The sequence below is a fragment of the Neoarius graeffei genome, chromosome 8, assembly GCF_027579695.1.
Source record: "Neoarius graeffei isolate fNeoGra1 chromosome 8, fNeoGra1.pri, whole genome shotgun sequence".
Classification (NCBI taxonomy): domain Eukaryota; kingdom Metazoa; phylum Chordata; class Actinopteri; order Siluriformes; family Ariidae; genus Neoarius; species Neoarius graeffei.
In genome coordinates this window covers 52,134,306-52,422,663 of record NC_083576.1, presented here as the reverse complement: position 1 = coordinate 52,422,663, position 288,358 = coordinate 52,134,306, and the positions used below count along the sequence as shown (strand labels likewise).

At 42.1% G+C, this 288,358-nt stretch overlaps 6 protein-coding genes across 16 annotated transcripts; all 6 read right to left on the bottom strand.

Annotated features, from left to right (window-relative positions):
• Window positions 1-18,025: 18,025 nt before the first annotated feature.
• On the bottom strand, window positions 18,026-27,345 carry c8hxorf65 (chromosome 8 CXorf65 homolog). The gene is made up of 6 exons (XM_060926934.1): window positions 27,321-27,345; window positions 27,081-27,167; window positions 25,217-25,330; window positions 25,013-25,078; window positions 21,259-21,396; window positions 18,026-18,574 (listed from the first exon to the last, which is right to left on the bottom strand). Exons 1-5 carry the CDS (start codon window positions 27,343-27,345, stop codon window positions 21,260-21,262), a joined length of 429 nt encoding a protein of 142 aa, XP_060782917.1. The 3' UTR covers window positions 18,026-18,574; window position 21,259.
• A 21,056-nt stretch (window positions 27,346-48,401) lies between these two features.
• Window positions 48,402-59,295, bottom strand: il2rgb (interleukin 2 receptor, gamma b). Its single transcript, XM_060927832.1, has 8 exons — window positions 59,119-59,295; window positions 56,030-56,159; window positions 55,742-55,917; window positions 53,203-53,351; window positions 49,477-49,633; window positions 49,265-49,355; window positions 49,087-49,171; window positions 48,402-48,993 (listed from the first exon to the last, which is right to left on the bottom strand). Exons 1-8 carry the CDS (start codon window positions 59,204-59,206, stop codon window positions 48,856-48,858), a joined length of 1,014 nt encoding a protein of 337 aa, XP_060783815.1. The 5' UTR covers window positions 59,207-59,295; the 3' UTR covers window positions 48,402-48,855.
• A 75-nt stretch (window positions 59,296-59,370) lies between these two features.
• Window positions 59,371-75,577, bottom strand: zgc:92907 (uncharacterized protein LOC436733 homolog). Of its 3 annotated transcripts, XM_060927833.1 has the most exons (4): window positions 75,444-75,577; window positions 71,747-71,909; window positions 69,038-69,176; window positions 59,371-60,492 (listed from the first exon to the last, which is right to left on the bottom strand). In XM_060927833.1, exons 1-4 carry the CDS (start codon window positions 75,522-75,524, stop codon window positions 60,381-60,383), a joined length of 495 nt encoding a protein of 164 aa, XP_060783816.1. In that variant the 5' UTR covers window positions 75,525-75,577; the 3' UTR covers window positions 59,371-60,380. The 3 variants fall into 3 exon arrangements, with proteins under 3 accessions (XP_060783816.1, XP_060783818.1, XP_060783817.1); XM_060927835.1 differs by lacking the exon at window positions 71,747-71,909 and having other exon boundaries at window positions 75,444-75,528; XM_060927834.1 differs by lacking the exons at window positions 71,747-71,909; window positions 75,444-75,577 and adding an exon at window positions 71,141-71,284.
• Window positions 75,578-87,297: 11,720 nt separating this feature from the next.
• Window positions 87,298-102,845, bottom strand: rap2c (RAP2C, member of RAS oncogene family). Its single transcript, XM_060927831.1, has 3 exons — window positions 101,808-102,845; window positions 98,404-98,711; window positions 87,298-87,992 (listed from the first exon to the last, which is right to left on the bottom strand). Exons 1-2 carry the CDS (start codon window positions 102,078-102,080, stop codon window positions 98,433-98,435), a joined length of 552 nt encoding a protein of 183 aa, XP_060783814.1. The 5' UTR covers window positions 102,081-102,845; the 3' UTR covers window positions 87,298-87,992; window positions 98,404-98,432.
• A 10,012-nt stretch (window positions 102,846-112,857) lies between these two features.
• Window positions 112,858-201,261, bottom strand: mbnl3 (muscleblind-like splicing regulator 3). 9 transcript variants are annotated; one of them, XM_060927825.1, is made up of 10 exons: window positions 200,887-201,261; window positions 163,946-165,067; window positions 143,617-143,781; window positions 141,493-141,693; window positions 136,965-137,216; window positions 129,844-129,891; window positions 128,972-129,122; window positions 127,450-127,557; window positions 122,259-122,353; window positions 119,401-119,510 (listed from the first exon to the last, which is right to left on the bottom strand). In XM_060927825.1, exons 2-10 carry the CDS (start codon window positions 164,117-164,119, stop codon window positions 119,493-119,495), a joined length of 1,212 nt encoding a protein of 403 aa, XP_060783808.1. In that variant the 5' UTR covers window positions 164,120-165,067; window positions 200,887-201,261; the 3' UTR covers window positions 119,401-119,492. The 9 variants fall into 9 exon arrangements, with proteins under 9 accessions (XP_060783804.1, XP_060783806.1, XP_060783805.1 ...); XM_060927826.1 differs by having other exon boundaries at window positions 119,428-119,513; XM_060927821.1 differs by lacking the exon at window positions 122,259-122,353 and having other exon boundaries at window positions 112,858-119,513.
• A 17,257-nt stretch (window positions 201,262-218,518) lies between these two features.
• hs6st2 (heparan sulfate 6-O-sulfotransferase 2) lies at window positions 218,519-276,762 on the bottom strand. Its single transcript, XM_060927820.1, has 2 exons — window positions 275,922-276,762; window positions 218,519-219,906 (listed from the first exon to the last, which is right to left on the bottom strand). The coding sequence occupies exons 1-2, from the start codon at window positions 276,449-276,451 to the stop codon at window positions 219,066-219,068; spliced, it is 1,371 nt and encodes a 456-aa protein (XP_060783803.1). The 5' UTR covers window positions 276,452-276,762; the 3' UTR covers window positions 218,519-219,065.
• Between the last annotated feature and the right edge of the window lie 11,596 nt (window positions 276,763-288,358).

Below are 288,358 nucleotides of genomic sequence, written 5' to 3'. Positions count from 1 at the left end.
AGCCATTGTTGGAGCAGCTATATATTTATATACACTTCCTCAAGTGTTCTTTGAATAGTTAACACATTTAACTATAGCTCTTACCTTCCTAAAGGGGGTTGATACTTGGAACAAATGTACTGTACTTGTTAATTGAGCAAATGCGCTGTCGTAGGTTTTTCAATAGAAATGTTCTCTCTAAAAGGGTTTCACCAGAGGGACAAAACTGCAAAACCTTTTAAAGATTTTGTTGTTAAGAAATGTATTAATTACAGTAAGCATTTATTATTTTATTTTCATTTTTGGCTTTCCATCGTAAACAACTTTAGTTAAAATAGTTTAATTTTACCAGTAATTTTGGCAACACATTTTCTGATGATTGTACAAAGTACAGCAGAGCAGGGAAGGGCATGACCTGCACATTTTTTTTGTACTTTCTTGTGCTTTATCTGCTGTAACAGAGACTGACTTGTCTCATGAAGGGCTTTCTAACCAGCTATATCAAATTCAGTATAACAAACACAAAGAAGACTTGGGACAGGGTAGATTAGATTGAGGCATAAAAATTTACCCTCACTTTATGGCTTGTGCTGAGGAGAAAATAATCAACTGTAAGGTATGTAAAAATATAGCTTCATAATGCATATACAGTATATAACTAATAATGGCATTAATAATGAATAACTAACACCACCATGTCATTTGCTTTCAATACTTGTTCAAAATGTTATTACTGGCTGACTGTTACACTGCTATTTACATTACAATAGTAACACATTCTGAATTTACTAATAAAGAAATAGTGATGACATCTGAACCTTTTCCTGCACAGTGTCCACAATTATGGACAGTCAATATAAGGCTGTCTTTTTTAAAAATATATTTGAGGAAAATATACAATATAAATCACCTAAAAATCACATTTGTAAATGAATGTAAACTTCTGTATCTCTCGAGACTATTTGTCTTTGAAAGTACAACCCCGATTCCAAAAAAGTTGGGACAAAGTACAAATTGTAAATAAAAACGGAATGCAATGATGTGGAAGTTTCAAAATTCCATATTTTATTCAGAATAGAACATAGATGACATATCAAATGTTTAAATTGAGAAAATGTATCATTTAAAGAGAAAAATTAGGTGATTTTAAATTTCATGACAACACATCTCAAAAAAGTTGGGACAAGGCCATGTTTACCACTGTGAGACATCCCCTTTTCTCTTTACAACAGTCTGTAAACGTCTGGGGACTGAGGAGACAAGTTGCTCAAGTTTAGGGATAGGAATGTTAACCCATTCTTGTCTAATGTAGGATTCTAGTTGCTCAACTGTCTTAGGTCTTTTTTGTCATATCTTCCGTTTTATGATGCGCCAAATGTTTTCTATGGGTGAAAGATCTGGACTGCAGGCTGGCCAGTTCAGTACCCGGACCCTTCTTCTACGCAGCCATGATGCTGTAATTGATGCAGTATGTGGTTTGGCATTGTCATATTGGAAAATGCAAGGTCTTCCCTGAAAGAGACGTCGTCTGGATGGAAGTATATGTTGCTCTAGAACCTGGATATACATTTCAGCATTGATGGTGTCTTTCCAGATGTGTAAGCTGCCCATGCCACACGCACTAATGCAACCCCATACCATCAGAGATGCAGGCTTCTGAACTGAGCGCTGATAACAACTTGGGTCGTCCTTCTCCTCTTTAGTCCGAATGACACGGCGTCCCTGATTTCCATAAAGAACTTCAAATTTTGATTCGTCTGACCACAGAACAGTTTTCCACTTTGCCACAGTCCATTTTAAATGAGCCTTGGCCCAGAGAAGACGTCTGCGCTTCTGGATCATGTTTAGATACGGCTTCTTCTTTGAACTATAGAGTTTTAGCTGGCAACGGCGGATGGCACGGTGAATTGTGTTCACAGATAATGTTCTCTGGAAATATTCCTGAGCCCATTTTGTGATTTACAATACAGAAGCATGCCTGTCTGTGATGCAGTGCCATCTAAGGGCCCGAAGATCACGGGTTTTCCGGCCTTGACCCTTATGCACAGAGATTCTTCCAGATTCTCTGAATCTTTTGATGATATTATGCACTGTAGATGATGATATGTTCAAACTCTTTGCAATTTTACACTGTCAAACTCCTTTCTGATATTGCTCCACTATTTGTCGGCGCAGAATTAGGGGGATTGGTGATCCTCTTGCCATCTTTACTTCTGAGAGCCACTGCCACTCCAAGATGCTCTTTTTATACCCAGTCATGTTAATGACCTATTGCCAATTGACCTAATGAGTTGCAATTTGGTCCTCCAGCTGTTCCTTTTTTGTACCTTTAACTTTTCCAGCCTCTTATTGCCCCTGTCCCAACTTTTTGAGATTTTGAAATTTCAAATGAGCCAATATTTGATATGAAATTTCAAAATCTCACTTTTGACATTTGATGTGTTGTCTGTGTTCTACTGTGAATACAATATCAGTTTTTGAGATTTGTAAATTATTGCATTCCGTTTTTATTTACAATTTGTACTTTGTCCCAACTTTTTTGGAATCGGGGTTGTAGTTTTGTGCCAGACCCCTCTGAAGACCTTAAAGCTAGGTTTTTTTTTTTGCTTGTTTGTTTGTTTATTTGTTTTCTCAGTGTTTTTATTTATTTATTTTTATTTTGGGGGGGGATTGGGGGTTACATCTCTTTGCATCATGTAACAGTATTTTCTTTAAAAAAAAAAAAACGTCTTCAGCATCACATATTTTAGACTTTAATGTTGAAAATTTTGGACCCCGGGAGATACATTTTTAAAGTTATTTCTAATATGCCTTTTTTACACATATGTGATCCATTGACTCTTTGTCATTTGATATTTAAACAGACTCACAATTTTATATATCATGCAATTTCAAGTAAAAGAGAGACAGAGAGAGAGAGAGAAGATCTAAATAATCTGGATATGCATGTAAATAATGTATGCATGAAAGGGTTTTAAAAAAGGGGGTTCTTGTCTCCACTAGAGATAGCCAACAATATTTATCTGCAATCCAATCTCCCAACTGAGACTTAAAAAATACCAGCACTGGGTAATATACAGTATTTATGGTGTACTATTGAATTATTGTTCAAAGCAGGTCTCGGTTAGGAGGCCCAGGGTGCGCAGAGATAACTGATTCCTCTGGACTGTTTTTATTGGCTCTGGTCCTTAAGCAAACAATACAAACCTTATATGCAGTAAAGGAATATGCAACATACTGAGACTAGAATTTCAGAAGAAACATCACGGCTGTAGAAACTGCTAAATTGTCATTCATTTGTAATGGAGATAAAGGAGCTGGCACAATTGAATAAGTTAGTTTTCTCACTCAGTGTTATAAACCAGAAAGCTAAAAGCACACTGGTTGCTCCCCACAGTGACGCAACTCTTAATACAGGCCTCTCTGGCCTTCATTATTTTTCTGCTTACTCTGGACTAATTCTGTCATTTCACTGACCCCGAATGAATAGTGCTGTTGTTTAGGAAAAGAACTTACTAACTGGGCTTCATTCAATTCTGCTTATTTAACCAGAGTTGTTTTTGTTTTCTCTAGACCAAGATCCTTGTGGCATTGAATGTAAAATGCACAATTGCTGTCTATCAGACAGGCTCGATCATGGTATCAATTGCATGTTTATTATTTTATGCATTTTAACGTCGTCAGCCTTATCCAATAAGGCTGTTTGTGAGTTTAACATGGTGGCATTTGTTTATTATCCTCTAAAAGCATTATCTTCAATACCGTTTCATACTTGCTGCTGTTCTCCTCAGGATTTATTTGTTTTTGAAGGTGTTTTTCCAAACGTGCCACTTTTTAAGGGTGGCCCAAGATTATGAATAAAAATAGTCTAGAAATGGTCCACAATTGTCATTGCGACAATGTAATTAGGGCTAATTATGGCAGTAAGGTCACCGTCACTGGAACCACTCCCTAACTTTACAGTAATATGCAGTCTATTTCACGTTATGGACCGCGAGTTGGCCTAGTGGTTAGCGTGTCCACCTCGAGATCGTGAGTTCTACTCACGGTCGGGTCATACCAAAGACCATCATAAAAATGGCACCTACTGCCGTCTGGCAAGGCACGCTGCAATACAGATGCGAGTGGAGAGTCAAACTCTTGCGGTTACCAGAGTACTAGCCCCCCCACTGTAACCCTAGCTATGTAATAGACGAGAGGCCGAGGGCTATGAAGATCGGCGCCACCCTATGCGCCACATGGTGTGGGAAGGGACTTTGATTTCACGTTATGATACATGCAAACAAACAGCCAGATCAAAGCCAGGATGCAATGCTATATATATAGGGTTAGTCAAAATTATGTTAACACTTAAATGGTAGAAACCATTTATTCACAAAACATACATCATATGTGCAAGATGATTTCCAGGATGGTCTCAACCTGTTTGCCATCGTGTTCAACACACAAAAACCAGCGAGCGACAGTACCATTAAAGCCTGGACATACATTTCACAGAGAATAGATGATACCACAGTCCTTATTCTGTCCTTGAGGTCATTGATATCACAAACTTTCCTGCTATGCACACGCTCCTTCACCATACCCCATAACCAGAAATCACAGGGCGTTAAATCAGGGGAGTGTGGAGGCCACGGCAGTGGTCCACTGCAACCTATCCATCGACCTGGAAATGTGTGGTCGAGATAAGCACGAACAGTACGGCCAAAATGCGGCGGTGTGCCATCCTGTTGGAAATCCCCTGCCAATCGGATCTGTAGTGGAAGTTCATCAATGGCATACTGCTGCACCATCTGTAAGTAGATGTCTGATGTCAGTGTTGGGGTGTCAAAAAAATAGGGCCCAATTACGCCAGCAGCGGTCACAGTGCACCACAAATTCAGGAGAAAAATAATCCATTAGTGTTAACATAATTTTGACTAACCCTGTATATATATATATATATATATATATATATATATATATATATATATATATATATATTAGGGGCAGTACGGTGGTGTAGTGGTTAGCACTGTTGCCTCACAGCAAGAAGGTTCCACGTTCGAGCCCAGCGGCCGACAGGGGCCTTTCTGTGCGGAGTTTGCATGTTCTCCCCGTGTCAACATGAGTTTCCTCTGGGTGCTCCAGTTTCCTCCACAGTCCAAAGACATGCAGGTTAGGCTAATTGGTGGCTCTAAATTGACCGTAGGTGTGAATGTGAGTGTGAATGGTTGTTTGTCTCTGTGTCAGCCCTGCGATGACCTGGCGACTTGTCCAGGGTGTACCCCGCCTCTCGCCCGTAGTCAGCTGGGATAGGCTCCAGCTTGCCTGCGACCCTGTAGAACAGGATAAAGTGGCTAGAGATAAAGAGATGATATATATAAAATCATCTCATCTCATTATCTCTAGCCGCTTTATCCTGTTCTACAGGGTCTATATATATATATATATATATATATATATATATATATATATATATATATATATAAATAAAAATCTCCTTCTCACCCCCGGCGGGGGGGTGGTATCCATGTCATCCTCAAGCTCGGGTCCTCTACCAGAGGCCTGGGAGTTTGAGGGTTCTGCGCAGTATCTTCGATGTTCCTAGGACTGCGCTTTTCTGGACCGAGGCTTCAGATGTTGTTCCTGGGATTTGCTGGAGCCACTCTCCCAGTTTGGGGGTTACTGCCCCAAGTGCCCCCACTACCACGGGGACCACGCAACCCTTGACCTTCAACATCCGTTCCAGCTGCTCTTTCAACCCTTGATACTTCTCAAGTTTCTCATGTTCCTTCTTCCTGATGTTGGCGTCAGCTGGGATCACCACATCTATCACCACCACCCTCTTCTGCTCTTTGTCCACCACCACTATGTCCGGTTGGTTAGCCAGGATCTGTTTGTCAGTCTGGAAGCTGAAGTCCCACAGAACCTTGGCCCTGTTGTTCTCAGCCACCTTCTGTGGTATGGCCCATTGGGACTTGAGTACTTCTATTCCATACTGGTTGCAGATGTTCCTGTATACTATCCCAGCCACTTGGTTGTGCCTCTCCATGTACGCTGATCCAGCTAGCATCTTACACCCTGCTACTATGTGCTGGACTGTTTCAGGGGCTTCTTTGCACAGTCTGCATCTTGGGTCTGATCTACTCTGGTAGATCCTGGCCTCTATGGCTCTTGTGCTTATGGCCTGTTCTTGTGCTGCCATGATTAGTGCCTCTGTGCTGTCTGTCAGTCCTGCATTATCCAGCCACTGGTAGGATTTCTTGATATCAGCCACTTCCTCTATCTGACGGTGGTACATGCCATGTAGGGGTTTGTCCCTCCAGGTTGTCTGTTCCTCCTCCTCCTCTGCACTCTCATCAGGGTTCTGCTGCCTGAGACATTCACTTAGCAGTTCATCCTTTGGGGCCATCTTTCTGATGTATTCTTGGATTTTCAATGTTTCATCCTGGACCGTGGTCTTGATGCTCACTAGCCCTCGGCCTCCCTCTTTCCACTTAGTGTATAGTCTCAGGGTGCTGGACTTGGGGTGGAACCCTCCATGCATGGTGAGGAGCTTTCTAGTCTTGATATCTGTGGCTTCTATCTCCTCCTTTGGCCAGTTTATGATACCAGCGGGGTATCTGATGACTGGTAGTGCATATGTGTTGATGGCTCGGACCTTGTTCTTACCATTCAGCTGACTTTACAGGACCTGCCTTACTCTCTGGAGGTATTTGGCTGTGGTTGACTTCCTTGTGGCCTCTTCATGGTTTCCATTAGCCTGTGGGATGCCAAGGTACTTGTAGCTGTCTTGGATATCACCTATGTTGCCCTCTGGTAGGTCAATCCCCTCAGTCCGGATCATCTTGCCTCTCTTTGAGACCATCCGGCCACACTTGTCCAATCCGAATGACATCCCTATGTCATCGCTGTAGATCCGGGTGGTGTGGATCAGCGAGTCTATTTCTCGCTCGTTCCTGGCATACAGCTTGATGTCATCCATGTAGAGCAGGTGGCTGATTGTTGCCCCATTACGGAATCGGTACCCGTAGCCGCTCTTCGTGATGATCTGACTGAGGGGGTTCAGGCCTATGCAGAACAGCAGTGGTGATAGCGCATCTCCTTGGTATATGCCGCATTTGATGTTGACTTGGGCAATGGGTTTTGAGTTGGCCTCTAGGGTTGTCTTCCACATTTCCATTGAGTTCTGGATGAAGGTCCTTAGGTTCCTGTTGATCTTATACAGTTCCAGACATTCCAGTATCCATGTGTGTGGCATTGAGTTGTAGGCTTTCTTGTAGTCAATCCAGGCAGTGCACAGGTTGGTCTGTCTCTTCTTACAGTCTCGGGCGACTGTTCTATCAACCAGTAGCTGGTGCTTGGCTCCTCTGGTGTTACTGCCAATTCCTTTCTGTGCCTCGCTCATGTATTGAGCCACATGCTTACTCATTTTTGCCGCAATGATGCCTGACAGGGCCTTCCATGTTGTGCAGAGACAGGTAATTGTATATATATACCGTATATATATATATATATATATATATATATATATATATATATATATGTATATATATATATATATGTATATATATATATATGTATATATATTAGTGCTCAGCGTAACTAAATGAGTACACCCCCTTTGAAAAGTAACATTTTAAACAATATCTCAATGAACACAAACAACTTCCAAAATGTTGACAAGACAAAGTTCAATATAACATCTGTTTAACTTATAACATGAAAGTAAGGTTAATAATATAACTTAGATTACACATTTTTTCAGTTTTACTCAAATTAGGGTGGTGCAAAAATGAGTACACCCCACAACAAAAACTACTACATCTAGTACTTTGTATGGCCTCCATGATTTTTAATGACAGCACCAAGTCTTCTAGGCATGGAATGAACAAGTTGGCGACATTTTGCAACATCAGTCTTTTTCCATTCTTCAACAATGACCTCTTTTAGTGACTGGATGCTGGATGGAGAGTGATGCTCAACTTGTCGTTTCAGAATTCCCCAAAGAAAATAATTTATTTCCACCACAAAGGTGAAGGCTACAAGATGATCAGCAAAGCTTTACTTATCAGTCAGAATACTGTAGCAAAAGTGGTAAAAAAATTTAAGAAAGATGGAACTGCAACCATCTCACAGAGACGTCCAGGTCGTCCACGAAGTTAACACCTCAACAGGAGCGTCTTCTGATGAGAAGGGCTGAAGAAAATCAGCATGCAACTTCACTGCAGTTATCTAAAGAAGTAGAAAGCCAAACTGGGGTGACTATTTCCCGTGACACAATACGGCGTACACTGCAGAGGAATGGCATGCATGGATGCCGTCCACGAAAGAAGCCTCTCCTAAAGCCCAGGCACAAAAAAGCCCACCTAGAGTTTGCCAGGGCCCATGCTGACAAAGATGAAGACTACTGGGACTCTATACTCTGGAGTGGTAAGACCAAGATAAATGTTTTTGGAACTGATGGCTTCAAAACTGTATGACGTCGCAAAGGTGAGGAATACAAAGAAAAATGCCTGGTGCCTACAGTGAAACATGGTGGTGGCAGTGTCCTTATGTGGGGCTGGATGAGTGCTGCTGGTGTCGGGGAGCTGCATTTCACTGATGGCATCATGAATTCACAGACGTATTGCTCTATACTGAAAGAGAAGATGCTACCATCACTCCATGCCCTTGGTCGTCGTGCACTTTTCCAACATGACTAAACACACATCTAAGGCCACTGTTGGATTTCTGAAGAAGAACAGGGTGAAAGTGATTCAGTGGCCAAGTATGTCTCGCGATCTGAACCCGATTGAACACCTATGGGGAATTCTGAAGAGACAAGTTGAGCATCACTCTCCATCCAGCATCCAGTCACTAAAAGAGGTCATTGTTGAAGAATGGAAAAAGATTGATGTTGCAAAATGTCGCCAACTTGTTCATTCCATGCCTAGAAGACTTGGTGCTGTCATTAAAAATCATGGAGGCCATACAAAGTACTAGATGTAGTAGCTTTTGTTGTGGGGTGTACTCATTTTTGCACCACCCTAATTTGAGTAAAACTGAAAAAATGTGTAATCTAAGTTATATTATTAACCTTACTTTCACGTTATAAGTTAAACAGATGTTATATTGAACTTTGTCTTGTCAACATTTTGGAAATTGTTTGTGTTCATTGAGATATTGTTTAAAGTGTTACTTTTCAAAGGGGATGTACTCATTTACGCTCAGCACTATATATATATATATATATATATATATATATATATATATATATATATATATAAACTATAAGAAACAAGAATTAAGGATGTTTTGCAAAAATCAGCTATTTTGCCCTTTATAAAGTGATGTGTAGAAGATATAGTTTCATCTTGTGCTAAGAGTTGAAGGTTCATTAAATGAACACAGTTCACATAAGAGAACGGCTGTGTCTCTGGCGGGTGGTGGGTGGTGGGATGTCCTGTAGTGTTTGTCAAACACACATAAAGGGAAGAGCTGTAATCAGAAGCGAAATGATTGCAAGCCTCATCCCCTCTCTGTGCCATGGAACAAGTAAGCGATTCAGCAACATCCCTGCAATGGGCCTCTTAACAGTGCTAGTTACTGAATTATAAGTACTGAGAGGGCCTCTGCTCTCTCACACCCACACTATGCATGGCCTCAGTTCCACAGAGAGAGGGCACTTGTGTCTCCGTCCACTTCAGTAAATAAAGCACTCTTTAACAGACAGACATTATAAGGACGGATGGACACACACACACACACACGTAAAAATAACGATAATGCATTTACTGTGTTATGCTGTGTGTAACTGAGATTCAGTTTTCACATTCAAGAGAACTCAGTTTTGAGGAACCAGTCAGGGCAAAAAAAAAACTGAAGCAAAGTTCACAGGAAGGCAGATTAAAAATAGACAGGCTTCTCAGGAAAACTATACAAACCTCTGAATCTTAAAATGATTCTTTTAAAACAATTTAAATTCTGTCAAGCTCTCAGCAACTTATGCACATCATTTGAGGAATAGGTTTCAACTATGAAAGTGACATTCACAGGCATTTAAATCATTTATTTAACATAAATAACCGTGTTTTAAGAAAGGAATAAAACATAACAAGGCATACTGGTATATTTAAATAATCTATGATGGGGTGGTGTGATGTGCCCCGATGTTAAGCAGATTATATTTAATACAACATCACACCCAAAAATGTTTTACTCATCTTATACAACAGCAACTTTCCAAAAATTATAATTTTTAATTTACTAATAAACATATTATGTTTAACCATTTATAGTATTTACTGTTGTTGTTAATTTCTACTCTGTTATACGTAAACGCTGGTGGTGGTGCACTATTTTTACACTATCATACAGTTTATTAATTTCCTGTGACAGTACATCCAAAATGTTTTATTCCTCTTATACAACAGCAAGTTGCCAGCAAATAAAATTTTAATTACATAAAAGAAAGACACATCTTACTTTTTTTAAATCATTTTATAGTTTTATTTAATGTTGTGGAACATCCATGAAACAAGTTAGATTCCAAAATAACAATCATGGGAAATAGAAAGTACACCCTCTTTCAGGTCTCTGTTTTTTATTTACCAGGGCTTAAATAATTATTGTGTGGCTCTCACCAACTTCTATTTAAAAAAAAACCTCAGATGACAAGAACAAAAAAAATAAAAAATAAAAAAAAACAACAGATTTCAAGATGTAGTCATCCCCCCAAAAAAAAACATTCAGAGACCAGGTGGGAAAAAATAAAAACACCCTATAATTCAGTAGCACGTAGAACCACCTTTAGCAACAATAACTTGAAGTAATGTTTTTTGTCGGAGTTTATAAGTCTACATTGTTTACATCGGTTTGTGGAAATTTTGACCCACTCTTTTTTTACAACATTGCGTCAGTTCTTTGATGTTTGAGGGAATTTGTTTATGCACAGCTCTCTTAAGATCCCATCACAGCATCTTAATAGGGTTGAGGTCTGCGGTGGGTTTCCCAAAAGCCTCTTAATGCTAAGAGAGTCTTAACTAGGAGAGACCGTTCATTGTGCTGCTCACTCTACCATTTAATGATGATCTTTGTGCTGCAATGCTTTTGGGAAACTTGGCACTGAACTTTGACTTGGCTATTCCAACACCTAGCTTTTTTCCTTCTTTATCCATTTAGATGTCAGTTTCCTGGTGGGTGTGGGATCATTGTCCAGTTGCATGACAACACTTCAGCCTCACTTAAGCTGCTGGACAGATGGCTTCATGTTTGTCTCGAGAATATTTTGGTATAAAGTGGAGTTCATAATTGTTTAAGGGACTGCAAGTTTCCCAGGCCCCATGGCTGAAAAAAAAAAAAAAGCCCAAATCATCACCCCTCCAACCACCATGCTTCACAGTTGGTATGAGGTATGATTTTTTTTTTAAAATTCATTAGTCTGTAAAGTGTCCTTAAGGATATGGGACATGGATTTTATTCTGGGCATAATTATGTATAAAGGACATAAGAAATGCCATCTAAATCACTGCAAGGCGTCAAAAATGTGAAAATCATCACATTATTCAAGTTTTTTTATACGTCAGCGTAAAACAAGGATTCGTTAATGAGCTAGGTGGTCACGTGACGTAACAAAAACTTTCCAAGGAGCCAGCGCTTGGGAATCTAATGTAAACAGGTTACCGAAATGGACACCATTGACAGTGATATTCCCGATGTTTCACAGAGATGTGAAGTTAGACCCTATCAATTCGAACCGATAGCTGGAAATTCACATGAACATGGATCTTGTCTTTACTCTGACAGGTCAGATGATTCTGAGAGTGAGAGTTCATTCAATCCCCATGAAACTGAAAGCGGTCGGCTGGATGACACTTCCTGGTAAGTTAAAAACAATTCTGCTCAAAGGCTAATGATCTGTTGAAAGAAGTATTATTTTTGTATCATACATTGAAAGTTCATCATAGATCTAGCTAAAGTCCGTTGCAAGCTAGTTTTTTTTTTTTTGCTGATATTTTTCGAGATTGATTGAGATACAATGCTTCCAAAGTCCGAGATGAAAACATTCAAAATGGCGAAACGAGTCAGAATTATGATAATCAATAATTGATACACCCAAAATTATAATACTAATCCTTACCTCGGCTTTCAGTCGCTTAGCGAATGCACCTCGGCATTTTTCCGCATGAGGCCCATGGTAAAACCACACTTCCAGGAGGGGCTGCCGTCTGCCTCCCAAGCCGGCCGAGAGCACTCCTCGTCGGGCACGGCCAGGCGGGTGAATGCCCTGGTTCGTCCGCCCTGTCTAAAAAATAATGGTACAACTCCGAGTGAAGGTAAATTTGGCTTGGCAATTAATTTCGTTCAGTACCTGAGTATTAAAGTTGAAAGAATCCTCTGTGAAATGGTCCGAACACAGTTTGTGGGAAACAGTAGGTGCAAAGTTTTTTCTACGGCAGTAGTGAGCCCACACTTTCCTCAGCTTCGGGTCCTTGGGGAATGCAAAAAAACTTACTCCAGGGCATTTCCCATTGGAATTATTGCAACCATAAGCAGCACAATACACCATGATGTCCAATGTATGATGTCCAATGTACTTTAAAGACTATAAAAACAATTTTCTTGTCATCCACTTCTCCATTCATCTACCCACTTGTGCTGTGCCCGAAAGTTTTTGTGACGTATGATCACGTGACAGCGGCTCTTCCGGTTGTAGAAAATGCATATCGGAAGTCGAGCAGAAATGCCATATAATCATCACGAATATAATGATTTTGCTGAACTTAATAGATGATTTTGTATTTGTTGATGCAATTAATTCATATTTTTAATGGAAAGAAACTGATATAGCGTGCATTTATGTTTCATGTCCCATATCCTTTAGTTCTGTGAAAGGCACTATGTAAATTAATCTTGTTGTTGTTGTTGTTGTTTGTGGCAATACACTGTGGGGTTTTTTCCCCAAAACATAGCGCTGAGCATGATGACCAAACACCTCCACCTTGATGGAGTCCAAGAATATTGTTCCAGAGTTTTTTCTGGTTTGTTCAGTTATGCTCCATATTCTTCTTGGAGAGAAGGGGCCTTCCTAGCCACCCTTCCATTTAATTCATACTTCTTTAGTCTTTTCCTGACTGTGCTGTCATGAATATAAACATTTAATGTAGAGGCCAATAGGTCACATGATGTAACTCGTATTTTTCTTTATATCTCTGAGCATTAAATTGTCTCACCTTGGACTAAAGTTGCTGGGACACCTACTCCCAGGAAGATTGGCAACTGTCTTGAAGGCTCTCCATTTGTAAACAATCCATTTCACTGTAGAATTGTGAATTTGAAATTGCTTGGAGATGGCCTTATAACCCTTCACAGATTGATTAGCAGCAGAAATGGCTTCTCTGAGATCATAAGTAATGTGCTTTTCTTCTTCTTCTTCTTCTTGGCATGATGTAGACACCTGAGTCCACCAGAACACCAACCTGCCAAAAGTTCTGATTTTAAAGAGGTAGTCGCACTTATTCATGATTAACTAATTCTTGTGCATTTTTTTTTTTAGTAACCCCTGGCTGCTAATTTCTTTCAATGATTGTGGAAGTAGGAAGGGTGTACTTATTCTTCCCTTCCTGGTTTCTGAATGTTGGTTTACTTTCTGGGCCAAAAATGACGACTGATAAAATAATACTGAAATCTGGGGGGGGGTTCTGTCACCTGAGGTAATTTGTTTGTTTGATAGATGTTGTAGAGGACTACACAATTGTTATTTAAGCCCTGACAAAAATGTACACATGTAGTCAGAAGTTTACATACAGTGACATGAATGCCATCTTGGATATGAATGTCATGGCAATATTTGGGCTTTCAATAATTTCTTTGAACTGTTCTTTTTCTGTGGCAGAATGATCGTACAGTATGCATCTTTAATAAAAAAAAAACACTAGAATTTGGTGCACAAGTTTTAATTTTCTTTGGGTTTTCTGAAATCAACACAGGGTCAAAATTATACATACAGGGTCAAACATTTACATACAGCACACCTAATATTTGGGTAAAATGTCTCTTCGCAAGATTCACCTTGACCAAACATTTTTGTTTACCATGAACAAGCTTCTGGCAGAATTCTGGTTGGATATTTTACAACTCTTCATGGTAGAATTGATAGAAATTCATCTCATCTCATTCTCAATTTTTTTTTCTTTGCATGGACTCGACTTATAAGCACGGTCCATATATTTTCAATAGGGTTGAAGTTAGGATTTGTTTTAAGCTTAATGTGAGCCTGCTTTATCCTCCACAACCAGCTCTGATGTGTGTTTGGGTTCATTATCCTGCTGTGACTCCCAAGTCCCAAGTTGTGTTCAAGTTTCTGATGGTCTATGCTGAAGAATTCTGAGGTAGTCCTCCTTCTTCGTTATTCCATCCACTTTATGCAATGAACCAGTTCCACTGGCAGCAAAACAGCCCCAGAGCATGATGATCCTACCACCACCAGCAGCAGCTGGTACAGTGCCCCTCTGTACATCGTGGTCATTGTGGCCAAACAACTCGATCTTTGTCTCATCTGACCATACAGCTATCCTCCAGAAGGCTTTTTTCTTTGTCCGTGTGGTCAGCTTCAAATTTTAGTTAAGCTTGAAGGTGTCAATTTTGGAGCGGGGGTTATTTCTTGGATAGCAACCTCTTAGTCCATGGTGAGCTGAACTGTAGACAGTGATCCATCAGCTTCCAGTTCATGGCAGGGCTGTGCCATGATGGTTCCCAGATTGTTCCTGACCATCCAAACCAATTTCCTTTCAGCTGAGGGTGACAGTTTGAGTTTTCTTGAAGCAAAGTAGCTTGGCAAAGTGACTACACCTCACAATAACTTGGATACAATTGTTTGAACTGATCTTGGAATTTACAGTTGTTTAGCAATGGCTCCAAGAGACATTCTGGAGTTGTGTATATCTGCAGTCCTCTTTTGCAGATCTGCACTGAGCTCCTTGAACTTTCCCATTTTACTGTGTGTTGGTCAATCCAATGAGTGCTGTAAACAAACCTTTTTTATGAAGGCACAGAGAAGCTACCAGCTGTAGTCAATCATGATCACTAATAGGAAATTAAGAGACCTTGGCCTTGGCAAGATAAGAGACATTTTGGAAGTTTCAGCACCTCTGAATTAATAATCTAAGTGAGCGTATGTAAATGTTTGACCCTGTATGTATAATTTTGACCCTGTGTTGATTTCAGAAAACCCAAAGAAAATTAAAACTCGTGCACCAAATTCTAGTGTGTTTTTTTACATTAAAGATGTATGCTGTACAATCATTTTGCCACAGAAAAAGAACAGTTCAAAGAAATTATTGAAAGCCCAAATATTGCCATGACATTCATATCCAAGATGACATTCATGTCACTGTATGTAAACTTCTGACCACAACTGTAGAATTTTCCCATGACTGTCCATAAAATTTCTATCAAATGAAGAATTTTGACACAAAAAGACACATACTCATTCACACCTAGGGGGAATTTAGTGTAGCCAATACACCAATGTTTATGCGGTTGGAGGAAAACAGGGGAACAAGAGGAAACCCACATGGACATGGGGACAACACATGAAACTCTAAGTAGAAGATATAAAATGAGTTTGAATATTCTATGACATTCAGTGAGGAAAGGCAGTTAATGTGATGATATTAGTGTGTACAGTTGAACAGGATGTGGTAATGCTGGTCATTTTCAGAAATAAAAAAAAAAGCAGCTTCCTTATTCTTGTATATACATCCTATTTAATGAATAAACATCAATACATTTATGTATGTGTAGCAGAAGATTCAACAAGACAATGTTTTATGTCATTATGGAAAATATTTTGCAATGGAGTCTTTATTTTCACTTCCTTCATTTAAAAAAAAAAAGTTTGTTGTTGCACTCTCACCACATCACCACCTGGTCAAAGTAGTGCTCGCTCAGCTTTCTGCTGATAACTTACAGCACATGCCAATCATGAAATCCTTTACACTTTCCAGACTGCAGTCTTCAACATTTCATAAAAATAAACTACCCATTTAAAAGATCAGAGGAAAAATTTGTTCTGCATGATCACCATGGGCGCAAACGGCAAAACTGCTTGCTGACATTTCAGTAACTGCTGCACAGCTGCATTCCACCCACATGTTGCAGAAATATGTCTGGAGTAGCAAAAATGCTCCCACACTCAGGTCTGAGCTCTTACTGAAATTTACCACATTAATGACTGTAAGAAAGAAAACAGGAGACAGAAAATGGAAAGATAAGACTGTGGGTTGAGATTTCTAGAAGGCTGTTTATCTGAACGGCTGCTGTCTTCCTGAAATGTTACTGCCACAGCTACTCATTCAGGCTGGCAGAATTAAGCAAATATAGAAACGAGCATAAATGTTGGCACAACACCCTTGCCTACACCTTTCTAAATATAAATCTGCGTCTTGAGCGTTTCATCAATTTTCTCCCAGTTGAGTGATTCGTGATAACAAGCACGTATTCATACAAACCAATCACAGCTGACTGTGATGACATCATCTGTTACTAAATGTCAAAGCAGATCTGCTGGTGCTCAGAAGTAGAGTGAGATGGAGGACAGAGATAAACAGCCCAAATGAAATACAACTGGAAATCAACTACCCCTATATGCCTTAAAAAAGGGGAAACGTTAAATACATAGACGTCACGTGAAGATACATAAAATGGAGTCAGTGACAAACACAGAACCACCTACATTAGTACACAAACCTAATTAATTTATTACTTTAATTGCAGCACAACATCAATTCCAGTTGAGAACTGGACTGCAGATATAAACCATTCATGTGATCATAATTGTGTGTGTGTGTGTGTGTGTGTGTGTGTGTATATAAAAACCTGAAAGAGATATGTGTATACCCTCTTCTAATACAAAATTCAGCCCAGTCTTGGGAATTATCTGAGGAGTGTAATCAGATGTGTAAAATGAGGTAGAAAATTCAACTCTGCAGTATTGTGGCCTACCATGACTGGAGTTTAGCTAACGATTGCCAGCAGCAAACTAACATGAGTGTCACCTCATCATCAAGTTGAGCTAGTTGTATGGATTTCCATAACTTGATCTCGCCATCCGTTCATCATCGCAGGCAAGTCTGAAGGATAGCATCCAATGTCATCGCATAACTGCTGAACATACATTTTCAAAGGTCTTCCAGCGTTTGCTTGGCCATGTTTAGAATCCTACAGCAGGACATCACTAATGATTTCATTCTTAGCCTTCCAGCAGTGGCCTGCAAAGCGTGTTGTTCTTTCGCAAATTACATCAGAGATGGGTGGTAGGTGCCCATAGAGTTGCTTATTAGTTAGATGTTGCCTCCAGGATATATTCAGTGCAGATCTTAGCATCCTGGTATATGTTCCGTCTAGCTTCTTTTCAAGTTTCGATGTCAGAGTCCATGCGGTACAGCCATAAAGCAGAACAGATGTTACAACTGCTTGAAAGAAATTTCTCTTCATATCAGCAGGAAGGTTTGACTTCCAGATTATTGACAAACTGTCAATTGCACCCCATGCTTTACCAATGCGTGTAACTACTTCACTCTCAGTACTGGAGATTTTACTTCCCAAATAGGTGAATTGTTCTACACATTTTAGAGGGTGACCTGAAGCTGATTTTATTGTTCCACTTTGATTAAAGCACATTAATTCAGTCTTATCTGAGTTGACATGAAGAACAATACCTCTTGCTGCATGTTTGAGGCTGTGGAGAAGCAATTCAGCTTGCGAGATGATATTCACAAGCAACACTAGGTCATCGGCATAATCAGCATCGGTGTTTTTTTCAGCAGGATATCGCTTACTTCTTGCTGGTGTCAGCATCAGTCCATTTTCTTTTATGATGTCTACTGACGTGCGGAGAACATAACCTAAGCAGATAATGAAGATGTAAGGTGCAAGAGTGTCTCCTTGTAAAACTCCAGCTACGATATCAAAAAATTTAGTATCTCCCTCTGGAGATCCAACCATTGCTTGAGTATCTTTGTCAAGTCAAGTTTATTTCTATAGCACTTTTAACAATAGACATTGTCGCAAAACAGCTTTACAGAATTTGAATGACCCCAAACATAAGCCAATTTCATCCCCAATCTATCCCCAATGATCAAACCCGTGGCGATGGTGGCAAGGAAAAACTCCCTCAGACGACATGAGGAAGAAACCTTGAGAGGAACCAGACTCAAAAGGGAACCCATCCCCACTTGGGCGACAACAGACAACATGACTATAACATTAACAGTTTTAACATGAAGTCAGTTTCGTTGACGTTATAACTCTTCATTAATGGAAACTTGAGTGCAAAACTGTTCATGATAACTGCAGTCCTAAAGTTAGCAAGTCAACTGTAGTCCTCAGCCATAAGAGCATTACTGTAAGTGTCCAGAGCGTCTTCCAAGTGTGACTTTCAACTGTCCATATGGGGCCGTCCTCCACAGGAGCAGTGTGATGAGACTCCAACCAGACACAGGGCACCAGGATGGATCAGGCAGGTCCAATGTATCTTTGTAGAGCATCATAATAGCATTCACTGTTTCATTTGGTAAGCCGTACGCCAGTAGGATCTGTTCCATCTTGCCTCTGTGTATTGAGTCGAAAGCTTTGGAGAAATCAACAAAAAGCAGAACTGCTTTTAGATTTCTAGCTCTCACTCCTTCAAGTATTCAACAGACAGTCAGAATTTGAGATGTTGTAGATCTGTTTTTGCGAAAACCATTTTGATTTCTTTTAAGTATCTTCTCCACTTCAGGTCTAATGCGGTTCAGGAGCATCGTGTTATATACCTTGGGCACTATTGCTGTTAGTGTTATTCCTCGATAGTTTTTTGTTGTACCAAAGTCACCTTTCTTGGGGAAAGGGAGAATGCATCCTTTAATTAGTGTCACTCTAATGTGTCACCTAATTAGCTACAACATTACCTAAATAATTACACTGGGCGTATACTAAACATCAAATACTTAATATCACTGTAGAAAAGTAGCTGTTTGAAATTTAAAAGCTTTTGATGCACATACCGTACTTTTATTTAAAACTCTACTTAACAGCTCTTCCCTCCTCTTCCCTTTAATGTGACATGTCCATAGTTCAGATATACAAAATTCATGTTCAGATACTTTTGTCAGCTTCCAAGATCAATACAATTTGTAGTGTCCATACAAAACGGTCCATTATATTGTAATAAGTGGGAAATTTATATAGAGCGGCAGCAACAATTATCGACACCTTAACAATGTTTTGGCCATTGCAAAAGTAGAAAAGACTTTCAATACGTAAATTGTGCATAAATAACTACTCAAACTTCCACTGGAAAAAATGAGTTGATTCCCGATTACTTGTCGTATCAGATCACGTGACACCATTCCACAATTATTGACACTTTTGTCCACAGTTATCGACACCATTCCACAATTATCAACACCCAGATGATCTCATCTCATTATCTGTAGCCGCTTTATCCTGTTCTACAGGATAATGGGCAAGCTGGAGCCTATCCCAGCTGACTACGGGCGAAAGGCGGGGTACACCCTGGACAAGTCGCCAGGTCATCACAGGGCTGACACATAGACACAGACAACCATTCACACTCACATTCACACCTACGGTCAATTTAGAGTCACCAGTTAACCTAACCTGCATGTCTTTGGACTGTGGGGGAAACCGGAGCACCCGGAGGAAACCCACGCGGACACGGGGAGAACATGCAAACTCCGCACCTTTCTTGCACCTCGCCGGCCATGGGGCTCAAACCTGGACCTTCTTGCTGTGAGGCGACAGCGCTAACCACTACACCACCATGCCGCCCTAGTACAAAATATATTTTATATAAATATATCAATGTCAGTGTTTATGTAAACGAGGAAGTAATTCTAATGTTTGTAAACAAATGAACTGATAATGTTTAACCTGTGACAGAAAATATTTTTGTTCCACTTTCTACCCACTTTCTAAGTATTTTCGTAGATCACATTTTGTTAATCATTCGTTGTTTTAATTTTAATTTAATGTTGTATTAATTTCTAGTTTTGTAGTTTAGCAATAAATGTCAACAGGGAATTGACATTGTAACCACATGAAAATCCAGGTCAAAGGTCGCATGTCATACCTCGAACCAAAACTTCATATTTTTACATCTAAAAATATAAAATGTCCACTGATATTGTAATATGTGGCAAATATTTGCAACAAACTGCCAAAAAAAATATTCTGAATGGAATAGAAAAATCTGAATGGAATAGAAAAATCTGAATATTTCAAGCATGTAATTTTTTATATGCTAGGAATTTAATTCTGGTCTAATTCTAGTTATTTCAATAGGATTCCAAATACTCGATAAACATTCCATTCTGTTATGAATCAGAAAAAAAAATTATTATAAATCACAGCACTTTTATTTTTTTTAAGTACTTCATCTACTTCAACAATGTTACACAAAGATCGATCCATAAGAGTTGTAAATGTCACTTAATTCCACAGGGTGTCGATAATGGTGGACACCGGTGAAAGTGATCACTATTATTGACACCTCACGTGACTTCTCAAGTGCGCGTTTAGATACAAAATGGCGACTGTCAAATGAAAGAGTAAGAAACAAAGTAGGTTTCGACAAGGAGATCATGAAATATTGGTGACTTTGATAAGTAAAAACATGTCCATGATCTTTCCACCATGCTTCCCTGCGATGATAATATCCGGGTTTTCCTCTTGCTGATTGTGCTAAAAAAAATTCCATCTCGGGTAACGATCTGTGTCATCAGACAAGATCATAGGGCAAGGGGAGTCTTCCGGTTGATTAATTAACCAATAATAACTGTAGTAACTGAAGCTCACCTTTGTAAAATTGTTTTTTATTGGTAAATCTGAAAAGGTGTCGATAATTATGGACTGTTGATAATTGTAGCCGCCGCTCTAGTTTGCAAAATTCTTTACAAATAAAAAGTTTTTTTTTTATTAGGATTGGATAAGTATTCACCCCTGTTTGTGGAAAACCCCTAAATTAGTTCTGGTCACTTACAATCAACTTTGAACATCCTGCAGAGTGAGTTCTATTAAATCAATCTTTTTTTTTTAAATGACAAGAAAAGGCACAACCATGACTCTGCCTAGAGGAGGCTGACAGGGTAAGAAGCTCTTTAGTCAAAGAAGAAACTATTTTCATCTTTATCCGAGTCGTTTATGAGTAAACATTTTAGATGGGAATTTTAATCAGTCAGAAGATGTAAAGGAAGCTCCTTTCTAAATGGAAACTGGAGGTAGGAATGTAATAAATTATGACCAAAGAAACACCTCATTTGCTCGCTGGCTTTTGACGTCTGACAGGCTGTTTCTGAGCCGGAGTCTGGACTGACTTGATACGGTCCTTCGAAGCATACAGGGTTTTACGACGAGTCTGCTCAAGACTGACTAACTGATTCTGCAGCGCTTCTGAAAGACAAACACAATCAACTCTTTGAATATAATAATAAAATATATGATCACTGGCCATTTTATTAGAAACACCTGTTCATTCATATAATTATCCAGTCTGCCAATCATGTGGCAGCAGTGCAATGCATAAACTCGTGAAGATACCAGAGCATCAGTTCGTGCTTACATCAAACAGAAATGGGGAAAAAATATAATTTCAGTGACTTCGGCTATGACACAGTTGTTGGTCTGTTTTTTTAGAAACTGTTGATCTCCTGGGATCTTCGTGTAAAACAGTCTCTAGAGTTTATACAGAACGATGAGAGGGGGAAAAAAATCTAGTGAGTGGCAGTTCTGCAGGTGGAAACACCTTGTCAATACAAGAGGTCAAAGGAGATTGTCCAGACTGGGTCTAGCTCCAGAGAGGAAAACTACAGATGCTCATATAACCACTCTTTACAACAGTGATGAGCCGAAAAGCATTTCAGGTTGCACATCACACCAAACCTTGAGGTTTGCACAGCAGATGACCACATTAAGTTCCTTCCACTCCTCCTCTCAGCCAAGAGTCAAGAATCTGGCAATCTTAATTTCTGCTGCAACAGGCAGAAATTTGGGTCCGAATTTGGTATAATTTGGTATAACCTGCCTTTCAGGCTGTTGGTGGTGATGAACATACTTTCTTGGCACACATTGGGCACTGAATACCAGTGGTTTGAATGCCACAGCGTATGTGATTATCACTGCTGAACACACGCGTCACTTAGTTTATGGCCACTGTTAACCATCTTATAATGTCTACTTCCAGTCTGTTATTGTACCATGTCACAAACCACAAGCCATCTCAAACAAGTTCTATGAATATAACGAAGAATTCAGTGTACAGTGGTGCTTGAAACTTTCTGAAACCTTTAGAATTTTCTATATTTGAGCAATTCCAGCGTTATGGACGTGACACTTGAACTCAAAATGGCAACAAATGACCCAGTGCATGTTTTATTGTCTCCCAGTATTTAAACAGGTGTTGCATATTTTAAGGCTGTACCATACTGGAGAAGTGATAGAACAAGAACAATTCCCATAGTACATCTAGGGCATGCCAGAAAATGCCAATAAAAGATGCGTTATGGACGTGACAGAAAAAGTATCACTTTTCTTGGGTGACTGTACATTTTTATCAAACTCTGTGAAATTGTAAACCTAATGTCGAAATGGAGATATCCATTTGATAGAGGGGTCCAAGGTGAATATTAAAAAATCTTTGTTTAAAATATTTTGTATTTCATGCAGAGTTTCGGAAGGAAAAGTCAGCGTTATGGATGTGACGAAATTCCGTTATGGATGTGACGCGTCTGAAATAGACATGGCATATGTTTAGAAAATCAGCAATTTAACCACCATAACCCTTTGAAAAACTCTCTAAATATCAGCTAAAACTATCAAAGTTCTTAAATAATATTTAGGATGGCTATTGTTTTGCTGTTTTGTGGATTTTAGCATACATTTCTGTGGCTTGTGGCAATAATATAGAATTGTACATGATCAAAGTTGATTTTAGCTTGGGTTTTACATTATAAGAAAGAAAGATTGACAGTGACACATTAGGTTGGTTACAAATTGGTTCAACTTATTCACATCTGTAAAATACAGGCCTAGGTGATATCTCTGGGAGTGGTTTTGATGTATTACATGTTGCTTTATTTTTGCATGGTGAGGTTGACAATTACATGGAATTGCCCATTTCTGTATAAATATGACCTAAAACATCATCAGATTTTCACACAAGTCCTAAAAGTAGATAAAGAGAACCCAGTTAAACAAACGAGACAAAAATATTACACTTGGTCATTTATTTATTGAGGAAAATGATCCAATATTACATATCTTTGAGTGGCAAAAGTATGTGAACCTCTAGGATTAGCAGTTAATTTGAAGGTGAAATTAGAGTCAGGTGTTTTCAATCAATGGGATGACAATCAGGTGTGAGTGGGCACCCTGTTTTATTTAAAGAACAGGGATCTATCAAAGTCTGATCTTCACAACACGTTTGTGGAAGTGTATCATGGCACAAACAAAGGAGATTTCTGAGGACCTCAGAAAAAGCATTGTTGATGCTCATCAGGCTGGAAAAGGTTACAAAACCATCTCTAAAGAGTTTGGACTCCACCAATCCACAGTCAGACAGACTGTGTACAAATGGTGGAAATTAAAAAGACCATTGTTACCCTCCCCAGGAGTGGTCAACCAACAAAGATCACTCCAAGAGCAAGGCGAGTAATAGTCTGCAAGGTCACAAAGGACCCCAGGGTAACTTCTAAGCAACTGAAGGCCTCTCTCACATTGGCTAATGTTAATGTTCATGAGTCCACCATCAGGAGAACACTGAACAACAATGGTGTGCATGGCAGGGTTGCAAGGAGAAAGCCACTGCTCTCCAAAAAGAACATTACTGCTCGTCTGCAGTTTGCTAAAGATCACGTGGACAAGCCAGAAGTCTATTGGAAAAATATTTTGTGGATGGATGAGACCAAAATAGAACATTTTGGTTTAAATGAGAAGCGTTATTTTTGGAAAAAAGAAAACACTGCATTCCAGCGTAAGAACCTTATCCCATCTGTGAAACATGGTGGTGGTAGTATCATGGTTTGGGCCTGTTTTGCTGCATCTGGGCCAGGACGGCTTGCCATCATTGATGGAACAATGAATTCTGAATTATACCAGCGAATTCTAAAGGAAAATGTCAGGACATCTGTCCATGAACTGAATCTCAAGAGAAGGTGGGTCATGCAGCAAGACAACGACCCAAAGCACACAAGTCGTTCTACCAAAGAATGGTTAAAGAAGAATAAAGTTAATGTTTTGGAATGGCCAAGTCAAAGTCCTGACCTTAATCCAATCGAAATGCTGTGGAAGGACCTGAAGCGAGCAGTTCATGTGAGGAAACCCACCAACATCCCAGAGTTGAAGCTGTTCTGTACAGAGGAACGGGCTAAAATTCCTCCAAGCCGGTGTGCAGGACTGATCAACAGTTACTGGAAACGTTTAGTTGCAGTTATTGCTGCACAAGGGGGTCACACCAGATACTGAAAGCAAAGGTTCACATACTTTTGCCACTCACAGATACGTAATATTGGATCATTTTCCTCAATAAATAAATGACCAAGTATAATATTTTTGTCTCATTTGTTTAACTGGGTTCTCTTTATCTACTTTTAGGACTTGTGTGAAAAGCTGATGATGGTTTAGGTCATATTTATGCAGAAATATAGAAAATTCTAAAGGGTTCACAAACTTTCAAGCACCACTGTACTTCAATGGCCTCTACAGTCGCCAGATCACCACTGGGATGCTATTCACAGCATGAATGTGGAGCTTTAAAAAAAATAAATAAATAAAAACAGCAGTTCTTAGGTGATGCAACTGTGTCACCATGGACCAGAATCTCAAAGGAATGTTTCCAAGAACATGTGGAATCCATGCCAAAGATTTCAGGTTGTTCTGAGAGCAAAAGGGGCTCCTACCCAGGATTAGATTGTGTTTCTAATAAAGTGGCCTGTGAGTGTAAGTATTTTATTATTAACGCATCAGTACAATCAATTTAAGAAAATGCATCTAACTCTTTCTGATATATTACCCTGTAGATCTGAGTCGGGATTTGCCACGTGTGGGGTGATGGAGACATATTGTCCATCAGAGCCACCTGAAGTAAAGAAGAGAAAATGTAAAATGAGTTTTTTCCTTCCTCTTTTCCATTTTTATCAAGCACAGTGTGCTTCTTTTTTATTCTGATGACCTTTCTCTCACACTGAACACAAAGTCTTAAGAAATAAGAACTTACGGTTGATGGTGCATACGATATATGTTTTGCGAGAGGTTAATATTTGACTCGCATGATCCTGGAGGTGTCTGGACATGAAGAGCAGCACTCCTGTTTCATCACACAGATCTAACTCTAAAGCACGCGCACACACACACACACACACACACACACACACACACACACACACACAAACAATTATGCCAGAAAACATTTCAGGGATACTGTATAAAGGCAGTATTTTTGTACCTTCCATTAGGCAGAGTGTGAAACGCATAACATTAATGACATGAGAGCTACATTAATGCTAGGTGAGCCACAGGTGTAAGTAGACACCAGCCAGTATGAGTTAAGAGTGAGCCTGAAATATTTACATCAAGGTCAGCTGTGAAGATCAGACTCATTACACATTTCTTCGCTTCAAGATCATTATAGCCAAGAATGATTTGTGGACAGACATGTATCAGGGAAATGTTGCTGTAGCTTTTTTTCACCTGAAAAGTCTCTCCAAACTCCGTCCCTCTTTAACTTCATCTGCAGCTGAAACGCTTATACATGCTTTTGTCACCTCAAGACTGGACTACTGCAATGCCCTGCTCGATGGCATCCCAGCCAAGCGACTAAATAGGCTGCAATATGTCCAAAACTCAGCTGCTAGGGTACTCGCTCACACCAGGCCCTGGGATCATATCACTCCTATTCTATACAACCTGCACTGGCTCCCAGTTAAATACCGCATTCAGTACAAAATTATCTTACTTGTCTACAAATCCCTACATAACCTGGCCCCTCCCTATTTATCAAATCTCCTAACTCCATATCAGTTCGCTCCACAGATGTCCACCTATTAGCAGTCCCTTACTCTCGGCTCTGCTCTATGGGTGACGGGGCTTTCAGTGTAAATGGCCCTAAGCTGTGGAATGTCCTGCCACTAGCGTTGCGCCAATGCTCAACACTGTCCTCTTTCAAAAAACAGCTAAAAACACATCTCTTTAGCTTGGCCTTTTCTCTTTGATTTTTAATAATGTTATTATTATTATTGATTTCTTATTATTTTATTATTGTTGTTATTCTATTGTTTTGCTTTTTATTGTTTGTTTTTTACTGTTCAGTGTCCTTGGGTACCTTGAAAGGCACTTATAAATAAAATGTATTATTATCTCATCTCATTATCTCTTGCCGCTTTATCCTTCTACAGGGTCGCAGGCAAGCTGGAGCCTATCCCAGCTGACTACGGGCGAAAGGCGGGGTACACCCTGGACAAGTCGCCAGGTCATCACAGGGCTGACACATAGACACAGACAACCATTCACACTCACATTCACACCTACGCTCAATTTAGAGTCATCAGTTAACCTAACCTGCATGTCTTTGGACTGTGGGGGAAACCGGAGCACCCGGAGGAAACCCACGCGGACACGGGGAGAACATGCAAACTCCGCACAGAAAGGCCCTCGCCGGCCCCGGGGCTCGAACCCAGGACCTTCTTGCTGTGAGGCGACAGCGCTAACCACTACACCACCGTGCCGCCCTGTATTATTATTATTACTACTGTCTTTTCTTTTATCAATTCCCCTAGGGTTCTTACCAAAATGTCAGTATATCCATAAAGTTATAGGGAATCACTTGCTGAAGTAGTGTATACACCCTTTCTATACAATTATGAATATTCATTACTTTGTCACCTATAAAGAACTGGTTTATTGTATGCCTCACTACACAAGCTGGACACCTCCTCTCATTGATAAATCACTCCTGTTGCATTGCTTAAAATGTGTATTTTTTTTAAAAAAAAATTCTCTCCTTTTGATCAGAATGACTATCTGCTGCATCTTATTTAGAAAATAGAGGAAATTCTCCAACAGCATGTTTTAAATGTGTATACCTGACGCAGGTAGTCCTAGTATGGATCTCAAGTACTGCAGCAAGCAAATGATGGAGCAATGGCTGTTGACCAAGAACTGCTTGTTCTCTAAACATAGATATTCAAATCATTATTTGAGTACTTTACCATAACTGAACAAAAAATAATATCACGGGATTGGGAATAAAAAATCATATCACATTATTATTATTCCACATTAGTACATTTCTACAGAGATATACAAGCTCATAGATGACCTACCTCCATGTTTTATGTAAATCAACATCACAGTAATATGCAGAAGAAAACTGGCACACGATGCTTGCAGGTCAATTCACCTTTGTTGAGGACTGTAACAGTGACACTGTAGAGCAGAATGATGTCACACCACATGTGTCATGGCAAAGTTATATTTAAAGGGCCTGTGTTATTATTTTCTGGCATTTTCTATACCATTTCTGTCTAGGAAACACATCTCACATGATTTACACTGTACAAGCCCAATTCCAAAAAAGTTGGGACGCTGTGTAAACTGTAAATAAAAACAGAATGTGATAATTTGCAAATCATGGAAACCCTATATTTCATTGAAAATAGTACAATCGAATACCAAATGTTGAAACTGAGAAATTCTCATCTCATTATCTCTAGCCGCTTTATCCTGTCCTACAGGGTCGCAGGCAAGCTGGAGCCTATCCCAGCTGACTATGGGCGAAAGGCGGGGTACACCCTGGACAAGTCGCCAGGTCATCACAGGGCTGACACATAGACACAGACAACCATTCACACTCACACCTACGGTCAATTTAGAGTCACCAGTTAACCTAACCTGCATGTCTTTGGACTGTGGGGGAAACTGGAGCACCCGGAGGAAACCCACGCGGACAACATGCAAACTCCGCACAGAAAGGCCCTCGCCGGCCACAGGGATCAAACCCGGACCTTCTTGCTGTGAGGCGGCAGCGCTAACCACTACACCACCGTGCCACCTGAGAAATTTTATTGTTTTTTGAAAAATATATACTCATTTTGAATTTGTCATCAGCAACACATTTCAAAAAAGTTGGGACTGGGACATGTTTACCACTGTGTTGCATCACCTCTACTTTTAACAACATTCTGTAAATGTTTGGGAATTGAGGAGAGCAATTGCTGTAGTTTTGAAAGAGAAATGTTGTTCCATTCTTGTCTGATATACAATTTCAGTTGCTCAACAGTTCGGGGTCTCGTTTGTTGTATTTTGTGCTTTATAATGTGCCATATGTTTTAAATGGGAGACAGGTCTGGACTGCAGGCAGGCCAGTTTAGTACCTGGACTCTTTTACTATAGAGCCATGCAGTTGTTGTATGTGCAGAAAGCGGTTTGGCATTGTCTTGCTAAAAGAAGGAAGGCCTTCCCCAAAAAAGATTTTGTCTGGATGGCAGCATATTGCTCTGAAACGTGTTTATATCATTCAGCATTAATGATACCTTCGCAGATGTAAAAGCTACCCATGTCATGTGCACTAATGCACCCTCGTATCATCACAGATGCTGGCTTTTGAACTGTGCACTGATAACAAGCCGGATGGTCCTGCTCCTCTTTAGCCTGAAGGATGTGGTGTCCATGATTTCGAAAAAGAATTTCTGCTTTTGATTCGTCAGACCTCGGGACAACTTTCCACTTTGCTTCAGTCCATCGTAAAAGAGCTCAGGCCCAGAGAAGGTGGTGGTGTATCTGGATATTGTTTATATCTGGTTTTAACTTGCATTTGTGGATGCAGTAATGAACTGTTTTCACAGACGATGGTTTTCTGAAGTGTCCCTGAGCCCATACAGTGATTTCCACAACAGACATGTGTCTGCTTTTAATGCAGTGTCGCCTGAGGGCCTGAAGATCACAGGCACCCAATGTCAGTTTTCAGCCTTGTCTCTTGCATACAGAGATTTCCCCAGATTCTCTGAATCTTTTAATGGTATTATGTACCATAGATGATGCGATCCCCAAATTCTTTGCAATTTTACATTGAGGAATGTTATTCTTAAATTGTTGCACTGTTTGCCCATGCAGTCTTTCACAGAGCGGTGAACCCCTCCCCATCTTTACTTCTGAGAGATTCAGCCTCTCTGGGATGCTCTTTTTATACGCAATCATGTTACTGACCTGTTGCCAATTAACCAAATTATTATTATTATTTTTTTTTGCATTACACAACTTTTTTTAAATGTGTTGCTGACATCAAATTCAAAATGAGCATCTCATCTCATTATCTCTAGCCGCTTTATCCTGTCCTACAGGGTCGCAGGCAAGCTGGAGCCTATCCCAGCTGACTACGGGCGAAAGGCGGGGTACACCCTGGACAAGTCGCCAGGTCATCACAGGGCTGACACATAGACACAGACAACCATTCACACTCACATTCACACCTACGGTCAATTTAGAGTCACCAGTTAACCTAACCTGCATGTCTTTGGACTGTGGGGGAAACCGGAGCACCCGGAGGAAACCCACGCGGACACGGGGAGAACATGCAAACTCCGCACAGAAAGGCCCTCGCCGGCCCCGGGGCTCGAACCCGGACCTTCTTGCTGTGAGGCGACAGCGCTAACCACTACACCACCGTGCCGCCCAAAATGAGCATATATTTAAAAAAATAAAATAAAATTTCTCAGTTTCAACATTTGATATTTTGTCTTTGTATGATTTCCAATGAAATACAGGGTTTCCATGATTTACAAATATTCACATTCTGTTTTTATGTTTTACAGTGTCCCAACTTTTTTGGAATTATAGTTGTAAAATCATGCCTTGTAGTTTAAATAGCTGTAGAAAATGCTCCCCCCCGTGTCTCCATCCCACTGATGGTTTTCCTTGACATCATCCACCAATAATTAATACTCATAAAGACAACCCCCAACGTTCTTTAAGATTCATTATGCAGCAATGGTGTGGAATTCTCAATGCTGATTAGTCAATAGGTGTTGATTAATTTTCTATAACAGAAGCTCTGACAATAGTTTGGCTGCAGTACAAATCACGTTTTATATTAATGCACTCAATCTAATACATCATTACATTACAGGCATTTAGTAGACGCTCTTATCCAGAGTAATGTACAACAAGTGCATAAGTCAGGTACAGGAAGTGCTGAACTTCTAGAAAAGAAAATTCTAGTGGCAACTGAACAAGTGACAGAATAACACTTGGCGTAATATTCTGTTGAAGTAACAATCAACAAACGGCCAAGGAAAACAAGCTGACCATACAAATGAGCTAACAAAGTACAACTAAATAGAGAAAAACAAAACCCCAACAGTTAACACTGAGTCATCATGACCAGGCTACACAACACACAGCCTGGGTTGGTCAAGACTGCTTCTTCTTCTTCAGTGTTCTGCCTGATGGCAGGTCCATGTCTCGGGAAGAGTTACAGTAGTGGTTTCATGTTGCCTTCTACTGGATTATTATCAAAGTTTTCTCCTCTCAACCGTTCATACACACTCACACCTATGGGCAATTTAGAGTAGCCAGTTAACCTAACCGCATGTCTTTGGACTGTGAGGGAAACCGAAGCACCCAGAGGAAATCCACGCAGACAAGGGGAGAACATGCAAACTCCACACAGAAAGGCCCTCGTCAGCCACTGGGCTCGAACCCAGAACCTTGGTCAAGACCACTACGCAATCATTATTTCTTTAATAACGCTTAATTCACAGGGGCTTGCATTTGCACCACATAATATTAGAGAAATAAACAAATTTTTAAAAAGCTGTTATTTAACGTATGCCCAGGTCAGACGGCAGAAAGACACATGCGATTGGTCGGGTGGCGACTGATTGCAGGGGGACGCAGGCGTTTTGCGTCAAATCCTTCGTTGTGGTCAACTGTATTGCAAGATGCAGAATTTTTAAGCTGAATTAACCAGTCGGAAGCAGACACAGCTAGACACAGGTTGACGCAGCACACAGAAAACCTTTAAAAAATATATAAAGGCCATAAGACTGCTCACAGGTTGTTGAAAACTATTTGCAGGTGCAGTCTGCATCTACCGGTGATGCGTCTCAGCCATCTCTAAAGACTTGTCTTCCCCTGCATCAGCCTGTGTCTAGCTGCCACTACCTGCTTCAACCTGCGATTGGTCGCTCAAGCGTTGCACGACCGCCTGCCTCTACATGCGTCAACCTGCTATTTGCACCAATTGGAAGCAAATCACAGCCGAAATGCGAACAGATCGTGATCCACTTGCATCAACCTGCCTCTGCTAAAGACCCTCTGCCATTATCTGCGATTTTGTTATTGCAGGTAGACGCAAATAGTTGAAAACTAGTTGCAGCCTGCCGTCTGACCTGGGCAGAAGAAAAAGCATACTGTATAATCTGCAAAGTGGTGGAGTTTTCTGAAAAGAGCTATTTATTTACCATTTATGGAATGAGTCTCCAGGGATAGTTCTTTAACTATCAGTACGTTTTCTGTCACAGGAATGTCTTCAGGACAGAAGACTTTCTGGTTTCCCGCTATCATTTTGAGTGCATTTTTTATCATTTAGAAAAGAATGAAAAAAAAGAGAGGCAGGTGAGTGAATGTTTATAGCTGCTATAAAGCAAGTGATATCAGGCATGAAATTGTTTCATAGACATTTCACAAAAATGATTGTAAATCTCATCTCATTATCTCTAGCCGCTTTATCCTTTACAGGGTCGCAGGCAAGCTGGAGCCTATCCCAGCTGACTACAGGCGAAAGGCGGGGTACACCCTGGACAAGTCACCAGGTCATCACAGGGCTGACACATAGACACAGACAACCATTCACACTCACATTCACACCTACGGTCAATTTAGAGTCACCAGTTAACCTAACCTGCATGTCTTTGGACTGTGGGGGAAACCGGAGCACCCGGAGGAAACCCACGCGGACACGGGGAGAACATGCAAACTCCGCACAGAAAGGCCCTCGCCGGACACGGGGATCGAACCCGGACCTTCTTGCTGTGAGGCAACAGCGCTAACCACTACACCACCGTGCCGCCATGATTGTAAATATAAAGTGATAAAAAATATGAAGTGTCTCATTAATTAATGAAAATTTTTAACAGTTGTCAAATTGCTGTGGTATGAGAGGAATGCAATATTTCAAGAATTGCTGTTATAGGAAAACAAATCAATGATTGGGTGGTGTGAAAAGAGTGCACCACTAGCTGTAACATATAACAGACTAGGCACCTAATTAGAAAGATATCATGCAGTTTGGGACACAGCCTTCGTCTCATTTCAGCTGGACACTGATTAGACGGGTTTCCATTGCAGTTTTTCGCAAAGTAGAAGTGATATTTTAATAAATTCAATAAAACACAATTGTGAGCAACAAAACAGGGTTTTTTTAGTTCGCAATTTCAAATTGGGCATTAAGCAGGTTAATGAAAACACGGCTAGAAACAGCCATGAACCAATTTTGAATGGCTTGTTAAGAAAAGGAAAGCATTTGTCAGCACACAATTGAGGGAAAAAAAGAGGTAGAGATTTTTCATTGTCACTGCTGCAATTTTACAACAATGTTTCTGAATGTTAGAATGTTTCCGTAACTCCTTATACTCTAGCATAAAAAAAGGTTAAAAAATTGAAATGCCCAAAACATCTTAAAATACAGTGTCTTGCAAAAGTATTCATCCCCCTTGGTGTTTGTCCTGTTTTGCTGCATTACAAACTGGAATTAAAATTGATTTTTGGAGGGTTAGCACCATTTGATTTACACAACATGCCTACAGCTTTAAAGGTGCAAATTGTTTATTGTGACACAAACAATAATTAAGATGAAAAAACAGAAATCTGGAGTGTGCATAGGTATTCACCCCCTTTCCTATGAAACCCCTAAATAAGAGCTGGTCCAACCAATTCACTTCACAAGTCACATAATTAGTTGATTAAGATCCACCTATGTGCAATCAAAGTGTCACATGATCTGTCACATGATGATCAACCTGTTCTGGAAGGACCCTGACTTTGCAGCACTACTAAGCAAGCAACATGAAAACCAAGGAGCCTCCAAACAGGTCAGAGACAAAGTTGTGGAGAAGTACAGATCAGGGTTGGGTTATAAAAAAAATATCCCAAACTTTGAAAATCGCACAGAGCACCATTAAATCTATTAAAGCAAACTGGAAAGAATACGGCACCACTACAAACCTGACAAGAGAAGGCCGCCCACCAAAAGTCACAGACCAGGCAAGGAGGGCATTAATCAGAGATGCAACAAGGACACAAAAGATAACACTGAAGGAGCTGCAAAGATCCATAGTGGAGATGGGAGTATCTGTCCATAGGATCACTTTAAACCGTACACTCCACAGAGTGGGGCTTTATGGAAGAGTGGCCAGAAAAAAAAGCCATTGCTTAAGAAAACACGTTTGGAGTTTGCCCAACAGCATGTGGCAGACTCCCCAAACACATGGAAGAAGATTCTCTGGTCAAATGAGACTAAAATTAAACTTTTTGGCCATCATGGGAAATACCATGTGTGGCACAAACCCAACACCCTGAGAACCCCATTCCTACAGTGAAGCATGGTGGTGGCAGCATCATGCTGTGGGGATATTTTTCATCTGCAGGGACAGGAAAGCTAGTCAGGACTAAAGGAAAGATGGATGGCACTAAATACAGGGCAATTCTGGAGGAAAACCTGTTTGAGTCGGCCAGAGGTTTGAGACTGGGACGAAGGTTCACATTCCAGCAGGACAATGACCCTAAACATACCGCTAAAGCTACACTGGAGTGGTTTAAAGGGAAACATTTAAATGTCTTGGAATGGCCTAATCAAAGCCCAGACCTCAACCCAACTGAGAATCTGTGGCATAACTTGAAGATTGCTGTACACCAACACAATCCATCTAACTTGAAGGAGTTGGAGTAGTTTTGCCTTGAGGAATGGGCAAAAATCCCAGTGGCTAGATGTGCTAAGCTAATAGAGACACCTCAAGAGACCTCCAGCTGTAATTGCAGCAAAAGGTGGCTCTACAAAGTAAGGACTTTGGGGGGTGAATACTTTTGCACACTCCAGATTTCTGTTTTTTTTTATCTTAATTATCGTTTGTGTCACAATAAAACAACAATTTGCACCTTTAAAACTGTAGGCATGTTGTGTAAATCAAATGGTGCTAACCCTCCAAAAATCCATTTTAATTCCAACTTGTAATGCGACAAAACTGGACAAACACCAAGGGGGATGAATACTTTTGCAAGACACTGTATATATTTATTAATGTGGCCAAAAGTATTTAAAAAGATAGGGGACTCTGGTAAATTATCCTTTAGCTTGGTAAACATTTGTCTTTATAAAAGCAGGTCAGGCGACACGGTGGTGTAGTGGTTAGCGCTTTCGCCTCACAGCAAGAAGGTCCGGGTTCGAGCCCCATGGCTGGCGAGGGTCTTTCTGTGCGGAGTTTGCATGTTCTCCCCGTGTCCGTGTGGGTTTCCTCCGGGTGCTCCGGTTTCCCCCACAGTCCAAAGACATGCAGGTTAGGTTAACTGGTGACTCTAAATTGACCGTAGGTGTGAATGTGAGTGTGAATGGTTGTCTGTGTCTATGTGTCAGCCCTGTGATGACCTGGCGACTTGTCCAGAGTGTACCCCGCCTTTCGCCCGTAGTCAGCTGGGATAGGCTCCAGCTTGCCTGCGACCCTGTAGGACAGGATAAAGTGGCTAGAGATGAGATGAGAAAAGCAGGTCAAGTGCAGATCACATTATCAAACTTGATGTTGCTGGAGTTTGCAAATTCGATTTTGCATAAGGAAATTCCACAAGGTCATGTTGATGGCATATTAAAATGCTGTTGGGCAAATTATTAACCTATTGTACATACATGTAACACAGGCCCACATTTTGAGGCAGACAGGCAGATACATTTGTGATTTCTAATTATTTTAAGTGTTTGATGTATGTAATGCTCTACTGGGTTGATGCCAGGTTTCCTCCAAATAGTAAACATGGTAACCTTTTGGCCAAACCAAACAGAATAAACTTACACTTATGTCTTCTGTCCTATTGTGTAATATGTACTTTGATTGTACAGCGTGTACTTCTACACATCTATCATCTATCTACTTTTAGGTTTTTTCTCCAGGTAATTTGGGGAGAAAAAAAGGATGGTAGAGTCCATAATCTACAACATTCATATTCTCAGTCATTGCTGGTGTTGTAGTCCAGACCACTTAAACTGAGACCAAATCACGACCAGGACCAAAGTGAATCAAGACTGAGGGAAGACCAAGACTTTGAGGGGTTGTGACCAAGTCAAGACCAAGACCAAAGCAGGGCGAGACCGAGTCAAGACCAGAATCAGACCAGTGGGTGTGGAGGGGGGCAGGGAGGGGTGGTTGTTGTTAACAGCATCGTTTACAAAATACGGACGAGTCACGGAATACGGATTCACGGAAATTAAAAAATATATATAATAGGGGATGGCTGTAACAAAGGGATAGTTGTAACAGCATCACTTGCACCAATAAGGGATAACGTAAGAGTCATGTGATCAATTTCACATATAACTCCTCCCTCCCTGACCTGGCACATGAATTTGCATGGCTGTGTGAAAAAGTTTACAGATTTTACAGCCAAAACACTAAATTTTCAGGTAAGAAAGTAATTTTTGGGCCAAGTCTATATTTTGATTAGTGCCAATACTGTAGGAGTTTGATTTAAGTAACTTGCATTAGATGAAAGAATAGGTTCTTTGGTAAAATGTGAGGCATTTAATCGATGCAAATTTCAAACCACCATGTTGGTACGGCTAGCTAAACAACGACTGACTTGGTGGGGTTGGTTGTAACACCTCATAAGAAAGTGTTCCAACCATCCCTGTAATTACAACTCACATAGAAGAAGACTTTTGCATTGTGTGCATGGAGGCCTTTGGAAATTCCAAATCCAAAGAAAATTGGATCAGATGTATAAATTGCAAGTTTTGGGTCCACGAAAACTGAACCCCTGGTAGACCTACATACATCTGTCACCAGTATGACTGATTAGATGGATAACACACATAGATACACACACTCAAGTTCATGTTTTATCATTTAAAAGAAAAACACAGTGTGCATGTTTGTTGGTTTATTAACTGCCAAAAGTCTTCCTGGAATTTTATGTTGATTATGATGAGCTGCATCTGACCCCCTGCTGAAGGTTTCCATTCATATGTGTTATGTGTTCCATTCATATATCCATTATCCGTAACCGCTTATCCTGTGCAGGGTCACAGGGTAAGCTGGAGCCTATCCCAGCTGACTATGGGTGAGAGGCGGGGTACACCCTGGACAAGTCGCCAGATCATCACACAGCTGACACATAGACACAAACAACCATTCACACTCACATCAACGGTCAATTTAAAGCCACCATTTAATCTAACCTGCACGTCTTTGGACTGTGGGAGAAACCCACACAGACACAGCGAGAACATACAAACTCCACACAGAAAGGCCACCTGGGCTTGAACCCAGAACCTTCTTGCTGTGAGGCAACAGTGCTAACCGCTACACCACCATGTCGCCCAATTCATGTGTGTCAGTAGGTATTATCAGATGCTCTTTAAGAAAGCCGTTCTAATGTTAGGATGCACACCCCTGACCCTGTTCTTCATTTAGCCATCAGCGACGTGTTTTTTTTTTTCTTACTAAACCTAAAGATGATGTTCAAGTGTTGGCACATGTACAAGAAACTTCTCATCTCATCTCATTATCTCTAGCCGCTTTATCCTGTTCTACAGGGTCGCAGGCAAGCTGGAGCCTATCCCAGCTGACTACGGGCGAAAGGCGGGGTACACCCTGGACAAGTTGCCAGGTCATCACAGGGCTGACACATAGACACAGACAACCATTCACACTCACATTCACACCTACGGTCAATTTAGAGTCACCAGTTAACCTAACCTGCATGTCTTTGGACTGTGGGGGAAACCGGAGCACCCGGAGGAAACCCACGCGGACACAGGGAGAACATGCAAACTCCACACAGAAAGGCCCTCGCCGGCCACGGGGATCGAACCTGGACCTTCTTGCTGTGAGGCGACAGCGCTAACCACTATACCACCGTGCCGCCACAAGAAACTTATATCGATGCATATTTTGTGGTGTGATATCAATTTTTAATTCTTCAATTTTACTGTTACAATTTAGCCCAGGGGCAGCACAGTGGTGTAGTGGTTGGCACTGTCGCCTCACAGCAAGAAGGTCCTGGGTTCGAGCCCCGGGGCCGGCGAGGGCCTTTCTGTGCAGAGTTTGCATGTTCTCCCCGTGTCCGCGTGGGTTTCCTCCGGGTGCTCCGGTTTCCCCCACAGTCCAAAGACATGCAGGTTAGGTTAACTGGTGACTCTAAATTGACCGTAGGTGTGAATGTGAGTATGAATGGTTGTCTGTGTCTGTGTCAGCCCTGTGATGATCTGGCGACTTGTCCAGGGTGTACCCCGCCTTTCGCCCGTAGTCAGCTGGGATAGGCTCCAGCTTGCCTGCGACCCTGTAGAAGGATAAAGTGGCTAGAGATAATGAGATGAGATGAATTTACCCCAGGTTGTGTTACAACAAAATCTGCAACAATGACACTCCTTGAATTTGACATCAAATAATGAATTCTGTGATATAGTTGGAGAAGTTGAAAACGTTATTTGTAGTAGACAAATGAGGAGACTTTGTCTCAAAATTTGAGCGCTCTATTGCAAAACTTCTGCAAGTTATAGGTGCTAAGACAAAGTGCTGCATCCATCCCGGTCTCCCCTACAAAGTACGAATCTTTTATTCACAGATATGTGATGCTTTCCGTGAAATATCAGTACTAAATGAATAAAGTAAGCATATACATGCAGGTAAGATGTTTTAATTATGAACTTTGGCAGTCCAAATATTAAATGGTTTTAGACTTTGGTGTAATTATGTCTTCAACATGTCTTCCATGCCTAAAATTACAATAAGATCAGGAAAAGTTGCAATGAACTGAACAAATCCTTTGTATTCAGATGCAATTGCTTGCATATGGCACAACGTGCCACCCACTCCTGCCGGCTCCAGCACTGAAAGTGCCTTATTACTGCCATTATTTAGCCTTGTATAAAACTTCAGAACTGCTATCAGTTAAAAGGATAAAAGATTAAGGACAACTAATGCATTCAAGCTTGGGTTTAGGCTGTTGCTATACTTTATCAACATGACTTCTGTTTCCAGATCATAGGAACTGTTCCGCATACCAGACATCGCTCAAATCCTTCTGTGAATCTGCCTCACAAATTTATCTTTTTCAAAATGTATGGAGCAGACACCAAACCGTCCTGTCGGCTTGAGGTTACCTCTCTCTGCCTGTACAAATCAAACCCATTCATTCCGTAAGTGTCCTGCCGACTTTGGGCTGTAATGGATCGAAATTCCACTTTTTAAAATCAGCTACACTTGAACAGCCTTGACCGACACGCCTCTTCGGAGACATGCTTTGGTTTTAGTTTTGTTGTGGAATAAAAAAATAAAAATTGTTAAAAACGTGCTACATTTTGCACAGCCGACGAAGCCAGAAACGCCGTGAACTTTCAAGCATTGCACATATGACATAATTTCCCTTGAATTAACAGTAACTTACCAGGAACACATTCGTGTAATGGCGGACTCAAAAAGCCAAACTTTACCGGCTAAACAGAACATGTTCCTGGCCTCGTATTAAAATACAATTTAGACAGTAAACTATTGAACATGTCTAGTTTTATAAGGTATAATTTCCAGAGGTGATGTCATTTTCGTAAGACTAGCACTTTAAAGTTTGGCGACAATGGGACGTAAACTTCTTTTTAAACTTCTTTTCTACGTCTTGGTGAAATTCATAAACTTGTCTGTGAAGATTCTCAGTCATCCAGGTCATAGTAAACTGTGGGTGGTAAAAGAGAGCAACTGGACTTGCTTGAAGACGTTTCACCTCTCATCCGAAAGGCTTCTTCAGTTCTGTCTGACTAGGTGGTGTTTACATTAGACCGTATCCGTCTCGTTTTCGTCGCGGATGCGCTGTCCGTTCACATTAAAACGGCGGGAAACGACTACACAGGCGGAACAACTTGAATCCGCCAGGGCCCACGTATTCAATCCATTACGTATCTGATCCGGTGCTGTGTAAACATTGAGAAATGAGGATACGCTGTGCTGAGCTCTAGCTGACGTCGTCATTGGACAACGTCACTGTGACAGCCACCTTCCTGATTCGCTGGCGTTGGTCATGCCACGTTGGTCATGTGACGCGACTGCTGAAAAACGGCGCGGACTTTCACTTCCTGCTATTTGTCCCGAATCACTGCTCGTGTGCTTCACTCACGCGCTCTGTGAACTGCGAAGGGCCGGAGTGCGCACCCTCCAGAGGGCACTCGCTGTTCAGGGCGGAGTGATTTGGAGCGCAGGACGCCTGCGGAGCCGAGCGTATCCGTGTATTGGCATTGCTGTGTGCACGCAAATCGTGTATTGGCGTTGCTGTGTGCACGCGAATCGTTTTAAAAACGTTAATCTGATGATCCGCTGATATGGTCTAATGTAAACACCACCTAATAGGGAGTATCAGGTATTTATCCTCTCATGGATGAAAAGCAATCCTAAGGTGTCGTTGAGTCATCCTGTTGGTGTGGGTCACTGGGGGCTGGGTGTGAACAGCCTTGAGAGTTGTTGGGGTGATCAGTGGTTGTTGGTTCCCTGATGCCCCTTTTCCACCAAAGCAGTTCCAGGGCTGGTTCGGGGCCAGTGCTTAGTTTGGAACCGGGTTTTCTGTTTCCACTGACAAAGAACTGGCTCTGGGCCAGAAAAACCGGTTCCAGGCTAGCACCAACTCTCTGCTGGGCCAGAGGAAAGAACCGCTTATGTCAGTGGGGGGGCGGAGTTGTTGAGACCGACAACAATAACAAGACCGCGAAAGATCGCCATTTTTAAGCGACGAGAAGCAGCAGCTGTACAAACGCGAAGTCATCCATTATTATTATTATTGTTGTTGTTGCTTCTTCCGCGTTGTTTTTGCTTCGATATTCGCGCCAAGGTTTATGCAAACGTAGCAACGTAACTGACGTATACAGCGACGTAACTGATGTATACAGCGACGTAATGACGTGTCTTCTCTTAGCACAGCGAGCGATGGAAAAGCAAGCTGGTTCTCAGCTGGCTCGCAAGTTGAACGAGTTGTGAACCAGCACCAGCATCGGCTCCGAACCAGCCCTGGAACTGATTTGGTGGAAAAGGGGCATCTGTCCTCCTGTGAGTCACTGAAAACAGCTGGGTTTTGGTGTGCATTCAGTTGTCTGGGAAGTGTGCCAAGGACTGCATTGTAGGTGGCTGATAAATGATGTCTTAGACCACCACCTCTGTTCAGTGATGGCCGTTCCAGGTTGACAAAAATGGCTTCTTTAACTCCTCGCTCATACCAACGATCCTCTCTGGCTAAAATGCGTACGTTGCAATCCTGAAATGAGTGCCCTTTGTTGTTAAGATGAAGATAGACAGCAGAGTCCTGGCCTGAGGAACTGGCTCTCCTGTGTTGAACCATGCGCCTGTGAAGCGGTTGTTCACCCCCCTTTTGGCAAAAACAGTATTTCAGAGTTGTGCTGCCTGTATAATATTAGATGTTCCGCATCTCATCGAAAGACTTGTCTGCTGATTAGTTAATATTGGCTCGAGTTTTCTGACGCTTCTACATCCATCATGTGGCTACGATCAGCAGATAATATCATGGAGACAATCTTTGTGATGTTTGTGTCATTGTTCCGTAGACGCACAGCAACATCTGTAAAATTAACCATCCGTGATGCATCATCAGTAACCGATCCGTCCGTGACCAATCTGTAAATTACTAGCATCCGTGATGCATCCATATTAAAATCCATAACCACTCCGTATTTTGTATCCTTTATTATATTTCCATAATCCGTAGTCCATCACCTATCCGTATTTTGTCAACCACCTGTTAACAGTCACAAAACTTCTGAATCAACATTGAGTCATGATGTTATTGGTTGCATTTGAAGCATAAAGTTTCACATCCAATCACAGTAACGATGTTAACAGATAAATCAGACAACGCATAGGCAATTTAATGATATCCCCAGAGTTGCGTTCTTGACCGGTCTTGATATAAACTCTAGAGTCCTCTGTGTCTGAGACCTAGCCTGGGAAATCCCATGCTGCTTTGCACAATCGTTCCGATCTGAAAAGACACTTTTCAACTTGTGATATGGTCTGGTGTTAACCAGACTATCTGAGACCAAGAGTGAAAATGCAATCGATTCCGTGATGAGACTAAGACCTTCAAAAAGTGATCTTGAGACCAAGAATGGACTCAAGTACTACAACACTAGTCATTGCAGATGATATCTTACGCATGCATCAGTGAAGCTGGCAGAAAAATATCAGCACAAACGCGCACAAAATCTAGGGGGGCATCTTAGCCTTCACTTATAGCCTAAATACTCTCTGGGCTAGAAAGAATCAGCCCTAGCATTGCTTTTTCATACCATTCTGTGCATTTCTCTTACCCCTGAAGCCTGGTTCCACAAAAATCCACAACAATCTACTTGAAGACATTTGTTAACAGCAATATTATCCCTGCTGTCCCATACAGTAGCAACACGTATAACTCAGCGTTAACAAATTGATCAGGTAGAATACTTTTTCAGACATTTACAAACTATAGGATAATGTGTCTATACATTGTGTTGATAATTACTCACATAGATGTATTTGAAAGCCCTGAAAGAGGGATTAAAATGTTCAAAAATAAGAAATGTAAATAATCTCAAAGGTCTATGCTTTGAATCAAAACATACGTTGATTATAAATTACATCATGGTAACCATAGTAACAGAATTTCCCGTAGCTTACTTCATAAAGCTCAGTGTTCTATAGAACACTATAAAGTCTCTGTTCTTCCTAAAGAGAATCACATCTGAGACAGATCTTAGATATATTTTGGTGGTGCATTGTCTCATGACTCATACTGATGTGAAAGTGGTATTGGCCAGGGGTGGAACCCAGTAAGCTTTCATTATTCTTAACTTGGGATTCCACAGTACATCTCCAGTTTGCAGCTGGAGGTTTTTCTTCTTGGTGTCGCTGAGTAATCTCACAGCTGCGCTTTGCAACTGTAAGCATTTGACACAAGCCTTAATGATGCTCAAATACAGGAAATGACAATGTAAATGAGATGAAATAAAAGCATGAATAACTCCCCACCACCACCAAAGTCTTGAAAAGAAAGAACTGCCTTGACTTTAGAATTTGCTCCAGAATTTAGAATTGTGGGTGGCACAGTGGTGTAGTGGTTAGCACTATCGCCCAGTGTTGCCAGATTGGGCAGTTTTAAGTGCATTTTGGCGGGTTTTGACCATATTTTGGGCTGGAAAACATCAGCAGTATCTGGCAACACTGCTGTCGCCTCACAACAAGAAGGTTCTGGGTTCGAGCCCAGTGGCCTACGGGGGCCTTTCTATGTGGAGTTTGCATGTTCTCCCTGTGTCTGGACTGTGGGGGGAAAACTGGAGCACCTGGAGGAAACCCACACAAAGACATGCAGGTTAAGCTAATTGGTGGCTCTAAATTGACCGTAGGTGTGAGTGTGAATGGTTGTTTGTCTATGTATCAGCCCTGCGATAACCTGGCGACTTGTCCAGGGTGTACCCTGCCTCTCGCCCATAGTCAGCTGGGATAGGCTCCAGCTTGCCTGTGACCCTGCACAGGATAAGCGGCTATTCTCATATTTTGCTCAAATATATTTTGCCAATACTCCCAAGTTATTTAACAAAATATTAGCAGACTTAGACCACATCTGAATAGTTTTCATTTAATTGAAATAAATTTAAAAGTGATAATGTAGCAAGTCATCGTGGTTCAGTAACATCCTGGGGCACATAACTTTGGAGGCCCCCCACCCACAACCCTTACAGCAGACCGCTGCCCTACACAGGCAAACAGCAGTATCTGCACCAACGCTGAAATGAAGCTCACTTACTGCTCACTTTCTGCTGTCTGACTTTTTCTGTTGTTTGTCAGCCAAAATGTCCTTTTATAGTCTGATCAATATAAAGATTGAAGTTTCCAGTGATTGCTACTGTTTCTACTGAGACAACTAGTTTCCAGAAGATATCTGCAACTTCCTGCAAACACTAATTAGTGGAAATAACTGAGTAGGCTTCTGTTTTGGTCTTTTACGTTCATTATGTTAATAAAGAATAGTACAAATTAAGTTAAAACTCTTAGACAGATTTCTGTGTAATGCTGGGAGCATCGTTGTAAATGATCTCCTTGGACAATTTAGAGGAGCTACATACAATACTTAATTGGTCTAATCCAAGTTTCTGTGAAAAAGTATATTCAATTCCTGATCAGTTATAGTTTGATTTACAGTAATCACTTTAGATGCAAGAGATCTAATCTTTAGCTGTTCTAGTTTCAGGTCAATGACGTTTGCTGCGAATTTGGCATTTATTCCAATTACTAGAACAAACTATCTGAGAAATCTGACATTTTTGGGTTATGTTTAGCTCAGGGAACAGACACATCATTTCTATACGGAGGAACCTGAGTGACGCTTCAAGGCAGTCAGCAGGTTGGATTAGGTCCAAGCCCAGATGACGACTTCTTTTTCTTTTGACTGCTCCTCTTCAGGGTCACCACAGCGGGTCATCCGTTTCCATTTCATCCTGTCTTCAGCATCTCACTCTGTCACACCAACCACCTCCCCCTCTCACCACATCCATAAACCTCTTCTTTGGCCTTCCTCTGTTTGTCTTGCCTGGCAGCCCCATCTTCAGCATCATGTTCAAACCAACTCTTTCTTGCTTTGTCTCCAAACTGTCCGACCTGGGCTGTCTCTCTAATATACTCGTTCCTAATCTTGCCCATCTTCATCACTCCCAAGGCAAATCTTAGCATCTTTAACTTTGCTGCCTCCAGTCTTTTCGTCAGTGTCACAGTCTCTACTTGATAACATGGCTGGTCTCTCTACCGTCTTGTACACCTTCCCTTTCACTCTTGCTGGTACCTTTCTGTTGCTACTCACTCCTGATGCTCTTCTCCTCCTACTCTACCCTGCCTGCACAATTTTCTTCACCTCTTTTCTGCAATCCCCATTACTTGACCCCAGTTGACCCCAAGTATGTAAAGTCATCCATTATTTCCACCTCTGCTCCTTGCATCCTTACCATTCCACCTTCATCCTTCTTATTCACTCACATGTATTCCGTCTTGCTCCTACCGACTTTCATTCCTCTTCTTTACTGCATACCTCCACATCTCTGGACTCTCCTCAACCTGCTTCCTGCTCTTACTACAGATCACATTGTGTGTACATCATAGTCTACAGCGATTCCTGCCCAATCTTGTCCGACAACCATTGCAAACAAGAAACGACTCAGAGCCGATCATTATGTAATGCCACCTCCACCTTGAACCCATCCGTCACTCTGACCGCACACCTCACCACTATCACACTGCCCTCATACATTTCCTGCATCACTCCTACATACATCTCTGCCACTCCAAGCTTCCTCATACAATACCACACCACCTCTCTCAGCACCCTGTCATATGCTTTCTCGAAGTCCACAAAGACACAATACAACTCCTCCTAACCTTCTCTATACTTCTCAAAGTAAACTGTGCCTCTGTAGTGCTCTTTCCAAGCATGAAAGCATACTGCTGTTCGCTAATCACCACCTCTCTTCCTAACCTAGATTCTACTACTCTTTCCCATAACTTCATGGTGTGACTGATCAACTTTATACCTCTGTAGTTACTGCAGCTCTGCACACCACCCTTATTCTTGAAAATCAGTACGAGTACACTTCTCCACAACTACGGTATCCTCTCACTTGGGTATCTACTTTTCCATTTTTCATCCTTTTTATAGCTGCCCTCACTTCATCCTTGCTAAACCACTGCACTTCTTGATTCACAATCCCTAAATTCTGATTCACGATCTTAATACCATCCAGCCTTCTCTCGCTCATTTTCATTTCATCAGCCCCTCAAAGTACTCCTTCCATCTTCTCAACACACTCCTCACTTGTCAGTACATTTCTATCTTTATCTTTCATCACCCGAACCTGCTACACATCCTTCCCAGTTTGCTCTCATTGTCTAGCCAATCGGTACAAGTCCTTTTCTCCTTCCTTAGTGGCCAATCTCTCATACAACTAACCATTTATGCCTTTTCCTTTGCCATATCTCTTTTTGCCTTATGCTGAATCTCATTGTACTCTTGTCTACTTTCTTCATATCACTGACTATCCCACTTCTTCACCAAACTCTTCCTCATTGCACTACCAAGTCTCCTTGTCTTCTTTACTCTGACCAAATGACACACCAAGTACCTTCCTGGCCGTCTCCCTCACCACTTCTGCAATAGTTGCCCAGCCTTCCAGCAACTCTTCCCCATCACGCAGTGTTAGCCTTAACTCCTGCCTAAATTCCACCCTACAGTCTTCCTTTTTCAACTTCCACCATTTAGTCCTTGGCTCAGCCTTCACTTCCTTCCTCTTCTAAGTCTCCAAAATCATCCTAGAGACCACCATCTGATGCTGCCTAGCTACCTTCTCCCCTGCCACCATCTTGCAGTCTCCAATCTTTCAGATTGGACCTCATAGGATATAGTCCACCTGTGTGCACCTTCCTCCACTCTTATGCCACCCTATGTTCCTCCCTCTTCTTGAAATATTGATTCACCACAGACATTTCCATCTTTTTTGCAAAATCCACCACCATCTGTCCTTCCACATTCCGCTCCTTAACATCATACCTACCCATCACCTCATCACCACTGCTGTTCCCATCACCAACATGCCCATTCAAGTCTGCTCCAATCTTCCTCGGGTACATTTTCAACCACTTCATCCAACTCACTCCAGAAATCATCTTCCTCTTCCATCTCACACCCAAGTTGTGGGGCATACGCACTAACAACATTCATCATACCTTTGATTTCCTGCTTCTTACTCATCACTCTACCTCTAAAACACTCTTGGCATACTCTTCTTTCAGGATAACACCTACTCCATTTCTCTTCCTATCCACACCATGGTAGAACAGTTGAACCCACCTCCGATGCTGCTGGCTTTTCTCCGGTCCCACCTGGTCTCTTGCATGCATAGTATATCCACCTTCCTTCTCTTCATCATATCTGCCAGCTCTTTCCCTTTACCAGTCATAGTGCCACCTCCACATTCCTATCCTTCCTCCTCTCCCACTGCCTCTGGACATGCCTTCCCCCTCTCCACACAGCAGTAGCATACAACCCCGATTCCAAAAAAGTTGGGACAAAGTATAAATTGTAAATAAAAACGGAATGCAATGATGTGGAAGTTTCAAAATTCCATATTTTATTCAGAATAGAACATAGATGACATATCAAATGTTTAAACTGAGAAAATGTATCATTTAAAGAGAAAAATTAGGTGATTTTAAATTTCATGACACCACATCTCAAAAAAGTTGGGACAAGGCCATGTTTACCACTGTGAGACATCCCCTTTTCTCTTTACAACAGTCTGTAAACGTCTGGGGACTGAGGAGACAAGTTGCTCAAGTTTAGGGATAGGAATGTTAACCCATTCTTGTCTAATGTAGGATTCTAGTTGCTCAACTGTCTTGGGTCTTTTTTGTCGTATCTTCCATTTTATGATGCGCCAAATGTTTTCTATGGGTGAAAGATCTGGACTGCAGGCTGGCCAGTTCAGTACCCGGACCCTTCTTCTACGCAGCCATGATGCTGTAATTGATGCAGTATGTGGTTTGGCATTGTCATGTTGGAAAATGCAAGGTCTTCCCTGAAAGAGACATCGTCTGGATGGGAGCATATGTTGCTCTAGAACCTGGATATACCTTTCAGCACTGATGGTGTCTTTCCAGATGTGTAAACTGCCCATGCCACATGCACTAATGCAACCCCATACCATCAGAGATGCAGGCTTCTGAACTGAGCGCTGATAACAACTTGGGTCGTCCTTCTCCTCTTTAGTCCGAATGACACGGCGTCCCTGATTTCCATAAAGAACTTCAAATTTTGATTCGTCTGACCACAGAACAGTTTTCCACTTTGCCACAGTCCATTTTAAATGAGCCTTGGCCCAGAGAAGACATCTGCGCTTCTGGATCATGTTTAGATACAGCTTCTTCTTTGAGCTATAGAGTTTTAGCTGGCAACGGCGGATGGCACGGTGAATTGCGTTCACAGATAATGTTCTCTGGAAATATTCCTGAGCCCATTTTGTGATTTCCAATACAGAAGCATGCCTGTATGTGATGCAGTGCCATCTAAGGGCCCGAAGATCACGGGCACCCAGTATGGTTTTCTGGCCTTGACCCTTACGCACAGAGATTCTTCCAGGTTCTCTGAATCTTTTGATGATATCATGCACTGTAGATGATGATATGTTCAAACTCTTTGCAATTTTACACTGTCGAACTCCTTTCTGATATTGCTCCACTATTTGTCGGCGCAGAATTAGGAGGATTGGTGATCCTCTTCCCATCTTTACTTCTGAGAGCCGCTGCCACTCCAAGATGCTCTTTTTATACCCAGTCATGTTAATGACCTATTGCCAATTGACCTAATGAGTTGCAATTTGGTCCTCCAGCTGTTCCTTTTTTGTGCCTTTAACTTTTCCAGCCTCTTATTGCCCCTGTCCCAACTTTTTTGAGATGTGTTGCTGTCATGAAATTTCAAATGAGCCAATATTTGGCATGAAATTTCAAAACGTCTCACTTTCGACATTTGATATGTTGTCTATGTTCTATTGTGAATACAATATCAGTTTTTGAGATTTGTAAATTATTGCATTCCGTTTTTATTTACAATTTGTACTTTGTCCCAACTTTTTTGGAATCGGGGTTGTAGTTTCCGCTAGCACCCTGCTGGTCCACAGTACCAGCAGTGGTTGTTGGTGGGGTGAAACTGATCCAGTATGGATTTATGATCCATATATTTGATTTGGCACAAGTTTTACACCGGATGCTCTTCCTGACGCAACCCTCCGTAATCTATCCGGGCTTAGAACCGGCACCAAGTACGCACTGGCTTGTGCAACCCCAGTGGCTGGGTTTAAAGGAAAGTCAAGCCAGCCAGAAGTCAAGCCTAGAATCTTGTGGTCTATAGTCAGACATCATCTATTGCAGCACTGGCCCACAAGCCCAAACCCAGACTGTGACTGACTGATTAGGTGTTACAAGAAATGACAGCAGCACCTTCTCAAGTGGGCTGGTTATCTACCATCTTAAAAGGTCAGATTTGAACTGAAAAGTACTCCAATTATCAATAAAGCCTGCACTGTTGTCTCAGCACCACTTGGACATCCAAAAAAAAAAGGGGGGGGGGGGGGGGGGGGAATCAGCTTGTCTTCAGTTATTTGATTAAAATAAAATACATTTTAAACCATGACATCTGTTTTAAAAAAAAAAAAGTCAAGCCTTTTAAAGACTTTCAAGCAAAACCTGCTACTAACAGGCATCAAGATCTTTCTTACAGCAGGCCTCCATCAACTTTGGCTGAGGTTGTGTTTCACTATCAGAACAGAAAAGGAACTTATAGTAATTCAAGTAAGGCAGAATGAAGAACCTGAGCATTCAAGACTGCCAAAATACACTTCGATGATCTTCAAGTAGCACAATCAGGTTTATTTATAAGGACTGGGTGAACTAATGTTCAATATCACAAATACATCCTGTTTCAGTTGTAAGTCTCTCTGAATGAATAAAAGCATCAGCCAAATGAAGTAAAGGTAAATGTAACTCTTCCAGTTGGCTTGGACCCATTAACAGCAATAACAGTACAGTAGGTTTAAGAGACAGGCTGCTCCATAGGACCATCCACAGTTTTAGTCTCCAAAGTGGGACTTGATTCACATACAACACATGGTGTCTCCGTGTAATCTGTCTCAAAAGCATCCTTCAGCTCTCTGGAGATATAAACCCAGCTCTGAGGAGGAAGATTTAGAAATGGTGTGAGGGATCATTTTGTTAAATGCTTAAATTATTTCAAGAAACGATAAAGAATCAAATGTGCAGATACCTCAACATTGCCATTATGTTTCTTGAATAAATCCTGCAGGCTCTTGCTTGGGTCAGGTGTCACAGGAACGAAAACAACTTTAATCCTTCAAGTAATAAGGGCAAGACTTTAAAAAAAAATAAATAAATACAGCCAAGACACTCCTAAAATTGTGTGTGAATGTGTGTATCTGCCCTACCGTTCACTATAGTACAACAGTAAAGAAAGGCCGATGAGGATAAGGACTGCCAGAACAGAGCCGAACACTTGCCAGTACACCGGAGGCTGTGCTGTAATCGTTACATTTAGAGAGAAATACAGGCAAAGAAGAAAGTTTGTGAATTGGATCTTACTAAAATATTGAAATGCCACTATAGCGTTGGTGTACTGAACTTCTCCACACTCCGGTACCTTTGTTTTCACCCCACTGTGCTAGATTGCTCCAATCACTCCAAAATTCAGAACCACCGCAATTAGTCGATATGCTCCTTTGTACTTTGAATGTATACATGACTCTACTGGAGACAGGAGATATGCAGTATGGAGAGGAGGGCACGTCAGTGGAGAACTGTACGGGACAGAAAGATCGAAGTGATATTATTCATTTGATAGAAGATGACCTGTATAATGCTAAATAAATTCCAATTAACGCCACGATGAAACGTGCAAGCAGCATAAAAATGGTAAACTGACGCACACTACAAAGAACAACATACGAGATTTTGCTTGGACTCCATCTTTAAGAGCACACAACGTCCACTGACAAAGTCTTACCAGTGTTGTAGTCGAGTCGCTAAACCTCGAGTCCGAGTCATTAAAGAAAATTTCGAGTCGAGTCCGACACTCCAACCGCACCATTTGACGGTGGCTGTTTTGGTGTCATTAACAGTTTGTTCCTGAACATGACGTATGAACAGGTGAATGTGCTTCTCTTTGTCAGGGAGTGCGAAGTATTGTCAGAGATGGTTGGGAGACGGATGTAAGTGCAGAAGGTGTGAAGACAGGTGAACAATCCAGAACGGCAGGCAAAATCGTAAAACAGTGAAACAGGCAAAAGGTCGAGCGAGACACAAACAGGCTATCGTAGACGAGGCAGAATCAAAGACGAGAAACAGGAAATCAAACAAGGAAATAAGGCTCAGTAATGTGTCAGCAATGCAACTCAATACTTTGCAAAGTGTGTTTTCACAGTTTTTATATAGGCGCGCTGATTGTGCCTTAATCCTGTGCAGATGCGAGTTGTTTACGGCGCGCGCATGCTGTCTGGACCGCACCCGAGAGTCTATCTGATGCATGTGTCAAGGCGCGCAGGTGTGACGCTCATGCACAAAATTAGCACAAAAATGAATGTAGATATAAATATCTTATGCCAAATTATTATGGCATGTTACAAAAAAAATAAAGAAAAAAAATCAGAGTTCTCATCTCTAATTTACAAGTCTGAATGCAGTTAGTCTCAGTCTGAATCATCAGTGCTCAAGTCCAAGTCAAGCCACGAGTCCTTAAAATCAGGGCATGAGTTGGACTCGAGTCCGAGTCCTGGATTTGAGTACTACAAGCCTGAGTCTTACACACACACACACCCTCTCCATCTCACCCTCTGGCACACAGACAGACCTTAAAGGATATGGGACATGAAACATAAATGCACGCTATATCAGTTTCTTTCCATTAAAAATATGAATTAATTGCATCAACAAATACAAAATCATCTATTAAATTCAGCAAAATCGTTATATTCGTGATGATTATATGGCATTTCTGCTCGACTTCCGATATGCATTTTCTACAACCGGAAGAGCCGCTGTCACGTGATCATACGTCACAAAAACTTTCGGGCACAGCACAAGTGGGTAGATGAATGGAGAAGTGGATGACAAGAAAATTGTTTTTATAGTCTTTAAAGTACATTGGACATCATACATTGGACATCATGGTGTATTGTGCTGCTTATGGTTGCAATAATTCCAATGGGAAATGCCCTGGAGTACGTTTTTTTGCATTCCCCAAGGACCCGAAGCTGAGGAAAGTGTGGGCTCACTACTGCCGTAGAAAAAACTTTGCACCTACTGTTTCCCACAAACTGTGTTCGGACCATTTCACAGAGGATTCTTTCAACTTTAATACTCAGGTACTGAACTAAATTAATTTCCAAGCCAAATTTAAGAGGCTACTTAAAGATGGAGCCGTTCCCAACGTCCCAATTCAGGAACAAGACGGCGGAGTGAAACCAGAAGTGCTACGGCCACCACGAGGTGCATTCGCTAAGCGTCTGAAAGCCGAGGTAAGGATTAGTATTATAATTTTGGGTGTATCAATTATTGATTATCATAATTCTGACTCATTTACTCTTATATCTGTCCTTCTTTGTTTACGTACCGAATCGAAGAGTTGTGGTGAAGTTGTAGAAGAGTTTTTTTTTTAACTTTTATTTCATTTTATTATTCTATATTTTATTTCTACTATTGTTTAATTCTTATTATTTTTCTTCCCCATTTATTTTATGTAATTTTATTATCTATCGTTTACTGTTTTGCTTTTACTTCTGTAAATGGACTCTGGAAGCATTGTATCTCAATCAATCTTGAAAAATATCAGCAAAAAAAAAAAAAAAGCTTCCAACGGACTTTAGCTAGATCTATGATGAACTTTCAATGTATGATACAAAAATAATACTTCTTTCAACAGATCATTAGCCTTTGAGCAGAATTGTTTTTAACTTACCAGGATGTGTTATCCAGCCGACCGCTTTCAGTTTCATGGGGATTGAATGAACTCTCACTCTCAGAATCATCTGACCCGTCAGAGTAAAGACAAGATCCATGTTCATGTGAATTTCCAGCTATCGGTTCGAATTGATCGGGTCTAACTTCACATCTCTGTGAAACATCGGGAATATCACTGTCGATGGTGTCCATTTCGGTAACCTGTTTACATTAGATTCCCAAGCGCTGGCTCCTTGGAAAGTTTTTGTTACGTCACGGGCAGTGCTGGGCACATTACTTTGAAAAAGTAATTAGTTACAAGTACTAGTTACTTCTCCAAAAAAGTAATTGCGTTAGTAACTGCGTTACTTCACTAGAAAAGTAACTAGTTACCAGGAAAAGTATTTATTGCGTTACTTTTTTTTTTTGCTTACAGATAAACGAGGATAACTGTTCTTTTCTAGTGAAGTAACGCAGTTACTAACGCATTTACAGAACTTTGTTTCCAGGGCACAGTTTGCATTGGACATAAACATTATTGCCTTTGACTTCAACCAACGTGAAATTATGCCGGTGTTTCCAGTTCGAAAATGCGACTTTGCGGCTTGGTGCTGCCATTGTCTCTTCCCCATCTCTGTGTGCGCGTGTGTGTGCGTAGCGGGAAAACACAATCGACTCCACCCACCTAGAACATCTTAGCAAATCACAATTTGTTCTCTTGCATTCAAAGGGTGAATGGGAGAATGTAAAAGCCATATTGGTACATAATTATTATTATATATTGCGGTACCGTGTTGCCAATGCTCATGTTGTCAAGGCGCCCATATCAAATTGTAACGCATCACGTTACTTCCCGAGTAACGGTAACAGCGATACAAATATGGATTAAGTAACTAAGTAATTATTCCGTTACCCAAAATGTGGCTCCGTTAGTAACGCCGTTATACTCTAACGCCGTTATTCCCAGCACTGGTCACGGGTCACGTGACCACCTAGCTCATTAACGAATCCTTGTTTTACGCTGATGTATAAAAAAACTTGAATAATGTGATGATTTTCACATTTTTGACGCCCTGCAGTGATTTAGATGGCATTTCTTATGTCCTTTATACAAAATTATACCCAGAATAAAATCCATGTCCCATATCCTTTAATGTACACCCTAAATGCAACACAATCACAGTTGGGTCATGGATTAACTGGAGTGGATCACATTACAGTAATGATACTGATCCATGTTGCTTATACATTATAGCACTTGTTTTACTACCCTCTGTATTTACACTCCAGTCCACATAATCCTTTGATGCATACATATTCATGTTTATTAACCATAACTCCAGAAGCGATTATGTAGGTCACTGAAATTCCCTGACAACAATAACGTTACAGCCACAGATCTGACGTCTCTGCATTAATCCAGGTTGCTTACCTTCCATGAGCCAGAGGCTTTCTGATAGCCCACTTTATACCTCTCACAATTCTGCATGATACCGGTACGACGCACTGTCCAGCGTGCACAGACCTCTCCATCTCTATCACTCGCGTTCACAGAGAGGTTATAGGGAGGGTTGAGCTTCACTAGACATACAAACAGCATATAATCCATGAGCAAGCACTGCAGTGTTAAAGTGGTAATAATGTTTATGGCTTGAAAGCTGGATTTGATGTATCCAACATTATTTATAGTCTAGGACCTGGCTTAGACATGTATGCACATAATTTAGGAGAGGATAACTCAACTGGTATAGGCTAATTTAAAGGAATAACTTGGGACGTGTGCTAAAATCGATATCCGGGGCGAACAGCCTGAAAATTACCAATCCAAGATGACGGCCGGTATTACGGTATTATTATTGCATTACTCTTCATGTTCCTGACCCTGGTTTATGTGACACAAACAGTAATAATGTGATGTTAAAAGTTGTATTGTTGGCCGTTAAACGTTTAAGCCCTCGAGATATTGCTGCCTACTAAAGTAATAAGTTTTGTTTTGTATTTTTCACTTTAAGTTAGCATTCCATTGATCATAATAGTATGATTGAAAATATAATTTCTTTATGCTAATCAAAATGCTTGCTTTCTTAATACTCTGCTAAATTATGTGCATAGGTCTCCCAATTCCATGATTTCATGTTTGAGGTAGGGTTATTCTGTTTTTTCACGTGTTTTCTGTGAAACTGCAATTTTGGCCAATTTTTGGTGTGTGTTTGTTTTTTTTAACCTTGCCCTTGACCATAACTTGTTCCTGTTTCCTTCAATCATGAAAATGTCGTCACTAATGGATTCCCCATACCCAAAAGCCCATAAAATGAGGTATTGTGCATACTTCTGTGGTGAGTGGTTCAAAAACTAAATATTTTCAATCTGGCTCCCGGCAGCCATCTTGGATCGGTGATTTTTGGCCTGTTTGCCCCGGATAGCGATTTTGGCACACGTCCAAAGTTGTTCCTTGGGTTCAAATTAGCCTATAACAGTTGAGTTATCCTCTGCTAAATTATGTGCATACATACACTACCGTTCAAAAGTTTGGGGTCACCCAGACAATTTTGTGTTTTCCATGAAAAGTCACACTTTTATTTACCACCATAATTTGTAAAATGAATAGAAAATATAGTCGAGACATTTTTCTGGCCATTTTGAGCATTTAATCGACCCCACAAATGTGATGCTCCAGAAACTCAATCTGCTCAAAGGAAGGTCAGTTTTATAGCTTCTCTAAAGAGCTCAACTGTTTTCAGCTGTGCTAACATGATTGTACAAGGGTTTTCTAATCATCCATTAGCCTTCTGAGGCAATGAGCAAACACATTGTACCATTAGAACACTGGAGTGAGAGTTGCTGGAAATGGGCCTCTATACACCTATGGAGATATTGCACCAAAAACCAGACATTTGCAGCTAGAATAGTCATTTACCACATTAGCAATGGATAGAGTGGATTTCTGATTAGTTTAAAGTGATCTTCATTGAAAAGAACAGTGCTTTTCTTTCAAAAATAAGGACATTTCAAAGTGACCCCAAACTTTTGAACGGTAGTGTATCTAACCCAGATTCTCTACTATTAGGGCAGGGGAAGCCATGGCCTAATGGTTAGAGAAGCAGCTTTGGGACCAAAAGGTTGCCAGTTCGATTCCTCAGACCAGCAGGAATGGCTGAAGCGCCCTTGAGCAAGGCACCTAACCTCCAACTGCTCCCCAGGCTGCTCCGAGTATGTTGTATGTCACTCTGGATAAGAGCGTCTGCTAAATGCCTGTAATGTAATCTAATCTAATCTAATGCGTCTTCAAAGTTTTAACTTCTACTTAAGTTTTTAAAATCCACGTCCCACCTTAGTACAGATTTGACCATTTGGCTTATGCTCAAAAATTAGTCTATGAACATAATCCTACTATTCACATAGTGGGCTTATTATTCAAAATTGGGCAATAGTATTTTTGCTATTAATTGAGAGGATATAGCCTTTTATTCCCAAACCTTTCACTCGCAGAACATGTTTTTATTCAAACTCCCATTGTATTCAATTTGGCATTTCTTCCTAAAGTCAAATGCTCAGTTAAGTAGTAATAACTTACTGAACTTAATAAGCTCAGTAATAAATGTAATAACTCTGATCATGTTAGGTTGTAGTTTCAACCACTGTAAAAAAAAAAAAAATTTAAAAATGCTTCATGGGCTTTTCAGGATCATTAGTCCCCCAACCAACCAACCAACCAACCAACCAACCAACCAAACAAACCCACGAGCTTAGTGTGTTTTTTCCCCAATCCTAGTCAAACAAATGTTTTAGCATGTTCATAATTGATTGAATTAGTACAAATTTTAACACGTTTGACACATCAAACATCACTTGTAATTCAAGTAAAACAATCCTTCCTTAATGCGCAGGCAACAAATGAAACGTTACCTGTACAATTTATCTCAGTGGACAGAACTGCATATGAAAAAAGTCCTTCTGGCGTTTTCTCTTACCTCTTTGTTTTAAATCTGTGTAATTTTTATAGATTGACCTATTTCCTCCAACAGAGAGCTTTGTGGAGAAAGGGTTAAACCGCTGCATTTGGTCTTCAAGAGGGATCCTGCAGCCGACAGTCTGACCGTGCTCCTGGAGGTACTCCGGACACTCACGGAATGAATCATGCGAAAACCTGATGAGCAAGAAATGCATTAATACACCTTTGTCCATGTCAGTCATAAGCAGCAGAAATAGATCACCAGAGTTGGAGATGCTGGAGTGGAAACTGTGCTGCACAGACTTACTTGCTGCTGAAAGTGTAGTTTATCTGCTGCATCTGGGCTTTGGTCCAGTTACAGTCGACATACTTTAGATCAATGATCAAACAGCTGATGTTGACCATGCAATCCATACTGATACAACTCACATCTGCACCTGGAATGCGAGACGTCATCTTCAGAACACAGTAGCACATGCATGGGAAATGTTCTCATTTATTCATTTACATTTAATCGCTTGGTTGAGTACCCAAAGTAAAAGTAAGCCAGGATGTTTGTGGACCTGACAGTGAAGAGCCAAAAGACTAAATTACCATCAACCAATCAGAAATAAGTGGAGTTACAGTGAGCAGCAAAGGGTTTTTTTTTTTGCGCATATCTTGAAATGGGGGGCGGCACAGTGGTGTAGTGGTTAGCGCTGTCACCTCACAGCAAGAAGGTCCGGGTTCGAGCCCCGTGGCCGGCGAGGGCCTTTCTGTGCGGAGTTTGGATGTTCTCCCCGTGTCCGCGTGGGTTTCCTCCGGGTGCTCCGGTTTCCCCCACAGTCCAAAGACATGCAGGTTAGGTTAACTGGTGACTCTAAATTGACCATAGGTGTGAATGCGAGTGTGAATGTCCAGGGTGTACCCCGCCTTTCGCCCATAGTCAGCTGGGATAGGCTCCAGCTTGCCTGCGACCCTGTAGAACAGGATAAAGCGGCTACAGATAATGAGATGAGATGGTGTAGTGGTTAGCGCTGTTCCCTCACAGCAAGAAGGTTCTGGGTTCGAGCCCAGCGGCCAGCAAGGGCCTTTCTGTGTGGAGTTTGCATGTTCTCCCCGTGTCCGCGTGGGTTTCCTCCGGGTGCTCCGGTTTCCCCCACAGTCCAAAGACATGCAGGTTAGGTTAACTGGTGACTCTAAATTGACCGTAGGTGTGAATGTGAATGGTTGGCTGTGTCTATGTGTCAGCCCTGTGATGACCTGGCGACTTGTCCAGGGTGTACCCCGCCTTTCGCCTGTAGTCAGCTGGGATAGGCTCCAGCTTGCCTGCGACCCTGTAGAACAGGATAAAGCGGCTAGAGATAATGAGATGAGATGAGATTTTATACCACAGTAACCTGCCAATGATTACAAGAACTTATCATTACGTGTTTTGGAACGTCTGTGGAACAAGTTAGATCTTTATCCATCACCTACGCAGTAGCAGCTATATAAAAAAACAAAACCCTCATTTAAAGACGTTCTAAAGACTTTCCCACCATGGAAAACTTACAGAACAGATTACATTTACATACAAATATATACAGTGCTGTGCAAAAGTCTAAGGCACATGCAAAGAAATGGTGTAGAGCAAAGATGCCTTCAGGAATTAATGAAATTAAATGTTTCTTCATTAAAGGGGCCGAATCACCCCTCTCCCAGAACCCAGTTAGTTTTTGTTTTGAAATCATGTAACTGCTAGTAGTAGTATTAGTAATGTTCCCTTCAGAATCCATCTTGAACGTTTTGTTCATCTTTGTGTCATATGTGGAAGTTTTGAAGAGAATATCCCTGATATTTTCTTTCCTTCGTAGCTGCCCATGAGAAGGATGAGCCTGGTTCTGGTCCATTACAATGGAATAACCATACGAAAATAGAATGGATCGGTCAGAAGAATGTTAAAAAATGACTACTTATACAAAATACAGGGTATTTAAAATATATATATATATATATATATATATATATATATATATATATATATATATATATATATATATATGATATTATTTGAGATGCAAATATCCCAGAAACTACATAGTCCAGGCAAATGAAACTGAACAGGTGTAAATGTTGAGCAATATAAGATTTATTCCTCAAAATTTGAATTAGAAATTCAAAAAGTGTATGTGGATTCCATGAACGATTTCACAAATTTTTAATACACGCGCCGCCTGCGACACAGACAGCCTTCGTCTTTGAACTTTCTGTGCCGTGTCCAAATCTGCATTGCAGTTGGTGCATTTTTAAAGGATTCTCTCATAAATGCACACTGCACAGCCTTGTTCGACTGTGTTCGAGCGTACTCTAACACACAAAACGCCTTTTCTTTTCCAGTGAGTGGCATTTCTATACCGAAAAAGATCAAAACATAAAATTTACCCGTTTCCACACATGCTGTTAAAATTTGAGGTCAATTGAACAAGAATTGGCAAAGTTATTAGATTGTGAAAGGATATCAAATGTTTTGAAACACCCTGTATTTTCAATTTCGGGTTGCAAGTTATGATCTATGGCTTAGAATGTCGCCAGATTGTTGTGGATTGGTTTTCAAACTGGAATATCCATGGATGCAAAAATGGTGACTTGCTCCTTGACGCAGAGGTTTCTGGGAAAGGCGAGCCGGCCCCTTTAAGCAAAATGCTATAAAGAGTAGTAAATAAAACAAAAAGTCACTGTTGGGTGGGATGAACAACTGCTTTAAAAAAAATAGCAGTCTTTGGGTACAATGTGTGCAGTTTTATAAGGAAATGAGCTGTAGGTTTTGCTGAGCATCTTGCAGAACCAGCCACAGTTCCTCTGGACACTGACTTTTGCACTTGCTTTTTATTTTTGCAGCAAAACCCAGTAGCCTTCATTATGTTATGTTTTGTAATCTGAAAAGCATCTCTTATGTAACATGCTGCTTTCTCTACTGACATACGAGCATTTTCCCGTAACATTTAATTTTGCACTGGAAAACTAATGCTTGGAAATCTAAACTGTTTCTGTACTGACTTAATGTAGAAGTCACAAAATAAAAATCTATACGGGATTCTAAGACTTTTGCACAGTACTGTACAACATAATTTTTTTTTTTTAAAAGCATAATTCAGGCTGATTAAAAAAAAAAACGGCACAAATCTTAATGTCACAAATGACGCATGGGGAACCCCCACAAATTTTCCAGACCCAACTTTCCAGACTCTACACTTTAAAAATTATATTTTATTTCCCAATATTTAAACTGTACTACATTCACAAACAGCTTCATTTTTTCCCCAGTCTGAATTTGAAACAATTAAGATCCATGCTTATATTTGTTGCTCAGCTCAGATCTTATTCATTATTAATACATATCTTATACATAATTAACAATAGAGTAATTTTACTTACTAGGTGAGAACGGAGATCTAGACCAGCTTCCCTGAAAAAAGAATAAAAGGCATCCCGGTACAATCAGGGCTGCTGGTAAATTAGTCATTGTAATGTTCTCAGGAGAGTTTTGTGACAGATACTGCTTATAAAATACAGGATGTACTGTAAGCTAGGGCATGCTTCCGCATTTTAAAGCTTCCTCTTACGTGCTCGCTGTCGACATCATATTTACGTCATTCAGTCAGAGAAAGACATGTAGGTGGAACCGTCTTCATAGAAAAATACTTTATTAATCATTTCAAAAAAGAAATATACAGAGCTGCCTCTGGCAAGAAACTAAAACTGGGGTGTCATTGGATCTTCTAGCAGGATGATGATCTGAAGCATTTGTCCAAATCAAGACAAAAAGGGTTCGCTGACCACAGAATCAAGCTTCTGCCCTGGCTATCTCAGTCCCCTGACCTGAACCCCATTGAAAACCTGTGGGGTGAGCTGAAGAGGAGAGAGCACAAGAGAGGGCCGAGGACCCTGGATGATGTGGAGAGATTGTGTAAAGACGAATGGTCTCAGATGCCCTGCTCTGTATCTCCAACCTTATAAAATGTTACAGGAGACTCAGTGCTGTTTTACTGGCAAAGGAGGTTGTACAAGGTTTTAAACGCAGGGGTGCCAATAACAGTGGCACACGTTTCTGTTGAAAATAATTATTTCTTGTTAAGGGATTCGTTTTTCTCTGAATACATTTATTTCAATCAATTAAAGGTTGGATTTTTCTCATTTTTTTTCAGTGTGAGATGAAGGTACTTCACCAAAAGGCGGATTTTTTTCGAACCACATTTACAAGGGGTGCCAATAATCATGGAAGGCACTGACTAAATACATACATAACATTATACAGTTGCTAATGTACAACATTGATTTCAATAGCAATTTCTATATTATAAAGTTACAATTAGATCAACACCAATATTCTTCTCCGATTAGTCTGCCACGGACCTTGGCCTGAGAAAATCAGTGGTATTTATCAGTCTGGCGTTCTCCCAAAATGTGTTTGTCGGGGGCATCGTGGCTCAGGTGGACGGGGCGCCGTGCCGTGGATCCGGGGACCCGGGTTCGATCCCTCCCCGTCTCTCTCTCCCGCTCGTTTTCTGTCTCTGCACTGTCCTATGTGATGAAGGTGAAAAAAGCCCCCCCAAAAAATCTTTTTTTTTTTTTTTTTAAAGTGTTTGTCGTGCAATTTCTCCCCATACTGATGTTCAACACAAAACATCCAGCAATGGTCAAACAAATCCAACTGCTTTGTCCAAAAACTGGGCAAAGTTTTCAGGCTGGCCACGCTGGAATGGCAGCAACGTGGACAGGTCCATGTCACGCAGAGTCTCTGCGAGAGTGCTAGAAAAGGAGGGGAAAGAGAAGAGCAAGGGTTTAAAAACTCATAACCACATACTGTGTAAAAATAATATAATATTTGATTAAAAACTGCTGATGTGAGCATGTGAATTCCTAAAATATTACTTGTAGTAGTGCTCGAGTCCAGGACTTGTGCCCTAATTTTAAGGACTCGTGACTTGACTTGACTTGGACTCGAGCACTGATGACTCGGACTCGTGCATTAACTGCATTCGGATTCGTAAATTGGAGACGAGGACTCGGATTTTTTTCTTTTTTTTGTAATATGCCATAATAATTTGGCATAAGATATTTATACCTACATTCATTTTTATACTAATTTCATGTAAGTGTCACACCTGCGCATGTGCATCAGATAGACTCTCGCACGCGCGCATGCCGTAAACAATTTGCACCTGCACAGGATTAAGGCGCAATCAGTGCGCCTATATAAAAACTGTGAAAACACAGTTACTTTGCGAAGTATTGAGTTGCGTTGCTGACACATTACTGAGCCTTATTTCCTTGCTTGGTTTCCTGATCCCTGATTTCATAGTGGTTAGCACGGTCGCCTCACAGCAAGAAGGTCCGGGTTCGAACCCAGCGGCCAGCGAGGGCCTTTCTGTGTGGAGTTTGCATGTTCTCCCCGTGTCTGCGTGGGTTTCCTCCGGGTGCTCCGGTTTCCCCCACAATCCAAAAACATGCAGTTAGGTTAACATGGGGTGGCCTTGGGCTGAGGTGCCCTTGAGCAAGGTACCTGAACCCTGACTGCTCCCCGGGCGCTCTGGTGTGGCTGCCCACTGCTCTGAGTGTGTGCGTGTGTTCACTGCTTCAGATGGGTTAAATGAAGAGGATGAATTTCACTGTGCTTGAAGTGTGCATGTGACGAATAAAGGTTTCTTCTTCTTCTGTTTCTCGTCTTTGATTCTGCCGAGTCTACGATAGCCCATTTGTGCCGCGCTCAACCTATTGCCCGTTTTACGATTTTGCCTGCCGTTCTGGATTGTTTACCTGTCTTCACTTGTATTAATAAACACACCTTCTGCACTTACATCCGTCTCTCGACCATCTCTGACAGAATACTTCACACTCCCTGACAAAGAGAAGCACATTCACCTGTTCATACGCCATGTTCAGGAACAAACTAATGTTAATGGCGCTGAAACAGCCACCGTCAAATGGTGCGGTTGGAGTCTTGTTCTCGGACTCGACTCGAATTTTTTTTAATGACTTGGACTTGAACACTGGGGACTCGAGACTGGACTCAGACTTGAGGTTGAGTGACTCGACCACAACACTGACTTGTACACATGCAAACAAACAAAGACTCGACTGGCACTGAGAATCAGATAAATATACCAAAATTGATGCTGAGAAGAAAACCGAACTCACTGCTGATCCAATGTCGAACACTGGGGATAAATTAGAGATAAAATCAGCTCATGCTTAAAGTCTTTAATTTTCTGTAAAGCTGCTTTGTGATGATGTCCGTTGTTAAAAGCGCTATACAAAATAAACTTGCCTTAAATTTACGACTTTACTGTGTGCGCTATAAAGATGACCGAATAAGCGAATGATGTAAATGTGCTATGGCATTGTGAGACGAAGCTTTTCATGCTGATCGATGTGTATGACTCTTATTAAAGCAACTGATTTTGGAGGTCCTCAAAATAAAAATCTATTAAAAAAGACATTTTAATGCCACTTTAAAGGATATGGGACATTAAACATAAAAGCACGCTATATCAGTTTCTTTCCATTAAAAATATGAATTAATTGCATCAACAAATACAAAATCATCTATTAAATTCAGCAAAATCGTTATATTCGTGATGATTATATGGCATTTCTGCTCGACTTCCGATATGCATTTTCTACAACCGGAAGAGCCGCTGTCACGTGATCATACGTCACAAAAACTTTCGGGCACAGCACAAGTGGGTAGATGAATGGAGAAGTGGATGACAAGAAAATTGTTTTTATAGTCTTTAAAGTACATTGGACATCATACATTGGACATCATGGTGTATTGTGCTGCTTATGGTTGCAATAATTCCAATGGGAAATGCCCTGGAGTACGTTTTTTTGCATTCCCCAAGGACCCGAAGCTGAGGAAAGTGTGGGCTCACTACTGCCGTAGAAAAAACTTTGCACCTACTGTTTCCCACAAACTGTGTTCGGACCATTTCACAGAGGATTCTTTCAACTTTAATACTCAGGTACTGAACGAAATTAATTGCCAAGCCAAATTTACCTTCACTCGGAGTTGTACCATTATTTTTTTAGACAGGGCGGAGGAACCAGGGCATTCGCCCGCCTGGCCGTGCCCGACGAGGAGCGCTCTCGGCCGGCTTGGGAGGCAGACGGCAGCCCCTCCTGGAAGTGTGGTTTTACCATGGGCCTCATGCAGAAAAATGCCGAGGTGCATTCGCTAAGCGACTGAAAGCCGAGGTAAGGATTAGTATTATAATTTTGGGTGTATCAATTATTGATTATCATAATTCTGACTCGTTTCGCCATTTTGAATGTTTTCATCTCGGACTCTGGAAGCATTGTATCTCAATCAATCTCGAAAAATATCAGCAAAAAAAAACAGCTTGCAACGGACTTTAGCTAGATCTATGATGAACTTTCAATGTATGATACAAAAATAATACTTCTTTCAACAGATCATTAGCCTTTGAGCAGAATTGTTTTTAACTTACCAGGAAGTGTTATCGAGCCGACCGCTTTCAGTTTCATGGGGATTGAATGAACGCTCACTCTCAGAATCATCTGACCCGTCAGAGTAAAGACAAGATCCATGTTCATGTGAATTTCCAGCTATCGGTTCGAATTGATAGGGTCTACCTTCACATCTCTGTGAAACATCGGGAATATCACTGTCGATGGTGTCCATTTCGGTAACCTGTTTACATTAGATTCCCAAGCGCTGGCTCCTTGGAAAGTTTTTGTTACGTCACGGGTCACGTGACCACCTAGCTAATTAACGAATCCTTGTTTTACGCTGATGTATAGAAAAACTTGAATAATGTGATGATTTTCACATTTTTGACGCCCTGCAGTGATTTAGATGGCATTTCTTATGTCCTTTATACATAATTATGCCCAGAAAAAAATCCATGTCCCATGTCCTTTAAGATGCAGTTTGCAGGGGTCATGTACCAAACATAAAAACAGTCCAAAACCTACAGATGATCGACCATATGAGTGTGGTAATGTATATTAATCTCTTTTTAATGCACAGTGCTGTCTTGTGCGAGTGATCCATACTATCCAATCTGTGTGACATGATAATGTTTTTAAAGTTAGGTTAATATGGGGCGGCCCTTGAGTAAGGCACCTAATCCGCAACTGCTCCCTGGGCGCTGTAGTATAGCTGCCCACTGCTCTGGGTATGCGTGTACATGCATGTGTGTTCACTGCTTCAGATGGGTTAAACGCAGAGGACGAATTTCACTGTGCATGTGACAAATAAAGGCTGCGTCTCCTCACTCAGTGTGTTTACATGCACATCCAAATCGAGCTACTGTCGGTAATCGAGCTAAGGGTCCCAGCAGGGGTGCCAGAGAAATCCAATCCTACATGCACACAAGGAAATCGAGCTATTGTGTGAGGTACATTGTGCACCTGAGCCACTACACGCCCCATCGTGTTGGTACACTTCCGGTTGTCGTCATGAAGAAGAGCTATTCAAGAGTATAAACAAAGTTCTCCTTGTTCCTCCTGACCTCTTCTGCTGCTCGCTACTACTACCGTTGTCATGCCGACCGAGGCTGTTGTGTTTCCCGCTTGTGGTTTCGTCACTCGTCACTTCCGGAAGGGGCAGTGCTGAAGTAAGTAGCTCGACTACGTAGCTTGATAGGGTTTACATGCACCAAGTAGCTCGGCTACAATCGCATAATCTAGGTCGCGTAGCTCGATTACGAGAAATCCAGTTCGGTTCGATTTCAGCCTAGCTAAGGTGTTTCCATGGCATTTAGAACTTCGATTTCAGTCGAGCTACAGCAGAAATTCGATTTTCTCTATGTGCATGTAAACGCACTGACTGAGCACTTTATTAGGAACACAACACAAATACTGGTTAGGGCCTCTCATTGTTCTCAAAACAGCCTCAATTATTTGTGGCATGAACTCCACGAGATTTCAGAAAATCCTTTGGGATTCTGCTCCATGCTGACATGACTATCACACAATTTCTGCAGATTTTTCGGGTACACCTTCATGCTGCAAATGTCCCGTTCTACCACATCCTAAAGGTGTTCTACTGGATTCAGAGCCGGTAACCGAGAAGGCCACTGAAACCAACGCGAGACGATTTTTATTTTGGTGACCTGGTACATTATCATGCTGGAAGTTTCCATTAGATGGTGGTAAACTGTAGCCATGAAGGGATGCACACAGTCAGCAAGAATACTCAAACACAGTGGTGCTTGAAAGTTTGTGAGCCCTTTAAAATTTTCTATATTTCTGCATAAATATGACCTAAAACAACATCAGATTTTCACACAAGTCCTAAAAGTAGATAAAGAGAACCCAGTTAAACAAATGAGACAAAAATATTATACTTGGTCATTTATTTATTGAGGAAAATGATCTCATATCTGTGAGTGGCAAAAGTATGTGAACCTCTAGGTTTAGCAGTTAATTTGAAGGTGAAATTCGAGTCAGGTGCTTTCAATCAATGGGATGACAATCAGGTGTGAGTGGGCACCCTGTTTTATTTAAAGAACAGGGATCTATCAAAGTCTGATCTTCACAACACATGTTTGTGGAAGTGTATCATGGCACGAACAAAGGAGATTTCTGAGGAGCTCAGAAAAAGTGTTGATGTTCATCAGGCTGGAAAAGGTTACAAAACCATCTCTAAAGAGTTTGGACTCCACCAATCCACAGTCAAACAGACTGTGTACAAATGGTGGAAATTAAAGACCATTGTTACCCTCCCCAGGAGTGGTCGACCAACAAAGATCACTCCAAGAGCAAGGCGTGTAATAGTCAGCGAGGTCACAAAGGAACCCAGGTTAACTTCTCAGCAACTGAAGGCCTCTCTCACATTGGCTAATGTTAATGAGTCCACCATCAGGAGAACACTGAACAACAGTGGTGTGCATGGCAGGGTTGCAAGGAGAAAGCCACTGCTCTCCAAAAAGAACATTGCTGCTCGTCTGCAGTTTGCTAAAGATCACGTGGACAAGCCAGAAGGCTATTGGAAAAACGTTTTGTGGATGGATGAGACCAAAATAGAACTTTTTGGTTTAAAACGAGAAGCATTAGGTTTGGAGAAAGGAAAATGCTGCATTCCAGCATAAGAACCTTATCCCATCTGTGAAACATGGTGGTGGTAGTATCATGGTTTGGGCCTGTTTTGCTGCATCTGGGCCAGGACAGCTTGCCATCATTGCTGGAAGAATGAATTCTGAATTATACCAGCGAATTCTAAAGGAAAATGTCAGGACATCTGTCCATGAACTGAATCTCAAGAGAAGGTGGGTCATGCAGCAAGACAACGACCCGAAGCACACAAGTCATTCTACCAAAGAATGGTTAAAGAAGAATAAAGTTAATGTTTTGGAATGGCCAAGTCAAAGTCCTGACCTTAATCCAATCCAAATGTTGTGGAAGGACCTGAAGCGAGCAGTTCATGTGAGGAAACCCACCAACATCCCAGAGTTGAAGCTGTTCTGTACGGAGGAATGGGCTAAAATTCCTCCAAGCCGGTGTGCAGGACTGATCAACAGTTACCGCAAACATTTAGTTGCAGTTATTGCTGCACAAGGGGGTCACACCAGATACTGAAAGCAAAGGTTCACATACTTTTGCCACTCACAGATATGTAATATTGGATCATTTTCCTCAATAAATAAATGACCAAGTATAATATTTTTGTCTCATTTGTTTAACTGGGTTCTCTTTATCTACTTTTAGGACTTGTGTGAAAATCTGATGATGTTTTAGGTCATATTTATGCAGAAATATTTTTTAAAAATTCTAAAAAGGGTTCACAAACTTTCAAGCAACATTGTAGGCTGTGGCATTCAAGCGATGATTGAGTGGTATTCCATTCATCCATCCATCCATTATCTGTAACCACTTATCCTGTGCAGGGTCACGGGCAAGCTGGAGCCTATCCCAGCTGACTACGGGCGAAAGGCGGGGTACACCCTGGACAAGTCACCAGATCATCGCAGGGCTGACACAGAGACACAAGCAACCATTCACACTCACATTCACACCTACGGTCAATTTAGAGTCACCAGTTAACCGTGGCTCAGGTGGATAAGGCGCCATTCCATAAATCCGGGGACCCGGGTTCGATTCCGGCCCGAGGTCATTTCCCGATCCCTCCCCGTCTCTCTCTCCCGCTCATTTCCTGTCTCTACACTGTCCTATCCAATAATAAAGGTGAAAAAAGCCCAAAAAATATCTTAAAAAAAAAAAATCAGCCAATCTTGTGGCAGCAGTGCAATGAATAAAATCATGCCAGAAGCTTCTGGTAACGTTCATAACGACCATCAGAATGGGGAAAAATGTGATCTCCGTGATTTTGATAGTGGCATGGGTTGGTAGGGTAGGTTTAGTATTCCTATAGCTGCTGATCTCCTGGGAGTTTACTCAGAATGCTGCAATAAATAAAAAAAAAACCCAAAACCACAACATCCCGTGAGCAGCTGTTCTGCAGACAGAAATGCTTTGTTGATATGAGACATCAGTGGAGAATGGCCAAACTGCTTCGAGGCTACAGTAACTCAGATAACCACTCTGTGCAATTGCGGTGAGCAGAAAAGCATCTCAGAATGTACAACATGTTGAACCTTGAGGTGTATGAGGTACAACAGCAGACGACCATGTCAGGTTACACTTCTGTCAGCCAAGAACAGAAAACTCTGAGGCTGCAGTGGGTGTAGGCTCACCAAAACCGGACAGCTGAAGCCTGGAAATATGTAGTCAGGATTGAGGAATCTCACCATGTCCGAAATCGCTCCCTACTCACTATATAGGGCACTATATAGTGAGGACGCCATTTTGTAGCGCTGTCCGAAACCTTAGTGAGGATTATTTACACCCTATATAGTGCACTCAAAGTATCCCACAATGCATCACGAAAAGTAGTCTACAACAATGGTCACTAATCAAAGCAATATATCCCATCATGCATTGCGGTCGCGCTGAAAGAAATCAAATTCAAAGTCTCAAATTTGATTTAATAAAAGGCAGCGGCAAAGAAGAAAGTATTCAGCCTTGATTTAAAAGAACTGAAAGACGCAGGAATTTTGTATTGATTAATGTTGTAAATGTGCTCAGTATAATATGGATTTATCACAAAAATACGTGTGTATTTATTATTTTTAATTGTGTGACAGTCATGACGTAAATAACAGCACGACAGACTAGTGTCCGAAAGCGTTTTTTCATTTTACCAATGAGTTCACTGTATAGTCCTCTATAGGGAATTACTATATATGAGTAGGGAGTAGTGAACGAGTGAGCAATTTCGGACACATGGTCAGTTTCTGCTGAGACACATATGGCCTTTTTCCACTACCCTTTTTCAGCTCGCTTCAGCTCACTTCAGCCCGACACGGCTCGCATTTCGACTACCAAAAAACAGCACGACTCAGCTCGCTTCAGCCCTGCTTAGCCCCTAAAACTCGCACCGTTTTTGAGTGGGGCTGAAGCAAGCCAAAGCGAGCCGAGTGAGGCTAGGGGCGTGAGCAGACACTCCCCTGTGCACTGATTGGTGAGGAGGAGTGTCCTCACATGCCCACACACGCCCCACGAGCACGCTGGGATCTGTAAACACCGCAAACCCGGAAGAATAATAATTACGAATTACGAGAATTTCTGAAGCCTTATGCGCCTCGCATCATCTATACGCTCTTGCCAGTATCTGTTCGCGTTGTCGGTGACAACAAGCCACAACACCAAGACCAGCAACACTAACGACTCCATGTCCTCCATGTTTATTGTTTACTATTCGGGTCGTGAGACTACCGCTTAAAAGCTCACTGATGTCACTGTTTGCGCTGCTTAACGACATCACCTGACGTCCACCCACTTTCGCTAACTCCACCCAATGTGTCCACCCACTTCCAGCCAGCACGGTTCAGCGCGGTTGTAGTCGAAATGCAACTTCAATAGCCCCGCTCAGCTCGACTCAGCCCAACTCAGCACCGCACGGCTCAGCCGCGTTTGTAGTGGAAAAGCGGCAATAGATGGTAGGGTCAGAATTTGGCACCAACAGCATGAATCCATGGACCCAACCTGCCTGCTAGGCTGGTGGAGGTGGTGTAATGGTGTGGGGAAAGTTTTCTTGGCACATTTTGGGTGTGTTAATACTCAATCATTACTCGATTACCACAGCCTATTTGAGTATTGTTGCTGACCATCACCTTTCATTAGTACTACAGTAGTTTCTGACCAGAGGACAGCTAGTGGCTACAGTAATGGATACCTAATAAAATGGCCAATGAATATACACACAAGTATAGTGTATGCAATAAATGGGTAAAGGAGCATACAGTAAGTGTAACCCAATGACCCAAACCTGCAAGTGCAGTAGAGGAGATGACCATCAGCCTGCAGTTGCTTGGCCAGCTCCAGCTGATGGTTGTCCATTAATTTATCATTAACCACAACAACAAGAGGCTTTCCAGCTCCTAAAACCTCCAGACAACTCCCAGCACCTAGAAAGACAAAATAAAGCCAGTTAGAATCACTGGAAAACCAAGATAGAGCAGATGATAAGGGAATATTTTAAAAAAATGCTTAACATGGGGGAAAAAAAAAAAAGATTAAAATAATGTGGCCTTTAACGTACAACCCCGATTCCAAAAAAGTTGGGACAAAGTACAAATTGTAAATAAAAACAGAATGCAATAATTTACAAATCTCAAAAACTGATATTGTATTCACAATAGAACATAGACAACATATCAAATGTCGAAAGTGAGACGTTTTGAAATTTCATGCCAAATATTGGCTCATTTGAAATTTCATGACAGCAACACATCTCAAAAAAAGTTGGGACAGGGGCAATAAGAGGCTGGAAAAGTTAAAGGTACAAAAAAGGAACAGCTGGAGGACCAAATTGCAACTCATTAGGTCAATTGGCAATAGGTCATTAACATGACTGGGTATAAAAAGAGCATCTTGGAGTGGCAGCAGCTCAGAAGTAAAGATGGGAAGAGGATCACCAATCCCCCTAATTCTGCGCCGACAAATAGTGGAGCAATATCAGAAAGGAGTTCGACAGTGTAAAATTGCAAAGAGTTTGAACATATCATCATCTACAGTGCATAATATCATCAAAAGATTCAGAGAATCTGGAAGAATCTCTGTGCGTAAGGGTCAAGGCCGGAAAACCATACTGGGTGCCCGTGATCTTCGGGCCCTTAGACGGCACTGCATCACATACAGGCATGCTTCTGTATTGGAAATCACAAAATGGGCTCAGGAATATTTCCAGAGAACATTATCTGTGAACACAATTCACCGTGCCATCTGCCGTTGCCAGCTAAAACTCTATAGTTCAAAGAAGAAGCCGTATCTAAACATGATCCAGAAGCGCAGACGTCTTCTCTGGGCCAAGGCTCATTTAAAATGGACTGTGGCAAAGTGGAAAACTGTTCTGTGGTCAGATGAATCAAAATTTGAAGTTCTTTATGGAAATCAGGGACACTGTGTCATTCGGACTAAAGAGGAGAAGGACGACCCAAGTTGTTATCAGCGCTCAGTTCAGAAGCCTGCATCTCTGATGGTATGGGGTTGCATTAGTGCATGTGGCATGGGCAGCTTACACATCTGGAAAGACACAATCAATGCTGAAATGTATATCCAGGTTCTAGAGCAACATATGCTCCCATCCAGACGACGTCTCTTTCAGGGAAGACCTTGCATTTTCCAACATGACAATGCCAAACCACATACTGCATCAATTACAGCATCATGGCTGTGTAGAAGAAGGGTCCGGGTACTGAACTGGCCAGCCTGCAGTCCAGATCTTTCACCCATAGAAAACATTTGGCGCATCATAAAATGGAAGATACGACAAAAAAGACCTAAGACAGTTGAGCAACTAGAATCCTACATTAGACAAGAATGGGTTAACATTCCTATCCCTAAACTTGAGCAACTTGTCTCCTCAGTCCCCAGACGTTTACAGACTGTTGTAAAGAGAAAAGGGGATGTCTCACAGTGGGAAACATGGCCTTGTCCCAACTTTTTTGAGATGTGTTGTTGTCATGAAATTTAAAATCACCTAATTTTTCTCTTTAAATGATACATTTTCTCAGTTTAAACATTTGATATGTCATCTATGTTCTATTCTGAATAAACTATGGAATTTTGAAACTTCCACATCATTGCATTCCGTTTTTATTTACAATTTGTACTTTGTCCCAACTTTTTTGGAATCGGGGTTGTATAAAGAATGATGTAAGTGCATCCCTTTTGGAGCTACCTGTGGTCAAAAAAGCACTCTTTCTAAACAACACGAGTAATTTTGCTAAATATGACATATATTGCCATACATTCACCAAAAATAACTATCACCAAATTTTTTTTTGCATGGTAAACAGCTACAATAAACAACCAAGTTTATTTAGTCAAGCCTTTTTTTTTTTAAAGATTTTTTTTGGGCTTTTTTCACCTTTATTGGATAGGACAGTGTAGAGACAGGAAACAAGCGGGAGAGAGAGACTGGGAGGGATCGGGAAATGACCCCGGGTCGGAACCGAACCCGGGTCCCCGGATCCATGGCACGGCGCCCCATCCACCTGAGCCACGACGCCCCCAGTCAAGCCTTTTGCTATTGAAGATAATAAGTGTTAAATGTGATTTTTAGCTTGCGTACCCTGATTATAAAACAACCCTTAATTTATCTAGAAGTTCTCTCTTTTTTCTATTCTATTCTCTGTTTATCCTGTAATGATGCTACTGGAATTTAATTTCCCTGAGGGAACCCTTCCAAAGGGATCAATAAAGTTCTTTCTAATCTAATCTATTTAAGAGGCTTTTGGGAAACCCACCGCAGTTTAGTCTGTGGAAACTCCAGGAATTTAACAAAAACAAACTCCACAGCGCCAATAAACAGCCAAAATATCCCTGTACACACTGAAATAATGAAACTAACGTTTGAAACGAGTCCAAGGAATTCATTTTACATTTGAATGTGTGCACAAACTTGGAGAAAAAACATCCAGAGAGATAAAGCAGCTTATCTCAGCGTCGCTGATGTTTTTATTTAGCTTCTTACCAGCATGGCTAATGACTACATCCGCGGCCTGAATGTCTTCAGCGATGGACTCTTTAAAGCGGAAAGCTCCGAGTCTCAGTCCGGGACAGCTGTGGGCTTCAGGGAAAAACGAGCCTCGACCCACCTGCAGCACCACATCCGTGAATCCGCGGTGTGTTAAAGCCTGGGATTAAAACAGACAAACAACCAACTTGTGTGAAGTGAAATTTGCACCAGGGGTGTTTTACAATCAGGGTACGCAAGCTAAAAATCACATTTAACACTTATCTTCGATATCAAAAGGCTTGACTAAATAAACTTGGTTGTTTATTGTAGCCGTGTGATAGCTCTATTTACCATGCAAAAAAAATTGGTGATAGCATTATTTTTGGTGAATGTATGGCAATGTGTGTCATATTTAGCAAAATTACTCGTCACTTAGAAAAAGTGCTTTTTTGGCCACAGGTAGCTCCAAAAGGGATGCACTTACATCATTCTTTATACCATAAAACACATATTTGGTTCCATATCATTGGAAACATAGTTAAGTTTTAATGTTGAATGCCAGTAAGTTTTCAGACTATTTTGATCAAATTGGTTTGGAATTGTGTCAAAAAAAATTTCCTCTCTGAGACAGCTAATTTTTCAATATAAAATAACATATCTAAAATGATTATTTTCATCCTAAAATGTGGTCAAGATATTGGGACCTAAATATTAGAGACAACTAACACAAAGCTTACAGCCTTATATTTAAAAGCACTATGGAAGGAGTGGATTCTGAATTGTCAAAAAAAAAAAAAAATGTCCTCTCCGAGAATCACTTCATTTGTTTCTCCCATCTTATAGCAGATTACACAAAACTACCATACACACATGTCAAAAAATTACCTGAAATCTGTTCTTTAACTTGTCCTTCACTTAAAAACTGGTACAAGAACCAGTTTGAATCAATTTGAATTTTGGACCCCTGTGACACAAACTTTGTCCCCTGATTGTAAAACAACCCATATATATATATATATATATATATATATATATATATATATATATATATATACACACACACACTACCATTCAAAAGTTTGGGGTCACCCAGACAATTTTGTGTTTTCCATGAAAAGTCACACTTTTACTTACCACCATAAGTTGTAAAATGAATAGAAAATATAGTCAAGACATTTTTCTGGCCATTTTGAGCATTTAGGCCACACGGCAACGGATTCAGGTGAATTCGATAAAATAGTTTATCGTTTCGGCCTGGCGTCCACACGGCACCGGCGTTTTGGGTGCCCCAAAACGAAATCTTTTGAGAACGGGTTCCACAGTGGAAAGATCTGGCAATGGCGCCGTTGCGAAGTCGTCTGGATGAGTAGAACGGATTTGTTTACGATGACGTCACAACCACATGTGCTTCATGCCGGGTAGAAGTGTAACGAACTCGATGCGAGTTATCAACAAATCCTATAACTTGGTTCATAAAACGCGCTTACAAAATATTTTCACTGTGAATATTTATTGTGTAATGGTGCAAAGTGAGAGAGAGAGAGAGAGAGAGAGAGAGAGAGAATAGCCCTTAGGGCAGAGTCAATCCCACCAGCAAAAATAGGGGAAAAAAGGAGCGATCTCACCTCTTCAGATGTTGGTTTAAGTCCTACAATACATTCCTCAAAAAGGGCGTAGAAGAACAAATTAATCCATCAACGTGTAGCATTCAATTTATTCCGGACCATTAAAGACGCCGCCTTCCGTGTAGAATCATATGTCATCCTCACCGCCATATTGGATGGGTCAAAGCGGAGAATAAAGATGCCTCATTCATGTGCTGCGTTTAACTGTACCAACAGGTTTGCTGTCCAAACGAGATCACACGGGATTACCTTTCACAGGTGAGACTAGAAAAATACTTTTCATTGTATTTGGTCATTATAATGTAATTTTACGAACAGATTTTTCTGACTTTGTGGCTAATATGAAGTCTCGTGCATAATAGTTTATGCGCATGCATCCTTACTTCTATTGTTCTGGTGTCTCCGAAGGGACCGTCTTACAGCGCCCCTAGAGGTGTGGCATGTGTATTGTATCATTTTCAGCAAGCGTTGCGTTGCCATAATACCTGATATTTTACTGATCCGTTGCCCATGTGGACGCGATATTTTTTAAATAACATCTCGATGCCGTTGTCGTGTGGATGTAGCCTTAATCGACCCCACAAATGTGATGCTCCAGAAACTCAATCTGCTCAAAGGAAGGTCAGTTTTATAGCTTCTCTAAAGAGCTCAACTGTTTTCAGCTGTGCTAACATGATTGTACAAGGGTTTTCTAATCATCCATTAGCCTTCTGAGGCAATGAGCAAACACATTGTACCATTAGAACACTGGAGTGAGAGTTGCTGGAAATGGGCCTCTATTACACCTATGGAGATATTGCACCAAAAACCACACATTTGCAGCTAGAATAGTCATTTACCACATTAGTAATGTATAGAGTGGATTTCTGATTAGTTTAAAGTGATCTTCATTGAAAAGAACAGTGCTTTTCTTTCAAAAATAAGGACATTTCAAAGTGACCCCAAACTTTTGAACGGTAGTGTATATTTAAAAGCACTATGGAAGGAGTGAATTCTGAATTGTCAAAAAAAAAAGTCCTCTCCGAGACAGCTAATTTTTCAATATAAAATATCTAAAATGATTATTTTCATCCTAAAATGTGGTCAAGATATTGGGACATAAATATTAGAGACAGGTGGCATGGTGGTGTAGTGGTTAGCGCTGTCGCCTCACAGCAAGAAGGTCCGGGTTCGAGCCCCGGGGCCGGCGAGGTCCTTTCTGTGCGGAGTCTGCATGTTGTCCGCGTGGGTTTCCTCCGGGTGCTCCGGTTTCCCCCACAGTCCAAAGACATGCAGGTTAGGTTAACTGGTGACTCTAAATTGAGCGTAGGTGTGAATGTGAGTGTGAATGGTTGTCTGTGTCTATGTGTCAGCCCTGTGATGACCTGGCGACTTGTCCAGGGTGTACCCCGCCTTTCGCCCGTAGTCAGCTGGGATAGGCTCCAGCTTGCCTGCGACCCTGTAGAACAGGATAAAGCGGCTAGAGATAATGAGATGAGATGAGATGAGATATTAGAGACAACTTACACAAAGCTTACAGCCTTATATTTAAAAGCACTATGGAAGTAGTGGATTTTGAATTGTCAAAAAAAAAAGTCCTCTCCGAGAATCACTTCATTTGTTTCTCCCATCTTATAGCAGATTACACAAAACTACCATACACACATGTTAAAAAATTACCTGAAATCTGTTCTTTAACTTGTCCTTCACTTAAAAACTGGTACAAGAACCAGTTTGAATCAATTTGAATTTTGGACCCCTGTGACACAAACTTTGTCCCCTGATTGTAAAACAACCCACCATTCACTGAGCGAGCTAAACTTCTCTCTCTCTCTCTCTCACTGGGCTTTGAGTTAGCACATATGCTAATTAGTTAAAGCTAACGTTTTAGGACCATAATGGAAATAAGTGTTTTACACTTTGTTGTGCCTGGTTTAGTTTCCTGTATTTAGTGCAACTGTACATTATCATATTGTCCTACTTGCATGTAATTTGACCTTAATAAATAAATCTATATATCTATCGTTACTAGCGAGTCTTAATAACATCAATGCTTTTAATTTACTACCAAGGTAAATGCTAATATCCGCTCGACACTGACTGATTACCTCTACCACTTCATCTGAAGCCATTCTGGCGATCAAATCGTCAAAACAAGTCGTTCCGACCGTCACAAAAACCGTTTTCATTGTGAAAATTATGTGATTATTGACACAACCAGCGCCTCTGTGACCTGAGAAACCATCAGACTCAACAAACATGGCGGCGCCTGGGACAGCCCTCTTCACAATAGTAGTACCTTCTATTATTATTATTATTGCGCAATTTGAATCAATTTTAACGTTTATTAATTAACATATTTATGTTTTTCTGAATAAAATTACTTTCATGTATAAACCAGCTGCTGAACTATGAAATGGAAAAATATGCAGCTGGTAAAATGCTGAATTATAAATAAATAAACATACATACATACAGGGGCCGCACGGTGGTGTAGTAGTTAGCGCTGTCGCCTCAGGGCCTCTGCATGCTCTTGCGACAAGGCTTTCGCAGATAGCTTTTCGCAGACAGTTGTAATTTATCGTTGAGCGGGGAGTAATAGGCGTGCGCGATGTTATTCACCGCCACAACGCAATGGGGCCCGAAGTCGCGAAATCGCTAGGAGTAGTTGGTGGGTGTGGTTAGTGGAGTGTTTATCCTCCGGTTACTTATAATGACTAGAACTGGAGTCGTATAGATGTACGTACTTCCTCACTTCCTCGATCAACCGCTCTTCGTGCTGCTCCATCTTCGCTCGTGTTTTTAAAAATGGCGGTAGTGAAAACAAAACAAACCGGGAAAGTAGGGAAGCGGAAGTGCGTGTACAGCGGATGTAAAGTGGACCTGGAGTGAACCTGAAGAGCCCTCTTGTCTGCGACGCTGTCTGCGAGGCTTCTGCGGTGGTCACAATTTTCGGGAGGTGCGCGCAGAGCGTCTGCGAAGGTGGGGGGGCTACGCAGATGCCATCTGCGACGCCATCTGCGACGCCATCTGCGAGGACTGCGATGTCAGCATAAATTGGCCTTCACAGCAAGAAGGTCCGAGTTCGAGCCCCGTGGCCAGCAAGGGCCTTTCTGTGTGGAGTTTGCATGTTCTCCCCGTGTCCGCGTGGGTTTCCTCCGGGTGCTCCGGTTTCCCCCACAGTCCAAAGACATGCAGGTTAGGTTAACTGGTGACTCTAAATTGACCGTGAGTGTGAATGGTTGTCTGTGTCTATGTGTCAGCCCTGTGATGACCTGGCGACTTGTCCAGGGTGTACCCCGCCTTTCGCCCATAGTCAGCTGGGATAGGCTCCAGCTTGCCTGCGACCCTGTAGAAGGATAAAGCGGCTAGAGATAATGAGATGAGATGAGATTATGGCTTATAGCGCATGAAAATCAGAAATCCAGTATCTCAAATTGTTAGAATATTCCCTAAGATCAATCAAAAAAAAGGATTTACAATACAGAACTGTCCAACTTCTGAAAAGTATATTCATTTATACACTCAATACTTGGTTGGGGCTCCTTTACCATGAATTACTGTATCAATGTGGTGTGGCATGGAGGTGATCAGTCTGTGGCACTGCTGAGGTGTTATTGAAGCCCAGGTTGCTTTGATAGTGGCCTTCAGCGTATCTGTATTTTTGGGTCGGGTGTTTCTCATCTTCCTCTTGACAATACCACATAGATTCTCTATGGGGTTCAGGTCAGGCAAGTTGGCTGGCCAATCAAACACAGTAATATCATGGTCAGCAAACCATTTGGTAGTAGTTTTGGCACTGTGGATAAGTGCCAAGTCCTGCTGGAAAAGGAAATCAACATTTCCAAAAAGCTCATCAGCAGATGGAAGCATGAAGTGCTCTAAAATCTCCTGGTAGATGGCTGTGTTGACTTTGGACTTGATAAAATACAGTGGACCAACACCAGCAGATGACATGGCATCCCAAATCATCACTTACTGTGGAAACTTCACACTGGGCTTCAAACACCTTGGATTCTGTGCCTCTCAACTCTTCCTCCAGACTCTAGAACCGTGATTTCCAAATTAAATGCAAAATGTACTTTCATCTGAAAAGAGGACTTTGGACCACTGAGCAACAGTCCATTAATTTCTCTCCTTAGCCCAGATAAGACACTTCTGACATCGTCTCTGGCTCAGGAGTAGCTTGATATTAAGAATGCGAAAGTTGCATCCCCTTTCTTGAAGATGTCTGTTCGGATGGGTCTTGATACACTGACACCAGCCTCAGTCAACTCCTTGTGAAGCTCTCCCAAGTTCTTGAATCAACTTTTCTTGACAATCCTCTCAAGACTGCGGCCATCCCTGTTGCTTGTGCACCTTTTCCAGCCACCCTTTTCAGCAATGACCTTTTGTGGCTTACCCTCCTTGTGGAGGGCATCAGTGATCATCTTCTGGACAACAGTCAAGTCAGCAGTCTTCCCCATGATTGTGGTTGTGTGTACTGAACTAGACCGAGAGATACACTGTGTTCATACTGTTTTACTCAAACTCGAAATGAAATATTCTAATATTTTGAGATTTTTTTGTTTTGTTTTTGTACTGTATGCCATACTGATTAAAATTAAAATAGAAAAATGCTTGAAACATTTTAGTTTATGTGTCATGAGTCGATAATATATAACATTTTCACTTTCTTAAATAACTGATGGAAAATATTGACCTTTTTCACAATATTCTAATTTTTTGAGATGCACTAGTATACACACACACCCCATACATGCATGCATAATGTTAGAAACTAGTCGTCTACATTTTAGTGAACTGATAGTTTTATACAGCAAATATAAAAAGTCCACTCACCCCTGTTAAAATGGCAGGTTTTTGTGACGGCCAAAAAAGAAACCAACATAAATCATGTCAGATGTTTTTCACCGTTAATGCGATATATCAACCAACTAACTTCAAGTGAAAAACAAATACAAACATTTTAGGTGATGAAAAGAAAAAAAATTCACCTGAAATGCATAATTATGTGCACCCCTTGAATAAAACTTTAACGCATCTGTTCCTTGGAATACAGCAGTCTTTTTGAGTAATTACCAACTTAATACATCGACATTTGGCAATTCAAAAATCTAGATTCCACCCCCCTTCAAAAATGCTTCAGATCTACCAAAAGGTGAGGGGCTCCAAAAGGTAGAGGGGCTCCAAAAGGTGAGATCTACCAAAAGGTAGAGGGGCTCCAAAAGGTGAGACCTACCAAAAGGTAGAGGGGCTCCAAAAGGTGAGACCTACCAAAAGGTAGAGGGGCTCCAAAAGATGAGATCTACCAAAAGGTAAGGGACTCCAAAAGGTGAGATCTACCAAAAGGTAGAGGGGTTCCGAAAGGTGAGATCTACCAAAAGGTGAGGGGCTCCAAAAGGTGAGATCTACCAAAAGGTGAGGGGCTCCAAAAGGTGAGACCTACCAAAAAGTAGAGGGGCTCCAAAAGGTGAGACCTACCAAAAGGTGAAGGGCTCCAAAAGGTGATATCTACCAAAAGGTAGAGGGGCTCCAAAAGGTGAGATCTACCAAAAGGTAGAGGGGCTCCAAAAGGTGAGATCTACCAAAAGGTAAGGGACTCCAAAAAGTGAGATCTACCAAAAGGTAGAGGGGCTCCAAAAGGTGAGACCTACCAAAAGGTAGAGGGGCTCCAAAAGGTGAGACCTACCAAAAGGTGAAGGGCTCCAAAAGGTGAGATCTACCAAAAGGTAGAGGGGCTCCAAAAGGTGAGATCTACCAAAAGGTAAGGGACCCCAAAAAGTGAGATCTACCAAAAGGTAAAGGGGCTCAAAAGGTGAGATCTACCAAAAGGTAGAGGGGTTCTGAAAGGTGAGATCTACCAAAAGATGAGGGGCTCCAAAAGGTGAGATCTACCAAAAGGTAGAGGGGCTCCAAAAGGTGAGATCTAACAAAAGGTGAGGGGCTCCAAAAGGTGAGATCTACCAAAAGGTAGAGGGGCTCCAAAAGGTGAGATCTACCAAAAGGTAGAGGGGCTCCAAAAGGTGAGATCTACCAAAAAGTAGAGGGGCTCCAAAAGGTGAGGGGCTCCAAAAGGTGAGATCTACCAAAAGGTAGAGGGGCTCCAAAAGGTGAGATCTACCAAAAGGTGAGGGGCTCCAAAAGGTGAGATCTACCAAAAGGTGAGGGGCTCCAAAAGGTGAGATCTACCAAAAGGTGAGGGGCTCCAAAAGGTGAGATCTACCAAAAGGTGAGGGGCTCCAAAAGGTGAGATCTACCAAAAGGTAGAGGGGCTCCAAAAGGTGAGATCTACCAAAAGGTAGAGGGGCTCCAAAAGGTGAGGGGCTCCAAAAAGTGAGATCTACCAAAAGGTGAGGGGCTCCAAAAGGTGAGATCTACCAAAAGGTAGAGGGGTTCCGAAAGGTGAGATCTACCAAAAGGTGAGGGGCTCCAAAAGGTGAGATCTACCAAAAGGTGAGGGGCTCCAAAAGGTGAGACCTACCAAAAGGTAGAGGGGCTCCAAAAGGTGAGACCTACCAAAAGGTGAAGGGCTCCAAAAGGTGAGATCTACCAAAAGGTAGAGGGGCTCCAAAAGGTGAGATCTACCAAAAGGTAGAGGGGCTCCAAAAGGTGAGATCTACCAAAAGGTAAGGGACTCCAAAAAGTGAGATCTACCAAAAGGTAGAGGGGCTCCAAAAGGTGAGACCTACCAAAAGGTAGAGGGGCTCCAAAAGGTGAGACCTACCAAAAGGTGAAGGGCTCCAAAAGGTGAGATCTACCAAAAGGTAGAGGGGCTCCAAAAGGTGAGATCTACCAAAAGGTAGAGGGGCTCCAAAAGGTGAGATCTACCAAAAGGTAAGGGACCCCAAAAAGTGAGATCTACCAAAAGGTAAAGGGGCTCAAAAGGTGAGATCTACCAAAAGGTAGAGGGGCTCCAAAAGGTGAGATCTACCAAAAGGTAGAGGGGTTCTGAAAGGTGAGATCTACCAAAAGATGAGGGGCTCCAAAAGGTGAGATCTACCAAAAGGTGAGGGGCTCCAAAAGGTGAGATCTACCAAAAGATGAGGGGCTCCAAAAGGTGAGATCTAACAAAAGGTGAGGGGCTCCAAAAGGTGAGATCTACCAAAAGGTAGAGGGGCTCCAAAAGGTGAGATCTACCAAAAAGTAGAGGGGCTCCAAAAGGTGAGGGGCTCCAAAAGGTGAGATCTACCAAAAGGTAGAGGGGCTCCAAAAGGTGAGAGCTACCAAAAGGTGAGGGGCTCCAAAAGGTGAGATCTATGAAAAGGTGAGGGGCTCCAAAAGGTGAGATCTACCAAAAGGTGAGGGGCTCCAAAAGGTGAGATCTACCAAAAGGTGAGGGGCTCCAAAAGGTGAGATCTACCAAAAGGTAGAGGGGCTCCAAAAGGTGAGGGGCTCCAAAAAGTGAGATCTACCAAAAGGTGAGGGGCTCCAAAAGGTGAGATCTACCAAAAGGTGAGGGGCTCCAAAAGGTGAGATCTACCAAAAGGTGAGGGGCTCCAAAAGGTGAGATCTACCAAAAGGTGAGGGGCTCCAAAAGGTGAGATCTACCAAAAGGTGAGGGGCTCCAAAAGGTGAGATCTACCAAAAGGTGAGGGGCTCCAAAAGGTGAGATCTACCAAAAGGTGAGGGGCTCCAAAAGGTGAGACATACCAAAAGGCGAGGGGCTCCAAAAGGTGAGATCTACCAAAAGGCGAGGGGCTCCAAAAGGTGAGATCTACCAAAAGGTGAGGGGCTCCAAAAGGTGAGATCTACCAAAAGGTAGAGGGGCTCCAAAAGGTGAGATCTACCAAAAGGTAGAGGGGCTCCAAAAGGTGAGGGGCTCCAAAAAGTGAGATCTACCAAAAGGTGAGGGGCTCCAAAAGGTGAGATCTACCAAAAGGTAGAGGGGCTCCAAAAGGTGAGGGGCTCCAAAAAGTGAGATCTACCAAAAGGTGAGGGGCTCCAAAAGGTGAGATCTACCAAAAGGTGAGGGGCTCCAAAAGGTGAGATCTACCAAAAGGTGAGGGGCTCCAAAAGGTGAGACCTACCAAAAGGTAGAGGGGCTCCAAAAGGTGAGACCTACCAAAAGGTGAAGGGCTCCAAAAGGTGAGATCTACCAAAAGGTAGAGGGGCTCCAAAAGGTGAGATCTACCAAAAGGTAGAGGGGCTCCAAAAGGTGAGATCTACCAAAAGGTAGAGGGGCTCCAAAAGGTGAGACCTACCAAAAGGTGAAGGGCTCCAAAAGGTGAGATCTACCAAAAGGTAGAGGGGCTCCAAAAGGTGAGATCTACCAAAAGGTAGAGGGGCTCCAAAAGGTGAGATCTACCAAAAGGTAAGGGACTCCAAAAAGTGAGATCTACCAAAAGGTAGAGGGGCTCCAAAAGGTGAGATCTACCAAAAGGTAGAGGGGCTCCAAAAGGTGAGATCTACCAAAAGGTGAGGGGCTCCAAAAGGTGAGATCTATGAAAAGGTGAGGGGCTCCAAAAGGTGAGATCTACCAAAAGGTGAGGGGCTCCAAAAGGTGAGATCTACCAAAAGGTGAGGGGCTCCAAAAGGTGAGATCTACCAAAAGGTAGAGGGGCTCCAAAAGGTGAGGGGCTCCAAAAAGTGAGATCTACCAAAAGGTGAGGGTCTCCAAAAGGTGAGATCTACCAAAAGGTGAGGGGCTCCAAAAGGTGAGATCTACCAAAAGGTGAGGGGCTCCAAAAGGTGAGATCTACCAAAAGGTGAGGGGCTCCAAAAGGTGAGACATACCAAAAGGCGAGGGGCTCCAAAAGGTGAGATCTACCAAAAGGTGAGGGGCTCCAAAAGGTGAGATCTACCAAAAGGTGAGGGGCTCCAAAAGGTGAGACATACCAAAAGGCGAGGGGCTCCAAAAGGTGAGATCTACCAAAAGGTGAGGGGCTCCAAAAGGTGAGATCTACCAAAAGGTGAGGGGCTCCAAAAGGTGAGATCTACCAAAAGGTGAGGGGCTCCAAAAGGTGAGATCTACCAAAAGGTGAGGGGCTCCAAAAGGTGAGATCTACCAAAAGGTGAGGGGCTCCAAAAGGTGAGACATACCAAAAGGCGAGGGGCTCCAAAAGGTGAGATCGACCAAAAGGTAAGGGGATCTCCTGTGCACAACTCTCTTAATGTCAATCTACAGGTTTTTGATAGGTTTTAGATCTGGGCTCTGACTGGGCATTTCAAAAACATTGATCTTTTTCCTTAGTGAATTGGGTTTGTGCTTTGAGTCTTTATCATTCTGGAAGGTGACATTTTTCTTCATCTTCAGCCAACAGAGACCTGTACTCGTCTCGTCTCGTCTCGTCTTCTTCCGCTTATCCGGGACCAGGTCGCGGAGGCAGCAGTCTAAGTATGGAAGCCCAAACTTCCCTTTCTCCAGACACCTCGGCCAGCTCCTCGGGAAGAACACCGAGGCGTTCCCAGGCCAGCCGAGAGACATAGTCCCTCCAGCGTGTCCTGGGTCTTCCCCGGGGCCTCCTCCCGGGGGGACATGCCTGGAACACCTCCCCAGGGAGGCGTCCAGGAGGCATCCGAAAAAGATGCCCGAGCCACCTCAGCTGGTTCCTCTCGATGTGGAGGAGCAGCGGCTCTACTCCGAGCTCCTCCCGAGTGACTGTGCTTCTCACCCTATCTCTAAGGGAGCGCCCAGCCACCCTGCGAAGGAAACTCATTTCAGCCGCTTGTATCCGCGATCTTGTTCTTTCTGTCATTACCCAAAGCTCATGACCATAGGTGAGAGTCGGAACGTAGATCGACCGGTAAATTGAGAGCTTCACCTTTTGGCTCAGCTCCTTCTTCACCACGACGGACCGGTAAAGTGACCGCATCACTGCGGAGGCTGCACCGATCCGCCTGTCGATCTCACGCTCCATCCTTCCCTCACTCGTGAACAAGATCCCGAGATACTTAAACTCCTCCACTTGAGGCAGGACTTCTCCACCAACCTGGAGAGGGCAAACCACCCTTTTCCGGTCGAGAACCATGGCCTCGGACTTGGAGGTGCTGATTCTCATCCCAGCCGCTTCACACTCGACTGCAAACTGCCCCAGTGCATGCTGAAGGTCCTGGTTTGAAGAAGCCAACAGGACAACATCATCCGCAAAAAGCAGAGATGAAATCCTGTGGTTCCCAAACAGGATTCCTTCCGGCCCCTGGCTGCGCCTAGAAATTCTGTCCATAAAAATTATGAACAGAACCGGTGACAAAGGGCAGCCCTGCCGGAGTCCAACATGCACTGGGAACAGGTCTGACTTACTGCCGGCAATGCGAACCAGACTCCTGCTCCGTTCGTACAGGGACCGGACAGCCCTTAGCAAAGAGCCCCGAACCCCATACTCCCGAAGCACCCCCCACAGAATACCACGGGGGACACGGTCGAATGCCTTCTCCAGATCCACAAAGCACATGTGGACTGGTTGGGCAAACTCCCATGAACCCTCGAGCACCCTATGAAGGGTATAGAGCTGGTCCAGTGTTCTGCGACCAGGACGAAAACCGCATTGTTCCTCCTGGATCCGAGGTTCGACTATTGGTCGAATTCTCCTCTCCAGTACCCTGGAGTAAACTTTCCCTGGGAGGCTGAGAAGTGTGATTCCCCTATAATTGGAGCACACTCTCCGGTCCCCTTTCTTAAAAAGAGGGACCACCACCCCAGTCTGCCACTCCAGAGGCACTGTCCCTGACCGCCACGCGATGTTGCAGAGGCGTGTCAACCAAGACAGCCCCACAACATCCAGAGACTTGAGATACTCAGGGCGGATCTCATCCACCCCCGGTGCCTTGCCACCGAGGAGCTTGCAAACCACCTCAGTGACTTCGGCTTGGGTAATGGACGAGTCCACCTCTGAGTCATCAGCCTCAGTCTCCTCAGTGGAAGACATGACGGTGGGATTGAGGAGATCCTCAAAGTATTCCTTCCACCGCCCGACAATGTCCCCAGTCGAGGTCAACAGCTCCCCACCCGCACTGTAAACAGTGTTGGCAGAGTACTGCTTCCCCCTCCTGAGGCGCCGGACGGTTTGCCAGAATTTCTTCGAGGCCGACCGATAGTCCTTCTCCATGGCCTCCCCGAACTCCTCCCAGTTCCGAGTTTTTGCCTCCGCAACTGCCCGAGCTGCAGCACGCCTGGCCTGCCGATACCCGTCGGCTGCCTCAGGAGTCCCGGAGGTCAACATGGCCCGATAGGACTCCTTCTTCAGCTTGACGGCATCCCTTACTTCCGGTGTCCACCACCGGGTTTGGGGATTGCCGCCACGACAGGCACCGGAGACCTTGCGGCCACAGCTCCGAACAGCTGCGTCCACAATGGAGGTAGAGAACATGGTCCACTCAGACTCAATGTCCCCCGCCTCCCTCGGAAGCTGGAAAAAGCTCTCCCGGAGGTGGGAGTTAAAGACCTCCCCAACAGAGTGCTCGGCCAGACGTTCCCAGCAGACCCTCACCATATGTTTAGGCCTGCCAGGTCTGTCCAGCTTCCTCCTCCGCCAGCGGATCCAACTCACCACCAGGTGGTGATCAGTTGACAGCTCAGCCCCTCTCTTCACCCGAGTGTCCAAGACATAGGGCCGGAGATCAGATGAAACGACTACAAAGTCGATCATCGACCTCCGACCTAAGGTGTCCTGGTGCCACGTGCACTTATGGACACCCCTATGCTCGAACATGGTGTTCGTTATGAACAAACTGTGACTAGCACAGAAGTCCAATAACAAAACACCACTCGGGTTCAGATCGGGGAGGCCGTTCCTCCCAACCACGCCCCTCCAGGTGTCACTGTCATCGCCCACGTGAGCATTGAAGTCCCCCAGTAGCACAATGGAGTCCCCAGTCTGAGCACCCCTCAGTACCTCTCCCAGGGACTCCAAGAAGGACGGATACTCTATACTGCTATTTGGCCCGTAGGCACAAACAACAGCAAGAGCCCTCTCCCCAATCCGAAGGCGCAGAGAGGTGACCTTCTCGTTCACTGGGGTAAACTCCAACACATGGCGGCTGAGCTGGGGAGCTATAAGCAAGCCCACACCAGCCCACCGCCGCTCACCACGGGCGACTCCAGAGAAGTGGAAAGTCCAGCCCCTCTCGAGGAGCTGGGTTCCAGAGCCCAAGCTATGCGTGGAGGTGAGCCCGACTATCTCTAGCCGGTACCTCTCAACCTCCCGCACAAGCTCAGGCTCCTTCCCCCCCAGCGAAGTGACATTCCATGTCCCAACAGCCAGCCGCTGTGTCCGGGGATCAGGTCGTCGAGGCCCCTGCCTTCGACTGCCACCCAATCCACATTGCACCAAACCCCTACTGCTACCTCTGTGGGTGGTGAACCCACAGGAGGTCGGGCCCACGTCACCTCTTCAGGCTGAGCCCGGCCGGGCCCCATGGGCAAAGGCCCGGCCACCAAGCGCTCGCATACGAGCCCCAACCCCGGGCCTGGCTCCAGGGTGGGGCCCCGGCTGCGTCCTACCGGGCAACGTCACGGTCCTGGATTTTTTCTCCATAGGGGGTTTTTGGTGAACTGCTCTTGGTCTGGCCTGTCACCTAGGACCTGTCTGCCTTGGGAAAACCTACCAGGGGCATAATGCCCCCGACAACATAGCTCCTAGGATCATTCAAGCACACAAACCCCTCCACCACAATAAGGTGGCAGTTCTAGGAGGGGAGAGACCTGCACATTTTGTGCCAAAATAGATTGGTATTTGAGGCTATCCATGATTCCCTCCATCTTAACAAGAACCCCAATCTCAGTTGAACAGAAGCAGCCCCATAGCATGATGCTGCCACCAACATGCATGTATGCTGGGTATGGTGTTCTGGGTAATAAGCTATCTTGTTTTTGTGGCAAATTTGTCTTTTAGAATAATGCCCTACCTTGGGTTCATCAGACCATGACATATTTCCCACATGGTTAGAGGTGATTGTAGGTATGCTTTGGCAAAAATTTTTTGGTGGGCTCAGATGTATTTTTTTTTCACCCTACCCTGTAACCCAGACATGAAGAATATGAGATGCAGTGTAGTGAGTGACCAGGACTTGCCAGATATTCCTACAGCTCCTTTCAGGTTGCTGTAGGTCTCTTGGCAGCCTCCCTAATAGTTTCTTCTTTAGGAGGGATGTTTCATTCTGTTCTACATAACGTGGTGATCTATTTTCTCCACTTTTTAACGACCACCTTCACAGTGTTCCATGGTACAGCTAATGTTTTGGAAATTGTTTGGACTGTACTTCTCTCCTGCTACATGCAGACCGTAGCTGCAGCAGTCAGATGGAACCAAGATGTAAAGACAAGCTTGTATGAAGCGGCTTTTTATTTGGGGTTGATCAGAAGCTCTTCACTGATGACAGATGTACGATAAATATTTTTGAACAGGAGTTTGAATGTGATTAATTCTGGGGACATTCACATGCACAATTGTAAAAGAGTGTACATAATTGTGCAGGTAAGTTATTGGAAGTTTTTTCCTTTTTCCACAAGTTTTTCACTTCAATTTTATTTGTTGCCATTTGACATTAAAATTTTTAACGGGGGTTTAAACTTGTATCCACTGTAATTTTCAAGCAATAAGGTTAACAAATCCATTTTAAAATATTCTGTACTAGCGTTCTTTTATATTGTATTTAAACATGGTACTTTACATTACATAGGCTCAAATGTGAAGTTACGAATACGAGCTCTTCCAGTGATATTGGTTTGTATGGCTTTCATAATGTGAAACATGTTCAATGTTCCCAGTTGTACATATTACTTCCTGAGATATCACTAAGGTTAATGTATTCTGTACAATCTCCATAATTAAAAAACAAAAACCCTACTTAGTGTACATCTGTACTATAGCTCGATATAAGGACATTGTTGAGACGTTTTGGCTGTTTAATGATGCAGTGCATTAGATTTGTCTGCCATATTACTGAGGATCTACTCAATAGTAGTGTGTACTGTACATGTGTGAGAGAAATAGATGAGACAGGAAACATGAACTCCACACAAAAGTTTGAAACTGTAATCATTTAAGGCGTCATTAATGCTCCATTTCAGAAACAATGCATACCGTCACAAAAAGCAAAAAGGCCAATGGAACATATTAATTTTTATGTATCCATCTTTGTAATTAAACATTTTAATAAATATACTATTATGAGGAGGGAAAGCATACATACTGAAGTCTTAAAAAAAAAAAATGGAAGAAAAGCAAAAGTTAGATGGTCCAGGCTTCACACCTCCATAATGGCTATTATTGTTTAAAAGTAGAGATCAAACATAAAAATGTTAAAAGAAATACTGGGGATGTACAACCGAGCACCGTCAGCATTTTACAGGTCGCAGAAATCCTGCTCATACATTATGTAGATTCCCCTCTAAGAAAATATATATTAATAGCCCTGTCACATTTGGCCCTGTTTCCAAAGTTCTCTGCCCTCCCACTGATGCTCATCATGCAGTTCCCAAAAACACCCAGTATACTGTATATATACTGTATTATATATATGTGCTCTACATTACAGACACCGACGAAAGTCAGAGATTTCAAAGTCCCTGCTTTACACTGCAGCAAAACCAAGGCTTGTCAGGTGACCTCATCAGTCCGAGTTCAGACGGCTCAGTGACACTGGTGTGGCTCATGGGGTCAAAACATCACTGAAGCAGACACTGGTTCAAAAGGGCCTCCTGCCAGGTGCTGTGGCTGTAGGAAAAACAACAAACAAATGCACACCAAGTCAGTTATACATTATGGTGTAAAATATTTGCGTGAGAAAGTTACAAACAACACACCAAAATGTGGCATAAATTAAATTTAGTAAAATGGTTAAGGTAACACCTCCAATCAGCAGTGAAAATTGTGTCATATTACCAACATTTTTTCCTAAAACGATGTAAACAGACCTAATATTATGTAGGTCACACGAAGGAAACACTACGCAGAAACGTCCTAATACTCCAACCCTGATCCTCAAAGTAGGTCAAGTTCTTATAGATAGATTTTTAACTGGTCACTGGAATCAAATGGGTTTCAGGTCAAACCCCTCATTCAAATCCAAATAGCCTGGAAATAATGTCGATTTCGAGCTAATGTACTGCGTCTTTCTGCAGAAAGTGTTTATAGAAACAAAAAAGCTTCATCTCTAATGAACAGACAATATGTTTAAATACAGAGTCTACCATTTGAATAGTTCGATTATGTTCATATCAACCTGCACTGAAGTTATTTTATACTGTCTATATAATAAGCAGCAAAGTTTGTTTGCTTGCTTGTTTGTCTTGTGCCAACGTCACCATTTCTCGACAGATATTCACCAAAATTTGGCAAGTAGGTCGGGGGATGACCTGGAATTTTGCAGATAAACAAAAATTCATGTACGGGCCTCAGGGATGCCCCTGGGGGGCACAACGTCCACATACCCCCTCCCTCATCGCCTTTCACATTACATTTATCAATACAAACTCTCGAAAGATCTTCACTAAACTTGGTACATAGATACAGGAGATAGCTAGCCTGGGAAATCCCATGCTGCTTTGCACAATCGTTCCGATCTGAAAAGACAGCATGGAAACTATGGTCTAAAGGCTCGCCTGAGTTAGGGAGCCAATCAGAGAGTGGGGAGGGGTGGAAAGACGGTGACGCGTACTACTCGACAAACGGAAGCTTGTAGTTTATTTGGGACTGTTTACGGATCACGTTTAACATGGCGGCGAGCGATACGAACCAAACTTTCGATCAAGCTTTAGACACTGTTCTGAATAGTTTAGAGCGAAAGTTTGTTTTAAAAAAAGAACAGCGTTTGGCGTTTCAGTCTTTCTTCGCCTCTTCGTCGCTCTAACTAAGTCACCGGGTACAACTGCCATGATTGGCCATGGGCTACGTATACGCCAAATGATAGACATTCGCAACGTCCAATAAACGGCCGTTGACAATCGTAAACCACACCTCCCCTACGAGAAATTCAATAGGCGGATTCCAGACCATATTCCACTTGTGATATGGTCTGGTGTTAACCAGACTAGGAGATAGCCACAATTTGGCAGAACTCAGAAATTCCATATTTGGGCCCCCAGTGGGCCCCTGGGTGGTGGATGTTTGGATTTTTGGTTGTCTTGGGTTAACATAATTTCTCGATGGATCGTCAACAAATTTGACATGGAAGTCTGGGGGCAACCCAGAATTTTGCAAAATCCAGGCACCCTGCTAGTTACAGTATATATAAATAAATAAAAAAAACCACACAGTACCAGTCAAAAAATTTGAACACATCCAATTCAATGGCTTTTCTTTATCAATTAAAAGACAATTCATGTCTTAAAGTAATGATGGATGTCACTTCTCTTTAGTTAGCCAAGCGGTTCTTGATACAACATGGATTACTACCAGGGCTTTGAACCAGTTCAAGGAACGAAAACCGGGAACTTTTTTTATTTCACATGGAACAGAAACGAAACCAGAAACTTTATTATTTTTTATGTTCCGGAACAGAAACGCTTATTAAAAATAATAGTAACCGGTTAATACCGGTTTTTATTTCGTTCCTCAAAGTTTCCATAGCCTACAAATAAAAAAGCCATTCTTCTCCTGCGCAAGTTTCTATGACCCGCTGGGGTTCACTTCCTGTGTGATGTTTGCTGATTGAATGGAGAGAGCGGGAAGGTGGACTAACATCACGTCTCCATGTGATAAGTGAGTAAGTGCATTACTGAGCGTCTAAGCAAAGAAGAGCCTGAACGTTGCAACCTCCCTATTGGCTGTTTGTAAAAATGTATCAGTTGTTGCCCTTCCCACGGGAATCATCGCGGATTCGAGAGACGAGACCTGACGAGTTAGTTCGTTGGTAGCAGAACAAAATTTCTGGACACAAATCGGGTTTTCAGAAAAGGAAAGAAAATAAACGGAGGGTCGAAAATACAAAAAAGGAGGCAGAAAATGCAAAATGAGTTTTAAGGTAGGACAAATGGTTACTTTTCTGAGGCAGCCCGCCGTGGCTGCCCGCAGGCTTATTTATTATAGCCCATTTAGTTAAAATAGTTGATATAAAATGTTTATAGTTATAGTTATGTGATGGTTGTCCTGATTTAGACTGTTTTTTTTTTGGGGGGGGGTTGCGCGATGTTGCACCCGGGTCCAGATTAGGGCAGAACCGGCCCTGGCTACATTTCAGGTGTAGTTTGTTTTATGTATGTATGCACTTGCATAGATGTGTACTTGGTCTTCCAATATGGCGCCTAACAAAATCTCGCGGCGCGGTGACGTCATGCGATAGCCCTCTATAGGGCCTGACTAGCCTTTAGTAACACACTAAACGAATTATCTTTCATTTTTGGCACTTTTTCTGTTTGTGTAGATGGGAAGACATACTGAGAATCCAAATCGCCAACATTTGAAATAATAATTGTTTTGAATTATTTCTTGTCTTATTTAATGAAGGCTGTAATAGAATTAGCCTACATTTGGCTTAAGCTGGATGAGACAGAGACATAATTTTATAGCCATTTGTTAAACAGCTGACAGGGAACGTAATTAACCGTTCCGGGAACGAAATTCTTTTGTTCTAACCGGTTCGGGAACGTCTATTTATTGGTGGAACCCAAAACCGGAAACGTTAAAATTCCGTTTCTGTTCGGAACGAACCAATAGGAAAAAAATTCTGGTTCAAAGCCCTGATTACTACAGTTGTAGAATAGGGCTATTTACTGTATTATTTGATCTCAAAACGCATTAAGGCGGCAAGAAATTGCACTAATTAACTCTTGACGAGACACACCTGTTAATTGAGGGGCATTCCAGGTGACTACCCCATGAAGCTGGTTACGATAATGCCAATAGTGTGCAAAGTGTCAAGGTAAATGGGGGCTACTTTAAAGAATCTATAATATGAAACATTTGTTCAACACTTTTGTTTACCACAATTCCATATACAGCTCTGGAAGCAAATTGAGACCCCATTGCAAAATTATCAGGTTTCTTCAGTTTTGCTATTTATCGGTATGTGTTCGAGGAACGTGAACATTTTTTGTTTTATTCCATAAACTACTGACAAAGTTTTCCCCAAATTCCACATAAAAATGTGATCACTCAGAGCATTTCATTGCAGAAGATGACAACTGGTCAAAATAGCAAAAAACATTAAATATTTCCAGACATTGAATAATGCATAGAAAAATCAAGCTCATATTCAATTTTAAAAATGCCATAAATACTAATGTTTGAACTTAGGATGAGTCCAGAAATCAATATTGGCAGAATAACTGACATTTAATCACAGCTTTCATGTGTCTTGGTGTGCTCTCCAACAGTCTTTCACATTGCTCTTGGGTGACTTTATGCCACTCCTGGTACAAAAATTCAAATCAGCCCAACTTTCTTTGATGGCTTGTGACCATCCAGCTTCCTCTTGATCACATTCCAGAGGTTTTCAAATGGGGTTCAGGTCTTGATCTTGTGGTCCTCCAGCCACACCTTGGCTGACCTGGCTGTGTGGCATGGAGCATTGTCCTGCTGGAGAACCCAATCCTCAGAGTTCGGGAACACTGTCAGAGCAGAAGGAAGCAAGTTTTCTTCCAGGATAATCTTGTATATAGTTTGACTCATGTGTCCTTCACAAAAGTCTGCCCCATCCCAGCCTTGCTGAAGCACTCCCAGATCATCACCAAATTTCACAATGGGTGTGAGACACTGTGGCTTGTAGGCCTCTCCAGGTCTCCGTCTAACCATTAGAGGACCAAGTGATGGGAAAAGCTGAAAATTGGACTCCGAGATGACCTTACTCCAGTCCTCTATGGTCCAGTCCTTATGGTCTTTAGCAAACTTCAGCCTGGCTCTTTGCTTCTCACTGATGAAGGGCTTTTTAATCGAGCTTTGCATGACTCCAAGCCCTCCTGAAGGAGCCTGTTTTGATCTGTCCTGGCCATGCACTCAACCTCAGTTGCCATTTGCCACTCTTTTCGTAGGTCATCCTACGGTTGTTGGACATTCAAAAGGACTTGATCATCCCAATCAGTGGAGTTTTTGCCCTCTGCCAGTCTGTGTCTGTTGTCCCCAATGTCTGCTACTTGACCTTGTTCTTATGAACTGCCACCTTTGAAATTCTGAGGATGGAAGCAACCCGACACTCACTGTACCCCTCTGCCAGTAGAGCCAGAATTGAACCCTTCTTTTTCCTCACTCAAAATGTTTCTTTAACTCTTTTGGCATGATGAATGGGTATTTTTGTATTCCAATTAAATTTAAGGTACTACTAGCACCATTTTTGCCATCCAAATTAGTCCTATTGCAAGAGGATGGTGATGACCACAGCAGTGGTTTTTATACTTTTCCTCATCAATGCCCAAGTCAGACGGCAGGAAGACACATGCTGCAACACGATCGGTCGGGTGGCAACCGACTGCAGGTGGACGCAGGCGCTTTGCGTCAAATCCTTCACTGTGGTCAGACGTATTGCAAGATGCAGAGTTTTTAAGCTGAATCTTGTCACGAGCCAGCCAGGAACATCTAGGTCCTTATCTGATCTTTCACCCCTTTCCCTGGTTTTCCCAGAGCTTTCCCCGCGCTGCAGCCAGCACACCTGTCTCTCATCAGTTCATCCACAACTCTATATTATACTGCTCGGATATTCATTCGGCGTGGGATTGTCTTCACCTCAGGATATGGTTTTTCACCCCCTTCCCCCTGGTTTTTGTATTCTATTTTGCTACTTTGTTGCACGCTGTGGAGTATTTTGCTCTTCTATGGATATCTTTCACTGGGACTGTGAGCATGTTGTTTTCCCGACACGGAAATGCTTTGAACTTCTAAACTGGGAGCTCTTTCCCCTTGTGGGGCTGCGTTTCTGGACTCTATCATGCTTTTGTCAACCTGCGATTGGTTGCTCAAGCGTTGCATGACCGCCTGCCTCTACATGCATCAACCTGCTATTTGCACCGACTGGAAGCAAATCAGGGGTGGCATGGTGGTGTAGTGGTTAGCACTGTCGCCTCACAAGAAGAAGGTCCTGGGTTCGAGCCCCGTGGCCGGCGAGGGCCTTTCTGTGCAGAGTTTGCATGTTCTCCCCGTGTCCGCGTGGGTTTCCTCCAGGTGCTCCGGTTTCCCCCACAGTCCAAAGACATGCAGGTTAGGTTAACTGGTGACTCCAAATTGACCGTAGGTGTGAAAGTGAGTGTGAACGGTTGTCTGTGTGTCAGCCCTGTGATGACTTGTCCAGGGTGTACCCCGCCTTTCATCCGTAGTCAGCTGGGATAAGCTCCAGCTTGCCTGCGACCTGTAGAACAGGATAAAGCGGCTAGAGATAATGAGATGGAAGCGAATCACACCTGAAACGCAAACAGATCGTGATCCACTTGCATCAACCTGCCTCTACTAAAGATGCTCTGCAACACGCTGCCATTATCTGCGTCGTTATGCATCGACACAAGACCAGTCTTCCGTGTACCTGCGATTTTCTCATCGCAGGCACACGCAAATAGTTGAAAACTAGTTGCAGCCTGCCATCTGACCTGGGCATAAGATTTGGTTCAAATAATCACCTAATCAGTACCTCATTAAGTAAAATGAGGTGTGCTTGTGTTGGAATTCCAGGATCGACACTGGAATGAAATGGCTGCCAGACGTAGAGATGCTGATTTGATTTAAGAAAAAAAAAATTAAGGTCTTAATTTTTTCCAGAGCTACAGTGGTGTGCAAGAGTTTGGGCACCCCTGGTCAAAATTGCTGTTACTGTGCAAGTTGAAGATGAAATGATCTCCACAAGCCATAACGTTAAAGATGACTCATTCCCTTTATATTTTAAGCAAAAACAATTTTTTAATTTTCATCTTTTACATTTTCAAAATGACAAAAAAGGAAAAGGGCCCGAAGCAAAGGTTTGGGCACCCTGCATGGTTAGTACCTAGTAACACTCCCTTTGGCAAGTATCACAGCTTGTAAACACTTTTTGTAGCCAGCTAATAATCTTTCAGTTCTTACCTGGGGGATTTTCACACATTCGTCCTTGCAAAAGGCTTCCACTTCTACAAGTTTCTTGGGCTGTCTTGCACACACTGCTCTTTTGAGATCTATCCACAGATTTTCAATGATGTTTAGGTCAGGGGACTGTGAGGGCCAGGGTAAAACCTTCAGCTTGTGCCTCTTGAGGTATTCCATTGTAGATTTTGAGGTGTGTTTTGGATCATCGTCTTATTGTAGGACCCATCCTCTTTTTAACTTCAACTTTTTTACAGATGGTGTGATGTTTGCTTCCAGAATTTGCTGGTATTTATTCGAATCCATGCCTCCCTTGACCAATGAAATGTGCCCTGTGCCACTGGCTGCAACACAACCCCAAAGCATGATTGATCCACGCCCATGCTTCAGAGTTGGAGAGGTGTTCTTTTCCTGGAATTTGGCACCCTTTTTTCTCCAAACATACTGTACCTTTGCACATTGTGGCCAAAAAGTTCTATTTTGATTTCATCAGTCCACAGGACTTGTTTCCAAAATGCATCAGGCTTATTTAGATGTTCATTTGCAAACTTCAGAGGCTGAATTTTGTGGCTAGGATGCAGGAACGGTTTTCTTCTGATGACTCTTCCATGAAGGTCATATTTGTTCAGGTGTCGCTGCATAGTAGAACAGCGCACCACCACTCCAGGGTCTGCTAAATCTTTCTGAAGGTCTTTTGCAGTCAAACAGGGGTTTTTATTTGCCTTTCTAGCAATCCAACGAGCAGCTCTTTCAGAAAGCTTTCTTCATCTTCCAGACCTCACCTTGATCTCCACTGTTTCTGTTAACTGCCATTTCTTAACATTATAATCTGAGGAAACAGCGACCTGAAAACACTTTGCTACGTTCTTGTAGCCTTCTCCTGCTTTGTGAGCGTCAATTATTTTATTATTCAGAATGCGAGGGAGTTGCTTAGAGAAGCCCATGGCTGTTGATTTTAGGGACAAGTTTGACGAGTCAGAGAATTTACACAGCTTTGAAATCTGCATCATCTGACCTTTCCTAACGAAGAATTTGAACAAGCCACAGCTCAGGCCAAGTTTACATTAGACCGTATTTGTCTCGTTTTCTTCGCGGATGCACTGTCTGTTTACATTAAAACGCCTGGAAACGCCGGGAAACGGGAATCCGCCAGCGTCCACGTATTCAATCCAGATCGTGTCTGGTCCAGTGCTGTGTAAACATTGAGAATACGCGGATATGCTGTGCTGAGCTCTAGCTGGCGTCGTCATTGGACAACGTCACTGTGACATCCACCTTCCTGATTCGCTGGCGTTGGTCATGTGACGCGACTGCTGAAAAATGGCGCGGACTTCCGCCTTGTATCACCTTTCATTAAAGAGTATAAAAGTATGAAAATACTGCAAATACTGATGCAAATACTGCCCATTGTGTAGTTATGATTGTCTTTAGGCTTGCCATCCTTCCACTTGCAAGTGGTAAGTGATGTGCGCTGGGATCACACACACAGCGGCTCAGTCCCGAATTACTGCTCGTGCACTTCACTCGCGCGCTCTGTGAGCTGCGCAGGGCCGGAGTGCGCACCCTCCAGAGGGCACTCGCTGTTCAGGGTGGAGTGATTTGGAGCGCAGGATGCCTGCGGAGCCGAGCGTATCCGTGTATTGGCGTTGCTGTGTGCAGGCGAATCGTGTATTGGTGTTGCTGTGTGCATGTTAATCGTTTTAAAAACGTTAATCTGATGATCCGCTGATACGGTCTAATGTAAACCCCACGTCAGTAAGCTAATTAAGGTCTGGAACCTTGGTAAAAGCTACCTGAGAACTCAAATGTACTGGGGTGCCCAAACTTTTGCATGATGTTCCTTTTCTTTTTTCAATCTCCAATTGTACAAAAAAAAAAAACACCCCACCCCACACATCTTGCAGAAAACGCTGAAAAGAAACGTCTTTACCTTGATGCCTTTTGGTGATCAGTTCATCTTCGGATCACTTAACTATTCACAGTAACAGACACTAAGTAAGGGTGCCCAAACTTTTGCATGCCACTATTTTCCACATTTCATAGTTTTGATGTATTCAGTATTGTTCTACAATGTAGAAAATGGATCAAATACAGAGGGGGGGAGGAAGTGTTGAAACGTTTGAGTGGTACTATATATGTTTTACAGTTGAAGGGGAACCCAGCTGCAAAAAAATTGAGACCTCCTGCCCCGTCCCCCTCCAAACCCCCCTCCTAAATGCCCTGTGTAGGACGGTGAGATTCCTGAGAATTTCTTCTTAAAATTCTACTGAGACAAAACCACGTTTCTTCATTAGATTATTTATTAAACATCATTCTGCCATTTGTGGACATTCTGAAAAACACATTTCAAAAAGTTAATAAACAGAATGGTGACATACGGATGGAGAACTTGTTTCCTGTTATTTTGGAACATGAATCGTCATTCAGGACGTCGGATTTTCCTCTTTCTTTGTTGGGAATCTCCCTGCTCTCTTGTTCCTGACACTAGTCTAGACTGTGCTGCTTCTTCACGCTTCACCAGGCCGCTGCTGGACCCGGGTAGTTTAGTTTGTCATGCCGCATTCTTTGGGCGATCTTATGATAACAGAACCAAGCCTGTCTGGAGAAGCAGTCAATCCTCAACTGGCAGTTCCCATGCACCACACTACAAATATACACGACCCTCTCATATGGCTATAGCTCACTGTGTCTCATTAACACACAAACATGACATCACAGAAGTTCAGTACTCTAAAATCAAAATGTTGTGCATCACCACCTGATTAACAATTTATAACATTCTTGTATACGGAGGAAAAAAAAAAAAAAAACAGTGTAGTCACGTTCCGGGTTATACAAGTATTTCTAGGGTGCAAGTTTATTAATTCAAGATGCAGAACAAACTAATTTGCCAAAGTGTTTTGTGAATATTCAAGGGTAATACAAAAGCTGAACATTTTAAAGTCTGAAAACTGTCTAAGGTTTGTCCTAAGCACCGTAGACTCAGAAGGGGTGTGTGTGTGTGTGTCCCCGTCCGTCCTGGTTGTTCATCATCCCTCTTCCAGCACTTCCTGTGTTCCTATCACTGAGGCAATGCTTTTTTTTTTTTTTTCACCATTTGTGAGGTTGCCAAATAACTTTTTTTTTTAAATAAAAAGGTACACATCCTCAGTTTCTGCAGTTTTGTTGCATATTCTCTGCCTTTTATCCAGCCAGGATTGTCCATGTCGGCTGTTCTCTACAGAGAGAGCTGCTGCTGACGGAGTGCACTGGGTCACCATGCTCAGCTATTCTGCCACACTGTACTGTCTTTGTAGGGCCAAACAGCACCGCTTTGTCCGTTTCCCCAGTCGTGAGGTTTTTGTTTTTTTTCCAGCCGTGCTGTAATCCAGTTGATTCGGACTAGGTTTATTTTATCCTGTTCCTGAGCGTGAGAGCAGCTCAGGAGTGAGCGAGGTTACTGTGGTCATTGTTCGACTCCTGGTATCGCACAGCTTTATAAACAATATGAGGAAGGTGCTTCCTGAATTTCACTCTCCCTCCATCCATGACTTATGATTAATTGATATCAGCCTTTTTCTGCCTTACATGTTATTTGCGCTGTTCTTTTCTGATACGAGTTTCAAAAGGTCTGCGCATCAGCGTGTATTCATTTATTTTCCCCTCAGTTCCTCAATGCCTGGTTACAATTGGAGAAGTGATGCCTAAATCATTCTAGTTTCATGCTTCAGTAGGTCAATGCTCTGATGTAGACCCTGCACAGGGAGGAACAGCGAACCACAACGTCTAAATATAGCAGGAGTTTGAGCTCTCCGATGTGCACATTTTTTCCCCTTCTAAAGCTCATAACCATCCTTAATACATGTTAAAGTACAAATACTGTTCAGCTTAACCAGCAGTCCTGCCTCAATTTGCCTTCCTGAGATAAACCGTTTGTTTATTGCCAATGTTGATGCCACACTTGTCTCTCGTGCACACCGATTTGATGATATTTAGCCTCCGACACCGTTTCCAGCAAGCCTGTTGAATAATTGTTGCCAAACAAAATAAAGCAGCTTTCGTTAAACCTATAAAGCACGTGCATATTTGCTGTTGCAAAGACTAAATAGGACGAGACATGTTTGATTTTGCACACGAGTCAGAAAGCACGATAGAAACAGGACCGACATACCTGTGGAGTGTGTGGTAAGGCCAGAGACCTCACTGCATCACACACGCCGTGCAGCACTGCTCCTGTTTCTCAGGCAAAGTGGCATAGTTCATCTGCCTCACGATCTCGGCAAAGAGCTCATCCACCATGGTCTTGCTCTTAGCCGAGGTCTCGATGAAAGGGCAGCCCCACTCCTGCGCCAAGGCTCGGCCATCTGACCCCGCAACCTCGCGCTCAGATTCTAGGTCCACCTTATTGCCCACCAAGATGAGGGGAACCTTCTCAAAGCGTTTCACTCGAACTATCTGGTCACGCATCGGCCTGATGTCCTGGTGGGGAACATGAAAACACACACACAGGGAGAGTCGTCAGTGCTTCGGCCTTTCAGACCATGGTGCAATTTTAGTCCGGTTACATGGAAATGATGTATTCAGACTTGATGACCTGATCATATTCACTTCCTCTCTCTATCAGCAATTAGTAGCTAGTAGGGCTGTAACAATATGCAGGGATTAAAGCAAAAAAAAATCCTGAGCCTGAACTTTGTCGACACAGGCAAGAAACTAATATATATATATATATATATATATATATATATATATATATATATATATATATATGTGTGTGTGTGTGTTTATTTTCAAGCCATACTAGGGGGTTTGTGGGGGCAAGGGATCAGAGATTGCATGAATGGAAAATTAAATTTGACTTTTGAAAATCCAATACCAAAAACGGCCAGAAGATGGCAAAAGTGCATCTACTATATCTACCTCCTGTATGTACCACATTTCTTTTGATATCCAGTTTTGGTGCTCAGCGTTGTCCTTAACAAGTAATAAATTAACCTACAGTCACAAGGTGAACTGTTACAAAGGTAGATGAAATTCAGTATGGCATTTAGAGAGCATTAAAAGTTTTAATAATTGAAATAATTTAACAATTTCACCATTTCAATAACTTTGAACATCAGTAGTAGAATGGCAAATTAAATACACAAATGTTATTTAAACCAATAGAACGTTAACATCAAAAACCCAGTAACATCAAAAACATTAAATACTACATAAAATGATAACTTAAATCAGATAAAATTCAACAAAGTGCTTCAGTAAGGTTGGAATGATCACAACCTGTTTCAAAAATGAAACATAAAGTGCTCCATTTTTTCCCCTTTTTACTGGGTGCTGAACAAAGTGCTACATTTGCATATCCAAAGTACTTTTCAGTGAAGTTGGAATGATCACAACTTGTTTCAAAAATGAAACACAAAGTGCACTATTTTTTCCACTTTTTACTGGGTGCCCCAGAGTTCACGAACTGCATTTTGCCCACGCCACCATGCAATTCCGTTTTCTCGCCCTTCTCTCCAACACAAAAGTTCATTTATTTTATTTTTTTTACTTTTTACCCTCTCTCCGTTGAATGGAGCCATAACGGCGCGAGGTGACTTTCCGTGTCGATCTTCAGCACTGCACCGCATCGAAGCAAGGAAGAAATGAGAGGAGGGGGTAAAGGCTTTCCTTAGACCCGCCCCATTCTTCTTCTGATTGGCTAATACTGTCAGTTTCAGAGCGCTCCTTTACTACCATTGGCTGACAAACACAAGAGGGATTTCGACGGTCATTTTTTTTTTTTTTAATTGCCGTCAATTTATTTTCGATTTATTATTTTTTTAAATCCACGGGCAATCACTACAAACCGGAAATCCGGCATGGTGCCGGAGAACTTTAATCCCTGAATATGCGTATCGAAATCGCGATACGCAGAGCCACGATCCGTGTCGCGATACAAGAAGGCAGAATCGCGGTACACCCTTTCAAGCTTCTCCTCAGCCCAAAAACAGAGGCGCTTCCAAACTTCAATTTATGAATACTTTACTTTTTATTTAAATTACATTTTAAACTTACTTTTATTTTTTATATCTATTAGTAAGTCGTTTTTTTGCCGACCTGCGACAATCTTCTGCGAGTCATGCAACGTCCACACTCGCCACTGGCAGAGCATTCATTTCTTTTAAGCGGTCGCCATTCTGGTTGCGACGCCGGGAGCGAATCTGTAAACAAGCAGCTCATTGGCTGGCTAGGTGTGCCACAAGCCAATCACAAATCACTTGACCGGAAAGGCATGCAGCGTTGCCAGATTGGGCGGTTTTAGGTGCTTTTTGGCTGGTTTTGAACATATTTTGGGGTGGAAAACGTTAGCAATATCTGGCAACACTGAAGGCATGTCTGCTTGGGCGGAAGCCTTCTGCGGCAGTTACACTTTGACACGCGAGCAATGTTTCACTATAAAAATTCCGTAATTTCCATCTGTTTTCCGTGATCACAGAAAATCATTGGCCCTATGAGAGTGAGACAGTGAGAGAGCCACCCCCCCCAAAAAAAAATCTTAACGGATTTACACGATTTGGAAAAATGACTTTCAGAACCGAAAAAAACAGAGCTTCTGGCTCAACAGTATTATTTTGAGAAATAAAACAATCTTTGGATATACATTCAGGCTTTTGTCTAAACGGGGGGACAGGGGCGCTGCGCCCTCTTACCGACTCCGTGAAAACATCCCAGCAACACTATGTGACAATGTGTCTGATCATCAAATACGTTATAATTGCTCAAAAAATATTCCAATCATAGTAGATACACTGCCAGACGGTGCAAAAACAATCCGAATTGGCGTTCTCCAGACTGAGGCGCCATGTTGTTTAGTTGTTGCGGCTGCTCTCGTGAGATTTGACATGGGTTACATACAAGGTCAGCTGACTTGTAGAGCGAGATTTCTCGAGACTGAATGACCTTTCACCCACCGGCGCGGGAGCTTTTGACAGAAGTAGCTCGCGAGTTGTTTTTGTTGACACTTGGGCATTTAAAGATGTCATCCCGCGGCACGAAACTGAAGAAAGCCAAAGACTGTCCGGGGCAGAAGAAGATTACTTTTCTTTTTCAATGTTGACAGACAATTTGTTACAATTTCCCTCTCAGATAGCCTCAGAATGAATGTCCCATTGGAGCATTTTTCAAAGGCTTTGCACGGCGGGGGCGGGGGACAACCGGCACCATCTCCTCCCCCCGCTTCGCTCCCTCGCCATGGTGAGCGCCCTCATGCTAAATTTTTCTAGAAAAAACCCTGTACATTTGTTCATTTTTGCATACATATTACTCATTCTCTACAGTGGTCTGAATTATTTGTTATTAAATAGTTAATGTAAGTAAGTAAGTAAATGTTAATAAGTCAAATTTACTACTTTAAAAAAACATTTTAAAAAAATCGTGGGTGTATCGAATCGTGGGTCAAAAATCGCGATTCGAATCGTGAGTTGGGTGTATCGTTACAGCCCTAGTAGCTAGGTGTTCCTAATTAATTTTTTTTTTTTTTTGTTAGGCACACGAGTGTGAAAGGAAGAAAAACAAATGAGGAACAGATCTTACCTGAAATGACTGCTGATTTACAAGGCTATAGACTAAAATGAAGCCTTGTCCGTTCTTTATATAAAGATCCCTCATGGACGCGAACTGCTCGGTCCCGGCGGTGTCCAGAATCTCCAGCACCGAAGGGGACGAGTCTACCTCGATCTCTTTTCGATAGAAATCCTCGATGGTCGGGTCGTATTTTTCTATGAAGGTGCCGGTGACAAACTGCACGGTCAGGGCGGACTTGCCCACGCCGCCGCTGCCCAACACCACCACTTTATACTCCTTCATTAGGGACTGGGCGCTAAAACACTGAGCCAATCTCGGCTAGCTAGCCAGCTAGCTTTCTTTATCTGCTTCCCCACATAAAGCAAGTCGCTGACTGTCGAATAAACCCGCTTTAAATTAAATATCCACCCGACAAGCACCTCAAATACTATGAAACAGGTTTAAAACTACTTTCCCTTCCTTTTCCCCCTCCTTCTTTCTTTCTTTCTTTCTTTCTTTGTGCTCTGCTGTTTGTATCTTCCAGGCCAGCTAGCTGTGCTTGCTAACTAGCTAGCTAGCTAGCTAGCTAAACCCAAAACGCCCCTGCTCCATCTATGTTCGAGTTTGATGTAGGTTTTGCGCAGTGCCGCCGTTTGAGTGCACAGAACATAGTAAAAGGGGGAAAAATATAAAGATTACAAACGGGTATAAAATGGTCCACTAATACCTCGTTAAAGACCTGTTCGATAAAGTCGTGTGATATAAAGCGCGTTTGTGGTACCTTCCATTTTGGCGTCCATGTGAATGCACTAGCTAACTTAGCGTCCTACATTCATTCCTAGCTAGGAGCTGGCAGAAAAAAAAAAAAAAGTCTCAGTCGAGGCACATTTACAGGATGGCGGATCTCCAGGGATTCCAGTGCAGCGTCTGTTTGAAAACAACAGGTAGGAGTTTGTGCTGAACACAGTTATTTGTCATTTGAATAAAATCCTCCGTTCCTTTCTTTTCCTCTCCACCCTGCCGCTCAGGCTCCGTCCCAAACCGCGCACTAGCACACTAAATAGTATCTAGCAGGATACAGAGATACCGTGCTACACCACCTATAGTAGGCGTACTACATAGTACACTAGTAGGATCCTGAACTAATCGATTTTTTTCGGAAATTCGCACTGTTTTTTTTTTGTGCGGATTTTATACCATTTTCTAGGTGTACATTCCACTTACACTACGTTCAGACTGCAACCTGAAACGACCCATATCCGATTTGTTGTGAAATCCGATTTTTTTGTTAGGCCGTTCACATTACCAATATGAGACTTGTATGCGATCTCCTATGGAGCACTTGTATGTGACGTCACAGCCGATCCAGATTGTGACAGACGCCATCTTGTCGGTCAAACGCCATATTTCCACCTTCTACTTCTACCTTTTCTTCTGGAAAAACCTCATCTCATTATCTCTAGCCGCTTTATCCTTCTACAGGGTCACAGGCAAACTGGAGCCTATCCCAGCTGACTACGGGCGAAAGGCGGGGTACACCCTGGACAAGTCGCCAGGTTATCACAGGGCTGACACATATGGCCCTTTTCCACTACCCTTTTTCAGCTCACTTCAGCCCGACACGGCTCGCGTTTCGACTACCAAAAAACAGCACGACTCAGCTCGCTTCAGCCCTGCTTAGCCCCTAAAACTCGCACCGTTTTGGAGTGGGGCTGAAGCGAGCCGAAGCGAGCCGAGTGAGGCTGGGGGCGTGAGCAGACACTCCCCTGTGCACTGATTGGTGAGGAGGAGTGTCCTCACATGCCCACACACGCCCCGCGAGCACGCTGGGATCTGTAAACACCGCAAACCCGGAAGAAGAATAATTACGAATTACGAGAATTTCTGAAGCCTTATGCGCCTCGCCTCATCTATACGCTCTTGCCAGTATCTGTTGGCGTTGTCGGTGACAACAAGCCACAGCACCAAGACCAGCAACACTAACGACTCCATGTCCTCCATGTTTATTGTTTACTATTCGGGTCGTGAGACTACCGCTTAAAAGCTCACTGATGTCACTGTTTGCGCTGCTTAACGACATCACGTGACGTCCACCCACTTTCGCTAACTCCACCCAATGTGTCCACCCACTTCCAGCCAGCACGGTTCAGCGCGGTTGTAGTCGAAATGCAACTCCAACAGCCCCACTCAGCTCGACTCAGCTCGACTCAGTACGGCTCAGCCGCGTTTGTAGTGGAAAAGCGGCAATAGACACAGACAACCGTTCACACTCACATTCACACCTACGGTCAATTTAGAGTCACCAGTTAACCTAACCTGCATGTCTTTGGACTGTGGGGGAAACCGGAGCACCCGGAGGAAACCCACGCGGACACGGGGAGAACATGCAAACTCCGCACAGAAAGGCCCTCGCCGGCCACGGGGCTCGAACCCGGACCTTCTTGCTGTGAGGCGACAGCGCTAACCACTACACCACCGTGCCGCCCGGGTCTGGAAAAACCTACTATATACAATTCTACTACAACGGCTGCGGCTACAAGCTCTCCCTACCTGTGCACGTTTTTTATGTTTTTTGTGTGTATTTTTGCGTGTTGTTCGTCTGTATCGGACTTCAATATCCACTACAACCGTATGGACTTACTGGACATTGGTTTCCAGCAGAAAATGACGGTTTGTAGCGATTTCCATCGCATGCACAACATTCCGGACGAGATAGCGAGACCAGCGGGGTCTCCGTGGATTGTTATTGGAAGCAAAGCTAAGGAGGCGGCGCCGGGAGCGGAAGCAAAAGCGAGGCTGCAGGCAGAGCCGGCCTGTTGACTAAGCTCAGAAAACAGCCACTCAAATCTCCATTGCCAAGCCTCTACCTCTCCAACGCCAGATCCATGTAAACAAGACGGACGATTTGGAATTACAGCTGGAATTACCTTATTCTATTCTATAATCGGCTGGTCAGTGCTATACTCAATACTTAAGTGACTTACCCATCCAGTGGGGATCATTTTCTTGTTTACAAGATGCCACATCTGAGTCGCTGACAAATCCTGAATTTCTGTAAAGATAACTGTCCAGAGATTTATAAGCACGCAGTGCTTCACCACTGAACAGCGAGGGAAAGTTGATGAGGTAATTATACACGTCTGGGTATTCCACCTCTGGCAGTTCAACATCCACTGACACGGTCATGAAAACTCCATCCGGTAAGCCATAAGGGTCACTAATCTGTAGATCGTTTATTTTAGACATATATCTAGTTATCCGTTCATTAGAAAAATGAGCCGTGTAGTCCGTCGGTTGAAATTGATCCATTCTGTACACGAGTGCAGCAGTATTCAGCGGTGCTGTTGACCGACAAGATGGCGGCTGTGTACTTTCCGGTCACGTGACTGCAAGATCACGGAAAACGACCCAAAAGTGTCCCGCATGCGCAAATTGACACGTAATAAGCACATCTACGTAATACGTAAACAAAAAAAAGCGCACTCTTCATGTTTAATGATTTCTTTTTTGTTTGTTTGTTTGTTTAATTATCTGGTTAGTGTTAAAGTGTGAGGTCTCGTGTGTGTTTTTGTTTCTGAACTGAAATGAAAACGTGTAGCCTGGTAACGAGGGTTGACTCCTAAATGTCTCTCTAATTTCTATATAAGTGCACTACATGTTATTAGGAAGTAATGGATTTTTAAACTCTATATAGTGCACTCGAGCTTCAGTAGGCAGTCATTTGGGATACGGCCGCTGTATTACCAAACTCTTAATTCAGGCTTAATAATTTGCACATATTTATTTCGTCATATTAATAAACTTTTTCTATATTTTTATAAATATTTATTTAGATTGTTTATAGCCAGCTGAATTCTGCAACTTCTCTCAGCGCTGGCTCAAGGTGCAGAAACACCAGTGCAGTTTGCTATGGAGATGAGGCGAGACCTGGCGATGTGGTTTTTGTGGCGGCGGCGGAACTCACACAATAATCTGATTAATGTGGGCAGCAGACTAATGAGACCGAAGGTGTCAAATTACTGGAAATTTCCAGAACAATCTTATAATCTTGTAATACAGGATGGTTTAAGTTATAAATCAGTTATAGAAACTGTTTTATTTAATCAGGCTAACAGATCAACATCCAGGTCCCTACCAAATCCACCATTAGCTTGATCAATTCTATAAAAGTCTATTTAAATTCTGAAAACTGTATAAATGTTGTTGTTTTCCACCAAAGAGGCGGGATTAGCCAACGCAGAATAGTGACGTTTGTCTCTTGTTGATGACGTGTAGGTCGCATGAATGCGACCTGTCCGGTCAGACTGCAGTCGCATGTGAAAATAACGGATATGCATCGGATTTAGGACCACATATCCAAGCGGCCTGGGTCGCATGTGAAAAAATCAGATCTGTGTCGTTCAGATTGTCAATAACAAATCGGATACAGGTCGCATATGGGCAAAAAAATCGGATATGGGTCGTTTCAGGGTGCAGTCTGAACGTAGTCTTTGAGCTACACTTACCGGTCAGTCCATCAGACTGACTGGAGCTCATCTGTTGCTGTGCAGTACACTGCAAAAAAATAGCCTTTCAAAAATAAGAAATAAAAGATTAAAACAAAGCATATCTGCTTGAATCAGGTGAAAAAAAAAAAATCTGCCAATGGAACTAGTCAAATTTGACTTGGTAAGATTTCTTAAAGTAAGATGAAAAATCTAACCTGTTTTTAGATGAAATAATTCCAAAATAAGATTGGGGAACTTTTATTATGCGAGATCTGATTAACTCAAAATAGTTCTTATAACAAGATCGTACTTCTTACATTTAGCCATTCAAGTCATTTTTATTTATTTCATTTTCAGGGTATTTCACTTAAATTCATGACAAAGTCTTAGCAGTAAAAACTTACACATAGACACAGACAACCATTCACACTCACATTCACACCTACGGTCAATTTAGAGCCACCAGTTAACCTAACCTGCATGTCTTTGGACTGTGGGGGAAACCGGAGCACCCGGAGGAAACCCACGCGGACACGGGGAGAACATGCAAACTCCGCACAGAAAGGCCCTCGCCAGCCACGGGGCTTGAACCCGGACCTTCTTGCTGTGAGGCGACAGCGCTAACCACTACACCACCGTGCCGCCCCTTTTGTGACCTGTAATTAGTAAAATACTCTAGGTTTTTATTATTATTTAATCTAGGGTTTTTTTCTTGAAACAAGATGAACCGCATTTGACAAATGTCCAAAATGTATGTACTTGTTTTATTTTCAAAGGTGCTCCAAATAAGACTTTTTCAAGACATTTTGTCTATACAAGACTTTCATGTGTACGAGGGGTTTACAAGATCCGGCACCAAAAACAAACAAAAAACATTGAACTTAATTCACAGCATTCCAAAAAGACCTCACTAAAACGCCCTCCACTCACTCATAGCCTTTTTGAAGGCACTTGTCTGGTCTAGAGTCTGTACAGCATCTAGAAGGCGCTCACTCTGAATGACAGAAAACAGTCGCAGTAAACTTAGGATCTGTAAGGTGGAGTTGAGTTGTAATGAAAGATTCAAAGATTTCAGTAAAGTTTATTTATTCCCAAAACAAGCATACTTTTTTTTTCTTGAAACAAGATGAACTGCATTTGACAAATGTCCAAAATGTACTTACTTGTTTTTAAAAAAAAAAACTTGTTTTATTTTCAAAGGTTGGGCGGCACGGTGGTGTAGTGGTTAGCGCTGTCGCCTCACAGCAAGAAGGTCCTGGGTTCGAGCCCCGTGGCCGGCGAGGGCCTTTCTGTGTGGAGTTTGCATGTTCTCCCCGTGTCCGTGTGGGTTTCCTCCGGGTGCTCCGGTTTCCCCCACAGTCCAAAGACATGCAGGTTAGGTTAACTGGTGACTCTAAATTGACCGTAGGTGTGAATGTGAGTGTGAATGGTTGTCTGTGTGTCAGCCCTGTGATGACCTGGCGACTTGTCCAGGGTGTACCCCGCCTTTCGCCCGTAGTCAGCTGGGATAGGCTCCAGCTTGCCTGCGACCCTGTAGAAGGATAAAGCAGCTAGAGATAATGAGATGAGATTTTCAAAGGTGCTCCAAATAAGACTTTTTCAAGACATTTTGTCTATACAAGATTTTCAAGATGGACTGTCTAAAAACTAGCCTTTCTAGCTAAATGAGGTTTTGCTTGTTGGGCAATTATGTCTTATAATAAGGGTGGCTAGATGTTTTGACTTGAAAATAGACAAACTTCCTAAGATTTTTATTTTTTGCAGTGTAGGTCAGATTCCTCTCCTCCATTTCTACTCAATGTCAAAGATGATATTTTTTTTTATTATAACAGTAGATAATTCTCAGCCCAGCAGAGGCACTGGACACTTTATCATCACACCTCGTTTGGTATATACCAGGCCTGGCCCTAGTAATAATCTTCCCCTGTTCCTACATAGTGTCTGCTTTAGACCACAGGACTGCTGTTGGTTGGATATTCTGGGTTGGTGAATTATTCCTAGCCTAACAGTCCTGACTGAAAATAAATCTAGCTACTAAAACACAGGCCAAGTTGGTCAAGCTGATACACACCATCTTTTCCAGCTGCTAACAGCTACCATTCCATATTTAAGACTAGAAGGGCACCTCTGTCAAGCCACGTTCAGATTTGCATCAACATCTAAATCAATTGTTCCTTGGAACATGGCCCACCTTTCCTCAAAATCCATTCGGTACTTTGAGTTACACTGGGAACAGACAAATTCTGGATCTGCTGGATCCACATACACTACCGTTCAAAAGTTTGGGGTCACCCAGACAATTTTGTGTTTTCCATGAAAAGTCACACTTTTATTTACCACCATAAGTTGTAAAATGAATAGAAAATATAGTCAAGACATTTTTCTGGCCATTCTGAGCATTTAATCGACCCCACAAATGTGATGCTCCAGAAACTCAATCTGCTCAAAGGAAGGTCAGTTTTATAGCTTCTCTAAAGAGCTCAACTGTTTTCAGCTGTGCTAACATGATTGTACAAGGGTTTTCTAATCATCCATTAGCCTTCTGAGGCAATGAGCAAACACATTGTACCATTAGAACACTGGAGTGAGAGTTGCTGGAAATGGGCCTCTATACACCTATGGAGATATTGCACCAAAAACCAGACATTTGCAGCTAGAATAGTCATTTACCACATTAGCAATGTATAGAGTGGATTTCTGATTAGTTTAAAGTGATCTTCATTGAAAAGAACAGTGCTTTTCTTTCAGAAATAAGGACATTTCAAAGTGACCCCAAACTTTTGAACAGTAGTGTACACATCTAGATTTGCATCAACATCTACTCAATTGTTCCTTGGAACCAGTGGCGGCTGGTAGTCTTTCAAACAGGGGAGGCTGGTCGGTTATGATATTTCCAGATTTTAAAAGAAAAAACACATCAGTTTTGCCCATACTCTTGCCTCTGATCTGGCTGATTGTTGGCAGCGTCACAAACTGTGAAATAACAGGTTCTTTTGGCCCATTAGCCTACTGCCCAATATACATGATGGTGGTGTTGGGGGGAGGGGGGGTATATTTTAACATTTTATATTTTAAAATTGTGGCATGTTGTTTAAAAATTGATCATTACTGAAAGCAGCTCTTTGTCAGGAACCTCAGCAGTAACAGCAGAGTGTTCTGGAATAGGCACAAGCACTGACCTTGGGGAGCCAAACATAGAGCTGGGTGCCACACATTTCATTCAATGACACTTTCCCTATATTTTACTTATTTTGACTGAGAAATGTTTTATTGACAATTTTGATAACCCTTCACTTTTAATCCAGGTCTGTAGTGTGAAATGTTTTCGGCTGTGTTTTTGTTTAAAAATGTTTTCAAAATTGTAGCTGTGTTTAATTCATATCCAGAGAAATATATATTCCAATATAATATACTCAGCATAAACATTTTAAATAGATTCTATATTTTTGGTCCATCCATGACATATTACTAAAGTAGCCTATTTACTGTTGTTGATGTGGGTCACTTGCTGTTAGCCAATTCACTTTCTCGTACCAGGAGAGCTGAAAGGAACGAGTATTATTCCCTACCTTTTTCACCAAGTCAATTTGAAGCGTTGGTCTACCCTGCTCTTTAATTTTAATTTTTTCCTCGAAAGGAAGACTGGCAAATGGCTTCGCCAAAATTAAATCAGCAATGCTTGGCATCCGTGCGCAGCTTTCTTGCTAGCTGACTAGCCCCCTCAAGTTCAAGTTCAGTCACTCAAATAAACAAAATTTCTGGAACTAAGATAGCAAACTTGACACTATATTTACACTTTATTTACAATTAAAATATATACAAACTAAAAAAGCTGGTAGAAACCGTATGAAATGAATGAAATCGAAATGTAAGCTGATCTCTTACAATACACCACAGCACTTGCGAATCCGCATGGGACTGAACTGAATTCACCGCTGCCTGTCTATATTTGAAACGAGCTGTCAATCAAAGAAAATATCCGGCCGCTTTCACCAATCACCAGTCTCCTCGCGGAAACTGCCATGTCCCTCCCACTGTGAGGCTGGGAGTCCGTGGGGCGGGCGTTTTCGAAGTATTTGTCCAATAACCGTCTTGCATTTTGAGATTGAAAAGCGCATAGCTCCCAAACGCCATTGAAGTCCACTGAGGCTGGGAGTCCGTGGGCGGGCGTTTTCGCAGTATTTGTCCAATAACCGTCTTGCATTTTGATATTGAAAGCGCATAGCTCCCAAATGCCATTGAAGTCCACTGAGGCTGGGCTCCATCGCGCTGTCACGAGGGGGAAAAACTCGTGGCTGAGCCTCCCTCGTTGTCTTAGAGCATTCGCCCGTGCTTGGAACATGGCCCACCTTTCCTCAAAATTTCTTCAAAATCCATTCAGTACTTTTTGAGTTACACTGGGAACAGACAAAAAATAATTCTGGATCTGCTGGATCTACATACACATGTGGATTTGCATCAACATCTACTCAATTGTTCCTTGGAACATGGCCCACCTTTCCTCAAAATCCATTCAGTACTTTCTGAGTTACACTGGGAACAGACAAAAAAAAATTCTGGATCCACATACTGTACACATGTGGATTTGCATCAACATGTACTCAATTGTTCCTTGGAACATGGCCCACCTTTCCTCAAAATCCATTCAGTACGTTTTGAGTTGCATTGGGAACAGACAAAAAAAAAATCTGGATTTGCTGGATCCTGGATCTGCATACTGTACACATGTGGACTTGCATCAAAATCTAATCAACTGTTCCTTGGAACATGGCCCACCTTTCCTCAAAATTTCTCAAAATCCATTCTGTACTTTTTGAGTTACGTTAGGAACAGAGAACTGACAAATTTTTTGGATCTGCTGGATCCTGAATCTACATACTCATCTGGATTTGCATCAACGGCTAATCAATTGTTCCTTGGAACATGGCCCACCTTAACTCAATTTCTTCAAAATCCATTCGATACTTTTTGAGTTACATTGGGAACAAACAAATTCTGGATCTGCTGGATCCACATACACATCTAGATTTGCATCAACATCTACTCAATTGTTCCTTGGAACATGGCCCACCTTTCCTCAAAATCCATTCAGTACTTTTTGAGTTACACTGGGAACAGACACACACACAAAAAAAATTCTGGATCTGCTGGATCCTGAATCTACATACTCATCTGGATTTGCATCAACGGCTAATCAATTGTTCCTTGGAACATGGCCCACCTTAACTCAATTTCTTCAAAATCCATTCGGTACTTTTTGAGTTACATTGGGAACAGACAAATTCTGGACCTGCTGGATCCACATACACATCTAGATTTGCATCAACATCTACTCAGTTGTTCCTTGGAACATGGCCCACCTTTCCTTAAAACTTCTTCAAAATCCCTTCAGTACTTTGAGAGTTACATTGGGAACAGACAAAAAAAAATTCTGGAAGTGCTGGATCCTCAATCCACATACACATCTGGATTTACATCAACATCTGATCAATTGTTCCTTGGAACATGGCCCACCTTTCCTCAAAATCCATTCAGTACTTTTTGAGTTACATTGGGGGAAAATTTTTTTTGGGTGGATCTGCTGGATCCTGGAGCCACATACACATCTGGATTTGCATCAACATCTAAATCAATTGTTCCTTGGAACATAGCCCACCTTTCCTCAATTTTTTAAAAAGCAGTTCACTACTTTGAGTTACATTGGGAATGAACACAGAGGCAAAAACATAACCTCCTCCAGCAAAGTTGGTAGAGGTAATAATACCACAACAGTAAGCCGATCAGGAAAGCTCAAATATTTATTGATCAACTTGGCAGCTGGTAAAGCTGGTTTACCTGTTTGACCAGCTCGGCCTGCGTTTTTTGTTGGGTTTTTCAGCGGGGAGCAGCGTTAAAGTGATTAAAATCCCAGCAACACTGACTGCTGCACCAAAAACGAGCACGAGAAGAGTTAGTGTCGGTCAGTCACAGTGACTTTATATCTAACAAATGATCTATAGAATAGGTTGGCCTTGAATTGGCTGCCAGGGCAATAAGGTGTGTACATGTGTGTAAGGAATATTTCTAAACGTCCTTCTGAACTTCACTCAGTGTTGAATAAGTATCCCAGAGCCATGCTTCTCACAGTGGAGTCCATGAAGCATAGCCAGGTGGGCCTTTTTATGTTTAGGATAGGATTTTCTTTTTATCAAGCATCAGTAACCAGTTTGTCCTGGTCAGGGTCACGGTGGATCCAGAGCCCATCCTGGGAAGACTGGGCATGAGGCAGAAACATACTCTAGCTGGGATGCCAGTTCATTACAGGGCACCAGGTCCACACATTCATCCACTTAACTTACACCAGCATGTTTTTGTGAGGTGGAAAGAAACCGGATAAGAAGAAACCACGAGAAGATTTGCACGTTCTCGCCATGTCTGCACGGGTGTCCTCTGGAATACAGGCAGTAACCTGAGCTCTGAATCGTACAGGCGACCCGGTTTTATAAATTTAATGCACAAGGAGTGCATTAACTCATCAGTATGATTTAGATCTCACCTGTTTGTCTTCAAAATAAATGACAGCCTTTTAGGGAAAGAATACACACCCTGGGGGGTTCCATTTAAGTGCTTTATTAAAATGTCAAACAAAAAGAACAGATCATATAAGCATGTATATTTTCTATACATTACTATAATCATAAAAGAGATTGGCAATAAGCACAACGTTTTAGCACATACAAGCACGACACGCTAAATAGAAAGAGAAGCATTTCACATAGAGAGTCAGGGCATTCAAATAGATCTTGTCCTACAGTGGGGGAAAGAGGAATCAACAACATATGGCTTCGAAACAAGGTGGACATTCTTTAAGCTGCTTCTGGTAGAAAGCACTTATTCTGCGTTTAAAACTACACCTGACTGACGCCCTTAAAGGGACAAAGCCTCGAATCTCGAACAAGAGACTGCATTTACATTTACATCCATTGCATTTTACAACATAAATATGAAAATTCTATACACACTTTTTTCTCAAGGTCATCAACATCAGTTTCCACACAGACTTAAATATGACGTGATTAAATACGAGTGATGGAGTCTCTTGGTTAAAAATGAAATAACAGGCAAAGGAAAATAGCACTGTCTTCATAGAATGTCCAGGCACAGTAAGGTGGACAGCAGATGGGTGTTAGTTGTTGTTTCCCCCCCTCCCCTCCTCCAATAAGCACAGTGGTCAAAAGTGTCCTTTTGATTGCATTCATTTTCAGCATGTTCTGGAAATCAAGACTAAAGGTATCAAACTCTGTGCTGAGTCCACTTTATAGTCAAGGTTTGGGACCATGTGAACGTGGTCCAAAGGTGCATCGACATGCAGGAACCTACATAGACTCGGTCTCTCCCTCACTACTAGGACAAGTGCCATGGCAACAAAATTCTTGGCTTCCAAAGCAACTGTAGGCCACAGAATGTACAAGATATCTCCAGGTTTCACTGTGTTAACAGGATTTTGTCTTGAGGAAATACACGGATATTGAGAATTATTGATCAGTTTTTGGGAATGTGTGAGTGTTTGAAAACTGAGAGGAAACCAAATACAGAAATGTAACTTATACTCCTTATATAAACAGTTGCAATGCTTTCCTGCTGTAATCTGACCCTGATTGTTGGTGGTGTGTCCCGTATTTGGATGATGCTCAACCCTCTTTACAGGCAGGAACAAGGGTTTCGCTGCCTATTATACTGTTTGCCATCTGCAGGGGGCAGAACATCACCAGTACAGACATTACATGAACTAAAATCCCAAGCAGATCCATTTTGAATCCAGTTTCTTTTCAGCTCTTAAGAGCCTTGAACACACACAATAATAATAATAATCTTGTGACACTAAATAGCTAATTCACAACAAATAATAAAACGAGTAATAAACAGAAAGACCAGCAAGCTATTTATTCTTTGGTTTCCTGGATGCAGCGCATCACCTGCATACAATTTTAGGGGCCATGCTTCTTGCCAAACACCACCAACACAGATTAGGATCAGATATAAACAGCCTCCGTGCTCTGTGTAATATGCTTATTTTTGTAAACTATGACAAACTATAAAGCATCTTTTCATCTATTTTTTTTTTTTTTTAATCAGCAAGCAACATGCTCATGGTGAGAACAAGGGCATTAGCAAAAAGAACATACAACAAATCCCTCACATTTCTTGAACAACCTAGTAGAAGGACAGATGTTTACCTGTATTACGAACAATACAGTCATTTTATTTGAACAGGTTTTTCAATATATATATGTCTATATAATTTGTATATCTATGCATATTCAAAATAAATTCTGAATATTTTCACTCATTTATGTACATAAGTGCAAACGAGGTGAAGGACACACATTCGTACACTGATGGGGGCACAGCTGGTCCCAGCACAGCTGGGCTAAAGGCTGGCTAGAGAGCACAGGGAGAGAAATGAGACATTACCAGGAGGTTCAAGTTCTAGCTTACTACGCCCTACATCTCGTTCTGCTCCTGACATCATCGAGTTAAAGATTCAAGCACTCGTCAACAAAACGAGTCCATCTGCAAGATAGAAACAGCCCTTAAAAAAAAAGGAAAAAAAAAATTTGCACCAGAATCTCTCAATCAAAGGTTATTGAGCTTTTCTCTAATGATCCACCAGGTCCATTCTAAAGCTCAAACACTGACTCCTATCACAAGCAGACAGCTATCCCCTTAGAAAAATAAGAAATCATAAAAAACAAAAACATGACATCTCCAAATGGACTTTGGACTTAAGGAATCTTTTTTTTTTTTTTTGTACAAAATAGGCATCGTTTCTTAACCCAAGGTAAGATATCTACACATTCCCTTTCAGAATAAGTTAACCTTGTACATTAATTCAATTGAAGTGTGAAAAAAATTCACAATTAAGATTCACAAAGGTAGCCATGTTGTAGTTTTGTTGCCATAGCAACAACAACTTACTATCAAGTTACAATGAATTGATCATTGTAATACAAATGTGTATATAGATTAATATTTATATAGAGAGATATTTCTTATTTACTACTAACTACACAAACTATGTATCAGATTATTCAGATAATTTCCATTTCATGCAATGAGTGTTTATGCTATAGAATAAGTAACTGATAAGAAATCATTAATGATCAAGGTAACTAAAACGTTCATTTTCAAAATGTAAAACCTCACAATAAATTTACTTAACACGTGGAAATACAGCTAAAATAAGTACCGTTTAAAAAAAAAAACCCCGACATTAAGGTCACATGACCGTAATGGTGACAAAACTATAGCTAGGATGCACTAGTAATATGTACATATGATTATTTAACTACATTACACATGAATACACACTTCTTAAAAAGTAAGTGTTCTTAAAATGCTAAAGCCCCAAATGAGGCATGTTTTTTTCCTTAATCAAGTATTTTGTTAATTCCAGCTGGATAGCAGTTGGAGAAGGCATAACTCTTGATATGAGAGGAGAGGAGAGAAGAGAAGAGAGAGAGATATCGATCTATACCTTGGCTAGGCAATGAGACTCACCCAACTACAAGAAATAATCCATTATATAAATCAACAGCTTAGTACACTCCTAAACAATTTAACGTCCAACATTTACACACCCACACCTTAACATTTTATAAATTGTGTACGACACAGAAACTCCAATAACACAGTATATTGTCTTGTTGATTTTGCATTTGACCTCAGTTTACTCTATTGAACTTGAGCACTTCACGCTTATTTAGTTACTTTAGATCAGTGTAAAAGCATAACATTCTTTTGGGCCAGAAGGCTTGAAGATGTTGAAAGACTAAATGAAGCCGTCAGTGAGCACTAAAATTGACAATCCGTTTTTGTCTTGGGTTAACCTCAATTTAATGTTTAGAAAACAGGCTTTGAGTGTTTGGCCTGGAGAGTTTCCTCGAAACAAAAATACACCATTCCCAAAGAGATCCTCTGGGTTTTTTTTTGTTTTTTAAACCGGTGCAGTGTTTGACCATTGAAATTTGCTCCTCAGTGTGGCTATCTGGACAAAACAGCACAGCTGTTTCATGTAACGATGACGGCAACAACTTGAAAAGGTCCTCGACAAGTCTCTTAGTTAGAATCTTGTTTATAGTACATCAACAGTGAATGGCATTGGGAGAATTGTACTCCCTTGATATGTTGAAATATGTTGTGGAGGAAAAAGATGAGACAGGCATCCTCAAGCTTTAACGACATTCTTCTTTGTCCTAAATGTCACATTCAAATGTATATAAGGCCCTTTCCTGGCAACGTTTTGTAAATGAGGTTCACCAGTACCCTGGCTACAAGCTGATCCCCCGCCTCTACACCTCGGCACTTTTCTCCTGCAGTATTACTGCTTTTAGCACTATGTGAAAACGAACCGCTTGTATGGCTGACACTCAGCTTTGCCCTGGGTTTTTAGAGTCTTCCGACTTTTGAACATAAGGACACAATAAGTGGTCAGAATCTGCAAGCTGGATTAAAATGAAACGTTTCAAAAACACAGCAACTTAATCCTGATTAAATCAGTGAGCTGCATAATTGGAAGAAAAAAAAAATGATGAAGGTACACGCACGGACTACTATTACAAAAAATGTTACAGGCCTCGGTTGATGCTGACCTTACGTCACTGTATTTGTTCTTTCAAAACAAGCATCTACTCCAATTAAAGCTTGCTCTGTAGACCGGCTCAGTAACGGCCTTTAGTCCACACATTGTAAATAAGCTACAGGAGCTCCAGTCATAGGGTACAGCAGTATGAGGTGAATTAGGAAAGCTTGAAAGCCTGAATGAAAGCACGGCATTAATGATTGCATTAGCTGTAGGGAAAATAACAACATAAAACATTCAATCAGTCTGATTTTGGCCTTGGCATGTAATAACTCTACTCCTTCCCCCCCCCAGTGATTGGCACAATGTGACCCAGCTCTGGGAGTTATTGGCACATAAAGCAGTACACTTGTTAAAGTGTACTGCTGCCGTTAGTAATTTAACAGGACAGTAAGATTTCCATAAATATCTATTCTGTGCGCGTGGACCCTGTATTATTTACTTCTCTCCAATTCCCCTCACTATCATTTATTTTGGGAGTGTTCCACTACATTCAATGTGTTCTTAATGACTTTTGCACCTTACATTGGCTCCGAATAAAGGAGGGGGCAAAACTCGTTCTATGAAACTCTAGAAGTGTAGCTTTGGTTGGTGTCATACTGCGAATATCACAGCAAGGACGGTTCCAAGATCTTGTGTTATTGTGTGATGTAACAAACCAGGCTAAGCAATAAGCACAGACAAACAGACTGTCACACAGTAGGAGGGACAGAACCATGGATTTTGGCAGGGACCGTCTATGCTATAAGGATAGACAAAAGCAGAGATGGTGACAGTCCCTAAGATAGCCCAATGTCTCTGATAAACCAAGTCAAACTTACAGTTCAGCATTATTACGGAAAGGAGAAAAGAAAAAAAAACCCCGCTCGGTTACAGGAGATGAGTAATGTGCTCTGACGTGGCTGACTACAGAGAAACAGTTGGGCTTTGAAATGGCGTTGCTCCAATCGACGGCCACAGCTGCTGTGCTGGCACTGCCTATCACAGCATGGCGATCAGACTCATCCTGAGCTAGTCATCTATCAGACCTCCTGTGCAGCGCTGGCTTTAGGGCTGTAATCAGACCCTGCAGATTAGTGTACATCATGCACAATAAGACATGCGGGTACACAGATTTCTGCTTAAGGCGGATTGCGTTAAGAAAATGGAGGTATTCGCACAGGAATCTACTTAACCTCAGTCTGAATGGTTCATGTAAACAAATCCTGGCATGGAAAAAAAAAAAATTACACTTCCTCTAGTTAACCAACTGCAGCTTGTTAGGATTAGGCTTACATAAGGCATTACCCTTCCACTACTCACTAATGGTAGAAAAAGTGGACCGGTACATAGAATAGGAATGACATGCTTGCTTTTAAAAAAAATGGTATACATGTATGCTGCCCTTTGTTTTAGCATGTGATAAGAGATAGGTCAGAGGTTCGAGTAACAAGGCCAATTCGCATCAAATGCATTTCTAAAACATTTTAGTTGCGTGTCTTATGTTGACTTCCATTTCTTTTTACTTGTTTGCTCGCTCTATGCTGTGAAGCATATTAAATATCATCTATAACAGTGTTGTGACTGTGCGGCCTACACAAGGTCTGTATAGCAATGGTACGCCAACCACAACAAACACAAAAATGCTAATCACGGTCCTGCTGTCTAACGTCATATTTTTAAATGAACTGTGACGTAATTACAGGTGGCCCTCTTCTCCAAGTCCCGTTGACACTGTCGTATGTATAGGTATTCGTTTCCTTGTTAAGAATAAAGTGCAGTATTGTGCTGTGGACTAGACGTGCACACTTGGGTTATACAGACATGTTGCTTAAGTGCTGCGTCTGGTGTGAATTCTAGGTCAGGGACATCTAATGGACATCAGCAATCTTCTGACGAAGACGTTTTATGGACAGTAAATGTCTGCAACTCAAAGAAAAACCCATGTGAAATGTAGAAACAATTAAAAGAAAAGGTTAAAAAGCGCTTTCAAAAAAGCTCTCATACATGCCCATGCTCTGAGCCAAGCCCTGTGCACGTTACACTCGTGTGTTTGCTACACAAACTTTCGCAGAATCATGTTTGCTGTCCGGTGACTTCAAGCCTCAGCTTCAATACTCCTACTGGATTAAACCGGGTCTGAGACCTCACTCCCTCAACTGAGGAGGATGCACTGTTCTCAACTTTGTGTGTGTGTGTGTGTGTGTGTGTGTGTCTACAAATCTGTGTACTTGTATGGCTGTGAATTCAAAGGAGTGCTCAGATTCAGCATCTTCATGCTTCTTAAGTCTCCTTGCATCATGGCACACTTCCTTAAACAGTTGAAGGTCCTAGCTTAAATATTGCCTGTTTTAGCATCAACAACCTTTTTTTTTTTTTGTTAATATGGGGCATCAAATAAGAGGATGAAAGGGTTGTCCTTGCAGGACGCACTGATTAGGCACACGTTTGTTGCATTCATGTCTCTATGGTCTGGCTGGATTTGGGGGATGGCGATAGTGGCGTGTTAACTGAGATTGCGGCCGAGGCTTACTGAGTTCAGGTTCACCGGTGCCGCCACCAGCAGTTTGGGGATTGGACAGAGGTGCGTTTCCACAGGAATGCAGTGGAGGTCGACAGGGTCAGCAGTCAGTACCTCGGCGGGGTCTACTGAAGGACAAGGATATATAGGAGGAAGGGGATGGGAGGGGCAGGAAGAAAGAAGACACGGTGTTCAGAAAGAGAGAGAGATTTTGGTCCAGGTATCACAAAATATGCAAATACAAAACAAGTGCAGGAACTGATGTACGGCTAGCTTTGCATCACCTCAAACCAAAATCTCACAACAGTGTCTGTAAAAACAGAAGAAACTATAATATCCTGAATGGAATACATCACCAAATCTTCCAACAAGGTACACTGGGAGGTTATGTGGACAAGAAACGCAGGAAATTAATAGAATCCTTCTGCACGCCACTGCGATACCCAGATACTTTTTAAAATTGTGATCACAAAGAACACAGAACTTTATTTACACACAGAAATAAAATTAAAAGGAACACCAAATAATCTGCTCCCAGCGTATTGCTGAACCACCGCCACTACTAATTATTATTATTATTACTATGTGAATGTCTTATAGTTCAACAATATCAGCAGTCTGGAGTGTGCTGGAGAAGGTGAAGCACTCGGTAATGATGCAGCTGTGCAGTGCTGACACCAAGATGGAGGACTCTGCAGTGCTTCCCCTCTTGATTCATGCAATAGCATCACTGGGAATAAACCTTACCAGTGACAGCAAATTATACAACTGGGACTCAAAACTAAATCCCCAATGCACTGCTACATGATGAGGTGTGTTTCTGGAACTGAGGGCTAGATGCATGTACGTGAGAAGACGCAGCACAAAACGTGACTTGACGTAGCCGCAAATCATGTTCATAATACTTTTTTTTCTTTAGCTGTGAGAAATTTGATGTACGAGTGAGGGACGAGTTATGCTTTATTACCACTGTTGCCAGATCTTCACTAACTCATCTAAATGAAGAGCAGTACTCCCCCCCGAAAAAAAAAAGCACACTTTGCCTGAGTATTTTTTTTCCACAAAAGTTCTAAAATTGGTTTGTATTATTACACATTTTTGTTCTAAATAAATACTACTTATAAAAATGAACAAATGTATCCCAATCCTGCATTAAAACCATTCCCTTGGCAACTCCAGCACTCCATCTGCACTTGGGGACAAAATGCCACACAAAACTGATCACCGCTAATCCCCCCCTAAATTAAATGGCATATGTAACACTTTAGATATTTCTGTCTGTATGACACAAACTGCATTTTGGCTCGTACACCAGTTTCATACATTAGGCGTTAAAGGAACAGTCCACCGTACTTCCATAATGAAATATGCTCTTATCTGAATTGAGACGAGCTGCTCCGTACCTCTCCGAGCTTTGCGCGACCTCCCAGTCAGTCAGACGCAGTCAGACGCGCTGTCACTCCTGTTAGCAATGTAGCTAGGCTCAGCATGGCCAATGGTATTTTTTGGGGCTGTAGTTAGATGCGACCAAACTCTTCCGCATTTTTCCTGTTTACATAGGTTTATATGACCAGTGATATGAAACAAGTTCAGTTACACAAATTGAAACGTGGCGATTTTCTATGCTATGGAAAGTGCGCACTATAATGACAGGCGTACTAACACCTTCTGCGCGCTTCGGCAGCGCGTTGATACGGAGCTCAGATATCAATGCGCTGTCGAAGCGTGCAGAAGGTGTTAGTACGCCTGTCATTATAGTGCGCACTTTCCATAGCATAGAAAATCGCCACGTTTCAATTTGTGTAACTGAACTTGTTTCATATCACTGGTCATATAAACCTATGTAAACAGGAAAAACGCGGAAGAGTTTGGTCGCATCTAACTACAGCCCCAAAAAATACCATTGGCCATGCTGAGCCTAGCTACATTGCTAACAGGAGTGACAGCGCGTCTGACTGCGTCTGACTGACTGGGAGGTCGCGCAAAGCTCGGAGAGGTACGGAGCAGCTCGTCTCAATTCAGATAAGAGCATATTTCATTATGGAAGTACGGTGGACTGTTCCTTTAAGGTTTTTCAAGCAGCGTCTCAAGGCGGGTGTAAACAGCTTACTACAGCTGGCCCTGAGAGAGTTAAACAACAGCTTGCAACATTCACTGTGTCACTGATTAAACTCAAAAGCTAACCTGAAAAACCAAGCAAATAAATAAATAAAACCCCAACAGAGAAAGAGAACGGATGAATATGGACACTAACGTTTTAACTACACAGGAGGAGGTGCTGTGTGTCAACATAGAGTGGAGACATTTGTAAAGGCAAGGTGAATACACACAGACACGGTGACACAGGGCTACACAGAGGCTCCGCACTGGTCCACAGAGAGTTTAAGCCCAGCTGGGTTTAACTAGCACAAACAGCTAGCTCAGGTGGGTTGCCTAGGGCCAGAGCTCCCATGTTAAACCGAACACAAATCTCAGAAAAACACAAGCTCATTATAATGAGAAAGTGACTGTGCTCTCATTTCTGTCACAATCATCATTCATTTACACATTCATCCAGTTTCAGTAACTGCTTTAGCCTGGTCAGGCTCGCGGTGCATCCGGAGCCGATCTCAGGAACACTGAGCGCAAGGTGGGTATCCTGGATGGGATGCCAATTTACATTCACAAGTTCATGCACTCACTCATTCACACCTCGGGGCAATTTAGACTGCAGGATGATCAGTTCTAATTAAATCTGCATCACTAATACAGCATTTTCCTGATAATATGTTCTGTGAAAATTCTCGCTACAATGCTGGATGTCGTGTTGTCTGTGGACCAGTGCTGGATGCTGTACAGCTGAAAAGAGAAGAGGCCAAAATGAAGGGGCAAACCTGATTGGAGGCAGCTGATTCGGCAAAAGGAACATTGGTGACTGGGGTCGTAGCCGACGAAACAGTGGAAGTGGTGGCACCGTGCATCATGGGAACTTTTTTCAGGCGAGTCAGACAAGAAACAAGGGAGAGGGGGAGGTGGAGGGGAGGAGGAATGTTATGAGTACCATGACATTATATGCCAGAGGAAGAGGCGGAACAGTCATGGCAAGTAGCATTTATGTACTGCCAAGATGATTTTCACCCAAGAACATGCAAGTAAAACTTAAAAGGTAACACTTTATAATATAAGATTTGATGAATTTGTAAAGTAGCAATTCAGTGAATAACGGATTTTCAATTTTACATGCATAGCAAATGTGTTTTATATTATTATTATTTTAGATTTTTGGGGGGGCTTTTTTCCCACCTTTATTGGATAGGACAGTGTAGAGACAGGAAATGAGTGGGAGAGAGATGGGGAGGGATCGGGAAATGACCTGGGGTCGGAATCGAACCCGGGTCCCCGGATTTATGGTATGGCGCCTTATCCACCTGAGCCACGACGCCCCCTTTATATTATTTTTAAATGTGTTTGTGACTTGCTTTAACAGACATTTATATGAACAATAACGATGTTTTTGTCTACTTTTGGTCTTCCGGCTGAACATTCGACCAAATACACTGCCTGGAAAAAAGTCGCACACTAATATTTCGTTGGGCCGGCTTTTGCTTTGATTATGGCACGCGTTCGCTGTGGCATTGTTTCGACAAACTTGTGCAACATCGCAACATTTGTTTCAGTCCAGAGTTGCATTAATTTTTCGCCAAAATCTTGTCTTGACGACAGGAACGTCGAACCACTGCGAAGTCTTCAGCACATCCCAAAGACTTTCAATGGGGTAAAGATCAGGACTTCGTGGTGGCCAACTCATGTGTGAAAATGATTCCTCATGTTTCCCGAACCATTCTTTCACAATCTGAGCCTGATGAATCCTGACATTGTTGTGCTGGACTATACCCGTGCCATGAGGGAAGAAACAAAATCCATTATTGGGATAAGCTGGTCATTCAGTACATTCAGGCAGTTAGTTGACTTCATTTTATTGCCACATAACATTACTGAGCCTCGACCTGACAAAATGAAGAAACCCCAGATCATAACGTCGCCTCCAGAGGCTTGTACAGTGGCCACTATGCACAATGGATGCATCACTTCATGTGCTTCCTTTCTTACCCTGACACGCCCGTCACTCTGGAATAGGCAGTGTTGGGCACGTTACTTTCAAAAAGTAATTAGTTATAGTTACTAGTTACTTTTCCCAAAAACTAACTGAGTTACTTTGTCATAAAAGTAACTAATTACCAGGGAAAGTAATTATTCCGTTACATTTTGTTCCCCCTCAAAAAAAATCAAATTCAATTAGTGTAATCATCATAAAAGTGAATGTTAAATGTGTTTAATGACTGAAATGGACACTTAACAGAGCCAGTTAGTAACGTTATCTACACTATATTAATATTTTTGTGGGACAATGTGAGATAAGACATCTATCAAATGTAATATTTTTGTAGTTATTAAAATTATATGTTACTAATTACTGGCCACTGACGAGGACAAACGCTTTGTTCCTCGACATAATGTGCATTGCACGTAAACACTCTTGCCTTTTATTTCAAGTAATGAAAAGTAATGGCTGTATTTCCAGTGTGAAAGCGCAGTGCTGGGCTGACCGCTCGCCATCGCTGTGTCTTCCGATTGAAAGAGCGCGCAGTAGTGCAGTAGGCGTGGCCTACCTACGTATGTTGTCCAAATCTACTCTGATTGGCTTACTGTGCCGTTGTCTCGCGTCTCCCCGCCCCACACGAAAGCAGAGTAAAGAAAGGCTGAACGAGCAGCGTGCCAGATGAAAACAGCTTTAATAAAGTAACGCATAGTATTTTATTGTAAGTAACGGGAACGGCGCTATAACGATGTGAAAAGTAATTAGTTAGATTACTCGTTACTAAAAAAAAGTAACGCCGTTAGTAACGCCGTTTATTTCTAACACCGTTATTCCCATCACTGGGAATAGGGTAAATCTGGACTTGGACCACATGACCTTTTCCCATTGCTCCAGAGTCCAATCTTTATGCTCAATAGCAAACCGAAGCCTTTTCTTCCAATTAGCCTGACAAACGAGTGGTCATGCAACAGTTTAGTCCCAATCCTACGAGTTCCTGCTGTACTGTGTGTGTAAACGTTCTTACTTGAACTATTAAACGTGGCTGAGAGTTCTGCTGACCATTTTTTACAATTCGATTGCACCAAACGTTTACGTGATCTTTGGTTACCGTCAGTCAAGAGGGGTTTTTTTTCCAACCACATTTCTTCCCCAATGTTGATGGTTCACCACCATCCTTCCAGGTTTTAATAATGCATTGGACAGTTCTTAACCTGGTTCCAGCCATTTCAGTAACCTCCTCAGTTGTTTTCTTTGCTTGATGCAGTAACCTCTTTCAGGCTTGTAGTACTCGAGTCCAGGACTCGGACTCAAGTCCGACTTGTGCCCTAATTTTAAGGACTCACGACTCAGACTCGTGCATTAACTGCATTCGGACTCGTCAATTGGAGACGAGGACTTGGATTTTCTCTTTATCTTTTTGTAGCATGCCATAATAATTTGGCACAAGATATTTATATCTACATTAATTTTTATGCTAATTTTGTGCAAGAGAATGCACATTCACCTGCTCATACGTCATGTTCAGGAACAAACTAACGTTAATGGCACTAAAATGCCTGGAGAGAACGCTCCTAGGATTGTCCGCTTTGCTTATACAGACTTCTCGTGCAGTGGGGGGAAGAAGGAAATAAATAAATAAGTAAATAAATAAATAAATGCCACTGCTATGTATTCCATATGTAGAAGAACTATTGAGGAGACGACGGGGACAACCTCAAACTTCATTTGGTAAGACTCCACCCAGAGAAGTAAGTGACACGCTATGTTCATTGCCCTGTTGACAGCAGGGCTTGCTGACCGATGAACTAGCTCGTGTTAACCCTCTCTCATGTTATTTTCCCTGTTGATAGTGGGCGGGGCTTGTTGAGCGATGAAACAAGCTTTTTATCTGTAGCCTATTCACTAAAACGGGGCAGTCGAGCAGTAATGTTAGTCCAACACAGTAGCAGAGACGCTTTTCACATAAAGGCAGCAACAGCCACCGTCAAATAGTGCCATTGGAGAGTTTTTTCTCGGACTCTACTTGAAATTTTCTTTAATGACTTGGACTTGATCACTGAGGACTCGAGACTGGCCTCGGACTCGAGGTTAAGTGACTCGACTACAACACTGACATCTTTTCTATGAGCATGGCATACGTCTTCCCTACATGGTTGTTTAAGAAATAAGCTACTCACTGCATCAGTTAGGATTAAACAAATTGTTGCCAGCTAAAACATATTAAATCACTGCAGTGATTATCCAATCAAAGGCTTTTGGCCAGGCAGTGTATATTTAGTACTTCAATATTAGTGCCTGCCATTTTTGAGCAGTACAGTCTCAAAAGCCGTACGATTAGCATTCACCGGGGAGTCCGGTACGTCAGTAAACATGGCCATGAACTGCACACGTTCACAGAAAGAGGCAATTTGACTGACATGACAAATGACCAACCACAGAATTTTCCTGTAGCCCATTGTCACATTTATCATTCTGAAGCTCGTGTCCAGAAAACTAAAAAAAAAATATATAAATATATATATATATATATATATATATATATATATATATATATATATATATATATATATATATATATATAAAGACGCTCTCTGACCCGTGGGTGGGGAGTCTCAGGCTAAGACTACTGATCAAGTGCTGATCTGATTTTTGGTTCAAGCAAGATGTTTTGAAATTACAAAATACTCCTTTCTGTCATATTTAGTAGATTTTGAACAACCCCTTTAAAATACAAGTCTAGAACTTTAAACAATAAATTAAGCAAATTGTTTTGTTGTAACAGATACAAAAAAGTAAAGATTACATATCGTTTATAAAATAGCTCAATGTGTGGTACAAAATGTTAGACTGAGGACACAGGCTTTTCCGATTCATAGTACGTAATTTGTGGACATTTTAGTATGAAGTTAGTGATGTATTTAGAAATAGTAATGCCTAGAAATATTCATATTTATTAAGAGAAAAATTACTATTTAGCTACTATTTAAAACTATTGCTGAATATTTCACATCTTACAATATTCAATGCATTTATGAATAAAAAAAATTCTTAACTATTGCTAAAAGAACATCAAAACAAATTATAAAGTGTTACCAGCTTGAAATAACTAAGGTCAATACTTATTGCACTGCAGCTGTGCGTTTAAAAAAAAGTCATCAAAATCATACAATCCAATCAGACAGATATATCTGATAATTGTATTTTGATGGCGCTGGACCATGTGTTGGAAGAAAGCCAAACTAAAGTAAAACTGACAAAAACAGCAGAAAATGTAGCCTACACATACAATGCATTCCAGCACAAATCTAGCTTTGAGAATGACAATTTCCTTCTCCGTTTTTATTTATCTGTGTATATACACTTGATATTTGACTGATAAAAAGACCAATTTCTTTTTTTTACTTTACTAGTGATGTATGAATGGCACACATGGGGGAAAAAAAGTCTCCCTTTACCTCTCTAAACCTCCTCTCTTTACCTCTCTAAACCTCCTCTCTTTACCTCTCTAAACCTCCTCTCTTTACCTCTCTAAACCTCCTCTCTTTACCTCTCTAAACCTCCTCTCTTGATGAATGAAGAGTCATATATGGCAGAGAGCAAACTAATACAGCATGATCCACAAACAGCAACAGCATCATACATGATACAGACACACAGTTCCCCTCACATACACACAAATATATAGACATGCTGGTTAAACTCTTAATTCTTGTCTGGGAGAGGTAGCGGAGCTATCACTGCAAAGCTACCTGAACATTAGGATTAGGCAGACTTCTGAGTGAATTCTACTCTCAGAACATAGGTGGAAGTAAGGTAGCGTGTTTGAGTGTATAACCTACACAATGTGTAGGGACTGATTTGGCCTTAGGGCATTGACCTAGACTTCAGCAAGGCACATGGTGACAAGGTGAAGTATCTTCATGATCAGTGTATGGGTGAGGTGTGTGTGTGTTGGGGGGAGGGGGGGCCCTGGGCTCTACCCTCACCAGTCTGTCCAGGCCCTGATAGGTAGCGGCTGTGGGGGGGCCGGCAGCTGCTCCAATCCCGCCTCTCCCAGCGGCCCTCTGCCAGTGGGCCGGGCGGTTTGAAAAGCCCTACAAAGATTTAAAAGGGGAGATGACGAAGAGGAGAGGAGGAGGAGGAGGAGGAGTAGGAGGAAGAAAAAGGAGCACAAAAGAAAAACAGGAACCGCTCTTAGTGGATTAGGAATAAGGGCTAACTTTGGTCTAGCTAGCTTTGTGGCTCCATCACTTTCATACTTGAGCACATGTACACAAATGAACTGAGAAGCTGCACAGAGAGCAAAAATAAAGGAGCAAACAATAAGTGGAAAAGCAAGCAGCTAGGTGGCAAATAATGTGGCAGACATCACAGGCCCAGGACTCGACTGTAAGATCAAAAGTCTAGTTAATTCTGTTTATTTATTAATTGATTTCACTTTTTTTTTATTAATTCAGCATTTAAAAACCTTGTTTTAAAAGGACTGTGTTAAAATTTTTTTTAAATCTACTCCTTAAAAACACGTAAATGGTAAATACATGTTTTAAATGATCCTATACCATCCTATTCTCTTATTTCATTTCTACTCCAAGTTATGTAATTATTCACTGGTTCATGTTATTAGAGTTCAAGCAGGTTACTAGCACGTTTTAGAAGCTGTTACTTTCTCTCTCTCTCTCTCTCTCTCTCTCTCTCTCCAGAGCTGAGAACTTGTGGAGCAGAGGGGACTCACGAGGGACCTACCAATGCCTCCCGATGGAGCCATGCAGAGCAAAGAACCTGGTGCATCATGCACAGAGAACCCAGTGCAGGGAGAGGTGGGGAGGATGGGGGTTGGGTGGTGGAGGAGTAAGAGACGAGACCAAACAACAAAGTTAGTGTGCCGGTAAAGGCTGTGTTGGTGATTACAAGCCATACGGCTAACACAGATACCACACATGACACAGGCAAAAACAAAGCAGAGATGCTGTTGTGAGTGGATTTCTCTGAAATTGGTTAATACATTATGAAATAATTTAATAAAGGAGGCCTGAAACTCGTCATGTAGAGAGGACAGGAAACTTGGACATACTGAAATGGTGATTCTCTCCCCCCCCTTCAAGTAAACTTCAAATAAGAAGCACTATTAAAATCATTAGTATTACAGATGCATCATACCCATCTACTTACCATAGGGTATACCAGCATGAAGAATATTTAGTGGTGGCTTTATGCAGTGCACAGATGCATTGCTGCAGCTGCGAGCAAGTAAATAATGCAATGCAGCACGAGATCAATGGCAAAGCTCAGTGTTTGTGTTATGGGGACCAAATAGCAGGACACGTGTGCGGAGTACACTGCCGAGAGACGCAGAGGATGCATGAGCTCAAAGGGAGAGAGAGGGCAAGCAGGGAAAGAGCTGGGCCAAATGGTACTTAAATCCGACATCTTGTAGCTGAGCAGTGCTGTAGGAAACCACTGAACAGAGAGTGTATGGAGCGGACAGAGTAAATAATAGCAGAGACTTACCTGTGGGGATGAAGGTCGGCTGCTGTAGCTGCATGCTGGCCAGAGCCTGCTGGTAGTGGAACATGCTGGGGTTGAAGATGGCCGTAGCGCCGTTGCTCTTCTCCAAGGTGGGCCTCTTTGGTAGCTGTTGCATGCTGCCTGGAGGCAGGGCCTTAGGGAAGAAGAGAGAAAGTGACAGAGGCAAAGAAAGGCGAATAGAGAAAAGGAGGGAGCAAGAGAGAAACAAACCAAAAACTAATGCCAGGTTATGATCAGACTATAAGAGCACAACAGTGAATCGTGACCAATTTTCAGTTTAACACTGATGTTATGTTATTGATGTTTGTTCACAAGTGCTTTACAAACAGGGCTATATTTAGCCCTAAACTACGTGGCTACTTATTGTAATTTGCAATCTGAAGACATATTGAAGGCATTATGCTGAAGAAAGCATAGCATTACAGCATGGCGAGAACGCATCCAAAGCTTCTTCCAATATACATGCAATATGGCAATGATGCAAAACACTGTCCACACTTTGCTTCAGGTTATTAACATTTACTATAGTTGTGTACTAAAAGCCACTTATTTTGTTGGTTTTAGAATACCAGTCTTGTCCAGTGGCTTAATTCTCTCTGCCCCAATTGAGAAAAAAAGTCAGAACTTGATCCTTTTATAACCAAGTGACTGTACCAGCAGACTGCACTACAGCAAAAATAATTAATTGTGCAAGCCCCGTACTGCGTAATAGGCTGAACTGTGATTGTTTGAATCACAGTGAATGATGATACTTTTGAAAAAGTTATGCTTGAAGGAGTACACAGTTTAGTATTTGGCAGTGACAGAGATGTCAACAAGAAGCGGGGAGAAAAAAAAAAAGAGGTCAAAAGTACCAGGTCAGGGGTTGACTGAAGGCTGCGCTTCAGAGGACGCGCTGCAGGCTGTGGCCGGGTTAGCAGGCAGTGAGCGCATGACGACAGCAAACCAATCAATGAAGACAGACATACAAACACACACAGGGCACACAAGACTGTAACCAATGTGAGAATGGTGTCAGCTGAGATGGAATTTTAGAGCATAATATGGAGACAGAATGGAGAAAAAAAAAAAAAGAGGATGTTAGCACAACACAGGGCACAAACATCAGTTTATCAATGAATGGCTAACACAATAAGCAGTATGAGGAAAAGAGAGCAAAGCCTAAACAAAATGAGAACAAACAGAAACTGTAGCAAGCTGATCAGCAAGCTTAAGAGCTAGAAAATGAGAACACGTCAATAAACCTGTTTTTAAAAAAAAAAAAAAAAACCTGCAGGAAGACAAAAAAACTGCAAAATCCCAGCTGTTGCGATGGAGAAATGGCACAAGCACTGCAGAGGACACAGAACAAGCGCTTGTGTCATGCAAGGGAGAGCTCACTGCAGCAAAACAGCTGTATGCAGAAGGCTGGCAGTTAGCTGGTGTTGCACAATTTCCTTTTTCTCCACTTTGTCTGCTTATCCACTCGTTTCTCCTCTTGTTTTCTGCCTGCTCGTTCACTGCAGAGCTGGTGTTTGTAACTTATCACTGAGCTGAAAGTCTTCATACATCATTGAGAAGACAAAAGACTTGCAACTCCCCCCAGATAGATATTATATATATATATATATATATATATATATATATATATATATATATATATATATATATATAAAACACACACCTAAAAAAAATTATAATACCATGAAAAAGTTCCTTTTTTTTCCATAATTTAATTCAAAAAGGTAAACTTTCATATATTCTATATTCATTACATGTAAAGTGAAATATTTAAAGCCTTTTTTTGTTTTAATTTTGATGATTATGGCTTATAGATCATGAAAATCAGAAATCCAGTATCTCAAATTATTAGAATATTCCCTAAGATCAATCAAAAAAAAGGATTTACAATACAGAGATGTCCAACTTCTGAAAAGTATATTCATTTATACACTCAATACTTGGTTGGGGCTCCTTTACCATGAATTACTGTATCAATGCGGTGTGGCATGGAGGTGATCAGTCTGTGGCACTGCTGAGGTGTTATTGAAGCCCAGGTTGCTTTGATAGTGGCCTTCAGCGTATCTGTATTTTTGGGTCGGGTGTTTCTCATCTTCCTCGACAATACCCCATAGATTCTCTATGGGGTTCAGGTCAGGCGAGTTGGCTGGCCAATCAAACACAGTAATATCATGGTCAGCAAACCATTTGGTAGTAGTTTTGGCACTGTAGGTAGGTGCTAAGTCCTGCTGGAAAAGGAAATCAGCATCTCCAAAAAGCTCGTCAGCAGATGGAAGCATGAAGTGCTCTAAAATCTCCTGGTAGATGGCTGTGTTGACTTTGGACTTGATAAAATACAGTGGACCAACACCAGCAGATGACATGGCACCCCAAATCATCACAGACTGTGGAAACTTCACACTGGGCTTCATACACCTTGGATTCTGTGCCTCTCCACTCTTCCTCCAGACTCTAGAACCGTGATTTCCAAATTAAATGCAAAATGTACTTTCATCTGAAAAGAGGACTTTGGACCACTGAGCAACAGTCCATTTCTTTCTCTCCTTAGCCCAGATAAGACACTTCTGACATCGTCTCTGGCTCAGGAGTAGCTCGATATTAAGAATGCGAAAGTTGCATCCCCTTTCTTGAAGATGTCTGTTCGTGATGGGTCTTGATACACTGACACCAGCCTCAGTCCACTCCTTGTGAAGCTCTCCCAAGTTCTTGAATCAACTTTTCTTGACAATCCTCTCAAGACTGCGGCCATCCCTGTTGCTTGTGCACCTTTTCCAGCCACCCTTTTCAGCAATGACCTTTTGTGGCTTACCCTCCTTGTGGAGGGCATCAATGATCATCTTCTGGACAACAGTCAAGTCAGCAGTCTTCCCCATGATTGCGGTTGTGTGTACTGAACTAGACCGAGAGATACACTGTGTTCATACTGTTTTACTCAAACTCGAAATGAAATATTCTAATATTTTGAGATGTTTTTTTTAATGTTTTTGTACTGTATGCCATACTGATTAAAATTAAAATAGAAAAATGCTTGAAACATTTTAGTTTATGTGTAATGAGTCTATAATATATAACATTTTCACTTTCTTACATAACTGATGGAAAATATTGAACGTTTTCACAATATTCTAGTTTTTTGAGATGCACTTGTATATATATACACACACACACACGGGATTCTGAATTATTGAACATACTCTGCATACGCATGGTTTGTGAAAACTGAGTTATAAAAAAAAAAAACCACACTTTGTAATAAAAATTATTTAAAGAAATAATTAATAGCTAAACTTAAAATTCGCTCAGAGGATTCCTGTACAAAGGAGACAGAGAGGAGCTTCTAGTGAGGTACACAGGTGCTGCCTATGCATTAGTAGTTTTTTTTTTTAAACAGTACAGTGCCTTGCAAAAGTATTCATACCCCTTGAACTTTTTCACATTTTTCCACCTTACAACCACGAACTTAAAATCTCAATTAAAAAAAAAAAACTTATGTGATAGACCAACACAGAGTAGCACATAATTGTGAAGTGAAACGAAAATGATAAATGGTCTTCAAAATTTTAAACAAAAAACTGAAAAATGTGATGTGCATTAGTATTCAGCCCCCCTGTGTCAATACTTTGTCGAGCCACCTTTTGCTGCAATTACAGCTGCAAGTCTTTTGTGGTATGTCTCTACCAGCTTTGTGCATCTAGACACTGAAATTTTTGCCCATTCTTCTTTGCAAAATAGCTCAAGCTCAGCCAGATTGGATGGAGAGCGTCTGTGAACAGCAATTTTCAAGTCTTGCCACAGATGCTCAATGGGATTTAGGTCTGGACTTTGACTGGGCCATTCTAACACATGAATATTCTTTGATCTAAACCATTCCATTGGAGCTCTGGCTGGATGTTTAGGGTCATTGTCTTGCTGGAAGGTGAATCTCCTTCCCAGTCTCAAGTCTTTTGCAGCCTCCAACAGGTTTTCTTCCAGGATTGCCCTGTATTTATCTCCATCCATCTTCCCATCAACTCTGACCAGCTTCCCTGTCCCTGCTGAAGAAAAGCATCCCCATAGCATGATGCTGCCACCACCATGTTTCACAGTGGGGATGGTGTGTGCAGGGTGATGAGTAGTGTTAGTTTTCCGCCACACATAGCGCTTTGCATTTAGGCCAAAAAGTTCAACTTTGGTTTCATCTGACCAAAGCACCTTCTTCCACATGTTTGCTGTGTCCCCTACATGGCTTCTTATGCCTGTCTTTCAACAATGGCTTTCTTCTTGCCACTCTTCCAAAAAGGCCAGATTTGTGGAGTGTACGACTTATAGTTGTCCTGTGCACAGATTCTCCCACCTGAGCTGTGGATTTCTGCAGCTCCTCCAGAGTGATCATAGACCTCTTGGCTGCTTCTCTGACCGCTGCTTCTCTTGCTCGCTCTGTCAGTTTAAGTGGACGGCCATGTCTTGGTAGGTTTGCAGTTGTGCCATACTTTTTCCATTTTTGAATGATGGATTGAACAGTGCTTCTTAAGATGTTCAGAGCTTGGGATATTTTTTTAATAACCTAACCCTGCTTTAAACTTCTCCAGAACTTTATCCCTGACCTGTCTGGTGAGTTCTTTGGTCTTCATGATGCTGTTTGTTCTTCAGTGTTCTCTAACAAACCACTGAGGCCTTCACAGAACAAGTGTATTTATGCTGAGAGTAAATTACACACAGTAGGACTCTATTAACTAATTAGATGACTTCTGAAGGCAATTGATTGCACTGGATTGTATTTAGAGTTATCAGAGTACAGGGGGCTGAATACTAATGCACATCACATTTTTCAGATTTTTATTTGTTTAAAATTTAGAAGACCATTTATCATTTTCGTTTCACTTCACAATTATGTGCTACTCTGTGTTGGTCTATCACATAAAATCTCAATAAAAAAAAAACTTAAGTTCGTGGTTGTAAGGTGGAAAAATGTGGAAAAGTTCAAGGGGTATGAATACTTTTGCAAGGCACTGTATGTGACGTAGGCCTACAGTATGAAATGTATGTGCCACCTCTTCTAAAAAACCCAAATTAAAACTGATTATACAATAATATGATCACAAATGCAAAATTAATAATCGATTAAATAAAGTGAGGACTAATAAAATCCTTGCATAAAAGACAATTAATGCCTTGCTTTAAAAACTAAAAAGTAATGAATCTTGTTTAGGGGAGGGGGGAAAAAAAAAAGTGTGAAAGTACATATGCAAATGTTTTAACTGAAGATAGTTTAGCGTGTAATCACTGTTCTGTATAGGCAGATCTGTTACAGTTAATTCAAATCAGCTGCTTTAAAGAGAGATTTCAGTGAACAAAGTCCTGTTTGTTAAAAATATTTGCTCTTGATTCCTGTACCGGTTTCCTTTCCTTGCCTCCTTTACTTCCTTACAGAGAGGAATGGCTTTAATAATAACCATAAACTTGCACCTGTGTATCTGTCTGGAGCAGCATCCAGTGGAGTGGATGTGCAACGCTGCTCTTGGTGTAAAATGGGCTTGAGCTGCAAACCTGAGGTACCTGATATTATCCAGTGGAGATTAAGGATTTCAACAGAGGCCTGAATGGTATTGGAAGTTAATTATCTGGTGAACTTCATATATCTGGTTACATGCTCTTGCCTGCATGCGTGTACAAACAGTCACTTCCAAGCCTTTTTTTTAGTCCCCAAGCACGCACACACGAGCGCGCTGATCTCTGTAGCAATATCCAGGACACACATGGTTTTTCTTTTATGATATTTTCTCAACTAACAAATAACTGAACACTTATTATTATTTGATTGTTGGCAACTCAAATGTTTAACTGGGTATTTTATAAAAGTACCAGTCAAAAGTTTGGACACGCCTACTCATTCCTAAGTTTTTCTGTATTTTGACTTTTCTAAATAGTTGAACAATACTGAATACATCAAACTATGAAATAACATATGGAACACGTATGGAATTATCTGGTCAAGAAAAAGAAAAAAAAAAAGTGTTTCATATTTTAGATTCTTCAAAATAGCCACCGTTTACCTTGACGCTTTGCATACTATCGGCATTATCTTAGGCCCACTTTACACGGGGACGGTATAAAACAAAAACGCAAAAGTCCGTTTTCGTTCTCACTTTTTTCCGCATCTACACGACCGTTTTCAAGGAGGAAATCTGCGTCTATACGGTGACGCATAAATGTCTCCGCTATGTCTGCACGCATGCGCAACGTCTTCCGTCTTGTCTGATCTGCACATCTGCGCCGCTGTTCTGTCAAGTTATCCTACCAAGCCTACTACGCATGCGCGAAATCCAGGAGGGTAGGAAAATTCAACAGTAGTTTTGTCCCACCGATCAGCTAGGCTGATAGAAAATCGGTGAGAATTTCACGCATTTGCCGATTTTTATGTTTTGTGCGTATTGGTCGAGTCTTTGGCCGAGTCAAATAATTTGTAATGACTTGTTTTGAATAATAAAACGGTCTGTATGAGAACTTGCTAGGATAACTTTACAGAACACCGGTCCGGCTGAGGTACTGTAGTGCTCGAGGGAGGAGCAGGAGCAAACCGAAACTCTTTTAATCTGCCTTTATTAAGTAACATTCACTCTTGTTTCGGTGAAGAAGAGAAAAGGCAGTGTCCATCTCAGCAAAATAAACCCGTTCGGCTGCTAGTTTTGTTTTCAGTCTCGGGTTTATGATTTCACGAGCGGCTTGAATAGGCGGCGCGCGCGTGTAACTTGGCGACACCAAACTGAGGAGCTCCAGCTCAAACACAACACAAATTGAAACGTGGCGATTTTCTATGCTATGGAAAGTCCGCACTATAATGACAGGCGTACTAACACCTTCTGCGCGCTTCGGCAGCGCATTGATACGGAGCTCAGATATCAATGCGCTGTCGAAGCGCGCAGAAGGTGTTAGTACGCCTGTCATTATAGTGCGCACTTTCCATAGCATAGAAAATCGCCACGTTTCAATTTGTGTAACTGAACTTGTTTCATATCACTGGTCATATAAACCTATGTAAACAGGAAAAACGCGGAAGAGTTTGGTCGCATCTAACTACAGCCCCAAAAAATACCATTGGCCATACTGAGCCTAGCTACATTACTAACAGGAGTGACAGCGCGTCTGACTGCGTCTGACTGACTGGGAGGTCGCGCAAAGCTCGGAGAGGTACGGAGCAGCTCGTCTCAATTCAGATAAGAGCATATTTCATTATGGAAGTACGGTGGACTGTTCCTTTAAGACAAGTGTCTCTGAATTAAAAATAAATAAATAAATGAGAAACCATTATCCAAACTTTTGACTGATACTATATAGTTGTATAGAGACATGCAAAGTACTAAGTATCCAGAGAATCATTTCTTTTAGACAAAAGCTCATCATCACTGGTGTAAGCAATAGCTACAGAAACTGTCAAATGGTGTACTATGCTACAATTTTTTCCCCCCATTTACAGATGGGTGACAAACTGAAGGAAAAACAGCATCTCTGTTGTGCTGTCAGAGACAATTTGCAGGCATGGTTTAGGTTTACTTGTCGACTTACTGACTCATAACCTTTATTTTATTTCTGTCTGAGGTTTTTTTTTTTAACCAGAAGAACAGTGTCTCCATCCACAGTACACGAGGATTAACCGAATGGATCGAGGAGTATAAAAATGATGTAAAATGTATGCTATGCCCTTCACGGCCACCAGATTTCAACCCAATTGAACACCTACGGGAGATTTTGGACCAGCATGTTAAACAGAATCATCATAACACCAGTTGAATTCTATTCATCCCTCCAGTACAATTCCAGACACTTGTAAAATCTATGCCAAGACCCACTGTGGCTTGTAGTGGTCCAACACCTTATTAAAACCCTTTATGTTGGCTTTTACTTTGTCACTCATCTGTATGTGTTTTATGTTTTTATTTGGTGAATTTGATGTAGATGTGTGACTGCAGTACTCCAAGTGCAACTGTCTCCACCTCACCATGGCTGCTGCTGCTGTAGCAGCTGCGCTCTGGCTGGCCTGTTGTTGCTGCACTGCTTTAATCCTGGCCTGCAGGTGTGCCGGTGGGTGGAAGTACTTGCACTTGTCGCGTGAACAACGGCCTTTGACGTAGTCCATGCATACGATGACAGAGTTCTCACTGCCGTCCACCATGCCTGCTTCTACTGGGTGAGCGTAGCGGCACTCGTTCTCTCCTCGTGTGCAGTTGCCCCGCTGAAACTCACGGCACACCTGGAAAGGAAACGGAAAAATGATCAGAAACCTAGAAGAGTATGGGCATATTATATCTGGTGTGTACACACACACCTCAAACAATTAAGATATTGAGAAAAAAGTTCTTTCATAATTTAATTCAAAAATGAAAAAGGCAAACTTTCATACATTCTATATTCGTTACACAAAGTGAAATATTTCAAGCCTTTTTTTGGTTTTAATTTTGAGGATTATAGCTGATAACTCATGAAAATCAGAAATCCAGTATCTCAAATGTTTAGAATATTTCCTAAGATCAATCAAAAAAAGGATTTACAATACAGAAAGGTCCAACTAGCATGTTCTTTTATACATTCAGTACTTGGTTGGGGCTCCTTTACCACAAATTACTGCATCAACGCGGCATGGCATGGAGGTGATTAGTCTGTGGCACTGCTGAGGTGTTATTGAAGCCCAGGTTGCTTTGATCGCGGCCTTCAGCTCGTCTGTATTTTTGGGTCGGGTGTTTCTCATCTTCCTCTTGACAATACCCCATAGATTCTCTGTGGGGTTCAGGTCAGGCAAGTTGGCTCGCCAATCAAGCACAGTAATATCATGGTCGCCAAACCATTTGGTAGTAGTTTTGGCACTGTGGGTAGGTGCTAAGCCCTGCTGGAAAAGGAAATCGGCATCTCCATGAAGCTTGTCAGCAGATGGAAGCATGAAGTGCTCTAAAATCTCCTGGTAGACTGCTGTGTTGACTTTGGACTTGATAAACAGTGGACCAACACCAGCAGATGACATGGCACCCCAAATCATCACAGACTACCGAAACTTCATACTGGACTTCAAACGCATTGGATTCTGTGCCTCTCTACTCTTCCTCCAGACTTGAGGACCTCCATTTCCAAATGAAATGCAAAATTTACTTTCTTCCGATAAGACGACTTTGGACCACTGAACAACAGTCCAGTTCTTTCTCTCCTGAGCCCAGGCAAGATGCTTCTGATGTTGTTTCTGGTTCAGGAGTGGCTTGATATTAGGGATGCGACAGTTGTAGCCCCTTTCCTGAAGACATCTGTGCGTGGTGGCTCTTGATGCACTGACACCAGAGCCTTAGTCCACTCCTTGTGAAGCTCTCCCAAATTCTTGAATAAACTTTTCTTGACAATCCTCTCAAGGCTGCAGTCATCCCTGTTGCTTGTGCACCTTTTCCAGCCAGCCTTTTCAGCAATGACCTTCTGTGGCTTACCCTCCTTGTGGAGGATGTTGATGATCACATTCTGGACAACTGTCAAGTCAGCAGTCTTCCCCATGATTGTAGCTGTGTGTACTGAACTAGACCAAGAAATACACTGTATTTGTACTGTTTTACTCAAACTTGAAACAGCTGTTTGTACGTTGAAATAGGGTGCCCGAAGATGATCCCCGTGTGGGATGGAAAATTTGCTATTGGAAACCGGCTTTTTGTTAGTTCATATTTAGTGCCGTTCTTGTATGCATGTATGTATGTATGTATGTATGTATATTTATCCATCTCAGAAACTGGGTACTGTGGGGGTACCCCACTAAATATACTCACAGTCAATAAACTATACGGTTTTGAATGGTGATGTTTTTAATTTGAAATAAAATAATGAAAGAAATAATACAGATCAAACTAAATCTTTGATGTGAATACTCTATTCAGAATTTGGCAAAAATTCTGCAAATTTGTGGAAAAATGGCGGCTTGATCTGGGACATGATAAATGGTTGACGACATCGTATTCCCTTAAAAAGGTTGTAGTCCACTGAAAAGTCTACAGTTATCACTAATTGCATTTTAAGTTGTAACTTTATACACCTAAGGATTGCTGCGCTCACAGAATAATCATAACCGTAATAAAACATCATGCAAAATATTTGATCACCGTTGTAACTCCATTTTCTGCATACCCAAAACCAATACGAAACGGAAAGCCTCAGTACCAAAAGTAGTAACTTAAAATCACTACGCCATATAAAAAAATTTGTTATAAATCTGCGATTTTGTTTTTTTAAAATGAAAGCTGAAAGTTAGGTATAGAATATGTTTTTTACAGAATATGTTACAATGGTAGCTGGTCTTGTATGAATTTCTGAGCTATAAAATGAGTTGTGGTCTATTTTTTACCGTAGCGTGTTATTTGTGTGCGGGGAAGGACACACATTAACAATTTGCATGTGTAGAATGGAATTTTCCACTCCAACAGTTAGTTGATCATGCTTCCATTTGCGGCCTTTCTGTTACACGAGCGATCTGTTCGGATGTTATCACTGAAAAGGTGAGTTTTGACAGTTTTATTTTGTTTTAGTCTTGCAGTATAAGGCAATAGAATGTTTCTTTTTCATCTTACTCTCATATTTCATAGAGTTTGCGTATTTTTGGCCAATATTTTGCAACCATGGTCAATTTAGATCGAACTTTTGATAGAATCTACGGCCAGTCATTTTGCCCCGCCCCTGCTCTGTCTAGTGCGCTAATGATGTCCTGTTGCTCGCGCCCCGCAGCAGAGACGCGCGTGACCGTCAGCCGCTACAGTCGTTGTGCTTTTACCCCCGCCGTTATTCTCATCTTTCCGGTGTGTTCTTGAGTTTTCCACTGTGTCCTATTTCGCCATATCAAATACCCAAAATGTATCATATTATTCATATTTAAGTGAATAATCAATTCAGTCATCATAACTTGGCATTTTTAACCCAAGCAATCAAAAAGAGGACATTTATTCAATATTTTCACTCCTCTGTGAAGGAGGGCCTTTAATTCTTCATGATGGAGTTATTTTATATGTAAATCAATTTTACAAAAGCATTTGAATTGTAATCCAAAAAATTTTCCACAGTGGAGGCCAGATAAAGCAAGATACTATCTTTATTCTTATTAAACATGACAAAAGAAACATTGAGTGTTAGGTAAATGCAAAAAAACCATAGTAAAACTAGATAGAACTCGACGCCAACGGCGTCGATGGGGATGCCTCCGCCCGGTAGACTACACGCCTTATTAAGTTGTGATTTGGAGATGGACATTTGACCTCACAGTAATTGTGACCTGGTGAAATTACTTGTATCAGCCTTGGAGATATTGTATTCACAAGGTTTTTGGACAGACATTTGACCTCACAGTGACCTTGACCTTAGACCTTTTGATCTCAAAATCTAATTTTTGTCCCCAAATCCACAAATGGTGAAAGTTTGGTGAAATTCCTTTCATCTGCCTTGGAGATATTGTGTTCACAAGGTTTTCGGACAGACATTTGACCTCACAGTGACCTTGACCTTAGACCTTTTTGATCTCAAAATCTAATCAGTTCATGTTTGTCCCAAAGCGCACAAATGGTGAAAGTTTGGCGAAATTCCTTTCATTTGCCTTTGAGATATTGCGTTCACAAGGTTTCGGGACGGACGCACAACCCAAAAATATAATGCCTCCTGCACCTTACGGTGGCGGAGGCATCTCATCTCATTATCTCTAGCCGCTTTATCCTTCTACAGGGTCGCAGGCAAGCTGGAGCCTATCCCAGCTGACTATGGGTGAAAGGCGGGGTACACCCTGGACAAGTCGCCAGGTCATCACAGGGCTGACACATAGACACAGACAACCATTCACACTCACATTCACACTTACGGTCAATTTAAAGTCACCAGTTAACCTAACCTGCATGTCTTTGGACTGTGGGGGAAACCAGAGCACCCGGAGGAAACCCACGCGGACACGGGGAGAACATGCAAACTCCACACAGAAAGGCCCTCGCCGGCCCCGGGGCTCAAACCCAGGACCTTCTTGCTGTGAGGCGACAGCGCTAACCACTACACCACCGTGCCGCCTGGCGGAGGCATAATTAGAAAATTTATTTTTTGACCAATGTCCCAAATGAGAGACCAGTTTCTGAGACGGAGCCTTGTGTGTGTGTGTGTGTAAATCAAAAGACCATGCACAGCTGCCCCCTAACTTCTGGGAGATAGAGGGAGGGAGGGGTGTCTCTTCAGGTTAGTTATTAAGAACAAAAGAGAGAAAACAATATTTGTCCAGTTCTTATAACTTATCAGCAGCTGATAACAGAAAGCCCAGCTTAAATCTTTTAGTAATTTCCTTGAACACATACTTCAATACTTGCATTGCTGCGCTTTCATCCTCTTTCGAAAAGGCAAACTAAAAAACAGATACCATGATACCCTGAAATCTGTGTTATTGTATTTGAAGCTTATAATTTTGTTTTTTTGTATGCTCTACATGACTGATTTTAAATAACCCACTACATGTTAAACAGAACTGACCAAAGCAGAAGTCATACCTCAAGCTTGTCTGTGCGAACATGCTTCTGAGCAGAGTTGCTGTTGCCCACAGTGATGCCTGTGGGGCTCCCCGGGACCAGCACGGGGGTGCTGGGCAGCAGCTCGGGCATGAGGCCGATGCCAGGGCTCATGTGGCCCATGTATGGATTTAATGCCATACTCTGACTGGTGGCCAAGGAGGGAGATACTGGAAATGTGGTCTAACATACAGGAACAGACCAAAAGGAGAGAGGTAAACATGGAGATATGCAGCTCACTACTTTCAATAAAGGAAGCAAAGTAATAAATTCTTGGCAACTGAATGCATCTCCAATGGTGCTTGAAAAGTTTGTGAACCCTTTAGAATTTTCTATATTTCTGCAGAAATATGACCTAAAACAACATCAGATTTTCACACAAGTCCTAAAAGTAGATAAAGAGAACCCAGTTAAACAAATGAGACAAAAATATTATACTTGGTCATTTATTTATTGAGGAAAATGATCCAATATTACACATCTGTGAGTGGCAAAAGTATGTGAACCTTTGCTTTCAGTATCTGGTGTGACCCCCTTGTGCAGCAATAACTGCAACTAAACATTTCCGGTAACTGTTGATCAGTCCTGCACACCGGCTTGGAGGAATTTTAGCCCATTCCTCCGTACAGAACAGCTTCAACTCTGGGATGTTGGTGGGTTTCCTCACATGAACTGCTCGCTTCAGGTCCTTCCACAACATTTCGATTGGATTAAGGTCAGGACTTTGACTTGGCCATTCCAAAACATTAACTTTATTCTTCTTTAACCATTCTTTGGTAGAACGACTTGTGTGCTTTGGGTCGTTGTCTTGCTGCATGACCCACCTTCTCTTGAGATTCAGTTCATGGACAGATGCCCTGACATTTTCCTTTAGAATTTGCTGGTATAATTCAGAATTCATTGTTCCATCAATGATGGCAAGCCGTCCTGGCCCAGATGCAGCAAAACAGGCCCAAACCATGATACTACCACCACCATGTTTCACAGATGGGATAAGGTTCTTATGCTGGAATGCAGTGCTTTCCTTTCTCCAAACATGACGCTTCTCATTTAAACCAAAAAGTTCTATTTTGGTCTCATCTGTCCACAAAACAATTTTCCAATAGCCTTCTGGCTTGTCCACGTGATCTTTAGCAAACTGCAGATGAGCAGCAATGTTCTTTTTGGAGAGAAGTGGCTTTCTCCTTGCAACCCTGCCATGCACACCATCGTTGGTCAGTGTTCTCCTGATGGTGGACTCATAAACATTAACATTAGCCAATGTGAGAGAGGCCTTCGGTTGCTTAGAAGTTACCCTGGGGTCCTTTGTGACTTCGCTGACTATTACACACCTTGCTCTTGGAGTGATCTTTGTTGGTCGACCACTCCTGGGGAGGGTAACAATGGTCTTGAATTTCCTCCATTTGTACACAATCTGTCTGACTGTGGATTGGTGGAGTCCAAACTCTTTAGAGATGGTTTTATAACCTTTTCCAGCCTGATGAACATCAACAACGCTTTTTCTGAGCTCCTCAGAAATCTCCTTTGTTCGTGCCATGATACACTTCCACAAACGTGTTGTGAAGATCAGACTTTGATAGATCCCTGTTCTTTAAATAAAACAGGGTGCCCACTCACACCTGATTGTCATCCCATTGATTGAAAACACCTGACTCTAATTTCACCTTCAAGTTAACTGTTAATCCTAGAGGTTCACATACTTTTGCCACTCACAGATATGTAATATTGGATCATTTTCCTCAATAAATAAATGACCAAGTATAATATTTTTGTCTCATTTGTTTAACTGGGTTCTCTTTATCTACTTTTAGGACTTGTGTGAAAATCTGATGTTTTAGGTCATATTTATGCAGAAATATAGAAAATTCCAAAGGGTTCACAAACTTTCAAGCACCACTGTACTTATGTAGGGCTTTTACAGTTCAGTTCATTAGCTCATTTAGAACACTTGCTGTTGCCTTGACTTACTAATTACAAGACTGTGGTAAAATTACACTGATTAACCTTCAATCACTTCAAAAACATGCTTAATAAACCTTTCCACGTTTATTTTTTTTTATGTGGTTGAACAATTGAGCAACATTAGGAATGAAAATTTGGGCTCACTATGGGCTGTAGCTGAGTTCCAGGCAGCATGAACTGCACTTGCTGAGCCAACATGGCAGCTGCTGCCTTCTGCTGGATCAGGTTGTTCCGTCCATTGATTTCTAGCTGGGTCTTCAGGTGTGGCGGCGGGTGCAGGTACTTACAGTTATCACGTGTGCAGCGGCCCTAAGAGTGAGTAAGAAAGAGAGACGGTGAGATAGAAGAGACCGTTGAGCGGGTAACAGAGATAAGGATCCTGCAATTCAGAGAATACAATTAAAAAAGTAGTTCATTTCATGGATGAGAGGCACCAACATGACAAAGTGGAAAGAAAGCATGAAATAACTGAAACGAGTCTCAGAAGTGCTGGAAATTTAGGAATCATTGATAAGATAATGTTGGACTAAATAATGACTGTTATTACATTTCCGAGTACTGGTATTTTAGATGGACTATAATTAAGCATGAACGTGTATAATAATCATAGCATACATAGCAAAGGTTCAGCAGGTGTCCTTTGAAACACATTAGGTCCTTAACGCAATTTGTCTTATGTTTAATTAGCTGTAAAAGTGCCACAAGCAAGTTGCTTAAGAGCATTAATGCATCGTATGAGCAATCTTTCAAATCCCAATGCCAAAACAAACAGGGCCATATTCAGAGTGGAACGGTGTGTGTAGTGAAGAGTTATTATTAATTTAGGCACATTCAGGGGTATGGGGGCATTTAGGGTATTCAGACTGTGAGGGTATTCATTACTGTTTAAATTCTTCTCGCCGGTATGACATCATATTAGTCCGAAATGCATTTTTATTGGCTCTTCCTTTTATGCTGCATTATATTGCAAGTAGGATTGGTTCAGTCCCAAAATTTTGGTTACGGTATGGTACCTTGCATGGGTGAATGGTAACGGGACTAGTTCAGTACCGATGAAATCAAATCAATAGTTCAACTGATGAAATTAATAAACATCAAAACACTGTATTGTTTAAACACTGCATTAAATAAGTGAAAACATTGCCTTCCTGCTTCTTTCTGTCTGTGGTTGACCAGTGTAGGCTTTATTAGTAGGTTAATCTTACAAACATCTGACTAAGCCTCATTTTTCTTTCATTCATGAATTCGTTAAATAGTAGACTGCTCAGGAGGCCAGTGCTACGTTCACACGAATACATTTTAGATTTAAAACAAAAACTATCTCCATCTCGACGAGCTTTTTAGCTCTCTATCAGAAATAATCTTCGTCCCTACTAACACACATCACATGACCATTCGCATACACTGGGCATCAACAGCTGATGCCATTTGTTTTCTTCTGGGAAAGGGTCATGTGTTCAGATCAGGGAAGGGATAGAATCAGGGCAGGATACATCGTGACTGAGGAGACCCAATCAGGAATTGAACATGGGTGTCTGCTAGCCTGGGAAATCCCATGCTGCTTTGCACAATCGTTCCGATCTGAAAAGACAGCATGGAAACTATGGTCTAAAGGCTCGCCTGAGTTAGGGAGCCAATCAGAGAGTGGGGAGGGGTGGAAAGACGGTGATGCGTACTACTCGACAAACGGAAGCTTGTAGTTTATTTGGGACTGTTTACGGATCACATTTAACATGGCGGCGAGCGATACGAACCAAACTTTCGATCAGCTTCTCTCATATTTGTCTTGCACTAACGGCAGTAATCGTTCGGTGCCATTGTTTTCCTATTTTTGTTTTGCCTTCTCTTTCCTTCTCTTCTTCGTCGCTCTAACTACGTCACCGGGTACAACTGCCATTCGTAGCCCATGGCCAATCATACGCCAAATGATAGACATTCGCAACGTCCAATAAACGGCCGTTGACAATTGTAAATCACACCTCCCCTACGAGAAATTCAATAGGCGGATTCCAGACCATATTTCACTTGTGATATGGTCTGGTGTTAACCAGACTAGGTGTCTGCATGATCGTTTCTAAAATGCCTGTTTTTGCCCATCTACACAAATACTCCCCTGGAGTTTTCAAACTAAAACAGCCAGGAGCCTTTACGAAAAAGTCTACATTTAAAGGGCTGAAACTCCAGAGTAGTGTGAATGCCAGGTGTAAATACAGCCAAAGTGACATGCTTTAAAACTAAACGGCATGGTGGTGTAGTGGTTAGCATTGTTGCCTCACAGCAAGAAGGTTCTGGGTTCAAGCCCAGCAGCTGACGGGAGCCTTGCATGTTCTTCCCGTGTCGGCATGGGTTTCCTCTGGGTGCTCTGGTTTCCTCCACAGTTCAGAGACATGCAGTTAGGTTAACACGGGGCAGCCTTGGGCTGAAGTGCCCTTGAGTAAGGCATCTAACCCCCAACTGCTCCCTGGGCGCTGTAGCATAGCTGCCTACTGCTCTGGATATTTTTATATATTACTTTTGTGCGCGCGCACGTGCTCACTGCTTCAGATGGGTTAAATGCAGAGGACAAATTTCACTGTGCTTGAGTGTACATGTGACAAATAAAGGCTGCTGCTGCTCCTTCTTTGTTAATGTAGACGTAGCCTAAGAAAACAAAACGGCAGCCTTAGCGCCATCATCACAGTGGCTAGCTGCCAGTTAGCCCTGTGTAGCATGAGGTCAGCTAAACTTGCGTTACAAGTGGGCTAGTCTGTTAGCTAGATTCAGGACAGGAAATATCATGAATAAGCTAACCATGGACAAACGTTCAGTACCCATCATTTAGACAGACAATCTTATTTTCAATTTATGTGCTCATCATGCACACCTTCCACTCCTGGAATTCTTTGTACCAACTGGGATGTACATGCATCAAATATTTCATCAGGTTAGATGTATTGCCTCCTCCTACCACACATGACCTGAGGCACCGTTTATACACGGGTGTAGAAGGGGCCTCCACATCTCCAAGATCACTTGCCCAAAAGCAAAATATTGCCACATCTCGCTTACAGAGGCTTGTTTCTCAACAAGTTTCAGCAATCTAACATCACAGTTGCTGGACCCATAGCGTCTTCCCAAACTTAGCTTGAAGCGGTGTGGCAGGTCACTGGTCGGGGGGGGGCTCTTCCACTGCTAGTGTTAGACTTGCATCAGGCCCATGAGTCTTAAAGGGTGGGTGAAAGGGCAAACTCTTAAAGGCTCATTTCAAAGTACGGGGGGGGGGGGGGGACAAACAAACAAAAAAACCTGTGTAATACAGTAACGCTAACTACTGAAATTTATGAAATGATACTGTACCATTTCAAATTTACCGGTAACTGGAGCAACACTCATTGCAACTGACAGCAAAAAAGTTCACAACATAGTGATTATCATCATTATTATTTCACTACTCGTTGTACGTCTCTCTGGATAAGAGTGCCTGCTAAATGTCATGTAATGTAATCATTATCAGTAACCATTCTATCTTAGCCAGGGTCACGTTTGGGTATATAGCCTATCCAGACAACACTGGGAGTGAGGCAGCAACACACTGGATGAGACACCAGTCCACTGCAAGGCAGCATGTACACATACATTCACACACGAACACCTCGGGGCAATTTAGTGTAGCCAGTCCACCCGTCAGCGTGTTTCTGGGAGGTGGCTGGGAAACCCGGAGGAAACCCATTCAGACAGAGCGACAACACGCACGGAAATAAGGATCAAACTGAAGGCACCAGAGCTGTGAGGCTGTAATGCTGCCCAAATGTGCCACCATATCTATTTCAAACCAACTCACGTGTTCAGATTGAGGCGTTATGTCAATCTCATGACGACACCAGTGTGAATCACAGTGTTGAAATAGATTTCCCACAAATCAGGGAAACGATTTAGCCCTGCAAACAAGAAGTGACTGCTCAGAGGCTTGGAAAGACTTCGTGGTTAAGGTTCTGAGCAGAGTGCAAATCCCAAGACTACAAGACGGCCTCTGTTGGACCCCTGAGCAAGATGGCGTCAACTTCTTAGCAGTATGCTTGAACCGTATCACTTCTCCGTTCAAGCAGAAGTCACTCTGGTCTGTTAGAACAATGGTTCTCAGAGGTCCATGAGGTATAACCAGCAGTCTGTGGGGTTTTTTTTTTCTCTACTTTGCAACAGTGATGAAAAAACAACCCGCCATTATCAAATGTGTTATATTTGAGCTCTTAAAGCTCATTGAACAGTTGATAACTTCCGTTTGCTATAATAGACTTAAAATGCTACTGATACTCAAGTTCCTATTGACACAAGACTATATGACTTGATAGTATACAGTTATAGAAGAGAAATTATTTATAAAAACACACTATCCAGTGTCACCAAGACAAGGACGGGTTCCCTTCAAGGTTTCTTCCTCTTGTCGTCTCGGAGTTTTTCCTTGCCATAAATCACGTCTGGCTTGCTCATTAGGGATACAGTTTAAAAAAAAATAAAATATAATAATAATAATAATTAATTTTTAAAAATCTGGATTCCTGTAAAGCTACTTTGTGGCAAAATGTCCAGTGTTCGAGCACTGTATAAATAAAATTTAACTGAATTGGATTATAAAACAACAACTGCTAACTGGAATCGAAGGGATTTAATCCAAACCTCAATAACCTGAAAATGTGTTACCTTGTAAGTAATTTGAACTTGGAATTAAAGGTGTTTTGTCAGCAGAAACTTGAGGAATAAAAACCTCTATTGGCTCTCATAAATAGGCAAAATATTATTGTACACATTTATCGAAAGAGTTCTATTTTCATTAGACTAATAGCTGGATTATCTAGGCACTGTCACTCGTTTTAGTGGGGTTTTTTTATTTTTCTTGGACTTGTATTACATGCATTAATACTGTGCATGTTTTAAGGTATGTTGTATCTGGTTTCGATGTTCAAAACTATAAACTACTAGAAAATAGCTCATACACGCTCATTTATCATCTGTAACCTAAAACCTGCCACTGTCTTCCTGTCTTCAGTTCCTGTTGATTCGGTCATTTGCCTACAGCTAGGCTAGGAGATATTTATAGACACATTATGGAACCGCATGTTAATATTTCACAGCCAATCTTCCCCATATGGAGCCTTCCCATTACATGTTTGTTATAGTTATTCACTTCCCGTGCCTTCAGCTTTTATAATAATAATATCTCTCATCTCATCTCATTATCTCTAGCCTCTTATCGTGTTCTACAGGGTTGCAGGCAAGCTGGAGCCTATCCCAGCTGACTACGGGGCGAAAGGCGGGGTACACCCTGGACAAGTCGCCAGGTCATCACAGGGCTGACACATAGACACAGACAACCATTCACACTCACATTCACACCTACGGTCAATTTAGAGTCACCAGTTAACCTAACCTGCATGTCTTTGGACTGTGGGGGAAACCGGAGCACCCGGAGGAAACCCACGCGGACACGGGGAGAACATGCAAACTCCGCACAGAAAGGCCCTCGCCGGCCACGGGGCTCGAACCCGGACCTTCTTGCTGTGAGGCGACAGCGCTAACCACTACACCACCGTGCCGCCATAATAATAATAATAATAATAATAATAATATTATAGGGAACCCTGTACACTGCAAGCAGGGTGCGTTATCCGAGGGTGAAATTTAGTCAACTTGCTGTAATTTCATTACCCCTGTAGAATAAATTGCACTCGGATTGCACTCTACAGAACAAGCACAATCATCTCACACACACACACAAAATATACTTCCTCAGTAACACCAGGCGAAACCTAGAAAACTGAGGTTTAACTTCTTAAGAAGGGCATGTTACTGATTTGATTCTAACTCCTGGCACTGTCATCATTACTAGCTATATCTGATTTATGACAAACATACAACAAGAGCGCTCTGAGAGCACAATATTCCTCGCTGGCAACTCTGCCATAACTCTCGTAAAACGTGACTGAATTGAATGAAATTGCAATATGTGTATTACTGACATATAACAAAGAATCCTGCCAAGTTTCGTGAAATTCCTCCACAAATCGTGAGAGAAGCTGATTTCAGAAGGTGAGCGCCCTTCCCGGGACGGACGGAAATTGCCACAACATAATCCCCCTTTGGGCCTTTTGGCCAGCGGGGAATAAAAACTGGAGGTTTAAGAGGGGCATGTTACTGATTTGATTCCAACTCCTCGCACTGTCATCATTACTGGCTTTTTCTCATTTATCACAAACGTATTTATTTTAAAAAAAAAAAACCACCAGTATGCATCTATATGCTGTTATGGTGTAAAATGTTTGTCGAGCATTCCTTTAAGAATGAGTTCCTCTTCCCGTGTCCCCACTCAACCCTGGCCATAAAAGTGCAAGTGTGTGAACTAGAAGACTTGGAAGTGAAAGTTGGCTGTGTGGAAGTATCTTTGCTCTGGACATTGATGAGCTGCTGGCAACTGACATGATGGATGGGGGACGCTAGGGAGGTGTGTTTACTCCTATCTACATCTGCACACGCCCATCGTTCACACAACAAATGAATGCTGCAGTGTCTGTCAGACCACAGTCCCAAAAGTCACACCTCTCTCATTAAACATTTATATTTTCTGACTTATTATACAACTGAGAACACTCTTTCTCTGTCAGATCAGTAACTGGGGATTGTGCCACCCACCAAGAGAGGTTGCCATCTCCTGAATACTAGCTGGTTGCCACAACCATCCATCCATTATAATCATTTTTTTTCCCCCAAATACCCTGAACACCCTCCTACTTAATCTCCGTTGGTTCTACCCCTCTCTGTGAGATCTTACTGGTTGGCACAATTCTGAGTGCTATTGTGTAAACTGCATTTCTTTTCTTTCTTCTTGGGTTGTAACTCCCTGACTGGTTGTAATGATTTTATTACTCGATGTGACTTGAGCCTGGGATCTCACGTTCTGGCTAGTCACGGTCCGGAAAAAAAAAAACCCCAACAAAAGTACCTTTGCAACATGGATTCAGCAAGTTTGACGGCTAGACTTGGTCACTGAGAGCAGGGTTACACAAATTGCCAAAGCTGGAACCTGGGCTTGCGAGGTACTTTCCAAACTACTCATCACCACCAGATCCTGGCTGCTGCTAATTTCAGATCATCTGTTGACGTGACTTGTCTACCCTGGTGATTTCATACCAGCTCATGCATCCAGATTGAGGCATCATATCAGTCTCATAGTAACGCAAGTGCGAGTTGAAAATAAATTTCCCACTATATAGTTAACTGATTAAGCCCCTCAAAAAAAGTTGTATTAGCACAGAGGCCCATGGAGACTTAGTAGATATGGCTGCTGCCAAGGTTGGATCATTTGTTGTCATGACTATTCTGTTAGACCATTAGGATGGAAATTCCCAAAAATATAAGGGTTTTTCTAACGCGCTGTACAAATGCATTTGAACCACCTTCCAGAACAGTTATTTAAAATTCTTACCATTATTTTAGTCAAACATAAAACTGGGTTACCAGCTTGTGGTTAAAAGACAAACAACAACACACACAGGTCGCTTTATGAGCACACAGTCTGCACAGCTGCAGCACCACCATTCCAAGCCTCACGTTAAGGTGCTGCAGAGAAGCTGCACACAAAGCGAGCAGACGCTGAACAGCCCTGGACGTGCTTAAAACACCACCAACCTCCCTGCCATTGATGTAATCAGCAGCTACACCGAAAGTGAATCAGCACCAAACTCACACCGAGAGGAAGGCCTATGGAATTTGCCACTCAAAACAAAGGTCTGGAGTGCCATCAAAACCAGCAACCAGTGTCCAAAACACCATAAAAACATCAAAACATAACCTGAAATCACAAACACAAGACAAAATGGGGGGGGGGAAGGGAAAAAATTAAAAAAGAAAGTGCCCGACAACCACCACCACCCACATCTTTTGGAAAACCACAAAGCAAAATTGGCCATCTCAGTGGAAGGTACAGCATTATTATTTTCTCCTGTCTATCAGAGCAATACTAGTCAACTACAGGTATCTGTGAGCTCACGTAAGAGGACAGACAGTGCTTTCCTCTGAGTGAGTTGTGGTACGCTGCCCTGTGATGTGCAAGAGCTCAAAAGTATTTGGTGGCTGGCTTCATGTAACTTGGAGGAAGCACATGCTAGCCTTGCCTAGTTGGTAGCTGTTGTGTTATAGGAAAAAGCTAGCTAGTGGTTGGGAACAGGCAGATGACCAACTGGGAAGAAAATGGGAAACAATTTATTAAAAGAAAAAAAAAAAAAGCAAGACAAAAGAATAAAAATGCATACTACTCCTAAAGTCTGCAAAGGTCCATCCATTATCTCTAGCCTCTTATCGTGTTCTACAGGCTCGCGGGCAAGCTGGAGCCTATCCCAGCTGACTACGGGCGAAAGGCGGGGTACACCCTGGACAAGTCGCCAGGTAATCACAGGGCTGACACATAGACACAGGCAACCATTCACACTCACATTCACACCTACGGTCAATTTAGAGTCACCAGTTAACCTAACCTGCATGTCTTTGGACTGTGGGGGAAACCGGAGCACCCGGAGGAAACCCACGCGGACACGGGGTGAACATGCAAACTCCGCACAGAAATAGCCTGGGCCCGCCTATCCTAAGTGTGACGCAACACGGGGGCCTGTTGCGCACTTAGTCTGGCAAGGCAAGCTATCTCCAGCTCTTCCAAGCTCCCGAAAAATTGGGAGCCAATCAATTTTGAGCATCTCCAACGGCCCTGGGTAGAGGCGTGTTCAAGGCAGTGACGTAGTAGAACTGCGACCGGAAGCCATAGATTGTTTACAGAATCTATGCCGGAAGCGCTTCATTCACTAGAAACATTACAAACATGGAGCAACGGCAAGCCTTCGACACAGCGGTAGATGCTGTATTGAAAGCATTCAACGGGAAGTTCTCATTGAAAATGGAGCAAAGAGCAGCCCTGGAGGTATTTATCTTCTTCCTGTTACTCAAGCAGTTTCCGTCGCGTAACATACGTCAGAGGAAAGAGTGATGTGATTGGTTTAAGCTTTGTCACAGCCTTTTCTGGCTTCAACCAGTAGCAAACTGAGGCATTTCAGGGAGGCGGGTCAACCACGCGCTTTGGGAAACGGTTGGGCTTAATATCTTTGCCAGACCAATGCTCGCAGCGCCTTGAAGTTGCATTAGCCAGACTAACACAGAAAGGCCCTCACCAGCTGCTGGGCTTGAACCCAGGACCTTCTTGCTGTGAGGCGACAATGCTAACCACTACACCACTGTGCCAGCCTGCAAAGGTCTAAAGTTGCTTAAGGCCAAGTTTACATTAGACCGTATCTGTCTTGTTTTCTTCGCGGATGCACTGTCCGTTTAGATTAAAATGCCTGGAAACGCCGGGAAACGGGAATCCGCCAGGGTCCACGTATTCAATCCAGATCGTGTCTGATCCGGTGCTGTGTAAACATTGAGATACGCGGATACGCTGTGCTGAGCTCTAGCTGGCGTCGTCATTGGACAACGTCACTGTGACATCCACCTTCCTGATTCGCTGGCGTTGGTCATGTGACGCGACTGCTGAAAAGCGGCGCGGACTTCCGCCTTGTATCACCTTTCATTAAAGAGTATAAAAGTATGAAAATACTGCAAATACTGATGCAAATACTGCCCATTGTGTAGTTATGATTGTCTTTAGGCTTGCCATCCTTCCACTTGCAAGTGGTAAGTGACTTGCGCACAGCGGCTCAGTCCCGAATCACTGCTCGTGCGCTTCACTCGCGCGCTCTGTGAGCTGCGCAGGGCCGGAGTGCGCACCCTCCAGAGGGCACTCGCTGTTCAGGGCGGAGTGATTTGGAGCGCAGCCGCTGAGGAGGAAGCGATGAGCCGCACTGACACATTTCTCAACTTACGTGCCGAATTAGTCATGTGATTAGTGTATCCGTGTATTGGCGTTGCTGTGTGCACGCGAATCGTGTATTGGTGTTGCTGTGTGCACGCTAATCGTTTTTAAAAACGTTAATCTGATGATCCGCTGATACGGTCTAATGTAAACCCCACCTAAATCTGCTTTCATGGATCTCAAGACTAAATTGACACTAATGGGTATGTTTCGAACAGAGATTAAGGCCCCTCAATTAAGTGTATATGGGCAATGTCTTATGAAGACCATACACCTCTGCGCTTCTATTCCATTCAAAGGTTAACGGTTTATGAACACAATTACGATGTGCACCGATCAGCCATAACATTATGAATACTGACAGGTGAAATGAATAACATTGATTCTCTCATTACAATGGGCGGGATATACTAGGCAGCAAGAGAACAGTTAGTTCTCGAAGTTGATGTGTTGGAAGAAGGGGAAAAAAAAAAAAAAGGGCAAACGTAAGGATCTGAGTGACTTTGACAAAGGCCAAATTGTGATGGCTAGATGACTGGGTCTGAGCATCTACAGAATGGCAGTTTTTGTGGGGTGTTTCCAGTATGCTGTGGTTACCAAAAGTTGTCCAAGGAAGGACAACTGGTGAACTGGCGATAGGGTCATGGGTATCGATTTGCATGGGGCACGAAGGCTAGCCCATATGGTCCAATCCCACAGAAGAGCTATTGTAGCACAAACTGCTGAAAAAGTTAATGCTGACACCGTACTGTTTTAGCCAGCATGAACATTTTCAGCACTTCACCTGTCAGTGGTCACAACGTTATGGCTGATTGGTGTAAGTAACGGTTCAAGCAGTTTTTAAAGAACCTTTAAGTGCTTCAATTCCCACCAGTCTAGGTGGGTGCTGCTTCCCCCCCGCACACTAACTCGTAGACCGAGGTTCAAAAAAAATATTTTTGGTGAAGCAGATTTTCTTGTTGGTACAAAGCCAAGTGTGTTTTGGTATAAACTGGTACTATGCATCACTACTAATGCCAACAGAGCTTCGGAGCAGAGCTTAGGTGCCGATACTAGGGGACCTGCTATATGCCAAAGACAGTCGCAGTGGGTGCACACCATCAGTTCAACATGTTACTTTGCTGGTTAAAATAGTTGCATTTAAGGCCAAATTTGTTTGAAGATTTGAACATTTGCTGGTTCCTCATAGAATCTGGTCTCATTACAATACAGACATCATAACAGTCCTTCCAGTCTCGAAGCGACATAAATAAAGTTGGGACTAAAATAAGGTTGGGAAATGCCAGAAGCGGTCATCCAGTCCCTGCCTCATAAGCCCTTCTAAAGATATAAATCAGGATGAACAATGATGGCTCATGTGCATATTTACTGAGTTTGCTCCTGGACATAGCACATAGTTAGCTATTGAATTACCAGCAAAAAAAGCCAAGTAGCAAATCATCCGATTTCTAATATTAGCTAGAATCCTCAGGCAGGTGGCTCTGATGGAGAAATTCAAAGTAAATTAACCTAAGAGCATCGTCATTTGATATTATATTTTATTATTTCCCATACAGTCTTCTTGTAAAAACGTTGATTGGTGTTTCACAGGCAGCTCATTAAGGTCCAAGTTGACTGTCAGAGCTGAGCAGCAGTGCAGAGAAGCCTCTGAATAGGATATGAATGCAAAATAAAAGCGTGTAAACAAGATTGTGAAATCTGTTGATAAGGTATATGCCTTTCAAAACCTTGTCACAGGATCTGTATGAATGATGTTCGCACTGGAAGTGTGTTAGAAATGAAACGACTTTAATGCAGTCATTACACCAGCAGCAGACGAGACAGCGAAGGCAAACACACGCTTGTCTTATAAATAATGATTACGACCAAAGTCGCTTGCACAAAATAAAAGCTATCCATCACACCTGTATCTAAATGCTGTTTGTTCCTGCAATAGACTCCAGCAGAGTCAGCAGGAGATTTGTTTGGAACAACTAGGGAAAGCATGGACATTTTAAAGCTAGGATAAGTGATTTATTTTAAAAGCTTTTTTTTAGTTATATTTCTTGAAATTCATTCCGACAGTAATGAATAAATAAAATGATCTGACAATAAAAAGAAAAAAAATGTGGCAGTTGTAAGGCTGTAAAAAGCCAGTCCAATCATTTAATTTGGACTGAATGAAATGATATGATTGGATGGCCTACCTGCACACGCGCGCACACTGCATGTACACGAAGTTTAGGCAGACATACTGCAGAAATGCTGCAAAAGCTAGTGAGCTCATCGACAGCTTTGAGTACCAACAATGTGCATGTTCATCGTTTACATTCATTAGAACAACGTTAGAGGTTTTCTTACATGTAAATGAGACACGAGGTAGTTCGAGATGAATGATATGCTACGCTCCTCTCCCTAACGCTCTCTAACAGTGTCCTCCAGCAGTAGTCAGGCAGTCCGCATTCATGTATTTTGGAGGGAAGGGGATTTTTTTTTTTTTTGGTTGGAAACTTTCAAAATCTAGCTTACTCTTGCTGGTTTCTCCAAAATTAAAATGTACCCTACCTTTAAAAAGTCTATTTTTCTAACTGGAAAGCCAACTTGATAAAGTCGAGTCAACTTGTGGGATCCTGCAACATGATTGCTAAGAAATTTAACAAAAATTTTTTCAGAAATCAGGTTGAGAGATTCTCTGAAATTTGCTCCGTTTTAATTGTGAGAAAACCCTCAACAACAACAACAAAAGAAAAACAGAAATGGGAATCCTGTGACTGTTTTATTGGTTCTTTTTTTTTTTTTAAGATGGAACATGACAGTATATTGTCAAAAACCTACTTTTTAAAAAAATAGAATAATTCAATAAAATATTTAAATAGAATAATTATAGTTGCAGCATGCTATATTTTAGCTTTAGCCCATGTTTGTTCTCCATCTATATATTATATATCTCATCTCTAGCCGCTTTGTCCTGTTCTACAGGGTCGCAGGCAAGCTGGAGCCTATCCCAGCCGACTACGGGCAAAAGGCGGGGTACACCCTGGACAAGTCACCAGGTCATCACAGGGCTGGCACATAGACACAGACAACCATTCACACTCACATTCACACCTACGGTCAATTTAGAGTCACCAGTTAACCTAACCTGCATGTCTTTGGACTGTGGGGGAAACCGGAGCACCCGGAGGAAACCCACGCAGACACGGGGAGAACATGCAAACTCCGCACAGAAAGGCCCTCGCCGGCCACGGGGCTCAAACCCGGACCTTCTTGCTGTGAGGCGACAGCGCTAACCACTACACCACTGTGCCTAAAATTCACACTTTTGTACCGTCTCAGAGTTTTTGCACATCAACTGAATTTGATCTATTCGTAGTCTGTCTCTCTCTCTTTCTCTCACACACAATTTTCTAGTGCCTATAGTGACAACAATGTTTGCCTCAGAAGTAGAGAGAGCATGTTCTGGGAGTATTTAGCAAAGAGCAGACAGTCCCATAAGAACAGAACTCCCCAAAACACAGAGGAGAATGCAGCTGAAAGCAAAGAAAGATCAGCAACATAGCTAACTCGCATTATTAATGGCCAAGCTGCATGACTACACTACCAGAAATCTGTCATCCACCAAGAAAATAAATAAATAAATAAATAAATAAGGGGGGGGGGACCCTACAATTCTACTCCATATGTGGTGGAGTTGTGTACTGAGTGCTGTATTTTCCTCCTGATGCACATACAGACAGAGAGAATAATGAAAAGCTGTAAGTCATGTCGTGCTGGATTCAGCAGATCAGGAATCTCCTCCACGTAGCTATGGTAACGCGCCCAGCAACTGGGAGGAAGTTTTGCCTCATCCGGTCTCCTCACTGCTCATTGGTCATAGAGAGAGTGGAAGATCAGAACAGACAAGATGCTGTCTATGATTACCTAAATAAAAAAAAAAAATTCCTGCCCATGCCTGTAACTTGTGGCTTACGCTATTAGAGAACGGATTCATTTTAATATTAATGCATTGTCAGAGGCAATCTTCTTGCTCATCGGCAAGTCCTTTGCGCCGGCACGGTTAATACAAATGTCTCTGAAAATGTTTTTTCCATTCTTTTGGATTCACGCAAGAAAGGGGACACGTGTTAATAGAACACAGACCTTAATAAATGCAGCACAGCGTAGAATTATACAGAATGCATAATTTATGTCTGCCTAGACCAACGTGCTGGCAGGCAGGCCAGTCAGAACTAATGGAGAAAGAAGCGTCTCCAGCATCAGACACCAGTCAGGCGAAAGGACATTGTGGTAGCCATTAAGGGACATCGATAAATTAGAGAACAGGAGGAGAACAAGGGAAGAGGGTGGTATTTGGGGGGGGGGGGGAGAGGAGGAGGAGGAGATGGGCTCTTGTCTGCAGAGAAATGAATGAGTACTATTAATATGAATGGCGCTGTATAATTAAAACCTGAACTGCAATTGAAGACAGTGTTGCATATTTTCAGAGCTCATTAAGACAAGAGGGTTTGGGCTATCACCTTCTCCCCCTCCCTCAGCCTGGAGCTGACTAATTTGCTTCTTTTGAAAAATAATTCCATTTCACATTTGTAATCCAGACGGCGAGGTACTATCCAGACTATCACTGAATGAATGGCTGACATGTTGCTTTGGTAAGGAGGATTAGTGCATGCTGAGCTGCAGCCACTGCTAGATCTCAGCCCGGCTCCTGAGGAGGCTTTCTATATAAAATCCACTGCTGCAAGTTTCAAACCTGCTGACCAAACTGCATCAGTGACGAGTAGTAGGACATGCAAGATGTTTGAAGGAGACAGTCAAGTGCTAGACTGCCATATTAACATCCAAATAACTGATATTTGGGATGTCGTTCTTCAGTCTTCCCGACTGGAATAGCACCTTCTCCCCAATCCAGGAAAGAAAGTGATCACAAAGCACAACTCGCCCTGAACTCTGATTCTTACCAGTTTAACATGTACTCGTGCAGGGGTTCTCATCCTTTTCTGCTACAAGGCCCACCTACTCATACTCGTAACGAGTCGGGGCCCCTTAAAAAAGATCCCCAATTATTTTGACTTACAGTGGGGCAAAAAAGTATTTAGTCAGTCACCAATTGTGCAAGTTCTCCCACTTAAAAAGATGAGAGAGGCCTGTAATTTTCATCATAGGTACACTTCAACTATGAGAGACAAAATGAGAAAAAAAAAAAAAAATCCAGAAAATCACATTGTCTGATTTTTAAAGAATTTATTTGCAAATTATGGTGGAAAATAAGTATTTGGTCAATAACAAAAGTTCATCTCAATACTTTGTTATATACCATTTGTAGGCAATGACAGAGGTCAAACGTTTTCTGTAAGTCTTCACAAGGTTTTCACACACTGTTGCTGGTATTTTGGCCCATTCCTCCATGCAGATCTCCTCTAGAGCAGTGATGTTTTGGGGCTGTCGCTGGGCAACACGGACTTTCAACTCCCTCCAAAGATTTTCTATGGGGTTGAGATCTGGAGACTGGCTAGGCCACTCCAGGACCTTGAAATGCTTCTTACGAAGCCACTCCTTCGTTGCCCAGGCGGTGTGTTTGGGATCATTGTCATGCTGAAAGACCCAGCCACGTTTCATCTTCAGTGCCCTTGCTGATGGAAGGAGGTTTTCACTCAAAAATCTCATGATACATGGCCCCATTCATCCTTTCCTTTATACGGATCAGTGGTCCTGGTCCCTTTGCAGAAAAACAGCCCCAAAGCATGATGTTTCCACCCCCATGCTTCACAGTAGGTATGGCGTTCTTTGGATGCAACTCAGCATTCTTTCTCCTCCAAACACGACAAGTTGAGTTTTTACCAAAAAGTTCTATTTTGGTTTCATCTGACCATATGACATTCTCCCAATCCTCTTCTGGATCATCCAAATGCTCTCTAGCAAACTTCAGACGGGCCTGGACATGTACTGGCTTAAGCAGGGGGACACGTCTGGCACTGCAGGATTTGAGTCCCTGGCGGCGTAGTGTGTTACTGATGGTAGCCTTTGTTACTTTGGTCCCAGCTCTCTGCAGGTCATTCACTAGGTCCCCCCGTGTGGTTCTGGGATTTTTGCTCACCGTTCTTGTGATCATTTTGACCCCACGGGGTGAGATCTTGCATGGAGCCCCAGATTGAGGGAGATTATCAGTGGTCTTGTATGTCTTCCATTTTCTAATAAATTGCTCCCACAGTTGATTTCTTCACACCAAGCTGCTTACCTATTGCAGATTCAGTCTTCCCAGCCTGGTGCAGGTGTACAATGTTGTTTCTGGTGTCCTTTGACAGCTCTTTGGTCTTGGCCATAGTGGAGTTTGGAGTGTGACTGTTTGAGGTTGTGGACAGGTGTCTTTTATACTGATAACGAGTTCAAACAGGTGCCATTAATACAGGTAACGAGTGGAGGACAGAGGAGCCTCTTAAAGAAGTAGTTACAGGTCTGTGAGAGCCAGAAATCTTGCTTGTTTGTAGGTGACCAAATACTTATTTTACCGAGGAATTTACCAATTAATTCATTAAAAATCCTACAATGTGATTTCCTGGATTCTTTCCCCCCATTCTGTCTCTCATAGTTGAAGTGTACCTATGATGAAAATTACAGGCCTCTCTCATCTTTTTAAGTGGGAGAACTTGCACAATTGGTGGCTGACTAAATACTTTTTTGCCCCACTGTATCTATTCTATTAGAATCTAATAATCTATTGTAAAGTGTATTAATGGGATGCAACATCAGTCCCTGTAACAGATGGGAACCCAGGAATTAAATAAATGCAATAAAAAACACATTTTTAGATTGTAGGTATTGTATTTAAAACTGTCTGGATGTTCCAGAAGCCAACATAAAACCATGCATGGAGGTCATTCTCAGCCAAAAGGAATTCACGATCCAAAAGTGGAGTCTGGTCCATTAACACAAGAACTTATTGCCATGTTTGTGTTCAGCAAACAAACACGTTATTAGAACCAAGAAGTACACTCAAAAGAAGTGGATATAGGAACCACTCAATGGGATTAGATCCTTACACGCTAACAAAGAAGGATTTTTCCTATGAAAGAAAATTTTACCACCTAAATTTGACATTAGTAGAATAAATTTTGATCCTGTTGTAGCTGTAACTAAATACAAAGACAATAGTTATGCATACTATTAACTTAATGTGAAGATAATTAACAGATAAATCAACAGATTAAGGTTTTTTTTAAAAAAAAGACTGTATATTTTTAGTCTTTTGTATTTGTAATTATTTGTATCAGTACATGCACGACCCCACCAGCTCTGCTGATCAACTTATTGTGTTTAAATAAAGTTATTCATTCATTTTGAGCTGGAAATTTATCTATCCGTTGAGTTCCCCAAAATCTCAAACTACCTGGTGCTGCAGACATCGTTCTACACGGACGCACAGATGAAAACCTGGAAGAGCACAACTTTTTATATGTGGCTAGGTTAAAGAACTGGGGATCAGGACACTACAAGATGAATCCTGTATCTTTTTGCCCGGGTAAATAGGAGTGTCTGGGCTTTTTGTCCGCACCTTTGTGATGGTGGTTAGGACACCAGAGGTTTTGGTATTGGGTGTAAACAAACTGCCGCTCAATTCCCAATCCTCCCTGCTCTTCTCTTCCAGCAAGCATCAACAATCCATAGAATTTACCCACAAATGTATCTCTTTGTGTGTGCGCACACACGCAGGTTAAACGCAGAGGAGGAATGTAACAAAAAAGGCTTGTTCATCTTAAATTTACCCACAAACATATTTATTCCACTTGAAGTGTTTGGCAAAACCAGCTACCGGACTTGGGACACTACGACATCCTGAACTATTTAGTATTTGGCTTCAAACTTGAAAAAAATTCACGGCCCACTAGATGGCATGTGGGCAGCGGCCCAGTGGTTGAGAAACACTGTACTAGTGCATCTCAAAATACTGAAACATCATGAAAAAATTTTTTTTGTAATTTAATTAAAAAAGGTAAACTTTCATATACACTACCGTTCAAAAGTTTGGGGTCACCCAGACAATTTTGTGTTTTCCATGAAAAGTCACACTTTTATTTACCACCATAAGTTGTAAAATGAATAGAAAATATAGCCCAAGACATTTTTCTGGCCATTTTGAGCATTTAATCGACCCCACAAATGTGATGCTCCAGAAACTCAATCTGCTCAAAGGAAGGTCAGTTTTATAGCTTCTCTAAAGAGCTCAACTGTTTTCAGCTGTGCTAACATGATTGTACAAGGGTTTTCTAATCATCCATTAGCCTTCTGAGGCAATGAGCAAACACATTGTACCATTAGAACACTGGAGTGAGAGTTGCTGGAAATGGGCCTCTATACACCTATGGAGATATTGCACAAAAAACCAGACATTTAGGCTACATCCACACGACAACGGCAATGAGATTTTTTTTTAGCAGGTAAAAAAAAAATATTTTATATATATATATATATATATATATATATATATATATATATATATATATATATAGTGCCCACATGGGCAACGGATCAGTAAAATATCAGGTACATATGGCAACGCAACGCTTGCTGAAAACGATGCAATAAACATGCCACACCTCTACGTGCGCTGTAAGACGGTCCCATCGGAGACACCAGAACAATAGAAGTAGGACGCATGCGCATAAACCCCTTCTTCTACCCGGCGTGAAGCACTCACAGGAACAAACACACAACAACAAGAAGAAGATGGCTGCGACTACGCGAGGAAAAACCGACTCTCTTGTCTGGACTGATGACGAGGTGGAGTTACTCCTGCGAGTTACTCCTGGGGTCCGCCATTGTTGCTGTTATTGTTACGAATGATGCGCGCAAGAGTGCTGCTTGTTCTAGTCATGTGGTTGTGACGTCATCGTAAACAAACCCGTTCTACTCATCCAGACGACTTCGCAACGGCGCCGTTGCCAGATTTTTCCACTCTGGAAACCGTTCTCAAAAAATATCGTTTTGGGGCACCCAAAACGCTGGTGCCATGTGGACGCCAGGCCGAAACGATAAACAATTTTATCAGATTCACCTGAATCCGTTGCCGTGTGGACAGGGCCTTAGTAGAATTTAGCTAGAATAGTCATTTACCACATTAGCAATGTATAGAGTGGATTTCTGATTAGTTTAAAGTGATCTTCATTGAAAAGAACAGTGCTTTTCTTTCAAAAATAAGGACATTTCAAAGTGACCGCAAACTTTTGAACGGTAGTGTATTTCTATATTCATTACACATAAAGTGAAATATTTCCAGGCTTTTTTTTGGTTTTAATTTTGATTATTATGGCTTATAGGCTCATGAAAATCAGAAATCCAGTATCTCAAATTATTAGAATATTTCACTTTGAGTAAAGCAGTATAAATACCATGTACCTCTTGGTCTAGTTCAGTACACACAATCACAATCATGGGGAAGATGGCTGACTTGACAGTTGTCCAGAAGATGATCATCGACACCCTCTACAAGGAGAGCGAGATACAGAAGGTCATTGCTGAAAAGGCTGGATGGAAAAGGTGCACAACCAACAGGGATGACCGCAGCCTTGAGAGGGTTATCAAGAAAAGTCGATTCAGGAACTTGGGAGCGCTGGGGTCAGTACATCAACAGCCACCACGCACAGACGTCTTCAGGAAAGGGGCTACAAGTGTCACATCCCTAATATCAAGCCACTCCTGAACCAGAGACAACATCAGAAGCGTCTTACCTGGGCCAAGGAGAGAAAGAACTGGAATTTTCCCCATGACTGTGGTTGTGCGTATTGAGCTAGACTGAGATACATACGGTATTTATACTGTTTTACTCAAACTCAAAATGAAATATTCTAATATTCTGAAATACTGGATTTCTGGTTTTTATGAGCTATAAGTCATAATCTTCAACATTAAAGCAAGAGAAAAAAAAAGCCTTGAAATATTTTTCACTTTATGTGTAATATATATAGAATATATGAAAGTGTACTTTTTTGAATTAAATTACAACAAAAAAAACCCTCAAACTTTTTCACAATATTCCAATATTTTTAGATGTACTAGTATAAAGTCACGTAGTAATGAAGGAAAAAAAAAAAAAAGGACAACAGTAAAAACACTAACTTGTCAAAATTCATTGTTTATAATTCCTGAAGTTTGGAAAAAGCTCCAGTATTTAATGGAAAGCCCAACGGTCCAATACTTTTTCATATTGCATTTCAATAAAAATATGTCTGCTGTGATGTATATCATTTCATCCAAACAAAGTTCAACATATTATATACAGTTCTCCTTCTATTAGCCTTCCTGGTTTGCAGTACATCTTGTCTATTACTCTGCACTTTGCATGCTTCGCCTGAAGTGCTTATTCACGTTTTTGCAGATGTAGTTGACCCAGGCCTGCTCTATACTTTTAAGGCTGACACAAACACATGCTGCTTTTTAGGACATCAGCAGAAGAGCGATCACAACTCAGCAAAAAGAGCCTAGAGGTGTTAGCATAAGAACATGCCAGGGTGTGTCAAGTCATTTATTATTTATAACACAAATATAGAAGATAAACGGCTGTACATTCTGCGCCAGAGCCGACTTGTAAGTGTGTGCTTCGAGTTAAAGTGAGAAAGTGCGCGTCAGGGTTACCTTGAGAGAGTCGAAGCAGGCAATGACGCGGCCGTTCTCCACATGGCAGGTGCGAGAGGGGTGTGCAAACTTGCACTCGGTGTCAGAACGCGAGCAGGAGCCTCTCTGGAACTCGCGACACACCTCTAGCGTCAGCCACTTGGTGTCCCGGCCTACAGCAACGTTGACTGCCATAATGAGTGGGCGGTTAAGGTCGAGTTAAAGGTCGTTTGGGGGTAAGAAGGTCAAAAGCGCACGTAGCAGGACCAAAAAAAAAAAAAATCACTGTGCCACAGCACAAAAAACACTCAGTCTCTGGTAAAAGCAATGGGACATGCTCTAATGTTCAGACAGAAATGGCAAAAACTGTTAAAAACAACAATGAAGAATCTACGACTCTGTGTCTTCCATAGGAGCTGGAGAGTAGAGCAAAAGGCAGGCGTGTCCAGGAGAAGGATGCTGAGGCAGAGCAGGTCACTCAGGCATGCTGCAATGGCTTCTTGACTGTTTCACTCAGACCGAGGCACTAAAAGTGCAGACAGGCGCGATCATCTGGGCTGCAGTGGCCGTCCCGTCTCATAAAACCACCCTCTTCACTACATAAAATGACTTTATCCACTTTTCCCCACCCTCGGATTCCTAAAGGCCTCCGTCCTGCTGCGGCAACAGAAACGTTTTCTAAAGATGCTCACATTTCCAGAAAACAGAAGATGAAGAAAAGGCTTTGTGACTAAAGTGAAGTGTGTTGGGTACAAAAGAAGAAACTAATCGACTGTCCTTGTATTAACAGGATGATTCTGCGAGCGAGGTGGGGGTCGAGCTGGCTTGGGATCGAGGAACAGCAAATGGGCCGATTGACTGTTTGCCTGTCAGAGCGAAACACGGCCCGCGTCAAGGCCAAGCCCGATCGCAGATACACTTACACAGGCAAGCAGTCAGGTCTGTGGGGAACAGTAGCGTGGGAAAAAAGCATGCGCTGGCACGAGGCTGCTGCAGCATCCAGCACATCCAGGCACTTTGTGGTGATGCGCGTCCAGTGCGTTCTACTTGAGTCGCATTCTTGTCCCTCCTGTGTGTCCTGTGTCTCTTCTTCTCATCGTAGCCCTCCACGGTCTCCTTTAGTTCCTCTGAAGCACAACCTGTCTTTCAACAAAAAGAGGGGAAAAAAAATTACAAAAAAGGAGTAACAAGCCAAAATATTTGACTCCAAAACAAGCTCTGCAACCTTCATAAGAGAGGATATGCTGAATAAACTGGCAGATAAAGAAAGCTGTAGAAATGAAATTGTGGAAGCCGATGCATAGAATCTAAAGTATTTACACTGCAAACCTGCGAGTCTGGGATACAGAGAGGGACAGGCGGCGAGAGAGAGCAAGCGAGAGAATGAAAGCGCATGGTCGAGAGTGCATGAGAGAGAGGCAGAGGAGGTGTGCGGGCTGGAGGCAGGCAGGCAGCAATGCACAGGAAAGGGCAGGCTGTGTCTTGATTAAGAGATACAAGGAGGGAGGGAAAAGGAGGGGGAGAGAAATAGAGTGAGAGAGCACCGTCACTTTATGATCAATAGAGTATACGCAAGAACAACAAGTTGGTATCAGATAGGACGGTGCTGGTGCTTATCAATCAACTGAAGGGAGAGAGTTCAGAACGTGTGCACATTCCCAAAAAATTATTTATTTATATAACACACATATTGAAAGAGAAGAGGAAGGGAAAGCCTGGCCTTCGCAACGGCAGCTGCTCAACGCTCAGTGATGCGACAGCCAATCAGTGATTGCTTTGCAAACAGGCTGAGTGGGCAGCAGCCAATGAGGAGCAGAGTTACGCATTGACAGGCTTCCTTTCCTCTCCTGCCTCCTCTGCAAGAGACCGTCAGTGCATGTGCTCTTGGGCTTGACTGTAAAATGAACAAAAGCACGTCTGCCTCTTCCCCCCCCCCACAAGCTTTATGGGGAAGAGTTTCTGTACTGGTGTACCGACAATATATGCCATCACCACACAGTCCGAGTCTCTTACACACACACACACACGATGGTAAAGTTTCTCAGTATTACAAATCTTTAAGCTATTCAAAGAATTAGACAATCATGGTTAAAGTAATACAGAGAGAAGCATGATCATCTAAATCCATGAGCTCAACACAAGACATGGGAGGAACAGTGGGAGCGAGTTGGAGAGTGTGTGCGCGTGCATGTTTGTGTCATGGGTGGTTTAACAGCGGACATTCAGTCTGCAGAGAAGAAGAATTGGTGCTGTAATACAGAGGAAGGTGGGCGACAGTGAGAAGGACTGACGAGCTAAGAGTAAATCTGTGTGTTCGTGCCAGTAGGGATCTAAACGTTTGTAAACAAACTCTCCAAACTGTATACGATGTTAAATATGATGAGTGGTCGATGATTGTTATTGAAACAATTGCTATTAACTACATTTACGAGACTGTCTAATTCTGTTGATTTCAAGCCACTCTGAGAATAGTAAAATGTTACTATGGTAACACTTAATATTAAGGTCCCGCTAATGAGCATAAAGTTAGAAGAAATCTTTGTCACATGCACAGTGAAATTCGTCCTCTGCATTTAACACACACATGCAAGTGAGCAATAAGCACGCACACACACACACACACCAGTGGGCAGCTATGCTACAGCGCTCGGGGAGCAGTTGGGGGTTAGGTGCCTTGCTCAAGGGCACTTCAGTTTAAGGCCGTCCCATGTTAACCTAACTGCATGTCTTTGGACTGTGAGGGAAACCGGAGCACCCGGAGGAAACCCACGCAGACACGGGGAGAACATGCAAACTCCACACAGAAAGTCTCCCGTCAGCCGCTGGGCTCGAACCCAGAACCTTCCTGCTGTGAGGCGACAGTACTAATCGCTACACCACCATGTACAGTTAACATTATACAACAGTTAGCTCTGGTCCACTATTTTGATTGGTCGAGTGTTGCTGATACAGTATTCCACATAACCGCATTGGGCTGTTTCACTGTGTGCATCACTCCGCTCATCTGGGTCCTACATGTAAAATTCCACTTCCTAGTTTGAAATGGTTACTATGGTCGTGTTCGCGACATCACAAGTGCACATGGCAAAATATACTTTTCAGGAACATAACTTCTGACTTTAAAAAAAAAAAAAATTTAAATCTCATCAGATGAAGCTGAAGGCGGCACGGTGGTGTAGTGGTTAGCGCTGTCGCCTCACAGCAAGAAGGTCCTGGGTTCGAGCCCCGTGGCCGGCGAGGGGCTTTCTGTGTGGAGTTTGCATGTTCTCCCCGTGTCCGCGTGGGTTTCCTCCGGGTGCTCCGGTTTCCCCACAGTCCAAAGACATGCAGGTTAGGTTAACTGGTGACTCTAAATTGAGCGTAGGTGTGAATGTGAGTGTGAATGGTTGTCTGTGTCTATGTGTCAGCCCTGTGATGACCTGGCGACTTGTCCAGGGTGTACCCCGCCTTTCGCCCGTAGTCAGCTGGGATAGGCTCCAGCTTGCCTGCGACCCTGTAGAACAGGATAAAGCGGCTACAGATAATGAGATGAGATGAAGCTGAAAAGAAAGAAGGGATACTGTTTTCCCAAATCATTTTTAAACGGGAACGTGCAAATCAATGTGAGCTAGCCAGCCGATTTGCTATAAAGTGAGTGTGGCTTCTTTGGGATCGATTTCCGCTAGTGGAGCAAAAATAAAACAGGACATTTGGCCATATTGTGTCCACAATGTCATTTACTCGATATTCATTTCTTGTTTATAGAACTGCTATATAAAAGCAATATCACACCAAAGGGAGTGCGACTGTACTGAAGAGCAGTATGATATACGAATACGATACACAGTACAACAGCACTCCCTTTCAGAGGATATTGCTTAATTAACAAACTAGAAACTTCATTCGCACGTTAATAAAACTGTAAATAAGGCAACACTTTTATTAACTGATGTTTAGATAAAAACAAACATACAGGCATTTTTATTTAATCCACAACTAAAACTAAAAGTACAGCATGTTTGTAAATGGTGACAACTTACCAAACTCTGGTCTCCGAGTGTAAATATACAGAATTCGGGTTCATTTCCATCCCTGTGGGCTTCACTTTAGTCATTAAATGGCACAAACCCTGATTTGGTTTATTTATTATATAAAATCAATTGATTCAAGTGTTATTTTCTTTGTTGATATTTGTATTAATGTTAAAGTTCATGGTTTGTTCGTGTTAAACGATGCGTGAAATAAGGTCAGTTACGGCAAAGTTGATGTAAAGTATTTCCATTAGTGGGGGGGGAAAACAAAAAACAAAACCATATATACACACACACACGTGGATCTTATGAAAAACAAGTATTTCTCAAAGTTGAACATAAAAGCAAATCAAATTTACTTCTTCAGACTGCCAACATTTGCAGGTTATTACCTCGCCCGGGACGGAGTCCACCAGGGGGCGAGGTATTGTTTTCGGTGGGGTTGTTTGTATGTTTGTTTCATTGTTAACAACATTACGGGAAAACGGTTGGATCAATCTTCATGAAACTTTCAGGATTGATGGGCATTGGTCTCAAATAGAACCGCCGACATTTTGGTCAAGGTCACCAAAAAGGTCAAAAATCATAGTTATTACAGATTTACTACATAATTATATGTAAGGAACGCTTCACTCCTCTGAAGAGCTCTTTAGTTGCACTTAAAAACAAAGTGCTACCAGGCGAGGTTTGTTTTGCTTGGCAACACTTGTTTTATTTTTATTTTACATTATTTAGACTAGCTCGCTGGCTAGAGATAGATAGGTCAAAATGTTTTTCCCCCAAGTTACAGCCAAGTTATTACCATATTACACAAGTTACCTCATGTTTAACAGATCAAAACCTCTGTCCGAAAAACATTAATGTACAGTATGATGGTGCAGCGATTTTTTTATTTTTTTAATTGATAAGGTTCATGTTTGTGATGCATTTCTATGAGAACATATGATTGTGTAATTTAATAGTTAAACATGATCAGGTTAAGCAACTGTAATTATTTATGTAATAAACAACAGAGGCCTAACCAGTAAGCTAATTGCTTTATACACATGGCTACAGAAATGGAGTGACAGTCTAACGACTGCATGTGCTACACCTGATTGAACGTAATCAAACAGTTTTGGAGGGTTGATGTTACAGATCACTTGCTCCAACGCTGTACGTGGAAGATGTATGGACAGGCATGATTAGCTACTCCAGCGGGTTTAGACATTTGGCTTGTTAGTTTATTTTATTTATTCTTTGTCTCTTTATTTTTTCCTGGTCAAATAAGATGATTTGTGAAAAGTAAAAATGAGCATGCTTTCACATATGAAGTGTTCAGGCTATTTGAGTTGAACCCTTGGCACACCGTCTCCCTTGGTGCGGTACCAAAACAAGCGCACACCTGAGCGAGATGGTCTCAGTCCGGGTCCGAGCCGACTATAGTGCGGTTCAACTGCAGTGAGAAAGCGGTCAGCTCTGCAATCATACAGTGCATTCTGAGCTGTGGGCAGTGTTTTTCGTTGAGCTTTGAGGCGCAAACAGAGTCAAAAATATATAGCTGTAGTGCTGCAGAAATGCGATGAACACCTGAACTCACTAACCGGAGAAGAACTTTGTACGTGATATAATTTGCTAACATTTTATTTGCACATGCACTTGGCAAAAATCACTGTATTTCTGACCAATTAACGAGAGAGTTATACAAATACGTTTACATGCTCCTCAGATAATGCTTAGTTAAGTAGCTATGTACGAAAATTAATTAAAGGAGCAGCTCACCGTTCCCAGAATCCTCTGTGCAAAGGAAAACAAACAATGTGCAACAATTCAGCAACTTCCTAGACCACAGATCTTACACTGTAATGTAAAATGCCCCCCCAAAGTACCTATATTTTTAAATCCTTCAACAGATCCGTTCCTCAGCCGAACGGGTCTCGACCGTATTGTGGGCGGCCACAAAGGAAAGAAAAGAAGGCATGTTTTGTTCAAAGCCTCCGTATATGACACACAGATGAATAAAAAGAAGTTCAAGATGTGTTTCGAAAGGATCAACCATGAATTTGTGGAGGTTTTGCTCACAGAGAGCAAACAGAGTAGCAGGTCGCATGCTTTCAAAAATACAGTGGCCTGTATGTAAACAAAACCAACAAGTTGGATTCTGGGAAGGGTGAGCCAGCCCCTTTAAGGAACAAAGCCCAAAAACCAAACGAATCAGGAATAAAGGCAGATGTACAGCTCTACAGATCATCCTGAGAAAGTTTAGCAGGGCTGAGTGATTCCTCATGATGTGGAGATGCAGCACGGGGATGAATGAAAAGAAGGTTATGGTGGAGTTAGACAAAATAGCATTGCAGTCATTGAAGAAAAAAAAAAGTGAAAAATCAGAGAGTGGGAGGAAGCAATGGAATGAGAGCGGGAGACAGAAGGGCAGATAGAATCTGTGCCCGTGTCTCACAGAAACACACACAGACGGAGGAGGCGGCAGGGGTTCGGGAGTGGGACTGCGCAGACAGACAGCCCAGAAGGGAAGGAGAGCACTGCAGTGAAGTGGGAGAGGGTGTGAGCAGGATGATGCGAGCATGTGTGTGTGTGTGTGTGATGGTGAGAGAGAAGGGGAGCGGGAAAGCAAAAGAAATAAGAGAAGGGGGTGGAAATTAAATTACTAACTACACACTCCAGAACAAAGGAACCTCCGCATGAAAAAAAAAAAAAAACAGAAGGATGCTTTTTTTTTTTAAACTCACTTTTACATGCTGCGCTTCTCTTCCTGTGTACTACAGTAAAAAGGCGGTGAGTGGCCTAGTAGCCAGGCTATGCCACACACACACACACACACACCACACCTGTTCTCTGTAAACACACACTGTTTCGACATGACTTATAGAAACGGCAGGTGAACCGCGACAAGAAGTGTACCTGCCATGTTCCACCTGGTCCTTGTGATAGAAAATTTCAAAGCTCAGGTCTTATACACCATAAAACAGCTCCAGACAGCTGTAAGGAACAGGGTATGGCTATAAATAGAAAACTGATGCCACAACATGAATGTGAAGGCTGAATAATTAATGATGCAATGCAAACCGGAAGAGGAGTTCGGAGGGAGCGTTTCTGATGTAGGCTGGGCCTGGCCTGCTCATCATGAACTGCGATTGCTGCAGTGCCCTTGAAAAAGTGCGTCTCCAGACCCAGAAGGCTCTCTGCAACTAGCAAAGATCACACAAATTGTGCAAGACTCCGCACGAGCTCAAAGTCTGTTTTGACAAACATGACGATGACTAATGAGGTTAGCATGTTGAACAGCAACCATTTCCTCTGCCTGGGCGAAGACAACAGACAAAAGATCATCTGTTTGAGCCTAATAATATTATCGGTTCATGGGACAGGCTTTGCTCAGGCGGTGTGGTGATGTGAAGCTGGGTTATAGTAATGTTCTGCTGCTGCTGGGACGGGAATAGAGACAGCAGACGGCGAGAGGGGCGTGTGTGTGCGCATGTGTGTGTCACAGAGGAGTCCTGCAAATATCAAGCGTCTGGAAATGAGTTTATTGACTCTACAAGGTCACTCAGCCAGGAGCACCAAGACACGCGTGCATACACACACCAAACTGCAGTGACCTTCAGGAATGGAGAGAAGTGAATGTGTATGTAAAGTGTGACAATGCTTAAAATTCACAAACCAGTCTTTGAAATCAGACATTCAGCAAGGGACCTAGAGGTTTTTCAAAGTGCATGGCTTCGACATGTCACTATCCGTTTCCTCATACGTTTGTCGCAGACATCTGCCTTTCATTAAACATTAACTTTGATAAAAACCTCTCGCTAAAAATAAAGCTGCAGGCGCAGACAGAATAATGCTGTCTCCTGTAGGCTGTGCACCAAACAAACTAATCCTCCAAGCCTCAGGCGCTTGATCAACTTGATCAATAAGACGTTAGTAAGCCGCCCCTCCACATAATACTCGCTGCAAGTGATGCTTTTCGTCGTGCTTTTTCGCTCTCCGTCAAAACATCCTACATGCTACAGGCTCCAGGAACACAAAAGTTAATTATTAACCCAGTACTTCCAGGTCTATTCACTTTTTAGGTACAGCTTTTATCCAGAACACAGTGAGCATTACCACGTTGCCCAATAAAACAGTGTGACTAAACAGGCCACAGCCTTGAAAAGATAACCAGCTTAAAAACACACAAACCAACGCCTTAAACTGCTGGCCAGAATATTTTAACAGCCAACGCTGAATGTCACCGTCGACCTTTTTTTTAAATCCAATTTCTCGGCCTTCTCGGACAGAAGAGACACAGCAATTAAAATACCTTTCATGACCAGAAGGAAAATAACTACACACACCAGCCACTGTATTAGGAATAGCTGTACATTCATGCAATCACGTAGATACAGGTCAAGGGCTTCAGTTAATGCTCACATCAAACATCAGAATAGGGAAAAACTAATCTCCGGGACCTTGACTGTGGCAGGGTCTCTCGAAAAACATGTTGGTGAAAACGCCTTGTTGATGAGACAGGTCAGAGGAGAACGACTGGCTTGGGACAACCAGAAGACTACGGTGAATGAAATCCTAAAATTTGTCGGAAACCAACAGCCGTGCCACGGTCAAAATCACTGAGAGCACTGAGCTTGTTCTGATGTGAACATTCGCTGAAGCTCTTGACCTGTATCTGCCTGATTATTATAACCATAAACATAAAAATCAGCTGTGGTGTTGAAATAATAAGTGATCTAACCTTGCAAAGAAACTGAGCTGTTATGTTCTACTTGGGGACAGAGCTGATTTCCAGGCCAGAACATAAATACCCATTCATTCATTCATCTTCAGTAAGTGCTCTAATCAGGCTCGTGGTGGATCCCGATCCTGGGAACAACGGCTGCGAGGTAGGAATACACCCTGGATGGGAAACCAGTTTATCTCGGAGCACGACGCATTTGCAAGACCATGCAGGTTTAATCTAGTGTCGCCAAATCCACCTGGCAGCACGGTTTTGAAAGGCGGGAGGAAACCCATGTGGACACTGTGAGGACCTCCAAAACTCACGGCACCCTGTGAGGTGTCAAAGCTACCCGCTGTACCACTGTGCCACCAACAACAAAGTTGAAATGAAGAAATTAGCCCATGGCATGGTAATCTGAAACAGCTGCAATTACTATTAAGCCTTTGGAAAATTTTACAAAACTGTACTTTTAACTGCCTTTGCAGCAAGATCAAATTCAAACAACTATGAAATAAAGCTGGTTAACCTACAAACATTCTACTGTATTCATGCCATATTCCATTTATGAGGTCACAAAAGCACTAGCTGTGCCAGACTTGAATGTTTTGTCTCAATCCCCCATTAATGGAGCGGATAGCTGGTAAAATATTTCACTTGGTGAGCAAAGCACCAAATTTTGCATGAAACTTTGTCTGCATGTACCTGACCAAAAATCATCGTTGGCCACTCAAGTTTCCACCATTTTCAAGATGGCTGCCATGATGCTCAAAATGGTGTCATTTTTACAGTTTTCGCCTACTAGTTTTATTATTATATGTACCATTTTTTATTTAAATTCTTTCCTTTTGCTAATATCTACGTACCTCAATATGACTCCCCATAGCCATAATAGTTATTTTGTACAAAACTAACGTGAATATGCACTGCGCATGTGCAAGACATTCCAGAAATACAGACTTTTTTTTTTATAAATAGCCGTTTACACTAAGACTCAGCGGATCTAATCTTCTGAGCAGTTACAACTACAGAGAGCAGTGCAAGACAGTCCTGATTTAAAGCATTTACAGTTGCCAGAACAGTTTATTCTACATCCACACTTGACCAGTTCCTGACATGATGCTGCTATAGGTGCTACTGACGTCCAATACGGCACCCAAACCCCATCATTTTTTGTCCAACCCCAACTTGATGGTGATGGTAAGTCCTGCGTTTTGCAAAGTGACTGACCCCATGTGTGTCCAGCCTGTAGAATTGATCTTTTGATGTGTTCGACTAGGGCAGCTCTGGATGGTGGGATGTTGTTATAAGGCCATTGTTTGCGGGCAAAAAGATCAAGACGAGTCTCATTAACTTTCGTTGAAATGCTTGACCGATCGTACATGATGACGACAAATTCCTCAATGACATCAATGTCTTGCTCTGTCAAAGAGTCACATGGTTTGCTTAGACTACGGAACGTTTCTGTGGCGTTGTCGCACACATTCCAGGCCTGCCATGCTGTCTTTTTCCCCTTTTCCAACAAACGCGGAAACGGTATCACAACCCGTGAATGCATGGAAAAAAGGCAATGCCTTTGATCTTGGACCCAGGTTGGCTACAACGGTATGAATTGGTAACCATCTCATATCTTTCTCTTTTCCGAATGTTATCCATAACTGTTCTAAACCCAAATCATCAAACACAGACACACCAATTACAACATCTGTGTCGGAGGAAACGATATTGAATCAAACTTTTATCATGCTCCTGGACAGTTTTGATCCAGGTTGAATTATTTTGAAAGAATAGTCATTATAACTTCACTCACATAATAACCAAAGCCTTCTACATTAAAATTGTGAAAATCCGGCCAAAAAAACGACCACGATAAAGATACATGTCCATATTTCGGAAATTTGGTTGTTGAAAATGACGCCATTTTGAAAACGGCGGCGGCCATCTTTAAAATGGCGGAAATCGCGATGGCCAACGATTGTTTTGGAAACAGTATGGTTTGATCTACATGTGTGCCAATTTTCATGCTTTGCTCACCAAGTGAAATATTCTGGTGAAAATTTCATGTTAGCCGCTACACTACATTTTCTCCCTAATCTGGTCTTGGCCATTTCCCTCCCACTGGCCAGTTCTGTAGTGGTTAGCGCTGTCTCCTCACAGCAAGAAGGTCCGGGTTCAAGCCCCGTGGCCGGCGGGGGCCTTTCTGTGTGGAGTTTGCATGTTCTCCCTGTGTCCGCGTGGGTTTCCTCCGGGTGCTCCGGTTTCCCCCACAGTCCAAAGACATGCAGGTTAGGTTAACTGGTGGCTCTAAAATTGACCGTAGGTGTGAATGAGAATGGTTGTCTCCATTACCCCTTTTCCACCAAATCAGTTCCAGGGCTGGTTCGGGGCCGGTGCTGGTTCAAAACTCGTTCAATTTGCGAGCCAGCTGAGAACCAGTTTGCTTTTCCATAGCTCGCGGTGCTAAGGGAAGCCATGTCATTATGTCGCTGTATACGTCAGTTACGTCGCTACGTTTGCATAAACCTTGGCACGAATATCGAAGCAAACACAACGCGGAAGAAGCAGCAGCAGCAGCAGCAACAATAATAATGGATGACTTCGCGTTTGTACAGCTGCTGCTTCTCGTCGCTTAAAAATGGCGATCTTTCGCGGTCTTGTTATTGTTGTTGGTCTTAACAACTCCGCCCCCCCGCTGACATAAGCGGTTCTTTCCTCTGGCCCAGCAGAGAGTTGGTGCTAGCCTGGAACCGGTTTTTCTGGCCCAGAGCCAGTTCTTTGTCAGTGGAAACAGAAAACCCGGCTCCAAACTAAGCACTGGCCCCGAACCAGCCCTGGAACTGCTTTGGTGGAAAAGGGGCATATGTGTCAGCCCTGCGATGACCTGGCAACTTATCCAGGGTGTACCCCGCCTTTCACTCATAGTCAGCTGGGATAGGCTCCAGCTTGCCTGCGACCCTGCACAGGATAAGCGGCTACAGATAACGGATGGATGGCTGGCCAGTTCTCCTCATCATACAAAAGTGAGGATAGTGTCACAGTACAGCATAATACACGTTATCTGCCCTCTTCTGCATACATGAGCTTACAGACGCCCATATTTGGCTAGTGTCGCTGTGATCGACAGGGAAGGAAGTACATCATCCCTTCCACAGATCCTCCTATTCTACCAGTACAGACCAAGTGCTAGTCCTGGCCTAGTGCTTGTGCTGGTTCAACTTGTGAATCTTCTAAGAACCAGGTTGTTTTTCCACGGGCTAGAGAGCCACCATAGCACCACATCATTATGTGACTGTCTACTAGCGTTGCAGTCAAGTCACCAAACCTCAAGTCCGAGTCCAGTCTCGAGTCCCCAGTGTTCAAGTCCAAGTCAAGTCCAAGTCATTAAAGAAAATTTCGAGTCGAGTCCACTACTGATCCAAGTTGAGTCTGACACAAGCCCCGCTATCAACAGGGCAAATAACATGAGAGAGGGTTAACACTAGCTAGTTCATCGGTCAGCAAGCAAGCCCCGCTATCAACGGGGCAATGAACAGTGCATCACTTACTTCTCTGGGTGGAGTCTTGCCAAATGATGATTGAAGTTTGAGGTTGTCCCTGTCGTCTCCTCGACAGTTCTTCTACATATGGAACACACAGCAGTGCATTTTTTCCCCACTGCACGAGAAGTCTGTATAAGCAACGTGGACAATCCTAGGGCCGTTCTCTCCAGGCATTTTAACGCCAGTGACATTAGTTTGTTCCTGAACATGACACATGAACAGGTGAATGCGCATTCTCTTGGATGAAATCAGTATAAAAATTAATGTAGATATAAATAGCTTATGCCAAATTATTATGGCATGTTACGAAAAAATAAAGAAAAAAATCCGAGTCCTCATTTCCAATTTACGAGTCCAAATGCAGTTAATGCACGAGTCCACGTCCGAGTCATCAGTGCTCAAGTCAAGTCACGAGTCCTTACAATTATGGCACAAGTCGGACTCGAGTCCGAGTCCTGGACCTGAGTATTACAAGCCTGCTGTATATTACCCCATTTCCCATGCCGCTAGCCAGCCCTGCTGGCCCACCCTCACTACCACCGCTAGCTCTAAGCACAACAACGATTACAGTCTCCATCATCTCCTTCTTCGAATTAGCCAGACTAGACCCTACACTAGCTCCATTTTTTTTTTAAACCATGTTAGTCACAAAGTTTTAGCTGGTTTTGTTAGTCATGATAATCCCACCCCAGCCTCTGACATAAGGGGTTCTTGGTTCTAGAGCAGCAAAGAGTTTGTGCCACTCTGGATCCAGTTTTCCAGGCTGAGAGCCAGTTCTATGGCTGTCGAAACGCAATGAACTGGTTCGAGATGAGGCACCAGCTCCGAACCGGCCCTGGAACTGCCTTAGTGGAAAAGGGGTATCAGAGAACACAGCCAATTTTACTCTCTTGCCTCCTGGCCATGGATGGCTGTAGCATAGTTGGGATTTAATCCTACAATCTCCTGATAATATAGGACAAAGCTTTTGTGTTGCACCACTTGGGAGTCCATCTGATTTAAAAACAAACCAAACCAAACCCAAAACCTCTGTATATACTGACAGCTATCACTACCATAGATGCTGTGAGGAAAAAAGCCTCTGTGGCCATCTTCTACTCTGTAATCAGCAACTAAACATTTGATCACAGTCTGGATTTACACACGTCTCCTTGTCTGCCAATTATTTTGTGCATGAATAGCCCATATGATGGAAGACTATAAATGAACTGCAAGCCTACACTACAAAACAGCCTATAAAAAAAAAATGAGGAGTGCAGAAAATGGGAGAGATTTGAAACCAGATACCAGCTGCACCACAGCTCAGAATTTTAACTCTGTAGGTTCTATGGAATATGTTATCTATCCAGAAGATTGTTATCCAACAACACAACGTTAGAACATGCAAAACACATGGACGCTAGCCTGGCGTAGTGCAGTACTGGATTTCAGGAGAGCGCTGGATATTATACGCTACACTTTTAGACATGGTTTTAAAATGGCAAACCTTTCTAACCAAGGCACTACACAATAAAGACCGGCAATAAATTCTACAAAATAACCCCGAGCTGAAATCAAGAGCAAGTGATGGAACATGGTGCTCACGTGCGAGTGTATATGATCAACGCGAGAGTTTTGCATAAAGGGCATGGAAGTGAAGAGAGGTGGAGGACAAAGCTGTTTTTGGCAGCTGAGTCGGGGAGACGCATAATCGACGGCGTCAGTTACAGTGGCTTCAGTCACCACAAGAAGAGACAAGAGCCATGAAATATTGCAGCAGGTTAAAAGACACACAAAATGGTGTTATAACACACACACGGCTATGTTCAGCAGCATACTACTGCTTAATGGATGCGTATTGGTGCACGGCACCAACATACTGCATGCACGTCTACTTTGGGTATGTAACCCACCCTGGGCTCTGTGCAATGCTCCTTAAGCTGGGCATACACTGTGCGATTTTTTCAATCGCGGTATTCAGCTGCTGCTCACACTGTACGAGTGAATCGCAGGGGTAAACAGCACGCAGCTTACGATTCCTGTTCTCACACTATACGATCCGATGCTCGGATGCAATGCTCGGATGCGATGCTCAGGATTTCAAACAGGTTTGATTTTCATCCGATCGATCGGGAGGAGGTCGTGAGGTGTTAATCGCTTGTCGTTACCCCATGTATACTACACGATCCGAGACGCACGATTGAGCCAAAACTCGGCCCGATCTCCAAAATAGTCGCACGAGTGAAAATCGTGTCAAAATCAGGCCAAAAATCGCACAGTGTATGCCCAGCTTTAGGGTTGCAAAATTCCCAGGAATTTTCAGAGTGGAAAATTTCCATGGAAATTTTGGGAATTAACGGGAATTTATGGGAATTTTCAAAACCAACTTTACTTAAAAATTTATATTAAAAAAAGGTCCTTTTATTCAGATTAAGATATTTCTGTTCAGAAGAACATACAAGCAAAAACAAGCATGTAACTAATCAAACAACTGAAAAATTAATAACCACCAAATGTTTTACAAAAACAATACGGGTTTTCCCTGGTATAATGAATTAAACAATAACCTTAGACTTTGTGAGAACTTATCTTCAAAAGCAACTTTAACTCTACTTATGATTTTGAAGACTGCTTCTTGTAACTTTTTTGTTTACTAATTATACTTCAACAACTTGAATTATTTTTTTCATTTTGCAACTGGTTTCTAAACCATATCCTGTCAAGTAATTTGCTTGCAAATTATCGGATTAGAAGTAACGATTAAGGTATACAATACCATTAAAACAATGACATTAAACAGCCTTGCTCCAGATTCAAAGAAAAAAAAAAAAAAGTGGCATTAATATTTTACAAGCAGCAAAACTCATTTCAAAACTACTAATTAGAAATTTTAAATTTTAATATTCCTTGTTATTTTATGTGATACCTTTGTGATTAAATCTGTAGACAAGTCTTCAAGTTTTGTAAATTTTTGTAATAAAAATGGTCAAAATTGAGTTTTTGCAAGATTTTTAGAAATCACTACTTGTTATACAAAGAGTTAGATTTCCAGTTAATTCTTACCAAAGGGTACACTCTAGAAAAATAATCTATTCAATTCAAAATTACCAGATCTCGTGTCCGAGGAACACTTAATAGAAATCTATTCAAATGCAGATTCGAGAGGTCCCCAACACAAAAATAATGTATTCAAAATGTGTAGTAGACCAAGGGATACAAGACCTTCTACACTTTTGTGGTAGGGAACTTGGGAATGCGCATTTGACCTTTGACAATTTTGACTGGATTTCTATTAAGTGTCCCTCGGACTAGATAATTGAGATTGAGAAGAATAATTTTTCACTGAAAAATCTGAATACAATACTAATATTGAAAAACTAAAAAGCCTTTTATTAATTGGCCTTCAGCAATATGTCCTATTCTTAATTAGCACAAAACAGTACACGATTGAAAGAAAGGCTTAACATGGGTTTTAATTTGTTTTTCTGGGTGATTAAATGTTTTAAAATGTTTAAAACTTAAATGCCAAAACTGAAAATTCCCAATATTCCTGGGCCCTTCAAAATTCCCCAAAACTTTCCACCCCTAATGCTCCTGTACAGTAACAAAGCTGCACTTGAGTATAACGCAAGTAGGAATACTCCAAGCTCTGTACTGTTGCTCATTAAATCATTTAAAAGTTTCTTTCCAGATCATACACTGTACAGGCCTATTGCAGCACAGCTGTGTAATATATAAAGCAATAAACGGGTGTTTAGTGAAGCATTCATATACAGTCACGACACCCAAGATATGGGGGGGGGACACAAAAAAAAAAACCTAACATCATGCTGACTTTGTCCTCTTTTAACACCAAGCCATTTAACACAGCCTTTTTTAAAGAAAAAAAAAAATTACATATACACATTAGCCTGTACAATGGAACTGCCAATATCTAACTCAGCGAGCAAAATTCACTCTCGTTATTGAGGGTCTGACAAAATCTAAATAACCTCAGTGCAGACAAATGTGATTTCAGAACCCCTCAAGCATGAACGTTTCTAAACCAGACAGTGCAACTCTGCAGCTTGCTTTTAGGAATTTGGTCACTGCTGAACCCATAGAGCCCGGCACTTTTGCTTTTGCATTCCATGCAAATCCTTAAAGCCAAGTAACAAACTGTACATACATTTGATATGCACAGACTCACACTCGCATGTATATTATATCTGGACATGAATCCTCTGAGCAAACTTTAAGTTCAGCTAGCAATCATACCTTTATATTATATGACCATGAGTGTTTTACTGGGAAATACGCCACTCGTATTTTTCATACGAGCTACAGTGGTGCTTGAAAGTTTGTGAACCGTTTAGAATTTTCTATATTTCTGCATAAATATGACCTAAAACATCAGATTTTCACACAAATCCTAAAAGCAGATAAAGAGAACCCAGTTAAACAAATGAGACAAAAATATTATACTTGGTCATTTAGCTATTTATTGAGGAAAATAATCCAATATTACATATCTGTGAGTGGCAAAAGTATGTGAACCTCTAGGATTAGCAGTTAATTTGAAGGTGAAATTAGAGTCAGGTGTTTTCAATCAGTAGGATGACAATCAGGTGTGAGTGGGCACCCTGTTTTATTTAAAGAACAGGGATCTATCAAAGTCTGATCTTCACAACACATGTTTGTGGAAGTGTATCATGGCACGAACAAAGGAGATTTCTGAGGACCTCAGAAAAAGCGTTGTTGATGCTCATCAGGCTGGAAAAGGTTACAAAACCATCTCTAAAGAGTTTGGACTCCACCAATCCACAGTCAGACAGATTGTGTACAAATGGAGGAAATTCAAGACCATCGTTACCCTCCCCAGGAGTGGTCGACCAACAAAGATCACTCCAAGAGCAAGGCGTGTAATAGTCGGCGAGGTCACAAAGGACCCCAGGGTAACTTCTAAGCAACTGAAGGCCTCTCTCACATTGGCTAATGTTAATGTTCATGAGTCCACCATCAGGAGAACACTGAACAACAATGGTGTGCATGGCAGGGTTGCAAGGAGAAAGCCACTGCTCTCCAAAAAGAACATTGCTGCTCGTCTGCAGTTTGCTAAAGATCATGTAGACAAGCCAGAAGGCTATTGGAACTAGATAGAACTCTATGCCAACGGTGTCGATGGGGATGCCTCCGCCCGGTAGACTACATGCCTTATTAAGTTATGATTTGGGGATGGACATTTGACCTCACAGTAATCTTGACCTGTGACCTTTTAACCTCAAAATCTAATCAGTTCATGTTTGTCCCCAAATGCACAAATGGTGAAAGTTTGGTGAAATTCCTTTCATTTGCCTTGGAGATATTGTGTTCACAAGGTTTTCAGACAGACATGTGACCTTGACCTTAGACCTTTTGATCTCAAAATCTAATCAGTTCATGTTTGTCCCAAAGCGCACAAATGGTGAAATTCCTTTCATTTGTTTTTGAGATATCGTGTTCACAAGGTTGCGGGACAGACGCACGCACGGACGGACAACCCAAAAACATAATGCCTCCTGCACCTTAAGGTGGCGGAGGCATAAAAATGTCAGGACATCTGTCCATGAACTGAATCTCAAGAGAAGGTGGGTCATGCAGCAAGACAATGACCCTAAGCACACAAGCCATTCTACCAAAGAATGGTTAAAGGTCCCATGGCATGGTGGTTTGTTGATGCTTTAAACGGGCTCGTGGAGGCTTCCGGATGTTATATCCGCAGCCTTTCTCGAAATGAACCCTCGGCACATAAATATAGCCTCCTGGAAGAAAGCCCCATTTCAACGCTTTTCCCAGTGCATCGTTTTGCTAATGAGAAGCAGGAGGTGGGGAAGGGTAGAGGGTGGGGGCTTGACCAAGCTGCAGCCATGCTAGCTGTGTGTGAACAGTAGCAATGGCAATACTGATACTGATCTACATACTGACAAAATTATGGACACAAAAATAAATATGAGAAATACATAACATAAGAAATGACCACTAATCAGGTTCCTTCACAAGTCTAAATAAGGGAGTGGGAAAATGTGTGTACAACACTAGTAGTATAGTAGTATAGTGTTTGCATGCACACACATACTCGCTGCTATCAGCGCCTGTAGCCATGCTGCTAAGACAAAACCCCGTTCTCCCTCGGACTCCTTTCGTAAACTCAACGTGACACAGAGAACAGAGAGTGAGTGTTCGGAGTGGTAGTTTACAAACGTATAATACCCTAGGCTTGAACACGCACTCCATAACCAAAGAGGATAGAAGCAGCAACTACAGCAACATATCGTTTATCCAACAGAAGACATGCATTGCAGAGCAATAGTCAGACATAAGCTCATAAGTTACAGTCAATTTCCAGACTAAACTCAGTTTAACAGAGCATGCTGCATGCTCTTTAGTTTTGTAGCGCAGATTACCTGGCTAACTGCAGGAAGCGGTTAGCTGCACAGCTAATGTAGCCATTGCTAGGCTAACGCACCGACTTTAAAACACGGCAAAACGACCAGTTATACACTTACTTGTTCGCTATTTGTGGCTGATGCGGCAGGGATGCTTGGTATGGACCCAGGCTTCAGTGACAGTTGATGTGCAAAACCTGCCCTGTACTGTCCCAAGTTGTGGAAACATTCCTCAGGAAAATGCTTCCGACAAACATACACCGTCTTAGGTAGACTCGACGGCGTATTATTGAAGTAAATAAAATTAAGCCACTGCGTCTTCAGGGGCTCTCCCGTCGGCAGTAAAAACAGACTCTTTTCTGTGTTGTCACATCCATGTACAGCACAATTTCCATGTTTCGCTCGCTTAGGTGATGCCATGTTGTTGTGTCCTCTATGGTCTCCTCACTACAACTGGGCGGGGCAATCCATACAGTGGGTGGGAATCCAGAGGGGGGGCGTGGGGATCATCTCCCTTGCTGACGTAGTAAAGGGAAGAGCTCATCAATGCGCCGTTTTGACGCACCATTCTCAAATGTTGGGCATAGTTTGGTTTACACATTATGAAATTTTTAGCCACTGGGGTGACTTAAGAAGGTCAGAGGAACTCATTTTAATGTTAAAAAACCTCAGAAAGTGAAAATTTCATGCCATGGGACCTTTAAAGAAGAATAAAAGTAAAATGTTTTGGAATGGCTAAGTCAAAGTCCTGACCTTAATCCAATCGAAATGTTGTGGAAGGACCTGAAGCGAGCAGTTCATGTGAGGAAACCCACCAACATCCCAGAGTTGAAGCTGTTCTGTATGGAGGAATGGGCTAAAATTCCTCCAAGCCGGTGTGCTTCACTTCACTCACTCGTGATATAAAATTTGAGTGCTGAATGTATACATCTTCCCGCCATTGTGACATCATCTCCCATATATTACACATATAAAATGTAAAACTAGATAGAACTCGACACCAACGGTGTCGATGGGGCTGCCTCCGCCCGGTAGACTACACGCCTTAAGTTGTGATTTGGGGATGGACATTTGACCTCACAGTAATCTTGACGTGGTGAAATTACGTGCATCAGCCTTGGATATATTGTGTTCACAAGGTTTCTGGACAGACATCTGACCTCACAGTGACCTTGACCTTAGACCTTTTGATCTCAAAATCGAATCAGTTTGTCTTTGTACCCAAATGCATAAATGGTGAAAGTTTGGTGAAATTCCTTTCATTTGCCTTGGAGATACTGTGTTCACAAGGTTTCCGGACGGATGCACGCACGCACACACGGACGGACGCACGGACAACCCGAAAACATAATGCCTCCTGCACCTTACAGTGGTGGAGGCATAAAAGCACATACACGGCACCCACCACAATTATTAGCAAGCCTGCATTTAATACTTTGTACCACCTTCTTTACCAGTAAAACAGCACTGAGTCTCCTAGAACAATTTATAAGGTTAGAGATACAGAGCAGGGCATCTGAGACCGTTCCTCTTTACACAATCTCTCCACATCATTCAGGGTCCTCCGTCAGGGGACTGAGTTGGCCAGGGCAGAAGCTTGATTCTGTGCTCAGCAAACCATTTTTGTGTTAATCTGGATAAATGTTTCAGATCATTGTCCCGCTGGAAGATCCAATGATGACCCAGTTTTAGTTTCCTGGCAGAGGCAGCCAGATTTAGATTTAAAATGTTCTGGTATTTCATGGAGTCCATGATGCCGTGTACCCTAACAAGGTTTCCAGGGCCTTTGGAGGAAAAACGGCCCCAAAACATCACAGCACTTCCACCATGTTTTACAGTTGGGATCGGATTCTTTTCATTATAGCCATCCTTCTTTTCACACCAAACCCACCTTGAGCGTTTGTTGCCAAAAAACTCCATTTGCGTTACATCAGACCATAGAACACAGTTCTGGACACAGTTGTAGTAGCGTTTTGGAAACATCAGGCACTCATGTTTGTGGTTAACTGACAGAAAAAGCTTTTTTCTGACATACCTTCCAAATAACCTGTTGGTACGGAGGTGACGTCTGATGGTGGTTTTTGAGACTCGGAAACCCCAAGATTTTACTTTTTCTTGTAATTCACCAACAGTGATCCTTGGGGATCTTTTGGGGGAGGTTTTTTTTTTTTTTGCCTCTTTTACCACCCCCCTCACTGTATGTGGAGGCAAAATAAACTTGGTTTTCTTCCACACAAGTTTGTAACAATTCCAGTTGGTGTCCACTTTTTATTATCATCATCATCATTATTATTATTGCCCTTACAGTAGAAATAGGCATTTTCAAGTGAGGAGCCATTTTTATAATCATGCCCTGATTTATGAAGGTCAACACATCTTTCCCATGTTGATGGATGACTAAAGCCTCGGTCACAACCGGCCGTACGTGCTCCTACGGCCGGTCTACGTGCAAAAAACGCAAGAAATGCACGGAGGGCGCGCGTGTGACGTGCTGATTTTCGAGCCGTAGACTGGCCGCAGACGTTCTTTGTCATGTCAAACAAACTCTACGGGCGCTTAAGTTTTTTTCAGGTTGCAAGACAAACTTAAGACCAACGTGCGTCTTTCTCCATGAACAAAAAAAACGCAGCGATTTGGGAAACGCCAAAAATCGCACGCCCAAAAAAATCGTACGTCCGGTTGTGACCTAGGCTTAAGGGAATTTGGCCTCTGTGTCACCTCATTTGTCCCCCAGTTAATCAGGAAGTCATGGATTACAGCTTGAAAGTTCCTACACACTCCAATCAACTCAAAAAATGTACAATTTAAATAGGAAACATGCTTCAGTTACATTGTGTTCACTATAATTTCTAGGGGTGCCAAAAATAGTGGCAAACGTGTTTTGTTGAAAATTATTTCTTGAGGGATTTATTTCTCTCAGAATAAAATTTATTTCAATTAAAGGTTGGATTTTCTCTCATTTTTTCAGCGTAGGTGGTTTTTTTTTTTCCTAAACACCCGCCTTAAATTTTTAACAATCTCGTTGCTAAAAAGATGAAACCCTTCTGGTTTTGGCTTTTTATGGATTTTTGGATTCCCCCCAAAAATGTGTGTTTCTGGGAAGGAGGTAACAGTGATGGCTGTCTATAGACAGTATATAGATTTGTCTGAAGGCTGAAATATACACAAAGCCCTTGTATGCATTCATTCATGTGAAACATACAAAATATGTTAAAATAATAATAAATCATGGCCGCAGAGAACATTGATGCATACAGGGCGTCACCACAAAATGATTCGAGTGTAGCAAAAGGTCATTCCGAGATAGTGATCTGAAACGAGGGTGTGTCCCAAAAAAAAAAAAAAAAACATTTAAGTACGTTTCTTCATAACCTGTAATGCATCAGTCATATAAATATGACTTCATAGGCCAAATATATTTTTGCTGTACAGTAATTTCAGTTTCCACATCAAAGTTTCCAGCTGATTTTCTCCAAACTTGATTTTTCTGTAAAGGTGATGATCCCCAAAACATTCACTAATTTCTCAAATTTGGTGCAGCCAATCTAAACAAATGACCCCTTATTTTAAAAGATAATTAATTGGAGATTTAGAATAAAACAACTTTCCATCGTGTGACCATTTGGACACGTACTCTGGCATTCTATGGTGAACACACTGCAACTGCTTGCGCAATGTGATGTTTGCACGGCAGATGCATATAACGGATCAGTGGAAATGAAGTCGTTTTTGACGAACTGTAAGACACAGACAGGGTTAGGATTAGGAGCGCATCATGTAGGAGGCTGCATTATCTGAAGCATGTGTTCTGGTCAAAAACCATATGGACATGCAAAGTGAAATCCCTGCGAGCAGCTGAGGTATTTTAATTTTAGCTTGCAGAACTGAAACCGCAGGCAGCAGATCAGGAAGGAGAAGTGCACACTTCTTGAAATTAGACAAATTGCAAAAGTTTCACCATTTTATCCGAAACTCCTCCTACTCTTGAACTCATGAAACTGAAACGTATGAACTTCGGTTGCACTAATCAGGGGGGCGACCCTAAAATAATAGCACTTAGTAACAACAAAATGAAACTTCTCAGCCCAAAGTGGAATTTCAAAACTGGACCATACATTTTATTCAAATTAACGTGGAAATTATAATATGTATATAAAACAATTTATATGGCTGCATATCAACTTCATTAGAACTCTATTCGAAGCAGGTACAATGAGATGACACAGCGGTCATACTGCAATGAGGAAAGATGCGCCATGTTCCGAGCAATCATGTTTTCCACTGGGTCGGAGTGAAAAATAGAGAAATAGTTGCAGAGGAGTGCAGGGCGGAAGCATGCAGAGGCAGAGCTTAAAATGGATGCCAGACAGTTGAGGTTGAGGTGAGTAAGAGGAGTGGTTAGGAGATGGGTGCCAGCAGCTGCACGAGTTAAACTGAGAGAAAGACAGACAGACCATGGCCTAAGAGCAAAATAATTAGGTTAAGTATCTTTAATCCCCTTAGCCTAACTCCTGCACTGCAATCACTATTCACAAAAACCTCCAGTGTCCTGCGTTCACATAGAAACAGAGTTACAACACAGTAAAATGTACAGAATCCAGGGAAGATTAATCATCCGTTTACAACAGGTCCCCCCCCCCATTCCCCACCCAAACTAGTCTGACCAAATACTAAAATAGCTCTAAAGAAAATGACTAAACTGAATAAGATGACATTTCTCAAGTGAGGAGTAAACAAGAGTGCTCCGAGAGCACAATATCCCCCCCTGGCAACTATGCCATAACTCTGGTAATTGCAATATGCATATTACCGACAGATAAAGAATCCTGTCAAGTTTCGTGAAATTCCTCCAAAAACTGTGAGAGTAGTTCATTTCAGAAGGCAAGTACCCTTCCCAGGACGGACATCGCCACGCCATAATCCTCCTTCGGGCCTTTCAGCCAGCGGGGGATAAAAACGGTGAGGGAAGTTGATTTCAGAAAGCAAGCACACCTTGATGAAATTGCCAAGGTTTGTTAATCATCAAGGGCATAACTCTGGTAAAATTTGCCCAAATTATACGCATAATGAAATTTTGTTTAACTGTCGCATCACAAAGCCTTTTGCCAAGTTTGGTGAAATTCCTCCACAAATTGTGAGAGGAGTTGATTTCAGAAGAATGTACACCCTCGTGAAATTGTCAAAAGTACAAGTTATTTAATCAAGGGTCGAAACTTTGGTAAAATTTTCACAAACGAAATTAAATCGCAATCTGCGTATTACAGTCATATAACAAGGCCTTTTGCCAAGCTTCAAGAAATTCGTCCAAAAATTGTGAGAGGAGTTGATGTCAGAAGGCAAGCACACCTTCATGAAATTGTGAAAGTACAAGATTGTTAATTAAGGGCTGTAACTCTGGTAAAATGTGACTGAATTTAACGCAATTACAATATTGCCGCTTTTCCACTACCAACGCGGCTGAGTTGGGCTGAGCCGTGCCGTGCTGAGTTGGGCTGAGTCGAGCTGAGTGGGGCTGTTGGAGTTGCATTTCGACTACAACCGCGCTGAACCGTGCTGGCTGGAAGTGGGTGGACACATTGGGTGGAGTTAGCGAAAGTGGGTGGACGTCACGTGATGTCGTTAGGCGGCGTAAACAGTGACATCAGTGACCTTTTAAGTGGTAGTCTCACGACCCGAATAGTAAGGCAAGGCAAGTTTATTTATATAGCACATTTCATACACAATGGCAGTTCAATGTGCTTTACAGAAGTAAAAACAAAAACAGTAAACAATAGAGAAATAAAATTGCATAAAATAATTCTCTTTATTCTAAAATAATTAATTAAAAGAAAATAAGAATTAAACAATAGTAGAAATAAAATATTAAAATGCCAAAAAGAAAAAGGAGAAAGAGAAAAAAAAACAATAAATGTTTATAGTAAACAATAAACAATATAGTTATACAATATATAGTTATACAATATAGTTATACAATATAGTTATAGTAAACAATAAACATGGAGGACATGGAGTCGTTAGTGTTGCTGGTCTTGGTGCTGTGGCTTGTTGTCACCGACAACGCCAACAGATACTGGCAAGAGCGTATAGGCGAGGCGCATAAGGCTTCAGAAATTCTCGTAATTCGTAATTCTTCTTCCGGGTTTACGGTGTTTACAGATCCCAGCGTGCTCGCGGGGCGTGTGGGGGCATGTGAGGACACTCCTCCTCACCAATCAGTGCACAGGGGAGTGTCTCCTCACGCCCCTAGCCCCACTCGGCTCGGCTCGCTTCAGCCCTACTCCAAAACCGTGCGAGTTTTGGGAGTTGAGTAGGGCTGAAGCGAGCTGAGTCGTGCTGTTCTGAGGTAGTCGAAACGCGAGCCGTGTCGGGCTGAAGTGAGCTGAAAAAGGGTAGTGGAAAAGGGCCATATGCGTAACAACAGCATATAACAAAGAATCCTGCCAAGTTTGGTGAAATTCCTTCAAAAATTGTGAGAGGAGTTGATTTCAGAAGGTGAGCACCCCTCCCGGGACGGACGGCTAGACATCACCACGACATAATCCCCCTTCGGGCCTTTCAGCCAGCGGGGAATAAAATTGATGGATGTGCTGTTCCAGGAAAATACTCAAGCTTCACACGTTACAGAGAAACCACAAAGTCCTTCATCATGAGGATTTTCATGTGTCAGAATATGAGAAAAAGTTCTGACACTGGAGACTCCTTCCAAAAAGGCTTAAAAATGTCTCCTTACAGAAAACCTGACCACATCACCCGTTTACGTGGCATATGTGCCATGCAAGTCCATGCGCGAGTTATGATAGAAATAATAGTGCTAGAATGAGTGCATTAATGCAGGATGACATGGTGGTGCAGTGGTTAGAACTGTCACCTCACAGGAAGGTGGTGGTTCTGGGTTCCAACCTTGCGGTCGACTGGGGACTTTCTATGTGGCCTTTGCATGGTTCCCTCATGTCTACATGGGTTTCCCTTTGGGTGCTCCGGTTTCCTCCCGCAGTCCAAAGACATGCGAATTACATCAACCAGTTACTCTAATTTGCCCTTTGGTCTGAGTGCGAATGGCTGTCTTTCTCTGCGTTAGCCTTGCGATAGACTGGTGACCTGTGCAGTGTGTACTTCCCAATGTTAGCTGGGATTGGCTCTGGCTTCTCCAGTGGCCCACAGTGGATAAGTAGTATAGAAAATGAATGCATTAATAGAAAACTTGCAACCAGAACTATTGTCCGAGCAGTATCCGATTATTTAGCACAAAAGTCGTTTAGCACTACTCTACGTTCTTTAGCACAACTCTGGATTATGGTTGCACTAATTGAAAAAATAAATAAATAAAAAAAAACCACTCATCTTGATATAGGAAGGGATTTATTATGATTGCTTAGGGACTGGAAGCCAGAAATTTCTGCTGCCGATTCTGTGGCGTCTTTGGATATTTGTAGTTAAGTCATAACAAACCTTGAATTGTCGGCACCTTCATAGATAACTTCAGTCACTTCTGATCAGATCACAAATTCAACTGACTCAGTAATTACGCTTTTACCGAATTAATTAACCAGGGGATTAGGTCTCTTGCCCTGCTTGACAACATGCATTTTGCCGACTAAGAAGTAACCAACAGTTGCGATATGTAAACAAACAAAAGAAACTTCCACTAAAGTATCCTAGAATGAATGGCAATTAAATAAAGAAAAAGAGTGAAATATAAATGTTCAGGAAGGACAAGACAAACAAAATTAATATAGCAGGGATGAGAGTGGGTGGTCACCAAAAAAGGAGAAAACAAGATGGCGCCCGAAGCCGGGAGTCTGGGAGGGATACCCCCCCAGGAAAATTTTGAAAAATAAGGCCTTACAAACCACTTTTCCTGCAAGCTGAGCTGTAGTAGATAAAAAAAATCTGTTGTCTTTTTTATATATTTACATGAAAATGTGTTTCAAATCAATAGGAGTATTGTTTGAATTCAAAATAAAATCACATTCTACATTCAAGGGTATGGTTATAATTTATGATCAACAAAAATGACAAACTAAATTCACATTAAACACAAGTTTTATTCATTATCAAAATGTTCATATATTAAATAAAATTTCTTAGGGAGAAAAGGTCAGTCACTATGTCCTCATTAGTTGCATATGATTTCAAAGTCTTTTGAAATATTTAAGTTTTCAAAACTGTCAGCATTAATTCAGATTTACTGACCATCATATACATGTTCAATGTATTAAATCAAACGAATGCTAAGTTTATGGGATAATGTCTATGTACACTTTATACAATTATTTATAGTTCACAGTCACTTCTCATTTTCATTTAATCATTTGGACTTCTTCAGCCTTTTGGCCAAAGACAAAAGCTTGCCAGTCCTCTCTCTCTTTTTTATACCAGCATCGATTTCACGTACCTTCGCTTCATCTCGCTTGTCAATTGTATTCGGCATTTTGAGTAAAAAAGCCGATACGAAAGAGAAACGTATTTTTGAAGCGCAGCGACGATGAACATGTGCAAGTTTCGATAAAATAGAACAGATGCGGGTACTTTTGTAAGAACTGTTATGATTGGCTTTTGTTCTCTCCCACACTCTTGTAACAACTGTTATGATTGGCTATCATGCTCTCTATGTTTTGGCCAATTACATTGTAGATAACACGTATTCTACCGCGAGACTTAGCGAGACTAAAGATGGCGAAAATGTAAACATGTAACATCATCGTACGCTTGAGTATCACGAAGGAACATACCCCAACCCCATCAATGAGAAAAACATCTCAACGGATTTGGCATAATATCGATTTCCGCTCAGAAAAAGCGGAAATCCACCGCAAAGCGGAAAACTCTCATCCCTGATATAGCAATTTTTTAATAATACGGCAATCGTGAAGATTACGCTAACAGGCTTTCGTCTAAACCGGGGAACAGGGGCGCTGCGCCCTCTTACCGAAATGCCGACTGAACCCCAAAGTCACACTTGGGCCATGCACTTATATGCTACTGCACAACATGCAATCTTTCTCAAAACGATCTTTTCTCCGTGAAAACATCCCAGCAACACCACGTGACGATGTGTCTGATCATCAAATACATTATAATCACTCCAAAAATATTCCAATCATAGTAGATACACCGCCAGACGGTGGAAAAACAATCCGAATTGGCGTTTTCCAGACTGAGGCGCCATGTTGTTTAGTTGTTTACTTGTCGCGGCTGCTCTCGCGAGATTTGACGTGGGTTACATACAAGGTCAGCTGACTTGTAGAGCGAGATTTCTCGAGACTGAATGACCTTTCACCCACCGGCGTGGGAGCTTTTGACAGAAGTAGTTCGCGAGTTGTTTTTATTGACACTTGGGCATTTAAAGATGTCATCCCGCGGCACGAAGCGGAAGAAAGCCAAAGACTGTCCAGGGCAGAAGATGATTACTTTCTTTTTTCAATGTTGACAAACAATTTGTTTCAATTTCCCTCTCAGATAGCCTCAGAATGTTCCATTGTAGCCTCAATTTTTCAAAGGCTTCGCACGGCGGGGGGGGGGGGGGGGGGGGGGCGCGCGGACAACCCCCCCCGGTCGCTTCGCTCCCTCGCCATGGTGAGCGCCCTCATACTAAATTTTTCTAGAAAATCCCCTGGCTAAGATATAAGGGTTGTTTGATCATCAAGGCAAGTCTCGTGGCTAGTTTACAGGGAAATTCACTTTTCAATCGAAATTTTGGCAACTTCCATTAAAAAAAGAAAAATCTTCAACATGATCAGTAAGTATTCAGATTAAGCGTTCTTGAATCTTATGCTAAAGAACTTAGAGCTGTGCTAAGAGATTTTAGAACTTGTGCTAAAACACTTTGGATTTGTGCTAAAAGACTTTTGTGCTAAATAACCGTAACCTGTCTGAGCTTTCCTGTTGTATAGAGTAAAACGTGACAGTGTTTTGGTACAAAACAACCAGCAGTGTAATACAGCCTGACTGCTACCACTCCACAGCTGACTGGTTTCCTGAACAATATTGTACTAAATAGCAATGACAATTTTTAGAAAACCAAACGTCATACTCCCCCCCCCCCCCCCTTCTCCCCTAATTCAGTCTTGGCCACCAGTCAGGTCTCACCATCATGACAGCTACGAACTAACAAAGTCCTTCACACACCCAGGGCATTTTTCTCATGTGATTAAATTCACGTGTCAATCTAATTTTTCAAACTTGTTTTTGTCATGAGTACTTTCACACAGAACGTGAATATTATGCAGCGAAAAAGCAACGTTTTTGTTGCACCAAGGTCAATTTTTTTTTTTTTAAAGTGGCTCCACTGCAAATAAAAGCATCAGCCAATTACGCTGTGCAGAACAGACACAGTGATGTAGGAGACAGACGGCTGAATGTAGCAGCGAGCTTCGGCTACACGCCGGCATCACTCATGTCTGGGAGCTGATTGGTTATATTTCTATGAAGTTTTATTCCTCTCTTGAATCAAGAGCCTGGTCTTTCAATCTGAGAGCAGTGTTTATTCATTTCATGTTCAGATTTTGCAATATTTCCTTCCTCTCTCTCAAATAGCCCTTGCTCACGCTCAGACAGGTATAAAACTTCATATTACTGAACCCATAAACACACGATACTGTGAGCATTGCTTTCTTTCCTGTTGTCCAACATCCTGTCCCTCAGCTTCACCTCTTTAATGAGATTATGAAACACTCCCTGCTGTTGTTTGTCCCCAAAGCGCTCTCTTTCTTGAGAGATGCATAACTATATAATAATTACTATAACGGTCTTCTTCAGTTAGACAACTCCCTCGTTCACTGCTGTTACATCATGTGGTGGTGTAACACACTTGGGAGGAGAGCGCTATCCACCCCCTTCTGCATGCATGAGCTTACAGACCCCCATGATTGGCCAGTGTCTCTGTGATTGTTCCATCCCTCCCACCCAAGTCCAATTTTGCTCTCCATGGGTAGCTGTAGTACCGGATTCGAGCTTGCGATCTCTGAATGACGAGGCGAACGCTTTTCTGTTGTGCCACCTGGGAGCCCAGTCATACTTTTAACCTTTCGCTGTCATCTCTAACATTCGACAAGTATATTCCTGTATCACTGAGGTTATAACAGGTACATAAACAGTTGTTTTCTCACCAGCCTTTCTTGACACCAGTAAGATGAAACAAGTGTGCTCTGAGAGAACAATATCCCTCGCTGGCAACTAGGCCATAACTCTGGTAAAATCTGACTGAATTGAACGAAATTGCAATATGCGTATTACCAACAAAGAATCCTGTCAAGTTTCGTAAAATTCCTCCACAAATTGAGAGAGGAGTTGATTTCAGAAGGTGAGGACCCTTCCTGGGACGGACGGACATCGTCACAACATAATCCCCTTTCGGGGCTTTCAGCCAGCGGGGGATTAAAATTGTGATGGAAGTTTATTTCAGAAAGCAAGCACACCTTGATGAAACTGCCAAAGCACAAGTTTGTTAATAATCAAGGGCATAACTCTGGTATAATTTGCCCACATTAAACGAAATTTCAATCTGCGCATTACAGTCATATAACGAGGCCTTTTGCCAAGCTTCGAGAAATTCACCCAAAAATTGTGAGCGGAGTCGATGTCAGAAGGCAAGCACACCTTCGTGAAATTGTCAAAGTACAAGGCTGTTAATCAAGGGCCACAACTCTGGTAAAATGCGACCAAATTGAACAAAATAACATGCGTACTATTGACATATAACAAGGACTTTTGCCAAGTTTGGTGAAATTCCTCCAAAAATTGAGAGGAGTTGATTTCAGAAGGAAAAAAAAAAACAACTCATGAAATTCATCTCATTCTCTCTAGCCGCTTTATCCTGTTCTACAGGGTCGCAGGCAAGCTGGAGCCTATCCCAGCTGACTACGGGCAAAAGGCGGGGTACACCCTGGACAAGTCGCCAGGTCATCACAGGGCTGACACATAGGCTACATCCACACGACAACGGCAACGAGATTGTATTAAAAAAAAAAAAAAAAATTTATATAGCGCTCACATGGGCAACGGATCAGTAAAATATCAGGTACATATGGCAACGCAACGCTTGCTGAAAACGATGCAATACACATGCCACACCTCTACGTGCGCTGTAAGACGGTCCCATCGGAGACACCAGAACAACAGAAGAAGTAGGACGCATGCACATAAACCCCTTCTTCTACCCGGCGTGAAGCACTCACAGGAACAAGCACACAACAAGATGGCTGCGACTACACGAGGAAATCGTGCCTTCTGTGTGTACAAATTAGTTTTATTAGCATGCATAGTTTTATATAATTTTCTTATTGTGTGTGAACATTTTGAAAAGCAGTCTTATCCAATAAAAAAAAAAAAAAAATTCAAGAAATGGTTCAGTTACTTGTTTATTTAAAAGAAAAGCTGTATACAAAAGTGAATGCAATGCAGTGGTTCATACAAAACAGCGAGAGTGCCGCTTGTTCTAGTCATGTGGTTGTGACGTCATCGTAAACGAACCCGTTCTACTCATCCAGACGACTTCGCAACGGCACCGTTCCCAGATTTTTCCACTCGAACCCGTTCTCATTTAGGGGCACCCAAAATGCCGGTGCCGTGTGGACGCCAGGCCGAAACGATAAACAATTTTATCAGATTCACCTGAATCCGTTGCAGTGTGGACAGCCTCATAGACACACACAACCATTCACACTCACATTTCACACCTATGGTCAACTTAAGGGGTGTTCACACGGCAACTTTTACTCCGGTGTAGCACCGGGGCTGCCCCGGTAGAGCGTTCACACGGTACAAAGTTATAGCGGTGTAGCCCCTGAAAGCTGCTTAAACCGGTGCAAATCTAACCCTGCTCGGGAGGTGGTTTAAGAAATTTACTCTGGAGTAAATGCTAGTTTGCGGGGCAGCACCGATATAAAATGGGACGTCTGAATGCTACAGGGGTAGACTCGCTACGCGTGAGGAGAGTTGATTACATAAGGGTATTGCATAATTTGCATCCTGGTATTTTGCGCTTCCAAAATGGCGAATATCAACAACAACAGAACTGCGTGTCTTCCAGTGTTGCCAGATTTGGCAGTTTTAAGTGCATTTTGGCGGATTTGAACATCTATCGGAAATGATAGTAATAATGATAGGAAATGATAGTAATAAAAGGAAATATCAAAACTTTATTACTATCAAAGGAAATGATAGTAATAAAGTTTTTGCTACTATAACAGGGTCGCAGAAACTGCCGTGTGACCGCAAGTGGGGCTGCACCGGTGCCAACACGCTTCTCTCTAGTAAGCAGGGTTGTGACGTGTGAACGCTGCGCAAAATTTACACCGGTGTAAGATATATCGCAACAAAATACATCGGTGCAGCATCGATGCAAATATGTGCCGTGTGAACACCCTATTAGAGTCACCAGTTAACCTAACCTGCATGTCTTTGGACTGTGGGGGAAACCGGAGCACTCGGAGGAAACCCACGTGGACATGGGGAGAACATGCAAACTCCGCACAGAAAGGCCCTCGCCGGCCACGGGGCTCGAACCCGGACCTTCTTGCTGTGAGGTGACAGCGCTAACCACTACACCGCCGTGCCGCCCACTCATGAAATCATTAAATTATAATTTTGTTAATCAAGGGCTGTAACTCTGGTAAAATGTGACCGAATTTAACGCAATTACAATATGTGTAGTACCGACATATAACAAATAATTGTGCCAAGCTTCATTAAATTCCTCCAAAAATTGAGATAGAGAGGAGTTGATTTCAGAAGGTGAGCACCCTCGCTGGGACGGATGGACGTCGCTACGACATAATCCCCTTCAGGCCTTTCGGCCAATGGGGGATTAAAAAAAAAAAAGTAACAAGTCATATGACCGGTAACTTGGAAAGACTCTCTAATGGCGGAAAACTTACTGACAGAAAATGTTGATAACACACACTAAGTAAAACACGTCCTTACAGAAATCACTGCATCAACATTTAAGCTTAAACGTCTTTGCTAAATAATGTTTATCTCTGTAAAGAATCCACCATCACAGTCCCTCTGAATGTGCTGTTACTCTAAAAACAGCAGCACATTAATATCAACCTGTGGTTTGAAGTACAGCTGACACTTCTCTCGGAAAATATTAATTCCACTTTGACCAATCAGAATCAAACCTTTAACAGTGCTGTGGTGCGAGTGATCTTAAAGCTTATTGCTGCTACGAAATCATCTTTCTTCTCTGCCCACCTGAGCAAAACATACGCTACACATTTTCTGACCTAATTTTTTTTTTTTTTAATACTGTTCGCCTGATAAAACCAGACTCCCGATAAATATAATCTAGGTGAATAGACAGCTTGAGATCAGTAAGTGAGGCAACACAGATGGCAATTACTGCTAAACAAGACATCGGAGAGATTACAAGTTAATAAAGTAAGCTAAGCGCAAGATTATATGCCTAGAGATGTGGCTTAATCCGTTATGCCTATGTACTTCATTATATACAAAGGCTTGTCAGAGCATTCAAGCATGCTAAGCAGATCTTTGTAATGATAATCATCATTTCTTTACAAAAGGTTGGAGCTCAACTGTGGTAAACACTAAAGCTTCAATGACTTAGCCTCCTCCTTCTTCTGAATGTATATTCACTTCTCCCTGTCCTACATTGCCAATAATAGATGGAGGATCAGCACCACGCAGCACCTTTGCACACGGCAGAACTAATCAGAGCTAGCCTGTCAGGAAAAGGGGAAATGAGGACAAGTTGTATGCGTACAATATCATCATACAACAGCGTGGAAACTATGATAACAGCACAAGCAAGCTAGACAAGTGCAAAGTCCACAAGTTCAGAAAGGCATGGCGCCGAGGCAAGTCGGGACCTGCAGCAGGGTTATTCTAAACGACACGCTGTAACGGCACCGCTTACCTCTACAAGGACCAACAACTCCCCTGTTTGCATCTCCCATCACCAACCCCTGAACACAACCAGCTTTATTCCTGACCCATTATCTACGATACGTCCAATACCTGAAATCAGTCACGTTCTTACTCGGCCAGCATTAGAATCTCGTAGGAAATATCAAATTTGCCTACAAATTTTCAAGTGCCTAAATGGCCTTGCGCCTGCTTATCTTTTACATGACTTTCACTACTCGTGCAATTTCCACACACATAATACTCACTCACAAGAACTTCTCTGCTTGCCCCTTGCTAAACCTGCTAAGTATCATACCATGTGTCTGAAATCAAATCACTACATAGTGAGTTCGCCATTTTATAGTGCTGTCTGAACGTATAATGAGAATTACTACACCCTATATAGTGGACTCATAGTATCCCACAATGCATTGTGAAAAGTAGTGCACAACCGATGGTCACTAACCAAGCAATATATCCCATCATGCATGGTATACATTGCTTGGTTTCCTCGCTGACATTCAAATACAATTAAAAATAGCAAGAGAATAAAATAAGCTAAAATAGAATAAGATGGATAAAATACAAGAACAAAAGTTACAGTGCAGAGCGAGGAATTAATCAAAAGCCTCAAATTTGATTTAATAAAAGGCAGCGGCAAAGAAGAAAGGATTCAGCCTTGATTTAAAAGAACTGAAAGATGAATGTACTTTGTATTGATTAATGTGGGAAATACACTCCATATAATATGGATTTATCACAAAAATACATGCATGCGTTTATTATTTTGAAAACCCACCAGCTGGCTGATCTGGCACGTTTTAATTGCGCGACAGTAATGACGCAAATAACGGCGTGACGGAGTAGCGTCCGAAAGTAGTTTTTCACCACTTTACCAATGAGCTCACTAAATAGTCCTCTATATAGTAATTTCCTATATAGTGAGTAGGGAGTAGTGAACGAGTGAGCGATTTCGAACACGGATAGTTATTTTCACTTATATGGGGCTAAAGTGTGGAACACACGTCCAAGTAGTTTGAGAAAGGAAGAATCTTTGCCTAAATTCAAGAAGAGTCTCAGACTCCATTTGCGTAGTTCGTTTGGATATATATGTATTCATAGCCTATAGTGTTTTGTTTATATACCCTTGTGTGTATTATATTTATTTTGCAGGCCTCAATTTAAACCAGCCTTATCGGAACTGAACCACCTGTTTGAATATTGCTAGTTAATCAGTAAATAAATAGTCAGTCTGCTCGGTTTTTTTTTTGTGTTGTTGTTTGCAGATTGGATGCTGAGCATGGAGGACTAATTATGGCTTTCCCAGTCCTTCGTCACTTCCGTAAGTGGCCGTTGCCTTGACTGATTACATCAGTTTGGTGTAATAGTCTAAATGAGGAAGGGTATAACAGTGAGAGCACTCGGAGTTAGACGTTCCACCTAAACAACAACAACAACACAGACATGTCGAGGCAGATGACTGTGCGAGTGAGTGCTAAGATTAGCTACAGCATTCAATATTCCCACAACAGCACAGAGAGAATATCATTCTGCTGCTTGCAATCCATCCATGTGTCCGAAATGCCTTGACCAATATTCCTTACAAAACGCAAAGTGGATTATGGGAATGGAGTGGCAACTAGGAAACATCATTTGGACACCAACCTTTTGCGAGAGTTCATGAGCATACTGGATCTTCTCAGTTATGCACTTGCATGTTATGCTAACAAATGGCAAAACATCCAACATAAACTCCGTAATAAGGTGGTGTTGCTACTAATGTTGCAAACCGGAGTCAATGAACTGAAACGTGCATTAAGTGATATTTACATTACTTAATGCACATACATTTACAGCAGTTAGGGATTAGGTGCCTTGTTCAAGGGCATTTCAGCCATTCCTGCTGGTCCAGGGAATCAAACCAGTGACCTTTTGGTCCCAAAGCTGCTTCTCTACCCATTAGGCCATGGCTTCCTCATTATTTGTGATAAAAGGTTAAATGAGTGGGGTTGAGTAAGATTTGAATCCGTGATCACGCCCCCATTTCCACCCATGTACACAAAGCTCCGCCCTTAAAACGTATGCCAATTTGACTAGAGTTATCGTTAACAAAAACTGTCATGACAGACACCACTTTCATTTGCACTTGGACATTCAAAAGCTTGGAAGACAAGTTACAACCCATAACATTTTTTTTTTTTAAATGAGCATGATTTATGAAGAAGGGGCGGTGTCTCCAAAGCATCTGACTAATCCAAATAGAAAATGAGAAGATTGTGTACCAGAAGACAGGTTTTCAAACTTTTGGTTTGTTTTTTTCCCCAGGTACATGTTCTGGAACAGCTTAACCTGTCCCTTATCACAGTGTGTACACTAGTAAGTAAATAAATAAATAAATAACAAACACACTGACAACAGCACCTTTAAAATTACTGGGAACAGACAGCGAGACACACAGCCACCCTCCTGATCTTATCTTGGCACGGCGCTTTGACAGGGCCACAGTCCACATCACAATGTGAAATCAAACAGAACAAACTGACTCATGCACACGCATGCGCGCACACACGCACGCATGCACACGCGACCCACCCTCTGTTCCCCTGGCGTGTTCCGTAACCTTTTACCATGCAACACAACATGTACTGAGTCTGGCGACCCATCAATTAGTGCTAGTGTCAGAGCAAGGGACATGGAAGGAGAAAACAAAAACAAACAGAGTGCAGCAGTAAAAGGTCAGCATGGTCAATCAGGACATGCATTTCCTGTGTGTGTGTGTTAAACTGTAGCCTTGATCATTGCAATAATGGCAACTGGAAGCACAGGAAACTGCCTGCAGTAGCTGTGGATGAGGGGAAAAAAACAGGCATTATAGTGGAGGAGAGCTGGACTCTAAATCTTGAGCAAGTGCTATTTTGAGACGAGCATGAAGTTGCAGTAAAATCTCTCTCTCTCACACACACATTATTATTCCTATGCAATGTTATACATTCACATAAAGCTGATTTCTGGGTCTATATATCCTGTATATTCCCTTACTAAGAGCTGAAATGAATTTAAAAAGAAAAAGTCCCTGAATGTTGCTCACCTTTCTGCCCCTCAATGTGACTAGTGAGAAGCTCAGCTCAACAGCTGCTCTGACAGTAAACACACACCAACTTCAAGCTACACAAACAAGCAGCTCTGTAAAATATTATGCCATAATGCAAGAAACCATAACAGGCACGGCTGAAGGCCATATGCAAAGCAAAAGCAAGGCTAGCCTGAGGTTCAGTGCCCACTGTCGAAGGGCTCAGGCGCTTCAGCGTGATTTTACAGCACAGCGAACCTGCAGCATATGCTCCATTTAAAGCGAGCTGTCATGCCCGGAGCAGGCGCGAGCGCATTCGAGAATATTCCGCTTCACAATAAATGCTAGTTTGCTAACTGCGCCAGAGTGAATTAGCACTTTACTTACCTGTCCTGGACAAACCTCTTGTTTTGCTCAGGAGGGGAAAAATAATTTTTAAAAAAAGTGCTGAATATTGTTGCTCGGTTTAAAACAAACTCTACGCAAATAAGCGACCCATTTCTATCCAGTCCGCGACGCTTCTTCTTCTTCTTCACTCGGTCCCTTCTGCCGAGTTTCCCTCTTCCCCTGCCGGGGTCCTCAGCAGCTCTGGGCAGCTTTCAGCAGCGGCGCGATGTGGAGTTTGAGGAGAAAAGGACGAAAGCGAAGGAGGAAGCGTGAGGCGAACTTGCTAGCGGCTGGTAGGCGGCAGGAGGAGGAGAGCAGAGTGCACACAGAGTAGGGCACTACAGCGTGCACTTCACTTCCTCCATTTTAGGGGAATCCCATTCCGACTGAAACAGCAGAAAGCCTGTTGCAAGGGCGGAGTCAGCAAAGCTGAAGGGAAAGCCACGCCCACTATATGCAGAGCTCTTTTCAAAAATGCTATAAATCCATTTTGATTGTTTTCAGAAAAATGACCCATAAATTTTGCAAATATTTAATTTATCCTGTGATAATAGATAGTTGGTTCAGTCTGAACATTTTCAACAATAATTGACAAATCTAACAGCAATGTTATTGATTATAAATCCAAAGTTTATTTTCTATTTTTTCAAAACGCAATAAATCCACTCACTCTTTCTTCAAAACGCTATAAATCCACTCACTCTTTCTTCAAAACGTTATAAATCCACTCACTCTTTCTTCAAAACGCTATAAATCCACTCACACATTTTGCAAAACGCTATAAATCCACTCACACTTTCTTCAAAACGCTATAAATCCACTAACTCTTCAAAACGCTATAAATCCACTCACTCTTTTTTCAAAACGCTATAAATCCACTCACTCTTTCTTCAAAACGCTATAAATCCACTCACTCTTTCTTCAAAACGCTATAAATCCACTCACACTTTCTTCAAAACGCTATAAATCCACTCACTTTCTTCAAAACGCTATAAATCCACTCACTCTTCAAAACGCTATAAATCCACTCACTCTTTTTTCAAAACGCTATAAATCCACTCACTCTTTCTTCAAAACGCTATAAATCCACTCACACTTTCTTCAAAACGCTATAAATCCACTCACTTTCTTCAAAACGCTATAAATCCACTCTCACTTTCTTCAAAACGCTATAAATCCACTCACACTTTCTTCAAAACGCTATAAATCCACTCACACTTTCTTCAAAACGCTATAAATCCACTCACACTTTCTTCAAAACGCTATAAATCCACTCTCACTTTTCAAAACGCTATAAATCCACTCTCATTTTTCAAAACGCTATAAATCCACTCACACTTTCAAAACGTTATAAATCCACTCACACTTTCAAAACGTTATAAATCCACTCACACTTTCAAAACGTTATAAATCCACTCACACTTTCAAAACGTTATAAATCCACTCACACTTTCAAAACGTTATAAATCCACTCACACTTTTTTCAAAACGTTATTGTGGTATTTTCCCTGTGGGTGGGTGGAGCACAGAGGACGGCAGGACAGAGATCAGGTGAAACAAAGCTTTTATTGCCACACTTTTCAGTTTTAGCACTATGTGTCGGACGCACAGAGACACACACATCAGCGTCTCGTCCAAGGGTGCGCTCCTTCCGCTCTCGCTCTCCCTCCTGATATAGGGCGCGGTCACTGGGAAGACACACACAAACAGGTTAATTGCTCTCAGGTGTCGTGATTCTGCCACTTACCTTCCCTGACTCCGCCCTCCTGTCACAGACCGGCGCTTGACCACGCCCCCGCTGCCACATACCCCCACCGCCCGACTCAGGCCGGGCGGCCGTCCGGCCTGCAGCCGACTCCCCCCCCCTTGACGGGAGAGGAAGTCCACCACGACCATCTGCGCCCCCGGCCTGTGGACCACCTTGAAATTAAAGGGTTGGAGCGCCAGATACCAACGGGTGATCCGTGCGTTGGCATCTTTCATGCGGTGGAGCCACTGGAGGGGCGCGTGGTCCGAACAGAGGGTGAAAGGGCGCCCCAGCAGGTAGTACCGGAGGGCGAGAACCGCCCACTTGATGGCCAGACACTCTCTCTCTATGGTGCTGTAGCGCCCCTCACGCACCGACAGCTTCCTGCTGATATACAGGACCGGGCGGTCCTCCCCCTCCACCTCCTGGGACAAAACTGCCCCCAGCCCTCTGTCCGACGCATCGGTCTGCAACATAAAGGGGAGAGAAAAGTCAGGGGAGTGTAGAAGTGGCCCCCCACACAGTGCAGCCTTTACCTCTGAGGAAGCCCGCTGGCACTGCTCCGTCCACTGGACCGGATCTGGTGCCCCCTTTTTAGTGAGATCAGTCAGAGGGCTGGTGACGTCCGAATAATTAGGTATAAACCTACGATAATAGCCAGCCAGCCCCAGGAACTGTCTCACCCCCTTTTTGGTCTTGGGCCTCGGGCAGGCCGCAATTGCTGCCGTCTTATTAATTTGGGGACGCACCTGCCCATTGCCCAAGTGGAAGCCCAGGTACCGTACTTCCACCCGCCCAATCGCACACTTCTTTGGGTTGGCTGTGAGCCCCGCTCGCCTCAGCGACCTAAGGACGGCCCTCAGATGTTCGAGGTGCCGCTGCCAGTCATTGCTATAGATGATTATGTCATCTAAATACGCTGCCGCATACGTGGCGTGAGGACGGATGACTCTGTCCATCAGCCGCTGAAACGTCGCGGGCGCCCCAAACAGCCCAAACGGAAGGGTGACGAATTGGTGTAAACCAAACGGTGTGGAAAAGGCCGTTTTTTCTCGGGATAGTGGAGTCAAGGGGATCTGCCAATATCCCTTCGTCAAATCCAGTGTCGAATAAAAGCGAGCAGTGCCGAGTCGATCGAGCAACTCATCAATATGAGGCATTGGGTACGCGTCGAATTTAGACACCGTGTTGACTTTCCTATAGTCCACACAGAACCGGACCGACCCGTCGGCCTTGGGTACCAAGACCACCGGGCTGCTCCAGTCACTGTGGGACTCCTCGACGATGCCCATTTCGAGCATGGTCTGAAGTTCTTCCCGAACCACCTTTTTTTTGTGTTCGGGTAGCCTGTAAGGGCGGCTACGCACTACCACCCCCGGGGGCGTCTCTATGTGGTGCTCTATGAGGTTAGTGCGACCGGGCAGGGGCGAGAACACATCCGAAAACTCGGTCTGCAACTGGGCGACCTCCGTGAGTTGGGTCGGGGAGAGGTGGTCTCCACAGGGGACCGGAGAGGTACGTGATGCCAATGTTCCTTTTTGAACCTCCGGCCCCAGCTCCGCCTTCTCCGGAACTACCGACACCAACGCCACGGGGACCTCCTCGTTCCAGAGTTTAAGCAGATTGAGGTGGTAAATCTGTAGCGCCCCACCCCTGTCCATTCGCCTCACCTCATAGTCGACATCCCCGACTCGCCGTGTGACCGCAAAGGGTCCTTGCCACTTGGCGATCAATTTGGAGCTCGACGTGGGCAACAGTACGAGTACCTTATCTCCCGGAGTGAACTCTCTAAGGCACGTACCCTTGTTGTACAGGCAGGCTTGCCGTTCCTGGGCCTGCCGCAAATTCTCCTGAGTTAGGTGGGTGAGCGTGTGGAGTTTTGCACGCAGGTCCATAACGTACTGAATTTCGTTCTTACTTTGTGAAGATCCCTCCTCCCAATTTTCCCGCAGCACGTCCAGGATGCCGCACGGCTTACGCCCATATAATAATTTGAACGGGGAGAACCCCGTGGAGGCTTGGGGAACCTCTCGCACTGAGAACAGCAAGGGTTCGAGCCACTTATCCCAATTACGTGCGTCCTCACTTACGAATTTCTTAATATTTTTGAGGGTGCGGTTGAATCGTTCTACTAAACCGTCCGTTTGTGGGTGATACATGCTGGTGCGGATCGGTTTAATCCCCAATAACCCATACAGTTCGCACAGTGTTCGTGACATAAACGTAGTGCCTTGATCAGTCAGAATCTCTTTCGGGATTCCAACTCGGGAGATGACATGGAAGAGTGCCTCTGCAATACTGCGTGCTGAGATATTGCACAGAGGCACGGCTTCCGGGTATCGCGTTGCATAGTCCACCAGAACTAATATAAAGTGGTACCCTCGTGCTGACCGATCTAATGGCCCGACGAGATCCATCCCAATTCTCTCAAACGGGGTCTCGATTAACGGTAGAGGGCACAAAGGCACTTTTGGAATGGCCGCTGGGTTTACTAACTGCCATTCGCGGCATGCTGTACACCACCTACGGACATCGCCGCGAATCCCCGGCCAATAGAATCGGGCCATTATTCGGGCTAGTGTTTTATCCTGCCCCAAGTGTCTAGCCATGGGATTAAAGTGAGCCGCCTGGAATACCAATTCCCGGCGGCTTTTCGGAATTAAAAGCTGCGTGACTCGCTCTTTAGTTTGAGTGTCCTGCGTCACTCGGTATAATCTATCTTCATAATCGCGAAGTAGGGGAATGACGGGGTGGCGTTCGGCTGGAGCGTTTGACCATCGATTACTCTCACTTGGTCAAACGCATGCCGCAGAGTCTCGTCTCGCGACTGCTCTAATGGGAAATCCGTGAGGGATTCCCCAATAGAGAGAGGAGGAGCCAGTGGCTCCTCACTCTGACGCGGAGATGACGTAGACGGCTCTGTGACAGCTGCTCCCGCCAAAGCGACACCGGGACCTCCCCCTGTCAAATGGCAAGACCCACTCTCTACTAGGCGTGTCATTAAACCCCGAAATCCCGGCCAATCAGTCCCCAAAATTAACGAGTGGGTAAGGCGAGGATTAACCACCGCCTTCACTATAAATTTTTCCCCTCTGAAAATAATGTGGACCGACACCAAAGGGTAGCTGTGAACATCCCCGTGCACACACAACACCTTCACCCCTTGTGCTCCCCCCAATGCCTCGTTTTGAACCAGGCTTTGGCGAATTGAGGTCTGATTACAACCAGAATCCACCAACGCCTGATACGTAGCCCCTTGGATACTCACCGGTATGCGATACGCTCCGGCCTCTGGCGCGTCGGGGATCTGAACCACCGCGCCCACTTCCATTGCTGTGCACTGCTGTTGAAGGTGGCCCGGCTCCCCGCAGCACCAGCAAACCGGCCTGGGCTTTCCCTCTGCACCGGTGATCTGGGGCTCACTCACCTGAGGTGGGGGAGAGACAGACACAGAAGGGAGAAACGGGAGGGCACCGCGGGTGCGGCGGGCCGGCTGGGGTGGTGCCGGCCCCCGCCTCCGCGGTGGGGGAATGGGGCGAGGACGGGACACAGGAGGAGAGAGAGAGAGAGAGAGAAACAAGAGGAGAGACGATGCCATCTGCTGTCCTGCCGCCGGGACAGCCACCAGATGATCCTCCGCCAGCTCGACTGCCTGATCCAGCGACGCCGGGTGGTGGCACTGGACCCACTCCACGGTTCCGGCTGGTAAGCGGGCGATGAACTGTTCCAGTACCACCTGGTCGACGATTCCCTCGGCGTCGCGATTGTTGGCCCTCAGCCACCACCAGCAGGCGTCCCGGAGCTGCTGGCCGAACGCGAACGGCCGGCTGACTTCCTCCAGTCGCAGCGCGCGGAAGCGCTGGCGCTGTTGCTCCGGTGTGCGCCCCACGCGCTGGAGGACGGCCCGGCGGAGGTCCGCGTAGACCAGCCGGCGGTCGGCGGGGAGCTGTAGCGCGGCCAGCTGTGCCTCTCCCGTGAGCAGGGGGAGGAGGCGCGCCGCGCGCTGCTCCATCGGCCACCCCGAGGCTTCGGCGACCTGTTCAAACAACGTGATGAACGCCTCAGGGTCGTCCTGCGGGCCCATCTTGGTGACAGTGAGGGGAGACGGGCCCGCGGCCGGAGCGCTGGTGGACCCCGCCGACGCGAGGAGATGCTGGAACGCCTCGCGATCTTCCTGCTGGGCCAGCACCAGGGCTTCGAAGCGCCGCTCCTGCTCCTTTTGGAGCGTGACGAGCGCCTGGTGCTGGCTTTGCTGAGCCGTGGCGGGGGTGTGGACCAGATCGGCGAACGGGGAGGATTCCATGGGGCTGCTGGTTTGGTGCTCCACTGTCCCGGGTTTCGGCACCACTGTGGTATTTTCCCTGTGGGTGGGTGGAGCACAGAGGACGGCAGGACAGAGATCAGGTGAAACAAAGCTTTTATTGCCACACTTTTCAGTTTTAGCACTATGTGTCAGACGCACAGAGAGACACACATCAGCGTCTTGTCCAGGGGCGTGTCTACGGGGGGGCAGGGGTGGGCAGTGCCCACCCTGAGATAAGCCTTGCCCACCCTGATAAATTGGTTGCCCATCCTATGAAAAACGCCTGTGAATATCATCACAATATGCGCGATTTTGCTCGGAGGTGGCGTCTTGTGTTCTCCTTTAAATCCATTTTGCACTCTACTGCTTTCTCATTGGCCATTTCGAAAGGGGAGGGGGGGGTGCCCTGCCCACCCTATATATAAAAAAAAGCTGCGTGCGTGCTCGCTCTACGCACATGCGGTAGTAGCAAAGTCAGTGCGTACGGCAGTACTGTAGATTCCGAGTTAATAGTTAACAGTAATACATTGCTTACTTTCCCTTCTGATAGTCATGCATAGGTTTCTCATTAAAAAGCAGACACCCTCACCCCCCGTGCCCAGCACTTCCTCCGATACTCATCATTGGTGTGTCATCAGCTGCATGTGAAAGCTCTTTTTCTACTCTGACTCGCATTCTCACACCTCTCCGAAGAACAATGCTGCATTCAAGGAAGACACATTTAGTCATTCTGGCATATGAAAAACAAATAAAGAATTTGGATATGAATGAATTTGTTTTAGAATTTTCCAAATCTAACCGCAGACTAATACTGTAGATATTCCAGGTTATACACTAGAAGCTGATCACTTATCTAACTAGACTGAGAGCAATTTTCCACTATTCTTGTTCTCTAGTAGGTATAGTTCTTTAATACACCTATATTGCAGCCTATAAGTTCTGTTTGTATTCATAAAAAAAGGAAAAAATATTGATATAAAAATGTTCCATTGCTTCTATTAATCACACAAGTCCATGTAATGACAGGTCCTTTCCTTTTATCACTAGATGCAGATATGGTGCATAATGAAGCCCAACCTTTTTTTCATGTGTCTGTTTTTTTCATGTTTGACCCTCTGAATGTTTGTGTGAGTATGGATCTCAACTTGCACTACATTCCAAATTATTATGCAAATGACTTTTTTCACTGGTTTTCCTGAAGAGTCAATAGAAATGACAATCGTCCTAATTTTCAAGTCATCAACCGTCAGTGTACAAATCAACTGTTTTTGAACAAACCTTCCAAAGCTAACTGTATTTTTTTTAAATAAAAAAAAAAACTAAAAATGGACTGTTCCAAATTATTACACAAAATAGAGTTTCAAAAGATTTTTGTTCTTGTAAAGAACTAAAAATGGCCATTTGTGAAATTGGAAGCATTAGTAGGTGATAATTACTGGAATCAAAACCTAGTTCAATCAAAACATCTTGTAGTTCAAATTGCATTACTGGATTTGTAGCAGATTCAGAGCCCAGTGGGGCTACCCAACTCCCTGGGGTCAAGCAGATGATGATGGTGAGGACGATGATGATAAAAAGTAGCAAATGTCACAAGAGCAATAAACAAAACCTCTTCCAAGCAGTGCAGATTTCCCACCATTATGTTATTTTATCCACTTTGCTTCAACCAATCACCAGCAACTATCATTTAGGAAATCTTTGTCCTATTAATTTGCTCATACCCGTCTGAATGCGCTATTAATCATGGGAAACACGTCTGATCACGAAAATGGGGGACTTATACACACATACATACACTACAATAAGAAATGTAATTTGTTGCCCCCCCAAATAAACCAAATGCCCACCCAAGCATGACATCCTGGCAACGCCTCTGGTCTCGTGCAAGGGTGCGCTCCTTCCGCTCTCCCTTCTGATATAGGGCGCGGTCACTGGGAAGACACACAAACACGGGTTAATTGCTCTCAGGTGTCGTGATTCTGCCACTTACCTTCCCTGACTCCGCCCTCCTGTCACAGACCGGCGCTTGACCACGCCCCCGCTGCCACAGTTATAAATCCACTCACACTTTTTTCAAAACGCTATAAATCCACTCACACTTTTTTCAAAACGCTATAAATCCACTCACACTTTTTTCAAAACGCTATAAATCCACTCACACTTTTTTCAAAACGCTATAAATCCACTCACTCTTTTTTCAAAACGTTATAAATCCACTCACTCTTTTTTCAAAACGTTATAAATCCACTCACTCTTTTTTCAAAACGTTATAAATCCACTCACTCTTTTTTCAAAACGTTATAAATCCACTCACTCTTTTTTCAAAACGTTATAAATCCACACACTTTTCAAAATGCTATAAATCCACACACTTTTCAAAACGCTATAAATCCACTCACTTTTTTCAGAACGCTATAAATCCACTCACTCTTTTTTCAGAACCCTATAAATCCACTCACTCTTTTTTCAAAACGCTATAAATCCACTCACACTTTTTTCAGAACGCTATAAATCCACTCACTCTTTTCAAAACGTTATAAATCCACTCACTCTTTTTTCAAAACGTTATAAATCCACTCACACTTTTAAAAACGTTATGAATCCACTCACACTTTTTTCAAAATGCTATAAATCCACTCACTCTTTTTTCAAAACGTTATAAATCCACTCACTCTTTTTTCAAAACGTTATAAATCCACTCACTCTTTTTTCAAAACGTTATAAATCCACTCACACTTTTTTCAAAACGCTATAAATCCACTCACTCTTTTTTCAAAACGCTATAAATCCACTCACTCTTTTTTCAGAACCCTATAAATCCACTCACTCTTTTTTCAAAACGCTATAAATCCACTCACACTTTTTTCAGAACGCTATAAATCCACTCACTCTTTTCAAAACGTTATAAATCCACTCACTCTTTTCAAAACGCTATAAATCCACTCACACTTTTTTCAGAACGCTATAAATCCACTCACACTTTTTTCAGAACGCTATAAATCCACTCACTCTTTTTTCAGAACCCTATAAATCCACTCACTCTTTTTTCAGAACCCTATAAATCCACTCACTTTTTTTCAAAACGCTATAAATCCACTCACACTTTTTCAAAACGCTATAAATCCACTCACACTTTTTTCAGAACGCTATAAATCCACTCACTCTTTTCAAAACGTTATAAATCCACTCACACTTTTTTCAAAACGTTATAAATCCACTCACTCTTTTCAAAACGCTATAAATCCACTCACTCTTTTTTCAAAACGTTGTAAATCCACTCACTCTTTTTTCAAAACGTTGTAAATCCACTCACTCTTTTTTTCAAAACGTTATAAATCCACACACTTTTCAAAACGCTATAAATCCACTCACACTTTTTTCAAAACGCTATAAATCCACTCACTTTTTTTCAAAACGCTATAAATCCACTCACACTTTTTTCAAAACGCTATAAATCCACTCACTTTTTTCAAAACGTTATAAATCCACTCACTCTTTTTTCAAAACGTTGTAAATCCACTCACACTTTTTTCAAAACGCTATAAATCCACTCACTCTTTTCAAAACGTTATAAATCCACTCACACTTTTTTCAAAACGCTATAAATCCACTCACTCTTTTTTCAAAACGTTGTAAATCCACTCACTCTTTTTTCAAAACGTTGTAAATCCACTCACTCTTTTTTCAAAACGTTGTAAATCCACTCACTCTTTTTTCAAAACGTTGTAAATCCACTCACTCTTTTTTCAAAACGTTGTAAATCCACTCACTCTTTTTTCAAAACGTTGTAAATCCACTCACTCTTTTTTCAAAACGTTGTAAATCCACTCACTCTTTTTTCAGAACGCTATAAATCCACTCACTCTTTTCAAAACGTTATAAATCCACTCACACTTTTTTCAAAACGCTATAAATCCACTCACTCTTTTTTCAAAACGTTGTAAATCCACTCACTCTTTTTTCAAAACGCTATAAATCCACTCACACTTTTTTCAAAACGCTATAAATCCACTCACACTTTTTTCAAAACGCTATAAATCCACTCACTCTTTTAAAAACGTTATGAATCCACTCACACTTTTTTTCAAAACGCTATAAATCCACTCACTCTTTTCAAAACGCTATAAATCCACTCACACTTTTTTCAGAACGTTATAAATCCACTCACTCTTTTCAAAACGTTATAAATCCACTCACTCTTTTCAAAACGTTATAAATCCACTCACACTTTTTTCAAAACGTTATAAATCCACTCACTCTTTTTTCAAAACGCTATAAATCCACTCACTCTTTTTTCAAAACGTTATAAATCCACTCACTCTTTTTTCAAAACGTTGTAAATCCACTCACTCTTTTTTCAAAACGTTGTAAATCCACTCACTCTTTTTTCAAAACGTTGTAAATCCACTCACTCTTTTTTTCAAAACGTTATAAATCCACACACTTTTCAAAACGCTATAAATCCACTCACACTTTTTTCAAAACGCTATAAATCCACTCACTTTTTTTCAAAACGCTATAAATCCACTCACACTTTTTTCAAAACGCTATAAATCCACTCACTTTTTTCAAAACGTTATAAATCCACTCACTCTTTTTTCAAAACGTTGTAAATCCACTCACACTTTTTTCAAAACGCTATAAATCCACTCACACTTTTTTCAGAACGCTATAAATCCACTCACTCTTTTCAAAACGTTATAAATCCACTCACACTTTTTTCAAAACGCTATAAATCCACTCACTCTTTTTTCAAAACGTTGTAAATCCACTCACTCTTTTTTCAAAACGTTGTAAATCCACTCACTCTTTTTTCAAAACGTTGTAAATCCACTCACTCTTTTTTCAAAACGTTGTAAATCCACTCACTCTTTTTTCAAAACGTTATAAATCCACACACTTTTCAAAACGCTATAAATCCACTCACACTTTTTTCAAAACGCTATAAATCCACTCACTCTTTTCAAAACGCTATAAATCCACTCACACTTTTTTCAGAACGTTATAAATCCACTCACTCTTTTCAAAACGTTATAAATCCACTCACTCTTTTCAAAACGTTATAAATCCACTCACACTTTTTTCAAAACGTTATAAATCCACTCACTCTTTTTTCAAAACGCTATAAATCCACTCACTCTTTTTTCAAAACGTTATAAATCCACTCACTCTTTTTTCAAAACGTTGTAAATCCACTCACTCTTTTTTCAAAACGTTGTAAATCCACTCACTCTTTTTTTCAAAACGTTATAAATCCACACACTTTTCAAAACGCTATAAATCCACTCACACTTTTTTCAAAACGCTATAAATCCACTCACTTTTTTTCAAAACGCTATAAATCCACTCACACTTTTTTCAAAACGCTATAAATCCACTCACTTTTTTCAAAACGTTATAAATCCACTCACTCTTTTTTCAAAACGTTGTAAATCCACTCACACTTTTTTCAAAACGCTATAAATCCACTCACTCTTTTCAAAACGTTATAAATCCACTCACACTTTTTTCAAAACGCTATAAATCCACTCACTCTTTTTTCAAAACGTTGTAAATCCACTCACTCTTTTTTCAAAACGTTGTAAATCCACTCACTCTTTTTTCAAAACGTTGTAAATCCACTCACTCTTTTTTCAAAACGTTGTAAATCCACTCACTCTTTTTTCAAAACGTTGTAAATCCACTCACTCTTTTTTCAAAACGTTGTAAATCCACTCACTCTTTTTTCAAAACGTTGTAAATCCACTCACTCTTTTTTCAGAACGTTGTAAATCCACTCACTCTTTTTTCAGAACGCTATAAATCCACTCACTCTTTTCAAAACGTTATAAATCCACTCACACTTTTTTCAAAACGCTATAAATCCACTCACTCTTTTTTCAAAACGTTGTAAATCCACTCACTCTTTTTTCAAAACGTTGTAAATCCACTCACTCTTTTTTCAAAACGTTGTAAATCCACTCACTCTTTTTTCAAAACGTTGTAAATCCACTCACTCTTTTTTCAAAACGTTGTAAATCCACTCACTCTTTTTTCAAAACGTTGTAAATCCACTCACTCTTTTTTCAAAACGTTGTAAATCCACTCACTCTTTTTTCAAAACGTTGTAAATCCACTCACTCTTTTTTCAAAACGCTATGAATCCACTCACTTTTTTCAAAACGCTATAAATCCACTCACTCTTTTTTCAAAACGTTATAAATCCACTCACTCTTTCTTCAAAACGCTATAAATCCACTCACTCTTTTTTCAAAACGCTATAAATCCACTCACTCTTTTCAAAACGTTATAAATCCACTCACACTTTTTTCAAAACGCTATAAATCCACTCACACTTTTTTCAAAACGCTATAAATCCACTCACACTTTTTTCAAAACGCTATAAATCCACTCACTCTTTTTTCAAAACGCTATAAATCCACTCACTCTTTTAAAAACGTTATGAATCCACTCACACTTTTTTTCAAAACGCTATAAATCCACTCACTCTTTTCAAAACGCTATAAATCCACTCACACTTTTTTCAGAACGTTATAAATCCACTCACTCTTTTCAAAACGTTATAAATCCACTCACTCTTTTCAAAACGTTATAAATCCACTCACACTTTTTTCAAAATGTTATAAATCCACTCACTCTTTTTTCAAAACGTTATAAATCCACTCACTCTTTTCAAAACGTTATAAATCCACTCACTCTTTTTTCAAAACGCTATAAATCCACTCACACTTTTTTCAAAACGCTATAAATCCACTCACTTTTTTCAAAACGTTATAAATCCACTCACTCTTTTTTCAAAACGTTGTAAATCCACTCACACTTTTTTCAAAACGCTATAAATCCACTCACACTTTTTTCAGAACGCTATAAATCCACTCACTCTTTTCAAAACGTTATAAATCCACTCACACTTTTTTCAAAACGCTATAAATCCACTCACTCTTTTTTCAAAACGTTGTAAATCCACTCACTCTTTTTTCAAAACGTTGTAAATCCACTCACTCTTTTTTCAAAACGTTGTAAATCCACTCACTCTTTTTTCAAAACGTTGTAAATCCACTCACTCTTTTTTCAAAACGTTGTAAATCCACTCACTCTTTTTTCAAAACGTTGTAAATCCACTCACTCTTTTTTCAAAACGTTGTAAATCCACTCACTCTTTTTTCAAAACGTTGTAAATCCACTCACTCTTTTTTCAAAACGTTGTAAATCCACTCACTCTTTTTTCAAAACGTTGTAAATCCACTCACTCTTTTTTCAAAACGTTGTAAATCCACTCACTCTTTTTTCAAAACGTTGTAAATCCACTCACTCTTTTTTCAAAACGTTATAAATCCACACACTTTTCAAAACGCTATAAATCCACTCACACTTTTTTCAAAACGCTATAAATCCACTCACACTTTTTTCAAAACGCTATAAATCCACTCACTCTTTTTTCAAAACGTTATAAATCCACTCACTCTTTTCAAAACGTTATAAATCCACTCACTCTTTTTTCAAAATGCTATAAATCCACTCACACTTTTTTCAAAACGCTATAAATCCACTCACACTTTTTTCAAAACGCTATAAATCCACTCACTCTTTTTTCAAAACGCTATAAATCCACTCACTCTTTTTTCAAAACGCTATAAATCCACTCACTCTTTTTTCAAAACGCTATAAATCCACTCACACTTTTAAAAACGTTATGAATCCACTCACACTTTTTTCAAAACGCTATAAATCCACTCACTCTTTTTTCAAAACGCTATAAATCCACTCACACTTTTAAAAACGTTGTAAATCCACTCACTCTTTTTTCAAAACGTTATAAATCCACTCACTCTTTTTTCAAAACGCTATAAATCCACTCACACTTTTAAAAACGTTATGAATCCACTCACACTTTTTTCAAAACGCTATAAATCCACTCACTCTTTTTTCAAAACGTTATAAATCCACTCACTCTTTTTTCAAAACGTTATAAATCCACTCACTCTTTCTTCAAAACGCTATAAATCCACTCACTCTTTTTTCAAAACGCTATAAATCCACTCACTCTTTTTTCAAAACGCTATAAATCCACTCACTCTTTTTTCAAAACGCTATAAATCCACTCACTCTTTTTTCAAAACGCTATAAATCCACTCACTCTTTTCAAAACGCTATAAATCCACTCACTCTTTTCAAAACGCTATAAATCCACTCACACTTTTTTCAGAACGTTATAAATCCACTCACTCTTTTCAAAACGTTATAAATCCACTCACTCTTTTCAAAACGTTATAAATCCACTCACTCTTTTCAAAACGTTATAAATCCACTCACTCTTTTCAAAACGTTATAAATCCACTCACTCTTTTCAAAACGTTATAAATCCACTCACTCTTCAAAACGTTATAAATCCACTCACTCTTTTCAAAACGTTATAAATCCACTCACTCTTTTCAAAACGTTATAAATCCACTCACTCTTTTTTCAAAACGCTATAAATCCACTCACACTTTTTTCAAAACGCTATAAATCCACTCACACTTTTTTCAGAACGCTATAAATCCACTCACACTTTTTTCAGAACGCTATAAATCCACTCACTCTTTTTTCAAAACGCTATAAATCCACTCACTCTTTTTTCAAAACGTTATAAATCCACTCACTCTTTTTTCAAAACGCTATAAATCCACTCACTTTTTTCAGAACGCTATAAATCCACTCACACTTTTTTCAGAACGCTATAAATCCACTCACTCTTTTTTCAGAACCCTATAAATCCACTCACTCTTTTTTCAAAACGCTATAAATCCACTCACTCTTTTTTCAAAACGTTATAAATCCACTCACTCTTTTTTCAAAACGCTATAAATCCACTCACTTTTTTCAGAACGCTATAAATCCACTCACACTTTTTTCAGAACGCTATAAATCCACTCACTCTTTTTTCAGAACCCTATAAATCCACTCACTTTTTTCAAAACGCTATAAATCCACTCACACTTTTTTCAGAACGCTATAAATCCACTCACTCTTTTCAAAACGTTATAAATCCACTCACTCTTTTTTCAAAACGTTATAAATCCACTCACTCTTTTTTCAAAACGTTATAAATCCACTCTTTTTTCAAAACGCTATAAATCCACTCACACTTTTTTCAGAACGCTATAAATCCACTCACACTTTTTTCAGAACGCTATAAATCCACTCACTCTTTTCAAAACGCTATAAATCCACTCACTCTTTTTTCAAAACGCTATAAATCCACTCACTCTTTTCAGAACGTTATAAATCCACTCACTCTTTTCAAAACGTTATAAATCCACTCACTCTTTTCAAAACGTTATAAATCCACTCACTCTTTTTTCAAAACGCTATAAATCCACTCACACTTTTTTCAAAACGCTATAAATCCACTCACACTTTTTTCAGAACGCTATAAATCCACTCACACTTTTTTCAGAACGCTATAAATCCACTCACTCTTTTTTCAGAACCCTATAAATCCACTCACTCTTTTTTCAAAACGCTATAAATCCACTCACTCTTTTTTCAGAACCCTATAAATCCACTCACTCTTTTTTCAAAACGCTATAAATCCACTCACTCTTTTTTCAAAACGTTATAAATCCACTCACTCTTTTTTCAAAACGTTATAAATCCACTCACTCTTTTTTCAAAACGCTATAAATCCACTCACACTTTTTTCAGAACGCTATGAATCCACTCACTCTTTTCAAAACGCTATAAATCCACTCACTCTTTTTTCAAAATGCTATAAATCCATTCTTTTTTTCTGTCTTTCTCTTTTTAAAACAAGAGAACATGCTGTAGATATATAATATCAGGGACTTTCATCATACAATTTTGATAAAATCAAATAAATTATATAAAAAACCCTAACATTTTAAATTTGGCGTTTATCGCATTTTGGAAAAGAGCTCTTCATATAAAATCAATTTTACATCAATCATTCACTTCTAAAGCATACTGATATTTTGACGGTTTTATTTTACTAAGACGCCAAAGTCTAATAAATTAGCAGCTTAGCTTTCTTTCTGCAAACATGTCCACTCTTATTTCATTTTTTCCCACCTGACACTTTGGCGCCATCTATTGTTGATAAAAAGAAGTGCAGGTAGGCTAAAGAATATAACCGTTTTCTCTTTTCAGTGACTCAGTGCAATCGGCTCGGCTCGATTAACAACTGACTAAAATTAGTTGTCATTACATTAAAAATCTACTTAAAACCAGCCAACAAAAATATAACCATTCTGACTGATCTATAGTGTTGGTAAGATTCACTGGAAAAGCGGCACGGTGGTGTAGTGGTTAGCGCTGGCGCCTCACAGAAAGAAGGTCCGGGTTCGAGCCCAGTGGCCGGCGAGGGCCTTTCTGTGCGGAGTTTGCATGTTCTCCCCGTGTCCACGTGGGTTTCCTCCGGGTGCTCCGGTTTCCCCCACAGTCCAAAGACATGCAGTGTTAACTTGGGCTGAAGTGCCCTTGAGTGAGGTACCTGACCCCTGACTGCTTCCCAGGCGCTGTATGTGGCTGCCCACTGCTCTGTGTGCGTGTGTTCACTGCTTCAGATGGGTTAAATGCAGAGGATGAATCTCACTGTACATGTGACAAAGGTTTCTATTACAATTCTTCTGAGATGCAAATCGGTTCCTATGATTCACCTGAAAGAACCAGATCAAAGAGTTGACTCGACTGCAAACGATACATCACGGATGATGGCTGTGTCCATTCATCCATCCATCCATTACCTGTAGCCGCTTATCCTGTCCTACAGGGTCGCAGGCAAGCTAGAGCCTATCCCAGCTGACTATGGGCGAGAGGCGGGGTACACCCTGGACAAGTCACTGACATTTTAGTCAATTTAGAGCCACCAATTAGCCTAACCTACATGTCTTTGGTGGAAACCAGAGCACCCGGAGGAAACCCACGCAGACACGGGGAGAGCATGCAAACTCCACACGGAAAGGTCCTCGCTGGCCTCAAACCCAGGACCTTCTTGCTGTGAGGCGACAGTGCCAACCACTACACCACCGTGCCGCCCTGATGGCTGTGTCTCAGCCTTAATACTAATTAAGGCTCAATGAATCGAAGGTGAGTGACGTGATTTTGAAGTAAAACTCCAGAAGCCACATGTAAACAGCACAGCACTCAACCATTGGTGATTATATTATAAACATATTTCATTCTTTTTTTTTTTTGTTCCCTTGGGTCCAGAACCCTTAGCATAATCCATACTGTACCCACATTTGGAGTACTCCTGTTCACGATACATTTTTTAGTTCGCACCTTTTTCTATTTATATTCTTTAAAGCCCAGCAAAAAAACATGAAAATATTGCCCTTTGTGACTAACATTTGTAAGTAGATCAAACAAGCACGATCCTTACTTACCTTTACGGTACTAGGAAATGAGTGTTCGGGAATTGCTACTCTTGAGCAAAATCGTCTAGAGAAGTTCAACACGGCTATTTAAACTCCATTAATTCAGCCACAAACCAAAAATATGAAACTCAAATTTCAGTGTCCACATACCAAAGCTACCAATTAATATCAAAATTTATTTGAGTAGCAACAAATTGCATTTGATTACCAGCATATTCACACATTTATTTGTTTATACAATTTGTAATATAGCTTATGTTAAGGAATTACAAATAACGCGATTTGCTACAAGATTTTAAATTTAAGCCGGAGGCTACATAATCAGTACAGTAAGAATGCTAGAAAATATCACACCGCCACCTACAATCAAATGTCGTAGTGAAAGTTAAAAAAAAAAAAAAAAAAAAGCAACCAGAAAGAAACAAACTTCTTTGATTCAATAGCATTTTTAACATAAAATTCTGTTAAGGACCTTAAGGTACACGGGTACATAGGGATGATTGCAGTGCACATGGATTTTGTTTTTAAAAAAAAAAAAACAAGGCAGACACCAGCAAAACTCAGTCAGCACCTACTTGCGTCTATCAGACACAAAACACACACACACTTTTTTCCATGTGCTAATCTAGAACATAAAATTAGTGTTCTGGGGTTGAATGAGTAGACAATGCATTGCTTGGTAACCTAGTGGAGAATCTAGGAAGGTGAGCAATTCCACCCATTTTTCCCCCCCCCAATGCCCACTGGGTCATCACCACTGCTCCACATTGTTCAAATAGTCCTCTATGGTTTCATTCTCATCATCCTCCGCCTCCCACCATGGATCCAAGTCCACTCCAGCATCATCTTCCAGCATTTTCCCCGTCTCGTCCTGTTTTGGCTCAGTACGCCTGGTGGCTAAGAACTGCTCGGTTTGTGGTGGGGTTTTAGTGGGCTTAATATCCTTCCCCCCTGTCCAGAATGGCATCTTGGCACGTAGCCTACGCCTCTCTTGTTGGCGTCGTTGGCGAGCCTGACGTCGCTCCTTCTGCCGTGCATACTGGAAACGCTGCAGGAAGAGGTCGCGTGCGTACTCGTACAGCTCCATGTCCCAAGCGTTGAGTTCACGGATAAGCTGCTGTGTCTCGGGTGCCACGTCGACGCTGGCTGCACGTGTGCCGTTGAGCTGTGTGAAGGGTGCGATGAAGGCCAGGCGGAATGTCTGCTCAAACAAGTACTGCGTCTTGCGTTGGTACTCAGTCAGGCCAAAGAAAGCCATGCGTCTGAGGTTGCGCTTGGCACTTTCTAGCAACACGGCGCCCCGCTGCTGCTCACTCATGACTGATGCGTTGTAGCAGCCCACGAGGCTCAGATCAGCCAGCATGCGAGTCTGCCGATTGTTGGCCAAGTTGTAGGGGCACGCCATGAACTCGGCGAGTGAGCAACCTGACCAGTCGTCACCTGCATAGCAGCTGGGAAGCTCTGCCAGAGTAGGTGCCCGGCCATCACACACATGCAGCGAGGCTTTCCATGTGGCACCACGCTGCACGTGGCGCCACTCGCTCAGGTAACGCGACACCGGATCCCGCAGGATCGTGATGTAGTAATAGTTCCTGTTGAAAGAGAGAGCGAGAGAGAGAAATAAATTAATAATATAGCTTTCTAACATGCATATTACTGTCAATTACAGAACAGATCCAGTGTGGTTGGATCTTGAGACCTCGGGCCATTATTAAAAAATGTTCTGTTTCCGGTCCACCGGCCGGGTGAGTGCCGTTTGTGCGGTTGAAAATTTTTTTTTAACGCCGGTTTTTCGACATTTTTTTTCAGGTTCGTAAATCTAAACTCGAACTTGACATTTCCGCATTCCCAGGGCTTTCCACTAAGGCTCACACTAGCCAGCCATGACAAATAAGTAGCCAGCCGGGGGGGTAAACACAAAATAAACTCCTGTGCACGCAGTTCCCAGGATTAAATGTATTTTCCACAGACCATTTATTTATTCACTTTACTCAAATACAAAGTAAAATGGCAGTAAATCTTCTTTCTTTTCTTGCATATTGCATCATGAGGCGTTCCTGGCTTGTAAATCTCTTATTTTCGGTGCATGACACATTCACGCAGCTGAGCACGCTATGAATTAACAACGACAACGGTCTGCAGTGGGGCTACACAATTACACACTCAGCGAACATTTCTCCATTTGTGTATGAAAATACACTCCAACCACTCAGTTTGGTTTCATTTACAACCAACGGTGTCTTTTGCTGCCAGCACGTAATTGAACGAGAGAAGACTGGTTTACCGGAGACTAAATAAGCGTCATCTCTGCTTCTGTTCCCTCCGACACACTACTGCCTCCGCCGAGTGCGCGCGCACTCTGAACTGAATCAGCTCTGCGCATGCGCCATGTGGCACAAAAAAATGGCAGCCACCATGAAGGAAGGAGATCCGGAGTTTTCAAACATTTGCTTAAGTGTGAAATCGCAAAATGGTATTCTAGCGAACAACAAAATAGTAAAGATTCAGAAAAACAAATCATTCAGTGATCATTTTAATAGTGTAATTTCATCCGAACTCGGCCTAACGCTCGATTTAGAACTACAAAAAGTCCGTGTGTCGGACATTTTAAGTACCTTTGTAAAAGTTTTGCAAATGTTGCAGTCAGCATTTAAAATGCTAAAGTTTTTGTACAAGTTTCAGTTGATTAAACTGTCATTTTATTAAATGTGTCTGCTTTTGTAATAAAAAAAGTACTAAAAGAAAAAGCAAACACAGCATTTCTGTGAAGATACTCAGTCGTCCAGGTACATAGTAATCTGTGGTTGGTAGAAGAGAGCAACTGGACTTGCTTGAAAAGTCTTGAAGACGTGTCGCCTCTCGTCCGAAAGGCATCATCAGTTCTGTCTGTCTCTGTTCAGTGATGGTCGTTCCAGGCTGACAAAATTGAACGATCCTCTCTGGCTAAGATGTCTGCCAGTTTTCTGGAAGTCCTCTCATACTCCCGCACTAGTCGAAGGGAACTCATCCCAAAGTGTGTAGAAACATATCTGTGAAGATACTCAGTCGTCCAGGTACATAGTAATCTGTGGTTGGTAGAAGAGAGCAACTGGACTTGCTGATGATGCCTTTCGGACGAGAGGCGAAACGTCTTCAAGACTTTTCAAGCAAGTCCAGTTGCTCTCTTCTACCAACCACAGATTACTATGTACCTGGACGACTGAGTATCTTCACAGATATGTTTCTACACACTCTGGGATGAGTTCCCTTCGACTAGTGCGGGAGTATGAGAGGACTTCCAGAAAACTGGCAGACATCTTAGCCAGAGAGGATCGTTCAATTTTGTCAGCCTGGAACGACCATCACTGAACAGAGACAGACAGAACTGATGATGCCTTTCGGACGAGAGGCGACACGTCTTCAAGACTTTTCAAGCAAGTCCAGTTGCTCTCTTCTACCAACCACAGATTACTATGTACCTGGACGACTGAGTATCTTCACAGATATGTTTCTACACACTTTGGGATGAGATCCCTTCGACTAGTGCGGGAGTATGAGAGGACTTCCAGAAAACTGGCAGACATCTTAGCCAGAGAGGATCGTTCAATTTTGTCAGCCTGGAACGACCATCACTGAACAGAGACAGACAGAACTGATGATGCCTTTCGGACGAGAGGCGAAACGTCTTCAAGACTTTTCAAGCAAGTCCAGTTGCTCTCTTCTACCAACCACAAACACAGCATTGCGATTTCTTATCCATCCATCCATCCATAAAAATCCCTCCCTCCCGACTGAAAATTTTTTTGCTCACCCGGTGGACAAGAAACAGATTTTTTTTTTTAAGGATGACCCCAGGAGTAGAGGAACAACTCCGATAAGGTGGTTAACTAGGCTTCTGCAATATAACCATTTTATTGGTTCTACACAATATTACCCTGCCACAATATCCAGTGATTTTGCATTATTACTAGACCAGCCAGCCTTTCGGCAATTTGTGTAGGTGTTAATGACTTCTCACTTAAAAATGCACCAAAAGAGAAGTGTTTTTCTTCCCAAAGAAAACAGGAGATTAGATAATCAACATAAGAATCTGTAATGCATGGCTCAGGTGTTTTGAACTCTCCAGTATTAAAGGGGAACTGAAGTCATTTTTAAACTTGCTTTGTTTCTTAATGCATGGTTTTCCCCAAAGCGTTTTAGCGTATCGGGCCCAATGCGCTTGCTCTGCCTGCCGATACGCTTAGATTTATACCGATACGTTAAAATTTCCTACCCACAAGTAACTAGATACATAGGAGAGCAAATAAGAGATCCATTTACATACTGACTGACATTTGTGTTAAACAAGCGGCCTTTTTTTCCAATGTTTGTGTTGATTCTGTCACAGTAATATGTCCGCGTGGTATGATGTAAACAAACTGTAATCTGTTGGCTACGTCAAGATCACGTGTTCAAACCGTCCAAGAAAAATATCGAAAGAAAACGTCAAACATCCCGGAAGTTTCCGATTCCTTACAAGCGATCTCATTGGCTGCCGATGATGTTGTCCCCCCACCGGACGGACAAAGCCGACTGATTTTAATCATAAAAGTTTGGCCGAGTCTATTATCATTATAGCTTCGATCAAAGACTGGCTGACTAAACGTCAACAAACCCACGTGAGTGATGGCGCACAAAACCAGACAACTGTCATGACAACGAAAACGTCGTCAATTTTGATCAAAAATTGGCTCAAAAAGTGACGTTTGATCAAAAATTTTCGTGACGTCGCGTGCGGGACGCCTCCCTCTGAATCCTACGTCAGCGCTGGTTTGTTTATGAGAAAACGACCTGGTGGTTTTCTGCAAATTTCTTCGTTATCGTGTAATTATTAAAATGGTTAACAGATGTATCGTAGGAGGGTGTAGCAACACCAATCTTGATGGGATTAGTACTCATCGTTTCCCAAAAGACCGGACAATGAGAGAGAAATGGGAGCGCTTGGTCTACACAGGCTGTGCACTGAAACCGTACAAAGCTCGTGTAGCCTGCTGGCGCTTCCGCAGGTGAATCATGAACCGAAGGCAAATTTTTTTTATTATCAAAATTCAATTTCTCATTTTATTACATATAGGAATGCATTTCTGACAGCTATTTTGTCACTGCTATAGCAAGTTATGAGTGTTTGAAATACACTCTGTAATATAATCAGTTCATATGTCAAAGCAATGGCCGTAAACGAGATTCGCTGAGACCTGTGCGAGACGTTGTAGGACGGAAGTAAAACGTACAGCGGAAATCAAAGTGACCAACATCTACCAACGTTGTCAAAAGACGCGCGCACCCTCCTTGGAATCCTGATGTAATCAAGCTGGAAGTTTTGTTTGTTTTGATAGCAATCAGGAAAGTTTGAAAAAAGTAGGCAGTAATCATCATTTAAACTCATTTTTGTGCAATATTTTGTTTGGAAAACAGTTTTCAAAATGGCGGCACTGACACCCGGCTGACACTTCACGTTTCGAAGTTTCGCACAAGTCTCATGAAGATCGCGCGGATAAGCGACGCCTGCCGTGGACCAAAGGAACTAAATTCAACACGGCTAAAAAAAACGAATAGGCCGATAAGTATAATATTTAATTGCAATTAGTTGCCAATACGGAGTCACGACATAAGGTTAGTAAAACCAAAAACGTAATTGAATAACACGTTAATTAAGAAATAAAGCAAGTTTGAAAATGACTTCAGTTCCCCTTTATGGCCACTTTGATAAGTTGGTAACTTAAAAAAATAAATAAATGAATAAAATAAAATAAACCCAGACTACAAGAAAGTGAACATTTATTTTACTTTATTTTTCAAGGAAAAAAGTGAATATTTTTCAGAACTCAGGGGGAACCCTGCTTTCGCATAATAATAAACTAAGTTCATGTCCCCTGCCTTTAGTGACAATGAGTCGGAGTCTTCAAAAGGGGGAGGGAACAAACAAACAAACAAACAAACAAACCCCCCACCCACACACACACATCACTGGCCGTGTGCTCCTCTTCCCACCAGAGACAGACAATAAGTCATCAAATCCACAGTCAAGTTAACAATACGTACTAACACCATAAAAGAAAGACTTTACTACCCTCACTTCGGTGTCAATCTCTAACAATTATCGAGAACAGTGATCAATGACTTAAAAAAAAAAAATCTCTTAAACTCTCATCATGGCTACTCATAAACGCAAGATACTCTCCATCTGTCAGAAAATGCAGGCGATAGACGGATGTAATCGTTGGAAGGGTTTTATTAAAAAAATAAATAAATAAACTGTGACGAACAGATCCAAATCAGTGATCAAAAATCAGAGTTGAGAAACAAGCAATGGTCAACTGAGGCACAGACAGGATAGCAAAGGTGGAGACAAAGGGCAAAATCCAAAACAGAGTCAGAGACCAGAATATCAATACAGTGCGACAAAAGGCTAGGTAATGAGACAAGTCTACAACACGTATACTTCGCAAAGTCTGTGTGTAGCGAGAGTCCTTATAAGCGTGCGCCATGATGGCGCTCTAACACAGAACAGGTGCATGGTAATTAGTCCTAATGGTGCTGCGCGTGTGTACATCAGTAGCAGCTTGACGCATGCTGCTGTGCACGGACATGACACCGAAGACAAACTTCATATCTTGGACTGTCTAAAGTGTGGCGAGAAAGCAACAAAGCGGCCTAAAGAATATACACTACCGTTCAAAAGTTTGGGGTCACTTTGAAATGTCCTTATTTTTGAAAGAAAAGCACTGTTCTTTTCAATGAAGATCACTTTAAACTAATCAGAAATCCACTCTATACATTGCTAATGTGGTAAATGACTATTCTAGCTGCAAATGTCTGGTTTTTGGTGCAATATCTCCATAGGTGTATAGAGGCCCATTTCCAGCAACTCTCACTCCAGTGTTCTAATGGTACAATGTGTTTGCTCATTGCCTCAGAAGGCTAATGGATGATTAGAAAACCCTTGTACAATCATGTTAGCACAGCTGAAAACAGTTGAGCTCTTTAGAGAAGCTATAAAACTGACCTTCCTTTGAGCAGATTGAGGCTACATCCACACGACAACGGCAACGAGATGTTATTTAAAAAAATATCGCGTCCAAATGGGCAACGATCAGTAAAATATCAGGTCCATATGGCAACGCAATGCTTGCTGAAAACGATGCAATACACATGCCACACCTCTAGGGGCGCTGTAAGACGGTCCCTTCAGAGACACCAGAACAATAGAAGTAGTAAGGACACATGCGCATAAACTATTATGCGCAAGACTTCATATTAGCCACAAAGTCAGAAAAATCTGTTCGTAAAATTACATTATAATGACCAAATACAATGAAAAGTATTTTTCCAGTCTCACCTGTGAAAGGTAATCCCATGTGATCTCGTTTGGACGGTAAACCTGTTGGTACAGTTAAACGCAGCACATGAATGAGGCATCTTTATTCTCCGCTTTGACCCATCCAATATGGCGGCGAGGATGACGCATGATTCTACGCGGAAGGCGGCGTCTTTAATGGTCCGGAATAAATTGAATGCTACACGTTGATGGATTAATTTGTTGTTCTACGCCCTTTTTGAGGAATGTATTGTAGGACTTAAACCAACATCTGAAGAGGTGAGATCGCTCCTTTTTTTCCCTATTTTTGCTGGCGGGATTGACTCTGCCCTAAGGGCTATTCTCTCTCTCTCACTTTGCACCATTACACAATAAATATTCACAGTGAAAATATTTTGTAAGCGCGTTTCATGAACCAAGTTATAGGATTTGTTGACAACTCGCATCGAGTTCGTTACACTTCTACCCGGCGTGAAGCACTCACAGTCATGTGGTTGTGATGTCATCGTAAACAAATCCGTTCTACTCATCCAGACGACTTCGCAACAGCAACGTTGCCAGATCTTTCCACTCTGGAACCCATTCTCAAAAGATTGCGTTTTGGGGCACCCAAAACGCCGGTGCCGTGTGGACGCCAGGCCAAAACGATAAACAATTGTATCGGATTCACCTGAATCCATTGCCATGTGGACAGGGCCTGAGTTTCTGGAGCATCACATTTGTGGGGTCGATTAAATGCTCAAAATGGCCGGAAAAATGTCTTGACTATATTTTCTATTCATTTTACAACTTATGGTGGTAAATAAAAGTGTGACTTTTCATGGAAAACACAAAATTGTCTGGGTGACCCCAAACTTTTGAACGGTAGTGTAGCATCCTGAAAAAAAAAATTTAATTTAAACTTTTACAGCAAAAGAAAGCTCCGAGACTTCATCCATAACTGCATGCAACATGATGGGCTGAAAAGAAAGATGTGGGAAGCATATGACAGCGAGTGTGACTCATTTCCTTTATTTTATAAATACAGGCCGTTTCAAAAAATTTGATATCATTCTGGGATATTTAAATCTCAAATAATATAACATCTTTTGAAACACCCTGTATACAAGTGAATTAAGTGCAAATCTAAATTAAACACAGTTGGTCTTGTTTTGTGCAAGAGTGAGTGTTTGGTATGACAAATGGGTCCACCATTTCAGTATTACTTTTCGGTAAACAAACTACTTGGACGTCCCCCAAGGAGCTCATTATAGCGGGGTTGCAGTGGGATAAAAACGTATTGTTATGCTTCCTATTTACTGCATAATCATACAATTCCTGTTGACAGTAGAATCATCTAAAAAGATCCACCATCCAGCTGGGTTTCTGCAATCGCCACTGCCAGCAAGCAGTTCCTGACTGCACACCAACTATGGCACTAGTTAACTGAAGCGAGATGTTGAAATTCCAAATCTAAATATATAGGAGTACCACCCTTTAGGGGTCCCTCTAAATATGAATCGTGACTAGGCTAGAACATCATGTCAAAGAATGATTTTTTTTTGCCAACTACCAGACAACTTTAATGACGTACAGTAACAGTCAAAAGTTTGGACACCCCTACTCATTCATAGGTTTTTCTGTATTTTGACGATTTTCTACATTGCAGAACAAAACTGAAGACATCAAAACTATGACCCAACATAGGGAACATATATGGAATTATGTGGTAAACAAAAAAAAAAAAGGTGTTTAAAAACAAGTTTCATATTTTAGATTCTTCAAAGTAGCCACCATTTACCTTGATGGTGCTTTGCACACTATTGGCATTATCTTAACCAGCTTCATGAGGTCGTCACCTGGAACGATTTTCAATTAACAGGTGCCTCGTCAAAAGTTAATTAGTGCAATTTCTTGCCTTCTTAATGCGTTTGAGATCAAACAGTAAATAGCCCAATTCCACAACTGTAGTAATCCATATTATGTCAAGAACCGCTCAACTAAGTAAAGACAAACGACATCCATCGTGATATTAAGACATGACGTGTCTTTTAATTAATAAAAACAAAAGCATTGATTTAGAAGCGGTGTCCAAACTTTTGACTGGTACTGTATAAGAACTTTTTGGTCCTGATTGGTTGGACGTGTGCCACTCACAACACTAACCCCATCATTAAAGCATATACGCAGAACCATGGCCTCACTTTTTGTTTATAAATGCCTTGAGACCTCAAAGCATAGGAAGTTTTAAGCATTAACAATACATCTAATATAGTAATTTTTATGATTAAAGTGATTCATATAGGTAGCAGTCCAAGTGAATGACCTTGACGTCTGTGACGTCGCCGCAGGAAGGCTATCGGTCTCATCGCCATTTCCGCTATGTTAAAAACACAAAGCTGACTGCAACTCCGATCCTCCATTTTGAGCTAATTTATCGCCACGCCACGTAGATGTGTTGCTGATGGGTGCAGCAACATGACAGAAGGTGGATTTACGTTGCATTCATGGCCCAAGAATGTTCAAACTGCAAAGATTTGGACGCGTTTTGCGAGAACTTCACGGGCACATTGGGCGCCTACGAAGTGGTCTCTCCTCTGCTCTGCACATTTTACTGAAGACTCGTATGAGACCTCTGATCTGTTAAGGAGCGTTGGCTATAAGCCCGTATTGAAAGAGGGTGCAGTACCAACAATTAAAGTAAAAGAAAACTACAAGAAAAGGAAAGTAAGTTCAGTTGCACCAGTTCTCCCGGAGTGTGAGCCGAGGGTTGTTACTAAAACCCGTGACAGAACGGGACATATTATCGCTCGGGCAGTGAACTCCTCGCGGTTGTTGCTAAAACCGGTGACGTCCCGTCCCGGGTTTTAGTAATTGCCTGAGCCGAGCAGTAATGGCGGAGTACTCAGTATGGAGAAAATGGAGAATGAGTGGACCGGTCGTCTGATTTCTCCGCTGGATATGCTTGCCTCAGCAGCAATATCTCACCCTTACATGGAAGAAGCGAATGAACGGAGAACTGAAAGGTCAGTCAAGCTCGGCCTTCAAGAAGTGAGAACACAGACGGGTAAGCTGCGACTCATCTGGATACAAAAAAATGCGTAGTTTACCTGCGTTTAGATTAATACATGTAACTTGTATTGTGTGTTTAAGTTACCGGTATAAGATTATTTAATTTGCTTCAGAATGTGATTGTCTCAGTTCATCTGATTATTTAATTAGCCTTTTACGGTTTATCAGTGAAAATGCATGCATGTACATGTATGTTGCATAAGTTATAACACCTATCCTGTTTTAATGAGAGTCAACCCACAATCAGTGAAGTCAAATCAGTGTTAGTTGAGCAAGTCGGTAACGGGATTTCTTACTTTCACCAGAAATTTTTATTTATATGGCTTTGGTCTACAGCTGTCAAAGGCCTCGGCCTTAAAACCGGTTACCGCTGTGACGTCACGCACTCAGGGCTGGCTGGCTCAGCGGGGCGGCTCGAAGGCCAACTTTGTGGTCGATTTTAACTCTCAAAATATATTTTTAAATTCCCATTTATGCAGCATACAAGAGTCAAGGATGGAGATACTATCCACTCAGAAATGTATTTAAAAATAAAAGGTTCTGCATCTCTCATTTAAGATTAGGTGAAAATGCTTTTCTCCTGATAAAAAAAAAAAAGTTGATGCTCAGGCAAAGTACACCAGCTAGTAGACAGACATATTTAAGCTCACCCTGAGGAAGGGGGTCGGATGTGTACAGTAAGCTTCAGGGCCACCACAAATCATTCCAGTCAACTTGCCCAAGTTATCATAAAGTGCTTTGAAAGTAGGGTCACATAAGCAGCAGATTTCCCACTATACAGTCCCTTCCAGTTTCCCTAGAACCCTGACCATTCAACTGATGATTCCATATCCATTGTCATTCCCTTGGCCCTGACCCACCTATATATAAAAAAAAAAAAAAAAAAAAAACAGGACACTTACAATGTCTTGCAAAAGTATTCATCCCCCTTGGTGTTTGTCCTGTTTTGTCGCATTACAAGCTGGAATTAAAATGGATTTTGGAGGGTTAGCACCATTTGATTTACACAACATGCCTAACACTTCAAAGGTGAAAATTGTTTTATTGTGTGACAAACAATAATTAAGATTGGAAACAAACAAACAAACAAACCCCCCCGAAATATGGAGTGTGCATAAGTATTCACCCCCCTTCGTATGAAACCCCTAAATAAGAGCTGGTCCAAACAATTCACTTCATAAGTCACATAATTAGTTGATTAAGATCCACCTGTATGCAATCAAAGTGTCACATGATCTGTCACATGATGTCTGTATAAATCTACCTGTTCTGGAAGGACTCCGACTCTGCAGCACTACTAAGCAAGCAACATGAAAACCAAGGAGCCTCCAAACAGGTCAGAATAGGGCTGTGCGATATGGGAAAAAATGAATATCCCGATACATTTTCTCCATTTCACGATATACGATATACATCTCGATATATTTAAATCTCCTCTAAAGGACCCCATGAAATCTAACTTTTACTCTTTACTGTTTTCACTACAATCCCTGCAGATTAAATAACATTCTTGGTTAACTTTACAGGTGGTTTTCAACAACACATTTTAAATTGTCATGTTCGTGATTAATCACTATTGAATTGAAATAAGACTATTTTTATTCAACAAAGATGTGGCACAAACTGCAAAAACAATCTTAAATTGCAACAAAGGGGCAACACAATACAGAGCTGCTCAGAGCTCAAATCAGTAAAGTGCGAGCTCAACACTGAGAAAGACATTTAGCCTAAATAAGAAAAGTGCTCATTCATTAAATTATTTAAAAAAAAATAGATCTCCAAGCTATTAACCTGACTACTGAGAACCACTGGAACATTCACAATAGAGAGAGAGAGATTGAGAGAGAGAGCTGCAAAACAATTTTTCTCTTTGCACACTTTTGAACTGAATGTTTTCTGGCTCTGCCTCTCAGAAGTGTATAATTCCGGCTGTTGCCTTTCGTGATGACAGGTTTTTTTTTTTTTGCACACTTTACAAACTGGCATTTGCTGTTCCACGTCCTCCTCGCGATATCCAAAAAATGCCAGATGACTGACCCCTTACTAGTTCTTTTAGAAACCAATTCGTCCGCTTCCATTTTTAATTTGTTGCTGAAATTGACAGAGCTTACACGGTAGCCTATGCAGCGCCAGCGATTGCACGAACTGAGTCAGCGCTGTAAACCGGAACCAGGAAATCTTCCAGCCGGCAGTGTTGCCAGATACTGCTGACGTTTTCCAGCCCAAAATATGTTCAAAACCTGCCAAAACGCACTTAAAACCGCCCAATCTGGCAACACAACCGAAACTAGAAAATCTTCCCGGAAGTTCCTTTCAGCACCGAGATGTCGCCCAGGATTGGTTGGCGAGTGCGTGACGTTATTGTTTTCTTTACCCTTAGGCAGCCTCTCACGTTACTGCCTGAGGGACAGGGAGAAAAGCACGGGGAAATGTTTTAAACAAACACAACAAACACGAAACGAATGCAAGTCGGAAGATGACCATAAAATACTCGATAGTTATGATATAATAATTTTATGTATCGCACACAGAATTTTTGGCGATATATTGAGTATATTCGATATACCGCACAGCCCTAGGTCAGAGACAAAGTTGTGGAGAAGTACAGATCAGGGTTGGGTTATAAAAAATATCTCAAACTTTGAATATCCCATGGAGCACCATTAAATCCATTATAGCAAAATGGAAAGAATAAGGCACCACTACAAACCTGACAAGAGAAGGCTGCCCACCAAAACTCACAGACCGGACAAGGAGGGCATTAATCAGAGATGCAACAAAGACACCAAAGATAACACTGAAGGAGCTGCAAAGATCCACAGCGGAGATGGGAGTATCTGTCCATAGGACCACTTTAAGACGTACACTCCACAGACTGGGGCTTTATGGAAGCGTGGCCAGAAAAAAAAGTCATTGCTTAAGAAAACGCATTTTGGGTGTTTGGGTAAGTGGGTTTGAATACCTATGCACACTCCAGATTTGTTTTTTCATCTTAATTATCGTTTGTGTCACAATAAAACAATGTGCACCTTTAAAGTGTTCGGCATGTTGCGTAAATCAGAAACAGTGCTAACCCTCCAAAAATCCATTTTAATTCCAGCTTGTAATGCGACAAAACAGGACAAACACCAAGGGGGATGAATACTTTAAACTGAACTTGCTGGGCCTGAACTTCAACATCTGTAATTAAATCCTGGACTGCCTAACTGAGAAATCTTTAGTGAATGCAGTATCTTCAGGCCCAGTACACCGAGTAATGCAGTCCCCCAGCGTGTATGTGCAGAGCCCACCACTGTTCACACAGCTGACTCACAACTGTGCAGATCACATCATCCATCACACCCTCAATCTCATAACAGAGGAGAATTAAGAGTGATGCGGCACGTCAGGACGCTGTCGGGGAATTTTAATGTGTCATATGCAGAGAACAACAAGTACATTTATTACAAATGCACAAAAAGATTGGCAAGAAGTAATTCGCTTTACCCGATTTAAGTGAGCAGTGATGCCACTTTATAACTTTGTACAGCATAACAGGGCTGGGAGACAAGATGATGTAATCAGATACTGGCAATGACTAACATGTTGCTTGACTGAGTGATGGCACTCATTTGGGGAAGGATAGAAAACTAGAGCGGTGTAATGTTCAACACTTTGTAAAATGGGCTAATGTTTCCTAAAGTAAGACTTGCATTTTATTTATGTTTACTTATATTACAAATTGGCGGCACGGTGGTGTAGTGGTTAGCGCTGTCACCTCACAGCAAGAAGGTCCGGGTTCGAGCCCCGGGGCCGGCGAGGGCCTTTCTGTGCGGAGTTTGCATGTTCTCCCCATGTCCGCGTGGGTTTCCTCCGGGTGCTCCGGTTTCCCCACAGTCCAAAGACATGCAGGTTAGGTTAACTGGTGACTCTAAATTGACCGTAGGTGTGAATGCGAGTGTGAATGGTTGTCTGTGTCTATGTGTCAGCCCTGTGATGACCTGGCGACTTGTCCAGGGTGTACCCCGCCTTTCGCCCGTAGTCAGCTGGGATAGGCTCCAGCTTGCCTGCGACCCTGTAGAACAGGATAAAGCGGCTACAGATGATGAGATGAGATGAGATATTACAAATTCAGAGTACTAAAAAGACACCAATCACTATCATAATTCGGAGTAGGCTAGAAATAAATTAGCAAAGGCAGCTTAAATAAATTCCTTACAAAGTTTAAAAAAAAAAAAAAAAAAAAAACTTTAGATGTAGGCTATGCCACAAAAGTATTTACTGAGGCAATTAAGTAATATAGATATTTAGGCGGTGCCTAAAAGCAGAGATCCTGAAATGAACAAAATATTCACAAGGGCACAAAATCAACCTGAATAGAATAATAAGAGTAATATTTAAATAACATTGGCTGGCTTTTTTCATGGTATATCAGATATATTCCATTCAGTTAGCATGATATCGAAAGAGCCGAGACGAGTAGCTGAATGGAATATCTGATATGCCATGAAAAAAGCCATTATTATTATAATACATATTCAATGGAACAATTATAGATTTTACAAAAAGTTAAGAACAGGGGGGTAACTTAGCAATATTGAATGCTGATTCTGATCGAATGTAATTCAAATGTTCTGTCAATCCAATGTACATGTACAAAGTTCTAACAGTAAAAATGGTACAAGTCCAAAAAGCCTGAACATCAACCCAACTTCTATACAAGCGATATCCAGGTCGACAGTTCAAGTTCAAAGTTACTTTTGGTATTCATTAATTGTTCCATTGCAGTTGTTCAAAACAAAAGAGCTTTGCTGAGTGAAGTCCATGACTGAAATCCTCTTGTAAAAGTCTCTGTCACTTTTCTTCACCTCCAAATAGAACTTTGACCATATTTCCGCTATTGCTCTCTCTTCCAATTTTTCGATGTCTGTTGGTATGTTTTTCTCTTGTAAATATGCATGAAGAATATCCAGGGAAGCTTTGGTAGCCTTTTGGGTGTTCAGCACATCTCTCTCTTTAAATCTTCCGCTTTTAATGAAGCAAACCTCATGGTCATGTTTGTGTACGCAAGTTTTACATCTCCGATGTGTCTCTTTTCCAGTTTTTTGATGTCCATTTGTATGTTTTTCTGTTGTAAATATGCGTGAAGAATACACTACCATTCAAAAGTTTGGGGTCACCCAGACAATTTTGTGTTTTCCATGAAAAGTCACACTTTTATTTACCACCATAAGTTGTAAAATGAATAGAAAATATAGGCAAGACATTTTTCTGGCCATTTTGAGCATTTAATCGACCCCACAAATGTGATGCTCCAGAAACTCAATCTGCTCAAAGGAAGGTCAGTTTTATAGCTTCTCTAAAGAGCTCAACTGTTTTCAGCTGTGCTAACATGATTGTACAAGGGTTTTCTAATCATCCATTAGCCTTCTGAGGCAATGAGCAAACACATTGTACCATTAGAACACTGGAGTGAGAGTTGCTGGAAATGGGCCTCTATACACCTATGGAGATATTGCACCAAAAACCAGACATTTGCAGCTAGAATAGTCATTTACCACATTAGCAATGTATAGAGTGGATTTCTGATTAGTTTAAAGTGATCTTCATTGAAAAGAACAGTGCTTTTCTTTCAAAAATAAAGACATTTCAAAGTGACCCCAAACTTTTGAACGGTAGTGTATATGATGAAGTTTTGGTAGCCTTTCAGGTGTTCAGTGAGTCTTTAGTTTCATTTTATTTTTTTAGTGCTTAATCCGAGCAATGAATTAACCCCGTCTTCTCTCTCTCTCTCCTGGCTGACAAAAGAAATTATTGTGCGCACGCGCAGTAGAAAAGTTGTCATTGGATCTTCGCATGAGCTCGGATGTGTGACGTCGTGTTGTCTTGACGACAACATGCAACATTAAAACAATATTGCATGCTCATTCTCCATTGGGGACAGTGGTATAATACATGGAGGATAAGCGAGATAATACTGCATGCCATCAATAAACCCACTAGAAAGGAATAGAATACATGTGTTATTTCCCAGCTGAGAGGTCCATATCATGAAATACCGTGACCAAGGTCTTGAAAGTACTGAGCGAAGCCCTCTGGGCCGAGGTCAGTATTCAAGGCCGAGGTCACGGTATTTCACCATACGGACCAACCTTAAGCTGGTAAATAATATATTTTTTTCTTTACCAAATTCTAACAGAAAACGAGAGCGCCCGAGCTGCCATTTTGAATCCTCATTCATGGCTGTAATGCAAATTGCTTCCTCCTCGGTATACAAGTGCACTTCCATGGCAGGAAAAAACTACACTTTGCCACCTACGTAGTCCCCTATTTATACAAAATTGAGTCATTCAGGATTCAGCCATGTTTTTGCTCTGTGCTAGCAGCAGTTAGAGGTTTTTAGCTTTCTCCTGAAATGTTTTCTTTTATTTCTTCTTCCTCAGGGTAGTAAAACTCGCTTTCGCTGTGAACACTGTCGTTATCGCTATCCATGATGTAAAATTAATGCTATTCTCCTGAGAAATGTGAAAATAAATGTTGACAAAAATTGCAATGATGTTTGTTGTGAATGAGCGAGTCACCAGAGGTCCGTATCGTAGGATACGGACCCGCTCGCCAGCCAATCAGAGCGCAGGATTTGATGGAAACCGGACCGTGAAAAAAATAAATGTTTTTATTCCATGGAAAACGTGACCTGTATGTATAATATAGCATATGAACCATCGAATTGTGCAGTGTATTTCACATCAGTAAATTTCTGCATTGTCTTGTGACAGTGATACCAATACTGAGATGAGTCGCAGTTACAAATGCATATTTATTCCTTTCTTTGACACCGAATGCCATGCACCAAAAACAACACCACGACATTTATTATTGTGACTCTGTTGGCTGTCTGGTGGACAGCAGTGAACCAGCGCCCTCACTTTACATCATTACTATATAGTTACGATCAATTATACATACAGGAGACTTTTTCCATGGAATAAAAACATGTATTCTATCCCCTTCTAGCGAGTTTCATTCATTTGGTTTAATGGCATGCAATATTGTTAGCATATCACTTATCCTACATGGATTATCCCACTATATCCAATGGAGAACGAGTGTGCAATATTGTTACAATATTGCACGTTGTCAAGACAACACGACGTCATACATCCAATGACACAACTTTTCTGCTGCGCATGCGCAGAACCATTTCTTTGTCCACTGGGAAAGAGAAAAGATGAGGCTAATCCAGTGCTACTGCTAGGATTAGCTATGCTATAATTAAGCACTATAGACATGTTGAACACCTGATAGGCTACTAAAACTTCATTATATATTATTCACACATTTACATGAGAAAAACATACCAATGGATGTCGAAAAACTGGAAAAGAGACATGGAGATGTAAAACTTCTGCGCTAGCGAGCGACTGTCACAATCTGGCCACCGGGTTTGCTTCATTAAAAGCAGAAGATTTTGAGAGAATTTTGGCTGCCAGGTCACTCCGTTGTATGTAGCTGATGTTGATTTTAAGTGTCTAAAGTAAATTACACAGGGAAATGAATACTAAAGTCGGAGTGAAAAATACTGTGGCGAGCATGCGTGGAAGAAAAGTCTGAAGACAGAAATCTTAGCCTGTGCTACTTGTTCTCGATAGCACTGGCTTCAGCGCTTTATTAGCATTCGTTAACACTACTGATGAACGCTACACCAGCTGGAAGGTGACTTCACTGCTGTGCTGATGGCGCAGACTAGTGGGTAAGCTAGCGGTGGCCTTTGAGAAGGCCTAGGGTGATCAATTTTTGGTCCTTCCCACTATAAATCAAAATCTGATTGGTTAATTCATCCAACGCTTCCTACATAAACATACACTGTCGTGGCCTTCTGTCTCGACAATGAAGTCCTAACCAATAAGTGAGCCAGCTCTAAACTCTTCTCAGCCTATCCAATGGGACAAGCTGAATATTTGTTGAACATTTTTGTAGTAATTATTCAAGAGTTACATCAATAAAGTTCCAACAAAACTACTTCAATCACCTCAGCGAGTCGGCAGTGTTACTGTTTATGAAATTCCAGGGAAGCCGAGTACAGCAGGTGTGTGTATAAAAATAACCACGTCATAATATCTAATTATAGATTATTAGACTTTAAAGGACATGGAACATGGATTTTATTCTGGGTATAATTATGTATAAAGGACATAAGAAATGCCATCTAAAATCACTGCAGGGCATCAAAAATGTGAAAATCATCACATTATTCAACTTTTTTAATACATCAGCGTAAAACAAGGCTTCGTTAATGAGCTAGGTGGTCACGTGACCCGTGACGTAACAAAAACTTTCCAAGGAGCCAGCGCTTGGGAATCTAATGTAAACAGGTTACCGAAATGGACACCATCGACAGTGATATTCCCGATGTTTCACAGAGATGTGAAGTTAGACCCGATCAATTCGAACCGATAGCTGGAAATTCACATGAACATGGATCTTGTCTTTACTCTGACGGGTCAGATGATTCTGAGAGTGAGAGTTCATTCAATCCCCATGAAACTGAAAGCGGTCGGCTCGATAACACTTCCTGGCAAGTTAAAAACAATTCTGCTCAAAGGCTAATGATCTGTTGAAAGAAGTATTATTTTTGTATCATACATTGAAAGTTCATCATAGATCTAGCTAAAGTCCGTTGCAAGCTAGTTTTTTTTTTGCTGATATTTTTCGAGATTGATTGAGATACAATGCTTCCAGAGTCCGAGATGAAAACATTCAAAATGGCGAAACGAGTCAGAATTATGATAATCAATAATTGATACACCCAAAATTATAATACTAATCCTTACCGCATGAGGCCCATGGTAAAACCACACTTCCAGGAGGGGCTGCCGTCTGCCTCCCAAGCCGACCGAGAGCGCTCCTCGTCGGGCACGGCCAGGCGGGCGAATGCCCTGGTCCGTCCGCCCTGTCTAAAAAAATGGTACAACTCGAGCCCATGGTAAAACTGGGACTGTGTCATTTTTTTCCCGCCTGAGGCCCATGGTAAAACTGAGCAGTAGGACTTTGTCATTTTTTTCTGCCTAAGGCCCATGGTAAAACTGCACTTCCAGGAGGGGCTGCCGTCTGCCTCCCAAGCCGGCCGAGAGCGCTCCTCGTCGGGCACGGCCAGGCGGGCGAATGCCCTGGTCCGTCCGTCCTGTCTAAAAAATAATGGTACAACTCCGAGTGAAGGTATCAATGCGCTGTCAAAGCGCGCAGAAGGTGTTAGTACGCCTGTCATTATAGTGCGGACTTTCCATAGCATAGAAAATCGCCACGTTTCAATTTGTGTAACTGAACTTTGTTTCATGTCACTGGTCATATAAACCTATGTAAACAGGAAAAACGCGGAAGAGTTTGGTTGCATCTAACTACAGCCCCAAAAAATACCACTGGCCATGCTGAGCCTAGCTACATTGCTAACAGGAGTGACAGCGCGTCTGACTGACTGGGAGGTCGCAATACACCATGATGTTCAAATGTACGTTAAACACTCTAAAAATGAAACAATTTTCTTGTCATCCAAGACACAAAAACTATTTTGTCACATTCGTCATCATCACGATTCACACTTCTCCATATTCATCTACCCGCTTGTGCTGTACCCAAAAGTTTTTGAGACACATGATCACGTGACAGCGGCTCTTCCGGTTGTAAAATATGCATATCGGAGCTCGAGCAGAAATGCCATATAATCATCACGAATATAACGATTTTGCTGAATTTAACAGATAATTTTGTATTTGTTGATGCAATTATTTCATATTTTTAATGGAACGAAACTGATATAGCGTGCATTTATGTTTCATGTTCCATGTCCTTTAAAGGAGATACGCAGAACCTTTATTTTTTAAATACACTAAGTGGATAGTATCTCCATCCTTGACTCTTGTATGTTGCATAATTGGGAATAAAAAATATATATACACATCTTTGAGAGGTAAAATTGACCGCAAAGTTGGCATTCGAGCTGCCCCGCTGAGCCAGCCAGCCCTGAGTGCGTGACGTCACAGCAGTAACCAGTTTTAAGGCCGAGGCCTTTGACAGCAATAGACCAAAGCCAGACTCAGCAGGTGAGAGTGGTTGCAGTGGCCTCTTCATTCAGATTTATTGGAGATTCTTCGGATTCCTCAGATAATAATACATCTGACTGTGATCGTCCTGAAATTGGAGTGTGTGTACATGCTACTGCTACACACAGAACCGTATGAGTTCGAACCATCGGAAAGTGAATTCGATAGTAATACATCAGACACGGAGGCCCCCACCTTACGAAATAAAGCCAGAGAACAAAGCCGTCTAGAGAACTGGATGGAATTGAACTGACGGTCTCGTGACTCTCATTAAAACAGGATAGGTGTTATAACTTGTGCAATGTACATGCATGCATTTTCACTGATAAAACGTAAAAGGCTAATGAAATAATCAGATGAACTGAGACAATCACATTCTGAAGCAAATTAAATAATCTTATACCGGTAACTTAAATACACAAGTTACATGTATGAATCTAAATGCAGGTAAACGACGTGTTTTGTACCCAAATGAGAGTCGCAGCTTACCCGTCTGTGTTCTCGCTTCTTGAAGGCCGATCTTGTGGCCGATTTGTTTTGAAACAATCTGACTTTCAGTTCTCCGTTCATTCGCTTCTTCCATGTAAGGGCGAGATATTGCTGCTGAGGCAAGCATATCCAGCGGAGACATCAGACGGCTGATCCACTCATTCTCCATTTTCTCCATAATGAGTACTCTGCCATTACTGCTCAGCTCACATTCCAGGAAAACTGGTGCAACTGAACTTACTTGTTGGTACTGCACCCTTTTTCAATACGGGCTTCTAGCCAACGCTCCTAAACAGATCAGAGGTTTCATATGAGTCTTCGGTAAAATGTGCAGAGCAGAGGAGAGACCACTTCGTAGGCACCCAATGTGCCCATCAGTTTCTCGCAAAACGCGTCCAAATCTTTGCAGTTTGAACATTCTTGGGCCGTGAATGCAACATAAATCCACCTTCTGTTGTGTTGCTGCACCCGCCAGCAACACATCTACGTGGCATGGCGATAAATTAGCTCAAAATGGAAGGTCGGAGTTGCAGTTAGCTCTGTGTTTTAGTATAGCAGAAATGGCGATGTGACCGATAGCCTTCCTGCAGTAATGTCCCAGATGTCAAGGTCATTCACTCAGACCGCTACCTATATGAATCATTTTAATCCTAAAAATTACTATATTAGATTCATTGTTCACGCTTAAAACTATTCCTATGCCATTCTTGAGGTCTCAAGGCATTTATAAACAAAAGGTGAGGCCATGGTTCTTTGTATCTCCTTTAAATTCATTGAAATTGGAGAAACGGAGATCAAATACCTCGATAAAATAAATACCTGTAGTGAATCTTCATTTTATTTGGCCATTCGTTGTATTCTTCTTTTGTATGGTTCACACTAACCATCACAAAATGTTGTAAAATATTTTGTGAGAATTTTACAATGGTGCCGAACTCTCTTACGGTTTGTTTCCGCTCCTTATGTTCAAGTTGTTTTCTTTCGGTTTCATTTCATTGAAAGAAAGTGAAAGACAACAATCCCAAAACAATGAAAGGATGAACAGAAACCAAGCAGTTATATGAAAAGAAAAGGAAACAATTTCCTTTCAAAGTGGCTCAAAAAAAAAAAGTCTACTTTCGCCTGGTGACCGCAATGTTTTCTAATCGGTCTTCAAATTAATTTATACTTCAAGTTTTACTGGATTAATCAATATTTAACTTTTATTTCCTCCAGAAGCTTTGAATTTGGGTGAGTCGAATTCTTAAAATTGAATATCAGGTAATGGGTTAGAACACCACATGCACCATAATGGGGCACTGGATAGTCTCTGTTTATTGTTAGAGTTTTATTGAAAAATTATAAATTGTTCAAGCATAAATGATTATTAGAACTACACCTGCTTTTTGATAAACTTTGTTAACCACTTTCCTTTCACTGAAATAGTAAATGCATAGTAATAAAAAGGTTATGGTCCGGAGCAGTGAAAAATCTTGCCGTTTGTCCGACTGGACAAGTGAATTAAAAAGTTAAATGTTAAACCCTGCAAATAATGTGTTTTTTACTCTGTGCAATGTCGACTGCAGACTAAACCAGCTGCTTTTACTGAAACCATGGTTAAACTGTTGGTGAAGGTCCAGTTCAATTCCAAGTGATAAAATCTCTCCAGCTGGAACTATTAAAGAGAGACTGCCTTTCAGACATTAAGGCTACATTTACATTACGTCGAATCAGCGGATCATCAGATTAATGTTCTTAAAACGATTCGCGTTTACACTAAAACCGTTAGCCGTGCACACAGCAACACCAATACGCGGATACGCTCGGCTCCGCAGGCATCCTGCGCTCCAAATCACTCCGCCCTGAACAGCGAGTGCCCTCTGGAGGGTGCGCACTCCGGCCCTGCGCAGCTCACACAGCGCGTGAGTGAAGTGAACAAGCCACGATTCGGGACTGAGCCGCTGTGTGTGTGTGAGATCCCAGCGCATATCACTTATTACTTGCAAGTGGAAGGATGGCAAGCCTAAAGACAATCATAACTACACAATGGGCAGTATTTGCATCAGTATTTGCAGTATTTTCATACTTTTATACTCTTTAATGAAAGGTGATACAAGGCGGAAGTCCGCGCCGTTTTTCAGCAGTCGCGTCACATGACCAACGCCAGCGAATCAGGAAGGTGGATGTCACAGTGATGTTGTCCAATGAGACGCCAGCTAGAGCTCAGCACAGCGTATTCGCGTATTCTGAATGTTTACACAGCACCGGACCAGATACGATCTAGATTGAATACGTGGACGCTGGCGGATTCCCGTTTCCTGGCTTTTCCAGGGGGTTTAATGTAAACGGACAGTGCATCCGCGAAGAAAACGAGACAGATATGGTCTAATGTAAACGTAGCCTAAGTGTAGCAGGGCTCGACATTAACTTTTAAACCCACTTGCCCTGGGGGCCAAATAGGGGTTAATTTCCACTCCCCCCAATATTATCACTTGCCCCTATTTTGCAAGTACTTTTTTTTTTTTTAGGAAAACCATAGAATAGTTGTGAATTGCAACATAAAATGAAGATCACGCTAGGGGTGGGCGGTATGGCCAAAAATGTATATCACGGTATAATTTGAGCCACTGACGGTATACGGTATACATCACGGTATTGTAGTTTTGTATACAAATTACAACAGAAGAGTTTCTTAGTGGTTACCATAGCAAAAAGTAAAAGCTTTCAATCAGGATGTTTTCAGCAATATTGAAATTTATTGTGCAAAACAGAAAAACACAGGACATATAAAAAAGAATGATATTTATATTTTAAAAAACTAAGAATAGGTAAAGTTCCTCAAATAAACTCCTTGTGTTACCGTGTCTTGCGATCACTGTCGCCCAGCACATCTTGCAGATGACATTTTCTTGTTTAATATCCGTCACTTTAAATCCAAACCATGTCCAGATTACTGATGTTGCGCCGACTTTTTTCACGAGCTCTTCCTCTGCTGCCGTCTCTTCACTACTCGCCGCCGTTGTTGTTGTTCTTCTTCTTCTTCGAAGCAGCCAGGCGGGCGTTCAAACTATGCATTACTAGAGGAGGCAATGAGCTATCGCGGTACGCGCTATGAGACAAACTCTCTACCGTTGGTCAAAAAATACCGCATACGGTATCATACCGTGCAAACCGCCCAGCCCTAGATCACGCATTGAACTGAAGAAGTTTGGTTATTGGTTATTTTTTACTTGTAATGGAGAATAATTTTATCCAAAATAGTTTTTTCTGCCTTAGTTGATTTATTTCCATTTCGCATGCATGCAGCCGTTGTAAAGTTCAGTGTGTGCAGAACTCTCTCAGACTGTAGGTTCATTACTCGATAATGTAGAAATCATAAAATAGAAATCTATAACAAAGTTTGTATGAAGAAAATAGGGTGCCAAGACTTTTGAACAGTCATCATAACTTGGTATTTTTAACCCAAGCAATCAAAAAGAGGAAATTTATTCAATATTTTCACTCATCTGTGAAGGAGGGGCTTTAATTCTTCATGATGTACAACCCCGATTCCAAAAAAGTTGGGACAAAAGTACAAATTGTAAATAAAAACGGAATGCAATAATTTACAAATCTCAAAAACTGATATTGTATTCACAATAGAACATAGACAACATATCGAATGTCGAAAGTGAGACATTTTGAAATTTCATGCCAAATACTGGCTCATTTGAAATTTCATGACAGCAACACATCTCAAAAAAGTTGGGACAGGGGCAATAAGAGGCTGGAAAAGTTAAAGGTACAAAAAAGGAACAGCTGGAGGACCAAATTGCAACTCATTAGGTCAATTGGCAATAGGTCATTAACATGACTGAGTATAAAAAGAGCATCTTGGAGTGGCAGCAGCTCAGAAGTAAAGATGGGAAGAGGATCACCAATCCCCCTAATTCTGCGCCGACAAATAGTGGAGCAATATCAGAAAGGAGTTCGACAGTGTAAAATTGCAAAGAGTTTGAACATATCATCATCTACAGTGCATAATATCATCAAAAGATTCAGAAAATCTGGAAGAATCTCTGTGCGTAAGGGTCAAGGCCGGAAAACCATACTGGGTGCCCGTGATCTTCGGGCCCTTAGACGGCACTGCATCACATACAGGCATGCTTCTGTATTGGAAATCACAAAATGGGCTCAGGAATATTTCCAGAGAACATTATCTGTGAACACAATTCACCGTGCCATCCGCCGTTGCCAGCTAAAACTCTATAGTTCAAAGAAGAAGCCGTATCTAAACATGATCCAGAAGCGCAGACGTCTTCTCTGGGCCAAGGCTCATTTAAAATGGACTGTGGCAAAGTGGAAAACTGTTCTGTGGTCAGACGAATCAAAATTTGAAGTTCTTTATGGAAATCAGGGACGCCGTGTCATTCGGACTAAAGAGGAGAAGGACGACCCAAGTTGTTATCAGCGCTCAGTTCAGAAGCCTGCATCTCTGATGGTACAGGGTTGCATTAGTGCGTGTGGCATGGGCAGCTTACACATCTGGAAAGACACCATCAATGCTGAAAGGTATATCCAGGTTCTAGAGCAACATATGCTCCCATCCAGACGACGTCTCTTTCAGGGAAGACCTTGCATTTTCCAACATGACAATGCCAAACCACATACTGCATCAATTACAGCATCATGGCTGCGTAGAAGAAGGGTCCGGGTACTGAACTGGCCAGCCTGCAGTCCAGATCTTTCACCCATAGAAAACATTTAGCGCATCATAAAACGGAAGATACGACAAAAAAGACCTAAGACAGTTGAGCAACTAGAATCCTACATTAGACAAGAATGGGTTAACATTCCTATCCCTAAACTTGAGCAACTTGTCTCCTCAGTCCCCAGACGTTTACAGACTGTTGTAAAGAGAAAAGGGGATGTCTCACAGTGGGAAACATGGCCTTGTCCCAACTTTGAGATGTTGTTGTTGTCATGAAATTTAAAATCACCCAATTTTTCTCTTTAAATGATACATTTTCTCAGTTTAAACACATGATATGTCATCTATGTTCTATTCTGAATAAACTATGGAATTTTGAAACTTCCACATCATTGCATTCCATTTTTATTTACAATTTGTACTTTGTCCCAACTTTTTTGGAATCGGGGTTGTAGTTATTTTATATGTAAATCAATTTTACAAAAGCATTTGAATTGTAATAAAAAAAAAATTTTCCCCAGTGGAGGCCAGATAATATTCTTATTAAACATGACAAAAGAAACAGTGTTGGTAAATACAAAAAAAAAAAAAAAAGTAAAATTAGAATTTTTTTTTTTTACCATAATGTCCCAAATGAGAGACCAGTTTCTGAGACGGACCCTTTATATATATATATATATATATATATATATATATATATATATATATATATATATATTGCACAGGACTGTGTCCCTTTGATAACAGAAACAAAGCTCCAGCTCTCTCTGCTCTTAATCTGTTCTATTCTTTCAGGATTTATCGCTCATGTCGCTCCTTGTTGAGTTTTTTTATGCCCGAGTTGTTTGAAACCAATCTGGGTTTTCGGTGTCGAATAAGGAAGCTGCTTCACCTGTAAGGAAATCAAACACTTTCATGAAGGAGCTGACTCGAATGCAAGCAGAAAAAAAATAAATAAAACGAGCTTCTTAAACTCTTCCATCCTCACTTCCGACTTTCCGTTTTTGTAAAATACATTTTAAATACAATCGTGAATTTCTGAGTTTTCAGGCTGAGCTCCTCTCTTCGTATTCTTTCACCACTCATTTCCCCGTTGTTCTTGAAGCATTTGCCTCCATTTGTTAACATTTTTCTTGATAGCAGGGAGACGGTAATGCCTTTTATCTATTTCTCAGTTTGAACAAGCAAAAACAGCGCAAAAATTAACCATACTGAAGACAGATTAAGCTTCGTTGGCATGAAAGACGGTGTCTGTCTGATCCCAGCTGTAATTATCACGTGATGCGTAACATCATGCACGAGGGGTCTATAAACAGTACGCGTACCATACTACAACAGCGGGGTATAGAAAATAACTTGCAAAACAGTAACTGAAACTGAGACAAAGAAAACAGCCCAGACACAATGGCGGATACGTAGTGAGGGACGCTTTTAGGAACTGAAATAAAAGATCGAAAAGCCGAATTTTTGTGGTGCTAGATCGTAATATATGCTCATTCCAACTTGCATGGTCGGACATGTCAGGGACATATCCCACTTGCCTGAATGCGTTTCACTTGCCCCGGGCAATCGGGCAGTCCTTAATGTCGAGCCCTGTTTAGGTCATAAAAAGAATTTTCCCTGACACCCAGCCATTTTTGTTTAGTGGACTGAAAGCTACTGAATCATATACCTCCAGTTTTATTACCGTTTTTGTTTTTAATAACAATTAATAAATTTAGGGGCACGTACCTAAGTTTTCCGCCATTCCGGTCTGCTTTGACATGACCCATTTTAAAAAACTACGTCATATCACGTAGTGGGCTTTCCCGTTTTGCGCAAAGCAATTGGGGGATAGAAATTTGAAACAGAAAAGCAAAATAGAGGACATGAGTGTGCGAATGAAACGTGGAAGACGGACTACGGTAACGGAAAGCGAGTACAAAAGACGTCATGTTGCAAAGGAAAGGAAACGCAGAACCAAACTAATAAATATTGGCAGTCAGAGAGCACTTCGGTGTGATCAGCTGTTTGTTTAGCGACAGAATGATGGAACTGCCAGTGCACGGTCAAAAGGTAAACCTGCGCATGCGCACATGGACTTCCTCTGTCTGCTTGACTGCGTGAAGTGAGTGATTTCATGCACGTTATTTGCTTGGGAATCCCCTCAAATTAAATAACTTCCCAGCCACACAATGGCCTGATATTTTGTGATATTACAGAAATAAACACATCACAATGACCAAATTTCAGAGAGAACTAAATTTCACAGATTTTATGAAATCGAAAGGCCGTCTAACTTCAAACTCTCTGGAGAGATGCATGTTTGCTTTCCACCATGAACACATTGTGCAATGTGCTGGAAGGGGGTGGGTCTACCAAAGGATTGAGGTGTCTGCTGAGCGCACTGTCCATTTTTATACAGTCGACGGTAGCAATCATGGAATGATGGATTGTGTTGCTATGGTTCACATCACCTACACTCTTTACTGGGAGTCCATTAGAAGAAAAAAAAAAAAAAAAAAAAAAAAAAAAAGGTGCAATCCTGCACACTTTAGCCTCCGTCACAACCGGCCGTACGTGCTCCTACGGCCGGTCTACGTGCAAGAAACGCAAGGAGGGTGCGCGTGTGACGTGCTGATTTTCGAGCCGTAGACTGGCCGCAGAGGTTCTTTGTCGTGTCAAACAAATGCTACGGGCACTTACGTTTTTTTCAGGTTGCAAGACAAACTTACGGCCAACGTGCGTCTTTCTCCATGAACAAAAAAACCCCGCAGCGATTTGGGAAACGCCAAAAATCGCACGGCCAAAAAAATCATACGTCCGGTTGTGACCTAGGCTTTTGTGTATTTGCACTTTATGTAGTCTTGCGTACCGTTATGTAATTCTCCATCATGGCCCTGGAGAAACATTACTTTCCAATGCATATGAGGTGTGGTTTATTAAATAGCAGGACTGAGCTGAACCACATGGTGTACACTGACCAGTGGGCAAGCAGAAACAACTCCTGAAAGTGAAAATACGGAGTCCGCGTCACATGAAGCAGATGGGTTTTTCTGAGGTGCCATAAAAATTGCATGAACTTGAAATTTCTGGTGCAACTGAAAAAGACAGAGCTTCTGAGACAACTAACAGAAGAAGCCCTTTGGCACTGCTCTGATGAGTCATAGAAGGGGAATAGAACTGAAATGTAAGGTTTCTCCATGAAAGAAAAATTGAATGACAGCACTGATGTTATTTAATCACCACACCTTGTACAGTGGCGCTTGAAAGTTTGTGAACCCTTTAGAATTTTCTATATTTCTGCAGAAATATGACCTAAAACATCATCAGATTTTCACACAAGTCCTAAAAGTAGATAAAGAGAACCCAGTTAAACAAATGAGACAAAATATTATACTTGGTCATTTATTTATTGAGGAAAATGATCCAATATTACATATCTGTGAGTGGCAAAAGTATGTGAACCTTTGCTTTCAGTATCTGGTGTGACCCCCTTGTGCAGCAATAACTGCAACTAAACATTTCCGGTCACTGTTGATCAGTCCTGCACACCGGCTTGGAGGAATTTTAGCCCATTCCTCCGTACAGAACAGCTTCAACTCTGGGATGTTGGTGGGTTTCCTCACATGAACTGCTCGCTTCAGGTCCTTCCACAACATTTGGATTGGATTAAGGTCAGGACTTTGACTTGGCCATTCCAAAACATTAACTTTATTCTCCTTTAACCATTCTTTGGTAGAACGACTTGTGTGCTTAGGGTCGGTGTCTTGCTGCATGACCCACCTTCTCTTGACATTCAGTTCATGGACAGATGTCCTGATATTTTCCTTTAGAATTCGCTGGTATAATTCAGAATTCATTGTTCCATCAATGATGGCAAGCCGTCCTGGCCCAGATGCAGCAAAACAAGCCCAAACCATGATACTACCACCACCATGTTTCACAGATGGGGTAAGGTTCTTATGCTGGAATGCAGTGTTTTCCTTTCTCCAAACATAATGCTTCTCATTTTAAACCAAAAAGTTCTATTTTGGTCTCATCCGTCCACAAAACATTTTTCCAATAGCCTTCTGGCTTGTCCACATGATCTTTAGCAAACTGCAGACGAGCAGCAAATGTTCTTTTTGGAGAGCAGTGGCTTTCTCCTTGCAACCCTGCCATGCACACCATTGTTGTTCAGTGTTCTCCTGATGGTGGACTCATGAACATTAACCAATGTGAGAGAGGCCTTCAGTTGCTTAGAAGTTACCCTGGGGTCCTTTGTGACCTCGCCGACTATTACACGCCTTGCTCTTGGAGTGATCTTTGTTGGTCGACCACTCCTGGGGAGGGTAACGATGGTCTTGAATTTCCTCCATTTGTACACAATCTGTCTGACTGTGGATTGGTGGAGTCCAAACTCTTTAGAGATGCTTTTGTAATCTTTTTCCAGCCTGATGAGCATCAACAACGCTTTTTCTGAGGTCCTCAGAAATCTCCTTTTTTCATGCCATGATGCACTTCCACAAACATGTGTTGTGAAGATCAGACTTTGATAGATCCCTGTTCTTTAAATAAAACAGGGTGCCCACTCACACCTGATTGTCATCCCATTGATTGAAAACACCTGACTCTAATTTCACCTTCAAATTAACTGCTAATCCTAGAGGTTCACATACTTTTGCCACTCACAGATGTGTAATATTGGATCATTTTCCTCAATAAATAAATGACCAAGTATAATATTTTTGTCTCATTTGTTTAACTGGGTTCTCTTTATCTACTTTTAGGACTTGTGTGAAAATCTGATGTTTTAGGTCATATTTATGTAGAAATATAGAAAATTCTAAAGGGTTCACAAACTTTCAAGCACCACTGTATACGCCCATGCTGTTAATTTCTAGCTGTCCTTGGAGAGCGTCATCATTTTACTGACACCAGCGTGAGAAATTAACAGCGTGACACATGAGAAAAAAAAAATTGGCAGTTTTTGATCAGTTTTATAAACAACCTCTGTCGTGACACACATATGAATTAGTGCAGAAGCATAAACCAGGCTGAACTTATCTGGCTTCTTCATTAGGCCATTTATAAACCATTTCTTAGAGCTCAAACACCATAAGACTTTTTGGCAATTAATCTCAGTGTTGTAGTTGAGTCACTAAACCTCGAGTCCGAGTCCAGTCTGGAGTCCGAGTCAAGTCCAAGTCATTAAAAATCTAAGTCCAAGAGCAAGACTCCAACCAACCATTTGACGGTGGCTGTTTTAGCCCCATTAACATTAGTTTGTTCCTGAACATGACATATGAACAGGTGAATGTGCGTTCTCTTTGTCAGGGAGTGCGAAGTATTCTGTCAGAGATGGCGGGGAGACGGATGTAAGTGCAGAAGGTGTGTTTATTAATACAAGTGAAGACAGGTAAACAATCTGGAACGACAAGCAAAATCGTAAAACGGTGAAACAGGCAATAAGTCGGGCGAGACACAAACAGGCTATCGTAGACTCGACAGAATCAAAGACGAGAAACAGGAAATCAGGGATCAGGAAACCAAACAAGGAAATAAGGCTCGGTAGTGTGTCAGCAACGCAACTCAATACTTCGCAAAGTAAGTGTGTTTTCACAGTTTTTATATAGGTGCACTGACTGCGCCTTAATCCTGTGCAGATGTGAGTCATTTATGGTGCGTGCGCACGAGAGTCTGCTTGGCATGTGCACTGCCTGGAGCGCGCCCGAGAGTTTATCTGATGCACACGCTAAGGTGCGCAAGTGTGACATTCTTGCATGAAGTTAGTACAAAAATTAATGTACATATAAATATCTTATGCCAAATTATTATGGCGTGTTACAAAAAAATAAAGAAAAAAATCGGAGTCCTCGTCTCCAGTTTATGAGTCTGAATGCAGTTAATGCATGATTCCGAGTCAAGTCACAAGTCCTTAAAATTAGAGCAAGTCCTGGGCTTGAGTACTACAAGCCTAATTAATCTTAGTAAATTTTTGCTTATCCATCTTCACCAAACAGCACTTTTTTTTAAATATATTTTTTTATGGGGCGGCACAGTGGTGTAGTGGTTAGCGCTGTCGCCTCACAGCAAGAAGGTCCGGGTTCGAGCCCCGTGGCCGGCGAGGGCCTTTCTGTGTGGAGTTTGCATGTTCTCCCCGTGTCCGCGTGGGTTTCCTCCGGGTGCTCCGGTTTCCCCCACAGTCCAAAGACATGCAGGTTAGGTTAACTGGTGACTCTAAATTGACCGTAGGTGTGAATGTGAGTGTGAATGGTTGTCTGTGTCTATGTGTCAGCCCTGTGATGACCTGGCGACTTGTCCAGGGTGTACCCCGCCTTTCGCCCGTAGTCAGCTGGGATAGGCTCCAGCTTGCCTGCGACCCTGTAGAACAGGATAAAGCGGTTACAGATAACGAGATGAGATGAATGAGTTTTTCTATGGTAAAGATTAGGGATTAATCTGTCTGGAATTTAACTTGAGTAACTTGCTCATATTTGTGTTCTTTGTGTCATTTGATGAAGTTGACAAAAACCTGTGCAGACATGCAGTAAGTACGTGTCAGCTCCAGACTGCAGCAACAATCCTGCTTTGTAGAAGTATGAACATGTGCTGGAGGGGCCATTCTCAAGATCCTGTCTTGCATCAGGACTTAAAGGGGAACTGGAGTCATTTTTAAACTTGTTTTATTTCTTAATTAATGTGTTTTCAATCAAGTTTTTGGCTTTATTAACCTTATATCGTGACTCGTATTGGCATATTATATTACACTTATCGGCCTTTTCGGTTTTTAGCCATGTTGAATGTAGCTCATTTGGTCCACGGCAGACGTCGCTTATCCGTGCGATCTTCATGAGACTCGTGCGAGACTTCAAACGTGAAGTGTCACCGCCGCCATTTTGAAAACTGTTTACACAGCGGCCAGATCGCCACATCATTCCAATTTAGGTTAATTTTGAGATTTGCCAGCTTCATCCGTGACTGAGATTATTCCATACGACTTCGAACCAACGTGGAGTAGAGAAGAGTTGGAAAGACGACAGGATAAGGACGAGTCCGTCGCGCTGGTATTTACGTCATTACTGTCGCACAATTAAAACGTGCCAGATCAGGCGGCTGGTGGGTTTTCAAAATAATAATAAATGCATGCATGTATTTTTGTGATAAATACATATTATACTGAGCGCATTTCCCACATAATCCTCACTAAGGTTTCGGACAGCACTACAAAATGGCGTCCCCACTATATAGTGAGTAGGGAGCGATTTCGGACACAGGGAAAACTTCCGGCTTGATTATGTCAGCATTCGAAGGAGGGCGCGCGCGTCTTTTGACAATGTTGGCAGATGTTGGTCACTGATTTCCGCTGTACGTTTTACTTCCGTCCTGCGATGTCTCGCACAGGTCTCAGCGAATCTCGTTTACGGCCATTGCTTTGACATATGGACTGATATATTACAGAGCATATTTCAAACACTCATAACTTGCTATAGCAGCAACAAAATAGCTGTCAGAAATGCATTCCTACATTTAATAAAATGAGAAATAGAATTTTGATAAAAATAAAAAAATTGCCTCCAGTTCCCCTTTAGAGACTCATGGGCTGGCCCTAAGTGCATGAATAAAGAACACATTTCAACATGTGGGGAAACAAGTTGTGTACGTTTATGATGCCGGTGAAGACGGGGACCAGATAACACAACAAGAGCACCATGCACAAGTTGCTGTGAATTTCTGTGAGCGTGAAATCTGGCTGATATGCAATATGACCTTAATGCAGATTGCTGAGGAACGTCTGTAATTATGAACACATTTTATTGAGAGTTTAATTCTGGGAAACAATTAACTGCTTTTCCGATGTAGTGACTCATGAAAGCCATGAAACCATCCCAAATTAATTACTTAATTTTTACAAAGCCAAAATTCAAAGGAATATGATCAAATATTGCTGTTCAAAACAATGACTTGTTAAATGAGCAAAACCATAATCTCATGTTCCAAACTGATTTCTGCTCAACTGTGCATACCCAGGTCACATCTCCCACTCTCCCTGCCTTTACTTACACGACACTATTTTTAGCATCTTAATGGTGCCATTTCAGGTTGTACAGTATGGGGCCACAACTATGGTGGGGTTTACATTAGACCGTATCAGCGGATCATCAGATTAACGTTTTTAAAAACGATTAGCGTGCACACAGCAACACCAATACACGATTCGCGTGCACACAGCAACGCCAATACACGGATACGCTAATCACATGACTAATTCAGCACGTAAGTTGAAATGCGTCAGTGCGGCTCATTGCTTCCTCCTCAGCGGCTGCGCTCCAAATCACTCCGCCCTGAACAGCGAGTGCCCTCTGGAGGGTGCGCACTCCGGCCCTGCGCAGCTCACAGAGCGCGCGAGTGAAGCGCACGAGCAGTGATTCGGGACTGAGCCGCTGTGCGCAAGTCACTTACCACTTGCAAGTGGAAGGATGGCAAGCCTAAAGACCATCATAACTACACAATGGGCAGTATTTGCATCAGTATTTGCAGTATTTTCATACTTTTATGCTCTTTAATGAAAGGTGATACAAGGCGGAAGTCCGCGCCGTTTTTCAGCAGTCGTGTCACATGACCAACGCCAGCGAATCAGGAAGGTGGATGTCACAGTGACGTTGTCCAATGACGACGCCAGCTAGAGCTCAGCACAGCGTATCCACGTATTCTCAATGTTTACACAGCACCGGATCAGACACGATCTGGATTGAATACGTGGACCCTGGCGGATTCCCGTTTCCCGGCGTTTTAATGTAAACGGACAGTGCATCCGCAAAGAAAACGAGACAGATACGGTCTAATGTAAACTTGGCCTATGATGGTTTAAATATATATATATATATATATATATATATATATATATATATATATATATATATATGGGTCTGTCTCAGAAACTGGGTACTGTGGGGGTACCCCACTAAATGTACTCTATCAATAAACTATACGGTTTTGAATGGTGATGTTGTTTTTAATTTGAAATAAAATAATGAAAGAAATAATACAGATCAAACTAAATCTTTGATGTGAATACTCTATTCAGAATTTGGCAAAAATTCTGCAAATTTGTGGAAAAATGGCGGCTTGATCTGGGACATGATAAATGGTTGACGACATCGCATTCCCTTAAAAAGGTTGTAGTCCACTGAAAAGTCTACAGTCATCACTAATTGCATTTTAAGTTGCAACTTTATACACCCAAGGATTGGTGCGCTCACAGAATAATCATAACCGTAATAAAACATCATGCAAAATATTTGATCACCGTTGTAACTCCATTTTCCGCATACCAAAACCAATACGATCGTGCTTTTTGATCTAAACGGAAAGCCTCAGGGTCAAGGTCACTACCTCACCAAAAGTAGTAACTTAAAATCACTACGCTATAGAAAAATTTAGTTATAAATCTGCCATTTTTTTTTTAAATGAAAGCTGAAAGTTAGGTATAGAATATGTTTCTTACAGAATATGTTACGATGGTAGCTGGTCTTGTATGAATTTCTGAGCTATAAAATGAGTTGTGGTCTATTTTTTACCGTAGCGTGTTATTTGTGTGCGGGGAAGGACACACATTAACAATTTGCATGTGCAGAATGGAATTTTCCACTCCAACAGTTAAGGCCTCTGCATGCTCTTGCGACAAGGCTTTCGCAGATAGCTTTTCGCAGACAGTTGTAATTTATTGTTGAGTGGGGGAATAGGCGTGCACGATGTTATTCACCGCCACAACGCAAGAGGGCGCGAAGTCGCTAGGAGTAGTTGGTGGGTGTGGTTAGTGGAGTGTTTATCCTCCGGTTACTTATAATGACTAGAACTTTAGAACTGGAGTCGTATAGATGTACGTACTTCCTCACTTCCTCAATCAACCGCTCTTCATGCTGCTCCATCTTCACTCGTATTTTTAAAAATGCCGGTCGTGAAAACAAACCAAACCGGGAAAGTAGGGAAGCGGAAATGCGTGTACAGCGGATGTAGAGTGGACCAATCAGAGCCCTCTTGTCTGCGGCGCTGTCTGCGAGGCTTCTGCGGTGGTCACAATTTTTGGGAGGTGCGCGCAGAGCGTCTGCGAAGGTGGGGTGGGGGGGGCTACGCATACACTGTCTGCGAGGACTGGGTTGTCAGCATAAATTGGCCTTTAGAAGTTGATCGTGCTTCCATTTGCGGTCTTTCTGTTACGCGAGCGATCTGTTCGGACGTTATCACTGAAAAGGTGAGTTTTGACAGTTTTATTTTGTTTTAGTCTTGCAGTATAAGGCAATAGAATGTTTGTTAATTTTTCATCTTACTTGCATATTTCGTAGTCTTTGTGTATTTTTGGCCAATATTTTGCAACCATGGTCAATTTAGATTGAACTTTTGATAAAATCTACGGCCAGTCATTTTGCCCCGCCCCCGCCTCGCGCTCCATCCAGTGCGGTAGTGATGTCCCGTTGCTCGCGCGCCGCAACAGAGACCTGCGCGACCTTCAGCCGGTACAGTCGCTGTTCTTTTACCCCCGCCGTTATTCTCATCTTTCCGGTGTGTTCTTGAGTTTTCCATTGTGTCCTATTTCGCCATATCAAATACCCAAAATGTATCATATTATTCATATTTAAGTGAATAATCAATTCAGTCATCATAACTTGGCATTTTTAACCCAAGCAATCAAAAAGAGGAAATTTATTCAATATTTTCACTCCTCTGTGAAGGAGGGGCTTTAATTCTTCATGATGGAGTTATTTTATATGTAAATCAATTTTACAAAAGCATTTGAATTGTAATCCAAAAAATTTTCCACAGTGGAGGCCAGATAAAGCAAGATACTATCTTTATTCTTATTAAACATGACAAAAGAAATATTGAGTGTTAGGTGGGGTTTACATTAGACCGTATCAGCGGATCATCAGATTAACGTTTTTAAAACGATTAACATGCACACAGCAACACCAATACACGATTCGCCTGCACACAGCAACACCAATACACGGATACGCTCGGCTCCGCAGGCATCCTGCGTTCCAAATCACTCCGCCCTGAACAGCGAGTGCCCTCTGGAGGGTGCGCACTCCGGCCCTGCGCAGCTCACAGAGCGCGCGAGTGAAGCGCACGAGCAGTGATTCGGGACTGAGCCGCTGTGTGTGTGATCTCAGTGCATGTCGGGCATGCGCAAGTCACTTACCACTTGCAAGTGGAAGGATGGCAAGCCTAAAGACAATCATAACTACACAATGGGCAGTATTTGCATCAGTATTTGCAGTATTTTCATACTTTTATACTCTTTAATGAAAGGTGATACAAGGCGGAAGTCCGCGTCGTTTTTCAGCAGTCGCGTCGCATGACCAACGCCAGCGAATCAGGAAGGTGGATGTCACAGTGACGTTGTCCAATGACGACGCCAGCTAGAGCTCAGCACAGCGTATCCGCGTATTCTCAATGTTTACACAGCACCGGAGCTGACACGATCTGGATTGAATACGTGGACGCTGGCGGATTCCCGTTTCCCGGCGTTTTAATGTAAACGGACAGTGCATCCGCGAAGAAAACGAGACAGATACGGTCTAATGTAAACTTGGCCTTAGGTAAATGCAAAAAAAAAAAAAAAAATTTTTTTTAATTAAATTAGAAAATTTATTTTTTGACCATAATGCCCCAAATGAGAGACCAGTTTCTGAGACAGACCCTTATATATTTTGTGTATTTTGGAGAACTTATGGCATTTATTCTGTACAGCATATGCTCAACAGAAGCTTGCCTTCTGAGTCCTTATTAATGCAACACTAAATGCTAGCATGGATTAAAGCAAAAAAAATAAAAAAATCATCTGACTGAAAAAAAAAAAAAGCTCCATGTCGTTGGCCCCTACCACATCAGCGACGCGTCAAATTTTAAACGCCGTGTTGTCCATTATCCCCTCGGCCCCTACTTATAGTACATTTACATAATTTTAACAATGACTAAAGCTAAGGCAAGACTTTACCATTGTCATTACTGGCTATAAATGATGAAACATCAAGTTTTCAGCGCAAAGTGCAAATTTATTTCAACAATTTCAAAAAAGTGCAAGTGCAGTTGAATTTGAACCATGCTTTCAAGAGTGGAACAGAAAGAACTTGCAAGAAAAGTAAAGTGAAAGTTCACTTTTTCTGCTTCTTCGCAGTGAAGCCAAAGGCATCTAGTTTCTTGCCATTGCTTCCATAGACTTTTTTTTATGGCAAACTACACAAAAGCACACACCTGCCATTTTCATCTTTTTGCACCATGAACTAAATGGCTTGCCATTATCGCCCATTTCATTTAGCCAAGCCCATCTCCACTTATTCTTTACCGTTTTGTCGATGTCTGACACATCTGTGCCTTCATTTAAAAGAAGCGCGTCCATGCTGGCAAAACCGAAAGTAATTTGACGCACTCTATTGATGGAAATTGAAGGGCCTATGTCCGGTGGCCTTATACGCAGTACTCGAGTTGGGGGGGGATGTGGGGGGAGGCATCCCCCTTCTGAAATAAAAATCTCAAATCATCTCCCTTATAAAACGGCCATCCCCCCATCACATCCCTTGTGCCATTTTACCGATAAATGTGGAAATTAGCCTACTATTATTTTAACAAATATTACTACCATTTCAACATTGAGGCTTTGCGCAGTGATAGCCTACATGTAGCCGGATAAAAAAGACGCATATTTATTTATTCGGTTGCACCTCTCATTCACACCTATACGGAGGTTTCAGTCACTGAAAACAGCTACTTTTGCAAACTCTGGGCAGAGTGAAGATTTCTGAAAACTCCATCTTCAGACACTCCTGTAAATCGGGAAAACGAAGCAGCAGTGGGCGAGAGGGCGCGCGTGAATATAATGAGTCAGAGGTGTGAATCTTTCACCGAATGCCAATTGTCCCAGTTCTTCATGAAATTGCACGCGCACGCACAAATTCATTAGGTTAACTTTCAAATAACTGTTCTTGTGCACTTGCGACACCGGAGCCACTTTCCTGAATTTTGAGCTACGGAGTATTCGCTTCTTTATCTATTTAATCAATGAATTTATTTGTCACATACATTAAATTACTAATGTAAACCATTAGTAGCCTATTTAAGCAATCGCTGTTTTCTCCACTGTTTTCCGACCTTTTGTGCTTAGTGAATGAGACACTTCATTACACTCCACTGACCGACATCCAATTCCGGACTTTTTTGAAAATGTAAAATATAGGCCTGCGAGATGTTTTTTTGGGACTTAATTCGCGTTGCTCCTTCACTATTAATTTTTGAGACTGACGAGGCAGTAAATACTGTGGAATTATTTTCTCCTTACTATGAAGCTTGGCATCTTAAACAAGTGTCGGGAAATCTTGCAGCCCGACTCTGCAGCCTCCAATGTTTAAGCGAACTGCTGAAACCGTAATGTTTAAAGATTAAATCGTAGGCTAATCAAACCAAAGAAAAACACAGCCTTTCCAGAACGTTGTCTGCCGAAGCCTGTTTAACCTAAAACGCTTAATAGCATAGATCTTGCTGCGGCTTCAACTTTTTCACCTGATCACCTTTCAGTAGGCAAATATCATTATTACTACTACTACAAAAGGCCTAGTATTAGTAGTATACAAGTAACCTAGTTGCCTAGTAGTCGGACAGCCAAATAGTTTCATCAGTGGCCTACGTCGAGCCTCCCCGGGACTAGACAGTAGCGGAGGCTGTATTTATTTATTTATTTATTTATTCATGCCTATCTAGCGCAACAACTTATTCCTTTACATATACTCAAACATAGCACAAGAAAGGGTTCAACAACAGGCAATCAGAGCAGCTTGGTGAAGTTCTAAATCACATCGGTGTCAGACCTATGGGCCTACCCCCCCTTTTTTTCCCTCGGATCTGCATCACTCTCATTACTGACCTTTAGCGCTCCCAGTTGACGGAAATCCGTCGTAGCGACGGAAAACTTTAATCCATGCAAATGCTTAAATGAATTTTCAGAATAATACTGGCATAAATTGTTCGTAGAATTTTTGAAAAAGTTTACGTCGGGGTCCCAATCAACTGTGTATTTTGATTCATTTTCGTTTTCATTATTTAACAAAAAAGGATTGAACATCAGGTTAACATCTTCAAATGTGTTTGAACATGTAGTTTGGGTTCCTTATTTTCCTGTTTTGTAAAGATGTATTTAACATAGCCATAGTTAAATTATATACATCATTACACAAAAATGCGAAGTAAGAGTATCAGAAATAGACTTTATTGGATGTCATTTTTCTTTCTGATTACGAGTTTATCATAATTAAATCACCGCGCAGTCACCACTTTGTCTTGCCGCCTTCATCTCGGGTACCAGTTCAGCTCGTCGTTTCCTGACTTGTTCTGAGAAATCCTCATTGATAAGATCTGGCTTTACTCAGGATGAGCTGCTTGTCCTTAAAACACAACAGTTTGACAACTATCTGCCTCGGTCGAGGAGAATCCTTTATGAAGGGGCTGTTACAATGTACTCGTTCAATTTCAATAGTCTTAGGGTCTAGCTGTAGGTTTTTGGACAGGATGTTTCGCACCTTTCCTTCTGACTCTGCCCGTTTCCTTGCTGTTGTCGCCTTCCACTCCATCAATGACGATGTTGTTCCTTCGACTCTGGTTTTCTAAGTAATCCATTTTCTTAGCAATCTCTGACGTGTCTTGAGACCTGATACACTTAACTGACTCTACGGTGGCCTTCAGTACGTTGACATCTGGTTTTAAGAGTGTCGACTTCTGCTTGCGAGTACTGGAGTGATGACTTCCTGAACTTCTCTCACAAGGGAATCAATGCGCTTGTTAGCTGAATCCATTAACATCTGGGTAAAGGCTTGAAAAATTGCTTCTTGTCTTTTTAAGAGATCCTCATAGAACGCTTTGTTCTGTTCCATCATTTCTTTCATTACCCCCACTGACATGAACTCGTCTTCTGCTTGACTTTTCTGGCCGCGAGTGGGCATGATTGAAAATGGAAAGAATACTTGTATTGAATAAATTGGAACGGACTCACCGTTTTATCTTCCTGGGACCTTCTGTTGAGTTATAGCTATAACAGCTTCAGGGTTGAGGTGTGGAAAGTCGATGGTGCAAATGCCATGAGCACACAGCAGCCCGGGATCTCTTTCGCTTCGCTACTTTTCCGACAGCCAGGCTGGGTGGCTAAAGCAGTCCGCTAGTGTGTGGAGCCGCTTAAGTTTTAACTCGGGGAAACAGTCCGCAAAGTAGGACTCGAACACGACAGCTGTTTATTCAACTCAGTCAGTTTATTAGAACTTTCTGCAGAACTCCGGGTTGATTCCCAAGCTGCGCTGCCTTGTGGCCGCCAAGTTGTGGAAGTGCTTTAAGCAGGTAGTCCGGGATGAGAGCAAAACTCCAGCCCAGGATAATCACGGTGTCCCGGCCACTCACTCACCGGGCTGTTCCCCCAGCACTCCTAAAGATGGTGTCCGACAGGCAGCTTCCAGGCATATACCATCATATAACAAGGCCTTTTGCCAAGCTTCGATAAATTTGTCCAAAAATTGTGAGAGGAGTCGATGTCGGAAGGCAAGTACACCTTCATGAAATTTGTCAAAGTATAAGGTTGTTAATTAAGGGCTGTAACTCTGGTAAAATGCGACCGAATTGAACAAAATAATATACGTACTACCAACATACAACCATGCCTTTTACCAAGTTTGGTGAAATTCCTCAATTTGTGAGAGGAGCTGATTTCAGAAAGAAAAAACACGCACATTAAATTATTGGAATATAACAAAGAATCCTGCTATGTTTCGTGAAATTCCTCCAAAAATTGAGGGGAGTTGATTTCAGAAGGTGAGCACCCTTTCTTGGGACGGACGGACATTGCTGCAACATAATCCACCTTTTGGCCAGCGGGGGATTTACATTAAAAAAAGAAAAAAAACCTCTAAGCTAAAAGTGTTAACTACAGAGAATTAAAAAATAAACCTGAAAAACAAATTAGGAGGTCTGACTCTGCCTCGCCAGGCATGATCATGATACACAGATCTACACACAGAAATGTTCACGGAGCCACAGCTGTGACTCGAGTCGGCCATAAAGCTTGAAATTATGACATCAGTTCATGGTATATCCAGGATATACCATGACTGACTCGCATCATATCCTTTTTTTTTTTTTGGACGTCACGAGATACATCGCTTAAAGTGCAGATCCTGGACCAATTTCGTGTTTTTTTTTTTTTAATTATATATATATCAGGGTTCTCCATGAGGGGTTTTAGAGGGGCGGGCTGCCCCCCTTTCTGTGATTCCCGCCCCCGTTTAATTTCTGCCGCCCCTTTACAAAAGGAAGAGACGTCCCTTTGTTTTCTTTGTGACAGATAGCCTTTCTCTGTTGGAGTACCGACAACGCGACAACACCCGAGTGTGAAACTCATTTACCAGCAATTAGTTTAGTCAGTCTGACGATTATAGTCTAAGAAAAGCGTTTCACACTTCGGCGTTTTTGACACATTGTTCTTGCGCCGGGAGATAACACGCCTTTATAATAACGTGTGAATCGACACCAAGTTCGAGATAACTGATTGAACAGGAAGATCACCTTCGAAGTGGATGTTTAGGAAAAGAGGAAAGCAGGTAATTTTGAGTTAGTTTCTTTCAAATATCAAAGCATTTTGTGCAACCATATTTTAGAGATCATGTTAGGCTGTGTAACTATTACAATGCATTTTGCTTGAGTCTGTATGAATGAGTTTAAATTACAATGTCATTTTTCTTTATCTTCTTAGACTGTTCACTGGTGAACATGGATGGAGCAGTGTAAATATAGCCATAGAGCAGTGTAAATATAGCCATAGAGCAGTGTAAATATAGCCATAGAGCAGTGTAAATATAGCCATAGAGCAGTGTAAATATAGCCATAGAGCAGTGTAAATATAGTTAAAACAACATCTTTTCAATGTACTTTACTCTCTAAAAAAATTATTTTTTCCAGTGGTGCCTGCAATTACATTTCCATTTCAAACAATGTCAGCTTTTGTGGAGCAGTGTGAATATAGTTAATACAAAAACTTTTCTGTACTTTTCTGCTCTTTTTTTTGTAGTTTGCTAAATAAAAATATATTTTTTCCAGTTCCATTTCAATGTGTCTGAATATGATGTGTAAGTTTGTAATGTTTGATGTATGATGCGTTTTGTACCAGTCCAATTGATTCCTCTATTCTAAATGATTACTATTTGAGAATATTTTATGCAAATTTGTTTCAAGGTCATCCGGTTGACCCCCACCCCCCTATATTTTCAATCCGTGGAGAACCCTGATATATATATATATATATATATATATATATATATATATATATATATGTGTGTGTGTGTGTGTCCCTTTACACACTTATCCAGAAGGGCAATTTTGCACAAGGTCATCTGTCTACAGCAGAAAAAAATAAAATAGAACACATCTGGAAAAATCCCGAGGGAGTCTGGAGCCAGATTCGTGACGTTACCTGCAGAAGCGCCAGCAGGCTACGCGAGCTTGTACGGTTTCAGTGCACAGCCTGTGTAGACCAAGCGCTCCCATTTCTCTCTCATTGTCCGGTCTTTTGGAAAACGATGAGTACTAATCCCATCAAGATTGGTGTTGCTACACCCTCCTACGATACATCTGTTAACCATTTTTAATAATTACGTGATAACATTGAAGAAATTTGCAGAAAACCACCAGGTCGTTTTCTCATAAACAAACCAGCGCTGACGTAGGATTCAGAGGGAGGCGTCCCGCACGCGACGTCACGAAAATCAATGTTTGCCGGGAAATCCAAATGCCAAGTTTTTTCAGAGGCGGACCAATTCGCCTCAAATGGCTTGATTTCAACTGAATTTTTCTGGTATTGTGCAAGGTTAAAAAAAAAAAATTTGCGGAGAATGCAGAATGTTACAGATATTTGACCTAAGTTTAATATAAAATAAGAGAATTACATTGATCTTGCTCCTGAATTTACCCGTGATATGCACTTTAATCAATCAATGGTGGAACTATTTTGTGTCCCACAAGCCATCCTTGGCCAATCCCTACACAGGAATGTTTTGATGAGGGATAGAAGGGTTACACATTGCTACGTAAAACCGAAAGTGACTGGGCTAATATTCTTATCTAACATTCAGTACTTTTTTTTTTTTTTTTTACACTGACTGTGTAAGACTCGAGATATTTATTTGAAAGAGTGCCCAGCTTAGGGGACGTGTAAACAGATTGTTCGGAAATCAACAGAATTAATTCAGACACAAATTATTTGCATTTAAACATGCCCAGTGTTACTAAAACGGTGCGTCCCATTTGAGAGAAAAGAAGGAATCGACAGTAATCCCATACAAGTAGCGAAGTCTGTGCAATCCATGTGCAACACAACAGACAAGGTGTTGCTCACAAACTAGGAGCCTTTCACTTGTGACTTTAGAATATGAAAATAAATGGAAATGCACTGATGTAGACAGAGATGGTTTTACATATCGGCATGCCTCGAACACAAGACCGACTCTCATGTTAAACACATCAACCTAACTCTTCAAGATGTTAGTGTGGACTGTGTGTGTACGACTTATAAATAATGCAAGAATCCTTTCAATCCCTTTTGAAATGCAAAAGGCCTGTCATGCAACCGGAGCTGGATTCGTTCAATTAGTGCTACTTTTACCCGCTGCAATATTATGCAATCTTCTACACATTTTAGGATCGGGTTTAGGGGAATGTCTAACAAAAATACATGAAAGAGGTGTCAGCAGGAGAACGCGAGATTACCTTCGAAAGACTAGCGTTTCTGAAGTGACAAAAAGAGTAGATGAAAAGTACACAGACGTCATGCTACATTCATGCAAATAGACTTTGCACAAAGTCCCAGAACCGTAAGAGTTTAAAAACTTTCGAACACGGATGCCATTTTCATTTGCTCATTCATCAACAGCCGGGTTGAAGATGAATGCCAAATAGAAGCAAGATTTTAACAATTTCAACTGGTCCTTTTCTCCACAGAGTGATGTTCTGGAACTAAAGCTGGGTTTTCCTCTCTCGCGACCGACAGCCCTTACAGCACGCTCTTTTTGCAGAAAGATGCCGTTTCCATTTGCGCTTCAAGTCACGAGATTTAAATGCGAAAAAGCTGTTGTTGCTTCAATTTTGTGAAAGATCATCTGAAAAACCACCATGCAAGGTTTTATTTATTTTTTAAAATTAACAATTATTCACCAAAGGCGAGGTGAAGATCAGTGAATGAAGTTCAACAAAGATGAAGTTGAGGTTATTGTTCACTGATATTCACGGAGCCTCATCATCTGTAGCCGCTTTATCCTGTTCTACAGGGTCGCAGGCAAGCTGGAGCCTATCCCAGCTGACTACGGGCGAAAGGCGGGGTACACCCTGGACAAGTCGCCAGGTCATCACAGGGCTGACACATAGGTGGTGTTTACATTAGACCGTATCCGTCTTGTTTTCGTCGCGGATGCACTGTCCGTTCACAGTAAAACGCCGGGAAACGACTCCACAGGCGGAACAACTTGAATCCGCCAGGGCCCATGTATTCAACCCAGTTCGTATCTGATCCGGTGCTGTGTAAACATTGAGATATGAGGAAACGCAGTTCTGAGCTCTAGCTGACGTCGTCATTGGACAACGTCACTGTGACATCCAGCTTCCTGATTCGCTGGAGTAAAGAGTATAAAAGTATGAATTAAAAAAGTATAAAAAAAAAGTATATTAGAGAGTATAAAAGTATGAATATAATGCTTTGCTTTGTCATTCTTAATGTTGTTCATGGTAAGATGCAAATACTGCCCATTGTGTAGTTATGATTGTCTTTAGGCTTGCCATCCTTCCACTTGCAAGTGGTGAGTGACTTGCGCATGCCTGATATGCACTGAGATCACACACACAGCGGCTCAGTCCCGAATCACTGCTCGTGCGCTTCACTCGCGCACTCTGTGAGCTGCACAGGGCCGGAGTGCACACCCTCCAGAGGGCACTCGCTGTTCAGGGCGGAGTGATTTGGAGCGCAGCCGCTGAGGAGGAAGCGCTGAGCCACACTGACACATTTCAACTTGTGTGCCGTCTAATTAGTCATGTGATTAGCGTATCCGTGTATTGGCGTTGCTGTGTGCACGCGAATCGTTTTAAAAACGTTAATCTGATGATCCACTGATACGGTCTAATGTAAACACCACCATAGACACAGACAACCATTCACACTCACACTCACACCTACGGTCAATTTAGAGTCACCAGTTAACCTAACCTGCATGTCTTTGGACTGTGGGGGAAACCGGAGCACCCGGAGGAAACCCACGCGGACACGGGGAGAACATGCAAACTCCGCACAGAAAGGCCCTCGCCGGCCACGGGGCTCGAACCCGGACCTTCTTGCTGTGAGGCGACAGCGCTAACCACTACACCACCGTGCCGCCCATTCATGGAGTCTGAGGAAGATAATTGTTTTACTATAAATAGAGGTGATTTTTATTATTATTTTTAAAAATTATTTCAGTCAGTGGATTTCCTGTAAATGATAGCTAGGTCATGTGTTGATTGTGAAAAACGTCCAGTAAGTGAGGTGGTGACTGTGAGGGTAAAAAAGATTAGAGATTCTGAAAACACACACCCTGTGTATGCAGATTTATACATGTAGTTTTTTTTTTTTGAGTATGGTCTTTGTACTGTACTGTCTTTTGTGGTGTTCTGTTTTTATTCCCCTTTTTTGTACATTTTGGGTTGGGACTTTTTTGTTCTTGTCCAGGTTGGTCATTTTGTTACGCTGTTTAAAAAGTGAGTTGCAAAAAATTATTTATATCAAACTTCAAAAGTGGTGTACAAATGTAATAACGGCGCGGCGCGGGCTGGTTTCACTTCTCTATGCCGAGTCACATAAAATACTTTTGTTTTGAAATAAATAAAATAAAATCACAATTCCGCTTACCTTTGAATAGTTTTAGACCAAACTTTGTAGCAACTTTAGTGCTTTTAAGCCTAGGTCACAACCGACGTACGATTTTTTTGGCCGTGCGATTTTTGGCGGTTCCCAAATCGCTGCGTTTTTTTTTTTGTTCATGGAGAAAGACGCGCATTGGCTGTAAGTTTGTCTTGCAACCTGAAAAAAACGTAAGCGCCCGTAGAGTTTGTTTGACATGACAAAGAACCTCTGCGGCCGGTCTGCGGCCAGTCTACGGCTCGAAAATCAGCACGTCACACGCGCGCCCTCCGTGCATTTCACGCGCGCCCTCCGTGCGTTTCTTGCACATAGACCGGCTGTAGGAGCACGTACGGCCGGTTTGTGACCGACAGGGCTTTCCACTAAGGCTCATACTAGCCAGCCATGACAAATAAGTAGCCAGCCGGGGGGAGTAAACACAAACTCCTGTGCATGCAGTTCCCAGGATTAAATGTATTTTCCACAGACCATTTATTCACTTTCCTCAAATACAAAGTAAAATGGCAGTAAATCATCTTTCTTGCGTTACAACTGACAAACTGAGGTTGCAGGTCATTATAACCTGTTGAACAGTCAGAGAGACAAAAATATAACCTAAAATGTACAAATAAAAATACTCTGCAGTATTTACTAAATCGCATAAAAAGACCATCAAACGACTTCAGCTGGTTCAAAATGCAGCGGCTAGGGTTCTCACACGAACAAAAAGAACAGAGCACATTACTCCAATTCTAAGGTCCCTTCACTGGCTTCCAGTAAGCTACAGAATTGACTTTAAAGCATTGTTGCTGGTGTACAAATCTCTAAATGGTACAGGGCCCAATTACCTCTCTGATATGTTGCAGCGGCCTAACCCAATCAGATCTACCAGATCGCAGCAGCAAATTTACCGGTAAAACCTGTTGTTAAAACAAAGTGTGGTGAAGCAGCTTTTAGCTACTATGCAGTGCAGCTATGGAACCAACTCCCAGAGGACATTAAAAATGCTCCTGCTGTTGGCAGCTTCAAATCTAGATTAAAGACCAAGCTGTTCTCAGATGCTTTCTGTTAAATATTAATATTTTTACATTTTTTATAATCTTTATTTTCTCTGCATGTTTTAAATTTATTTTAACTTTATTCTATTTTATTCTGCTAGTTTTTTTCCCCTTTCTCTTTCTTTTTCTCCTTTTTCTTTTTGGCATTTTAATATTTTATTTCTACTATTGTTTAATTCTTATTATTTTCTTTTAATTCTTTTAATTAATTATTTTAGAATAAAGATAAAATTATTTTATGCAATTTTATTTCTCTATTGTTTACTGTTTTTGTTTTTACTTCTGTAAAGCACATTGAACTGCCATTGTGTATGAAATGTGCTATATAAATAAACTTGCCTTGCCTTGCATACTGCAGCAGTAACAATATAACACATGTAGGCCTACGTTAATTCGGCATAAGTGCTACCATTGAAATAATAATCTGAAAAAATAATAATTGGCAACAATGAATGTCCCTTTTGGGATGAATAAATTAATCTGAATCTTAATACTATTCTGAAGCACTTCAACTGATCACCACTTCTCTTTAAGAAGCCTTCCAGAGTCTGCTGATTAAGTTTTCTTTTAGGTGGCATCTTTCCCACACCTATGGGCAGAATAAACAATGAACATGAACATTCAAAGCAGGAGAGCATTATTCAAAAACTCTTATTATTATTAGCCTAAGTTTGCCTGCATAATAGACAAGCTATATTAATTTCTCAGACATTTGCTCTAATATTATTATTATTATTATTACTACAACATATTGCATCTTTTTTATTAATTAGTGTATGCCAGACGCTAATGCACCAATGAAAACTGATTTGCGCACCGAAAATAATCAGTAATAGGCTATACAAGCTCACATATTGCATCATGAGGTGTTCCTGGCGTGTAAATCTCTTATTTTCGGTGCATGACACATTCACGCAGCTGAGCATGCTATGAATTAACAACGACGAGGGTCTGCAGGTGGCGGCTACACAATTACACACTCAGCGAACATTTCTCCATTTGTGTATGAAAATACACTCCAACCACTCAGTTTGGTTTCATTTACAACCAACGGTGTCTTTTGATGCCAGCATGTAATTGAACGAGAGAAGACTGGTTTACCGGAGACAAAATAAGAGTCATCTCTGCTTCTGTTCCCTCCGACGGCCCCGACACACTACTGCCTCCGCCGAGTGCGCGCACACGCCGCATGTCGGGGCCGCGGATTAGTTACTCTCCCTTGATCAATGAAGTCGGCAGGGAATTTGTGGTTATCGGTACAAACAGCGCGAATCACAACTTAAATGAGTGCGGTTCAGTTTGACATTATTGTCAGTCCGTTAGATAAACATTTAATTTTATTAAAATCGAAAATTAATATTTAGAGCCTGTGGGCTACAAAAATAATAGTCATTAAAGTAGCCGGCTGGACTTAATTGTGTAGTCGGCTGTATGGCCGGCAGCCGGCGCTTGTGGAAAGCCCTGGACCGAGGCTTTAGGAACAGCATTTTCTTTTCTAATTCTTCCTCGCTTACGGTGATTGGCCGCCATTGTGCTGAGTCGCTTGAGATGATTATCAAGAAACAGTTCAAGTTTCTTGACCAATCAGCATGCACGATTTTCTATAATTGCCTCTGTATTTATACTAAAGTTTATTATAAAAGTTTCCATTGCTCATTAGATTGCAATTTCAAACTGCACATTAACACGCAGGTTAATGGAAACACAGCTAGTTACTGCTTTATCCTGATCAGGGCTGGGGTGGAACTAGAACCTGGTGGAACTAGAACCCATCCTTACACATGGGAACACTAGGAGCAAGGCAGGAATACAAAAATGGCACAAAATCTGTAAAATTGCTGTTTAAACAGGGCTGTGCAGAAGGGGTTTCTGAAAGGAATATTTTCCCTATTCTTACAACATGAACGCAAGTTCCGGTAGCGCATGCGCAAATCACTATCAAGAGATTAAAAAATGGCTGAAGAAACAAAAACCGAGCGTCCCTGTATCTGGCAAACATAGAGGAAAAATACCACACGTAAACAGATAGTAAGACACCAAAAAAAGTCAATGTAAGGCCTAAAGCCCGGCGCACACGGGCGATTTTCCGTCGCAAGCATATTGTGATTTTTGGACGCAAGTTTCCCCTCACGTGTGCGCGTTATCTGTGACCAGTGGGCAGTTTGGCAGCACGGTAGATCACAGACAGAAAACATTACTTCTGGTAGCCTTGTTTGAGGTCAACTGATCAGAGCACATGCCATAACTCTACGTCTGCGTACAAACTTGGAACGTCTCCGGTTTGAATTTTAAATAGTGAAAGTGCAAATAAAAATACAAATAAATTTCATAGATAATTTATGTATTGATTCAACAATATCAAAAGCTGTTGTCGGTAGTATTTCATGTGACAATGTGTTGATGTTCAGATAAAATGTTTGATAATTTTTTTTTTTTTGCGGTCCGGTTTCGATCAAATCCTGCGCTCTGATTGGCTGGCGAGCGGGTCTGTATCCTACGGTACGGACCCCGGTTACAGACCTCTGGCGACTCGCTCGTTCACAACAAACATAGTAGCATTTTTTGTCAACATTTATATCTTTTTTTTTTTTTTTTATAAGATTTATCAAAAATCTTATAAATTTTTGCCAGCATTTCTCAGGAGAATAGCATTAATTTTACAGCATGGATAGCGATAACGACAGTGTTCACAGCGAAAGCGAGTTTTACTACCCTGAGGAAGAAGAAATAAAAAAAAAAGAACATTTCAGGAGAAAGCTAAAAACCTCTAACTGTTGCTAATGCCGAGCAAAAACATGGCTGAATCCTGAATGACTCAATTTTGTATAAATAGGGGACTACATAGGTGGCAAAATGCAGGGGTTTTTTTTTCCCCTGCCATGGAAGTGCACTTGTATACCGAGGAGGAAGCCATTTGCATTACAGCCGTGAATGGGGATTCAAAATGGCGGCGCGGCTCGCCTCGGCTTGGTTTTCCCTTTTGGGCGCTCTCGTTTTCTGTTAGAATTTGGTAAATAAAAAATATATATATTATTTACCAGCTTAAGGTCGGTCCGTATGGTGAAATACCGTGACCTCGGCCTTGAATACTGACTTTGGCCCAGAGGGCCTCGCTCAGTACTTTCAAGACCTCGGTCACGGTATTTCACCATACGGACCTCCCAGCTGGTAAATAACGTGTGTGTTTTTCTTAATTCAATTTTGTAATCATGTACTGCATACATAGATATTTAGCAAGATAGGCTACTGATTTGTGTAGACCTTACAAGTTCTTAAACCCCCCAAAAGGAAAAATAACAGGGGCTTCAAAGTTTGGGAGAATAGCAGGGTACAAATAATTTACAGCAGGGTGCAAAATGGTAAAATGTCTGCCAGCGGAGACATAATGCACGCAAAGCGTGCAGGGTGGGTTTCAAAGGGGGGTGCGCCCCCCTTTGGGCACAGAAAATTTTATGAAATGCAGTGAGAAATGGTGGCCTCTGGTAACTTTTAACAGTGAAAAAGGGTAATCAATACTATTTGGAAACTTGAAATATGAAACCATACCTCAGTCATTTTATCAAATTTCAGAAATATTTGCAAACAAGCACATAAAAAGTAGTCCGACTGAAATCCACATATGGATGATATAATAATTTTAAGTCTGATGTGCACTTTGACTAAGCTAAGGTGACAAGTTTCTCCAGATTCTCTAATACTATTGAAGAATATGGTGAAATCTTGAATACAGATGAAGAACAAAACAACTTCAATTATAATCAAAATGTTTATTTTTTGGCAGTCAATAAACTGTTACATAAAATGCAGCTACATGTACTTCATCAGCTGACTTCATCGTTATTAAAAAACAGCAGCTAGCAGCACTCATTGACAGTCTCAGCATTTCTATTGAAAATAACTTTTATCCAAATCTCATCAACCTAATCATGTAGGGGCCTACTGAATAGAAATTATATACATCTAGTTATTTAGTGCGGGTTAGGCACAACAAATATTGTGTGTATGTATATATATATATATATATATATATATATATATATATATATATATATATACACACACATATATATATATATATATATATATATATATATATATATATATATATATATATAAAAAAGAGAGAGAGATGCAAGTACGAATTTTTCATGGGGCGGGATGGTTTGGAACAGGTCATCTAAAATTGGGATAACATTTACCCGGACGGGTATTTGAGGCGGGTCGTCTAGCTTAAGCTTGATTAGCGTTGTTACGCACGCAGTTTGTTTTTTCGAGCAGCTGTCAAACGCAGAGTCAACTTTACGATCTGCGATTATAATGTCTTAAGCAAGGCTGAGAAACGGTGGACTAAGACGTATTTATTTTTCTATATCAACACAATGACAGAATAAATTTGCGTTCAAAACGTACTTACCTTTCCCTCTAGAGCTTTTTAGCCACGCATCCAGCATGGAGCCGCTTGCAACTCTCTTCGTCGCCATTTGTGAGTCACATGATGGTATGAACCATTCACAGTCCATGGAACACTCTAATGCCGCTTTTCCACTACAAATGCGGCTGAGCTGTGCCGTGCTGAGTCGGGCTGAGTCGAGCTGAGTCGAGCTGAGTGGGGCTGTTGAAGTTGCATTTCGACTACAACCGCGCTGAACCGTGCTGGCTGGAAGTGGGTGGACACATTGGGTGGAGTTAGCGAAAGTGGGTGGATGTCAGGTGATGTCGTTAAGCAGCGCAAACAGTGACATCAGTGAGCTTTTAAGCGGTAGTCTCACGACCCGGATAGTAAACAATAAACATGGAGGACATGGAGTCGTTGGTGTTGCTGGTCTTGGTGCTGTGGCTTGTTGTCACTGACAACGCCAACAGATACTGGCAAGAACGTATAGATGAGGCGAGGCGCATAAGGCTTCAGAAATTCTCGTAATTCATAATTCTTCTTCTTCCGGGTTTACGGTGTTTACAGATCCCAGCGTGCTCGCGGGGCGTGTGTGGGCATGTGAGGACACTCCTCCTCACCAATCAGTGCACAGGGGAGTGGCTGCTCACGCCCCCAGCCTCACTCGGCTCGCTTTGGCTCGCTTCAGCCCCACTCCAAAACCGTGCGAGTTTTAGGGGCTAAGCAGGGCTGAAGCGAGCCGAGTCGTGCTGTTCTTTGGTAGTTGAAACGCGAGCCGTGTCGGGCTGAAGTGAGCTGAAAAAGGGTAGTGGAAAAGGGCCATAAGCCAATCAGAGTACGGCTTACATATGGCACAAGGGGCAGTAATGGCTGCACTCATGTCGAGGGTGTAAACAAAGTTGACGCGGCAACGGACATACATGACATAGTGGATGTAATTTACGTTCACAACTTTTTTTGCTGTCAGAAATATTTAATATTAAATTTTGTGACTCGACTGACAATAGCCGGCGGCATAACAAGCCACAGACGGCGATTTGCCGCCGGTGACCGGCTACTTTTGAGACCGCAGAATAAGGTTGTTGCCCTTGTTACAGTGAAATGGATATACAACATAACTGTACATCTCTTATCTTTAAATATACCCTTAATTTAACGAAGTTTGCTCAACACGACTCCCAGCAGCATTGAGGGGGGGGGGACTTAGATAACTGAATGATATAATATTTAATATGGATCTAGGAAGAAATATGTTCCCTTATAACGTTTTGGCAATGTGTAACGACTTCATAATAAACTGTGATAGTTGGCATTTGTCACTTCAGATAATATTAGAGGCAAAGTCAATTAATTTTGTGAATTTTTGTCGCGATTTTCTTACAAGATGTTCCGCTTCCGAACAACCAGGACCAATGCCTATGAAAGAAAAAATTCTATCACCTTTGACAAATGATGTCCAAATTTGACTGATGGACAAATGCTCGGTTTTTCCATGGTGTGACTTAGTACGCAGAGTTATTTATGGCACATGCTCTGATTGGTTGACCTCAAACACGACCTCAGGCCTTTCTCAAAGGCTACCTGAGGTCGTGTTTTCTGTCTGTGCTCTACCGTGCTGCGGGCGATTTGTGGAGGGGGATGCTGGTCATGTGGAAGTCACATGACTACTTCATGGGCGGGGATTGGCTTAGCCTTTGGAGGTGATCGCTTCGTTATTGCAAAGACACGCACACATGGCGATCTCTGCAACAAGTCAGTGAGTGGCGACTTTTTTTTTTTGTCACAGAATATCGAGCATGTTTGATTCCTGCGATCTGTCTCAAGCAACAAAAATAAATAAATAAATTGCCGATGCAAATATCAGCACACGAACAGATTTTTCGCTTGCGTCAAAAAGTTGTGCGACCAAGCGTCAGAAAACTGCCCATGTGCGCCAGGCTTAAGTACAGTTTGCATTTTTGTCGTACTGACCTGGACTGCGCGGTGTAAAGTCGACCCGTTCTTTGTCTTAGGAAGAAAAAATTAAAAATGATGTCGTCATATCATGAAAACCGATACTGACATTAGGCACCAAAATAAAATGGATAAGGAAATTATTTCTTATATAGTTGCCATGTACCTTTAAAGCGTGGGCAGCCACTGAAGTTTTGGCAAAGCCAAAAGTAGCAAATCATTTCTATTTTATTTGCCTATTTTTACTGAAATGGGTCATTTCTGTCATACATGTGATAGCGAACGATAAATATTTTTACACCCAATGCTGGAAGCATAATTCTTACGATGCGGCGTAAGAATAAGTGATCATGATTTGTGCATACGCTACTGGAACTTGTGTTCATGTTGTAAGAATAGGGAAGATATTCCTCATCGTAAGAATAGCCACAGCCTTTCTGAAATTATTTGGTACGACACTGAAAGGTATATGAAAGCCTGCTTCTGCCACTTGGTGGTGGTGGTGGTTGGGGGGGGGAGTTTCAGGTGTCATCTTATTGTGTCATAATAATGACATAACATCAGACCTGGGCATTTTCCGGCCCGCGGGCTGCATCCGGCCCTTTGGTTCATTCTGACCGGCCCGCGTAAGGTTAATTAGAAATTACAAAATAAACGTATTTTCTAATTTTACCTCATGCATGGACTGAATGTGGATTGCTTTTATTTTGAAGAAGTTGTGTTCAACAAAAACGCAATGCGCGCGACATGAACATGACATGAAATCCCACAAAACCTAATCCCGCGATAACTACTTCCGTAATTTGTCCAGACCAACCACAAACTTGTACGTCATCCTTCAAACGGTCCAGCCAATCACATAGTGTGACGTCACCAGCAGGCGCCGGAGCCCGAGCCGATCTGTAGATCTGATACCTACACCGAATCGACTGATGATCATCTGTCAGCTGTGCTTCACATCTCCACCTCAAACATTTCAACCTGACTCTGATGCACTCGTTAAAGACCAACAGAGACTAGATTTCTCTCACTGAACAAATAAAAAACACCAAATGAAGTGATTAGACTACAAATGTGGGCATCATTATTATAATATGATGTATCTTGTTTGATATTTGGAGTAGAAAGACAATATTGTGATGTCTTTATTGTGTTTTGGGGTGAATGTGACTGAAAAAAAAAAAAAAGGTACAAACGTTCACATTTTGTTAACCATTGTTTTGGGAAATTTGATTGAATAAATGACATTGTTTGTAAGGCAACCTCGTTTCTTCCATACTCTTACCAGTCTTAGCAGCTTGTAAAAACAATGTTATTTATTGCTTTATATAAAGAAATACAATTAATATTATGCAGAATTTAGTTCAGCCTTATGGTCCGGCCCTCCACAAAATTTTCTGTTTCTCATTTTTTCTATGGAAAAAATAATTGCCCACCCCTGCATTACATCATAATGAACATTTTTCTCAAAATGATATAAAGCGGATATGCAAAACCTTTATTTTTAAATACGTTTCTGAGTGGATAGTATCTATGTCCTTGACTCTTGTATGCTGGTCCGGGTTCGAGCCCCGTGGCCGGCGAGGGCCTTTCTGTGCGGAGTTTGCATGTTCTCCCCGTGTCCACGTGGGTTTCCTCCGGGTGCTCCGGTTTCCCCCACAGTCCAAAGACATGCAGGTTAGGTTAACTGGTGACTCTAAATTGACCGTAGGTGTGAATGTGAGTGTGAATGGTTGTCTGTGTCTTAGGTGGGGTTTACATTAGACCGTATCAGCGGATCATCAGATTAACGTTTTTAAAACGATTAACATGCACACAGCAACACCAATACACGATTCGCGTGCACACAGCAACGCCAATACACGGATACGCTCGGCTCCGCAGGCATCCTGCGCTCCAAATCACTCCGCCCTGAACAGTGAGTGCCCTCTGGAGGGTGCGCACTCCGGCCCTGCGCAGCTCACAGAGCGCGCGAGTGGAGCGCACGAGCAGTGATTCGGGACTGAGCCGCTGTGTGTGTGATCCCAGCGCATATCACTTACCACTTGCAAGTGGAAGGATGGCAAGCCTAAAGACAATCATAACTACACAATGGGCAGTATTTGCATCAGTATTTGCAGTATTTTCATACTTTTATACTCTTTAATGAAAGGTGATACAAGGCGGAAGTCCGCGCCGTTTTTCAGCAGTCGTGTCACATGACCAACGCCAGCGAATCAGGAAGGTGGATGTCACAGTGACGTTGTCCAATGAGACGCCAGCTAGAGCTCAGCACAGTGTATCCGCGTATTCTCAATGTTTACACAGCACCGGAGCTGACACGACCTGGATTGAATACGTGGACCCTGGCAGATTCCGTTTCCCGGCGTTTTAATGTAAACGGACAGTGCATCCGCGAAGAAAACGAGACAGATACGGTCTAATGTAAACTTGGCCTAATGCCGCTTTTCCACTACAAACGCGGCTGAGTCGGGCTGAGCCGTGCCGTGCTGAGTCGAGCTGAGTGGGGCTGTTGGAGTTGCATTTCGACTACAACCGCGCTGAACCGTGCTAGCTGGAAGTGGGTGGACACATTGGGTGGAGTTAGCGAAAGCGGGTGGACGTCAGGTGATGTCGTTAAGCGGCGCAAACAGTGACATCAGTGAGCTTTTAAGCGGTAGTCTCACGACCCGAATAGTAAACAATAAACATGGAGGACATGGAGTCGTTAGTGTTGCTGGTCTTGGTGCTGTGGCTTGTTGTCACTGACAACGCCAACAGATACTGGCAAGAGCGTATAGATGATGCGAGGCGCATAAGGCTTCAGAAATTCTCGTAATAAGTAATTATTCTTCTTCCGGGTTTGCGGTGTTTACAGATCCCAGCGTGCTCGCGGGGCGTGTGTGGGCATGTGACGACACGCCTCCTCACCAATCAGTGCACAGGGGAGTGTCTGCTCACGCCCCCAGCCTCACTCGGCTCGCTTTGGCTCGCTTCAGCCCCACTCCAAAACGGTGCGAGTTTTAGGGGCTAAGCAGGGCTGAAGCGAGCTGAGTCGTGCTGTTCTTTGGTAGTCGAAACGCGAGCCGTGTCGGGCTGAAGTGAGCTGAAAAAGGGTAGTGGAAAAGGGCCATATGTGTCAGCCCTGTGATGACCTGGCGACTTGTCCAGGGTGTACCCCGCCTTTCGCCCGTAGTCAGTTGGGATAGGCTCCAGCTTGCCTGCGACCCTGTAGAACAGGATAAAGCGGCTACAGATAATGAGATGAGATGAGAATTATCATTCAAATTTTAGGTAAATTATTTTAATTTGCATCTTATACGGATTTTATAAGGGAAATACGGATTTTGGAGGTTGGTTATACAGGTTTGATTGACCAAAGGTTGACATGTATGCACCCTAGTTATAATACAAACTATTCCACACGCCTATCTGTTCTTTAACTTGTCCTTCACTTAAAAACTGGTACAAGAACCAGTCTGAATCCGTTTGAATTTTGGACCCCTGTGACACAAACTTTGTCCCCTGATTGTAAAACAGCCCTTGTGCATACACGAAGAAGGAAAGATGACCTTTTTGTTTAGGGGCTCTGGAGCTGCTAGAGAGAGAAATACAATTGGGAATTTTTTCCAAGTGACCACAAGTGAGTGTGTGAGAGAGAGAAACAGTGCCCCGGAGCGGGAGTGACTGACCTGGGGCTCCTGCGGGTTTGGGAAGCCTCCCGGCTGTTCATCTTGTCCGGGACGCAGTTGGTGAGTTCGGTCCAGTCCGCGTGCAGCCCGCAGCTCCAGCCGGTGGAAAAGCGCGAGAACAGCCAGGTCTCCTTCTTCCCCGGCCGGAAGCACGTGCACTTCTTCTGCCCGACGTGACACTCGCACGGGCGCTCGAGCTGGATGTTGCGGACCAGGTGGCGGCCGAACGTGGTGCCTCCGGTCTTCTGGATGTGCAGGAACACGATCACGTCATCGCCCTTGATATTGAAGTCGACGACGCGGTTGAGGTCCTGCGGGGTGAAATTAAAGCGCGGCACGAAGCGCGCCAGCGCCCCGTCTTCCGGCCCGTACGGGTCGCCTTCACCGCCATCGCCGCGCTCCGACACCGAGCCCAAGCGGGGCAGCTGGCACTCGGAACCGGGACACACATACTGCAGCACAATGACGGCGAACAGCAGCAGCATGAGCAGCCCGACCAGCACACGACTGTAGTTGGACTTTTCATCCATCTTCCCTTATTCATCCATCTTCCCTTCGGAACATAGGAAGCATTACTCTCTCTCTCTCTCTCTCTCACACACAGCTCACTCCTGAGCGCCTCTCCTCCTCCTCCGGATGTTTAATACACAACAACAACCCGAGCCTTGTTCAGCAGCGGAAGATGCCGAGCTGCTCTCTATCACTCTCTCCCACCATATTCACGTTTCAAAGCCGAATCTTTAATTACAGCAGTGGAGTAGCCCTCCTCCCGCGCTGTACATTTCCATTACAGACGCGGACAATTCGACTCTGACCCCCTTTTCTTTTTTTTTTCCCCCAGCAGGACTTGCGTTTGTGTTTATTGCGCCTCCTTTTCAAAATAAAAGTCCGACCAGAGCGCCTGGAAACATGTTCTCTGCTCGACAGGGATTTCTCATCTTATCTCATCTCATCTCATTATCTGTAGCCGCTTTATCCTGTTCTACAGGGTCGCAGACAAGCTGGAGCTAGGGTTGCCACCTGTGTCTGACAAAAATCCTGGACATTTCGACCATCCAATCGACCTTTTTGCTTGTAAGCAACGGCGCCCTTCACACATCTAACCCAAGACAAAAATCGCCCTTCTACGCTGAAATTGTATTGCTCTAATTAGTAAAAATGACGCTTTTGCTAGTTATTTGTTTAGTTAATTGCTTTACATAATAAAGCAAGTCTTCATTATTTTGGTTTATTTCCAACAGTTTTTGGTTGTGGACACCTGGGAGCAGTAGTGGGCACAGGTAAAAGGGGAATACATAATTAAAGTTCTGTTTGTTTGCTTATGTGGAATAAAATTTTTTCATTGTATCTAAGAATACCTGAATGTAACAATGTAAGGTGTAGTGTCAAACAGCTTACCTGATTGCTTAGAGTGTGGTGTGTGCTTTGCTTGTGCTTGCCTGTGCCTCTGCTGCTCTTGGCTAAATAAATACATAGGAGGACATGTAACTGATATAACTGGGCACATACAGGAGTATGTACTACACTACACTATTTCATTTAATTCGCCAAAACCTTACCTAATCTTCCATTTATATTTGGTGTTTTTCTTTGCTGCTGCTATGAGTCCTGGCTGATTTTCAATGAATGTCTTGAACTCAGTACAGGACAACTGAAAGTTTAGCCTGACTTGAAGCTCAGCCTTCACCACTGCAACAGAGAGTCCGTTTCTTTTATCAGTCCAAGCATCCTCCATTGCCCCTTTTCCACCAAAGCAGTTCCAGGGCTGGTTTGGGGCCAGTGCTTAGTTTGGAACCGGGTTTTCTGTTTCCACTGACAAAGAACTGGCTCTGGGCCAGAAAAACCAGTTCCAGGCTAGCAACAACTCTCTGCTGGGCCAGAGGAAAGAACCGCTTACGTCAGCGGGGCGGAGTTGTTAAGACCAACAACAATAACAAGACCGCGAAAGATCGCCATTTTTAAGCGACGAGAAGCAGCAGCTGTACAAACGCGAAGTCAGCCATCATCATTATTATTGCTGTTGTTGTTGCTGCTGCTGCTGCTTCCGTGTTGTTTTTGCTTTGATATTCGCGCCAAGGTTTATGCAAACGTAGCGCCGTAACTGACGTATACAGCGACGTAACTGACGTATACAGCGACGTAATGATGTATTCAGCGATGTAATGACGTGGCTCCGCTTAGCACGGCGAGCTCGGAAAAGCAAACTGGTTCTCAGCTGGCTCGCAAGTTGAAATACACATTTTGCCCATTATGTACAAAAAAACGGGACATTCAGTGTCCCGGATTTTTATTTTTTTTTTCCGGGACGGACCATGAAAATCCGGGACAATCAGGAAAAACCGGGACAGGTGGCAACACTAGCTGGAGCCTATCCCAGCTGACTATGGGCGAAAGGCGGGGTACACCCTGGACAAGTCACCAGGTCATCACAGGGCTGACACATAGACACAGACAACCATTCACACTCACATTCACACCTACGGTCAATTTAGAGTCACCAGTTAACCTAACCTGCATGTCTTTGGACTGTGGGGGAAACCGGAGCACCCGGAGGAAACCCACGCGGACACGGGGAGAACATGCAAACTCCACACAGAAAGGACCTCGCCGGCTACAGGGCTCAAACCCGGACCTTCTTGCTGTGAGGCGACAGCGCTAACCACTACACCATTAAAGATGAGGTTAGCGCTGTCGCCTCATAGCAAGAAGGTCCTGGGTTCGAGCCCAGCGGCCGACAAGGCCTTTCTGTGTGGAGTTTGCATGTTCTGTCCGTGTCATTGTGGCTCAGGTGGATAAGGCACCATACCATAAATCTGGGGACCTGGGTTTGATTCCGACCCAAGGTCATTTCCCCATCTCTCCCACTCATTTCCTGTCTCTACACTGTTCTATCCAATACAGGTGAAAAAAGCCCTAAAAAATATATATTTTTAAAGAGCAGGATAAGGTGGCTAGAGATAATGAGATGAATAATCTCATTCATCTCATTATCTCTAGCTGCTTTATCCTGTTCTACAGGGTCGCAGGCAAGCTGGAGCCTATCCCAGCTGACTACGGGCGAAAGGCGGGGTACACCCTGGACAAGTCGCCAGGTCATCACAGGGCTGACACATAAACACAGACAACCATTCACACTCACATTCACACCTACGGTCAATTTAGAGTCACCAGTTAACCTAACCTGCATGTCTTTGGACTGTGGGGGAAACCGGAGCACCCGGAGGAAACCCACGCGGACACGGGGAGAACATGCAAACTCCACACAGAAAGGACCTCGCCGGCTACAGGGCTCAAACCCGGACCTTCTTGCTGTGAGGCGACAGCGCTAACCACTACACCATTAAAGATGAGGTTAGCGCTGTCGCCTCATAGCAAGAAGGTCCTGGGTTCGAGCCCAGCGGCCGACAAGGCCTTTCTGTGTGGAGTTTGCATGTTCTGTCTGTGTCATTGTGGCTCAGGTGGATAAGGCACCATACCATAAATCTGGGGACCTGGGTTTGATTCCGACCCAAGGTCATTTCCCCATCTCTCCCACTCATTTCCTGTCTCTACACTGTTCTATCCAATACAGGTGAAAAAAGCCCTAAAAAATATATATTTTTAAAGAGCAGGATAAGGTGGCTAGAGATAATGAGATGAATAATCTCATTCATCTCATTATCTCTAGCTGCTTTATCCTGTTCTACAGGGTCGCAGGCAAGCTGGAGCCTATCCCAGCTGACTACGGGCGAAAGGCGGGGTACACCCTGGACAAGTCGCCAGGTCATCACAGGGCTGACACATAAACACAGACAACCATTCACACTCACATTCACGCCTACGGTCAATTTAGAGTCACCAGTTAACCTAACCTGCATGTCTTTGGACTGTGGGGGAAACCAGAGCAGCTGGGATAGGCTCCAGCTTGCCTGCGACCCTGTAGAACAGGATAAAGTGACTAGAGATAATGAGATGAGATAATGATAATAATAATCCATCCATTATCTGTAGCTGCTTATCAGATGTATAAGACAGTAGTGAAACCAGCTGTGATGTATGGATTGGAGGCTGTACCCTTAACAAAGAGACAGGAGGCAAAGTTGGAGGTGACAGAGTTGAGGATGTTAAGGTTTGCGATGGGAGGTTGGACAGGATAAGGAACGAGCACATCAGAGGGACAGCACAGGTGGAGAGCTTGGGAATTAAGCTAAGAGAGATGAGACTGAGATGGTCTGGGCACATCCTGAGAAGAGATGCAGAGCATGTGGGAAGGAGAATGCTGAGGATGGAGGTGCCAGGCAGACGAAAACGAGGAAGGCCAAAGAGGAGATACATGGATGTGGTGAGAGAGGACATGAAAGTGGTAGAGAAGGATGCGGAAGACAGGGAGCAATGAAGACGAAAGATCCGCTGGGGTGACCCCTAATCGGGAGCAGCCAAAAGAAGATCTGTAGCCGCTTATCCTGTTCTACAGCCTATCCCAGCTGACTATGGGCAAGAGGCGAGGTACACCCTGGAGAAGTTGCCAGGTCATTGCAGGGCTGACACAGAGACAAACAACCATTCACACTCACACCTACGGTCAATTTAGAGCCACCAGTTAACCTAACCTGCATGTCTTTGGACTATGGGGGGGGAACCAGAGCACCCGGAGGAAACCCATGCAAACTCCACACAGAAAGGCCTCCGTTAGCCACTGGGCTTGAACCCAGGACCTTCTTGCTATGAGGTGGCAGCGCTAACCACTACACCACCATGGCACCCGATTAGTATTATTATTATTATCATCATCATCATCCATCCATTATCTGTAGCCGCTTATGCAGTTTTACAGGGTCACAGCCTATCCCAGCGGACAATGGGCGAGAGGCGGGGTACACCCTGGACAAGTCACCAGGTCATCACAGGGCTGACACATAGACACAGACAACCATTCACACTCGCATTCACACCTACGCTCAATTTAGAGTCACCAGTTAACCTAACCTGCATGTCTTTGGACTGTGGGGGAAACCGGAGCACCCGGAGGAAACCCACGCAGACACGGGGAGAACATACAAACTCCACACAGAAAGGCCTCGTCGGCCGCTGGGCTCGAACCCAGGACCTTCTTGCTATGAGGCGACAGTGCTAACCACTGTACCTTATTATTATTATTATACTACATCTCATTTAACTTTCCTACAAGGCATCATATCGAGTTTAAGAGATCATTGTGCGCAAAAAAATTCTGAACTTCCACTTTGTTTTTATACTATTAATAAAACATGCAACCCCAACATGTAAACAGAAGAACTTTATTCATCACACGTACATTTGTGAAATTCCTCTCTGCATTTAACCCATCTGAAGCAGTGAAACACACACGCACGCCCAGAGCAGTGGGCAGCTACACTACAGCACCCAGGGAGCAGTTGGGGGTTAGGTGCCTCGCTCAAGGGCATCTCAGCCTATGGCCTCCCCATATTAACCTAACCGCGTGTCTTTGGACTGTGGGGGAAACCCACACGGAACCAGGGAGAACATGCAAACCCCACAGAGAAAGGCCCCCGTTGGCTGCTGGGCCTGAACCCAGAACTTTCTTGCTGTGAGGCGACAGTGCTGACCACTACACCACCATGCCGCCCCAAATAAAACCCGGGTCAACTGCTTGGAAGGCAGCCTCTGCCGAATCATAAATAAAAACAAAAGGTGAAGATTTGCAAATCATGGAAACCCTATATTTCATTGAAAATTGTACACAGACAACATAAAGGGCGTCACTGTTTTTGTTTTTTTTAATGTTCATTTTGAATTTAGTACCAGCAAGAGGTTTTTTTTTTTTTTTTAAACAAACCAAACCTTGGGACAGGGGCAACAAATTCCTAGAAAAGTTGTGTAATGCTAAAAAAAAAAAAATCTCACATATCAGCATCCCAGAGAGGCTGAATCTCTCAAAAGTAAAGATGGGGAAGGGTTCACAGGGTGGGAAATAAGGAATTTCAAGCAGACTGTCACAGAACAGACAAGTCTGAAATGTTGTCCATCTGTCCAAATTTCAGCCTGTCCGAATGATGGGTCAAAGGTACGGAACAATGCAGCCAAGGGTCCGGGGCCCTTGGCTGGGCCCCAGAAGCTGAAAGGCTTTAGATGCCTGGAGATGGCTTCTCAGCTATTTCCAGGCACATTTTTGTGATCTTCAAAGGCCAAATTACACTAGACATTAGTTGCTAATTACACTACAAACTGAATATAATTTACAAGAAAATGTCAGAAGATTCAAGAAAAACATGCTGAAAGTTCTACCCAAGAAAACAGTAGCACACACAGGTCAGTTCCATGTCTAGAAAAAAGTATGGGGGGCCCAAGGATGTTCCAGCTGGTTACAACTTACTGGCACTCATATATAGGTACTATAATAACACTCCTGAAACATTGTCAGTAATGACTTTTTTATACTATGTTTATAATAAGAAATTTAGTAATTAACAATACAATTATTCTGACATGAGTTAAAATTTTGAGTCCGAGATTCTAAGTAACTTTGTAACAAAATGACTTTTAAAATGACTCAAAACTAGACATGGCCATATCATTTGGCAATCAGACTAAAATCTGCTGGACTAGAACTTGGAAAATAGAAGAAAATAAAAACTCTATTAAAATATAAATCTACATCCTCCAAAGCATATGACTGTCATTCTTATTATGAATGAAAAAAAATGCGCATAACCATTGATTAGCAGTTTGGAACTTAACATAATACTGTACTGCAAAGTTTCATGTAAACTGAACTCTTAATCAACTGACTGGATCCATCAGATACTGTCAACCCTAAAACACTAGTTCAACTGCACCGTGCAATAAAAACAGTGAATACTGAGTGTATTATTGTCTTATTTAGTGCAGCACTTGGGGAAAGGGAGGCGCCTGTGAGGTTTGGCGGGGCTAGGACCTTCGGTGGCCGAGTTATTAATTTTTAAAGACTGGCTCAAGCCAGGGCCCCTGTTAAAAGTTTTTGGGGGGCTCTGGGGGTGAATACCGGGCTGAGCCATGATCATACCTGGGCTGGTTTGAAAGGGCTAGGGGAGATGGAGGTGCCTGTAAAGTTTGGCAGGGCTAGGACCATCAGTGGTGGAGTTATGAATTTTTAAAGTCAGGCCCGCGGTGGCCCCCGTTTCACAGGCCGTGTTATGACATAATGTATTCGCCCAGTGTAACATTTGGAAGAAAATTAGAAATAGATTAGACCCATATCTTTTAAAATTTTTTTCCTTGGCCATCCGGTTTGATGCTTTTGAAATATTGACGGATAAATGCAAAAATTACTGGTAAATGTCCGCAGATCCAGCTTTATTTCCCACACTGGGTTCACCACTCTGTGAAAGACTGTGTGGGCAAACAGTGCAACAATTTAAGAATAACGTTCCTCAGTGTAAAATTGCAAAGAATTTGGGGATCACATCATCTATGGGAGATAATATCTTAAAAGAGTCAGAGAATCTGGAGAAATCTCTGTATGCAAGAGACAAGGCTGAAAACTGACATCGGGTGCCTGTGATCTTCAGACCCTCAGGAGACACTGCATTAAAAGCAGACACATGTCTGTAGTGGAAATCACTGTATGGGCTCAGGAACACTTCAGAAAACCATTGTCTGTGAAAACAGTTCATTACTGCATCCACAAATGCACATTAAAACCAGATATAAATAATATCCAGATACACCACCACCTTCTCTGGGCCTGAGCTCTTTTACGATGGACTGAGGCGAAGTGGAAAATTGTCCCGAGGTCTGACGAATCAAAAGCAGAAATTCTTTTTCGAAATCATGGACACAACGTCCTCCAGGCTAAAGAGGAGAGGGACCATTTGGCTTGTTATCAGCGCACAGTTCAAAAGCCAGCATCTGTGATAGTCTGAGGGTGCATTAGTGCACATGACATGGGTAGCTTGTACATCTGGGAAGGCATCATTAATGCTGAATGATATATACACGTTTCAGAGCAATATGCTGCCATCCAGACAAAATCTTTTTCATGGAAGGCCTTCCTTCTTTCAGTAAGGCAATGCCAAACTGCATTTTGCATGTATTACAACTGCATGGGTCCATTATAAAAGAGTCCGGATGCTAAACTGGCCTGCCTGCAGTCCACACCTGTCTCCCATTTAAAACATCTGGTGCATTATGAAGCGCAAAATACGACAAAGGAGACCCCGAAATGTTGAGCAACTGAAATTGTATATCAGGCAAGAATGGGACAACATTTCACTTTCAAAACTACAGCAACTGGTCTCCTCAGTTCCCAAACATTTATAGAGTGTTGCTAAAAGTAGAGGTGATGCAACACAGTAGTAACCATGCCCCTGTCCCAACTTTTTTTGAAACACATTGCTTGTATGAAATTCAAAATAAGCATATGTTTAAAAAAAAAAACTCAGTGAAAAATATTTGATATGTTGTCTTTGTACTACTTTCAATGAAATACAGGGTTTCCATAATTTGTAAATCATCACATTCTGTTTTTACTTACCTTTTACAGAGTGTTCCAACTTTTTTGGAATCGGGGTTGTATGATACACTTCTGGCGGCATGGTGGTGTAGTGGTTAGCACCGTCGCCTCATAGCAAGAAGGTCCTGGGTTCAAGCCCAGGGGCCACTGAGGGCCTTTCTGTGTGGAGTTTGCATATTCTCCCCGTGTCCATGTGGGTTTCCTCCAGGTGTTCCGGTTTCCCCCACAGTCCAAAGGCATGCAGGTTAGACTAATTGGTGGCTCTAAATTGACCGTAGGTGTGAGTGTGAATGGTTGTTTGTGTCTCTGTGTCAGACCTGCGATGATCTGGCGACTTGTCCAGGGTGTACCCCACCTCTCACCCATAGTTAGCTGGGATAGGCTCCAGCTTGCCCATGACCCTGCACAGGATAAGCGGCTACAGATAATGGATGGATGATGCACTTCCAAAAACCTCAAGGAGAAATGTTTATATCATTCTAACGAAGCATGGTTTACCCTTTTTTTTTTTAAACCATTTCATTGACATGTTTGGAAATAGTTTCATTAGTTTGGGTCTTTACTTTCAGCCCTAGTGACACGTTGAAGACATTATTTATTTAGAAGAAGAACTTTATTTATCGCAAAGTGAAATTCCTCTTTGCATTTAACCCATCTGAAGCAGTGAACATACACGCACACAAGTGAGCAATGAGCACGCACACATACCCAGAGCAGTGGGCAGCAATGCTACAGCACCCGAAGAGCATTTGGAGGTCAGGTGCCTTGCTCAAAGGCACTTCAGTCCAAAGCTGCCCCATGTTAGCCTAACCTGCATGTCTTTGGACTGTGGGGGAAACTGGAGCACCCGGAGGAAACCCACGCAGACATGGGGAGAACATGCAAACTCCACACAGAAAGGCCCCCATCGGTTGCTGGGCTTGAACCCAGAACCTTCTTGTTCTGAGGCGACAGTGCTAACCACTACACCACCACTTCTTTATTTATTTGTAACATACTTATTCATGACATCAGTAAATCAAATTATATTGCACACTAATCAAACATTATAGGAACACATTAAGTATTGACTGCATATTAAGATGTTGGCTTAAATCAGGGTTTCTCAACCTTCTTTGCTTTAAGGCTCACCTATTCATACTTGTACCAAGTCGGGGCCCATTAAAAAAGATCCCCAATTATTTTGGCTCATGTATTCTATTCTAATAATCTATTGTAAAGTGTATTAACAGGATGCAACATCACTCCCTGTTACAGATGGGAGCCCAGGAATTAAATAAATGCAATAAAAACAAACTGTTTTTAATTGTAGGTATTGTATTTAAAACTGTATGGATGTGCCAGAAGCCAAACCATGTGTGCAGGGCATTCTCAGTCAAAAGGGATTAATGATCCAAAAGTGGAGTCTGGTCCATTAACACAAGAACTTATTGCCATGTTTGTGTTCAGCAAACAAGCAAGTTATTAAAACCAAGAAGTACACTCAAAAGAAGTGAATATAGGAACCACTCAATGGGATTAGATCCTTACACACTAACAAAGAAGAATTTTTCCTATAACTTGGAAAATTATCCATCCGTTGAGTTCCCCGACATCTCAAACTACCTGGTGCTGCAGACATCGTTCTACATGGACACACGGGTGCACAGGGTGACTAATCTTCACGGCTCTGGTCACCTAACTCCTGTATAACTACCTACACGTGGTGCACCTGTATTTGACAAAATGTTATACCAGGGACCGAGTGAGGGACGGTATATTCCCTTTGGGTAGGTGGAGCTCATTAGCCTTGGTTGGCAGTCCACCTAGGGGAAGGAAAACCCTGATTCCAAACATCTGCTGCCTTGCGGCTATACCCGGTCCGGGAAAGGCTCACAAAGTCTGGGAACCGGCAGATTCTGCGGAAGCTATAGAGAAGGCAGTTACAGCAATGCACCTGTGGAGTGCATAGGGCAAGACATGGTATTTTTAAGTCACCTTGGCCATCCACTGCATCTGGTTCTGTCTCTAGTCATCTCGACTTTGTCCTGCCACTGGATTCTTAGACGGTCCCAGACGAGAGAGTGAGGTCGACGATGCACAACTCTTCTTCACTTTAATTAAAATTCACAGCACAAGTCATCTATCATCCTCTATCCTATCCCCTTCAATCAAAAGTCCTGTGGCGACAGGCGCGCAATGAAGCGACAGGTGTGGGTACACTGGTAGTCGTAGCCGCAACCCTGCACATAGGCGGCTCAGGCCATTGGGTCGCTATTCACTGACCGGAGTAGCAGTGGATTTCGGCAGCAGTCTGAGCGACTGAGCAGCCCTATTTAGGAAATGCACTGCTCACCTCCACGGCATGAGGAAGGGACTAGAAAAGGTGTCCCAAACATTGCCTATTCCTCCTACCCTAGCCAGTTTACCGCGACTGGAGGGGGCCCTACTCATGCGGTCGAAACAAAGGAAGTGAACTGAAAACTAGAACAATACCAGTAACCCTTGCAGCTTGGAATGTTTGCACGCTTCTTGATAGAGATTCCTCCGAAAGACCCCAGAGACACACAGCACTCATCGCTAAAGAACTTGGCAGATACGGCATTGACATCGCTGCCCTTAGTGAAACCAGGCTGACAGGAGAGGGTGGTCTGTGCGAGAGAGGTTCAGGGCAGGCTACACCTTCTTCTGGTGTGGATGCAGCCCTGAAGAGAGAAGAGAAGCTGGGGTTGGGTTCGCTGTTAAGTCATCACTTGTTGGAAAGCTAGCTGGTCACCCGAAGGGTGTAAGCGATCGCCTAATGATGTTGCGACTCCCTCTTTCCCATGGCCAAAAGTTTGCTACCATTATCAGTGTCTATGCCCCCACCATGACTAACCCAGATGAGGCTAAAGACAAGTTCTATGAAGATCTAAACACTGTCATCAACTCGATCCCAGAAGCAGATAAACTTATTATCCTAGGCGATTTCAATGCGAGAGTTGGCTGTGACAACACCTCCTGGGAAGGAGTGATTGGGAAGCATGGAGTAGGAAAATGTAACAGCAATGGTCTCCTCCTTCTGCAGACCTGTGCGGAGCACGGCCTTTTGATTACTAACACCATCTTCAGTCTCCCTACGCGTAACAAAACATCTTGGATGCATTCCTGCTCAAAGCACTGGCATCTAATCGACTATTCCATCGTGCGAAAGAGGAACAGACAAGATGTTCGGGTTACAAAGACCATGTGTGGCGCTGAGTGCTGGACAGATCACCGCCTGGTTGTTTCCAAACTAAATATCCATGTCCAGCCCAAAAGACGGCCCCAGGGTGCAAAAGCGCATAAACGACTGAATACCAGCAAGTTAAAGGTCAAAAATATCAAGCAGTCCTTTAACGATACCCTTGAACAACGCTTAGACTCCACTGTACTGGATGGCCATGATATTGAGATAGCGTGGACTGCACTCCACGAGATGGTTTACAACCCCGATTCCAAAAAAGTTGGGACAAAGCACAAATTGTAAATAAAAACAGAATGCAATGATGTGGAAGTTTCAAAATTCCATATTTTATTCAGAATAGAATGTAGATGACATATCAAATGTTTAAACTGAGAAAATGTATCATTTAAAGAGAAAAATTAGGTGATTTTAAATTTCATGACAACACCATGTAAGGGTTCACTACGTGTGGGTGGAGCACAGAGGACGGCAGGACAGAGATCAGGTGTAACAGAGGCTTTATTGGCACACTTTTCAGCATTGACAATCTATGCTTCTAACACACACCAGCGTCTCGTCCAGGGATGAGCTCCTCTGCTCTCGCTCTCCCTCCTTAAATAGGGCGCGGTCACTGGGAAGACACACACAAACACAGGTTAATTGCCATCAGGTGTAGTGATTCTGCCACTTACCTTCCCTGACTCCGCCCTCCTGCCACAGACCGGCGCTTGACCACGCCCCCGCTGCCACATACCCCCACCGCCCGACTCAGGCTGGGTGGCC

What these genes read in the sequence shown, in the direction of transcription:
- hs6st2 (XM_060927820.1), bottom strand. Translation starts at nt 276,451, where the DNA reads ATGGATGAAAAGTCCAACTACAGTCGTGTGCTGGTCGGGCTGCTCATG. An exon ending in CAAACCCGCAGGAGCCCCAG is followed by an intron (nt 219,907 to 275,921) that starts GTCAGTCACTCC and finishes CTCTTTCAACAG; the next exon opens with GAACTATTACTACATCACGA.
- zgc:92907 (XM_060927833.1), bottom strand. Translation starts at nt 75,524, where the DNA reads ATGAAAACGGTTTTTGTGACGGTCGGAACGACTTGTTTTGACGATTTG. An exon ending in TGTAGTCATTAGCCATGCTG is followed by an intron (nt 69,177 to 71,746) that starts GTAAGAAGCTAA and finishes TTGTCTTTCTAG; the next exon opens with GTGCTGGGAGTTGTCTGGAG. An exon ending in CTCCTCTACTGCACTTGCAG is followed by an intron (nt 60,493 to 69,037) that starts GTTTGGGTCATT and finishes CTCCTTTTCTAG; the next exon opens with CACTCTCGCAGAGACTCTGC.
- c8hxorf65 (XM_060926934.1), bottom strand. Translation starts at nt 27,345, where the DNA reads ATGTTGATTTACATAAAACATGGAG. An exon ending in GATTTACATAAAACATGGAG is followed by an intron (nt 27,168 to 27,320) that starts GTAGGTCATCTA and finishes ATCTATGTTTAG; the next exon opens with AGAACAAGCAGTTCTTGGTC. An exon ending in TCCCGACTCAGATCTACAGG is followed by an intron (nt 21,397 to 25,012) that starts GTAATATATCAG and finishes TTTGTCTTTCAG; the next exon opens with AAGCGCTGCAGAATCAGTTA.
- mbnl3 (XM_060927821.1), bottom strand. Translation starts at nt 164,119, where the DNA reads ATGGCAGTCAACGTTGCTGTAGGCCGGGACACCAAGTGGCTGACGCTA. An exon ending in TTCGCACAGACAAGCTTGAG is followed by an intron (nt 137,217 to 141,492) that starts GTATGACTTCTG and finishes TTTCCTTTCCAG; the next exon opens with GTGTGCCGTGAGTTTCAGCG. An exon ending in ATCAGGGCCTGGACAGACTG is followed by an intron (nt 119,514 to 127,449) that starts GTGAGGGTAGAG and finishes CTTGTCCTTCAG; the next exon opens with TAGACCCCGCCGAGGTACTG.
- rap2c (XM_060927831.1), bottom strand. Translation starts at nt 102,080, where the DNA reads ATGAAGGAGTATAAAGTGGTGGTGTTGGGCAGCGGCGGCGTGGGCAAG. An exon ending in TAAATCAGCAGTCATTTCAG is followed by an intron (nt 98,712 to 101,807) that starts GTAAGATCTGTT and finishes GTTCCCCACCAG; the next exon opens with GACATCAGGCCGATGCGTGA.
- il2rgb (XM_060927832.1), bottom strand. Translation starts at nt 59,206, where the DNA reads ATGACTAATTTACCAGCAGCCCTGATTGTACCGGGATGCCTTTTATTC. An exon ending in ACAGTGGGGTGAAAACAAAG is followed by an intron (nt 49,356 to 49,476) that starts GTACCGGAGTGT and finishes TAACGATTACAG; the next exon opens with CACAGCCTCCGGTGTACTGG. An exon ending in AACATAATGGCAATGTTGAG is followed by an intron (nt 48,994 to 49,086) that starts GTATCTGCACAT and finishes CTTCCTCCTCAG; the next exon opens with AGCTGGGTTTATATCTCCAG.